This window comes from Stenella coeruleoalba (genome assembly GCF_951394435.1).
Source record: "Stenella coeruleoalba genome assembly, chromosome: 1".
Classification (NCBI taxonomy): Eukaryota; Metazoa; Chordata; class Mammalia; order Artiodactyla; family Delphinidae; genus Stenella; species Stenella coeruleoalba.
This window is the reverse complement of record NC_137169.1, coordinates 107,360,378-107,571,511: the sequence shown is the minus strand read 5'-3', so window position 1 is coordinate 107,571,511 and position 211,134 is coordinate 107,360,378. Positions and strand designations below refer to the sequence as shown.

Here is a 211,134-nt window from a genome sequence, read left to right as displayed (position 1 = left end):
AAAGAGAAGATTAATTTCATAGACTTGTTAAGAATTTACTTGAAAAGCATCAGCTTTAAAAAAAGTAATTTAGCATTGAACTTTTTCTGCACCCAGACAGAGGGCGCCCTTGGACCACTAAGAAGGTATCAATAATTTACAGGATCTTTTCTTCTTCCACTTAAAATGGGGTTACATCCCAATAAACCCCATTGTAAGTTGAAAATATCGTAAGTTGAAAATGCATTGACTATACCTAACTTACCAAACTGCATAACTTAGCCTAGCCTACTTTAAATGTACTCAGAACACTTACATTAGCCTACAGTGGGGCAAAATTATCGATCACAAAGCCAATTTTATAATAAAGTGTTGAATATCACACACACACACACACACACACACACACACACACAAACTTACAAGATCTTTGTAACATTGGGTGCTGGTTCACCGAGTAATGGTAATGGTTACACGAATGAGGGAAAAATGCATTTTTTGGCCAAAATAGGTCACAAAATGCTTTAATGTTGTGTTTAATCTGTTTTGGTTTTAAATCTTATTGAACTGTTACATGAATTGACTGCTTTATAATTTTTTCATTTCTTGAGGAACTAGATAAAACTAATAGCTACCAAGTTCAAATCAACAGGCATTCAGTTTGGGAGATTATTTTAATAAATATGAAGTCTAAAATTTGAAGGCTGGGAATCTGATTATAACTTCTATTTATGTCTGACTGCAATTGACAGTAGATCTGTCAACATGAATATGTATGTTTTAGGCCATGTGCTGAGTACTTTCCATGCAACTAAATACAGCATGTGATCCTTTTTTTTTTTTTGCCACGTGGCTTGCAGGATCTTAGTTCCCCAGCCAGGGATTGAACCTGGGGACTCGGCAGTGAAAGTGCAGAGTCCTACCCACTGGATTGCCAGGGAATTCCTGGCAATTAACTTCTTTTTTAAAATGAGAAGATTGAAGCTTAGAGAGATTAAGAAGATTTCTTCTAAAAAGTGACAGAACTGGGATATGAACCTGGGAGGTGTGAACACCAGAATTCATGTTTATACCAGAAAACTATACTGCAAATGACAGTTTCCTCTGTTCATGGCAGGAAATATGCAATTAATTGTGAAATTGGTTTTTTTCCAGTTATTGTTGAAAGACTACAGCAACATCCAGGCTCACCACAACTTAATTTAGGCATAATATTGGGAAGTTAGGCTTTTAATTTCCAGGTGATGTAGTAATTTAAACTCAGGTGCTATAGAACTCCTGGTCAAGGAACACTCAAGTTTAGAGAGTACCATGATAGAATGAAAAGAGTAATGAATTGGGAGCCAAGTAATCTGATTTATAGTATGTTTCACTACTAATATTTAGATGAGTTTCAGAGATGATTCAAGCTCACTAGACCTCTGTCTTTCAAATGAAGGAAATGGACTAGAAAACCTCAGGTCATAGATCTTTGAGTTTTATATTTTGCATATGGAAATTGTTTTATATCTTCATATTGTACATCGTTTTCAATTTCTGGGAGCAGTATATTAATAGAAATCTAACAGTGTCATGCCTGCTTTAGCACTGGTGTGGAGCCCCCAGAATAGTTCTACATAGGCATCTAGTTCTCAGCACTGATTACTAGAGGATTTGTGGAGGGTATTTATTCTATCAACAAGCATTGAACACCTACTATGTACTAGCCATGGAAATACAGTCATTTGTCTTTGACATTTCTTAGGACATGCTGTCATTTTCTTTCTTTGCATAGGTTCCTGGGGATAGCTTTTTCTTGCTTTCTTAAATGTTGATTAAAGCATTTCCTTAAGTGTGGGAAGAAGAAGGATGTATCTCCCTTCTTAAACTCCTGGAGGGAGGTGTGGATTTTATCAACTTTTTGAGAAAAGACTGTAAATGTGAGGGCAGAGTATCTCTATTAATATTCTTTTGCTTTCTCCTGCAGAATATTTAGGAACTATTCCTTTCTGGAAGTAAAGTAATGTCATCCAGACTTAAGATAGGAAAGAGGTAAAGGGAATGGTGGTCTAATTTTTATGTGACTATTTAATGCTGCTATTTTTAATTGAGTTAAAACATCTAAATTGAACGACACTTAACTTCCCCAAAGTCATTTTTCTGTGTGGTTCTTAGAGAAAATTGTCTGGGTCACCTATATAAGCATCTAGTTCTCAACTCTGGTTACTAGAGGATTTGTAGAGTGTATTCATTCTTTCAAAAAGCATTTATTTAATACCTACTATGTGCTAGCTGTGGAAATAAGCATTGCAGGAATTCCCTGGTGGTCCAGTGGTTAGGACTCGGCACTTTCACTGCCGTGGACTGGGGTTCAATCCCTGGTCAGGGAACTAAGATCCTGCAAGCCATGCGGCTCAGCCAAAAAAGAAATAAGCATTAAACAAAACAGACAAAAATTCCTAATCTCATGGAGTTTACAATCTAGTGAGGACATTCAGACAAAGAAAATAGGTAAAATTTATGGTAATTAGATGGTAATAAATTCTATAGAGAAAAACAAACCAGGTTTAAAGAAGGGAGATGGAGTATTTATAGATTATAGATAAATTATAGATAAATCTATAAATTATAAATTATAGATAAATCTATAATTTATCTATTTTAATACTAAGTGTCTCTTTTTTATAAAGTTCGCAGTTATAGATAGGGTGGTCAGGGAATCATTCACTGAGAAGTGGACATTGAACAAAAACCTCAAGGAGGTGAGAGGAGTAAAGCCATGTGTTATCTAAATAAAGAAACTTCCAGGTATCAATCAACCATACTCCAATAAAAGAAATTTTTTTAAGATATTGTCACTGGGTATAGAATTCTAAAAAAAAAGAAAAGAAAGAAAGAAAGAAAAGAAACTTCCAGGTAAAAGGAATAACAATTGCAAAACCCCTGAGGTGAGAGTCACCTGTTCATAAAAGAGCAAAGTGGCCAGTGTAGCTGGAATTGAGGCCGGGAGGGGGAAAGATAGATAATGGGAAACAGTTTGTGTAGGACCCTGTTGTGAGAGCGTTGACTTTTATTTTGAATGAGATGAGAAGTCACTGGAGAGCTTTAAGGAGTGGATCAATCCAGCTGCTGGGTTGAGAGTAAACTGCAGAGCAAAGGCAACAAGCAGGGAGACTAGTTAGCAGCATTTACAATAATCCAGGTGAGAGGTAGGTCTGAACCAGGGACATGGAGATGGTGAGGAAGTGGATGGATTCTGGAGACTGACAGAATTAACTGGTGGTTTGGATGAAGGATATGTGAGACAGAGAGGAGTCCCCGCAAGATAATAGGTTTTTTTTTAGCCTGAACAACTAGCAGGATGAAGCTGCCATGAACTGAGATGGCGAAGACTGCAGGAAAAGAGGTTTTGTGAGGGAAGACTGCCCTTCCCTCTTCAATTTCACTGTTACTACATCATTCACATGCTACACACCAGGAACTCTGCAACAACAGATTTTTAGCTTCCTCCTTTTCCAATCCACCCTGTATGCCATAGGAATTAAGATTAGTTTGTTTAGATTGGGGAAAAGCAAATGCTGGGTCAATAGCTAATGCATTTATTTTGTTTATCTAATAAGGATTTGCCTTTGTATTTGTTTTTGAAATTTTTAATTGTTCAATGAACGCTGAATAGAACTACAAGCAATATAATTATTGCCTCTGGTTTATTAGAGATGGTTTATAATCATGTTAATTATGTTCTAACTAAAAAAGGCTTGCATCTCTTCTTTATGATTGATGTTTATACCTTCTGTAAGATAAATATAAAGCCTGTTGTTCACATTTTAATATTCTTGAGGACTTGCTGTAAGATTGCAGGGAGTTTAAAAGTTGGCAGTGGAGTGGATTTGTATTATTAGTCTGATCTTAATGTTGTAACATACTGATCATGTAAAATATGATGAGTTTTTGTTATGTTATATGATATGTTTTTGTTATTTCACATGCAGAACTGTAACAACACAAACTAGAGAAGATGGCATAACGTACAAGAGAGCAAGTAAATTACTATCTAATTAAAACATTTAATTCTGATATTAGCAGAGTTCTCTAGAAAATGTTATCTTTCTCAATGCTTTTTTGTCTCCTTTTTCCAAAAACTTCCCTCTACTCTGGAGGATGACTGTTGAGGAATATTTCTGATTTTAAGAGCTTAGTTTAAGAGCTTAGCTTAGTTTAAAAACAAATAAAATGTTATCTTTTTTTCAACTAAAACTTGAAATCTGAATCTAACACTTCTTGATACTATTACGATTCCCTTGGCACCGCTGGACAATATTCTGTTTAGGGACCTTGGCTACAACTACTACATAAACATAGTGATATATAATTTATCTATTTTAATACTGTCTCTTTTTTCTATTAAAGGCGCACAATTGAAGAACCATTTTCACAGATTAATACATCTTGTTTCTGCTTTAAATTTTAAACTCATTTTTTCACCTTATAAAGATGCAAGGAGTAGATGAGTTATTGTGTAGGTAGATTGTAATATTGGCTTGTTATATATAGTTTTCTTTGCCATATTTCCTTGACTTTCATGTAAGCAGTGAATGAGTTTATTTGTCCATTGCACACCTGATTTTGATAAGAGTTTTGTATTTTTAGCTCTTAGGTTGGGATTAGCCATCACATATATATACGCAGAAATATGATCTAAACTAAACCTTTAACAACTCTTAAATTCGAACAAAATATAATTGTGTGAGATTTTATTTACTCAGACCAGTTTTTGTATACGTTGTAGTAAACCACCAAATGTATTTGAATGCTTGATTATGGAGAAATAGGCTTCCAGTATCGTCTGGAAGTGTTATAATGATTATAACTCTTACTGAGATCATGAACCTAAAATTAGAGAATCTTAAGAATCCTAGGAGTTGGAAGGGAATGTAGAAATCATCTGGCCTGAGGTAAAGTCTCTCTTCAACATCTCTGGCACAAAATCATCTGTGATCTGCTTGAATATGTCCAAATAGAAGTGAACTCACTAATTCACAAGAAGGCTATTCCATTTTTGAAGAGTTCAAATTGTTAGAAATCTGTCTACCTCTAATTTTTGCCCTTTGGACTTACCCTCTAAAAATGATATAGCATAAATTTAAAGTATCTTTCATATGAGTGCCATCTCTTTTGTTCTTCCTATCAAGTTGTTTTCTAGCTTTAAACATCCTAGGTTTCTTCAAAATTCTTTATGTGACATGGTTCCTAAGACCTTCCTACCTGGTTGACTTGCTCTGAACTTACTGAAGCTTATCAGGGTTTCATGTAAAGCAATAGTTGTTAAATTTCAGTGCGCTAGAATAGACTCATATGGGGTGCTTGTTAAAAATGTAGATTCCAGGCCTTCCCTGGTGGTGCATTGGTTAAGAATCCACCTGCTAATGCAGGGGACACAGGTTCGAGCCCTGGTCCGGGAAGATCCCACATGCTGCGGAGCAACAAGCCTGTGCACCACAACTACTGAGCCTGTGCTCTAGAGCCTGAAAGCCGCAACTACTGAGCCCATGTGCCAGAACTACTGAAGCCCGTGCACCTAGAGCCGGTGCTCCACAACAAGAGAGGCCACCGCAATGAGAAGACCATGCACCCCAAGGAAGAGTAGCCCCCGCTTGCTGCAACTAGAGAAAGCCCGCACACAGCAACGAAGACCCAATGCAGCCAAAATAAATAAATTTATTTATTTAAAAAAAATGTAAATTCCTGGACCATATTCCCCAGAGATTCTGACTTAATAGATCTGAGATGGGGCTGTAGAAGCTCTGCTTTTAATTAGTACTGCCTGGTGATTCTGACGGGTGAGGTCTCTGGGCCTCCTTTTGAGAAATATTGTTTCAAAATGTAGTACTAAGAGATCTCTGAATTCCTTACCAAAAGGCCTCAGCTGGTGAGAAAGATGAATGTGTAAAAATGACCCTTAGAAGGCAGAACAGGGTGAAATGAATGTTGGGGACCACAGGCTGGACAAAACTTGGTGATCTTTAGCTAAATTGATGGTGCCAGTCTTGGGGGCAGTCTTCCCTGAAATGGGTGCTGGTTCTCTGGGCAGATATATGGGAGGGGAGGGGTGGGAGGAAAAAAATATATACTGCCAACAAGTAGCTAAAAAATAACTATCTGCTTGTAAGGTAAGATGAACTCTTGTAAATAACTTTTGGGTTGAAAAAAAGCAAAATTGAAGTTGAAGACAATACTGAGAACATTACATAGCAAAACCTATAGCATACAGAAAGTAGTATTAAAAAGAAAATACATAGCTTTAGAAATGCACTTAGAGGGCTTCCCTGGTGGCACAGTGGTTAAGAATCCTCCTGCCAAGGCAGGGGACACAGGTTCGATCCCTGGTCCAGGAAGATCCCACATGCTGCGGAGCAACTAAGCCCGGGTGCCACAACTACTCAGCCTGCACTCTAGAGCCTGCGAGCCACAACTACTGAGCCTGCGTGCCACAGCTACTGAAGCCTGCACACCTAGAGCTGGTATTCTCCAACAAGAGAAGCCCGCACACCCTAACGAAGAGTGGGCCCTGCTCGCTGCAACTAGAGAAAAGCCTGCGTGCAGCAGCGAAGACCCAATGCAGCCAAAAATAAATAAATTAGAAAAAACACAAAAAAACCTCTATACTGTCCAGATTACACCCAGGGTATTGACTTTTTATAATTAGCAAATATTCATGTAATTTTTAAACTAAAATTAGGAAGATATATGATAAGGCCTGAAATCTGTGAAATAAGATGTGAAGTCTGTTAAAGTAGATACTTATCCAACTTTCAAGATTTTGTTGCTGTCATCTTGTCTCTCATTCTATTTGTTCCAGAACGCATATGTTTTTATTGCCATTTTAGTGGGGTTTACACAAGGTAAACACTTGAATCCACTGTCTATAGTCTTTTTCTTCAGATTAAAAAACTAGCAATAAGATAAAAAAGATTTTATTTTAAAAGGGGGATGGTAGTATTTTGTGCTACTTGTTGAACATTTTGAGATCTATTCTACCAAGGACAGCTAGCATATGTCCTTAGAAATGGATCTTCAGTATCACTTTCATTAGATAAAATTCTGAGTTGACTGGACCATATCTGACCTAATTTTTGCTAGCTCTTATTTTCTCATATATGCTTGAAAATATGCATAACTAAAGAAAATACCTAATGTAAAAATTAACTTATATTTTGTGTCTATAGGATGCATATGAGCAGTGGAAAAGCAGTTTACCATTACTTTTTTTTTTTTTTGCGGTACGCGGGCCTCTCACTGTTGTGGCCTCTCCCGTTGCGGAGCACAGGCTCCGGACACGCAGGCTCAGCGGCCATGGCTCACGGGCCCAGCTGCTCTGCGGCATGTGGGATCTTCCCGGACCGGGGCACGAACCCGTGTCCCCTGCATCGGCAGGCGGACTCTCAACCACTGCGTGACCAGGGAAGCTACCATTACTTTTTAAAGGCCTGGACCACACAGTATTTATGTTGCTTTAGTATAAATCTACCTGATGAATAATTCAATTCTAGGAATGAATTAAAGACATACATGAACTCAAATGATTCAGTTTTATAGCTGTTGTTAAATTCTTGTGGGGCAAATATTTGTTAAGTAAGATGAGTTATTTCAATCAATATGAAAATCACCCTAAAGCATATTTTAATTTCACAATATTTTTCTGGATTCATTCCCTTGTGGATTATTCCATTGAAATGATTTTTCTTATATTCACCATAGCTTTATTTATGATCATAAAAATTTCAGCAGTGGAAAAATGATTGATTACATAATGATGGCTGTCCTCCTTGGAATACTGAGCATTCATAAAAGTTATGATGAAGAACACACTTACATGGTAAATTCTCACAAGAGAACAATGTGTGAGCAAGCGGCAGGCAAAGATATTTCATGAGGGAGGCAGTGTGATGTCATGAAAAGACACTGACTTTGAACCCAAAGCAACCAAGGTCTCAGTCTCAGCTTAACTCCCTCACAACTTGTGTGCTTGGCTCCCTGGACCTGTGTCCCCATCTATCCAATGGGATATTGTTAGCTACTCTGCAAGTTTATTGTGAAGATGAGAATTAAACCCCTACCTAGCACTGCCCTTGCCACACAGTGATAACATTATTTGAGCACCTACTACTATTGCAACCATAAAAAAGACTTAAACCTAAGGGAGATAGTAGAAACATACAAATGTGGTAACCCCAGTGCTAGGGATATAGTTGGCATGTTGCTTTTCTAGAAACTGGAACCCAGGCAGTTGACAGTTCTGTGTAAGAGGACATTAGATGTTCTAAATGTCACTGTATTTTGTAAGTGAGGGCACCCATGCCACTCACACCTGCACCCTGTGTTCCTCTCTCTGAGACTTTGGCCTCAGGGACTCAGGCTGCCTTTTTCTTCCCCAATGCAACACCATTGGGCTCAATCTCTTCCAAGCTTAGCTCTGGATTGGAAGACTGTATTTATCATTCCTCCCAGGCCTTTTTCATTTAAAACTTTTTTATTACAAACCACTTTGGGGAGTCACAAAGAGCAAACACTGGGAAATTACAAAGCACATGAAGGTCTTGTAATAGTGGCATTGGGCTATGGCGCCTGCTTCTCTTTGGGATGGTAACTCAAGGGTGGAGCTTACTATAGTAAGCTGAATAATGCCCTCCTCCTGAAAGATTTTCTTATTAGCATTAGGATACTTGGAACTTGTGAATATGTCATGTTAGATGGCAAAGGGGCATTAAGGTTGCAGATGGAATTAAGGTTGCTAATCAGTAGACCCTAGTTAGCAAGAGTATCACTGACAATAGTAGCTGGTGACTACTATAGTAGTATAGTATATTGATGACTATAGGAGTTGCAAGGTTAAACTATTTTCAAAAAATTTTTAGACATGATGTACCTTTTTCCCCCACTGTTGATATTACATTGATGGTGCAAAAGCAATTGTGGATAAGACTGTGAGTCCCTTAACACAAATTAAGCAATGGTACCAAACTATACTATTTGTAGTCATTATATTCTTCACTGCCAGGCAATTGCAGAAATAAAGAGGGGCGAGGGGAGAAGAGGAGAGAAGGAGCAAGGAAGGGAGGGTGGGAAAGAAAGAAAGGAAGAAAGGAAGGAAGAAGAAGGAAGGAAGGAAAGAAAGAAGAAAAAAGAAAGAGGAAAGAAGGAAGAGAGAAAGCAAGAGAAAGCAAGAAATGCCGGTTTCACTTAAGACTGCTGATGAAGCAGGAAATTTTATTTTATTAAACTTCGACCACTGAGTACATGTGTTTTTGATATGCTGGGTGATGAAATAGGTGAACATAAGCACTCCTGCTGTATACCATGGTATGAAGGTTGTTTTTTGGAAAAGCATTTGTGCAATTGTTTGAATTGTGAGTTGAACTAACCAGTTTTTTGGTCATGGAACACCATTTTACTTGAAAGAATGTCTGACAGTCTATGGATATTGAGACATGGGTATATGGCAGGTATTTTCTCAAAAATGAGCAAAGTGAGCCCATCACTTCAAGGGAAACAACTGACCAAATTTGTTGCCAATGATAAAATCTGGGCTTTCAAACAAATACAGGAATTTTGGGAAAGTTGTATCTGCCATTGTAAACTTGACAGCTTCCCACACTTAAAGATTTTCTAATGAGATTATATTCATAAATGTAATATATTGATATTATACAATGAAGTGTGTTAACATTTGGAAGATCTGCATAATTCAGTGGCTCAGTATTTTTCAAATGACCAGTACAAAATAAGTACAAGATAGAGTAATGGGTTTTAATGTAACAGAGTGTGAAAAATTCATTGATATGGGGCTTCCCTGGTGGCACAGTGGTTGGGAGTCCGCCTGCCAATGCAGGGGACACGGGATCGTGCCCCGGTCCGGGAAGATCCCACATGCCACGGAGCGGCTGGGCCCGTGAGCCATGGCCACTGGGCCTGCGCATCTGGAGCCTGCGCTCCGCAACGGGAGAGGCCACAGCAGTGAGAGGCCCGCGTACTGCAAAAAGTAAAAAAATAAAAAAAAATTCATTGATATGCTTTCAGATTTCATATTGCAACTACCCTTTTAGAGACTACTACTTGTTGAGTTTTGGTGTAGTATCAAAGAAAAATATCCACAATTATTTGAAGAAACCCTTGAAATATTCCTCCTTTTTATAACTATACATCTGTGTGAGGCTGGATCTTCTTCAACTATTTTAACCTTTTAAAATAACATATCCCGGGGCTTCCCTGGTGGCGCAGCGGTTGAGAGTCTGCCTGCCGATGCAGGGGACACGGGTTCGTGCCCCGGTCTGGGAAGATCCCACATGCCACGGAGCGGCTAGGCCCGTGAGCCATGGCCGCTGAGCCTGCACGTCCGGAGCCTGTGCTCCGCAATGGGAGAGGCCACAGCAGTGAGAGGCCCGCGTACCGCAAAAACAAAACAAAACAAAACAAAACATATCCCAACAAATTGAATGGAAAAGACATATGAGAGAGAATCCAGATGTCTTGTATTAAACCATATATTAAAGAGATTTGCAAAAATGTAAAACAATGCCATCCTCTTCTATTTTTTTATTTTGAAAAATATAGTTATTTTTCTTAAAACGTTGTCTATGTTAACATATAATGGGTTTATTTTAAAATGAATTAATAAGTAGTTTTGACCAGATGGACTGTTGAGGTATCACTATGGCAGCACTGTGTTCAGGAAACTCTTATTTGACTTAAAAATGGCCCCAAACTGCAAGAGTAGCGATGCTGGCAATTCAGATATGCCAAAGAGAAGCTGTAAAGTGCTTCCTTTAAGTGAAAAGTGAAAGTTCTCAACTTAATAAGAAGAGAAAAAAAAATCGTATACTGAGGTTGCTAAGATCTATGATCACATGGAACAGAAATAACACAGAGAGTTGGCCTCGTCCTCGAAGTTTCTGATGTTTTTTCCAGCATTTGCTAAATAGGCAAACATTTATAGAGCTCAAAACTTATTACAAGTTATTTTAAAGGTTTGGCGGATACAGATTTTCCACTTGTAGCGGCAGTGTGACCTCCAGTTAACAAAGCATCTCAGCTCATGAATCTCTCCTGCCACTCATCCTGACAAGTTGGAGAAGAAGAGGCTGCCTACAGATGGTGTTTCAACTGTGTGGTTGACAGGGTCTTGGTGCTCCGGCCGGGTATCAGGCCTGAGCCTCTGAGGTGGGAGAGCCGAGTTCAGGACATTGCTCCACCAGAGACGTCCCGGCCCCAGGTAATATCAAACAGAGAAAGCTCTCCCAGAGGTCTCCATTTCAATGCTAAGACCCAGCTCCACTCAATGACCAGCAAGCTACAGTGCGGGACACCCCATGCCAAACAACGCAAGACAGGAACACAAGCCCACCCTTTAGCAGAAAGGCTGCCTAAAATCATAACAAATTCACAGACACCCCAAAACACACCACCGGATGCGATCCTGCCCACCAGAAAGACAAGATCCAGCCTCATCCACCAGAACAGAGGCACCAGTCCCCTTCACCAGGAAGCCTACACAACCCACTGAACAACCTTACCCACTGGGGGCAGACACCAAAAACAACGGGGACTACGAACCTGTAACCTGTGAAAAGGAGACCCCAAACACAGGGAGTTAAGCAAAATGAGAAGACAGAGAAATACACAACAGATGAAGGAGCAAGGTAAAAACCCACCAGACTGGGCTTCCCTGGTGTCGCAGTGGTTGAGAGTCTGCCTGCGGATGCAGGGGACACGGGTTCGTGCCCTGGTCCGGGAAGATCCCACATGCAGCGGAGCGGCTGGGCCCGTGAGCCATGGCTGCTGAGCCTGCGCGTCCGGAGCCTGTGTTCCGCAACGGGAGAGGCCACAACAGTGAGAGGCCCATGTATCGCAAAAAAAAAAAAAAAAAAAAGAGACATGTACCACAATGTTCACTGCAGCTCTATTTATAATAGTCAAGACATACATGGAAAAAATCTAAGTGTCCATCGACAGATGAATGGATAAAGAAGATGTGGCACATATATACAATGGAATATTACTCAGCCATAAAAAGAAATGAAATTGAGTTATTTGTAGTGAGGTGGATGGACCTAGAGACTGTCATACAGAGTGAAGTAAGTCAGGAAGAGAAAAACAAATACCATATGCTAACACATATATATGGAATCTAAAAAAAAAAGTTCTGATGAACCTAGGGGCAGGACAGGAATAAAGATGCAGACGTAGAGAATGGACTTGAGGACGCGGGAAGTGGGAAGGGTAAGCTGGGATGAAGTGAAAGAGTGGTGTGGACATATATACACTACCAAATGTAAAATAGTTAGTGGAAAGCAGCTGCATAGCACAGGGAGATCAGCTCATTGATTTGTAACCACCTAGAGGGGTGGGATAGGGAGGGTGGGAGAGAGACGCCAGAGGGAGGGGTTATGGGGATATACGTATATGTGTAGCTGATTCACTTTGTTATACAGCAGAAACTAACACACCATTGTAAAGCAGTTATACTCCAATAAAGATGTTAAAATAAATACATAAATAAATTAATTGATTTTAAAAAGTAAAAAAGTAAGTAGTTTTGAAATATCTCAGTTTTAATTTTTTTTTTTTTTTTTTTGCAGTACGCAGGCTTCTGACTGTTGTGGCCTCTCCTGCTGCGGAGCACAGGCTCCGGACGCGCAGGCTCAGCGGCCATGGCTCACGGGCCCAGCCGCTCCGCGGCATGTGGGATCTTCCCGGACCGGGGCACGAACCCGCGTCCCCTGCATCGGCAGGCGGACTCTCAACCACTGCGCCACCAGGGAAGCCCCCAGTTTTAATTTTTAATATGGTAAATATCAGTAGCTATAACCCACATAATAAAAAAACTCTTTGAAGTCCTCAATAATTTTTTAGCGTATAGTGTTCCTGAGACCAAAAAGATTGAGAGCACTGAAACAGAAGTTTAATATGACATTTTGTGTGTTGATCTTATGAAGAAAGCTGCTAAAATTAAGTATGCAATGAATCTTGTTATTACTCTAAGTCATAGTGACATTTTTTAAAGGCCCCTAAGTAAATTTAAAAAATAAAATATGCGGGTTTGTACAAGTCAAAGCTTGCATATATATTTATATTTTTGGCCTAATCTAATGCCATAACAGCCCCCAAAAATTTATAGTAAAAAACTTAGGAACTTTTATAGAAGCATTGGAAAACAGATTTCTATATTATTCTGACAGAGTCCTATTATGCTAAAAGCCAGAGGGCTGAGCTGCTTCAAATGTTTGCAGAAATGATTTCTTTTTTTAAAGTAGCTCTGTCAGCTGGAGAACAGAAAAAGAACAAACTTGCTGAATGAGGATGGTTTGGAGTAGGCTAGAACTCCTGTCATAATTCTGTAATTGGCATTCCTGCTGCCGCTAGGAGAAACCTAATTGTGTGGGAGATCTATAAGGCTGTCATCTACATCTAACTCAGAGTGCTGATGTGAGTAATTTTTAAGTTCTAACGCAAGTATAGAACTGGTTATGACCTTAATGGAGAGCAATGACCATGTGAGATGTTGTGTTTCTTGTTATCCTGCAACAGACGGGTGCAGTTACCTAATCTGTGAACCGATCACGTGGTCTCTTCATTATGTTCCACAGACTTATTATCATCAGCACCAAACTATATATGTGAAATCCTTTTGAGAAATTAAAAGCATTTAATGAAAGAGATTTATTTTTGATAACAATATTCTTAGAGACATTTTAGTATAGTGGTTTTGGAGTTAGACTAGCAAGGCTTGAATTCTGGCTTTGCCACCGATGATCATGTAACTTGAAACGAGTTTCTTTAACCTGTGTGACCCTCAGTTTTATCTGTTATAATACTTAAAATAATACTTATCTCCTGGGCTTCTGTAAGGATTACTGAAATTATATTACAGCCCCTCAACATAATAAAGTGTGCAGTAGATGATAGCTGCTGTTATTAACGATTACAATAATAATTACACTGATGGTAATTTCATACCTTAATGATAGAGGTTAGGAGGGACTGAAGATATTCCATATCTTACTCCTATTATTTACCACTGGCAAGTTCTTTGAGGCATAGAGACATCTAGGTAATGTTGATATCAGTTAAGGACATAGCTAAGATTCTTATTTTCTTCTGACCATTTCACTTAGTTGTCTGGACAGCAAGGAAAAGAATGGGGTTGGCCAGCTGGAGGAAAAAATATTTTGTCCTCAAAAGACCATATTTAAAAGATGCTTATTATTGTTTAGTAGACCTTTTCTGGGCAGTATCAATAGCTGTTCAAGGAAATGAGCCAGTGGAAAGGTAAAGCAATACAATATTTTGGTCAGGCAATTCAGCAATATGTATTAAAGATCTTTAACCCAGCATTTCTATTCTTTAGGAAACTTTTTTAAGGAAAAGAGACAAGGATGTATAAAAAGATATGTGTTTATAGATGTTCTTCACAGCATTATTTACAATAGTGAGTTGGAAACAAGTTAAAAGCTTAACGATAGAAATAGCTTATGTAAAGTATGGCCTAGTCATAGAATGAAAGAATATGTAACTACTAAAAATCACATTGGGTATAAAAAGCTTAGCCAGTAAACTAAATATGTGAATCATCTGAGTATGAGACTCTAGCAAGTGGTGAGAACAATGATAAACTGGAGAGTTCGTGCACCACTCTAAGGCATTAAAATTCAAATTATAAAACAACACTTTTTGGCCAAGAAAGGGTGAAGTCTGAATTCTGCCCATAAGTTTACCAGCTTGAGACACCTACTGTTGAAGAATATTAAAATGTGGGAAAATATTCATGGCATACTTAAAAATTTTTTTACTTTATTGAAGTATAGTTGATTTACAATGTCATGTTAATTTCTGCTGTACAGCAAAGTGATTCAGTTATACATATACATACATTCTTTTTCATATTCTTTTCCATCATAGTTTATCACAGGATACTGAATATAATTCCCTGTGCTATACAGTAGGACCTTGCTGTTTATCCCTTCTATATATAATAGTTTGCATTTGTTAATCCCAAATACCCCATCCATCCCTCCCAAACCCACCTCTCCCTTGGCAACCACAAGTCTCTTCTCTATATCTGTGAGTCTGTTTCTGTTACCTAGATAAGTTCATTTGTGCCATATTTTAGATTCCACATATAAGTGGTATCATATGGTATTTGTCTTTCTCTCTCTTTCTTTTTTGTTTTTGGCTGCACCATGCGGCTTGCAGGACCCTAGTTCCCTGACCAGGGACTGAACCCGCACCCCCTGTAGTGGAAGCGCTGAGTCTTAACCACTGGACCTCCAGGGAAGTCCTGTCTTTCTCTTTCTGACTTACTTCACTTAGTATGATAATCTCTAGGTTCATCCATGTTGCTGCAAATGGCATTATTTCAATGCATGGTATATTTTTAAGTGACAAAAGCAAATAAGAAAAGTGGTATAGTAAAGGATGATTCCAATATTTTTTAAAAAACATGTTTTTATAGACCTACCCTTTTCCTGTCTGTTGGTTGGTCTTATCTATCTGGAAGAATATTTGGCAAAACAACAATAACAAACACTTACATAGAACTTACTATTTGCCTCAGATTGTTTTGAGCACCTTAAACTCTTAACTCATTTAATCCTCAGGGCAAAAATAGATTCTATCACTACCCCTATTTTATAGATGATAAAGCTGAAGCACAGAGAGGTTAAGTAACCTGTTCAAGGTCACACAGCTAGAAAGTAGTAGAGGTGGGATTCAAGCTAAGGCAGTAGAGTCTGGGCTCTTAGCTACTATGCTATACTAACACAAAAAAGTTATAATTTCTTCTCTGAGGTTTTTTGTGTGGGTTTTATTTTCTTTACGTTTTTTGGTAGTTAAAATGTCTTCCATAAAAAATATGTATTTTACATTAGAGAAATGCAAATCCAAACTACTATGAGGTATCACCTCACACCAGTCAGAATGGCCATCATCAAAAAATCTACAAACAATAAATGCTGGAGAGGGTGTGGAGAAAAGGAACCCTCTTGCACTGTTGGTGGGAATGTAAATTGACACAGCCACTATGGAGAAGAGTATGGAGGTTCCTTAAAAAACTAAAAATAGAACTACCATATGACCCAGCAATCCCACTACTGGGCATATACACTGAGACAACCATAATTCAAAAAGAGTCATGTACCACAATGTTCATTGCAGCTCTATTTACAATAGCTGGGACACGGAAGCAACCTAAGTGTCCATCGACAGATGAATGGATAAAGAAGATGTGGCACATATATACAATGGAATATTACTCAGCCATAAAAAGAAATGAAATTGAGTTATTTGTAGTGAGGTGGATGGACCTAGAGACTGTCATACAGAGTGAAGTAAGTCAGGAAGAGAAAAACAAATACTGTATGCTAACACATATTTATGGAATCTAAAAAAAAATAAAATGATTCTGATGAATCTAGGGGCAGGACAGGAATAAAGACGTAGACGTAGAGAATGGACTTGAGGACACAGGGAGGGGGAAGGGTAAGCTGGGATGAAGTGAGAGAGTGGCGTGGACATATATACACTACCAAATGTAAAATAGCTAGCTAGTGGGAAGCAGCCGCATAGCACAGGGAGATCAGCTCTGTGATTTGTGACCACCTAGAGGGGTGGGGTAGGGAGGGTGGGAGGGAGACACAAGAGGGAGGAGATATGGGGATATATGTATATGTATAGCTGATTCACTTTGTTATACAGCAGAAACTAACACACCATTGTAAAGCAATTATACTCCAATAAAGATGTTAAAAAATATGTATTTTATAATCAGAAAAAGCACAATATTTTATTAAATGTGCACATTTATTGCCTAAGCGTGTGCTCCTTTTGGCTTCTCTAATTACTGTTCTCCATTAATGAAAATTAGTTTGTCTGATTTGCTGGCTGAAACCTTAGGCCCTGAGGAAATAAAAAGTAGGACAGGTAAATTTTATGGAGGTGAAAGGGAAAGCACATCAGTAACAGGTTCTCTGGGACAGCTGAAGAACATTGAGCAGGAAAGAGCCAGACTAGGTTAATGAGGAATGCAATGCGGGTGGCTATTGCTGGAGAGCAGTTTTGTTTGGGCCTGCCCCCATACCTCATCTAAAATATGATGTTACAGTGCTCTTCCATATCACTTAACATTTTCATTGATGTATTTAACAAATAATCATTAGGTTCCTCCTTGCTAGGCACAATCGGGCACACAATGAAAAATTGTTTAAGGAGTCTATAACTTAGTAAGCGAGATTAGGGAGTACTAGAAAATGATCACTACAGTAAAAAGATACTATGTACCTTGAGAGGTCAAAGTGGGGAAAGATTTATTTATTTTTCCAGCTTTATTGGGATATAATTGATATATAACTGTATAAATTTAAGGAATACAAGGTGATGATTTGACACACTTATATGTTGCAAAATGTTTACCACAATAAGGCTAGCTAACACCTCCATCATCTCACTTAATTACCATGTGTGTGTGTGTGTGTGTGGTGAGAACATTTAAGATCTACTGTCTTAGCAACTTTCAAGCATATAATACAGTATTGTTAACTATAGTCACCATGTTGTACATTAGATGTGCAGGGAGAGCTTCCTTTATCCAAATTTTTTTGAGCCCCTGCCAGCTGTTAAGCACTGTTCTTGGTACTGGGAGGACTGCAGATGACAAGACAAACACAGTTCCTGCTCTCACTGAGCTCATATTCCCACATCGAAGACAGAGAAATAATTATAACTTAGCCTAGTGTAAAGGCACAAAAAAAGAAAGAAAATGCTCCAGTTCACTTTATAACCTGGCAAAGCCAGGATATCAAAAACATACAAATTTGCACCAGAAAAGAATATTATACCCCATTTTCACTTATTAACACAGTGCAAAATCTTAAATATTAGAAAATAAAGTCAATAGTGTATTTTTCAAAAATAAATTTATTTATTTATTTATTTTTGGCTGCATTGGGTCTTTGTTGCTGCGCGTGGGCTTTCTCTAGTTGTGGGGAGCAGGGAATACTCATCCTTGCGGTGCACAGGCTTCTCATTGCATGGCTTCTCTTGTTGCGGAGCATGGGTTCTAGGTGCACGGGCTTCACTAGTTGTGGCTCATGGGCTCTAGAGTGTAGGCTCAGTAGTTGTGGGGCATGGGCTTAGTTGCTCTGTGGCATGCAGAACCTTCCTGGACCAGGGCTCGGACTTGTGTCCCCTGCATTGGCAGGTGGGTTCTTAAGCACTGCACCACTAGGGAAGCCCAAATAGTGTATTAAAAGAATAATCCGTCATGACCAAGTAGGATTTATTCCACGTTTATAGAATAGTTCAATATTAGAAAGTCTATAAATATAATTCACTAGATTAATGTACTAAAAGGGGAAAGATCATTTCAGTAGATGGATAAAAAAGATTTGATAAAATCCAACACCCATTCCTGAATAAATAATACAAATTCTTAGCAAAAAAGGAATAGGAAGAAAAATTCTTAATTTGATAAAGAGTTCTTAATGTATACACAGACATTATACTTAATAGTGCAACTTTAGAAGAATTTCCAGACAGGGGAATTCATCACTACTATTCAACATTCATTAGGAGGCAAACAAATATGAAAACATGAGAACAATAAAAGGCATACAGACTGTAAAAAGAAAATTGTTTTTATTTGAAGATGACATGATGATCTACATAGACAAGAAAATAAATGGGCAAACTATTTTTAAAAACACCATACACAAAAATAAACTCAAAATAGATTAAAGACCTAAATTTAAGGCCAGACACTATAAAACTCTTAGAGGAAAACATAGGAAGAACACTCTATGAATAAATTACAGCAAGATCCTTTTTGACCCATCTCCTAGAGAGATGGAAATAAAAACGAAAACAAACAAATGGGACCTAATAAAACTTAAAAGCTTTTGCACAGCAAAGGAAACCATAAATAGATGAAAAGACAGCTCTCAGAATGGGAGAAAATAGTTGCAAACGAAGCAACTGATAAAGGGTTAATCTCCAAAATATACAAGCAGCTCATGCAGCTCAATATCAAAAAAACAAACAACCTAATCCAAAAATGGGCAGAAGACCTAAATAGACATTTCTCCAAAGAAGACATACAGATGGCCAAGAAGCACATGAAAAGCTGCTCAACATCACTAATTATTAGAGAAATGCAAATCAAAACTACAATGAGCTATCACCTCACACCAGTTAGAATGGGCATCATCAGAAAATCTACAAACAACAAATGCTGGAGAGGGTGTGGAGAAAAGGGAGCCCTCTTGCACTGTTGGTGGGAATGTAAATTGATACAGCCACTGTGGAGAACAGTATGGAGGTTCCTTAAAAAACTAAAAATAGAACTACCATACGACCCAGCAATCCCACTACTGGGCATATACACTGAGAAAACCATAATTCAAAAAGACACATGTACCACAATGTTCACTGCAGCTCTATTTACAATAGTAAGGACGTGGAAGCAACCTAAGTGTCCATTGACAGATGAATGGATAAAGAAGATGTGGCACATATACAATGGAATATTATTCAGCCATAAAAAGAAATGAAATTCAGTTATTTGTAGCGAGGGGGATGGACCTAGAGTCTGTCCTACAGAGTGAAGTAAAGTCTGTCCTACAGAGTGAAGTAGGTCAGGAAGAGAAAAACAAATACCGTTTGTTAACACATATATATGGAATCTAAAAAAAATATAAAATGGTTCTGATGAACCTAGAGACAGGACAGGAATAAAGATGCAGCCGTAGAGAATGGACTTGAGGACACGGGGAGGGGGAAGGGTAAGCTGGGACGAAGTGAGAGAGTGGCAATGACATATATACACTACCGAATGTAAAATAGCTAGTGGGAAGCAGCTGCATAGCACAGGAAATCAGCTCAGTGCTTTGTGCCCACCTAGAGGGGTGGGATAGGGAGGGTGGGAGGGAGACGCAAGAGGGAGGAGATATGGGGATATATGTATATGTATAGCTGATTCACTTTGTTATAAAGCAGAAAGTAACACAACATTGTAAAGCAATTATACTCCAATAAAGATGTTAAAAAAAAAAAGAGTACCCGCCACTTGCCGCAAATAGAGAAAGCCCGCACGCAGCAACGAAGACCCAATGCAGCCAAAGATAATAAATAAATTAAATTAAATTAAATTAAAATTCAGAGATGACAATGTGGTGCAGTAAAAAGAGCAAAGGCTTTGGAGAACCCATTGCATTTCCTGGCTATGTGGCCTAGGATGACTTACTTAAATCACTCTGATCTTCTGTTTCCTTATATGAAAAATGGGAAGCCAGAAGAATGCTAATACCAAATTGCTTGTCTTCAGGGACTGTGGAGCCTGAAAGAATGAACAACCTCTGCTGGAGGCAGCTGTAAATAAATGTGTTCCTAGATTTGCTTTGGGTTAAATTCTGAAACTTCTCCTGGAATCTTTAATAAGTTCTACTTATTAAAGTATCTTAATAAGTAGAACTAAGTATACTTATTAAAATACTGTCTAAGCTATCTAGTAGTACAAATCTAAAGCAATCTCAAGGGATAGGGTCAAACTTCAGTTACTTATCTGCTGGAAATAAGACTTTACCTGAGTCACAGTTGAAACATAGACCTCACACAACCTTATACTAGGCCAAATGATCTTGATAAGATTTACTCCAGTGGTTACTACAGTGTAAGCCGGGCTCTTTAGAGCTTGCTGCTACCTGCTTGGTTCCTTGTGCTTAGTTTCACGGTGTCTGTTGAATTAAGGACACAGTTGACAACTGTATCCTAGAGCCTTGCCAAACCTGTTTGATTTAAACAAATAACTCTTTTGAGTAGAATGGTTATGTACAGATCACCTAATGAAAACATGAATATCATTCAAGATTACCTACTATCTAATAACTTAATTTTTCTATCTGAAGGAATTCAACTTAAATTTCTGGTTTCATTATTTGGATATTGATATATTATTTTGGCTATTTCAGAAAGCTTTTTTTCTAGTATTTTCCCCTGTATTAAAAATGTCTGAGGACTTCCCTGGTGGCACAGTGGTTGGGAATCCGCCTGCCAATGCAGGGGACATGGGTTTGAGCCCTGGTCTGGGAATATTCCACCTGCCGAGGTGCACAACAACTGCTGAGCCTGAGCTCTGGAGCCTGTGAGCCACAACTACTGAGCCCGTGTGCCACACCTACTGAGGCCCGCATGCTTAGAGCCCATGTTCCGCAACAAGAAAAGCCACCACACTGAGAGGCCCGCGCACCGCAGCAAGGAGCGGCCCCCGCTCGCTGCAACTGGAGGGGGCCCGCGTGCAGCAATGAAGACCCAATGCAGCCAAAAAATAATAATAAATAAATAAAAATTTTAAATGTCTTCTGGTCTTGGCTAATTAATCATCTTAATAATTTGAACTCGTCAAATTAGTTGAGGAAGTTTCTTTTCTACTTGAAATCTCTCATGATAGAGTAGAATAGAATTTATATATTTCATAGGGAAGGGATAAGGTAAAGAACTATTTTTAATTCGGAATTTTAAGAAAATGCACTTTGTCTTAGCACTTACTCTTTTAGCACTGGAGGAGACTCGTAGAGTAGTCAATTAATTATTACAAAGAATCTTCTTTGATAAATAAAGTTGGAAATGTCCAGCTGATCACTCCTTCCTTTATACCATTGCCCACCTTTTACTTATCTCTATACTATTGTAACTATTTATTTCTTCTGCGTCCCCTACAGAGGATAGGGATAAAGGCATAATCTTATATCCCTGGAACCAACCTAACAGGGTGCCTATCACATATAGAAGGCACTCAGTACAATACTATAGAACACAAAAGGGACTTCCCTGGTGGCGCAGTGGTTAAGAATCCGCCTGCCAACGCAGGGGACATGGGTTCAAGCCCTGGTCTGGGAAGATCCCACATGCCGCGGAGCAACTAAGTCCGTGTGCCACAACTACCGAGCCTGCGCTCTAGAGCCCGCGAGCCACAACTACTGAGCCCGAGTGCCACAACTGCTGAAGCCCACGTGCCTAAAGCCCATGCTCCTCAACAAGAGAAGCCACCGCAATGAGAAGCCCATGCACCACAATGAAGACCCAAGACAGCCAAAAAAATAAATTAATTAAAAAAAAAAGAACACAATATATTTGATTTATATTATCTGAAGCCCGAAAGTTAAAGATTATTTAAGCAGGAGCTCATCACACCATTAATGGCATACACTGTATATGCATACAGTATAACTTTGTCTAGAAATTAAAAATTTTTAAATATTTAAAATTTAAATACAAATATACTTTTTTTTTTTTTTTTTTTTTTTGGCAGTACACGGGCCTCTCACTGTTGTGGCCTCTCCCATTGTGGAGCACAGGCTCCGGACGCGCAGGCTCAGCGGCCATGGCTCACGGGCCCAGCCGCTCCGCGGCATGTGGGATCTTCCCGGACTGGGGCATGAACCTGTGTCCCCTGCATCAGCAGGTGGACTCTCAACCACTGCACCACCAGGGAAGCCCCCAAATATATTTTTTTTTTCAGACAAAGTTAGGTAAAATTGAATGTTTATCATAATTCACAACAGACTTCGTGTTTCCCTTAACTTGGGTGAACATTTCTTCACCTGAAACAGTTTAAATATTATCAAGAGTTGCTCTGGAGGTGGATTTATTCATAACAACTAACCACACCATGTATTTTGTAGACAAGGTAGTCATTCTTGCTGAGATGGTCATGGTTCCCAGCACTGCTGACGTGGCCAGTAGCCTGACCTGCCTTTTTCCCAGTGCACAACTGAGTGTCTGCAGGAACACCGTGAGCTTCAGGGCTCCTTCCTTGTGGGTGGACATTGAGGAATCCCCAGGGCTAGCAAGCACTAAGAACAGACAGCTCCTGGAAGCTCCTCAGGACTCCAACATGCTGGGCAGGTGACCTGGTCACAGTGCACAGATTCACTCCTTCTAGAAGTGTTCATTTCTAACTCTCTCTGTCACAGCCAGTGACATTGGAGCTCAGGGAGCACAGTTCCCACTGCACTGGGTGAGAGAACATGCATGGTTCTTGGAAGTAAACCTTCACAGTGAATGGCTTGCAGAGCATGATGGCGTCATGGTAAGAGGAAAGTCCAAATATACTTTTGATTACAAATTACAGAAAGCCAAATGGAATGAACTTAAGCAAGAAAGGGGATGTATTGGCTCGTATTGCCAAACTGAAGAAAGGGCAGGAGTCACGCTGTTCTCATAGCTGACTGGCTCCAAGAGCTTAGATATCATCCAGGGTCTCCTCATTTCTTTCTTTTCACTTTTCACCTCTGCTTCTTTCTCTGTGTTGGCTTTAATCTTTTAAGTTGCTGTCACCATATTTCAAGCATAGCCTTAAGTAGCCCTGAGCTATATACTTATGACCTCATAACCTAAGAAAAATCCAACTAGAAAATTCCAGGGAGTGTCTGTGATACGTTGAACTTGGGTTATGTGTCATCTTTCTGCTAATCACTGAGGTCAAGGTGGATGGCAATGTTACATTTGAAAGAACTTGGGTCAGCAGCTCATCTCTGTAGCCAGGGAAGTGGAATACTATTATTGGCAAGTCCCTCCAATATCACATGGTTGCAGTCGGAGAGAAAAAGTTCCCCGAAGAAGATAAGTACTGTTATAGTCAGGCAAAATAGTAAATATTCATTGCATGGCCTATATTGTTAGTTTTCTTTTACTATTCCTTCCGATCTTCTTCCTTAGTAAAAGAATTTCTCATTTTAACTTGGCAAACAGCTACCCAGAATAAATAATATATTTACATTTATGAACTTTCTCTGCAGCTGGGTGTGGTCACGTGACCAAGTTCTGGCCAATGATGTAAGCAGAACTATTGTGTGCAGTGTCTAGGAAATGTTCTAAAAGAACATGTGCTTCTTCATTTTTTTCCTCCTCCCTTTGAGGAACACTGGAAAGCTCTCACTCAAGGCCACTGTTGCTCCAGAGATCTCCAGATCCCCTTGCAGCCCTATAAGACTCTCCCCGCTCTGCTTCCCCTATACTGTTTTGTTCCAAGTATGAACATAAGCCCCTGACCACGTTGGCTTCTCCAATCATGTAATTCTTATGGAGGCTTCCATGTTCTTTTTTTTTTTTTTTTTTTTTTTTTTTGGCTATGCTGTGCTGCATGCTGCAGGATCCCCTTTTCCCAATCAGGGATCGAACCAGTGTCCCCTGCAGAGGAAGCACGGAGTCGTAACCACTAGACTGCCAGGGAAGTCCCGGCTTCCATGTTCTTATATGACTCCTTGTAGCTGGCCATGCTCATTGGTCTAGGGCCAGACACAAGACTCAAACATAATATTTCACTATTCCCAACATTAGACATAATTCATTGGTCTGGTGATGGGCACCAGACCCACTTTGGTTCAATAAGAGCCCTTCTTCCAGATTTTTTAACTTGGCCAGAGAAAGCTGGTCTCAGATCTTCTCTGGTGGTGAGAGCACTGTGAGACGTGTGGCTCCTGGAGTTGTTACTCCCTCTTGTGTAAAAGAAGCCAGTCTGTGCTGGGAGAGAGTAAAGCTCAAACGTAGAAAGAACTTTACTCATGATAAAGGCTGCAGAGAATCCTGGAAACATTTGAGCCCTTGGTTTCAGTCACTCCTTCCTGAGGTCGCTCATATGTTGGACCTTCCGCAACTCAGCTCAGATCAGGTTGTGGTGTTTTATAAAACTTCACTGAAGACTTGGGGTTAAAAGAAGAATTGTTGAGAGGATTAAGTGAGAAAACCATCATCAGTCCTTTAGTTTTCTGTGCCTGGCATACAATACACTCTAAAATGATAGCTGCAATTATTTCTATTTATTCAGATATTTGTTCTCAAATCGCTATATTTATGTCTTTACAATTTTTGTCATATAATGTCATTCAGGCTAAACTCTTAAAACATCAAAAAATTTTTTTCTAGCTTTTGTGCAGAACATGGAAAGCAGCATACAGATCAATACCTTTAACCCTCTTTGGTGTTCTTCATCAAGCTGTCTGTTCCTAGGCTTTATCACCTTGTACTCAAATCCCTTATCCTCTTTATTGTTCTCCTCCTATTGAAGCTAATGTTCCCTCATAAGCCTGTGAGATCCTTTATTCCCCAGAGTGCAGAGGCAATAATCAGGGACAAGCTCCTGCCAGAAAAACTGTTACCTCAGACATTATTGTTTGCTGTGGTCTCATTCTTGACAACAAAAATGAAAACGGCTCTGTTTGAAGGGACTTATAATTTGTGATCTAAAATAGATCATAGGGGCTTAGAAAAGCTAAGCAGGAACTAGATTTGACTTGTAAAATGGAATATTTATTCCATTGCCTTATGCAGATAAATACTTGTGAAGTATTTTTTATTAATATGCTAAGTAGTGGTGCTCCACTGAGAAATAATTGCGTTTCATGTCCCTAGAACCCACCACTAACTGATGTGTCACAACTAGGAAGGAAATAGTTCTCGGCTAAAGTAGTTAAATTCTGTCATCACTCACTAACACGTGTAGAAGGAAGCAGGAAGTATGGATGTCACTAGGTCAGGCTACTATACCTTTCTGTATTTAATGTCAATAGCCCTTCCTGATTCTGCTTTCACACTATACACCGGGTAAGAGAAGTCTCCCTGTCTTTTCTAGTGCCTAGTCCCCCACAGCCAGGTATCATTTAATTGTATAAACCTCTTGCCACAATGATGGCAAACAATAAAATCTTATTGGATACTAATGTCCCTTAGCTGACGCTCCTGCAGATAATGTTCTGGCCTTTTAGTAAAGAGACTCCTTGGGTTTTTTAGTAATAGGGCATTTTGAGGTGTTTCTTTTTTCTCTTACGTTCTTAAAAATATACCTACCATTGGACATAAGATGAATCCCGTGAAATATTAGATAGCTGAATAAAACTGCAGGTAAATGGAGAGTGACTCCTGACTGACTTGCCCAGGGGACAGACTCCCATCTGTTGTTTGTGGTTTGCAGAGTCTGTTTTAGAGACATGGGGATAAGATGTCATTACATGGCCTGTGGAATCTGTCTATGCCAACAAGTCTACTTTCCAATGAACTCCCAGGTGATGTACTGTTGCTGGTCTGAGAACCACGTGAAGTACGCGCTCTGTTCACGTGAGCACGTGTGGACGTGGCTGTTTTACACAATTCCAGGTACCAAGGGCTGGAGTTGCTCCCTCAGCCAGATCAGCTGCTTCAGACTTAGGCATGAGGCTTTATAGTATTGGTTACAGTTGAAGAGTGTCGAACTAACTCCGACTCATTACTACCTCCATTCTGAGTTCCAGAAGCTGGGGCAGGGAAGCAGGAAGAATAGTTTTTTTAAAAAGAGAGAGATATGCTAGATTTTTCTTCATTTTGGAATAAGAAACTGTTGTTTCTTAACGACTGTTGAAACTGTTGAAATGACTGGGTTAGATGTTGTATTTGGTGGCAAGAGAAAGTCTAGTGTAACCACTGTGTCTATAATGTTAGTGAATTTTAAATGTCCACGTTCGCACCTTTTTCTCCCTTTTGCCTCTCTTCAGGAAAGCTGCTGAGTTTGCTGGCCATATGCTTATTCTAATACTTCTTATATATTCTTCATACATGTTGTTGACTAATTAATAAATGGATTCCATCAACTGAAAGTATCCATTGAGCACTAGAGCCTGGATTCCACTGGGCTGCTGCTGTCGTGTCTTCTTCACTAAACCTGACCTGGGCTTAGCCCATGTTTGCTCATCCCATACCAGGGAGCTCTGGTGCTCAGTCTATTTCATTCTGTACTGGACCCTTTCACCTCATACCTGCCTTAGTCATGGTACTTGAGTTTCCTGAGTTCCTGCTCTCTGACTTCATCTTCTGTTTTTGGCTCTGAATTTGCCCCTCGGACTTGATGACAAGATTTTGCTTCTCCAGATTAATAATTAACCCCTGCCGGACCTCCCTAATATAGTTTTACACTCACCCTCTGGCTTCATTCACTCCCAGCGGCTGTGAGTAAATACCTTTCTCAAGTCCTCCTAGCCTCTGGGACCCTGCCCAAGGCTGGCCTGCTTTCCTCCTCACCCCCACTGGAAAAAAAAATCAGACATCAAAAGGCTTACAATACACTATTGAGCAAAACAGAGCATTTCCTACTAAAAGTATATGACCCAAAGGGGGAAATTCTGAGTCACTGAAAAAAGATTGTTAGATATTTTTTTCTTTTGAGAGAAAGGAATACAAAAGAGTCGATTCATTTGCTATTGAATAAAAAGTCTTTTAATCTATGTACTTAAAAAATATGTGACTTTCCTTTTATTAGAAGGCTGATGGAAGTGGAAGGAGGGAGACTGAGGCCAAGCAGAGGAGAAAAGGTGGGAACAGCAGCCGCAGCAGAGACCAGAGCAGGACCAGATAAGGCAGACTAGGGCCAGGATCCAGGCCCTTGTTTGGAAGCTAAGAAATCAACAAGTGCCCATAATTATTTTGTTACACCAAACATGTGTGGGGAAAGTATAATTTTTAGATACAGACAATTATTTGACAGGGGTCTGCTTCACCTTAGAGAAAAATTTCCAGGTAAATCAGTAGCTGTAAATAAAAATCTAGGTTTGTAGTCCAGTTTTAATCAATAGCAGGGAAGCATATTTTCTCTTAAATATATAGTTCTCTAGTCCCAAGCACTTTATTTTAAATAGGGTCACTCCTAACATTCGTAGGCATGGGGCAAGAGTACAAATAGAGGCCCATATATCATATGCCTAAATATTTAAAAGTTATGCATAGAGCTAAGAAGTTATTAGATAAAACATGTTTTATCTTCCTACCTTAACAAATGTATTTGCATAACAACTTGGAAGGCAGGGTTCAAATTTAGAATTATTGGTCTCCTGGGGTTGTGGCCTGGGGTGTTGCAGCGTGGGAGGAGCTGGCCCACTGGTGTTTGTGATCACCCTCAGAAATCTTGACCCGGAAAGAGGCCCACATAGGCCCTGGAAGTGGGCTCAGGAATTCCAGATTCCCAAGCACCTAGCATGTGCTCTAGAAGTGGGTGCCAGGCTCCAGATGTGTATGTCTCCTGATTCTACAGAATCCTAAGGCCATCAGAGGAAGGTAGGAATGGTACCTTTTCAAGTTCAGGGCTCAAAGCAGAGGCCCCTTGCATGAGCCCAGTGGGTGGTATAATTTGTCACCTGGGAACCACCCTTTATAATTCCTACTCTACTACAAAGCCCCTGTCTTTTGCTTCTTTTCTTGTCTACTGTCTTCCCTCCAAATACACAGAGGTTACCAACTGTTCTGCTCAGATACTAGTTTCACTAAATAGGACACAAGGATGGTATCTTCCATTATTTCTCTCTTTGATTCCAATTCCCTCTACTAATTATCTGGGACCTTTCTTATTAGCAAAGTTAACCCAGGGGAGGAAAGAATGTGGGTGGCAATAAGTCTGGGGAAGAGACATGGCGTTTTGTTTTCACTGAGGAGAAGGCCTTAAGAATACTACTGTTCACTGGGTTTGTGGCAGATTCCACCCCTGGGTAGAGGAGCGGTGGCCCCTGTAACAGTCACACTGGGAGGGAGGGAACACTGCTTGCTGACCACAGCTGGAGGAACAGAAAACGCACAATGGAACAGGCCTCTGAGCAGACCATTTTGAATGAAAGGAAAATGAAAAATGTCAACACCATTATCAGATAGGTATTTATTTAGTACTCATGTTGTGGGCACTGAGCACACACTGGGCCCCCGGAATACTCACAGGGAACGGGAGTCAAAAGGGAATACACATCTCTCATCAAATCGTAACCCATGTTTCTGTGAAGGTTCCAGTGCTTTTGTACAGATACCAGTGAGATTCAAATGAAACTGCCTTAAGCCCATTCTCCTGTATGGTAAGAGCCCTCAGTCTCTCCTGGAATTCTGGAGGTGGGGGTGTGCCTTATGCCTTTCCTTGTTACTAATTGGTTCAATGGATAGATTGGTTCACCATCTATAGTGGGCTGTTGCTGTTTTCCACCACATTGCCCCAAGATGTGAAATGACCACTTTCATTTTCCCCAGAAAATACTCCTCGCACAGGATATTTGTGTATGTGTTAAGCTTTGCTGAAGATTTGGAGGCGATGAAGAAGTCTTATATTGCCATATTGCTTGTTCCTTTCTCTTCGCTTAAAGATGCCTTGGGAATTCCCTGGTGGTCTAGTGGTTAGTACTCTGTGCTTTCACTGCTGAGGGCTTGGGTTCAATCCCTGGTCGGGGAACTAAGATCTCTCGCTAAGCCACACGGCACAGACAGAAAATAAATAAATAAATGAAAAAGACTCCTCATTTTCCTGATCTCCTTCCACGGGGCTCCCCTCTTATAATTTTATTCTCCTTTTTTTGTTAGAGCCAAGGACTCAGTAATGTGTCATGCCAATTTGTGGATCATCAGTTCTAGTTCCCATCCTGAGACTCAGAAGGACCAACTGAGCCTTGCAAAGGCCACCACTCCCTTCTTCCATTTCTGTGAGGGGAAGCAGGCAGTGTGAAGAAATTTTCGTTTTCTATATGAATTACATCACTGCCTTTAAAAGGCAGCAGCTGTAGTCAATTTTGGTTTTAAATAACATTACATATTTTCTTTCTCAGTTTACGCAATGATCACAAAGTAAGCTACGAGCTCTTTGAATTCTTTTAGTCCCTCAGGGATGTATAGTGCCAACCACATTGACCAAAAAAAGTATTCTATAAGTATATGATAATATGATTATAATATAATAATATATATGTAATAGAATTATAATCTTTAATTTAATATTATAATATACCTATAATAATTATTATTATCATCATTATTATTATTGGCAGTAGCTACATTTTGCTTCAAGGACAATTGAAGGTTTTTGAACAGGGGAATGATGTGACCAGACCTTAGTTTTAGACAGGGCATGAAGGATAGTAGGAGAAGAGAGAGCTGAAAGGCAAGAGACCAGTGGTGGACTTATTTTACAGTAGCTTAGGTCAGAGGTCATGAGCTAGGATTATGGCAGTGGGAATTGGGTGAAAGGAACAGATTTAATGATTCGATGTAGAGGTATTGACAATAGATTCAGACATTAAAAGAAAACTAACCTGGGTTTAAGCAGGGACACTAGTGACAAACTGAGTCTGTGGTGTAACCTAACTGTAGATGTGTGTATGTCCAGTGCTAGGGGTATCCCACAGAATAGGCCAGAGCACTGGGCTGTGCTTCAGTGTTAAGAAGTAACCACCATGGGCTTCCCTGGTGGCGCAGTGGTTGAGAGTCCGCCTGCCGATGCAGGGGACGCGGGTTCGTGCCCCGGTCCAGGAAGATCCCACATGCCGCGGAGCGGCTGGGCCCGTGAGCCATGGCCGCTGAGCCTGCGCGTCTGGAGCCTGTGCTCCGCAACGGGAGAGGCCACAACAGTGAGAGGCCCGCGTAACGCAAAAAAAAAAAAAGAAGCACTTTGCTGCATAAGGGCCTATAAATACTATTCATCTAGAGATGGAGGCGAGGAGGAAACTAAAGATCAAAAGGAAGTCATGTAGGAAGCAGGAAATCAATGACAGAATGTACAGTACGGGCAGTAAGAATTGGCCCTTTCAGCTTCTTTTAGGAATGGATGTCTGTAGTCAAAGGCCACATTGTCCTTTTATACTCTACATCACCTTCCTTTTGTGTGTGTGTGTGTGTTTGTGTGTGTTTCTTTTTTGTGGGTTTTTTTTTTTTTTTTTTTGCGGTACGCGGGCCTCTCACTGTGTGGCCTCTCCCGTTGCGGAGCACAGGCTCCAGACGCGCAGGCTCAGCGGCCATGGCTCACGGGCCCAGCCGCTCCGCGGCATGTGGGATCTTCCCAGACTGGGGCACGAACCCGCGCCCCCTGCATCGGCTGGCGGACCCCCAACCACTGCGCCACCAGGGAAGCCCCCTTTTTTAAAAAAATATTTATTTATTTATTTGGTTGTGCCGGGTCTTAGTTGCGGCTCAAAGGCTCCTTAGTTGTGGCATGAAAACTCTCAGCTGTGGCGTGCATCTAGTTATCTGACCAGGGATCGAAGCCAGGCCCCCTGCATTGGGAGTGAGGAGTCTTAACCACTGCGCCACCAGGGAAGTCCCACCTTCCTTTTTTTTTCTGGATTAGGTGAAGGCTACGTGTCATAGAAGGATTTGGATTTCTAATGCCTGGTCCTGCTCATGAAATCTCCTTAAAGACTATGATTGTATTTTTGCATGCCTTACACATGGTGGGTGCCTAAAAATAGCAAAAGAATTCACTGAATGGTATTAATTCCCATTTTGTTGCTCCTGTAGAGGATCTAAATAAGGAGGCAAGTGTTCTGGCGCTATATTCAGTATCATTTCCTGGCAAGTAAGAGCAGAGCTGCCACTTGTGTGTGATCTCTGGCCCAGAGGAGGATAAAAAGGACACTGCTTGGGGGAGGCTAGACCACTCAAACGCTGTTGCAGGGGCAGCATCCCTGAGTAGCACTTGTAACCTTCTTCGAGCAGGTCTCATTTTTCAGCCCCTCAGTTTTCCTTCCTTTCTTTTCCCATAGTCAATGCTTTCTCATAATCAATGTCCCTCAGGCCTTACACTTTTCTCTTGGGTGCCCCTAGAGTACTTTACTCATCCAAGCATCTCCCTAGTTCTTGGTCTTGTTCTCATTTCTTCTGACCTCAGGATTTCATCTCTTCTTCGACTAGGAAGGTTACCTAACGTGCTAGGGTAAGGGTAACCTAAGGTAACATTTTGACGCTTTTCAAATCCAGATTTTTTTTTTCCAGCAGAAAAAAACTATCATCCATTTACTTCTCTATGAGGAGCTGCTATGATCTGCAGGCTTGTCTACAGAACATAAGCAACATGGGAAAAACCCTAATGCTGATCAGTTCAGTAACCTGGAAAGAGGTAGTCAGAGGGTACCTATAGTCACTCAACTATACCACTTACAGCTGGATGGTAGCTCTCCAAGGCAGGAAAGAAGCACATATTTATAATTTAGAAAACATTCCTAGTGTTCAGTACCCATAGAGCTCAATATGGGCCATTTGTCTCATTAAAAAAGGAGAGTTTGGTGCAGTCTCACATCTCCTATCCCTTGAATGCTCTGTCAGTTTCCAGTAGCCTGAATTTGGCCTGCCTCCCAGGGCTGACCTAGTCAGGGGACAGAGTGACTTAGTCACTCCATTCCCCCGCCTCTCCTCATTGCCCCAGCCAATGTGTTGGCAGTCTAATTATTTGCTTTTCCTCCAAACCTAAGAGTGTCACCTGTGAGGTGGAGATGAAGCTGATCCACCTGGATGGCATTCCAATCAGGTAAGGTAGCACTTGCTCTCTTCAAAGCCTCAGGAACTGGCTTCTCTTCTTTACCTACCTGTTGCTAGGCCTCTGATGGCCTTAAACTCCCATTCTTACATCCTCAGGGGATTTGTCAGGACCAGAATAGGAACAAGCCCAAATCTTGCCAACAGCCTTGTAGTTAATGTCCTAACATAGCTCTCCTGGGGACCAGCACTTGCAATAATTGAGAGCTGATAGGTTCTATTTACAACAATGTACCTCCAGTGATCTTTACTACTTCTAGGGCCTGGAGGCAGGATTTTCTGCTTAGTAGTTCCCCTAGTGCCTAATCTTAGGAACCCTTTAGAAGATGTGGGAACGTAAATGGTATCACTGAACTCTTCTCTCTTGCTGTTTTATTATTCCTAGGTTCTTAAATTAATTGATTAAATAGTTGACTGATGAGCAAATGCTTGTGAAGACTAACAGTTCAAGACAATTTTTAGATTCCAATTGATTGGTAAAGACATTTATAGTTTAGAATTTTATGGGAAGTCTTTAAAAGGACATGATACAGGTTGGGCCTTGAACTCTAGGGAGAAAACTTATAGACAGAAGAAAGGAAGGTGGGTAGTAGCATGGTAGAGTCCTCTAACTGGCTTGCTGGTGCTGATTGCATGTCTCTTCCCGACTCTGTGTTCAGTGATGTCATATTAGTGGCATGAAATTATCAGGAGTAGAAATATTTACACAATGGAAATTGGTAAAGGCTATAAATCAGGGCCTTTTCCACCTGGAGAGCTCGTTGTTAATATTTACCATTGATGGTAAAGAAAGCAGAAAACCATTGGAGAGATGGAAATTAGCAAGCCACATTCTGGAGTTAGTACTAGACTGGGGTCAGATTGTATAGGATCTTACAGGGGAGACTGAGGAATTTTGGCTTTATCCTATAGATATCGAGGAATTGTTGATGGCTTTATATTAGCTGAGATGCTTTTCCTTACAAGCAATAGAAAAACTAAGTTCAAAATTGTTTAAACAATAAGGAAGACGTATTCTTATATAATAAGAAACTCAACGAGGACGGCTGAGGGTTGGCTAATTCAGCAGTTCACCCAAGACCCAGATTCTTTTCATTTTTTTTGCTCTGCCATCCTTAGTATGTCACCTTGTCCTCCAAACAGAACAGCAGTTCCAAATCCAGCAACACTCAGCAGCAAAAGAGAATCATTTCTTATTTCTCTTTGTCTCTTTGTAGGAGCAAGGAAGTCCATCAGATTTCCTCAAATCTCACACTGGAGAGAATTTTATCATAGTCCTAAACCAAGTACTGGCAAGGGGAATGGAACCCCGTGATTGGTTTAGATCCATCAGTGTTTCACCCATCTCCCTCCCACTCAGCCCCCACCCCTACACTGGAGTCAATCTCCCCTGAAGCCCATGGCCACATAGAGAAGGACGGCTGCTTAAACATGATCAGGATTCTATAAGCAAGGGCGGGGAAGGGGGATGGACAGTGGTTAAGCAAGCAACATGCTGCTACAGCTTTTGAAAAGGGAGAAAATATCAGTGAAGCATTTTAGGAAGCGTAATCTAGCAATGGTATGCGAGCAGATAGAATGCCTGGAAATAGACCCAGTTATATTATTATGAGTCTAGATGTGACTCTATTATAAAATAGAGTCTGATATGTACTACCAAAGCAATGGTTCTCAACTGCCAATTCATTCACTCATTCACTCAATAGATATGTAATGAATGACTGCCATGGGTAAAGCACTATGCTAGGTACTATAGATAAAACGGTGAACATATCTGGTGGAGCTTTGCAATCTAACTGATGAATCAAATATCAATGAAATAATCTACAAGTAAATGTAAATTTATAACTTGGTTAAGTGTTATGAAGGAACCCAAGATGTTTGTTTTCTATTTTTTAAATTGAGGTAAAGTTCACATGGTGAAATGTGCAGATCTTAAGTACACAATTTGATGTACATGTGTAACAGCTACCTCATCAAGATATAGAACATTTCCGTCACCTCAAAAATTTCCCTCATGCCCCCTTTCTATTCAATCTCCACTTCCCCCCAATATGCAACCATAGTTCTTTTTTTTTTCTTTAATAAAGTTATTTATTTATTTTTGGCTGCCTTGGGTCTTTGTTGCTGCGTGCGGGCTTTCTCTAGTTGCGGCGAGCAGGGGCTACTCTCCATTGCTGCGCGCGGGCTTCTCATTGCGGTGGCTTCTCTTGTTGCGGAGCACGGGCTCTAGGTGCACAGGCTTCAGTAGTTCTGGCACTCGGGCTCAGTAGCTGTGGCTCGTAGGCTCTAGAGCACAGACTCAGTAGTTGTGGCACATGGGCTTAGTTACTCTGCAGCATGTGGGATCTTCCCGGACCAGGGCTCGAACCCATGTTCTCCTGCATTGGCAGGTGGATTCTTAACCACAGTGCCACCAGGGAAGTCCCTGCAACCACAGTTCTGATTTCTATCATCATGGTTACTTTTGCCTGTTCTCGAATTTCATATAAATGGCTTCTTTTTCTCAACAAATGATTTTAAGACTTATCCATGTTGTTGTGTTTAAAGGGAGTCCATTTTTTTAAAATTGTATTCCATTGTTTGATTAGTGTATTTTTTCTGTTGGTAGACATCTGAGATGTTTCCAGTTTGGGTCTATTATGAATAATGTTGCTATGAACATTTACGTAAAAGCTTTTTGTGGACATCTGTTTTCATTTCTATTGGGTAAATACCTACGAGTGGAATTGCTGGGTTACAGAGTAGGAAAGCGTTTCACTTTATAAGAACTGTGGATATTTTTAAAAAATATAGATTCATGGTCCTCAGTCCTAAGAATTCTGAGTTAGTCATCTGAGGTTCCTAGGCACATACGGTATGTAGTTTTTAAGACTCCACAGAACCACTGGTCTAAATTATAGTGGTGGTAGTGGAAAGGAAGTTATTTTGGTTTGATTTTCTTTTCTACCACAAAAGGATATAAATGCAAACAATTGCCGGGTGGCTTTTTTTGTTTGTTTTTTGTTTTCCTGGTTAGCTGCAAAATAGCTTTCTCTGAACATTTCCCCCTGCTCTATCCATTAGCCCAGGTGTTGAAATAATCTCTCCTTTTAGTTTCTCTGCTGAAAGGCAAAGCTCTGTTTTTTTCTGCTCTTGCTTAAAGTGAAGTGAAAACTCAGGGAGCTCCTTGGAGTAGCCCTTAGAATTGCTAAAATGAGTAAACAGGCCTTTAGGGTGGATGAGAACTTTGTACTGAATGGCAGATAAGGCTGTGTGACCCTGTGTATACTGGTAGGGTTTTCTCTGCTGTTTTTACTTCCCTTACTGTTTTTCTACCTGTCAGCAAAAAATAATCACCTGTGTTCTGACTTCCCACAATGACACTGGACAGCTGCTTCTGAGCATTTAGCATAGTGACAGCCTGAATGGCTGCACATCACTACAAAAGAGGTCCCCTGCTTCTAGGCAGAGAAATTGACACATAGGAATAGGGAATCACTTAATGGATTAGGGGCTGGCTGAGCTGGGACCAGAACCCAGGTGGCCTGGCTCCCAGCCCGGCTGACCACACTGCTACGCATACAGCCTGGGCTGACCCAAAACAAGCAGCCCATTGAGCAACTGCACAAACAACAATGAGTGATGGATGGTCAGAGCAAGAAACAGGCACAAAGCAACTGCAACCCCATCACTTCCTGGCCCCTAAATTTCCAGGCAAGCCTATAAAGTGTGGTCACTTAAATGAGTTTGATCAGCAACTTGGCCCAGCTTTCAAATTTGGAAACTTTTTGTAGTCACTGCCAAAAGTAAAGGTCAGCCTTGTACTGAGAGGTGGAGAAGGCCTTTGAACGTCATACCTGGTCATAATAAGTCTGTGGTAGTGGAGTTAAGACTAGAAAGACGTAGTTAACAGATGGGCATAACCTGGTCCTGGGAGGGCCTTGGTGAAACAAGACAGCTTTAAATTTTTGAGGCTCCTCATCTGTGGACCTTGCTTCCTACCTCAGATCTAGCTGGCAAGGGTGGGTGTGATCCATGGAGTTCGGTGACCAAGTCTCATCCTACTCCTTCTCAAATTTGCCACTGAACAGTGTCCAAAATTTGTAGTCCCCACATGCTTGTCCCCCAAATGCCTCTGCCTGCCAACCTGTATTGCTGGTCCTGGATATGCCTCATGCTAGGTACTCTGACCTACTTGGCCTTGGTATAGCCCTAGGCCCTAAATCTTCAACTCTAAATCCAGGATATTCCCAAGAGATATAGCTGTCTAGGAAGTTTCTTGTTTCAGATGTCAATTTTCTAGTCTTGAGCTGGATAATTCTAAAGTGTCTATGCTCCCCTCTTTACCTTTAGAAACTGAAGACTTCAGAAAGTAGTGAGGGGACAGAAAAGTTGACTGTAATATTTGTTTTTAAATAGGCCTAATGGGCACAACATTTTGAAAACGCAAACCAGTTGCCACAATGTTAGGAATCTGAATTAAAATTTAGCATTTCTTGCGCTTCCCTGGTGGCGCAGTGGTTAAGAATCCGTCTGCCAATGCAGGGGACAAGGGTTTGAGCCCTGGTCCGGGAAGATCCCACATGCCACGGAGCAACTGAGTCCGAGCGCCACAGCTACCGAGCCGGAGCGCTAGAGCCCACAAGCCACAACTATTGAAGCGCGTGCGCCTAGAGCCTGTGCTCTGCAACAACAGAAGCCACCGCAATGAGAAGCCCTCGCACCTCAACGAAGAGTAGCCCCCGCTCGCCGCAACTAGAGAAAGCCCCCACGCAGCAATGAAGACCCAACACAGCCAAAAATAAATAAATAAAATAAATAAACTTAAAAAAACTTAGCATTTCTTTGGTCAGATTATAGCAGGGGCTGGCTGCACTTTGTGTTTGTCATAAAGAGGTATTTATTAAATGGCTCTTCTTACTTGAAACTGTCCACGTTCCTCTAATATTTATTCATTCAACAAATATGGAAGGTCTGCTATGTGCCAGGCAAGGCTTATGTTCCCATAGCCACAGGTCCTTGTAAATCACACAGCACATATGTGAGTTCTGCCTTATACAATACAGTTTTGTGTTTTACTAAAGTGTAAGACCCTTGATGCCTGGAATTATGTCTTATTCATTTTTGTGTCCCCAGGATCAATGAGCACAGTGCCTTGCACGTAGTAGGGACTCAATATTTGTGAATTGAACTATGCTACAGCATGGTTGTTGTACAAGGCTGTTAAAAGGTATTACCAAAAAAGCACTACATAACTTGTTTTGCTTGTGCTAACAGTCTAAGGCAGATATGTCAATAGGGTATTATCATTATGCAAGTAAATAAATATTGAGTATTTACAGAGAAAAGTATGCGGTTGGCCAAAAAGTTCGTTCGGGTTTTCCCCTAACATCTTACACTATGTTCACTGCAGGAGTGAAGGAGGGAGAGTGCTTAACTGGGTGGAGATTGGTCTGGAAGAAGTGTTAATTTTCCTCCGGTCAGTCCAGAATGATCGCATAGAGTAACTAGAATTTCAGTCTTCTCAGTCTAAGTATTTTCATCCCTCTCACCTTTCTAGAACTACCCCGCCTCTTTCTGCTTCTTCCCAAAGGGTTGTGTCCAACTAACTACACCTCAAAGTCTCAAGAGTCCACCCAGTAGCCCTCCAGCTCCGGTTCAAGAACTCTCCAGAACAGGGGCTTTAGGTACACGGGCCAGGAAAACACGGGGTCACGCACGGGGCAAGCGCCAAACTGGCCGCAGCTAGGGGAGTGGCGCTAAGGGCGGGGCTGCTACGGGGTGGGGCGGGGCGGGGCTGGGCGGGAGGAGGCCCGGGGGCCGCTTGGGTGTCACCACCAACCCGCTCCGGCCGGAAACTGGCGCTTGTTTCCGGCCGGACGGCCGAAAACCACCGATCCTGAACCAGCAGCCGGAGTCGAGTGTGGAGCAGGCAAAAAGCCACTGGGGGAGGCCAGTCCAGATCAGTCCCGTCTGGCTCCAGCTCCTGATCCTGTGCGGAACAGCAGCCGCGGTCTCAGTCTCTGCCACCGCCTCCGCCTCCATCGTCGACGGGGGAGGGGCCGGCCGGACCCCGGGGTCACAGCAGAGGAATGAGGAGAGGCAGCCGGGCCCCGCGCTCCGCCCCGGCCTAGGGCCTTGCCCCGGGAGCCGCGAGGGTAACGGAGCCCCCGCCTTGTCACCCTCCCCCGTCTGCTCCCGCCCCTCCCGCCTCTTCAGACTCCCAAACTCTGACCCTCTGATCGCCACTGTTCCCCATCTCCTTTCTGATTATATTTCACCCTGAGCCATCTCCTCTCGGCACCCCCTCTTCGCCCTGACTGTTCCTTGCTTGGCCCCAACCTTTCCGCGGTTACTCCTCCCTTTCACCTGCGTCCCGCCTTCCCAGCCTCCCTTCCCCGTTCGTGGCCTCCCTTCGTCAACTGTGCTGGGCAGTTTGGACGGTCCTCCCTTGTCAGCTAGACTTTCGGGGAGAGATGGTGGAGTTTTAAGGTGGCTAGGAGTGCAGGGTACTACCCTCATTGTAGGATAAAGTTCATTTTAAAGTCTCAATATAAAAGTAAAATGAAAAGAAAACAAGCTGTTCTCCCCTATCGATAGCCAAACTGAGGTGCGTCTAGTAATGGAGGAAGGGAGCGAAAAAGAAGTGTGTGTGTGTGTGTGTGTGTGAGAGAGAGAGAGAGAGAGAGAGAGAGAGAGAGAGAGGGAGAGAGAGAGGTTGGTTCTAGGGCAGGCTTATGAACTTTAGAAAAAAGAAAAGTTGCCGTGAGCCGATGGAAACTTTAGAAGCTGATGATGAGTAAGCCGGGGGCTGCGTGATCTCACTCCTCTTCTCATAATTACTAGGTTAACGGTGTGGCTCCGGTCGGGATGGAACGGGATTTGTTTACTGGGCCGGCGTATTTTTAGCTTGTCGGCTCACAAGGACCAGCGCTCTGAGTCTCTCTCTCCGCCTCTCTCTTCCCCTCCGGCTTTCCTTCTCTCTCTTCCTCTTTTTTTCCCACCCCTCACCCCCACCCCCCCACGGTCTAGATAATCTCTCTGGAGCCCAGGTGGCTTCTCTGGGCACAATACAGATATAAAAATTAGGTTCAAAGAAATTTTCTGTAAGAGGTTCTCCCCAGCTTTTCAGGGAGTTTTCATGAATGCAAAGGCAAAAATTAGTTGACTTTTAGTACATATATGTATAAAATACTTTATAGAAAATCAGAAACAGGTAATGTTCAGTCTTTGGCTTCTCATACTGTATATTTAGATCTTAGAGGACGCTGGATCCCTTTGTCTTTCAACCTATTTCTAAAGTGGGAAAGGACAAAGTAGAGAGAAGAGGTAGTCGATAAGGCGGGTCCAAAAGGGTAGTTAGTCCTAAATCTTTTAAAAAACATTTTCTATACTGTATTACTTTAAAAAACAGAAACTTTCTTTCCTAATAAGTGAGATTGCATTCTTGATGGGATGGAGAAGACAGCAGGGGCTTATGCTGGGTGCCTAGGGAGAATCAGACTTGTAATTAAACATTTGCTGTGCATAATTTACAAATGAATACATTATGGGCAAACAATTATACTCTTTGTCCTCATTGTTTTTCCGAGCCTTTCTTTTAAAGGTTAGTAACCAACCTGCTGTGCTAGTCTATTGATATTTTGAAGGCTGGACAGAACTGTAAAATAAATGAAATTGATGTTGCTCATCTGGAAGCTGAATACCAGTCTGTTCTAATTTCCGCTAGCTACGCAGCATGCCTCAGAGCACCTCCCTGAGTTAGTGGCCAGTTACTATGTACTTAGAGATTACAAATGAATACACATATTAGCTCATGCTAGGAATAATTGAAATGATAAATACGCTGAAAAGATTTTCCAAAACTGAAATAGATTATTTTTCGATTTTTTCCATTTCGGATTATCAGCACCTTTCTACCGATAATCATCCATTAACATGAATAATTTAGAGTTGAACAGATATCCACTTTGGACAGTACGCATTCAAGCAGGAAGGAAAGATGGAAGGAAGATAGTTTCCAAACTATTACTATTTTTGTTGTTGTTGTTGCCTGCTTTGACTTATCCCTTTCATTTAATGCCAAAGACTCCTTTGTGAAGAAAAAAAGTAAACCTTTGCCAAAGAAAGGGCTGTCTACTGACTTGTATAAGGCAAGCTGACCAGTAATGAATGTTAATTACTAGTTGGACTTTGTGTAGTTATGTTACCAACAACGTGGAAATTTTCCTGAAGCTTTATTTCGTTAATCTCTTTCTTTTGGGACCCCTATTGAAAATGACTTAATTTGAAGGGTAATATCTAATTTTTAAAAATCACACATGCTGTTCCAGAGTCTGTTGACTATCAATAGTTGTTTTAATTTATGAGTTAGTTCGTGCCAATATTAGTGATGATATCTGGCAAATTCAATTCATATCTGTATTTAGCAACTTCCCCTAGTTGAACTACATATATTATTCCAGGGGTTAGGGGTGGGGATTGAAGGAGTGAATAAACTCTAGGAATAAGTGTAGCAGCCCAATAGCCCATCACTGTTTTCAGTTCTCAGAAGGCTTTGTTTGGAATTTTGAGATTCAATATATATGTAACTAAGTGAATTATGATGGAGTAACTCAGTATTAAAAATAAGTTTTCAGACTGTTAACGGGGGCACTAAGTGCCACTTGTTAAAGTTTTAGAGCTCCTGAATGTCTCAAGCATGCTAAGTATGCTGGCAGAGGACTTTATAAGGGAGCACACGTTCTCCTTACGCCAGACATTCATCCCATCAAGGGAAAAATCCTGAAACAATGCTTTGAAGTGTGACTTCAGCAGTATCTTTCCTATGCAAACTTAGGAGCTGTGGAATGGCAGCCTGGAATCTTTTCAACAGCCCCTGATAAGTCAGACAATTAAAATCTGTGTAACTAGAATGCAGATGCAGGACAGTTTTATCATGAATGCCTGAAATTAGTTGATTTTTTAATATGATAGAAGAAGGAAGTTGATTTTTTTTTTTAAGTAATAAATCCTTGCTGAATAATGACTGAACACTCCTGTGGATAAGGCAGTTTCCAAGTGTCAGTGACAGGCTTTGGGGAGATATAAAAGTTGTAAAAACAGGTGTTCTTGCCCTTGGGACAAGGGTGATGTTGGGGAAGGCAGTATGTAAATGAGAAAGCAGACTATTATAAGCTTTAACATTTAAGAAAAAACATATAAACAAAACCAAGTTTAATGTGCTACAAATGAAGTATGTAGAGATTAGGAAATTCGAAGTAACAAAGTATGAATGAAGTAAATTAGGGAAGATTTCTGAGTCAGTAAAATTTGAAGTGGACTTGGGAGGCTATGGATTACAGTCATAATGAGGCATGGGCTATGGAGTTAGACGATCTTGGTTCAACTTGTGGTTCTACTTTTTACTAATGTGACCTTGGGCAATTTACTTCTCCATCCTTATCTATATAATAGGTGTGAGCATTCCAATAAATAAAATAATTATTCTGTGTTAGGAGTAAAAGGAGATAAAAGATCTTCTGGGCAGAAAGTATAGAATGTACAGTGTGCAATGATGGTATGAATGACTAAGTTGTGTTTGTGGGGAGAATAAATGAGAATGACTGGAGAGAATGTGGGTTGGTCAAGTCATGGGTAGAGCAGGCGAGAGGGTGGAGGGGACTCAGAGGCCAGACTCTGTTGGGTGTTGATGAAAGGGTCAATAGAGTCATTGTAGGTCCTTGAACAAAGGATGGATTTAATGAGAAGTATTGAGCCCTCTGATCCAAGAACTCAGGGACAAGGAGTCAGGCTCCGGTAAATTGTGACTCTCCTACTTCTCTTCTGGACCATCCTGGCCTAAAGAGATCAGCCAGGAGACGTAAGATTCCTTGTAGAAATTTTTGTATTTACACACCTTACTCACTATGTTGAGCTCTGCTTGTGACTGTCTGATGTTGTACCAACCTGTGGGGAAGTCTCAAGGCTATGTCTGGATTCTCTTCAAGAGCTTATGGTAAGGGCAGTGTCATGTTTCCAGTGCATTGAACTTTCAGTTGTCTCTGCTGTTGTAGGGAGCACTAGTTTAGGTAATTCAGAACTTCAGAAAGAAAGTTCTTGGTTGGAAAATGCATTATTTTAAAAACCAGACTTATTTTAGTGTTTTGGGGATCATACTGATGAAATGAATTGGCATTTCTAAGCCTGAATTACCTGATAGTGAGGAAAGTATACTGATGGTGAAGAAACGTCAGTCTTGGATTAAAGATTTTGCCTCAGAAATCCATAAAATGAAAAGTCCATATGAGGGTAATTAAGACTGGGCTATACTGAGTATGTTAATGAAGACCAATTTCTTTTCAAAATCTGTGTGTGTCCAATGTGGTCTCAGGCTGTCTGCCTTATTCCTAAGAGCTATTGGTAGAAGATGCCTATGCTGCAGCCTGAATAAGTCTTTACACACAATATCTGGAAGAGTCCTACTGCGTGATACTGCATTGTTGAAGATTAAGCTGGCTTTTTTTTGAAGGACTTGGGCTTTGTAGAGGCTCTTCAGATATTAGCTCCTTTGAAAATCTATTAGATTTTTCCTCCTGGAGTAAACTTGTTTGAAAATGTGGCCAATTTAAGAAAAAAAAAAAAAAAGAAAAGGAATGAGGAGAAGTCCACACTTAAGAAGTAACCAAAAAAATCACACAGCTGTTCTTCCATCCTTGTTCTTTCAGTTGACTTGCTTTCCTTCATCCTTGCCTACCCCCAGCCTTCTCATAATCATTACCAAACTATGTGCTTGTGATGTCATGGGCACAGGATTATTATTTACCACTTAAGTCAGGAGATTGAAGTATCTCTGAGCTAAAATTCAGAGGTGGAAAAATCAGTCATCTTAATTTATACAGTTTAGTTCAGGATTATTTTTAACTGTGTTTTTTAGGATTATCTCTTATACCTTATACTATAAGAAATAGTTTTTGATAGGAGAGACTACTAAGCTGTTATTTTTAGTGATCCTGCTGTGAATTTAGTTCTACTAAGTGGTATGGAGGATTAGGAAAAATGACAGTTTTGTGCCCTTGAAGAATTTACAGCCTAGTTGGGAGTAAGGGGAATAGGAAGGAATGAATACCTATTGAGCCTCTTTATGCCAGAGAAAAATTTAAAATGTGAAAGTGTATTATCATTTGCATAATACAGACCTCATACCATAGGTGTTTTGGGAGTAGAGTACTCAGGTAGTTATGAGTGATGTCACAGAGGAATTGTGACTTACTCCAGATCTTAAAAAAAATTGTATTAGGTACAAGAAATGAAAATGAAGCAAATAACAAAAAAATCATTTAAATTTGGAGCTGAGAGGGATCAAGCAGAAGCCTGGGCACAGGAATGTACTTGGAATGTTCTTGGGGCAGTGATGAGACTGACCTGAGTCGCAGTGAATAGTAGTAAAACACAGGTGGTTAGGATGGTCTGGAGCTATGTTTATAGAGGGTCTTAAAAGTCAGGCTTATAAGTTTAGGTCTTGAACAATGGAAAATAGCTAACCACTGAGAATTTTTTATTAGGATTGTAATATGATGATATTGGGAAATAGATTGGCTTGGAGGGAAGGGAGATTAGCAGCTGGGATGTGTGAGGTGATGAGGCCTGAGCTAGAGTTGTGGAGGGTGGGTTAAGGAGGGGAAAGAGTGACAAAGAGATTGTGAAGGAAAAAATTGAAATCAGTGCGGGCTGGATGTGGAAGATGATGGAGAGTGTTCAATCAAACATAATGATAGCATTTTAAGCCTGGGTTTCTGAGATACTGACTGGGGTAAAGAAGTTAGGGAGGTTTCCTCATTTCTTAAGGAAATATGATGAGTTCAGTTTGAGATGTTTTGGATTTAAAGTGGCAATGAAACATCCGAATGAAAGGTGTTCCAGTTGTTAGAGAAGAGCCTACAGCTGGTGGAGCGGTGAGGGTTAATAATGCTTGAAAGTGTTGTTTTGCAGTTCATCAGCATAGATGTGGTAGCTGTAGCCAAGAAGATGAATAAACTCTCTGAAGACTAGAGTTTAGGGAAAGAGCAGAAGGCCAAAGATAGTGGTACTGATAAATACTACTATTCTCCACTCTTCAGGCCATCTTAATTGAGTTTTTCTGTCTCCTTTCATGTTTTCTGTTCCTCTGCTCCCCACTCCATCAAATACCCATTGAATGTCTCTTGTAAGCACTGTCTTAGGCACTAAGGAAGCAGATGAGTCAGACAAGATCTCAATGTCCAAGGGGGTTATGGGTCTAGTGGGAGGAGAGAGATGTGTCAGTATATAGATGGAATGAAGTGTGATAGGTATTGTGTTAGAGGTATGTAGGGGGCAGAGTGGGGGCCTAAAGGTCAGTTCTGCCTTGGACATTCAGAGGTTGGAAAGTGCCTCCCAGAGGAGATGATATTTGAGCTGAGTCTTGAAAGATGAGTTAAGGATATACCCTACAGATGAGAGAGAGAAGTACACTCCAGGCTGAGAAAACAGCATGAACAAAAGCTTAAAGGAACGAAACAGTCAGGCTTCTTCAGGTAACTTTTAAGTAATTATTATGGCTGGAGGACAGGGTTGGAGGGCGGGGAAGAGGCTGGAGAAGTAGGTAAGGCCGATCATGGACAGCTTTATCTTGTGCTACACTAAATGATAAGCCATTTAAGGGTTTTTAAGCATTGGGTGATAAAGTAATTTTCATGTTCTAGAAAGATTATTTTGTTAGTGGTATATAGAGGGTGGATTGGAGAGGAACAAAGCAGAAGACTTTTAAAATAACTTTATTATGTTTAACAGTAATACGTTTGTTGTTGAGTGATCATGTTTGTGGAATCATGGAATCAGAGAACTAGAGGGACTGTTAGGCTTCTTAATCTCCCTCATTGATTTTCAAACGGAATACCTGAGATTTACTTAGGATCACAGAAGTAGTGAAGTGATAGCTTGGTCTGGAATTCAGTCTTCAGTGGCTGTAATGAGGTAGGTGATTAATAAATGTTAGCTCACCTCTCTCATTCCCTCACAAGTCCCGTTGCAGTGTTTGTTCCATTCTGCCACACTGCATTGAGCTAGAAGACAGAAGGACTTCTGTCGTTTCACTCCATTGTCCTTTTTACTAGTCCAAAGTGAACAGTGGTATTTTCCCAGGTCTGACTGAGGAAGATCTGTTCTGAGAGTACCATGGAGAATAGGGACTTTGACCTGGGGCAGTTGGATGCCCTGGAGTGGAGTGAATAGGATGTTAGGATTCTTCAGCGATAGTGATTCAAATGTAGAAGAATGTCAGGGTATTTGTGTTATTGTGTGTGTAGATGTATTTATCTCTCCTGCTAAGTTGCCTTCAAGTTTTCTTTTAAACTTAATTTTAAATTGTACTAATGAAACTTTGGTAAAAGAAATAAGCTATGATAAATTGGGCACCGAAAAAAGTATATCTAAAAAACAAGATTTGTCATTATACTTGGATTCTAAATCTTTCTTCCCCATGTTTTTAATTTCATTGGATTTTTGTGAAGGTAAATAAATTATTTGGGTTTAAAGCGTGAAGTAAGAGTTTGGATTTTGCGTTTTAGTCTTTTTTGCTGGAGAAAAACAGAACAGGATAGAGGACATCTTAGAGGTCCTTAGATTCCCCTGGGGAAAGTTGGGACATGAGGGGATGTAGAAGGATGGATGCCTTCCACTGGTAAGTCTTCATCGAAACTTAACTGAATTATGATTTCTCTACTCCTTTCTCTGGGCTCTGTCAACATCTCCAGAGAAGGGCCTTGGATTGGATACTGTCCACTTTAGCAGAGCTGCCAATTCTTAATTCTTTCTCAAGTGGGCAAGGGTACATTTTGTTTTTGTTTATGAGTGTTTGGGGGAGGGGTGGGGAGAGAGGCGGCATGGAATAGCTACTCACAGTGAGTCTTTATCTGAATTCCTGTGTAACTGGAAGTTTCCTTGGCTTTGTTTTGCGGCAGATGACTTGGTTACAGGGCATTTAAGCTACGTGGGAAGGTGGTTCTCTCTGCCTTCAGTTATCTGACCTAGGATGGCAATAAAAACTTCCTTTCTGTCCATATATGTCAGCCTCCACCTCACTCTGTTCTAAGTGCCTTTTGTGCACACTAGGTGGGGGATCTGAAGGACGCTCTTCAGTCTAAAACTGAGCTTATCAACTGTTCCCTTAAAGTTTAGGGGAACCAACCTGCTTCTGATTATTTTTGTGTTAATGACTCCCCTATTCTTCCAGTTACCCGGCCCTTTCTTAATTTAAAAATTTTGAATACTAAGATATTTTAAATATTTAGAAAAGTTCAGGGGAATAAACCCTAACACAATTTTGAGCCCACAACCCAAATTTAATGGATATTAACATTTTGTCATATTTGTTTTAGATCTCTCACTCTCTGTTAGGTATTAGATATAGCCAAAGTCCTACTCTGCATCCTTATCCCCTTCTTCTTTCTTGGGAAATGAATCCTGTTCTGAATTGTTATGTATCATTCCATTTCATGTTTTATACTTTTTTAAAAAATGTGTAATATAGACACAAACAACATATAGTTTTATTTTGAAATCATAAATAGAGTCATACTGCATGTATATTTTTGCAACCTTTTCTCTCAACATTGTTTTTCACATTTGTGTACATGTAGATCTAGTTCATTTAATCACCTTAATCTTGAAGCCTTTTTCCTCTACTGTCCTCCCCACTTGCCTCATGAAATAATCCTACCCATCAGAGTCCCAGTTTAAACCCTGTCTTCCATGAAAACTTTCCTGTTTTTCTTCTCCTGCAGGCTGCGATCTTTCCTACTTCTGAATCCGCCTATCATTTTATTGGTACTGATCTGGTGGTGGTTGTATATTCTTGTATTTTAGTTTATTTGTGCCCTTAGCATGGCTCTTCTACTATACTGTGAGCTCCTTGAAAGCAGATAAGTAGTTTATTTTATCTTTGTATCCCTCAGGGGCTTGCCACAGTAACATAAACATAGTAGGCATTTAGTCGCTATTAGTGACTAAATGGTTAACTAATGAATAAAAAAATAAAGACAGTCCTTTGAGTTGGTGAACTGTTTAATTATGAGTGATATAGTGGCCCTAATGAAAAATAAAGCTTATAAAGAAACATTCAGCACTGAAAATTATATAGAAATGCACATAAAAGTTGAGAGCAGTCAAGACTAACTTCCTGTAGGAGATGAGAGCAAACATTCCCTGAAAAATGAAATAGGAATTGATTGGTGATATCATCCCAATGAGGAAACTCCTGGGAATTGATCCTGATGGTATTTGAGGCAATGTGCTCCTGTGGCCAGACACATTTCACTAGCTATCAAATTCTGCTATTGTCATCAAGGTCTTGACACCTTCACTGGAGATTTATATTGGCATTGGGAAAAAGCAGCCTATCTGTTCACTTAATGAATACTGCTGAGAAACAGGAATTCTTAGGCCTCTAAAAAAGAAAGCCTAAATAATGTACACATTTGTACATATATATGTACTTATACTTTTAACAGCACCTTTTTTATTGATGCGACCAGATTGTATCTCAGCAAAATATTTTTAAGCTTTTAATTGTGGAATGTGTAGTACCAGTATAACATTGTTAGGCCTCACGGAAGCCCTTCCCTCCCCCCACCAGGAAGAAATTAAATGTTAAGTTGAACTATAATGAAATTGCAATTTTAGAGGTAAAGTAAGTAAAATATCACCAATGGTTATTGCTTAAACTTATGTTTATGTTGTTATGTTAAATGGTTATTATGTTTAATGGTTATTATGTTAAATGGTTATTGCTTAAGCTTATATTTAATGGTTATTGCTTAAACTTAAACTGTAGTTAAACTTAACATGTCACGTCTTGATTTCCTATGGGGGTTCTGAAGAACATTATTATGGACCTTTCTGAGGGCTAATTCCAAATCTATTTATAATTCTAAAATGCACTTCTGAACTTTAATTTACAACCGATTATCTTTTGTAGTTATCTTTAGCTCAAATTTTTGATAAAATGTTCTTATTTCTCAGCACACATTTAGTATATTTGGGAAGGTTGTAGGGGAATGTGTGAAGGTTATAGGCCAGAGTACCTGGAAGATAAGGCTGAGATGAAAACTTACGCTGTCAGTAGCTACATATAATTGATTGAATTGGCTTTAATGAGCTTGCAGTTCCTTTGAGTAGATGACCACCCCACTATCCTTTCCTGCCACCCCCATGTCTCTTCTCTAGTCTTGATAAGAGAGATCTGGTGGTGGGAAGAGAAAATTGCTTGTGACCCTTGATTTTATTGATATTTGGAGACTTAACAGGGAAGAGGGTAAGAACCCTGGCTCCTGGCACCAGATTCTTACCCATGGTTCCCCAAACAGTTCTTAGGGTAAGAGCGAGGAGGAATGCGGAAATCAGGAGAAAGAGCAAAGAAACAGAGTAGAGAGCGAGAGTTAGCAGAGGAGCAGAAATGGGAAAAAGGGATATGTATAAAAATTTAAAGAGGTTCTGTTTCCTCTCATCGTTCAAAACCGCTTAGAATTCTTTATAAACCTTGTACCTAAACTATATCAAAGTTGTATCCAGGCCACATACCTACTTGGAAAACATCATATATAGACGTCAGCTTTGAAAGTATCAGCTTTGTGTTCTAAAATGATTCTTTGAAAAGTTAGGTCATTTTAAATGAGTTGGTCTGCTAGTGCCTTTTGAATCATTAATAACTGACTTCAAAGGAAAAGAAAAGAATTCCTCTGAGGCTTTAGAATGAGTAAGTCTTGATATTTACATGAAGATAGTCCCAAGTGAGGAATGAAGGCAAGACAATGGGAAAATATAATGCTACTAACAAAAATATTTTGGATAGCATGCTCTCATTTAAAAACTTTAAGGCTCTAATGAGTTCCTTTGTGAGTGTTTGCTTTCATCTTCTTTGAACTAGGAGCTCACCTGGCTGAGTGTTTGGACTCTTCATTTTCTGAAATTTTCCATCAGTACTAAGGACAAGATTATCTGATATGAAGAATACTTGGTCCCTGTTTACTGTCTAGGGATAGAGACTTAACACACTCCTCAGAATTCTGCAAATAGAATTTGAGAGTTAGACTTAAGATTGGCTGCATCCTAGTTTCTTTGGATGCCTAAAATAAATTCCTAGCTATTTGACACAAGGTGACCTCTCATTTTAATATTAAGTTCCTTCTCTCTCACATCATCTTTGTAATTTTTGGTAATATACTAGTTCATTATGGAAAGTAAGATTGAAAAAAATCATCTACGCAGATTTCCCTTGATGTTTGCTGTCTGGCTGAGACTATAAATTCCTTTCTACTGAACACCTGCTGTGTACTGGAATTTGGACAAGATGCTCTGAGGAGATGCCAAGGAAGTGTTACCCAATAAATAAACTAAACAAGTAGTAGGAGACTTGGCCCCTTGGGAATATATATTCTGGGTTAAAATAGGACATAGTGTTATATATTTACACACACATATTTAGAAAAAAAGAAATACAGGCTATGTAGTATTATGTATAATCTCACGTAGCATTTTAGAATGGAAAGGAAATTTACATGTTGTCATCATTGTCTGGGTGAGGAACATGAGGCCCAGAATATTTCAATGACTTGTTCAAGGTAGTTACCCTCAACAACAAACATTTTGTTAGATATCTGCCCTCTGAAAAGTTAGGCCTCAGGTATAGAAAGAGTTAAAGTTATCAAGAACTTAGTAAGTTATGAAGACTGAATGTTTGCATAAAAAGATAAATAGTAATACAAAGTCATGGGCATTACGTGTCAAGTGAGGGATACAGTTATATAGAGTTATACAGAAGTTTAGAGGGAGTGGGTAGGGAAAATTTTTACCCTTAGGATAATCTAGGCCTTAGAGAAGAGAGAAGACTGGGTAATTATAGAGGGGAAACATTCAAAGTATGAGAACTTTGAGCTGAGCCCATCTTGCTTGGGAGGCAGAACAAGTAGACATAGTGTTTCACCTAGGAGAGCAATGAGATTAATAAAGTTGGAGAGTTAGGTAAATTGGAGAGGGCCTTAAATCTGAGGCCGAGGAGTTTGGTTTATCCTTACAGTGAAAAATTCCTGAGCAGGGAATTGTATATATAAATTAGTATTTTAGGAAAATTGATTCAGCCGTGTGGTGTGAAATGGAGGAAGAGAGAGCAGTTAGAGGACTGTTACAAAAGAGTCTCTACAGGGGTGATGGGAATGGAGAAAGGGGAGAGACTCATGTGATTTGAAGAAAACTAAATAGAATTTGGTAACTGCTTTTATGAAAAAGGATAGATAAGAACAATGCTCATGTTTTTATTCTGGGTTATAGCAGTAGGGGAGCTGGATTTGGTTGGTTTCTGATCTACTCTCCAAAGGGATACCCTGGTGGAAGCAAGCACTGAGTCTAGCCCAACACTCAGATAATACTGAATACAAAGAGTTTAAGTGGCTGGTGTGCATGCCTCGTAAGTAGTGGAACTTGGTGTAGAGCCCATTCTTTTGACTGTTGTTCAGTGCTCTTTCTATTATATCATACGGCTTACGAGGAGGTGGGTCAGGTGGTTAAAAACACAGAGCAAATGCCTGGAAGTGAAATGGGAAGTTGAAGACCACATTATGATGAGGTTTAACCACAAGCTGTTTCAGTTCTGCATAGATTTTCCTTATATTTAGATGCTAAATGTGTATACTTCTGTCAGGCTCGTAATGTAACAGTGATCTAGGTTTCTTAGAGCCATCTTCTTCTGAGTTTCACTTCTTCACAGTCAAGGAAAAAGATTCTTTCAGATTTTGGATTTAATTGCATATATTCTCTGACCCCCAATTTTCAAGATAAAATAGTCCTTCTCCCTGCATGTAGTTAGGTTGCTTTGGTTACAAACTATAGGTGAAGTAGCCTCAAAGGCCACATTAGTCTTTTTGGAGGAGGAGAGTTTTGGACCCAAATCTTTCAAGCTTATTTACCCTGTCAGCAGTTATGAACAGTTTCCTTACACAGATCTTATTACCTAAAAAGGGCAGTAAATACTGTGAATCAATAGGGTATTTTTGCTAATGGTGTGTTTTTAGAGAATTGAATGGCTTTCTGAAGAATCCTTTATGTTTTGTTTTTAAATATGTAGTCAGGTATATTTAAGATGTGACTCCTTTTTTTTTTTTTTTTTTTTTTTTTGCGGTACGCAGGCCTCTCACTGTTGTGGCCTGTCCTGTTGCGGAGCACAGGCTCCGGACGGACAGGCTCAGTGGCCATGGCTCACGGGCCTAGCCGCTCCGCAGCATGTGGGATCTTCCCGGACTGGGGCATGAACCTGTGTCTCCTGCATCGGCAGGCGGACTCTCAATCACTGCGCCACCAGGGAAGCCCGTGGCTCCTTCTTACTCCCTTTTTTTCCCTTTCCTTTCCTTTCCTTTTCTTTTCCTTTCTACCAGGCTTTTATCTATCTGGTAACAGATACCTGCAGATGCAAAATAGCATTTTCTGGATCAGCTAACACTATGTATCTACTATAAGGGTCTGGCACTGTTATGTAATTTCATCAGCCAAGATTAAATATTCCTGGATTTTATGTTAGCTCCCTTGTAGTCAACATATTCCAATGTTTGGCTTCTACAATTCTTATCCCATTTTAATCCTTGCCATGACTCTTCTTTTATAACTTGTGACCTGCCTGGGGAATAAAGGGAAGAAAACTTTGCTATTTAATAGTGAAGACCCTACCCTCAGCTATACCAAGTGTTTTATATAATCATCTCATTTAATACTGATAACAATTCCGTAAGTTAGGTAGATATTCTTATACCTGCTTGCAGGTAATTCATCCAAAGTATTTATTACTATGTTAATAAAATATTAATTCACCAGAATATTTAGGCGCTGTTTAAGGTGCTGAGGGATATCACAGTGAATATCAGATGAGGTTCCTGCTAAGGCACAGAGAAGTTAAATAACTTGCCCAAAGTCGCATAGCAAGAAAGTGGCAGAGGTAGGATTTAGGTATAGAACTGATGGATTCCAAAGGGAATGTCTGCAACAATTATTATCAATACAATATGCTACTGTTTACATGTACTACATGTTCTCTGTAATTGCACAAATCAAGCTATAAAAATAGGTGGGTTCCCCCAGTATTTCTTTTTAAAAAGGCTCTTGATGAATCTGAGAAATAAATCTGCCTTGGTGCTGGCAAGCACACCTGCACAGTAATGCTTTTCCTCTCTTCCCCTCCCCTCTACCCACTCTCTCTGAACCCACTCATACCTGGGCATGAACTGGACAGTGAGACCTGCTTTGGCATTTGGATGTGTTTGTGCTTTGAGCACTGGGAGAGTTTTATTTGTTTCCTTGACTTCCTTGCCCGCTTGCAAGTTCTTTCTTGTAGCACAATGATGAGTAATGTGTTGTTAACCTCGTGATGTGGTCATGCCAGTTGGAATATTTTTTTCTTTTTCCCTTGGTTCTTTCTGATGAGTATGTGACTCTTGGGTCACACTTGCTTTCCACAGTTCATTCAAATAGAGAAGACTTTCTGTATTCAGAGGACTAGAAAATAGTCTCGAGGTTGAGAAGACTGTTAATATTCAATGTCTTCTGCCCAGCTGAAATCCAGTTTTGTTAGCATTTTAGGTTTATTCTTTAGCAAGTGTGATCCAAGAGAATACTTGTTAGATTATGGCCATTATCACCATGTGCCATATCTGGAATGAGTGGTATTCTGGAGTTAGGAGCTTAAAAACAGGCACAGGGAGTTTTTTCATGAGCATTACCTAGCAGAAAGCATTAAAAGATGCTTAAGTCTGTGAGAGTGATGAGCTAAATTCCAGTAGTTGAATTCTAGGGATTAATAAGGTGGGATCAAGGTTGTAAGTGTCAAAACTATTTAGTATTGGGGATCCAGTCAATTTAGTATTTGGATTCCAGGAATATCTGGGCATGGCTCATGAGGTTAATGAGATGATTTATGTGGGTGTGTCTAGCCTAGTGCTTGATACTTGATTTGGTGCACAGTAAACGTTAGTTAAATCTTAAAAAGATACTTGAATGCTGAGTATTATCACTTTGTCTTCCTAGGGCAGCTTCCTCATCATTAACTGTTCCTTCTTTAGAAGAGTATTTGTTGAGCCTTTACCTGTGGGTAAAGCACTTGGGAAAGGGGTTGGGGTAACAAAGATTTATAATATCAGATTCTTGCTGAGACTTAACATTTATAAATTGAATCAGTTAGGCCTGGCATATAAGGGGGTATTTGTGATTTTGCTTTGCTAGAGTCAACCCTTTGCTTTTTTGATAGAAATAACTTCTTGACCCGTTGGTAGAATTAAAAATGCTTGCTTTTCAATTCAGTTAAACTGGGTTTGATTTTTGATATTTGAGACAGTTGCCTATGATATTTCCTTTTATCCCCTCTCCATTTTTTTTAGTAAATAAGATAATATATTTGAAAGTGTTTTGTGAACCACAGAGCTAGTGGTTGCTATCACCACCACCATCATTACTAATAATAACATTAAAAATATTAATGGAATGGGATTCATTTTTACAGGGGTTGGTTTCCTGGATTAATTTCAAGGAGAAGAACTCAGAGGACAATGGGATATTTGCCAGATGACTTGTGTACTAATTGATACCTTTTGTAGTTTTTCTGGAAGGGAGAAGGAAAAGCAGATACCTGACACCCTGAAAACTTGGCCTGGTGCTATGTCTTCATGAAGGGTTACCTACACTATACCTGGTGCTCTGTGGTGGCAAGAAAATTTAACAGGATTTATCATCTGTTTGACCTTAGAGGCTTATAGTACATTTTACTGGAAGCATCTGTCTACATAGGAAACAACTCATCCCAGTTTATTGGTAAGATCAACCACATTCCTATATTATGGATCTTATAATAAATAACAAAATTATGTTGGTCCAGGATAGTATCTGCCTGGCCTCCCAGTGTAGGAAGATTGAGGAAACAGTGCCTTTGACCAAAATATTTGGTTAGGTGTTATCATTAAAAGCCTTTACAGTCAACTTCTGATGATTGGTGTTCTTAGAGAAGAACATGTGATTTTTATAATCCAAAAGAGCAACTTGTTCAGCAAATTTTGAAAAAACCTCTTACTTTAAAAAATTTCCTTGCCATCCTTTTCTGTCTCTAGGCCTGGCACTCAGTAAATCTTTGTTGAATAAAGGAAGTTAGCTGATACTGATCTTACGGTTTTCTCTGGAACCAGCCCAGTAGATGAACTTCTAGAAAGCAGGGATAATGCCTTATTAGTTGATGCATGATGTGTCCCCTCCGCTTAGCAGACTGCCTGGCACTGAGGGGGTCCTTAATAAGTGCTTATTGAATGATTGAGTCAGGAGGTTAAAGTTTTCATAAGGGGAGAGTTGTGTGACCTCGGTGCTGCTGTGCCGATGGTGGCCCTTCCTAAGAGGAAGAAGAAATGTAGCTTTTCTGCAAATAAACATGAATAAATGTGAATGCGAGGAAAGTGATTGCTTTGATGCTTCCAGGCATTTTACATTTTTGGACAAGGAGAAGTAATGTGTTAAAGGTTGGTGCTTTATCTCTTGGTTTTTATGTTTTATTCTGTTCAAAATTTAGTTATTGCTGTGATTTCTTAACGTATGAGAAGTGTATTATAGCTTCAAACTATCAGTAGAAAAGAAAAAATCTCTCCCTATGTCATACATAATTTTATAAAACTTAAATTTTACAGAACTTCAGACCTTAGGGATATAAGGCTAAAAGAATACAGTATTTTCAAATCCAATTTATATTTTTAGTGGTGACGATCAGAACAAAAATGATGATTTGAGCATGTTTTCATGATTTTCTTTATAGATGATTTCCCTTCTCCAATATGGTTTGCTTAAGTGATTAAATTTCCCAGGTACACATTTTTTTCTTTGATATACATCTGTAGAAGTAAGAGATTTATCTGGGTGGCAGGAGGAAAAGACATTTTCATATATCAATCCACAGTGCAGATTACATGGAGAATTGAAAGTTATCAATATATATGAAGTCAAGTGAAGATTTCTGGAATGGGAGTTAACAGATTTATGTTCTATACACAGTTTTCTCGCTAGTTAGCTGTGCGGCTTTGGGCAAGTCACTTAATCTCACTCACCTGGTTCTCAGTGTTCTTATCTGTAACTTGAGGGTATGGAATGAAATGATCTCTGATATCCTAGTTCTAAAGTCCATAATTCTAGAGTGCCAAACAAGGAAAATAGACTGACTTTCTGTACCTTACCACCAGCCTTGTTCCAAATAAGACCTGAATGTGAAATGTTAATTATGTAAATATATTAGAAGTGTATAACTAGGTAGACTAGACTTGTCAGATTGTATTATATGCTTGTAACTAATTTTATGTGCATAAATATGAGGCTTGCTTGCTTTTTTTAAAAAATAAATTTGTTTGTTTGTTTATTTATTTATTTTTGGCTGCATTGGGTCTTTGTTGCTGTGCGCAGGCTTTCTCTAGTTGTGCCGAGCGGGGGCTACTCTTCGTTGCCTTGCGCGGACTTGTCGCTGCTGTGGCTTCTCTTGTTGTGGAGCATGGGCTCTAGTCACGTGGGCTTCAGTAGTTGTGGCGCATGGGCTTAGTTGCCCTGTGGCATGTAGGTTCTTCCTGGATCAGGGATCGAACCCGTGTCCCCTTCATTGGCAGATGGATTCTTAACCACTGTGCCACCAGAGGCTTGCTTGCTTTTAAAAGAGAAATTATTATCACAAAAGGTACAACCTATACAAATGAATGAGACCCAAATAATGCTCAGGATACCCTGGGTTGGAGTTTCTGCTTCTTAACTCTAACCTGGAAATAGAAATAGGTGTGTGTTGGCAGGATTGCTGGGGGATGGGGAGGGTGGTGGTGGCTAGAAGACAGTGTGGGTGAATGTGGATAGTAGTTATAAAAGCAAAGTATTAAAGAGTTCTTCAGCTTGTGGACTTTGCATGGCTAGACTGATTTCATTTTGCTATAAATCCCTGGAGAACTGATATGAACCCTGTATTCAAATTCAGAATATGTAGGTCCAAGCTCCTTGCTATCTGGGTATCACTCAAGCTTTGTAAGCTTCTCTCTGTGTATGTGTTTTCCATCAGAAAAGAGGGGATTAAAAATCTCAAAGGGTATATAATTTTTAAAATTGTTATTAAATGAGGCCATATTTGTGAAAGTGCTTTAAAAACAAAAAATTACAGCGAAAGAGAAGCTATTCTTAGTGAACAGACAGCTGTACAAATGTATTTGTTCATATAGACCTTTATTTTACATGTCTATGGGGTGAATGGTGACATTTGAAACCTGTAAATATTCACCAGCCTATTTTAGGTATAGATGAGCTCTTAGTTTACCACACACATGGACTACCATGAATAATTTAGAACCACAAATATTTGTTGGGCATCTACTATGTGCCAAGCAGTTTGTTAGGCCTGTTTAGAATTTTTAAAAGTATAAAAGAGAGGTGCCAAGCTCAAGGATCTTAATTCTACCTAGAATGTATCTTGTCCTCCAGCCTTACACATCCTAAAGACTAAGTTTGAGAAACTTCCCTAACCCATCAAGGTAAACTAGTTGCTCCTAATACCTCTTCCTACCCCACTGGGCACTAAAAGCATGTTTAGATTTCTCACACCAGACTGGAGTGCCTTGAAGGTAGGACTCTGGCTTCTCTTCTTCATTTGTATCCCCAGGCTGTGGTGGACCCGGCTTGGTAAATTTTGAATGAATGACTGTTAGTCAAATTGGCGAGGTAAATTTCCGGAAGGCCAACTAATATGATAAGGCAATATATGATAACAGCAAGTGCCACTGAATTTTTCACATATTGTACCTGTAGGAGTTCAAATGAGGATTAGATATAGCCAGGAAAGATGGAACAGTGGAACTTGCAGGTGGAGAATTAAAAAAAAAAAAAAAAGTAATAAAAAGTGTCTTTCTTTGAACTGAATTATATCATTTTATAAAACGCAGATTTCATTTTCTAATTGAGGCTTTTATAAAAATTAGTAGTTGTATGCTGAAGGAAGTTAATTTATCAGAAGGAATTTACAAAGTGAATTAATTTCCTGTGGATAACTAATCTCAGATAGGATAGTAATTGGAATTTTTTTCCCTTCTGCTATTTCTTCCCTTGAATGGAAGTTCTGTAATTGACAGTGAAATGACCAGTAGTTAGGAATCAAGAAGGGGAGAGAAGGTTGTCAGCTACTGAATATTTGAGGGTTGATTCTAGAGAAATAGTGTGTTTTGCTATTAGACTAGCCTCTGTTGATTTGTAGTATTTATTTTTCTCTCATGTCGAAAGTTCAGGGCTTCCCTGGTGGCGCAGTGGTTGAGAGTCCGCCTGCCGATGCAGGGGACACGGGTTCGTGCCCCGGTCCGGGAAGTTCCCACATGCCGCGGAGCGGCTAGGCCCATGAGCATGGCACTGAGCCTGCGTGTCCGGAGCCTGTGCTCCGTAAGGGGAGAGGCCACAACAGTGAGAGGCCCGCATACTGCAAAAAAAAAAAAAAAGTTCAGTAATGAGAATATTTTTTTAAATAAATTTATGTATTTATATATTTTTTATTTTTGGCTGCATTGGGTCTTCATTGCTGTGCGGGCTTTCTCTAGTTGTGGCAAGCAGGGGCTACTCTTTGTTGTGGTGCACGGGCTTTACTTTGTGGTGGCTTCTCTTGTTGAGGAGCATGGGCTCTAGGTGCACAGGCTTCAGTAGTTGTGGCATGTGGGCTCAGTAGTTGTGGCTTGTGGGCTCTAGAGCACAGGCTCAGTAGTTATGGCACACCGGCTTAGTTGCTCTGCAGCATGTGGGATCTTCCTGGACCAGGCTTGAACCCATGTCCCCTGCACTGGCAGGAGGATTCTTAACCACTGTGCCACCAGGTAAGTCCTATTTTTAAGGGCTCAGTAGAACTTCTGTTTTTACAGGCTATTTTTTTTTTTTTTTTTTTTGTGGTACGCGGGCCTCTCACTGCTGTGGCCTCTCTGGTTGTGGAGCACAGGGTCCGGACGCGCAGGTTCAGCGGCCATGGCTCATGGGGCCCAGCTGCTCCGCGGCATGTGGGATCTTCCTGGACCGGGGCAGGAACCCGTGTCCCCTGCATCAGCAGGCGGACTCTCAACCACTGCGCCACCAGGGAAGCCCTACAGGCTATTCTTTTAAAAGTTGAACTTACTGAGAATCAAACCTTGGGCTATCCTTGACCTTAGCTGAAAGGAAAAAGAAAAAATTCATTGTGTGTGGCAAATAGACATACTGGTCTGGATCTAAAAAAAAATAAACATTAACATGGTTTCTGTTTCTATTCAAGTTACTCTTGTGCCAATATTATAATAATAGACTTTCTCTGTGACTGTCTCTGCCCTTATTTTTCCAAAGGTCACTTCCATTGTACAAGCCTTCCAAATTATTAAATTTCCCAAATAACTGTAATCCAGGGAGCCTTTTATCAGTAGCACTGAAAAGACAAATACCAGTTCATAAGGAGTTCTCTGTGAACTTCTGTCTCATTTGTATATTAACATTTGGCTATTTATGGGATTTGTCTCTTAGAAATTTATTTTGCTGTTTGTAGCCCGATAAAAACTAGAAACTTTTGAAAAGAAATAGTTAAATCTTGTTCTGACTCATACACATACCAGTTGTAGTGATAAAGTCCAGGGGCCAATTCTTGAGTCCTTACTGGTGTGTATACACAATAACATTGTTTTGGGAGTGGTAAATTATATGATCGGGTTAAGTTTTTTTCTCTTGAGTTTGTTTTTGGGGGAGAAAATAGACATTCCCCAAGTATACACTGTAGTGGAGGTAGAAAACATCTCAGAATTGTGCAGGGTGAATAGGATTATTCCTTCCAATAATCCAAAAATAGACATTGTGCATGAGATTAGGTGAATATTATAGAGTCTTTGAATCTGGAATGAGGAGAGTAGTAAGGTGGGGAGATAGGGCTGGTAGATTAAGGCATTAGAATTTCGGTCAGTATGTGTGAAATTGCTGTTCCTGGAGATTTGGGGATGAAGGAGCTATTTAGCTATGTCTGTACCTCTAGGAGAGGACAGACATTTTTCTTTTGCTCTTTTTTTTGAGGGACCATCCGGTAGAAGATGCAACTAAGGGAGTTCCCTTTACGACGTTTTCTTGAGGACTTGAGGAGTTGAAAGACACTGGAATGGGAGTGATAGAGCATGTACAATGTGTATGTGTTAAGACTGTGCCTTGGAAACAGTTGTAGGACTGGAGGGTTTGTTTGGAGAAGTAGGGGGAGCTTCTGAAGGAGAGATACAGAGGCTGTGTTGGGCACACAGTGGAGTGAGGCAGAGCGCGTGGGAGGGAATTAGGCAAGAAAGCAAATGACATTTTTTGAGGACTTACTGTGTGCTAGGCACTGCCCTAAAGGCTTTTCATATCTTAAGTTATTTAATCCTAACAAGAGGTCTGAAGAAGGAACAGAGGCACAAAACAGTCATATTACTTACCCATGATTGCACCACCGTTAGTAGTAGATCAGGGATTTGAACCTAGATCTGTCTGAATCCAGAGCCTATTCTCTCTCTCCAGGTGGAGTTGAAAGGAGTTGAAGCAGTGAGGGTGGACTTTCACATGGTGGACTGCCTGTGTTTCCTCAGTCCTCCTCCCTGGACTAAGTGTGATTTAGTGCAAGTGTCCGGTCTTGGGAGTCAGATTGGCTGGACTCATAAAGATTCTTGTTCTACCACTTTTTAAAACTGTATAACCTTGGGTAGATTGTCTAACCTTTGTGAGCTTTAACATCTCCATCTATAATATGGAGTTAACAATACAGACAAACCTCTAAGAGTTGTTTGGAAGTTTAAATGAAAACAGTGTCTAAAACTGTAACACATATTACTTCTTTTCCTTCTTTTCTTCCATTTAGACCCATCTTATTATCTCTGGGTTATAACATTTAGTGATGTATAGGTCTCTTTAGTATGGAACTCGGTCAATTCTTTTTTTTCTAAGAAGGTTATATTCTGTTTCTTTCACTTGGAAGGATGTATATTAACTAAAAACAATCTGCCAAGACAGTCTTTCATCTCTCCCGCCCACCTAGTCAAGAATTGTGTGAAAGTCTAAGGGTTTCTGTCCCTCCTCTTTCTCCCTGTCTGGATTCCTTGGGACTGACATCATAGACGTGGAGGAGTTGCTGACCTTTGAAAATTCTTGACAGTCTTGAATGTTGTGGTTTTCCAGTGAGTTTGGGGAGGAGTTGGAGAGTACTCAGACACAGCTGTAATGCATCACTGGGACCAGGAGAGTGGGTATAGTGTGAGAATGTGGACACTTTGGGGAATGTTGTAGATGGGAGAATGTAGGGTCAGTAGTTTCTCACGCGTTTTAACATAGCTGTATTATCTACAGTCGGTATTTAATTTTAAGTCACTTTTCTCTGTTACTAAGTAGTTGGGCACTCAGATCATGCAGACTGGTTTTAATATTAGTCTGAGCTAAATGTTTAGGGAGAGAAATCTGTTGCAAATAAGATCATATTACAATCTTAAGCAAATGTATTTGAGATGAGCAGCGTTTACAACACTGTAAACACTTTGAGATGACTTGCCTGTTTACAACACCGATTATCTGATTATCGACAATACTGTTTTGTGTGTGTGTGTGTAGTGGGATACTGTACAAGTAGAATTCAGTTCATCTGAACAAAAACTGAGTACCTCCCAGGTGCTTGGATGCTAGGAATACAGGATGAACAAGACAAGATTCCTGCCCTCAAATTGCTCATGGTTTAGTGGGGAGAGAGACATGTAAATAAACACAAATACTGTGCAGTGTGATAAAGAATATGATAGAGGTAGAGTACAAGATGTAACACCAAGGAGGAAGCAGGCACTTTAACTTGAGAAGCCAGGGAAGGTGTTGCAGATGAGGTAGTACTTAAGTTAGCCTTAAAGAAGAGATAAGAATTCACCTGCTAGGCCAGGAGTTGTTCCAGGCAGAGGGAACAACATTCACAAAGGAACTGAAATGTGAATCACGTAGTATATGCTTGGGGAACTACCAGTACAAGGAGGGGAATGATGGGAGGTAGATAAGGCTGGAGGGTTAGGTAGAGCTAGATCATGAAGGGCCTCGTTTGTCATGTATAGGAATTTGGATATTAAGCTTTAGTCACTGAGGATCCAATAAAGAATTCAGAGCAGTGGGATATAATACTATCATATTTGTATTTTAGATTGATCAGCCTCTACAAGCAACCATTGTGAAAAGTGGCTGGAGAGAGGAAGAGGGAGAAATTAGGAAGCTACTTACTGGGGTCCAGGTTATGAACATCTGAAGGTGTTGGATGGATTTGAGAATTTTTTAAGGTTAAAATTAGTAAACCATAGTAAAGGACTATTTGTGAGCGAGGATAAGGCACAAGAGAAATCCAGGGTGGTTCCCAGGCCTGTGACCTGAGTGATAGGAGGGATGGTGGTACCACTTGCTAGAATAGGCAATACCAGAAGAAGAATAGCTTGAAAGGGTGGGGGACAGAGATAGAGAATGGGCTCATTTTTTTAATGTGCTGAGCTTGAAGTGCCTGTGGGATTCCTGGGTGAGTTGAAAGAGTTGGGGACTGTGAATGCATTTTTTTAAATGAATGAATGAATGAATGAATTTTTGGCTGCGTTGAGTCTTCCTTGCTGCGCACGGCCTTTCTCTAGTTGCGTTGAGTGGGGGCTACTCTTCGTTGCGGTGTGTGGGCTTCTCATTGTGGTGGCTTCTCTTGTTGTGGAGCATGGGCTCTAGGCGCACGGGCTTCAGTAGTTGCAGCACGCGGACTCAGTAGTTGTGGCTTGTGGGCTCTAGAGTGTGGGCTCAGTATTTGTGGCTCATGGGCTTTAGAGTGCAGGCTCAGTAGTTGTGGCACATGGGCTTAGTTGCTCCACGGCATGTGGGATCTTCCTGGACCAGGGCTTGAGCACCACTGCACCACCAGGGAAGTCCCTACAAAGAGATACTTTGGATAAGCAGTAAGGAGGATGGTGATGATCTTATCTATAAGACAGTGGTGCCGTTGTCTTTCTATAGAAGCCCATTTTAATAGGTCGAGGACTGACCATAAGATGAGAAAGTAGCATCAGTGACTGTAGTCTAATTTAAGGAGTTTCGCAGGGAAGAAGAGAATAGCAGCCAGCAGGTAGGGCAGAGGAGGAAGCCTGAAGGAACTCCTTTTGCTTCGTTTCATTATTTTTTCTGTGAAGTCAGAGGGAAGGTCATCTACCAGGAGTAAGGGAGGTAATAAGGTTTTGGTGGGAGGCTCAGGGAGAATGGCAAAGGTGTGGGGTAGTAGCTGAGAAGACTGGTTAGGTACCAAAGTCAAGCAAAAGACTGCAGTGTTTCACTGAAAGGAATGAGATGGAACGCCATATATCTGTAGTCACTTTACTCTGTAGTATTATGTGATCTTGTCTTGTGCAGTAGCCCTATTTAGTAGCAGAGAAGTTGAATGTAGGGTCCATCCAGGTTGGGCCAATGAAATGGAAGGATAAGGATAGGTTTTTACAGGAAAATAAAGTCATCACTCATTGTGTTTATGTTCAGGTAGGTAAGAAGGAACAAAGTGGAATCTATCTGTTTTTCTCAGTCTTCTCCGCTCTCATCCTAGTCTAGCTCACCATCATCTCTTTTCCAGCAGTTTTCTAAACAAGTCTCCCTAAATCCACTTGTGTTCCCTACAAACTATTCCCACTGCCACCAGGATGATCTTTTAATGATTTAAATCTGATCATGTCCTATCCCTGCCTACAACCCTTCAAAGCCTTCTCATTACTTTTAGGATAAAATCTCAATCTTCATTAGGGTCCACTAGGCCCTTTTTTTTTTTTTTTTTTTTTTCCGGTACGCGGGCCTCTCACTGTTGTGGCCTCTCCCACTGTGGAGCACAGGCTCCGGACGTGCAGGCTCAGCGGCCATGGCTCACGGACCCAGCCGCTCCGCGGCATGTGGGATCTTCCCGGACCGGGGCACGAACCTGCGTCCCGTGCATCGGCAGGCGGACTCTCAACCACTGCGCCACCAGGGAAGCCCTAGGCCCTTTCTTCATCCACATTTTGCACCATTTTCACTTCTGTGTTCCTCCTTGCCACAGAACATTGATATGTGTTTCCTCTGCTAAGAGCATTCTTTCTTTCTTAGTTTGTCTCCAATGCCTACTCGTTCGTCAGTCCTTAGGTGTAATGTCACTTTCTTGGGAAAGCTTTTCCTGACTCCCTATAGGCTATAACACCCCTCCCCCCAATATTTTTCCCTATTATAATTGTGAAATTTTGTGGGTTTTTTCCTCCATACTGGAAGCTTTGTGAGGATAGAGATTATGTCTAGTTCATGGTTGTGTTCCTAGTCCTGACCGTAGTGCCTGACACAGAGTAGGCACTCCATGAATTTTTGTTGAATTAATGAATAAGGTGGTTAAGGAATTGGATGTCTTAGTCTGAGGTGAGGATGTCTTGAGGTGAGGTAGCAGGTTTAGTAGTAAGGGAAAGCTGGAGGGAGATGAGGTTGTAGACAGAGTAAGATGTTAGGAGTTGAAGATTTAGAGGTGGAATGGTTTCAGGGCATGGCAGGGTCCAGGACTGAGTTGTTGAAGTGGAGATGGAGGTCTTTGCATTTGATGAGGTTATGAAACTCTAAGGCAGAAATGTTGGATGGATTATGCAGGTGGGTGTTGAAATTGCTCAGGAAGGTGGTAGGCTTTGAACTGAGGAAAATATAAGGCAGGTGTCTAAGTCATTAATAAACACTGAGAGATAGGCACAGCCCTTTCCTATGGTGAAAGAATTGAATGGATAAGAATCAGTGCAGTTCTGGGAATCAGTAATGACTTAGTCCCTAGGGAAGCAGCATGGTACAGTAGAGAGAGCATGTGTTCAAAATATCTGGGTTCAGACTTTGGGTAACCCACCTGACTTTTCAAACCTTATACCTTTCTCTACTTGTAAACTGGGAATAATAAGCCTGCTCTAGGGGTTTTGTTGTTAATGAATAAGATAGTGTTTTTGAAAGTGCTTACTTAATATTAACTTGTTAGTTTTTATTCTTGATTGCTGTCATCACTTCAAGAGGGCATGAAAGTGTGGAAGTAGGGATGAGAGGCAAAGATAGCAGCAGAAGTGAATTTTGAACAAGGTACATGACTTCATTTATTCCACTTGTTGAGTTTGTACTGTAGGGTCAGCATAAACATTTATGAATGAATACAGGTAAAAGCAAGTATTGATATAAGGAAGAATTTTGTAAAAGAAAAAAAAAGGCACCGGCTGGCTTATGATAACATTGCAGTGTTGACCTACAACACATTTTTATGGAAAGAAATGCTTTTATCTGTTCCTTTTCCATGAAAATTCCATCATTCCTGGGAGTAGATTTTATTGTTCTAGAGAAGAGATCAAGGACCATTATGTGAGAGAGAGAGGGGGCTGGTGATTTAGTTTAAAAAAGCATTTTCTAACAATTAGAGCTGTCCAACAATAAAATGGACATTGTGGCAAAGAAATGAGTCTCCATCAGAGCTTGTATTCATGTGGAGACTGGATGATTTATCTGTCAGAGATGCAATAGAAGGATTCTTGCATTGGGGCAGACATTGGTTTAAATAATTGCTAAAGTCCCACCAATTGGAAGGTTGGAGGATTTTGACTCCATTTTAGATTTGTCTAAACACCATTCAATCAACAAATATTTGAGTACCTCTTCTGTTTCATTTTGAAAGCCAGTGTTTTGTTTTCTTTTTTTTCCTTCCTGTGTGCTGAGTCAAGGACTATGAGTCTTAGTCATTGCCTTGGATATTCCCATTTGGAATTTAAGAAGCTCAAGCCAGGTGTTGGGGGTGATGTAACAAAAGCTGCAGTCCTCACCTGTTGGGTGGGCTTAGGGTGGAGTCCATGGCATGCACCTGGAGACATCAAATATAAGAATGGGCTGCCAAGAAGTTTGGTTTAGTGCTTCGAATTTTTGAGCAAGTCATTCTAGATAATGTTGGACCTTGAAATTATTTATTTATTTATTTTTCAGATGACTTACTCAGAATTAATTCTTTTTTTTTTTTTGGAAATTATTTTTTAAAAATATTATTTTAAAACTTTTTTTTTTTTTTTTTCTGTATGCGGGCCTCTCACTGCTGTGGCCTCTCCCGCTGTGGAGCACAGGCTCCGGACGCTCAGGCTCAGTGGCCATGGCTCACGGGCCCAGCCGCTCCGTGGCATGTGGGATCCTCCCGGACCGGGGCACGAACCCACGTCCCCTGCATCAGCAGGCGGACTCTCAGCCACTGCGCCACCAGGGAAGCCCTAAAAATATTTTTTTAAAAGAATATCCTACTACTTTGGCATATGAGGTCTACGATGCCATGACATCGATGGTATTCATTGGCTTCTCTCACTCAAAAGCCTCTGGCTGGCTGGGAAATTGCCTATAAGCCTATGGCTTAATCAACTCCTCTCTTCTGCTGAGTACCTTTTTGTTGATTGTTATTTGTGTACTTACTGTATATTTCCCACATCCTTTCAGTAAGTTATTAGAGTGGCTTTACCAAGTTCCTTTGCATGTTTTTTTAAGAGAGAAGGTTGAAATTCATTTTGCAGCTGTGCTCTTGGTTTTAGATTATTCATGTGTTTAAGTTATTTGGGCTGCTACCATGCCCTGTGACCTAAGACAGTGACTAAAATGGGCTTGAAGAAGGAATTCTTGTCTGTATTAGAGGAAAGGGAAACCACTCATTCATCTGTGAATTTTGAAGGAATTTAATTGTTAAGTATTTTATCTGAGGAACTAAGTTGTTTAAAAACAACAACATTTTGAATTTGAGGCATCTCAGGCCAAAAGTTCTTTACGTAATGGTAGTCTTTTCTGACAGTTGTGATATTAAAATGGAAGTAAATTAGACATTGATAATATGCAGACCAAAAGAGAATGTAAGGATCATGGTTTCTGAGGCTGTAGTGAACTAAAGAAGTTCATTTTTTAAACCTGGGAAGAATCTTAGAAGTCATCGAATCCAAGTCTAGGATATACAAGAAGCAACTGACACCCTGTAAGTAATTTGACCAAAGTCACCCAGCTAATATATATAAGTGTAGGTAGAACTCTTCTGATACGAGGGTGGTGGAAGTGTCAGTATGTTGATGTCTCTTTAGAAAGGAGAGTTTGTAAAACTTTGAGAGATGGATTGGGACTGGGACAGACCATTAGAAATAGTGGGGTGATGTGAAAGATGAAGTACCCTTGAATTTCTCTTCTTTTTATGTTTTTTTTAAAATTTATTTTTGTTTTTATTTATTTATTTTGGGCTGTGTTGGGTCTTCATTGCTGGGTGCGGGCTCTGTCTAGTTGTGGTGAGCGGGGGCTACTCCTCGTTGTGGTGCGCGGGCTTCTCACGGCGGTGGCTTCTCTTATTGTGGAGCATGGGCTTTAGGCGCGCATGCTTCAGTAGTTGCAGCTTGCAGGCTCAGTAGTTGTGGCTCGCGGGCTCTAGAGTGAAGGCTCAGTAGTTGTGGTGCACAGGCTTAGTTGCTTGGCGGCATGTGGGAACTTCCCGGACCAGGGATTGAACCCGTGTCCCCTGCATTGGCAGGCGCATTCGTAACCACAGTGCCACCAGGGAAGTCCCACTCTCACATTTCTGATCTTCTGAATTAAGCCTCAAATTAATTGGTTTGGTGGTGGCTGATGTGGAGGTTCAGTTAGTCATTTAATCATTTATTCATCAGGCGTTTATTGACTGTCGACAGTAATGTAGATGCTGTGCTAGATGTTGTGGCACGAATAGGAATTAAACATGTCCCTCTGCTCCTGGACCTCTTGTACTCGTGGAACAGTACAAGAAGGAATACTTTATATTTTGCCATCTCTCTCCAAAAAAAAAAAATTTTTACATGAAGTTATTAAGTTAATGGCCTACTGGTTTTATAACCCACAAATCACTGCTTTTTATTTGCCTTACTATTTCTAAGGAATTTAGATAATTAGGATCTGATCACACTACTAAAGAATCTGTGTCTTGGGGTCAGGGGAGGTGTGATGAAAAAGTACCTGAGAATCACCCTTAGAGTTTAGGTTGTTTAGAAGGAGATGCTTCTGAAGAGACAGTCATCTGAGCCACTCTGTTGCCTTTGAGAACTCTACTTTTGGCATTCCGCCAAAGCAGGGGACTGGTGGGTTTGGTGGGGCAGGTATGTGCCTGGTGACTTTACCAACAAGTCCTCTTTTACAGAGAACTGTAAACCTGTCTGAAGTGGCAGATTTTGGTGAGAAGTTGTTTTTCACTCGGTTATTGCTCCCTCCGCTGGGACTGCTAACTTCAGAGGAATGTGGATTGGTGCCAGGCCGACAGGTCAGGGACATAGTTTCTGCCAAAGTCAAGTCTGAAAGAAGCGATCTTTTTCAGGTGAACTTACTTGGTGGTCATTTGTCCTGAGTGGAGAAAGGCATGTTTCCTGGGTTCATGAAGTTAGTGGACAAAGATTGACGTTTGTTATGAACCTTTGGGATCTCCACTCTGCTTTGCATAATCGCAGATTGTTTTATTTTGAGTATTCTTATTTTTAAAAATTTTTTTGGCCGCGCTGCTCGGCTTGTGGGATCTTAGTTCCCCAACCAGGCATCGAACCCATGCCCCCTGCAGTGGAAGCACAGCGTCCTAACCATTGGACCGCCAGGGAAGTCCCTATTTTGATTAAGTTTAGATATCAGTTTGCTCCTCCCATTTCCTCAGCTAGCATCAGAGTACTAGTCAACTCTAAAGTTACTCAGTGTATAGTATTCATTCATTCAGTAAAATGTTTGCTGAGAGCCGTGTGCCAAGCACTGTGCCAAGGGATACATGCTGGGGATACATTAGTGGACAAAACACACAAGCTCTGTACTTTCAAGAAACTTTTACGTTGGAGGAGGAGGCTAGACAGCAACCAACTAAAATAATTTCAGGGTATATCAAGTGCCAAGAAGGAAATAAACAGGCGCTATGTAAGAGAATAATGCAGGGGGGGAATTCTTCAGGGTGGTAGTCTGCTGCTTCCTTCCATTAGTTTGGATAAGCAAACTGATGGCTAGAAATGTAATACTCGAGAAAGGTAGAGGAAGAGCATTATTTGGAGTGGTATTATGGTTTTGTGGTTAATGTAGTAGTTAAGAAATTAATATAGGTGAAGTGGGTGAACTGTATGTAATGGATGGTAACTAGACTTGTGATGGTGATCACTGTAGTGTTTATAGATGTTGAACTGTAATGCTAGACACCTGAAACTTATATAATAAAAGGAAAAAAAAACTAATGTTAATGAGAAATTAGGAAACTAAATGTTACTCTTTATAATAAATGCTACTGAAATGAATGAGCTAGGATAGTTAGTTTCCCCATTTGGTTAGGAAGCTGCTGAAATTGGGCTATGATCATCCCGTTCCAGTGTAATTTGGGCCTTATGTGTTTATTTCCTCCTCAGGTGGAGGCCTGAATTTTGATCTATGTCCTCCCTACATCAGCTGCCTGAAAGTACTTAATGATCACATGACCCTGGACATGGATGCTGTCCTGTCAGATTTTGTCCGTTCCACAGGAGCAGAGCCAGGGTTGGCCCGAGATCTCCTGGAAGGTAAGGAGTCTTTGGGGGAGAATGAGAAGAGAGAAAATAAGATGTGATATTTATTGTTAGGATGATTTGGAACATTTAAGGTGAACAGAAAGACACTTTGTGTATGGTAGGCCTTACATTTAAGTTACTTCTAATAATCTACTTTGTGTATTACCCACCATAATTTTAAAATGCAAAATTCCCTTTTCACCTTGAATTTTTGGGTAGCTTTCTCCACTGTCAATTTAAGCTCAGGTAATGCAAGTGAAATTTGATATTAGTCCACTAATAATTAATCCACTAAAACCATAATTTTAGATCTGTAAGACTTCTTTTTTATGTATAAATGATTAGATTTTCATATTTGGGATCATTCATGTTTTTTGTCTTTCCTTCCCTAACTTGTATGGGTCATTCTATATAGAGTGGATTAATTTAATGTTTTCATTTAGCTGCTTTTGTTTACTTATATCTGTATGTATACGTAAGTGTGAATGTTCTAGATTTTAAGGTCCTTTAAGGCTTGGCCTCATGTCAGTAGGATTCTTTGTTTGGAGTCATAGTTAACAGATGCTTTTTGGTGAAAATATATAATGACGCAAATAGGTGAGCCTGTGGGGGAAGGAGCAAGTTCTTAGCACACATAGGTAATTTTCTAGGTTGTCAGCCCTTAGTAAGGTGTGGCAATATGACATTTACTTAGGCACCTGTGAGAATAAGGTTGGTTTGGAAACGGAAGATCAGGGTTTAAATTCTAGTTTGATAATTCAGTATGGCTTTGCCCTTAACTTGTATTTTCAGTTTCATCTCCTACTACCTTCTCCCACAGTTCCTGTGCTCCAGCCAGGCCTGACCTGTTTCCTTTCCCTGATCATATTAAGTTGTCTCCTAAGTCTGCAGTGTCCTTTCCTCCATTATTCTCTTGAAATTTTCCTCATCCTTCCGGATTCAGCTCAAATGCCTTCTCTTCCTCTTGTAACATGTGTTGAACACTTCTATGTGTTCAATATGTGTGAGGCACTTGAAATATATTACTTTATTCTCACAACCATTCTGCAAAATAGGTTTTATTATCCCAGTATTACAGCTTAAAAACTGAGGTCCAATAAGTTAAGTAGGATTTGAACCTAGGCCATCTGGTTTCAGAGTCTGGCTTTTAACAAGTGTGTTACAAGTTAATGCTTGCATGTCGTCTCTCTTTCTCTCACACACACCCATGTGCACACACACTCATACTATGAAAGAAAAGTTGAGGGTGCTGTGGAAGTTTAAGAGAGAAACCTAATTTGGATATAGAGTTCAGAAAGGCTTTTTCTGAAGAAGTGACATGTGAACTGAACACAGATGCACAGGAGTAGCAAGACAAAGGGATGTAGCACAGAGTGTTTATGTAAAAAAAAGTAGCTTATACAAGGACCCTGAGGTGGGAGAGAGTTTGGCACTGCTAGTGAGCGAGGTAGGAAGAGTAGTACAAGAAAGAGTGGTAGGAAGCTGGTTAGATAAGCAGGAAGCAGAATATGGGGGGGCCTTTGTAGGCCGTGGTAAGGGTTGTGCATTTCAGTGTATGTTCGGTGGGAAGCTGGTGAAGGATTTTAATCAGGGGAGAGAAATGATTGGGTTTGAGTTTCTGAACAGTGTACTGATAAAAGATATGGAACCGATTGGAAGGTGGCCAGAGATGAAGTGGTAAAATCAGTTAAGAATGTTGCCATAGTTCAGGTGAGAGGTGATGGTGACTTGGACTACAGTGGTAACAGCAGAGTGAGAAGTGGGTAGATTTAAGGTATAATTTAGAAAGGGAACCAAAGGATCTGATCCTCATTTTCTGTCTCTATCTTTCTGTCTCTTGCTTTTTCCTTTGAAAGTTAACCCTGGTTGTAGTGTAAAGAACAAATTATAGAGGGGAGGGGACTAAGAGTAGAGAGACTAGGGAGCCCCCTCCCAAAAGACCAGGTGAAAATATGAGGACCTGAATTGGGGTAGTGACAATAAAAATGGACAAGAAAGAATAGATTTGAGAAATGTCTCAAGGGTACAAACCACCTTGAGAACTGAGTAGATAGTGAGGGAAGAGAAGGAGTGGGGTCTGAGGAATGGTGAAGAGCTGAAATGACTGTAGTTTCTGGCCTGGAGGGGTTGTGATGCCATTACTGATTTAGGGACTATAGAAGAAGGAGAAGAAGCAGGCTTTAGGAGGGAAGATGATGGACGTTCAGTTTTAGACATGTTGACTGTTAGGAGGACCTGATTTTAAGGACTTTAGCAGACAGTTGGAGATAACTATCCAGTGCTCAAGACAAATCATTTATTCATTCATTGGTTCAGAACAAAAGTCCTCCATTCTTTAACAAATATTTATTGAGTACCTATTATGTACTAGGTTCTAGATGCTTGAACAAAACAAAACAAGCAAAAATCTCTGCCCTTACATTCTAGCCTGAGAGATAGTCAATAAACAATAAACATGATAACCAAGTAAGTTGTAAAGTACATAGTATAAGGTGTTAGGTGCTGTGGAAAATGGTAAGGGGAATAATGAGGTAGGTTGTGATTTTTAGTTGGGTAGTCAGGGTAGGCCTTTTTAAGAGTGTGACATTTGAGCAAATATCTGAAGGAGATGAGGAATTGTGTAGATATATTGGAGAAGGAGCCTTCTAGGCAGTGGGAATAGTTGGTGGAAAGGCTGTAGGTGGGAGCAGGCTTAGCACATTTCTGGGAACAGCAAAGAGGCCAGTATGACTGACGCAGAGTGTAGAGTGAGCAAAGGGAGTTGGAGCAAGTGGTGAATATAATGGTTCAGAAATAAATTCATCTGGCATGGATGATTAATACAGCTTAACTGGAGAATTATAATTATAACAAGAAGCATAACAGCAATGGCAGTAAATACATATATAACACTTTCTGTGTGCCAAGCACTGTTTTAAGTGCTTTCAGTTAATTTAATCTTCTTAACAATCCTATGTGGTATCACTTCCACTTTCATAGCCAGGGAAGTTGAAGCACAGAGGAAAGGTTAGAAAAGTAAGCTAGGTCATAGAAAGCCTTGAACGTCAGACAAAGGAGGCTAAACTTTATCCTGTAGGTAGTGGTAAGCCACTAAAAATTTGATTATGGAACTGAAATGATCAGAATTGTGCTGTAGAAAGATTAATCTCATGGGATCCTTTAGAGTAGATTGGAGGTGGGACACTAGGTGATATAGGAATTGAATTAAGGTGGTGACAAATGGAATAGAACAGAAAGAAGTGTGAACAATTATGCAATATGTTATTTATTGACTAATTTAACTGGAGAAAGCAACTGAAAAATCTGCTGTGACAAATCTATCCTTCGGGTGTTTTCTTCAGCAGAGTAGTGATTCTTAAATTTGAGGGGAATTAACAATTCCCTTTGATAACCTGATGGCAGCTATCAGCTCTTTCTTTAGAACACACATACCTATAACTTTGTATACAGTTTCAGGTGGTTTAGGACACCCCAGAGCACATCTAGGCTCAGAACTCTCTGGATCTCAGAATTAGGAGACCTGGGCTTGAGTCCAGCTGAGGCCCTGGTGTGAACTACCCGTGACTTTGGGCAAGTAACTCTACTTCTTTAGGCTTCATTTCCTTTATCTGTAAAATGAGGTTACTAGGTCTCCAAGGGCCCTTTCAGTTCAGAGAAACAAATTCTGTATGCACACAGGGCTTTCTTAGGAAATAGACAATAAGTAAATAAAGAAGTTGTGGTATTCCAGATCGAAGTGTTATGAAGGAAATTAAAGTAGGGGAAGGAAAAGGAGAATGACTGAGGTACGCATGAGTATATGCTCGCTGGTTTTGATAAGATGCTTAGAATGATGGTTCTGTATCTTTCCTCAATTTTTCTATACTCTCAGCTCCCAATTCACTTTTTGCTTTGTGTCCTGACAGGAAAGAATTGGGATGTGAGCGCCGCCCTCAGTGATTTTGAACAGCTACGTCAGGTCCATGCTGGGAACCTGCCCCCACCCTTTAGTGAGGGGAGTGGTGGCTCCAGGACCCCTGAGAAAGGGTTTTCTGATAGAGAGTCTACTCGCCCTCCCCGACCCACCCTACAGCGGCAAGATGACATCGTTCAAGGTATTGGGGTGCTGAGGGCTGTTTCCATATGCGGAGTGGAAAGAAAGGGAGGCAGCTGCTGACCAGTCAGAGAATTTAGTGATCCTTTAGAGATGATTCCATTCCTCCCCCACCTCCCCAACCAAATGATCAGAGGTGACAGTCTGTCCAGATGCTGGAACCCCTCACTTTCTGCATCTTGAGTGCCATCCTGTATAAATGCCATCTTCAAAGAGATAGAGGAAGAAGAATAACGATCTAATTGTTGAGATAAGGTACACATAAAGATAGAATTCAAAGGATCACTATCATCTGCCCCTTTGGAGGATATTTTCTTAATATTTATTAGTATCTGTCAATTTTTAAATGCACGTATACTCTATCTCAGCAATTTTGTTTCTAGGAATTTATCATATATGTGTTGTGTGTGTGTGTGTCTGTGTGTGGTGTGTATCCTTTTAAATAAATACATACTTACCTAATTCATAAATAGACACAAAGACATGTAGTGTAAAGCTTAAAAGTTAAAGCTTGAAAACAACTTTTAATTATCCATTAATAGAAGAGTGGTTAAATAAATTGTAATCATCCATATTATGGAATACTTGGCAGCCATTAGAAAGAATTAAGTAGAACTTGATGTGCTATTTTGGAAAAATCTCTAAAATCTATTGAGAAAGGTAAGATGCAGAACAATATATATAGCATGTTCCTGTTTATGTTTTTAAAAATTGTTATAAAAGTTGTTTGTGCTTCTATGTGCATAAAAAATTCTAGGAATTCCCTGGTGGTCCAGTGGTTAGGACTGCGTGCTTCCACTGCAGGGAGGCACGGGTTCAATCGCTGGTTGGGGAATTAAGATCCCACATACCACGCCGCACGGCATGGCAAAAAAATTCTAGAAGGATACAAAACATCGCCTCTGGGGAAGGGATCAGGAATTTTGAATGAGAGGGACATTTCTTTGTAACACTTCAAACCTTTTGGTAGTATTTTGATTTTTTACCATGGGCATGTGGTACTTTTAAAATACCTTTAAAAAGAGTTTAAAAAATAACACTATAAAATAACTTTAGACTAACTACTTACTTTATGCATCATCCCTGGCAGATATTGGATTAAGACCTGATACCCAATATAATTTTTAGCTCTTTCTGATAGTCATTATATAACTCAAGCCATGCAAATGAATTTCAATACTATACTGAGCAAATTATTATCACACTGGAATATCTGCTGGAGAATTATAAGTGCCATGTATTCAAAACAAATGAAATAATTTGGGGCACTATCTATATTACCGCCTTCCTCTGTAGTATGTTAAGTAAGCATTGACTGTACCTATAAATTTCTGATAAATATGAGCATCAAGAATAGTTGTAGTAAATAACGTAAATAAATGTTATTGATGGTAGATAAGAAAGTTCCTGAATGTGTAAGATTTGTCATTAATTTTCTATAACGGAAATCCTTTTCTACATTCTCAAAGGCCCTGAAAATTATCAGAGAGATTATTTGACTCAGTGTAGCCAAATGAAACTCCATTTCCCTTATTCCCTCTTCCTCCCACCAGACAATGACTAAGTTGCCAAATGAAGGGTCCCTATTATGTTGGGAAATGGAAGTGGAAGAAGACAGTGTCGTGGAGAGAAGTTCAGGCAAAAGGGTAGAAAGAGGAACGTATATTTGGTGCTAATGCGAGTGCCTGTGAAAAGGCCACTTTCTATGTTTCTCCAACTGTGTTTGGCATGAGAAAGAGGGTCATGAAATTTGGTAGCCAGTTAGACTTACAGTTTTTCCCTGACTGGAAACCTTGTCAAGAGGTAACCATCACCTCATGAGTGGAAAGTTCTCTGAGTGGGTTGTGTTTGTTCTAAGGTGACTCCATTTCTCATTGCAGAAAAACGCCTGTCTAGGGGCATCTCCCACGCCAGCTCCAGCATTGTTTCCCTGGCCCGGTCCCATGTCTCCTCCAATGGTGGGGGTGGGGGGAGCAGTGAGCACCCCCTGGAAATGCCCATCTGTGCCTTCCAGCTTCCAGATCTCACTGTGTACAATGAAGACTTTCGCAGCTTCATAGAGAGAGACCTCATTGAGCAGTCCATGCTGGTTGCCTTGGAGCAGGCAGGTCAGTGAGCACTTTCTTTCCCATGCTCTTCCCTCTGCTCTCCATGTCTAGGCAGCCATGTGGAGGGGCTGGGCTTGACAAGCGGCTTCCAGTCTAAGCCTGCGATCTGATTGACTGCAGTCAAACTCGGGAGTCAGTCAGAGAGACATGTACTGAGCTAGGTGCTTCTTCAAGTTAAAGAAAGGACACAAATAAGACACTTTCCTCTGGAAATTTCCTGTTTGATTGAAGGGAAACCAGATACACATGTGAAAGGCCTACAAATCAATACCTAAAAATCAATACATGAAAAAAATACAAATGAATTATAATTGGCTCTGGAACACCTTGTGTGTTCCAATGCTGTAGATGGTTGGTTCCAAGAACCAGTGCTGTACATGATGCAAGTGGTGATTAAACTAAGTCACATTTATTTATACGAACCTTTCCCAAAAGATTTATTTACCTTTACAATTATGTTTGTCTTAAATTATATTTAAAATTTGTTGGTATGTTGGGGTGAGGCAGCTGGGATTTCTGGGAAAGCTAGTCAGTTATTAAAAACCTCCCATGGAAGAAGGACGGGGCGGGTGGGAGGTGGGGGCACAGAAAGGAAGGTCTTGTTTTTCATTTTGTGCCCTTCTATACTAATCATGTGCATCTATTTACAGTTTTTAAGTAGTAAGCAGTTTATCTGACTGCTGTGATTATAGGCCAGTTTTTCTTTCAGTAGACTGTCCAGTAATTCAAAAAAACTTTTAAGCATTATTCATAAATTATTTTCCTTATATAAGTAATGGATCAGCAATTATAGGATGACTACAGAATTGAGAATCATTTTCTTGGGTATTTTAAGTACTTTGTCTTATTGCTCATGTCTTTAAAGTCGTACCACATACATGGTGACATGCTTACTGTCATATATGCAGATGATATTGCATGACACTTTGAATATACATGTTGGGTTGTTTTTCTTTTACTGATGATGGATTTGTGCTGACCTTTATTGCTACAGTGTCTGCTGGTCTCTTGACCAGAGTGAAGAAATCAGAGCCAGACCAAGTAGCCAACACAGATTTCGACCTATGACCTAGGCCTCATCATCTAACCCAGGGTTGTTCAATCTTAGCACTACTGACACCTAAGACCAGATGATTCTTTGTTGTGTGAGCTGCCTTGTGCATTATATTGTGTTTAGCAGCCTTCCTGGCCTCTACCCACTAGATGGCAGTAGCATCTCCCCACCACTTGTGACAACCAAACATATTTCCAGATGTTGCCAAATGTCCCTTTGGAGACGAAATTGTCCCTACTTAAGAACTGATCTAACCAGTTGTGCTCACCAGATTCTGATGAAGCAGATATAAGTGAAGAAGATACACAGAGTAATAGAGTGATGGTTTGATTTTGGATAGGCTTCCTAGAGGAGGCAAATTAGGAGTCTGTTTTAGAAATAGGGAAGTAGGGAGAACTTCATGCATCATCTGCTGCTCTCCTTTTCGTCCTGTTTCTGTAGGGCGTTTGAACTGGTGGGTGAGTGTGGACCCCACCTGTCAGAGGCTCCTTCCTTTAGCAACTACTGGAGATGGAAACTGCCTCCTGCACGCAGCCTCTCTTGGTGAGTCTTGAAAATGGTCCTTCATTCCCTCATAGAAAGGAAGCAGTAGTTAAATCTCATGTGAAGGGCTTGATCCGACTATTCTTGATCTCAGACAGAAGTGATGGCTCAGAGCAAGGCTATGTGTGTGTGTGTGTGTGTGTGTGTGTGTGTGTGCGTGCATGCTCACTGGTGCAGGAGGAGATGGAAGAGAGCCCTGCCCTAGTTTTTCAGTCTTGTTGAGAAATCGTATGGAGTACATAGGATTTAGCACAAGTCCCACTCGGAGAACTGGCCCCCAGAAGTAATGCGCAGCAGTAAGCAAGCAGTATACTGTATGTGTATGCATATAATTCCACTAAGTATTTATTCTTTTGGTATATAAAAAAGATACGTTTTCATCAGTCCCCTGTGAAACTTGTTTATTATTATTTTTTAATGTATGTCTAATCTAGAATAATGTATTTTTCTTTTTCTTTCTTTTTTCTCTTCCAGTTTTATTGATATAATTGACATACAGCACTGTATAAGTTTTATACAGCATAGCGATTTGACTTACATGCATTATGAGATGATTACAATAAGTTTAGTGGACATTCATCATCTCATGGATACAAAATTAAAGAGATAGAAAAAATTCTTTTTTCCTTGTGATGAGAACTTTTAGGATTTACTCTCTTAACAACTTTCATATATAATGTACAGCAGTGTAATTATATTTATCATGCTGTACATTGTACCCCTAGTACTCAATAGTCTTGTAAATGGAACTTTGTACCTTTTAACTACCTTCATCCAATTCCCCCTGCCTTTGGTAACCACAAATCTGATCTCTTTTTCTGTGGGTTTGTTTTTGAAGTATAATTGACCTACAACACTGTTATACCCTGGCACACAACATGGCGATTCAATATTTCTATATATTTCAAAATGATCACCACGTTAAGTGTAGTTACCATCTGTCACCATACAAATATATTACATAATTATTGACTTGTTTTCTTTAAATTGTTATGCCTATTTATAATTCAATATATTATTTGCCTTAGCTTTTAAAAAAAGTCCCCATTTTCCAACCACCCCTCAAGCTTTGATGCTGATTACCATGTGCCAGACCCATCTTATCTGCTGCTACTCTGTATTTTACTTTATTTATTAAAAACAATTTGTTTTTAATTGGCCGCACCACGAGGCTTATGGGATTTTAGTTCCCTGACCAGGGATCGAACCCAGGCCCTTGGCAGTGAAAGTGAGGAGTCCTAACCACTAGATGGCCAGGGAATTCCCACTCTGTATTTTAATTTGTTAGACTTGGTATCACGAGTAAAGGCTTCTTGTCAGGAGTCTGTAGGATGTGGTATATCCCCCACTTTCAGGTTCTCAAAGTTTCTGAACCTCCAGAATAGGAACATCTTTTCTTTCTTGATTACCTTTCCCCCAAGTCACAGCAGGGGTTTCTTTGAACCTGGGCTTCAGCCTGATTTCCTTCATGCCAGGGTCTGTGTATCATAATTAATGAGTGGAGTTGAGTCGAGGTAGGGTGTCTTAACCATAATGTTTTCTTGCCATAGGGATGTGGGGTTTCCATGATCGAGACTTGATGCTACGGAAAGCTTTGTATGCACTAATGGAGAAGGGAGCGGAGAAGGAAGCATTAAAACGGCGCTGGAGGTGGCAGCAAACTCAGCAGAATAAAGAGGTGAGGGAGCTTGGGCAGGAGCACCTTGTTTCCCAAAGTTACCGAGGGGAAATGCTCAGTGCCTACCAGTAGGAAATGTCTCCTACTTAGGTGCTTAGGTCAGTGTCACTCCTCTTGTAATCCTGGAAATGGTTGAAAATTCAGATACCACCATAGGGTACATGCCTTCTGATAGAGTTATGAGAACTGGTGTGGGGAAGTGGAGACTTGTAGAGGAGGTATCTAACGTTGTGCATTTCTACCCGATAGGCACTCAATAAGCCTTTAGTGGCAGTCTTTTGCAAAATGAAATACGACAAGCTCATAGGATTTTTGTGTTGTTTTGTGTTTTTGCATATAATAAGGCTAGACCAATTTTTTTTTTTTTTTTTTTTTTTAACATCTTTATTGGGGTATAATTACTTTACAATGGTGTGTTAGTTTCTGCTTTATAACAAAGTGAATCAGTTATACATATACATATGTTCCCATATCTCTTCCCTCTTGCGAGGCTAGACCAATTTTTAAGGACTTATGTTTTCAACCATTATAGAAATGTAAATGCATAAAAATAGTTTTGGCCATATATACCGTGTTTTGTATGTTCAGTTTATCTGTTAAAAAATTGTAAAAGCATGAGTTTGAATGGTACTTCTATTAGAAGTTCAGCAGATGTTGAGTTTAATTGGTACTTCTCAGGGATTTAGTAAATGTTAAGGCTGCTTTCGTATAAGAAAGCAATACTGGGAAGTTCCCTGGGGGTCCAGTGGTTAGGACTCCGGCGGTTTCACTGCCATGGCCCGGGTTCAGTCCCCACCACCACGACGCAGCCAAAAAAAAAAAAAAAAAAAAGAAAAAAGTAACACTGGACTGTTTGTACTTTCCATTCCTATAAACGGGCTGGGCAAAATATAGCCTGTAGGGCTTCCCTGGTGGCGCAGTGGTTGGAAGTCCGCCTGCCGATGCAGGGGACATGGGTTCGTGCCCCAGTCCGGGAAGATCCCACATGCCATGGAGCGGCTGGGCCTGTGAGCCATGGCCGCTGAGCCTGCGCGTCCGGAGCCTGTGCTCCGCAATGGGAGAGGCCACAACGGTGAGACGCCTGTGTACCGCAAAAAAAAAAAAAAAAAAATATGGCCTGTGGGTCAAATCCCACCAAATGTTTTTGTTAAAAAAAATTTTTTATTGGAACACAGCCTCCCCAACTCAATTCATTTACATGTGTTTGTGCTACAGCAGCAGAATATAGAAGCTGCACGTTGCCCCACCGCAAAGCCTAAAATATTTCCTGTCTGGCCCTTTACAGAAAAAAGTTTGCCGATTCCCTTCCCTTTAATAATGACGTTATACAGTTAAATAAAGATAATGAGTCTTCCTATTTCCTTTTGCCCTGGTTCTCTGTCTTCTATGTTTATCTCCTGCTCTTCATGTATATCTTTTTTATTTTTGCCATGTATATAAAGCTGGGTGTTTCTGGCATTAATATGGGAATATCTTCAGAAACTTAATTTCCAGCTTCTTTTCCTTCTCTTTTTATTGCTCTATCATAACTGGCCATAATATAGAACTAACAGACTTTTGTTTGTTTCAGTTATTAGAATTTTATGTTCTCAAGATTTAAAATATGGAAGTAGAATGTGTTATGTTTCTTTCTCAAAAATAAAGAACTCAACCTTAAAATTAGGATGATATTAAGATCAGAATCCAGTCTTTGATCAGCCAGTCTGCCCCGGAAGATTCTTGAGGGAAAGAAATGCACAGGGGCAAGGCCAAGTAAACAGCATTCTTTATTGACACCAAACCCCCTGGCAGTCTGGTGAGCTGAGCTGGACTATGTGGAGAGCTTTTTTTGTCTGAGCTAGAGCCAGCCTAGAGTTTGCCTTCCTCATTGTTGAATTCAGGCTATACCTGAACCTTAGATTTGACCACTTCAGAGACAGGAAAAGACCAAACCAGGTCATGCCAGCTAGTAAAGTAGACGTGATAGCCACAGTCAGAGGATAGGTAGGCCCAATTCCAGCTATATTAAGCTGTTATAGTTACTATTTTAAAGGTTAAGTTAGATTATGATGGTATTTAGCCAGGAGACCCAGAAATACCCAAGTTCTATTCCTGGTCAGCTATCTATTCCCTCTCAAAGTCCTCAAATGGAAATACATGCCTGGAGGATAGTAGATATTGAAGGACTGATCTTTTTACTCCTTTTGCTCAGCACATTGAAAGTTCCACATGGAAACAAGATAATTGTTTTAGCTCAGACCATTCATAGCATTATAGTGGGGTGGGGAAGGGGGTGACGGACTGCGGAGCTACTTTTAGCCAGTACCAAACACCAAACAAACTAAATTGGTTTTGATTTCCCAGGCCTCCTTGTTTTGTTGTTAAAAATGGTGGTAAAACACAGTAAGAACATTTTCAGCCTAGAAGGGTACACCACCTAGTGGCTGTGTGTATAAAAACAGCAAACAAAAATAGGTGAGAGCAAGACGGAGACAGATCCTCATGAATGTGTATCAGGGACCATTTATCAGAGTGACCAGAGCACCCCATATATAACCTGTGCATTGTTCTTTTGTATTTTTAGTTGAAAAAATCTGTGATAGAATTTTACACATTGAAAATAGCTTTGTCTTTTTTTTTTATTGTTAAAGTAAAATGTGGTCACAATAGCTCTTTAATTCCTGTTAAATTTGTTCTGATACTTCTCATGTTTCCAGTGTGATTCTTTCTACTATGTCAATGTGTGTTTAAAGTATAAACTCATTTTAACACTTATATAGGTCAAATATAATTAATAATATAGACTTTCTTCCAAATCATCATATACATCCTAAAGCCAATATGGTATTTTAAGATTGTTTGTACTACTCCTTCTACTCCTTTAATAAAAAGTTAATAGTTTTACTGAGCATGTATTTACTGATTACTGATCACATAGTAGGTACTAGGCATATTGCATAAAACATGGTCCTGGTTCTTAGGAGTAGTAGTAGGAGATGGACATGTAAATACATAATTGCAACAAAGTAACAGGTTATGACTTCTATGATAGAAGTCTACATAGCACTTGAGGAGGGAGAGCACAAAGGAAGGAGTGAGTGGTTGATGTACCAGGGAGATTTAGGAAGGGCTTCATAGAGGAGTGATACTTGAGTTCTTTCCTGACAGTTGAGAAATTATTCACCAGGTGGATATGGAGTGGGCTGCTCCAGGCAGAAGGCACAACCTAGACAAAAGCTCAGAAGTATAAAACAACACAGTGCATTCAAGGAACTATGACTAATTAAATGGTATTAGAGAAGTGGGTTGGGAGCCAGGAAGTGGAGTCTCTGCTATGCTTAAGGAGTTTGAACTGTATCTAAGAGGTAATGACAGGTCTTAATTTGTAGCAGGAAGCAAACATCATCATATTTTAATTTTAGAAAAATCTTTCTGGTAGCATTGTAGAAAACGGATCGTAAGAATGTATGACTGGAAGTAGTAAAACCAATTAAGGGTCCATTGCCGTAGTTCATGCTTAATAACTGTTGACTAAAGGGTTAGTAAATCCTTTCACCCATCCCAGGTATGGGATGGGTGAAAGGAGAGGAGTCGTAGATAACCCCCTGGTTTCTAGTTGGGTGTTTGGGTGATAGTGTTGTTTACAAAGGTAGGAAAACAGGAAGAGAGGGTTTTTGAAGAGGCAGAAGTTCAGTTTTGACTGCACAGAGTTTGAGGTAGTCATGGGCAGGTGGCAGTCTTCAGTAGGCAGCTGGATGTGAACATAGAAATTAAGAGGAAATCTGGGCTGGAGAAGAAGATTTTTGAATCCTGAGCATGTAGATAGCAGTAGATGAGATTATAGTAGTAGAAAAGATAACCTAGAAAGAACCAAGGCTAAAATCATTGACACAACATCAATATTTTTGAGGTAGACAGAGTTCAGAGAGGTAAGAGAAAGTAGTGTTGTGTGAGCTAAACGAAAAGAAAGTTTGAGGAGATCAAATGCCACATGAAGGCTAAGAAAGATGAGAACTGAAGAGTTTGCTGAATTTGGCAATTAGAAGGTAATTGTCTTTGCTAGAGTCAGTTAGGTGAAGTAGTTTGTGGGGGTGAGGGAGGGGGCATAGGCTGGAGGGCAGATACAGAAGCTAGACTGCAGTGGGTCAGAAAAGAATGGAAGAAGTGTCAGTGATCATAGACATTCTTTCATGGATCCTGACTATAAAAGGGAGAAGAGATTGGACTTTGTAGTAAAAATTGTTAGCCAAGTGGTAAGAGAATAGGGAGTGGAGTAACACGAGTGAGTTGGAATGGCTATTGCCTCTTGAACCTAGCCTCTAATTGCTTGATATTCCTTGCCTGTCTTTCACACAGTCGGGGCTGGTATACACAGAGGATGAGTGGCAGAAGGAATGGAATGAGCTGATCAAGCTTGCCTCAAGTGAACCCCGCATGCATCTAGGTACCAATGGAGCCAACTGTGGTGGGTAAGTATGTCTAACTGGAGGAGCAGGAAATAATCTTTGCTGAGTCCTCAGTGTCCAAAGAGCTCTGTGCTAAGAGGATGTTAGAAGGAGAGGAAGAGAAGCCATGGCAAGGGCACAGAAGGGTGTAACAGCATGGTACGTTCTAGGAAATACAGGTAGTTCAGTATTGCCAGAATATAGAGTATGTGGCGCAGAATGGTAGATGAGGCTAGGCCGTCCAGATTTTTGTGTGCCATGCTAAGGAATTAAAATTGTATTCTATCCAGACTTTGGAAAACTGCAGGATAAATGACCTGGTTTCCTCAATAAATAAAGACAAAGAAAACAAAAAGGGAGAAAGAACCTAAGTTTAAAGACACTTTAGAGACACATCAACCAGCTGGAATGTATGGACATATATAAGACAGTTGGGGAAATGTGAATAATGTTTACATTATTGTTAAGTTTTTAAAGTGTGGTATTGATGCTATTGTGGCCGTTTTTAAAGGAGTCCTTTATTTTTTAGAGATTGAAACTGAAATATTCATGGATGAAATTATGTGATGTCTAGGATTTGCTCCAGAATAATCTGGTGGGGTGGGGTGGGTGTGGGGGCCATCCCTAGGAAAATATATCAAGGTCTAGGTGAAACGAGATTGACCATCTGTTCATAATCGTTGAGGCTGGGTGATGGATACATGAGAGTTTAGTATAATATTCTTTCTAGTTTTGAATATGTTTAAAATTTTAAATTTTTCTATAGTTAGAAAGTTAAAAAACTATAACCTATCCAAACTTTATTGGGCGTAAGAATAATCTGGGAGGATTGTTTAAAATGCAGATTTTTGGACTTCCACCCTAAGGAAGTCCAGTTGAGTTGGACTGAGGTGAGGCCCAGAAATCTGCATTTGTAGCAAGCACCCAATGTTGAATAACATTGCTTTAGGGGGCAGGAAGCCACTAAATTGTGAGTTTGTGAGTGACGGGAGCAAATTCATGTATTTGAACACACTGACAGCAGAGTGGATGATGAAGCGGAGGGGAGTAGTAGTAATGGGTATGAGCAAGAGTGGTGGGTTGCAGATAGGCCAGAGGAGACAGTTACAAGAGACACTTAAAAGATGGAATTGGTCAAGCCGGGTGATTAATTGAAGATGAAATATAAAGAACAGTAAATATTTCACAGATTTCTGATTAGGCTACTAAGCAGATGGGTGAGGCTGTTCTTCAAGTAAGTGAACATAGAAGGAGGGATTTTTGTTTCTTTCCTGTTGTGTTTTGTTTTGTCCTTTTTTGATAGGACATGGTGAGTGTGATGTGTGCGTTGTGGTGCGTAAAGTGATAAGCAGGATGAAGCTACACAGCTGTACACTGAGCTACTGGACAAAGAATTGGGGAAGGTTGTTGAACAAGATGGGTATTAAGAGAGGGATTACGTGCCGATTCCTAACACTACTTTAACTCTTGAACCTTCATATTTCTTTTCTTGTATTTCCCCATCTGTGAAACGGAAGTAGAAACAGCCATGGTAGCATAAAAAATAATCAGCTGTGTGTGTGACAGCCTTAAGACTGGAAAACAAGGAAGGGACATTGTTTTTTCCTCTTTGCAGAGCTGGTCTTCATGGGTCTCTTGTTTTGTTTTCTTCCCTCTCCCTCCCACTGCACCCCTTCCACTCTCTCGCCTCCTGCAACTCTAGGGTGGAGAGTTCAGAAGAGCCTGTGTATGAGAGCCTAGAAGAATTCCATGTTTTCGTCCTTGCCCACGTGCTTAGGAGGCCCATAGTTGTTGTGGCAGACACCATGCTGAGGGACTCTGGTGGGGAAGGTGAGTCAGTCAGTCCTCACTCTACCCTGAGCAGCCCTATTTGCAGAGCCTTGGGCTAAGCACTGGAAGGAGGGCAGGAAAGGGGTTATATAGACCCTTGGGAAAAAAACAAGGTATAAATTAGAACAAGGCAAAATTCTCAGGAGATTCAGAGTAAAGCAGCTGAGGTTAATTGATGTGGCTTCTTAGGAAAGAATTATTAAACATGGGTTGGAATGAGAGGGGGGCTCAATTGGCAGAGTGGGGTGGAGGGATTTCCCACTAGGCAAGAATATAGCCTTAATAATAATCTCCGTGGTTTCCTGCAGCATTTGCCCCTATTCCCTTTGGGGGAATCTATCTGCCCTTGGAGGTTCCAGCCAGCCAGTGTCACCGCTCCCCTCTGGTGCTCGCCTATGATCAGGCCCACTTTTCTGCACTTGTGTCCATGGAACAGAAGGAGAATGCCAAGGAACAAGGTGCGGAATGCAATGTCTGTGTCTCTGGTGTCTTTTGGTCCGCTTTATTTTCACTTCGAAAAACTGAAATGAGAGAGAATGTAGGAGGAAAGAATTAAGCGACATGCAAGCTCAGACAGTGCATGTTGATACTGTTTTACTAAGCTATAAGATATACAGAGGTTTTAAAATTAAAAAAAGAAAAAAGGTTTGGAGAAAAACACAGCCTGTATTCCCTGCTCTGGAGTAAAGAGCTAATACAGTAAGGTCATAGTACCTTCCAAATGATGCTTTGCTATATTTGTCTTGATAATGACTTTGAATTCCCTGAATCTCCGTTAACTGGCAAGAACATCATAGGTGCTAGATGACTGGTGGGAAGTCATGGAGATTAGTGGCCTAAATTGTGTGCTGGGTTACAAGGGAAAACCTGCCTGTTAAGTTTTTAAATGCTAAGGTAATTCATATGTTATGAACTGAGAAGTGACTGCAGTTAGAGACCTTTGGTATGGTTCAGCCTCCTTTTCACTGAAGTCAGTCTGTGTTCAGTTGCCTTCCTCTCTCCTCAAAGAGACTCCTTGATCATGTTTCTTTCCTTCCCAGCTGTGATCCCACTTACAGATTCAGAGCATAAGCTGCTGCCCTTGCACTTTGCTGTGGACCCTGGAAAGGGCTGGGAGTGGGGCAAAGATGACAATGACAATGTCCGATTGGCCAGGTGAGGCAAGCCTAGCCTTTCTATCTGCTTTGTAGCTGCGATCTCTTCCACATATGATGTCCGATGTCCGTCTCCCGGGGACTTTTCCTCAGCTCAGAGGCAAAGACAGTCGCATCCTAGTTCCAGTGTCTTTGGGAAGATGGAGAGGAGGGAGACAGATTGGGCACCAGGACTCTTGCAGCTGCCTTTTCTCCCTGTGAAAGACAAGGGAATCCTGGGATCTCCTTACAGTATGAGGAGTGTTCTTGCAGAATCCCCAAAACAGTGATCAGAAAATCAAGATAATCAAATCACACTTCTTCTCCCAGCCCAAATGAGAAGGGTTTTAAATAGCTGACCAAAACAGTTTGGTCTGGGCTTTTGCCTTTCTGGAACTTAAACAGCAAGAAAAATATGTTCTCCGCCCCCCTGCCACCTCCCAGAAGTTGGCTTCCTCCTGCCTCCAAACTTCCCATAAGAGCTTATGAATGTAAAAGCTCCTCCCTTACCTCTTAGCCAGTGCCGCCTTCTTCGGGCTCCTAAAACTGAACCCAACTGAGACGGTTTGATTTAAAAACCCAGCGTTTATGGCTTTTTAAATAGTTCTTACCTAATTATGAAAAGCTCCTTCTGAGTAATACTTACAGCAACAACAATAATAGTGGCTGCCGTTTAGAAGTATTTCCTAGTTTCCAGACACTGTGCTGGGCCCTTTTCAAATACTATTTTAATCTTCACAGCAACCTTGCAGGATAGATATTATTATCTATACCCATTATCAACCCCTCCCTGAGTTTCAGGGAGGTTGAAGTGACTTGCTCAAGGTCATAAAGCTTAGTAACTGGTGGAGCCCTAATTCAAACTCAACCCTGTCTGAGATCCCAGCCATGTAGCCCTCTCCCACCCTACCTCCCAAATGGATCACACTTCTCTGCTTTTTAAAGGTCACAGTATTTTGAAATTCTTTTTTTCTCCTTTTCACAGTGTAATCCTGTCCCTAGAGGTCAAATTGCATCTGCTGCATGGCTACATGAATGTGAAGTGGATCCCAGTGTCCTCGGATGCACAGGTGAGGACTTCTCCCACCCCACCCTTGCATGTCCTCATTTTCATGTCAGGGAGAACAAGGAAATCTGGTGGTGGTTCCTTCTGAGTCTCTTCTGAGTAGTGGCTTATGATTCAAGGTTAGGAATACCTAGAAAATATCAGATAAATTCCAAACGACACTTTTTCTTGCCTTTCTACGTGTTAGTGCCCTTTGTTTTCTATATCTTCTCACCGGCCAGGCTCTTCTTTCTGATACTAAAACACATTCTTCAAGAAAAGTTTTCTGAACTTTTTGGTGAACTTGAGATTGTTATTACTTTGTTCCAAGCCCTCTGTACATAGACCTCTGTGTTGGGCACCAGAGGAGACAGAATAGCTTAAAGGGCTCCTGATACAGTAGGTTCTGAGGATGTCATTATTATCCATAGAACAGGAACACAGGAGCAAGGGCCAACTGATGGACTCCAGTGCTGAATGTCTAGAACTTGAGGGGATGCAGAATGGTTAAGGCTTGGGGTGGTTATTCAAGACTTCCTTGAGATTAATTTTGAGCAGAATTTGGCATAGAGAAATTTATAATAAAGGCCATTCTAGTGTCTATAGAATATTCTCCCTCCTCACCCAGAGGCCATATATTTGTATAGTTGCTCATTGTTCTAGAAGAGCAAAATCCAGGCTTCATTTTGGTATCCCCTTATTACAGAAGGGCATCAAATTGCAGGGGGTGAGATAAAAGTTAGATATTAGATACCTCTTTCCCTGGTTCATGGGAGAGCTGATAAGCTGGGGAAGGACAGTGCCCTCCTGGGTGACCCTTCCCCTGTCATGACAGCAACCCTTCTCTGGAACTAGGCAGTCACTCCAAGGAAGGAGTTCATAGGGGTGTTACCACCCCTCTTCCACATGGCTAATTCCTATAGCAACAGCTGCAGGGAGCCCCGTGAGCCAGATGGATGGGCTGGAGGTTCCTGGGGGCTTCCCTCAACCCAAACCAATGGGATAACTGTCAGTCACATTCTTTTTTTTTTTTAATTAAAAAAAATTTTTTTTATTGAAGTATGGTTGATTTACAATGTGGTGCCAATCTCTGCTGTACAGCAGAGTGACTCAGTTATCCACATATACAAATTCTTTTTTAATACTCTTTTCCATTATGGTTTATCACAGGATATTGAATATAGTTCTCTGTGCTATACAGTAGGACCTTGTTGTTTATCCATCCTATATCTGTCAACCACTTTCTTGTCTCTTCCAGGCTCCCCTGGCCCAGCCTGAGTCCCCGACAGCCTCAGCTGGAGATGAGCCCCGATCCACTCCTGAGTCTGGGGAATCAGACAAGGAGTCAGTTGGCAGCAGTTCTGCCAGCAATGAGGGCAGCAAGCGGAAAGAGAAGTCAAAACGAGACCGGGAAAAGGACAAGAAAAGAGCAGATTCTGTGGCTAACAAACTGGGCAGCTTTGGCAAAACCTTGGGCAGCAAGCTCAAGAAGAACATGGGAGGCCTGATGCACAGCAAGGGTTCTAAGCCTGGAGGGATGGGAACAGGGTCGGGGGTAAGCAGTGGCACTGAGACACTGGAGAAGAAGAAGAAAAACTCACTGAAGAGTTGGAAGGGTGGCAAAGAGGAGGCAGCTGGGGATGGGCCTGTAACTGAGAAGCCCACATCTGAGTCTGTTGGTAATGGAGGGAGCAAGTATAGCCAGGAGGTGATGCAAAGCCTGAGCATTTTGAGGATTGCAATGCAAGGGGAGGGGAAGTTTATTTTTGTTGGAACCCTGAAGATGGGTCACCGTCACCAATATCAGGAGGAGATGATCCAACGCTACCTTTCTGATGCTGAGGAGAGATTCCTGGCAGAGCAGAAGCAGAAGGAGGCAGAGAGGAAGATCATGAATGGAGGGGTAGGGAGTGGGCCTCCTCCAGCCAAAAAGCCAGAGCCAGATGGCGGGGAGGAGCTGCTGACTGCCCCTCCAGCAGAGTCCAAGGCGGTGGCATTGTCTACTGGCTACCCTGGTGGCTTTACTATCCCTCGACCTTCTGGGGGTGGAGTCCACTGCCAGGAGCCCCGGAGGCAGATGGCAGGGGGGCCATGTGGGGGGGGCCTGCCACCATATGCCACCTTCCCCAGACAGTGCCCTCCTGGGCGACCCTACCCCCATCAGGACAGCATCCCTTCTCTGGAGCCAGGCAGTCACTCCAAGGATGGAGTTCACAGGGGTGCATTGTTACCACCCCACTTCCGCGTGGCTGATTCCTATAGCAACGGCTACAGAGAGCCCCCTGAGCCAGATGGATGGGCTGGAGGTCCCCGGGGGCTTCCCCCAACCCAGACCAAATGCAAACAACCGAACTGCAGCTTCTATGGACACCCTGAGACAAACAACTTCTGCTCCTGCTGTTACAGGGAAGAACTGAGGAGAAGGGAACGTGAACCGGGTGGGGAGCTGCTGGTGCACAGGTTCTGAATGGGGAAACCCTGGAGGGCAAGGGGGCTAAACAAAGAAAGTTAAGCTCAATTAATTGGCTCATGAGACCCAGCCTCCATGTTGATGGGGCAAATGCAGTAATGTTTGTGTGAACCTGGCCAGAAACTTTTAAGTGTGTATGCTCTGGAGAGCTGCCAGGCTGGCAAGAGCAGGTCAGGGCTGGATGGTGCCTCAAGGGCTCTACTGGTCCTTTGCCCATCTTGACTTAATGGTACTGAGGAGGTACAAGCGGGGAAAGATGGTAATTCTGTGTCATAATCCCTTGGGTCCATCCCAGGACCTAAGGGAAAGTGTAAGGGAAGATTTGATGTGAGGGGGTGGGGAGGTGGGCAGAAGTCTGGGGGAGGAACTGGCAAAGGAGGTTCTCAGTCAATAAAAGAAAAAAACAGACCAAAGTTCTTTTAGGTTGGAAAAAAGCACATGGTGGTGGAGTTGGGAGTGTGGAGGGAAACTGGGAAATTAGTCAAATTTTCTATTGAGTTGAATTAAGGTAGAAATTTAGTGTTGGATAAATTTTTCCTCTTGAAGGATCTGGAAAGACAAGGCAGTAACATGTGCTTATGGATGCTTATTAGGAGGGGGCTGGCTTAAATCAGTTTAGTGAGCTGGGAAAGGGAGAAACTTAAAAGGGGAATCTTCTTCCTCTTGAGTTTGATTTCCTTCTAAACAGCTATCTGTCATCCCTTCTAGTTCGGGAGGAGATTGCCAATTGCCCCCTATCTTTTTCTCATCCTTTTTGAGGGCTGAGCTAAGAAGGTTGTGATTTTTTTTTTAAGACTTTAATTTTATTAAAAAACAACAACAACAAAAGTTCCCTCTGGGGAAGGCAAGAGAATGATGAGAAGAACAGCTGTGTGTGTTGAATTTTCTCCAGGTGAATTGGTACAGAGGTGATCTTTTTTTAACTACTAGCAATAACCACATATTGGGGTTTGAGTGCGCCTTGGGAGGGGGGTGGGAGGAGGACAGACTTTTGGCCAGACTGTTTCAAACAAAACCAAAAACCTAAATAGAGCACTACCATCCTCTGCTGCTGTGTTTCTGTAGAAAGCAACTTATTTTTTGGAATTTTTTTTTTTTTTAAAGAAAACAAACAAAAAGACCCCAGCAAGCAAAAACATTTAAAAAAATATTTTTTTTTCCTCCTATTTAAGTGATTCTTTCTCCTTCCTCTCTACTTTTGGAGAATGAACTTAACGTCCCGGCTTCTTTTGTTAAGCCATAGCTGACCTTAATCTGTGGTTAGTTTATTAAAATAATAAAAATACTTTGTAAGAAGAGATATTTTTGATAATAGGACTGATGTTGAAACTTGGGGTAGGGGCTAGGGGCAATTTATAAAAAGGTAGAGAAATATATTTTAGTGAACTATAACCACAGATCACAGATTACTCCCAATGAGCTGATCTGTTTTTGGGTTTCCCCCTTTCCCCCTGCCGCCCCCCCCCCCCATCCTTTTCCCCAGAGGATGGGAGTGGGTCTGTGGACACAGTAGCGGGGAGCTCCTTTGCATTTTGCACAAAGCACAAGTCTGGCCAGCCTATGCTCTGGCCAGCACCATTTCTAAGAGCTTTAAACTGGAGGACCTATCCTGGGCCAATTTTCCCTTTTCTTTAAATTTTTTTTTTCTGGGGGGAAAAAAACTCAACTATGCAATTGTATACACTCCTGGGTGCATATGAGGAAGGGGAATAAGTGTACTTAAGTGTCCAGAGTGTTAATTGGGGCTATTTTTCTGTATTTGGATTTCTCTTTTGAGGTATGTACTCATAAACCATCCTGTGGAATGTAATCCCCACATTTGATCCAAGGCAGACATGGGCTGGGTGTGTGTGTTAGGGGGACTCGTGTTTGCCCTGTGTTGCTTCTGCCCAATCAGGAAAGTTGTCATCCCATCTCCCCCTTGGTAACAAAGCCAGCCAAGACTGTCCTATACATTGGAACTGCTCACAATTTAGAAAGTTTCCTTTCTCCTCAACAAACTTGAAAAGTCACTTATTTTCTAAATCTGATTGTTGATTTAATAATTTCCATGGCTGTTAATTCTTAGGCTTTTATTTGAAAACAAACCTGGTGTTAAGGAAGCAATGAGATGAGGTCAAAGGAGATAGGTTCCAAAGGAGGGTGGAGGGTATGTATATATTTCTGGGCAGGACTGGGACTAGTGTGAGACAAGCACGCCCCTCAGGTTCAAAACTTAAGGAGATACCAAAAACTTAGTAATCAAGATAAATACTGTTTTAATGCAGTATTTTTAAAAATTAATGCAAAAAATCCATGACAAGCAAAATATCAGAATCTTAAAAAAGACAGAATCCAACAGGACTGGGGTTAGAGTGAGGGTAGGAACACTGAATTGAGCAAGTACGGGTTGAATCCTGTCTTTATTTAAAATTTTGATACTTTAGTCATTGTGGATTTTTTTACATTAGTTTTGATTTTCAAAATATACTGTGTTAAAATAGTATCTTGGTTACTGGGTTTTGGGGCACCCCTTAAATTTTGTGCCCAAAGTGAGTGCCTTGCTCACCTTACCCTGTTTCCGGGGTTAGAACAGCACTGGTGAGACCACCACCTTATGAACTTCATCCCCTAACATGCACCCAAACAACAGGTGGCTCAAACCCACACCAAGAATTTGCATAGCTCACCTAGCTTTCCCATAGGCATCCATCTATATCATAGGATTTTGGCCTGGACCAATAGAAATGGAAACAGACCAGGGACCTTCCCAGAGAATAAAACCAGGAAAGTTGATTCTCCACTGGACTGCTGTGTTTGGATTTGACCTGTTATTAGATTCTAGTTAATACTTTTGTTTTTAAAAACTGAGGACAAATGAACAAAAACGGAAACCTTGTGTCATGTTTGCTTTTGTTCTGATTTATAAATGAATCAATCCCAATTGCTTTTGACTTCTTTTCAAATAAAAAAGGTGGAAATTCTGGTGGGTGGCCTAGGGGTGAATATGGTAAAATAGAGCTTTATTTAGACCCTCTAGCTTTTTCATTAAGAAATACATTTCTTTTTTTAATTTGGGAAGGTAACTATTTATTGACACATTAAAAAAAAAAACACCCTCTTTATTCTAAAGATGAGGGACCCTGAGTCAATGGATGTTTTTCCATAGGGGTGAGTAAAGTTTGTTTTGCTTCATCCTTTGAGAGGGCTGTGGAATGGGAGGGTGGTGAAAAAATAATGCCTGCAAAATGAAGACAGACTCTAGTTGGTTTATGGTATTTGGGGAGGATGAGGGGGTGGAAGAGGCAAGCTCATGCAATTACTGTGTTGGGGAAAAGGGAGGAGAAGAGTACATGATGTGCACTCAAAATGAGCCAAACTCCTTAGTTAAGGAGGGTGTGGGTGAAGGGGGGAGGCAGACCCCTCAACACTGGATGAGGGATGATATCTCTCAGGCTTAAATAAGTGCACCTAGTTCCTTTAATCCAGGCACTGGGGTACCTACTGAGGTTTTTATTGGAGAGGGAAGATTTTTCAGGCCTCTTATTTTTCCCCTTTTGATTTAAGACAGTGCTACCCCTCCACCCTACGTTCTCCATCTCAGCCCTGATGGAGCAAGTATACTATAGGAGAGGCCTCCAAATTCCTCCCTTAATCTATGCTGGTTTTATTGAGAGTTATAAGATTTAACCAAACGTTTTCCCCTCACACTGGATTCTAAAACAAAAGTAAAAGATTATATTAAAAGTTTGTTGTTTTTTTTTTTTTTAAGATTCAGTCTCTTTATGGAGTGCGGATGGTGTTTAACTCAGTGCTGTACAGGGCCTGGAGGGAAGTTCCTTCCCTCTCCTGTTGGCTGTTTCTTCTCAAGTGAAACTAAAGCTCACAGACCAACACAACAGAAATTAGCAATGACTTTCTGTTGTATATTTGAGAATGATACTGAGCTGGAAAGAATGGAGCTGAATGAATTCTGAGAACCTAGCTTTTGCTATTCTTACTACTTTCTAAACAGCCACATGTCCAAGGTTCCAGTCACATTTTATCTTTCCCAATAAAGGAGGTTCAAAGATAATTGTCCCCAGTTACTCGGACACCTCTGGACTCTGTGTTCTTTTCTTTCTCTAAGGAGTCAGTGCCCCAGACACACAACCACAGGTGAGAAGACAGAATCAGAAGCCCCTTCTCGGCCTGGAATCACCTGCACCCCAGATTTTTCTAATTTCCTTTTCCCTCCAGGCCCTTCAACAACAGATTCAGTGACTCATGTAGGCAGTCTGTCTCTTTCACTTTGTAGATACCTGGTCTGCAAATTACAGGCTGTTTTGCCTCCTGAACTTAAGTTGACTAGCAAAATATGACATCCCCCATGGAGACTTTCTCCATGCCACCTCCCTTCACTGGCCACTTGGGTAAGGGGCAGTAGAAAAGAGAAAGGGAAGCTGGCTGACAGTGGTGCAGAGAGGAGTGGGGGTGGGGAGGACCTTGGCCTCTTTTCTGTGCTTATAACTGGATCTGTGACTCATCTTGTGAGTCACACAGCTCCACCTCCTTCCTCTAGCTGCCCCTCCCAGCAGCCTTCACTCCTGGCACAAACCTGCAACCAGACCAGGATTCTGAAAATGGAAAAATCTGATACAGCCCCTTGCCTCTTCACCCTTCCTTTCATCCACTAAACCTCTACTGGGTGTGTGTAGAATGGACAGAGGGGATCCTCCTGTTACTTAACCCTCAGCTGCTGCCCCCTTTGCATTCCTGGTGAGGTGCTGATCCAAGTCACCCATCTTTTTTCTGCCTGTGACCTTCCACCATTCCCCTGATGTTTTTTCTCTGTATTCCTCTGCTGCTCCTACACCTCAAGTATTAAAGAATAGAATGAGGCTCTTGAATGAAGGGTGATGGGGAGAAGGAAAGTGGATAATGGATTTTTAAACTGTGGTACACAGCTCTTCCTATTGCCACAGACCTCGGGAAATATTTTCTTCCCCCCAAGAGATTGAGGCTGATGGAATGCAGGTGGGGGTGGCGGGGCTTGGTAGCTTTTAAGACTTCTAGAATCAGGCTTCTGGGCTACCTTCCTAGCAGGTGTATGCCTCTCTGTTCCAGACTGACTCCCTGCCTCAGAATATCTTCACTATTTCCACAGTTGCAGCCAAGACAGGGAACTTTTAAAGCTGAGGCCGGAAGGGTGTGTGTGCTGGTGGGGGGAAGAGAGAGTTGTCACTAGAAAACTGGGGCCCCCACCTAAGAATTGCTGCCTCTGTACAAACTCAAAATCAATAAAACAGCAGCTCGTGAATTCATTACTTTGTATTTTATTTTCTGTCTTTTTCATACCTAAAGTTAGAGTTTTGCGTTCCTACCCCCAGTCACCGTTGCCTACAGTTCCTTTACTTCCCTCCTAGTGCCCTCCCCACCCATCTTTGCTTCTTGGGTTGCAAGGGGGAGGGTGGGGGGATGGGACTGTTGCACTTAACAGAGGTTTCCAACCCTCAGCCTTCAAAGTCCTTAACATGAATCATTAACTTGGAGATCTGATGTCTGGGCTGGAGGGAGGGCTCCTGTACCTGGAATGGGCCCTAGTTTCCAGCTGGTTGTGTGTGTGTGTGTGTGTGTGTGTGTGTGTGTGTGTGTGTGTGTGTGTGTGTTGGATTAAGTGGATCTTTTCCTTGAGCCTCCCACCCCCACCACCAGAACTTGCATGTAAACATACCTGTACCTGTGTCTGTATCCTGCAGATGTTTCAATTTCTCTCCCTACTTTTCCACTGGACCCTTCACATGAGATATGTTTCATGCTCTCTGGAGAAGGATACACAAAAACACTTTAACTCACCCCCCTCCCTAATTCCCTCCCCAGGCAAAAATACCCTGAGGGCCAATTTCCATTAATAAATTTCTTCTCAACCACTTCTGTTAGGTCTGTAAGGGGAGGCAGCAAGGAAGTCTGCACTACTTTAACATTCCCCCCACCTCCACCCCCTTTAAGAAGACAAAAAAACAAAAACAGCTTCCCAGGGAAGCCATCAGTGAGAGTCCAGGGAAGTGGCCCAATGATTCCAGTTTAATATTTGGCACTACTGCTCCCCTCAAACAGTCTCCAATGCTCATGAACAGGAAGACAATAGGATCTGGGTTTGGGGTAAAGCGGGGAATCTGGGTATTTTCTCACTCCCCCATTTTTTCCTCACCTTTCTTAGGCTCCTCCACTTCCTCTCCACTTTTCCAAAATTGTGTGTATTCTCCTTTAAGGGGCTGGGCATCTCTCCCGCCCTCTCCAGAGTCGACTGAAGTTTCCGAGGAGCCTTCTCTAGCTGGGCTGGACACACCTTTCAAAAGACCCCAAAGCGTGCTCCTTGCACCTTAAATGCTCCTTTCCCTTGAATCTTCCTCCTGCCCCTCTCCCTGACTTCCCTCCTCCCATCTACAAGATTCAGCCTCTCCCCAAGGGGCTTGAGCATCCTCGAGGTTTCCCACCCTTGACCGCTCCATCCCCGGATGGAGCCAGAGAAATGTGGTGGGGGGGCCGGGGCCAGAGTTTCAACGTCACCCCCCAGAAGGAGGAGCCAGAGATGGGGGTAAGGAGAGGAAACGGGCTTGCGCGAGGGGGGCATTGGCAAGAGGGTGTGAATGGGGATGGTGTGGAGAAAGAGGGAAGAAAAGGATCTAGAGGAGGAGGAGGGTGTGTCTCATATCAACCTCAGTTGATGGAGCTTGGTCTTTTTTGCAGTTTCAAGTTCATTGTCTCATTATCCATTAACCAGCTCCTCCCTTAACTATCTGCCAACCCCCCCCCCCCCCGCACCGTGCTGAGCTCCCCACAGCCACTGATCTCAGTTTATCCTGAGTGTCTGAGTGTAGGCCTCCAGAGGTGGTTGCTGAAGTAACCCCAGACCCCAGGATTGGAGAGGCCTAGGGATTAACCCTACACCCTTCGCAGCTCTCTGGACCAAAGTCTGTCCAGGGGAGTGGGATGCCAGAGCCCAGGAGTCATCAGCTTGGCAGCTGCCTGGCCTCTGGATGCCTCCCAGGTAATAATGCCCTTCCAATACTTCTGATCTCCAAAGACTCCTCCAAATTTCATGCTCCTCAGACCTTGTTTCAAACCTCACCAAAGGTACCTCTGTACTCCTCTCCTGGCTCAAAGTGCTTCTGCCTGAGGTTTGCTCTCTTCTCTGTCCAGGGCTGGCTGGGAGCTTGGACCTTGATGGTCCCTCTGTTTTCTTGACCCTGTTACTCCTCTTCTCATTTACTTATTCAATAAATATTTGGGTGCCTATTATGTCCCAGGCACTTTCTAGGCTCTAGAGTAAAAGAATATAAATTCTCTCCTCCTAAGCTTTCATTCTAGTGGGGTTAGGGGAGGATCTTAATCTTCCCTCTTTAGATCCTCCTGTCTGAGAGGAGTGGGTGTATACAAGTGTGGGCAGTACTGGGAACAGTCATAACCTGGCTTCCCTTCTTGCCCTGCAGGGGAGCAGATCCTAGCATGGGCCCCAGGGGTGAGGAAAGGGTTGGAACCTGAACTGCCTGGAACCCTGATCTGCAGCAACCTGAGGGTCACCTTCCAGCCCTGTGGATGGCAGCGGAGTGAGGTGAGAAGGTTAGGGCAGCGCAAAGGACAACTAGTGGGAAGTGGGTAGGGGAGTCTAGAAGATGTAGACAAACATTACAGGAAGTGAGAAAGTGAGAGTTATGCTTAAGGGCTGTCTTCTGAGAGTATCAGGGATTGTCCATGGGGACCATCTCTAGGGAGGTTAGGGCTGCCAAGGTAGGACAAAGAATGAGACTTCAGATGTCTTTAGCATCAGTTCATGTGCTTCCTCTAGGAGACTCCCCTGAGCAGTGAGTATGATTTTTCCCTGGCCAACATTGGGCGATTAGAGGCTGGTAAGTGTGGGAGCTTGGTGAAGGGGCTCACTGGGAGTATCGGAACCCCTCATCCTTCCTTTATTTTCAGAGGACAGCCTGAGTGGATGGAGTGGGATGGGCTGGAAGAGTTCCTCCTAGAGGGACCCTGATCCATGGCTGTACCGCTCTCTAGCTCTTTTTTTTTTTTTTAACATCTTTATTGGAGTATAATTGCTTTACAATGGTGTGTTAGTTTCTGCTTTATAACAAAGTGAATCAGTTATACATATACATATGTTCCCATATCTCTTCCCTCTTGCCTCTCCCTCCCTCCCACACTTCCTATCCCACCCTCTAGGTGGTCACAAACCACCGAGCTGATCTCCCTGTGCTATGCGGCTGCTTCCCACTAGCTATCTATTTTATGTTTGGTAGTGTATATATGTCCATGCCACTCTCACTTTGTCACAGCTTACCCTTCCCCCTCCCCATATCCTCAAGTCCATTCTCTAGTAGGTCTGTGTCTTTATTCCCATCTTACCCCTAGGTTCCTTTTTTTTTTTCCTCTTAGATTCCATATATATATATGTGTTAGCATACGGTATTTTTTTCTCTTTCTGACTTACTTCACTCCACTCTCTCTTGACTTCAGTGAATGGCCTGTCCCGAGTCCAGCTCCTCCGTCCAGGGTCCCTGCTTAAATTTATCCCTGAGGAGATTCTGATTCATGGCCAAGACTTCCGGCTACTCAGAGTTGGTTTTGAGGCTGGAGGACTAGAGCCACAGGCCTTTCAGGTAAGAGGCCTCCAGCCCAAGGACCCCTCTTCCCCTTAGAACCTTGGCATCCTTTCCCTGGAAATTCCCAATAGTCCCCTGTCTCCCAAGATCCCTCTCATCATTCTCTCTGCTTCTCTTCTCAAGGAGTGACTAAAATGATAGTATAATGAGAGTAAAGGCCTGAATTCTAGCCCAGCTCTGCCAATTATCAGGAGTGTAACTGTGGACAAGTTTCTTCCTTTGAAAAACAGGGAGGGTTGCATAAGATTATCCCCAAGATTCCTCCCAGAATTACCATTCTGTCATTCTCTGGTCCTAAATGTGTTCGCCTGACTCCAGTCCCCATGACCTGTGGAAGCTCCCTTCGTTAGGGATTGTCTTCGCTTTTCTTCTCTATTGGCAGCAAAGACAGTGGAGCAACACATGAGCCCTATTTCCTTCTTTTCACTTCAGTCTGAGACAAAGGATGGGATGTCCTTTCTTCTACAGGTGACCATGGCCATTGTCCAAGCCAGAGCTCAGAACAGTCAAGCCCAACAGTATGCAGGGATAACCCTGAGCAAGGCTGGTGAGTGTGGGGGCTTTAGGATAAGGAAAGGGTAGAGAGTCTGAAAAAGTAGAAGCTGGCTGAAGGCAAAAGAGCTGAGCTGGCTCTGGTTCCTCTTCCTCCTCCTCTGTGCCTCCCTCCTGCCCTAGGCCAGAGTTCTGGTTCCAGAAAACCACCTATTCCCCTCTTGGAGACATCAGAAGACTGGGAGATTGAGCGAAAAAAGCAGGGGGCCAGGGGCTGGAGGGTCAGCACTGTCAACGAGAGGTTCGACGTAGCCACCAGGTGATCCCCCAGTCCACCCAACCCCTGCTGCCCCCTCAATCTTCCCACACTTCTCTGATCCTCTAAAACTAGGACTTCCCACAAACTCCAGCCTCCTAGGACATCCGCAAAGCTATCCCCTTTAATTCCTAGATCTCTAAACTTGAGATCCCTTGGAATGATCCCCTCCTAAGCAGCTTCCTTGTAATAACAGGTTCGCATTATAATGAGGTCACTGAGCCAAGCTGTGACATAACTCTCAATTTCACAGCCTCCCCCGTTACTTCTGGGTCCCTAACCGAACTCTGGACAGTGAGGTCAGGAGAGCATTTGGCCACTTCCATCAGAGCCGTGGACCGGTCAGTGTGTGAGGGTGAGGGTAACGGTTGGGAATTAGAGGGTCATGGGAGGTTACGGGTCATTGTGGAGGGAGGGGATCCCTGTGAGGTCAGTGTGGGGGCAAGGGTAGGGTGGGGCTAGGAGTTTCTCCCTCAATGATCCTTCTCTCATCCACATGAAGCGCCTGTCCTGGCATCACCCTGGGGGTAGTGATCTTCTCCGCTGTGGTGGCTTCTATACAGCCAGTGACCCCAACAAGGATGATATCAGGTGAGGGGAGGTTTGATGAGAAGAATCAAGCGTTAGATATTCAGGGCAGACAGCTTCCCTTACTTTCTGACTCTCTCCCCTCCAGAGTAGTGGAGTCGATGCTCCAGGCTGGGCATTCAGACGTTGTCCTGGTAGACACTATGGATGAGCTCCCCAGTCTTGCAGACGTCCAACTTGCCCACCTGAGGCTGAGGGCCCTCTGCCTGCCTGGTGAGATAAACTATGACCCCTTACCCCATCTCTAGGTCTGCTGACCCTAACCTGGTTTACCCTTTTGCCTGCTGTGGATGAGTACCCCTTCAACCCACTGATCCTTAGTTTTCTACTCAACTCCCATCTCCCACAGACTCACTGATTTCCTGTCTTTTTGACCCCGAGATATTCTTTTTTTTTAAACAGCTTCATTGAGATATAATTTATGTACCATAAAATTCACCCTTCACCCATCTTAAGTGTACAATTCAATGCATTTCATTGTATATACAATGTTGTACAACCATCGCCACAACTTAATTGTAGAAACCTCATAGCCATTTATAGTTACTTCTCATTCCTAACCCCAGACCCAACCACTACCCAACTTATTATTGACCCTTCTTAATTCTGGATCCTGAACTCCCAGTTCTCCTGATCTCTTTGCCCTTCTGACTCCTCTACTCTCTCTCAGATTCATCTGTGGCTGAGGATAAATGGCTCTCAGCTCTGGATGGAACACGATGGTTGGACTACGTCAGGTACTCCCTCTGACTCCTAAATGGTCTTCCATTAACTCTTCTCCTTGGTTCCCCAAGAAGACTGTTATTTGTTTCTCCTTAGAAGGAGAGGGGGAAGGAATTGGGGTCTGTCTCTGTTGTATCCCCTGACCCATCATTCCCTTCCTCCAGGCTTGTTATTCTCCCCTTCTCTTCCTCACCCACTCCTCCAGGTCTTGTCTTCGAAAGGCTAGTGACATCTCAGTCTTAGTGACATCCAGGGTTCGCTCTGTAGTACTTCAAGGTGAGTTTCTTGGGCCAACCCACTCCATTCCTTGCCTTTTCTCTTTACTCACCTGACTGGATTCTGCTCAGGGAGGGAGACCTATAAAGCTTCCTTGTCCCCTCCCAGTGCTAGCATCCTCTCGTTTTACTAGGAACTACCCATCAGCTCTAACTCATCCTTCAGTGCTACTTCTGCCTCCCCACTAAGCTTGTGGTCCCTAACAGAGGGGTTCTCAGCCCTCTGTTCCTGTCCTTCCATCAGAGGATGGGGATTGGGGTTGGGGTGGGAAGGAAAATGTGGAAGCTGGTTGGACATTTATGATTCTGCTTCCTACATGTGAAGCTGGGTATTTCTATCTCGGTGGAGTGTATGAAGTGAATCACTCAAAGTCTTTGTTTTCTCTTCACTTTTATGTGCCCTCTCAATCCTACTTACCCCAAACTTTCCCCCTCTGTGCTGCTCACTTCCTCTTGCCATATTTCTTTTTCTCACTCTCTTCTTCCCTAGTTTCTTGGCCTTCCTTCTTTGTCCCTTATCCCTCTTTATCACCCAGAGCGCGGTGATCGTGATTTCAATGGCCTCCTCTCTTCACTCGTCCAGCTGCTTTCAGCCCCTGAAGCCCGGACACTGCTTGGCTTCCAATCACTAGTGCAGCGAGAGTGGGTAGCAGCTGGACATCCTTTCCTGACCCGACTTGGGGGAACTGGGGCCAGTGAAGAGGTGAGAATGTTTGGGGAGGGTACTGGGAGAGTATTATTAAGAAGTACGGGGATGAGAAAATTAAATAGTAAAATCCATCGGAGGTGAATTAGGTCCAAAGGGTTCTGAGGTTGGGCTAAGCTTGAAGGGAGACCCAGATGAGTGAGGGACCACAACCCCCTACCTCAACTGAGATTTCCACTCCCTGACCTCCTTAGTGTCCTCTGTTCCTGTGCCCCTCATCCCCTGTTATTTTGTCATCCTCCCCATTTAGGTCCCCATAACCCCTTTCAACCTCTTAATTTCCCTCTTCTCAGGCCCCAGTGTTTCTCCTCTTCCTTGATTGCGTCTGGCAGCTCCTCCAGCAGTCTCCAGCTGAGTTTGAATTCTCTGAGTTCTTCCTTCTTGCTCTTCATGACAGCGTCAGGGTTCCTGACACCCTTACATTCTTGAGAGACACTCCCTGGGAGCGTGGAAAGCAGAGTGGACAGGTCAGTGAGTTCCATTTTTGACTTGTCTTTTTTTCCCCCCATTAAGAAGAACTCTCTGGGAGTTCCCTGGTGGGCTACTGGTTAGGATTTTGGGCTTTCACTCCCGTGGCCCAGGTTCAATCCCTGGCTGGGGAACTGAGATCCCGCAAGCTGTGCAGTGCGCCCCCCCAAAAAAACCCCACTACTCTCTGAAGTTTAGTCTTGATTATGAAAAGTGAGGTCTGTGGATGGGAAAGGGGGAGGTTGATGCTCACTTTCAGGAAGGGACTTTCACCCTATATCTGATTCTTAAGAGATGAGAATTTCATGATTTCTCTCTAGACTTGGGAGAAGGATTATATATTTTTGTTTGTTTAACCATCCTTTTCTTGTTTCCTCTATCCAGTTCAACACCTATACACAAGTCTATACTGCAGGGTACTCCCAGCCCCCAGCTGGGAACTCTGTTAACCCACAGCTATCTGTCTGGGACTGGGACTTACGCTACAGCAAGGAACAGATACTACAGTTCCATAATCTTGGCTATGACCCAGAACACTGCCCAGATTCATGGCTCCCTAGACAGCAGGTGAGGTGTCTAAAGTTCCTAAATTCTTCTGACTCTCTCACAGGCTCATCCCACTAGGTGAGAAGTGAAAAGACAGTGTCTGAGGTCCTCACTCCTCTTCTGTTAGCAGGCATTTATAGTACCTGACTGTCCCCAGGAAGACAGAAATCCTAAAGTTAACATAAAGCATCTTTTTTGTCCTCCTCATCCTTATTAGTCTTCCTGTCTCATGCAAACATTTTTATGTTTCCCTAAAATCAACTTGAATCAGTCCTGAGGCCTAGTCTGAAGGCTAATAAGGAGAGCAGATAAAGAGTTCTAGGGCGGAGGCTGGTAGTTTGATCACACGTGCAGTGTTGAGTGAGTGGCAGCTGGACATTCCTTCCTGACCCAGTTTGGGGAAACTGGGGTCATCAGTTTTCTAGGTTGTCAGTTGATTTCCCTTTCCTCCTTAGCCAAGCTTCATGGTTCCTGGGCCCCCCAGTTCCGTGTGGCTCTTCTCTAGAGGGGCCCTGACCCCCCTGAATCAGCTCTGTCCTTGGCGGGACAGTCCCTCCCTGCTGGCAGTCTCTTCTCGTTGGCTCCCTCGACCTGCTATCTCCTCTGAAAGCCTGGCTGATCAGGAGTGGGGGCTCCCCTCACATTGGGGAGCTTGCCCTTTACCCCCAGGGCTGCTGCTGCCTGGATATCTGGGACCCCAAATCAGGCTCTGGAGACGCTGCTACCTGAGGGGAAGGCCTGAGGTCCAGGTGAGAAGGAAAAACAGGGACTGGGAGTGGGAGAAGGGGCCTGACTGCTGAACCAGAAGTTCTAGGAGAAACCAGATATTTCCAGGAGCTGGAAAGGGAAAGGTCTGGGGGTCTGGGAAATGAGGTACCATTCTTGTTGGTATCAAAGTGGATAGGTCTGGGAGTGTGGGGAAACTGCTTGCGACTAATATCAAGTGGAAACTAGGGCATAGTTGGAGGGGGAAAGAGAATTAAGGATGCCAGGAGCAGAGAGCTGCAGCTAAAATAATATTCCTCTCTGCCTCTCTTCACCCCCTCCCCAGATGGGACTCTCAGCTCCCACGATCTCTGGCCTTCAGGCTGAGCTAGCCCATCTTCAGGAGTTATTAAGGAAATGGACACCAAGAATATCTCCTGAGGATCACTCCAAGAAAAGAAATCCAAATACCATTATGTCCCAGTCCCGTTGAAATTGCTGGCTTTCTCATGGGCAGGGCAGAGGGTGGTCTGGGGTGAGGGAGAGTTTTGTCTAATCCTTCAATTTTCTTACCTGGTCTTGCTGCCTCAGCTTTCATACGCCAGCCCTTAAACAAGCTCACTGACTTGAGTTTCCATTGCAGATGGGTGGTGCTGACCTTATCCAACTCTTACTCTGCCCTGTTTGGTTTAAATAGTTTCTTGTGATTTGAAGAATTAAGAAACGAAAACAAACAAAAACAATCCAGAATATGATCGCATCCTTTTTTCAGGGCAATGCCATCCCTTTTGGATGGAAATTTTGGATACTGAGCTGGTAAATTGTGAGATCAGAGATACCATTTATCAGTGTCAACAAGATGGCGTACAGACCTCCTTCTCACCTCCTCTTGCTGTTCCTGTAATTCCGATTTCTACTTCTTCCTTTACAGTTTTCCATGGGTATGGGAGACACCCTGTCTCTTCCAATTGTATATTTTTGTCGTGACATTTCTATTTAAGGAGTTCATTAAAGCACAATATTTATACACGCTGCTGGCATTGTTTCTTGTGTCTGAATAAAGGAATCTAGGTAAGAGAGTGGTGGGGGGGGGGGCGAAGGGGGTGTGACCCAAGAGAGGAAGGTACCGACCATATTATTGCTAAGGAAATAAGGGGATGGGTCAGGGGAGGCTCTGAAGAATTCACAGGCAATTTGGGTTCTCTCTTTCGTGCAGATGGGTCAAAAGACACCCAGACGTTGCTGGGCGTCAGGGTGCGCTCTGGACGTTGAGACAGAGGACTCTGGGCTTCTGTGTCAACCACCCTTCAGCTTTGCTATCACTCCACCTCTGAGCCTCATGTTCCCCTCACTCTCTATGCAATAACGCCTAGGCGAGCTCAGACCTTCCGCAATCCCCTGGCTGAGGAAAAACGAAATACCTCAAGCCCAGGCCGGGGCTGTGAGGCCGTATCTGTCCAAAGGCTGCGGGTCGGGGCGGACAGCTGCCTCCACGCCTTGCGTTGGGGGGTTCCTCAGCACACCCTTCTCTGGGAAACGAAAGAAGGCTACAAAATACATGAAAAGTGAAGTTTTGTTCTTTCAGCTTTTGAATTGACATTTTCGCGAGCAGTGTGACCCTTTAACGTCTAGCACTGCCTTAGGAGGGTCTGGGCGTTTCCGTTCGTCTGCCCCGCCCTGACAACTCCCAGACGCACTTCAAACGCCGTCACCTCCGCCGCTTCAAGTATCAGCGGCTCCTAAGATGGCCGCGGCCGCTTCCGGCTCCTCCCCTGCCTAGGGCCCGCCCACCGCCTTACGTCAGCTTTCGCCCCGGAAGTGGAAGTTGTGACTGAGGTCAGGGGGCGGGATCGTTGTCTGGAGACGGCGGGAGTTGTTTCGCCATGGCGGCCGGGCCGATCTCCGAGCGGAACCAGGGTGACTGGAGGGGACAAGCCCGGAATGAACTCAGGGAGTTTGGGGGGCCCCGATTAGGGCTAGCAGTGTTTCCTCCGGGGCGGGAGATTGGGCCGTTCCGAAGGGTGCCAGACCTACCCCGATGCCTGCTGGGGACGGGATGGACGGGTGCAGGCTGAGGCCTGTAGGTGTGATGCTATGTCCAATCCCCTGCTGCCTTCCCACTCAAAAAAAAAAAAAAAAAGAAAAAGAAAAGTTACGAAGTGAATTTGCTCTAGAACTCTAAGTTAGACTTAAGAAGTTTATCTGTTTTCTGGAAAGGAGGAGGTGTAAGGGCTTAAGCTAACGTCTTTTTTTTTTTCTCTCTCTCTTTCCCTCTTTGCTCTTATACCCTGTCTCAACCCCCAAATCCCCCGCCTGGGTTCCATCTTCATGTTCCCGTTACCTCCCTATCTCCTCTCATCTCTGCCCTAACCTCCTAATCCTGTCCTCCAGATGCCACTGTGTATGTGGGGGGCCTCGATGAGAAGGTTAGCGAACCACTGCTGTGGGAGCTATTTCTCCAGGCAGGGCCAGTGGTCAACACCCACATGCCAAAGGATAGAGTCACTGGTCAGCACCAAGGTGAGTACATGGCAAGAATTGCAGTTATGTTTTGAGGGGACAGGCTGCTCCAGGAGGCCCCCAGCAGTATTCATAGCTGTCTTGGAATGAGCAAACTAAGGATTTTTTTCTCTTAAGCCTAACTCACAGTTTGTTTCTGGAACCATTCTCAGTTGAAGTGAGATTATTATTTCTTGTTTTTTGTGCTTCAGAAGGCAAATGAGTTATACCTCATTTGGAATCACTTGTTAACCTCTTCTTTCCACTCCCCCAGGCTATGGCTTTGTGGAATTCTTGAGTGAGGAAGATGCTGACTATGCCATTAAGATCATGAACATGATCAAACTCTATGGGAAACCAATACGGGTGAACAAGGCATCAGCTCACAACAAAAACCTGGATGTGGGGGCCAACATTTTCATTGGGAACCTGGACCCAGAGATCGATGAGAAGTTGCTTTATGATACTTTTAGCGCCTTTGGGGTCATCTTACAAACCCCCAAGATTATGCGGGACCCTGACACAGGCAACTCCAAAGGTTATGCCTTTATTAATTTTGCTTCATTTGATGCTTCGGATGCAGCGATTGAGGCCATGAATGGGCAGTACCTCTGTAACCGCCCAATCACCGTGTCCTATGCTTTCAAGAAGGACTCCAAAGGTGAACGCCATGGCTCAGCCGCTGAACGACTTCTGGCAGCACAGAACCCACTCTCCCAGGCTGACCGCCCTCATCAGCTGTTTGCAGATGCACCCCCTCCACCCTCTGCTCCGAATCCTGTGGTATCATCACTGGGGTCTGGGCTTCCTCCACCAGGTAAAGCTTTTGATAAAAAATATGTTTGGGGGCTTCCCTGGTGGTGCAGTGGTTGAGAGTCCGCCTGCCGATGCAGGGGACACGGGTTGGTGCCCTGGTCCGGGAAGATCCCACATGCCGCGGAGCGGCTAGGCCCGTGAGCCATGGCCGCTGAGCCTGTGTGTCCGGGGTCTGTGGCCTGTGCTCTGCAACGGGAGAGGCCACAACAGTGAGAGGCCTGTGTACCACAAAAAACAAAAACAAACAAACAAAAAAAACATGTTTGTCTTGGGTTGGGGGGCTGGCAGGTAAGGAGAAGGAAAAAGAACCTGGAAAGGGAAGAACATTGAGTCAGTAAGTGATAAGAAAGGGATTGAGGGGTGATTGTGGAGGGATGATTGTGGAGGGAAGCAAGTTGTTGAGTTTCTCCAGAAGGTGTTGTTTGAGTCATCTAGCATTGCTTCTGACTTTAGAGAGCTGGGAGGAGGAGGAAAGAGCTCATCCTTCCTGGAGAGGCCAGATTGGAACAGGCTCTCTAAAGGCACTCTCTTCTCACTGTCATTAACTCTTTTTACATTTTCTCTATAGGCATGCCTCCTCCTGGCTCCTTCCCACCACCAGTACCGCCTCCTGGAGCCCTTCCACCTGGGATACCCCCAGCCATGCCCCCACCACCTATGCCTCCTGGAGCTGGAGGACATGGCCCCCCATCAGCAGGAACCCCAGGGGCTGGACATCCTGGACATGGACACTCACATCCTCACCCATTCCCACCGGGTGGGATGCCCCATCCAGGTGGGTGTTCTTTGCTGGGAAGGAGAGGAATGTTGGTAGAGGAGCTCTATCACCACTTATGCTGCTGCTCTTTGTCCTTCAGCAATAATAAATAGTCCCAGAGTTCTCCTTTCTTTCAGACATTCTTTTGTAAAAGTAAATACAAGATACTTTACTCTGTTTACTTTAACAACTACCACCCTGTCTTCATTTCTTATTTCAGTTTTACCAAAGAGTATAACTATACTTGCTATTTTTTGTCTCCTTAACTTTTACTTCCATTCTCTCCTCTGAATTCCACCCAAAAGCAGTGACCTAATTGCCAGGTCTAGGGGACACTTCTGCTCCTTATCTGGTTTGACCTTTGCTATACTTGAAACTGGCCATGTCCTCCTGTTTGAAAATCTTGTCTCTTTTGATTTTTCTGGATTCTCCATCTATCTCTCTGAATCCTTAATCTCATCCACCTTAATGGGCTCCTTTTTCTCTGCTTGTACCTAGGTTTTTGTGTTTGGCTCTCTTTTCTGCATAGTTCCATTATTTGTACACTGATGCCTCCTAGATCTGTATCTCTGTTCCATGGTTATTAACATTCCATACCCTTAATCTTGGTGTTTAATGGACAGCTCCATTCTTCTGCCATTCCCCTTCAAACCTATTCTTTCTCTAGTTTTCTTTGTTTTCAGGTGCTTGATTCAGAAATCTAGGAGTTACGTTTGACTATTCCCTGTCACCCCACTCTTAATACCAAGTCTTATTTATATCTGGCATCGACCTCCACTAGGCCAGTGCCTTAGTTCAGGCTGTCATATCCTCATTATTTCACACCTAATTTATTGTAGTAATATCCTGACACTTTGACTCTAATTATGTCTACCTTTCATCGACTTCCACAGAGTAATTTTTCTAAAATACAGATGTTCACACACCCTTGCTCAAAATTCTTGTGTTGCTCCCTTTTATCTACAGAGTGAAACCCAAACTCACTGCCGTAGCATTCTAGGCTTTTCACCATCTGGCTCCTTCCCCTTACTCCTATGACTGCACGCTGCTCCTGATGACTGAGTTACTGGATTTCCTTTCACATACTATGCTGTTGATCATACACGTGCTTTGCACATGCTAATCTTTTCTGCCTGGAATATTCTGTTCCCATTCTGCTGTCCACCTGAAAAATTCCTTTTCATCCTTTAGAATTAGATCTTCGCTCAGACAGCATCTCTGTTACCTTCCCAAATCCTACTCCGTAGAATAATCACGCCATTTGTTATGTACTGTTGCAGCACTATTACAGTGCCTAAATCATGGAAGGAGCAAGTGAGCTGCAGGGGGCAGGGAGTTGATTGGGTAGTTGGTTGGTTTGTTCTCTTGGAATGGAGTCAAGGATAAGGGCACTTTTTACCAGCCTTATTTTCCATGCTCTTCTTCCTGATGTCACTTGCTTCTCCATTTTCTTCTCTTCCTGTCTCGTTTTCTTTGCCCTCTTGTCTAACTTCCTTTTGTCTCCTTTCTCTTTGTGTCTGTTTTGTTCTCATAGGGATGTCTCAGATGCAGCTGGCCCACCATGGCCCTCATGGCTTAGGACACCCCCATGCTGGGCCCCCTGGCTCTGGGGGGCAGCCACCACCCCGACCACCACCTGGAATGCCTCATCCTGGACCTCCTCCAATGGGCATGCCCCCCCGAGGGCCTCCGTTCGGCTCTCCCATGGGTGAGTAGGCTGTAGCCACCTCCCTCATCCTCACGTGGCATTCTTGCAGCTTCTTTTGTCACACCTCTTATCCACTGCACTTCCTTACTTTTCTTTCTTAGATTTCTTTTCACTGTCTCCCTGTCTGTCCTCTCTCTGCATTGTCCCAGTGTGAACTGTCTCCTGTTTCTTGTTTTTACTAAGTTTTCCTTTTCTTCCTGCAGGTCACCCAGGTCCTATGCCTCCGCATGGCATGCGTGGACCTCCTCCACTGATGCCCCCTCATGGATACACTGGCCCTCCACGACCTCCACCCTATGGCTACCAGCGGGGGCCCCTCCCTCCACCCAGACCCACTCCCCGGCCTCCAGTTCCCCCTCGAGGCCCACTTCGAGGCCCTCTCCCTCAGTGATTTCTCGTTGCCTTTCCTCTTGTTATAGCCTCCCAATATCTGTTCACTTCCTTGGACCAATCAGAGTTGCTGTAGCTCCCAGGGACTAAGGCGCTAATCCCTCTCAGGCCTCCTTTTGTAAGTGTAATTTTTTTCACAGGAGGTTTTATTTTTTTCTGTGTCAGTCCTAAGTGTTTTGCAAATGCACAGAGAAAATAAAACTAAACTCCTTGTTTATTCTTTGTGGTGTTTAACTTGGCAAAATAACTTCTTTTTCTCTAAGAAGAGACGTATATTGGGAGAAGAATGGTAAGGTAGGAGTGAGGGTGTTTATTCCATGTTTTAAGGGCTTACTCTGTAATGTGCTGTTGCAGTTGCTGGACTGCTGTGTACTACAGCAGCTGTTTCCTTACATCAAGCTTATACATAAGATGGAGACCCAGTATCCATGGCATCGGTTATTGTGAGTATTAAGTGAGAACAGAAGTAAAGTTCCTGGAGATATGATGGCAAAAATATAAAGTAACATACACAAAGCTATTCATTGCAGCACTATTTGTAATACCAGTAGATTGGAAACAACTCATGTATCCATCAGTAAGGGAATGGTGGAATAAACTGGTAAATCTATACAGTAGAGTACTGAGCAGCAGTAAAAAAGGAATGAGGGAGACTCTACATACTGTTTGGAGAGAGCTCCAGGATATGTTAAGTGAGGAAACTAACACGCAGAACACAATGTATAGTGTGTTTCCTTATCTAAGGGGTGACACGTAATATATACATTTGTCTATATTTTAAAAATGGAAGGATAAACCAAAAACTAATGGAAGTTGTTACCACTGGGGGAAGGGAAGGGATATGGAGGAAACTGGATTTCTCCGAGTGTACTATGTTAATGTGGTTTTCTTTGGAACCATATAAATGTCTTAAATGATTGCAAAACAATTGAAATGGGACAGTAGGAACTCAGTAAGCCGTCATTTTCTTTCATTCTTCATACCACCAGGTATCTTGGGTAAGGGATTTGTATCTTATTCCTATTTTTTCCTCATTCTCAGTCCTTCCAGACCTGATTTCCATCATATTTAAATCTGTGCTCAGACTTTCAGTAACTAGAGCAGTAACTAGACCGAATCCAATGGCCTATTCTGTTCTTTGCCACATTTAATCCTGTTATATCACCCCCTTCTCTGAAGCTCTTACGTAACCACGAACTAAACTCTAGGAAAGAAAAGGTGAGCCTAGCTCTCTCGTTCTCTTGCATCGTTCTCATTCATGTAACGTACATACAAGGGCTCCATGCTGGTGGCCGCTGAAGATGCAAAGATGAGCAAGGTGGTTCTGCTGTCTGATCATTACCGAGGGGGTAGACTGGCACATAGGAAACAAAATATTTTGGGGAGCGTAAGGAAGGGTATCTAACCTGGCATGGAAGTCCTGGCATGAAAACTTCCTGGAAAAAAAGTGATACTTGAATATAATCTTAAAGGAAGGTTAGAAGCTTCTCAGACAAAGATGAAGGGAAGCTCATTCCAGGTGGATGGGATGTTTCTGAGCAGAAGCAGAGATTGACGAGTAACATGGTATATAATTCGCTAAAGCTAATAACACTGTTCTGTGCTGGAGGTGGGATGAGGTCAGAGCCAGTTAGGGAGCTCCCAAAGATCAGTGCTTCTCAGCCCTTTTTCACATCAGGGCACAGAACCATTTCAAGCAACACATTGAGGTAAAGAGAGGAGGGTTCTTTAGGCTTGAGGCTATTGGCTTAAGAATTCTAGCGATCCCAGGCCCTGCCTAGCAGTCCAAAGTGCTGAGGGAATTAATAACTGAGCATCACTGTCAAGGCACACTGGTTGGGAAGTTGCTATCCATGATGGGAAGCCACAGTAGGGATTTAAGCAAGGGGATGACAAATTGGTGTTTTAGAACCATGGTTGCACTGTAGAAAGTAGATATGGGGGAGATGAAGACTGGGGGCAAGGTAACAAGTTATGCATCTGGCAACAATTCAGGTGAGAGATGAGGGCTAAATGAGGGCTGTGACAAGTAGGGAAGAAAAGGGAGAGATGCAGTGGGGAGATATTTAAAAGGCAAATTAGGACTTGGTATTAGATAGGATACAGTGAATGAAGGGGAGGGTGGCATCAAGGATGAGAGTATGCAGCAGGAAGAATTTAGGGGGGCAGGATAAAAACGATAGGTTCAGTTTTGGATATGCCAACTTTGAGGGGTGTTGTGAGATATGCAGGTTGGGTCGTCTAGTGGATGTCTGATTCCATATGTCAAAAGCTTGGGGGAAGGACTTCTCTGGTGGTCCAGTGGTTAAGACTTTCCGCTTCCACTGTAGGGGGCATGGGTACGATACCTGGTTGGGGAACTAAGATCCCGCATGCGGCATGGTGCAGCCAAAAAAAAACTTGGAAGATTAGATGTGATATTTCACATCATGACTGGATGCCGGTCTTCTGAGTCATAATGGGACAAACTGACCTCGTAATTTCAGAGTTCTGCTGTATGTGGTCATAAGCTGAGGTCCCAGGAGCACTTGGAACCCGGCACAGCACTGAAGCAGCCCCAGGTGGTGGGAGGGTTTTTTCAGTCTCTGTGTCCTTTCTGTCTTCAGGTTACCTATCAAATGAATGGACTCTTCTGAGATCTCACTTCCCCGACCAGGGATTGAACCTGGGCCACGGCAGTGGAAGCCCAGAATCCTAACCACTAGGCCACCAGGGAACTCCCCCTATGCGGTATTTTCTGCTGTTATCTGATATCGTGTTGATGAATTCACACCATAGAATAAATTAGTGCCTTTGCTGAATTCCCTACTTCTCTCTTTGGAGCCACTTTTTTTCTCAGGCATTCATTCTCAGAATCTCTGAGCTTTTCTTCGTTCAGTGATTCTTGAGTGCCTCCACTACTCACTGAGTTTGACTCCCCTAAACTCTCCTTTATCTCTCCACCCTCTGGTTCTTTCAGACTTTAGTACTCAGCAATTCTCTGAACAGAGCTAGTATTGCTTGTACACTTAGGTACTTCAGTTTGCACATCTGTTTGTTTTTTAGTGTTTGCCCATCCTCTGACATTTTTTCCTAATTGCCCTCCCCCTATGCATGAAATTTTAATATCACCAATATTCTGTGTCTCTGCATATGTACTATGGCCCTTTGGAAGGACATAAGCATTGTAATATCTAAGATTCCCATCCCTGAACCAATTTTTGACTTCTTGTGTGTGGGGGGGGGGGGGCGCGACACCACCCCCATTGAGAATGCATGCTCCAGACGATGGGTTCTCAGTGTTTTGTAGGTCATGGGACAGTCCTTTGAGAATATGACAAAAGCTGTGGACCCTACCCAAGAAAAAATACATACATGCATATATATCCAATATCCTGAAGCAAAAATTCCAGAAGTTTCATGGATCCCGGTCTAAGTATCCCTGCACTAAACTGAATCCCTTAAGAACCTTTAATGAATCTCATTCTGTTAATCTGTATCTCCCGAGAGTGTTGAAAGGTGCCTAACATATACAATAATTGTAAAAATAATGGCTAATATTTATTGAACTTTTACTATGTGCCAGGTACTGTACTAAGTGTTTTGTATGCATTATCTCAATTAATCCTCAAAACAACCCCTTAGGTAGATTTTGCTGTTATGCCAATTTTAAGATCAGGAAACTGATACTAATTTACTTGACCAAGGTCACATACTAAGAAGTGGTAGATGAAGTAAGATCTGTCTGAACTCCAGAGCCAATTGCTTAGTCACATTATACTATTTTATATTTACTGAATAAGTCCTTGTTGAATGAATGAATTTTTTGCTTTGCGACTTATTGGCTTTATATATAAGCTATCCCCTCTCTTTAACTGGATTATAAGCTCTTCAAGGATAGGAATTTTGGTGCTTCACTTGTTAGCCTCTCTCACTGGAACTTTATGGTATCTTAGAGGGGCTGTCACTGACCTTGTTTTGTCCCTCTTTACACTCCCCATTCTGACAATCTCGTGTGCTTGGAGTGGCGTGCGTAAAAGCAGCGATAGGATATAGATGGGTGGCTGATGTTGAGGAGTAGCCATTTAAAAAAACTTTTTTTGGCATGCCACACAGCATGTGGGATCTTTAGTTCCCTGACCAGGGATCGAACCCGTGCTCCCTGCAGTGGAAGCACAGAGTCTTAACCACTGGACTGCCAGGGAAGTCCTGAGGAGTAGCCAGTTTGATAGGTAAGTGGTGAAAGAAGCTACACCACGAAGTAGTATAAGGCAGTGGTTAAAAACCCTGGAAAGCTCTGAAACCCAGAGCTATGAAGCCAGAGACCTATATACTGTATGAATCTACTTATATAAAACTCTAGAATAGACAAATCTAATCTACGGTGACAGAAAGGAGATTAGTGGTTGCCAAGGATGGGGAGATTGACCACAGAAGGGCACAAGGGAACTTTTAGGGGCAATGTTCTTTATCTTGATCAAAAGGTTGCTTACATGGGTGTATACATTTGTTAAAACACATGGAACTATACACTTAAAATGGATGCATTTAAAATGAATAAGAGCTCTGCATCTATATTGCCTTGGTTCAAATCCTAGTTTTGCCACTTTTGAGTTGTGTGATTATATCAAGTTACTACTTAACTAATCAGTGCCTCAATTTCATCTGTAAATGGTGATCATCTCATAGGTTAATGAGGAGGTGGGGTGAGTTAATCAATGTAACTGGTCAGAAAAGTGCCCAAGTCAGGTAAATGCTCTAACAATGTTAACCATGATTACTGTACACTTATTGATCACCTTCTGCTCCATAATTTTATTTCCCACACCCAATTTAAGCCATTTGTGGAGGAGAGCTGTCTGGTGGGGGGAGGTAAGAGCAAGTCTAGACTAGTTCCCAGCAGTGGCAGCAGGACTCCCAGTGCCCAGGTCCTCAGATGTGGGCATGTTGGAGGCACAGCAGGGAGACCAGTGAAGGTAAAGCAGAGTTGAAGCCTGGGAGAGACCTAGGAAAGAGGGTTGGAGGGAGCAGGTAGGGGCCAGAACATGCACAGCTTTTTAGATCTTGGTTAGGAGTTTGGATTTAATTTTTAGTATAATGGGAAGCATTGGAGGATCTGAGGAAAGGAGAATGAAAAATCTCATTAAAGCTTTTTTTAAAAATTTGCAGTATAAAATACATTCAGAAAGACACACAGATCTTAAGTGTATTTTTACATCTGTATGCACCGTTTTAGCCACCATTTAGGTTTAAATGTAGCACATTCCCACCATGTAACCACTATTTTCTCTCACAGTAGATTAATTTGCTTTTTCTTGAACTTTACATAAATGAAATAATAAAGTATGTACTCTTGGTCTGGTTTGTTTTTTTTTTTTTTTTTTTTTTTGCGGTACACGGGCCTCTCACTGTTGTGGCCTCTCCCGCTGTAGAGCACAGGCTCCGGATGCGCAGGCTCAGCGGCCATGGCTCACAGGCCCAGCTGCTCTGCGGCACGAGGGATCCTCCCGGACTGGGGCATGAACCCGCGTCCCCTGCATCGGCAGGCAGACTCTCAACCACTGCGCCACCAGGGAAGCCCTGGCTTCTTTTGTTCAATATTTTGTGAGATCTTTTTATGCAGTTGTATATAATAGTTCTGTCTTTTAAGTTTGTTACATAGTATTTCCTATATGAATATACCACAGTTTGTTTATCCAGGTTTAACCATTCTTTGGCTGCCACAATTTGTTTATCCAGGTTTAACCATTCTTTGGCTGATAGACATTTGAAGTTTTTGACTATTATGGATAAAGCTGCTATAAAAATACTTGTCTTTTTATGGGACATACGCACTCATTTCTCTTGGGAGCATATTTGTTGGATCAGATTTGATTTATTTTTAAAGGATCACCCTGACTGCTGAGAATAATGGGTTTTAAGTAAGCAAGATTGGAAGTAGGGAAACCAGTTAGGAGGCTGTTGCAGTAGCTAAGGAAGGAGATGATGGTGGCTTAGACTAAGGCAGTGGTGGAGAAGTGGTAGATACAGAATAGATTTTGAAGGTAGGGCCAACCAGACTTGCTGATGTAGGGATAAGAGAAAGAAAGGAAACAAGGATGACTGTAAGGTTTTTGGCCTGAACACCTTGGTAAAAAGATGAGGAACTCGTTCAGAAGTTTGTTTATGGTCTGTTAGGTTTGAGATGGTTTTTAGATACCCATGTGATGATGTTGAATTGACAGATGGTGATTCTGAGTTTGGTGGAAAGGTCTGGACTGGAGATAGAAATGTGGGAATTAATAGCATATAGGCAGCATTAAGGTCCTGGGTCTACCTGAAGTGATCAAGGAGAAGAGAGAGTAGGTGGATGCAGAGACAGGCCCGGGACTGAGCCCCTAAGGAACTCTAATGTTAATGGACCCAGAAAAGGGGCCTGTGAAGGAGTAGCTGGTGAGGTGCATGGGTCCTTGGTTCTAGGGAAAAATGATGGTCTTTCCTCAGAACTTGAAACGTATATACAACCTTTCTCTCTAAGAGTACAAGATTTCTATTTTAGTAATGGGTAAGTAGAGAGTATGCAAAGTAACCTTAAAGAGAAGAGATGGCTCCCTGCCAGCAGGACTTGGCTATGACCTAATTGAAAATATTAACGTATTTCAATAAGGAATATGTCAACCTGAAGAGAGGTCAGCAGTGAATGCTAGCCAGTAAAGGGAGAGTCCATGAGGCCCACGTGGGCACAGCCTTTCCAAGAGCCATCCTGGAAAGAGTGCCTTAACTAGCAGAGTTAGAGTAGTCCAGGAGCATTGGCAAGGCTGCCCATAGCTTAAGAGATAGGGGTGGAGAACCGTAGCCAAAGAAGAGTTTTCTGAACCCATTGGCACGACTCCTTGCTGGGGATGGCCAGATGCCATTAAAGATACAACTACTGTTCAGTTATGTCATTGTGCATTTATATGTTGACATTATTATTCTGATTTGATTTAAGGGAGAAAATGTGCTGGACAGGCAGACATGAGTTTTCCTTCAGTCTGAGTGACAGTTAAATTTCTCACTGTAAATTATGCTTATGTATTATGGTTTTATATTTTAGTAAATTATAAAGTTTGTTGGCAAAAAACAGTATTTCCAAGATGTAGCTTTGGAGTATGCGAAACTCCAAAGGCCCACATCCTTGTCAGTGGTAAATTCAACACCACAAATGCCATCTGTCAGGTTGCTTGGGACACAGCCTGCCAGCCCTCTCCATGTAACATATCCCAGCATTTTGAAACCTCCATGTTTAGGAGAACAGAATCACATACTATTAAATATAAAAGGGATCCGATACAGCATCTAGTCCAAGACCCTCATTTTCCAGATGAGAAAACTGAGGTTCAGAGAGGCAGAGAACTGGACCAAGAGCCCATAGCTTATTGGAAGTGAGAACCCAAGTCAGAGCCCCTGGTCAGTGTTCTGTGTAGATAACCCAAGACCTTACCTAGAATAGGTAGACACATTCAGTATGAACATCCCCAAAGCACCCTGCTCCCGCACTCTGGAGCAAAGATTTCACCAAGTGGTATGACTTGGATCTCTAAGCCCAGGTTACTGGTACAGGGGCAAAGGAAAGATAAAGGAAAGAATTGAAACCAATTCACTCCTTCTTGCCCTGGAAGCAGAAGTGTAAAGTGTGTGTGTGTAGTAAGAAAGTGGGGAAGAGTACTGAGGGAGTTCTTTTTTAAGTCATTGGAGCAAATAAATGGAAAGGGAGATGCCCACTTGGTCAGGCCTGTTAAACCGCTTCAGCTTCTCCAAACTCTGCTGTCGCCAGCAGAATGGAGGACAGGGAGGTCTGCATTGGAAATAAATAATCTGGACTTTCTGGAAGGAGATGGCAGGGATCCAGGAGTTTCTGCCTCTGGCAGTTTGGGATAGAAACCACACCTTGTTATTCCTGCTTCCTCTAAAACAGCCAGGTAAACTTTAAGTGTGAGCACTCCGGATTTAGGAGAGGGTTGTGCAAAGGAGTTTGGCTAGGAACCGTGAGGAAGGGGAAGGGAGGCGATCTGAAGGAAGAGAGAGCCCCTGAAATTCGTCGGTCCTGCCATTCTGGGATTGGGCCGCTGAAGAAGGGGCTTCCTCGTTCACCATCTCCTTTTTTGTCTTCCCACTTGCCTCCCTGATACCAGTTTTACTTTCCTTAGATCCTTTAGTCTTTAACTAGAAGGGGCTGTGTGTCATCTCCAGCTGTCCCTGTGACAGCCCCGCTAGCCCCGTCAACACTTCTCCACGGAGCCCCGAGTCCCTCCCCATCCTCTTTTCTTCTTCCACCGCCCCCCCCCCAACAATGGTCTCTCCCGATGCTCAGTGGCACTGGGGGGTGGAGGGGGAGGGCGGAGGCGGGGCCGGAGCCTGCTGGGGGGCAGGTCTGCGCTGCCGCTTCCCCTGGTACCCGGAGCAGTCGCCGCTGCCGCCAGCCCCAAGGCCGGGACCCCCGCTCTCACCCGGACTCCCTTATCCGGGGGACCCAGCCCAGGTAAGACCCCTCTCTCAGTCTCTCGGCTCCACCCCGCCCCGGGCAGAAGCATCCTCGCCTTGCCTTGCAGCCATTTTATCCTCCGATGCTTTGCTTGTGGGAAGGGTGACCGTCCCTCTTTAAGGCTGAGGGAATTGGTGGTGGTTTGAATGGACGTTTATTGTGGTTGCTGTGCTGATCAGAGAAGGAGAGAAAAAAAACATTGTCTGTATGTGTGTGTGTGTGTGTGTGTGTGTGTGTGTATATATATATATATATATATATATCTCATATATTTACGTATATATAGGGAGGAGGGGTGTTTTTCTCTACCTTAACCAAGTCTCTACTACCCTCCTCAGATATTAACGGGATGGGGGTTGTAAGGTGGAACAGGGTTCCTTCAAACTCCAATTCCCAACTCATCTTCCCTCGCCTCCTTGCCTCCCCCCATGAGTGATAAATGACCTTGGCTGGGGCCAGAGAATGGATGCTACCTCAGTCTGTGCGCCTGGACTCGGGTTGCGCGGGCGGGGGGGGGGGGGGGGGGTTGGAGGAAGGGCAGGAGAAGGAGGGAGGGAAGGGAATGATGAACGGAAGCGCTGGGTAGGTAGAGGTGGTAGATGAATAGGCTGAGGGGCACGGATGGCGGGGGATGGAGGCAGTTGCTCCGGGGTGAGGGGGAAGGGGTGTTGAGTAGGCACTCGTCCAGCAGCAGAATCAAGGGTGAGGGGAGGCGCTCAGAGAATCGGTTCAGTCAGTTCTAGGGGCTCGTCTCTTACACCAGAGCGGAGTGGGATGGGGACGGTCACCGCAGATGATGGCAGGTGCAGTCTGCGCGTGTGCGCGTGGAGTTCTCCCCCTGCGCCCCTGACTTTCCGTATTCCGTCTTGGGCATTCTCAGCTGACACCTTGATCTTCTTCCCTCAGATACTCCATCTTCCTAACCCTAGGGTAGCATGTAGGGAGGGGAGGTGCAGCCTTGGCTGTCCTGGGGTGGGGACCGAGGCTCAGTCACCCAGCTGTAATGGGGAGGGGTGCTCCAGAGCCTCCCCCTCCATGGATGTTTTGATAAGTGACTGCTTCTTGATGACCTTGTCACCTGGGCTAGGGTGGGTTGGGAAATCCAGGTGGCTTCCAAAGTCAGGGGTTTTGATGGGGGGAGGGGGCTTCTGGACCCTCCTCCACTTATCCAGGGCTGATTCAGTTATCCTGAAAGGAAGCTTTTGCTCAGAGTCTCCCCGCCCCTCCATCCTCTGCAGAAAATCTCCTGGGCACATTTTCCGGTCAGGTGAAGTCAGCCAACCTTAAAGGGCCCTGTAACCCTGAATCTTGTCTCCTTTAACCCCCACCTCTCCGAGTCCTGTCTCCTCTCCCACAGGCTTAGCCACCCTGTGCTGCTTTGGGGGCTAAAAATAACACCACTTCCTCACCAGCTCAAAGAATTTGTCTTCCTTCTGTCCATCCTGACCTCCTGGGCTTGTTGGCCCTGGGGGAGCTGGCTGTTGAGCCATCATATCCTGCTGAGGCTCTGGGGGCCTTCTCTACCCTTCCCGTACCTCTCAGGGTTGCATAGTGTTAACAAACAAGGGGCATGGCTCCTGGTGGGTCCATCTGCCTCCTTCAGGGTTTGGAGGGAGATTCTAGTTGGGAAAGAAAGGAGAGGCAAGCAAATTGCATGCACGAAGGGGATTCCACTGTTCCCTTTCTTTCATGGGGGATGGTTTGGGTTGAACTGCAAAGAAAAGAAGGTGATGTAGGGGTCACTGGTTCTGGTCATCGTGGTCCAGTGCCCACATCTGACCTGAGGGGTAGGACTCTGCTTGCCAGTGCTTCTTTCTGAACTACATAGCATTACTTACCCTCTTTGCCAGGGCCACCGTGTGTGTGTGTGTGTGTGTGTGTGTGTGTGTGTGTGTGTGTGTGTGTGTGTGTGTGTGTGTGTGTGTGTCTGTGTGTCTGTGTGTGTGTCTGTGTCTGTGTGTGTGTGTGTGTGTGTGTGATATTTAATGAGGGCCCTGGATGGGTGGGAGCAGAAGGAGGCAGGATGTTTTTAGGGGAATGATCTCTGATCAGAATCTAGTCCTGCTTCCTCTGCTTCTATGAAGGAAGAGGGGGTTCTCCTATGCCTGCCTCTGGAGGGTGACTTTTATGGTGGGGAGGTCCAAGGCCCCCTTCCTTCTACATCAGCCTCCTACGCAATGCGGTATTTATGGACTCCCTTTTCCTTGACTCCTGGAGGAGGAGCAGAAAGGATTAAGGGGGATTAGGAAGGGAGGCCATGGGGGAATGAGGTGCAACTATAGACCTTAGACCCCCATGCTGGAAATGTATGTGTTTGATCAGTCATTTCCACTCCCACCCCCACTAGTGAAATGGGGGCCTATTTATGACATCCTGAAGGAAGGTGGCAATAGCCAGTCATCACCTCTTTCTTAGATTTTGATCTGCCTTTTTTTCCATGACCTTAGGTTCCGGATCTCCCTTTTTGTGAGTCTTCCATTGTTTGTCTGGAGGGAGACAGTGTGGGTCCAGCTGCTGGAATTCGTTTGCACACAGACAGAGGGGTCTTGGGACTCTGTTTTGGGAGGATACAGTAGCATCCAACTATGACTCCCCTGCTTTGCCCTTGCTGCTTGCCGCTTCTTTCACATTTTTCAATCTAATAGGAAGGAAGGAAACTAATAGAATGTCTGTTGTGAGATTAAATTCTCACATCAACTTGGAGAAATAGAGATTGTTATCCCCAATTTAAATATAAGGACTCTGAGGCTTAGAGATGTTAAGTGACCTTCTCAAGATCAGTTAGTAAATGGCAGAGCTGGGATTTCAACTTACGTCGTGTAACTGTCATGTGCTTTGCACTGAACCAGCTTTCTCCTTGCCAGTATCCCTTTCTGTTGCTCACCCTTAGGAGCACCCACAGGGCTTTTGTTCTGGCATCTTATGAAGGAGTAGAGGGCATCTCCGTACATTATTATCACTGTGAAGCGTAATAACTAATATTTATTCATCAATTTTTACGTGCCAGGTATTATGGTAAAGAGCTTACACACATTATATCATTTAATCCTTACTTTTCCCTGCTTAAATAAGAGGTAACTAAGGTTTGGAGGTTCAGAGACATGCCCATGGTCACTTAGCTAGTAAGTGCTGAAGCAGGAAGTCAAACCCAAGTGTGTCTGACTCTGGAAGCTGAGCTTTCACCCACTGAGCTATGTTGGGAGAAGACCCCTCCCTGTGAGGCCTGTAAACATGAAACCCGAGGGAAGGACTGTGGAAGCCCCACCTTCAGATGCCATCCGTGGGCTGAAGGCAACAGGTTGGAGGACTCAGTGCTCCTTCTCTACCTTCTCCCCAAGCTCCACCCCCAGTAAGAAACCCAGACCAGACTGGAGTAGGGAGTTCTGGTTTCTCTATTTCCTCTGGTGTTCTTGGCAGGTTGGTGGTAAAGCAAAAGGTCTGATCTTGATGGGGGGCAGGGGGTCGTGAGAAGGGCTCTGGGTCGATGACTGTAACTTTGGAGCAAATCCCATGGGTCTAGTCTCCAAGGTCAAAGTAAGGGGGCTTATACTGAATGGCCCGTAGTAGGCCCAGGTAGTCATCCCTTTTTACCGAGTGGGACTTGAGGCAAGGAGACCATCTCTGTAACACATGGCCCAGGTGGGGCTCTGTGTCAGCAGGAGCTCTTTGTTGGCCTTCTTCAGTGTCTTACACCTCACAACCTCCTTTTTCTCCCTCTTATTTTTTTCTAGATCTCCAGAAGCTCCTGGAAGAGAAGTAGCAGCCTTTTCTGAGTTATCCTGGCTCCCCAGCTTAGCCTCCGCAACCTGGCTCCCCCTCCCCTTCCTGTTCCCCCTCTCCCCTTCTCCCTTCCCAATGCACCCAACTGAAGTGGGTGTGGGCCAAAGCTCCTCTCCCTCCTCTCCCCTCCTAAACACACACTGGCCAAGCCCTATATTCTCCTATTCTGTGCCCAAAGATACTCGAACACACTTCATCTAAGTAACAGGGGGACGGGGTCTTTCTGACTCCACAAGTCCTTGAGCAAAATCTGAATAAGGAGTGTAGGAAATCTGGTGAAGTATTCCCAAAGCCCCATCATGGAAGAGGGTTTCAGAGACCGGGCAGCTTTCATCCGTGGGGCCAAAGACATTGCCAAGGAAGTCAAGAAGCACGCAGCCAAGAAGGTGGTGAAGGGCTTGGACAGAGTCCAGGATGAATATTCCCGGAGATCCTACTCCCGCTTTGAGGAGGAGGACGATGATGATGACTTCCCTGCCACTGCTGACGGCTATTACCGCGGGGAAGGGGCCCAGGATGAGGAGGAAGGTGGCGCATCTAGTGATGCCACTGAGGGCCATGACGAGGATGATGAGATCTATGAGGGGGAATATCAGGGCATCCCCCGTGCAGAGTCTGGGGGCAAAGGCGAGCGGATGGCAGATGGGGCACCCCTGGCTGGAGTGAGGGGGGGCTTGGGTGATGGAGAGGGCCCCCCTGGGGGCCGGGGAGAGGCACAGCGGCGGAAAGAACGGGAAGAACTGGCCCAGCAGTATGAAGCCATCCTACGGGAGTGTGGCCATGGCCGCTTCCAGTGGACACTGTATTTCGTGCTTGGTCTGGCGCTGATGGCTGATGGTGTCGAGGTCTTTGTGGTGGGCTTCGTGCTGCCCAGTGCTGAGAAAGACATGTGCCTGTCTGACTCCAACAAAGGCATGCTGGGTAAGATTCTCAACGAACACTCTAGCCCCGTCCTGCCCCAAACTCTGGAAACACTCCTGTTCCTGAGAACTGCTCCTGTCCTCACCACTGGGCTCCCAAGGACCCTGCTCCCAAGATGTCCCCAGAGGGTTCAGGGTTCCTCTGCAAACTCTCCACCCCCACCCCCTCCTCTGGGGGTTGGGTCATGGTGAGGTTGCTTATGCAAGAGAGGCCTGAGGGAGGGCAGCTGGGCTGGGGCTTGGGCCAGTGGTTGGGTGGTGGTCTGCTTAGTTCTGCAGGAGGTGGCCATGGTGGGATGGGCCCCCATTTAATGTTTCTTCAGAGCCTTCCCTCTTGTTATCCTGATCCATTCCCCTTTGGGGGGGAACAAGAAGTCAGTATCCAAATTCCTTGGTTTACATGAGGAGAGTCAGTTTGGGGTGGTCGGGGGAGGGGAAGAATCCTCGGCCTTCAGCCAGAGAAGCTGGTCACACTTGCTCTTGGTTAGCCTTGGGAGTGTTCAGGGGCCAGCGATTGGTCTTTAATGGCCCTTCCTGATGGGGACCCAGAGGGAGGAAGTCCCCTAGATTCACTCAGAAGGGATCAGGTCTTGCTCTGTCGCCAAGTTGCCGTGAGATCTTGGGCAGTTCCCTTCTCCCTGGGGCTTGGCTTGGGCCTGGGTAAAATGTGGAGTTTGGAGTAGATGACTTTTAAGATCAATTCCAACTCTGATTTTATGAAGGAAGTAAGAAACAGGAGAGTTTTAGGACCAGAAGTATTGGAGCTGGAAAGAGTAAAGGATGGATTTTGTGCATGGGATTTCCTGGGAAGATTGAAGCAATGGAGCTTCTTTCCCAGGAAACATAAGAGACACGTCTTGCTGCTTTGAGGGCATCACGGCAGAGAGAATAGAGGGGACCCTGGGAGGGCCTGAGAATCTAGGCAGATCCATTCCTCATTCCAGGCAAGCCAGAGATGGGGGTGTCATGTATGTGTGTGCGTGTACATGTGTGTGCGTGACAGCAAGAGAGTGAGAAGTAAGAGCGAGCAAGAAGGAATGAGGGAAAGAAAGAGGAGAATTCTAGGGATCTCCCATACCTGCATCCCTGCCTTTGAACCCCTGGCCTGCAGAGATGGCCTTCCATTTTTGCTCACATAATTCATCTTCTCTCACTTGCTCTCATCTCTGGGTAGACTTAGCTTCTAGAGGTCCTTCAGATCCTCCATCCATGCTCCTGCAGTTTCAGCTCATTTAAATATTTGGCAAGTGGAAGAATTGAAATGTGTCTGCTCATACCCCTTCTGCCCCTGTTTTCCTCCTTCCAGGCCTCATTGTCTACCTGGGCATGATGGTGGGAGCCTTCCTCTGGGGAGGGCTGGCTGATCGGCTGGGTCGAAGACAATGTCTGCTCATATCGCTCTCAGTCAACAGCGTCTTCGCCTTTTTCTCATCTTTCGTCCAGGGTTATGGCACTTTCCTTTTCTGCCGCCTCCTTTCTGGCGTCGGGTGAGTGTCCACTTCCTAAGCCCCTGGAGAGCAGGGCTGGGTCTTGGTCACTGTTGTATCTCTAGGGCCCAGCACAGTGCCAGGCACACCAGATGCACCTCAAATATGTGTGAGTTGAATGAATGAATTCCTTCCTCTTCCCACCATCTTCAGGCCAGCTTCTCCCTGTCCAGGACCTGTCTACTGCCTGTCCAGAATGCCATTCCATGTGTGGTTCACTCCTGAGTCTTCCACCCTATGCTTTAGTTCCATTCTGAGCCTGGCTCCATGAAGAGGCCTAGTGGGTCTCAGCTTCACCCCTGGGTACCTGTGGACCCTTGAGTTATCCCCTTCCCAGAGTCTAAATATTTCCTACATTCAGTAACAGACCTTGTCAATACCCCCACCTGCCAGAACTCTGAAGTCCTGACCCACCCAACTCCTACACTTCCTCAGCCACCTGCATGTACTCTCTGCATTGTCTCCAAGCTCTTTTCTGGCCTGCTCCCATATATGTGCCCTCAGTTGCCTCTTTGCTCTTTTTCCTTTGGGGATTTCCCTTCTTTTCTGTAATTATATTCCCTCCCTTCCAACTCTGTAGTCATCTTCAACATTCAATGTTTGTTCCTTCCCATTCCCCGAGACCTGCCTGCCTGTTTTCCAGATTCCCAAGGATGAGTGCTTGATGGCTGGTGGTGAGGGAGCTTATAGGGCACGTGTGAGAAAGAGTCTCTTTAAAAGGTCCGGAAGATGAAAGGGACTTGGGGATCCAGAGCAGTGGGGCAGGGAGGGGATCAAGAATATGGCCATTTTCCAATGCTGGATTCTTGCAATGCCCTCCAGGATTGGAGGGTCCATCCCCATCGTCTTCTCCTATTTTTCGGAGTTTCTGGCCCAGGAGAAACGTGGGGAGCATTTGAGCTGGCTCTGCATGTTTTGGATGATTGGTGGAGTGTACGCAGCTGCTATGGCTTGGGCCATCATCCCCCACTACGGTGAGCAGCCCCCAGAAGATGCACCCCAGACTCCCTCCTCTCCTGTGCTCCCTGTGGTAGGACCTTCCAGCCTCTGGCCTCTCTGCTGATGCTGTGACTCTGTCCCTGCCAGGGTGGAGCTTTCAGATGGGGTCCGCTTACCAGTTCCACAGCTGGAGGGTCTTTGTCCTCGTCTGCGCCTTTCCTTCTGTGTTTGCCATTGGGGCTCTGACCACACAGCCAGAGAGCCCCCGTTTCTTCCTGGAGGTGAATGCGGCGGGGGCTGGCCTGGGGGAAGGGCAGCAGGGGCTCCTGTATTCAAACACCCACTGTGGGTTTGGTTTGGTCCTATGTGGCTGCTTTCCTTCCTCACAGGGTCCAAGGTCTGGGGGACTTTATCTTGCTTCCTTTGTCTTAGAATGTGTTTCCAGAGGAGTTCTGTGGGTGGAGAAACCATGGGACCTGCTCAACCATGGGTGGCTTAAGGTTTTGCAGGCAGAGGTCCTGGCCCTGGCCCTGACTTTACAGTTCAAAAGAGGATCTACTGCCTACTCCTTCCCCCTCCAACTTTATCTTGATCCAGCAGGGTTAGGATGCTGCCCCTTCTCTGACTACATGCTTGCCCACCATCATCATTTCCCTTGTTTTCAGTTTTCTCTTTCCATTGGACCAGGGGATTCCCTAAGACCTGGGTTAGGACCCTGGATCCCCCCACTCTTACCCAAGTCTGATGATATCTTGCTGTACTCCCGCTTGGGCTCTTTCAGAGTGGATGATGGATGTGCCCATAGGTCACATAGGGGCACATAGGGGTTGGGGGTAGGAGCCTTTTTGTGTCCTGTGATTCCATAAGCCAGGTTGAGGGAGGGGGTCTATAACCCTGGGTCAGGGAGGGGCTAACCTGGATGTGGGGATTGTGTCTGTGGCTCTAGAACGGGAAACATGATGAGGCCTGGATGGTACTGAAGCAGGTCCATGACACCAACATGCGAGCCAAGGGGCATCCTGAGCGAGTCTTCTCAGTAAGCCACAGTCCTCCCCCTCAGTCCTCCAAGCCCCCACCTGGCCCCTCTTTGGATACCTCCCGCAGTCCCCACCCACCTTCCTAGGGAGCTCTGGCCACACTCTCCCTCAGCGAGATCCCTCAGGGTATCATGTCCACCTCCTGCCTCCCATTTTGCTACTGCGGGAGAAACTGAGGTACCTGGAAGGGGTGGAAAGTACAGACTGTGTGACTGCTCGCTCCTTCTCTTGACCCTAGGTAACCCACATTAAGACAATTCATCAGGAGGATGAGTTGATTGAGATTCAGTCAGACACAGGGACCTGGTACCAGCGCTGGGGGGTCCGGGCCTTGAGCCTGGGAGGGCAGGTAATGGGGTATGGGATGGTGGAGAGAAAGAAGGGAGTGGGAGAGATGGAGAGGAAGGCAGAGCTTGAGCCTGGGTGTGGGGGTGATGCGTGAACTGAAGGGAGGTGGTAGGGCAGAAGAATGGGGATCTTTAGGTGCTAAAACTACTGGCTGGCAGCCACTGTCTGGCTTTGTCCTGTTCCACCTAGGTTTGGGGGAATTTCCTCTCCTGTTTTGGTCCAGAATATCGCCGCATCACTCTGATGATGATGGGTGTGTGGTTCACCATGTCGTTCAGGTGAGGAGGTGGGTGGGACGGGTGGTATGTGGGGGATGTGATGGTTTGTGGGTTGGGAGGGAGGTGGAGAAAATGGAAGTGAAGGGGATGAATAATGAGGAAGGTGCTTTTCAGAGCCCCTCTTATCCTCCACCCTATACTTCACTCATTAATCCAACAAACTTATATTACAGGCTGAACAGTATTAATTTCTGTTCTGTGCCAGGTACTCTGATGCGATGGAATAGATGTGGTCCCAGTCCTCATGGAGTTTACATTTTGGTCCAGGAGCTAGAGAAAACTAGCTGTAAAGCAGTGTGATGGGTGCCACGGTGGGGGAAGTGCTTCTGGAACACATGAGCAGGCTTTCCAGCCCAGATCTGGGGTGGGCTGGGGAGGGGATCTAAGTCCTAAAGGATGAATAGGAGTTAGATAGGCTGAGGGTGGGATGGGGAGACTGTTTTAAACAGAAGGAAGAGCAAATGCCTGGGAGGTAAGAAATAATATGGTGGGAGGGTTAGAAGAACCTGAAGTCCCCCAGAACCACAGCAATTGGTGAAAGATGAGATGAGGCAGGAGATGAGGCTGGGGAGGTGAGCAAGGTCCTAACATGAGCTGACTCCTCTATTTCGCCCTCCTTCTGGACTGCGTGGCCCTGATGCTGGAGCCCTGTCTGATTCCATTGCCCTTGACTCTTCAGCTACTATGGCCTGACTGTCTGGTTTCCCGACATGATCCGCCATCTCCAAGCAGTGGACTATGCAGCTCGCACCAAAGTGTTCCCTGGGGAACGTGTAGAGCATGTGACTTTTAACTTCACCCTGGAGAATCAGATCCACCGAGGGGGACAGTACTTCAATGACAAGTATGTGGGGACCTCTGCACTTCACTCCTTCCACCCCTTCTACCCTTTGCCTCCTTTGTGAGTCTGGGGATTTGGAGACAAGGTGTTTGGGGGCAAGGAGCCGTGGTTCTCCTCAGCGCTGCAGCTTCCTGTTACTTCACTAAGGAACTGAGTCTTGGAGGAGGGTTTAAGGATGAGGGGAAAGTGGCTCTCATCATCCTGGCCTTACAGGTTTATTGGGCTGCGTCTGAAGTCAGTGTCCTTTGAGGACTCCCTATTTGAGGAGTGTTATTTCGAGGATGTCACATCCAGCAACACTTTCTTCCGCAACTGCACGTTCATCAACACCGTGTTCTATAACACTGGTAAGGTGGGGTGGCTAGTGGCTGACAGGCTAAAGGGTTGGGTGGATCTTGAGCCAGGGAAAGGAGCCTTCTTCATTTCCTAACTCACTGTTCTCAAGCTGAGCTCTCTGGAGCCTTGGAGGTGGTACGGGGGCCTATTAGCTACTACCAATAATTACAAAAATCTAATGGAAATTGAACATTTTTCTGTGATAAATAGAACATCTGACAAAAACAGCAGGTTTCTTTGCCTTTGGCTAGAATTGAAACAGCTCAGTGTGGTGATATTAATGCATTTTTGAAGAGGGCAAAAATCATTCAAAACAGTGTCCTTGGGAAACAGAAAAACAATAAAAGGGATATTTGGTGGAGAAAAGGGAGTCAGTGCCTTAATCCATTTCTTTAATAGTGATTCTCAAACTGTATGCACATGAAAGGCTGGTTTTGTGAGCTAGACTGAGGTTTCCCACCTCTAAATGGAGTACTGGGTGAGTTTTTCCACCTTGCAGGAAAAAATAATAGATAGGATTTTTAATGATTTTTAATATTTTGCTCATTAATTTATCCTAAATTCATGGCACTGCTACTGCTTGTAGTCAGCTAGAGCAGACAAAAAGAATGAATGGGAAAGAAGCAGACACTGTTAATGAGAAAACTGGGAAACAGCCAGCCACACTGTTTCATTTGGTAGACTATGGTCATTTTGTGCTGTAAAGAGTTCTAGTTCATATGGTGATGTTATCTGATGCTTTGCCATGAGTGTCCTGAATGATTCTGAGAGCCATCCCAGCTAAACCCCTCAAAGGCAGAGCCCTGGGCATAAGCAGTAGCAGCCTCCCTCTCACATCTGCCCTGTCCGCCTGTCTTGGCCTTTGCCCCCAGACTTGTTTGAGTACAAGTTTGTGAACAGCCGTCTGGTGAACAGCACATTCCTGCACAACAAGGAGGGCTGCCCACTGGACGTGACAGGGACAGGTGAAGGCGCCTACATGGTGTATTTCGTCAGCTTCTTGGGGACGCTGGCTGTGCTTCCTGGGAACATTGTGTCTGCCCTGCTCATGGACAAGATTGGCAGGCTCCGGATGCTTGGTAAGGCGGGGAGGCTGGCTGGTGGTGTGTCGGAACTGTTTAGGGGGCTGGGGGAAGGGGAAGGCTGTCACTGGGCTTCTCAGCTTAGTCTGTGGAAAGCTTAGCCAGAAGCTAAGATAGAAGGTTCTGTCTCTCATGTCTTCTGCTTGGGGGTGGCTGCAGGACAGGGAGGGGTCTGGTGGGGAAGCTCTTCTGGGGGTAGGAGGTAGGCAGAATAGCAAGTTCAGGGCACAGGCTTTGAGGTCATCTGTTTTGAATCTCAGCTCCACCTTGGGCAAGTCACTTTACCTCTATGAGCCCAGCTGTCTCATCTGCAACATGGCGGTGATGATAGTACCTGTCTCATGAGGTTGCCTTATTAGCAATGCATGTAAACCATCAAGTTGCTTGGCCCATAGCCTGCACTGAAGAAATGGTTGGTACTGAATTGTTAATAAGACAATTTTAAGGGAGGTTGGGGATGAGTGGAAAGCTTTTCTTTTGGGTACCTTGGCAAAAAGAGAGTCTCATCCTGGGCTGCGCTCAACGCTGGTCGACAGGACAGTGTGGGCTGTGGCCAGGCTCATGCTGCTTTCTCCTTCCCCGGCTCTAGCTGGCTCCAGCGTGATGTCCTGTGTCTCCTGCTTCTTCCTGTCTTTTGGGAACAGCGAGTCAGCCATGATTGCTCTGCTCTGCCTTTTTGGGGGGGTCAGCATTGCATCCTGGAACGCGCTGGACGTGTTGACTGTTGAACTCTACCCCTCGGACAAGAGGTAGTTGGAGTGTGGTAGGGGCAGGGCAGCAGGTTTAGTGCTCACAGGACAGGACAGAAAAGGGGTGAGGAAGGGGGCTGATTGGGAAAGGCATCTTTAGGGGTAAAAGGGTACATATTCCCCTTGAGTTTCTCCTCTACAAGTTGGTAGCTTTTATATTCACTCCTTGAAGTCTTAACTTAATTTTTTGGTGTCCTTTCCCCCTTGCCTCCCAATTTATCTGTATTCCCTGATGTGCATCCCTCACCTCTCTAATCTCTCCATCTTTCCTCTTCCTCTTGGACACTGCCTGCCGTCTCTCCTTCACTTTCCCACCTACCCACCCTTCCCCCACAAACCCTCCCATGCCTCTTCCCTTTGTCTCCCTCCGGGGCCGGGCCCCTGCATCCTGCGTGCTGCGCTGGGGGACTCCTGAGCAGGACCACAGCCTTCGGCTTCCTGAATGCTCTGTGTAAGCTGGCAGCTGTGCTGGGGATCAGCATCTTCACATCCTTTGTGGGAATCACCAAGGCCGCCCCCATCCTCTTTGCCTCAGCTGCTCTTGCCCTTGGTAGTTCTCTGGCCCTGAAGCTGCCCGAGACGCGGGGGCAGGTGCTGCAGTGAGAGTCTCTGGGGCTTCGGGGGTGGCAGGCACACTGTGAGACCAACAATTCCTTCTTCCCCTTCCCTGCCCTGCCATCCTGGCCACAAAGAGCCCTCATTCCCCGCTCCCGTTTGGTGTCTTAGCCGTGTGTTCGTGTGTATGTGTGTGCACGTGCGTGACCCCGTGGGCAGGGACTACAGGGAAGGCTCCTCCATCCCAGGTTTGGGGTGCAGCCCTGTCCCCCACCTCCTCCCACCCGTGACTTTGCCCAAGAGAAGGCTTGGCCCCACACTTCTCCCCAGTGTTGGAGAGAGGCCCTTGCTCTTCCCGGCGCCTGGGACTCTAGAACAGGCTTCCTGCCTTCCCCCTCATTCCCTCTGCCTGGGCCCTGGTGAAAGCACAGGCGTGTGGCTATGCTGGCGGCAGGGGCCTAGTGTAGACCACGGACCAAAAGAACTTAGAGTCGTAAGCGCGTAAAGTGCCCTCTCACGCCTCCTGTTGGATGCTGGGGGAGTAGCAATAAACCTCAGCCCCCTAGCCTCCATTTCCTTCTCAATTTGGGCTACAAGTAAGAAGCCTGAATTTTATGAAATTAGCTTTCTGATTCTTATTTATTTATATATTAAGTTCTGAGGCAGCTCAGCAGGACTGTGTGTGTGAGTGCTTGTGTACATTTATGTGTGTGTGTGTGCGTGCTGTGAGGTGGGGGTGTCGTTATGCTGTCCTCAGATACAAGCCAAGGGTAACTTCAGTGGACACACACACAACCCTGCCTCCCCCAGTACCTCCCCTAATCTTGTTTCTGTGCCGGGCCTGGGTGGGAGGAGCCCTAGGCCAGGCTGGGATAAGAATCCCACAGTCTAGGGAGAGCTGAGGGCACCTGACAAGGTCCATCTCCTCCCCTCCTCTCAAGAAGCACAGGCCTCATCTGGAATGAGAGGCTCTACCCACTATAGCACAGACAGGCACAGCACAGAAGCCCTCCCACCTCCAACCTGTCCCCTCACAGGCAGGGGAGCAGTGGAGGGAAAGAAACCAGTCATATGGTCCAACCAGCAGATCAAAAGCACAAGGAGCTGGGGCGGGGCAGGAACTGGGGCCTTCCCAGCAACTCCTGTAAAGTGGGAAGAGGTTAGGCAGTAAGCCAGGGACTCCTAATGCAGGGACCAGAAGCCTCAGTCTCCTCATCTCACCCTTTCCACAGGACAGCCCCTGTAGGCTAAGCTGCCCCTGCCCCACCCTACTCTGTGTGGCTGCTTTCTTTGGTGCCCCCTTTCCCCCACCGTAGCTGTGATGTGTCGTAGTTTTTAGCTGTTTGTAAATGTTAAAAAAAAGTTAAAAGGAAAAAAGTGAAAACAACAATAAAAAAAGAAAATCCAAATTCACCCTCCTCATGCCGCGTCTGGTGCCCCCCACCCATTTTGTAACAATGAACCAGGTGGTGACTGTTTAACTCTTTGATGTCTGTGCTCAAAGGACTGCCTTCTCCAGTGCCCAGTGTACGAGTGTGTGCCCTCTTCCCTCACCCTTCACTTGCTGGACGCAGCCCTCTCCCCTGCAACCCCCTGGAGGGACCCATCCATCTCCCTTACTTTCCTGGGGAACCCTAAACCCAACTCTGTTGATGTAAAAAATGAAAATATTGATGAAAAATAAAAAGGAAACAAATCCTTAAAATCTATGTCTGCTTCTTTGCCTTCACCTACGTCCAACTCTGAGACAGTCCTGGGAGGGGAAGACGTGAGATGGAAAAACAACTCCTCTCTCTCTAAACTGAAGGCCAGAGTAACATGATGCATCACATTTACTTCCTGAGTTGGCCTCTCTATCCTGACCTTTCCACTTCTACAGATGGAGCACCCCCTCAGTCTCCTAGTTTTGAAAACTTGGGGTAATGTCCTACAACTCAATAGCAAAAAAACTAATAACCTAATTAAAAAATGGGCTAAGGACTTGAATAGCCATTTTCCGAAATTAGACATAAAATGACCAATAGGTATATATAAAAAAATGCTCAATGTCACTAATCATCAGGGAAGTGCAAATCAAAACCATGAGATACCACCTCATACCTCTCAGGATAGCTATTATATAAAGTGTTGGCAAAGATGTGGAGAAACTGGAACCCCTGTACATTGTTGGTGAGAATTCAAAATGATACAGCCACTCTGGAAAATAAGGAAGTTCCTCAAAAAATTAAAAATAGAACTACCATATGATCCAGCGATCCCACTTCTGGGTATTTATCCAAAAGAACTGAAATCAGGATCTTGGAGAGGTATTAGCACTCTCATGTTCATTGCAGAATATCACAATGGCTAAGGTGTGGAAACAACCTAAATGTCCATTGACAAATGAATGGATAAAGAAAATACAGTATGTACATAACAATGGAATACTTGCCAGCCTTAAAAAAGAAGGAAATTCTGCTATGATAAACCATGAGGACATTATGCTAAGTGAAATAAGCCAGTCACAGAAAGACAAATATGCATGATTCCACTTTATCTAAAATAGTCAAATAGAATCAGAGTGGAATGTTGGTTACTAGGGGCTGGGGGAGAAGGGAATGGGGAGTTGCCAATCAACAGGCATAAAACTTCAGTTAAGCAAGATGATTAAGCTCTAGAGATCTGCTGTATGACATTGTACCTATAGTCAGTGATAATGTATTGATTGTACACTTAAAAAAATTGTTAAGAGGACAGATCTCAAGAGTTTTTGCCATAATAAAATAATATTTACAAAAACATTTAAAAAATCTAAGAACTCCAAAAATGAATACAAATAAACAAAAACTTGGAGCAATATTTCTTGAGAATAGAACCAACTTTCCTCCAAATCTTTGTGTGTTTTTTAAAAATGTAGATTCCAGATTCCATTCCTGACTTGTGGAATCAGAATCTTTTTTTGGAAGAGAGTTGACCTAGAATCCACATTTTAAACAAGCTCCCGTGGGAATTTTTATCTGTGAGGAAATCTGAAAAGTACTGCCTGAGGTTTACCATTGATGCTCCTCTCACTCTAGTCCATTTCTGTTCTAATCAAGCCGTTTTCTGACTTTTTAAAAATGGTCGCTCTCAAATCAACTCCTTCCTTTCCATTTCAACAGCTGACCTCTAGGTCAGGGTTCTGCCTGCACCATTGGTTAATCTCTGTGCCTCCTATTTCCTATGCCAACCCACTTACACATCACTGCCAGATCAATCTGCCCCAAAATGCTCTTTGGCATCCTTTCCTCAACACCCTTCAATGACTCCCTACTGCCCAACCAGATGCAGTCTACACTCTTTAGCCAGAAACAGTTGATACATGTTAACCAAGCTTTCTCTTTACTAAGTTCCATCTCCATACTGAGATCATCAGAAAGCTGCTTATCTAGACATCACCTGAGCTTTCCTCAGAATTATGACATTTGGAAGGCTCATAAGAAAAAGGGCTATGTAAAGTTTTCTCCCCCTTCTATACTTACTTCCTAGATTATAATCTTTTCACTGCTTTAGTGGTTTTTTTTTAAAAAGTTTTTTTTCTCACAAACAAATGTAAATCCTTTTGGAAATGGACAGGTTGATAGAAAGCCAAACATTCCCCAAGTCTGAAGTTCAAATGTGTCTGTAACTGCTGTCTTGTCCAATAACTCTCTGCCCAGTCCAGCTTCTATGCCTTTGCTTGGGTTCTTCCCCCGCCTGCAACAACTTTCCTTTCCTTTCTGGTTTAATGAAGCCCTTCCTGACTATGCTAGGCTTCAAGTATCTTTCTTCTCCCAAGAACATCTGTAGCACTGGTTCAACAGGCCTTTAACAACACAGCAATTCACCTCATATGATAATTTCTCTTTTAATGTACAGGATTACTTGCAACTCATAAGGTCTGGTGGTTCCTTAAGTCACAATTTAACACGAAACAACTGGGCAGCTTTTCCTTAATAGTCCAGGGCAAGAGCAGTAGTGAGTGATTGTATGCTTTCCTTAGGTTGACCTTGATGTGAAATGAATTGCTGTCTCCAGAGAACCTGTATATGCCGGTTGAATGGGGCCCAGGTCAACTCAACTCTTACAAATACCAGACTGTGTTGAAGGGAAGAAGGCCCCAGTAGTTTATTCTCACCCAACCCGTTTCGATCCCGGTCCTCCCTCTCTCTCAGGGTTCAGGGAGTTCCTCGAGTTTTCTTGCTCCCGCCCAGGCAGGGGGGGCTCGTGTCCAGTTGAGGGTTCTCCCTCCACTGGGCGGGGGTCCGCGCTTGTATGGCCAGGGCGTGGACCGGCCCAGCCAGTTCTTCTGACAGCGCCGCGTGGACCAGCCGATGCCGTTGCAGGGGGCTCAGTCCCTCGAAACGAGAGCTCACCACGGCCACGCGGAAATGGGTTTCACTGCCTGGTGGGACCGCGTGGCCGCCGCTCTCATTACGCAGCTCCAGGACCTCGGGGTTCAGCGCCTGCTCCAACTTTGTGCGAATGGCGGCCTCGACGGGACCGATGGCCCCTGATCTGGCGCTGCCCCGGGACACACAGACGCGGCCAGCCATGGAGAACAGGCTTCCGACCAGCTGCCCACTCAGCATCAGCTACGGCAGAGACAAGGACGGGAGCAGTGAGGGTCAGGGCCTCGCTCTTGGTGAGAGACCCGTCTCTCAACCACCCCAGCCCCCGCCCCCCGGCCAACGTCCACACTGGGAGCCCGCCTAGACGCGACAGTGAGACGCGAGGCACCGCCTCTTTCCTCTGTGTGACATGGGGGAATCTGGCCTCCAGCCGCGAGCCGCTGAAGGGAGGCGGTGGATTAGAGAGAGCCCGCGCGCGAGGCACGTTCCTTACTAAGGGGATTCGCAAAGAATGAGCTGGAGGTTGCAAGAGTAGGGTATGTGCAACTCCGGGCTTTTGGTTGAGCCAATGTCCCTGTGTCCCCTCTGAACCCCAGGCTGGGCCCCTTCTACCTTGCACTCAGTCTTCGCTACCGCAGCTCCCATTCAGGGCCAGACTCCTGACGTTCCGGGCGAAACGTACACTTCGCGTCCTGAGGCACGCTGGGAAATGGAGTCCTCGCTACGCGATAGACCGGGCCGGCACCACGTGGTGCCCTGAGGGTTCTCGGGAACTGTAGTCTCTACTTCCCCCGACTCGTGAGGTCGTGGGAGGCTCTGAACCTGCGGAATTGTAAAGAAAACGGGAACTTCTGTGCAATTGATATTGAGATTATTCGATTCATTTTATTGACAATACATCTTGTAGATTATCTAGCCCAACACCTTTATTTTACATACAAGAAAATGGAAGTCCATTTCATTTATTGAATACATGATTATTGTGTGCCAGACCAGTCCTGGAGGCTGGGGAGGTAAGACAGGCCCTGTCCTCAGGCAGTTTACAGAACACTGGAGAAGATGGACCAGTGAGTGGACAGTTGCAATACTGTGTGCTAAGGGCTGTGATGGGACTAAGAGCAGGATGCTAAGGAGGCATGTCGTCCAGACTTGGGGGAGAAGAGAAAACTTAAGGAAACAGTTTACAAGAGGCACAAAAATCCCTTTCTCAGCCCCTCCTAGTGTGGTAGCTGCACGCACAAAGGCCAGGTGGAGAGAGAACTTTGGGGGAGTGGTTCCTTTGGGTGTAGTTAGATATGGTTGGAGCCCACGGGGCAGAGATGATGGTGATGGGAAGCTGAGCGAATGTATAGGCCTGTGGGGAGAAGGCCTCGTTAGGCAGTTTTGTTTTTATCCTAGGAGCAGTAGGAAGCTAGGGAAGGTTTTCAGTGGGGATATAACAGGATGAGATTTTTCCAAGATGATATGTAACTCATCAATTCAACCAGTATTTTATTTTGTATCCTAATATTTTATCGATTTCTCCATATATGTATTTCCCCAACTTTTAATTTTGAAAAATTTCAAATCTGCAGAAAAGTTGAACAGTGCAAAACAGCATCCTCTACCTTTCACTGTTTTTTACATTTATATATATTATATACTTATACATATATACTTTTATGTTTAAGTACTTTATGTATATTTATATACTTTAAAAATGTATTTCTATACTTTTTTTGAAAATAAGTTGCAGACAGCATGACATTTCACCCTTAGGTACTCCAGTATGTATCTCCTAAGAAGAAGAATATTCTCTTAAATAACTACAATACCCTATCACACTCAAAAAATTTAACATAATGTCAATTGCAAGGTTAGTACAATGAGCACCCCATTTATTCTTCACCTATATTTACTGACAACATTTTACCAGATTTGCTTTTTATCTCCCTTTTTTTTTTCTTTTCCGGTACGCGGGCCTCTCACTGTTGTGGCCTCTCCCGTTGCAGAGCACAGGCCCCAGACGCACAGGCTCAGCGGCCATGGCTCATGGGCCCAGCCGCTCCGCGGCACGTGGGATCTTCCCGGACCGGGGCATGAACCCATGTCATGTGAGTCCCCGGCAGGTGGATTCTCAACCACTGCGCCACCAGGGAAGCCCTAATCTCTCTTTGAATGTGTGTATATAATAAAAATATTGCTATCATTTTTGCTGAACCATTTGAGAGTTGCGAAAATCTTTACATTTCATTGCTATATACTTAAACGTATATCTCCTAAGACAAGGATATTTTCCTACATAAGCACAATACTATTACCACGCCTAAGACGTTTAATATTTGTTCAATACTGTTATTAATATATAGTTGACATTCAAATTTCCCCAGGTGTCTCATTACTGCCTTTATAATTTTTTATTTTTCGAAAGCCAATCAAGGATCATGCATTGAATTTAGCCATCTTTAAATTTTTATTTTGCAAAGATCCCTGGCTGCAGTGTGGAGAACTGTAGAGGAGGTAAGAGTGCAAGCAGGGAGACCAGTTGGGAGGTTAGTGTAGCAGTCTAGGTGAGGGATGATGATGACTTGGACCACGCTGGTGGTCATGCAGGTGAAGATGGAAATAAATTGTGGCTGTAAGATATACATTGGGAGGGTAAAACCCACAGGATGTGGTAATGGGCTAGTTACGGGAGGGAAAGTATGAAGGATAACTATCAGGTTTGTGCATCTGGATGGATGGCATTTGTTCCCTAAGATACAGAATATTGGAAGAAGCACAGGTTTGGAAGGGTGGGGAAGGGAAAGACTAGGTGCCCAATTCTGTTTTGGACTTGATCCTGAAGTGTCTTTATGATATCGAAGAACAGATGTCATGTTGGATGTATGGTTCTATGTGTGTGTATTTTATTTTTAACTTTTTCTTAAGTGCTTTCAGAGTTATAGAAATACAAAAATAGTACAAATAATTCTTGTATACCCTTCACCCTGATACCCAGATTATCCAAATATTGACATGTTATCATGTTTGCTTTGTTTCTTTTTATGTATCTAACTACACATATATAATTATTTTTCTGAATCATTTGAGAGGAAGTTTCAGACATAAGTCCATTTACTTCTAACTACCTGTGATGGTTAATTTTATGTGTCAACTTGACTGGGCCACAGGGTGCCCATATATTTGGTCAAACATTATTCTGGGTGTTTCTGTAAGGGTGTTTTTGATGAGATTAACATTAAAATTGGTAGACCGAGTAAAGCAGATTGCCCTCCCTATTGTGGCTGGGTCTCATCCAATCAGTTGAAGGCCTGAACAAAAAGGCTAACCCTCCTGGAAAAAGAGAGTTCTTTCCCGCCTGACTGCCTTTGAACTGGGACATTGGCTTCTTTCCTGCCTTCAGACTTGAACTGAAACACTGGCTCTTTCTGGGTCTCCAGCCTGTTAGTCTTTGACTGGAACTACAGCATTGCTTCTCTTGGATCTCAAGCCTTCAGACTTGGACTGGAATTACACCATCAGCTCTCCTGTGTTTCCAGCTTGCTGACTCACCCTGCAGATCTCCGGACTTGTCAGCATCCATTGTCATGTGAGCCAATTCCTTATAATAAACCTCTCTCTCTTTTTCTCTCTCTCTCTCTCTCTCACTTGTTTGCTCTTGCCCTCTCCATATATATCCTATTGTTCTATTTCTCTGAAGAGCTCTGACTAATATATATTTGCTAATATGTATTTAGTAAAAAAAAAAAAAAAAAAGACGTTTTCTCACATAACCACAATGTAATTGTCAAATTCTGGAAATTAACATTGATACAGTACTATAATGTACAGACCTTATGCAAAATTTGCCAGTTGTCCCATAATGTCCTTTATATAAAATGAAAAAAAAAAATTCTGGGCCAGTATCCAATCTAGGATCACATGCTGTATTCAGTTGTTATGTCTCTTTGGTCTCCATTAATCTGGAATAGTTCATTTGTCTTTTTGTCTTTCACGACTTTGACATTTTTGAGGAGTACAGACCATTTATTTTGTTAAATATCCCTCAACTTGGGTTTGTCGAATGCTTCACTCTGATTCAGATTTAGGATATACATTTTTTGGCAGGAAAACTGCAGAAGTGATATTGAATCCTTTCACTGAAGCATATAGGGGGCATATAATTCAATTTGTCTCATTGTTAATGATAATTCTGATTAATTGATTAAGGTGGTATCTCTCAGGTTTCTCAATTGTAAAATTTTCCTTTTTCCCTTTGTAGTTGTAGGAGATACTTTGAGTCTATGTACTATTCTGTTTTTCATTAAGCTTTTGTCTACTAGTTTTAGCATCTGAGAAGCGCATGTGAGGCAAGAGTCTCGCTGAAGACGAAATGAGATCGTGGCGGGGGGGGGGGGGGGGGGGGGGGGGGAAGGCGGGGAAGTGGGTGAGGGGAGTGAAATGACCTGGGAAAAAGAATATAGTGAGAAAAGAATCAGATTTTCTATTAGAAGATCACTCTGGCTAGTGTATGAGGAATATATTAAGGGAATGGGAAGAGTGGAAGCAGGGAGAAGAGGAGAAAAGCCTTTGGCAGTAGTCTGGTGCAAGATAATCTGAGTGAAGGCAGGAGACAGGCTAGAGAGAAGTAAATCAACTAGAGTGCTGTTGAAGAGATGGAATCTCTAAGAAGGACTTGTTTTAGGTGAGGGCCTTGTAATTTGCTAATCCAGTGACAGTGGTGGGGAATGGTGGGAGGCTGTGGTCAGAGAAGGCCTTGCTGTGGAGGGGACATTTAAACAGAGATTTGAATGACTAGAGGAAACCAATCATGTGGAAAGAGAGATCTGGCCAGAGGCAATGTATTCACTGCATGTGTTATGCCAGGCTCACTGTTGGCATACTTGGGTGTTCGGTAAAATGTACCGAATGGATAGTGAGCTAGTATGTGAATAGAGAGGGCCGACATTATTATTCCTGTTGCAAAAATAAATGAAAGCTTTGTAAGTTGCAAGCTCCCTAGGGCAAGTTTAGTGTCTTTGTTTCTAATAAAAACATAGTCATGACAATATGTACTATTTAGTGAAGGTTTGTCATGGACAGATTAAGAGTCTTAGAGGCTTTAAGCACTGAGACATTATGGTGGCCGCCTCGTGTAATTAAAGAAAACAAAACGAAAACTAATAAACACTAATATGTAATGTGAGGAGTAAGATGCCCAACAAAGTATTCATCTTTTTCCTATGATGATTACTTCAGTATTTGTTCATTAAAAAATTAATTTGGGGGCTTCCTTAGTGGTGCAGTGGTTGAGAGTCCGCCTGCCGATGCAGGGGACACGGGTTCGTGCCCCGGTCGGGGAGGATCCCACATGCTGCGGTGCGGCTAGGCCCATGAGCCATGGCCGCTGAGCCTGTGCGTCCGGAGCCTGTGCTCCGCAACGGGAGAGGCCACAACAGTGAGAGGCCCGCGTACCGCAAAAAAAAAAAAAAAAAAGAAAAATTAATTTGTCCCTACTGATGTATAATTTACACATAAGAAATGCACACTTTTTAAGCGTACAGCTTAATTTTACATGGGAATACACCATATCAAGATACAGAAAATTTCTAGCACCTCGGAAGGCTCCCAGGGAAGTCAATACCACCCTGCCACAGTTAATCATTATTCTAACCTCTAGCACCATAGATTAGTTTTGCCTGTTTTTGAACTTCTTATAAATAGAATCACATAGTATGAATACATTTGTGTTTGTCTTTTGCTCAACAATGTCTGTGAGATTCATCCTTGTGTGTGGCAGTGATTTGTTCATTTTCATTGTGTGGTATTGCAGTATATGAATATACTACATCCTTGTACGTGCTTTTCGTTGGATGTAAACATTCTTTTCTGTTTGGTGTATATCCAGGAGTGGTCATAGGATAAACTCAATGTTTATTTCTGAAATGGCAAATTTGTTCAAATTTTTGAGATCCCCTGCTTTGTTGGTGACAGGTACTATACTATGCTAAATGTTTTACATTTATAAACTCTTAATTCTTGCAACAAGTCCATGAAGTAGCTACTGTTACTACTCTTGCTTTACCATTGAGGAAGCAGAGACCCTTAGAGGTTAGGTAAGTAATGTACCTATGGTCACAGATCTGGTAAACAAACCCAGAGAGTCAGGCTGCAGAATTTGAGCTCTTAACCATTAAGCTATTCTGCCTCCTAATCCAGGTTCTCAGGTTCCATCTCTGTACTAGGTTCTTTATATTTAATTCTCATTTATTCTAACAACTCTATTATGGTAGGGTATATGATTTTTATTTAATTGATGAGCTTCTGTTGTATTTTCTGTCACTCTGGCTACCACAGTCTACTGTTGATAGCTAGCTAGCATTTGGAGAGTGGTTTGTTGACTAAAGAGAAATATTTTAGAGAAGAAGATGCTAATTCTCTAAGAGTATAGTTTTATTTGTTTATGCAAAAAACATTTAATTACCCTACTAAGAGCCAGGTAGAAGGAATAAAGGACTCCTGATTTAAAGGTGAAGAAGACATGGTCTGTCCCTTGGTCACAGAAAGGAAGTGAGACCAAGGTCAAAACACAGGGCAGAGTGCTTAAATGCTATCAGCAGGATATGAAAAAAGAGATGTGGGTACACTGAGGCTGTGTGTGTGACAGTAGGGAAGCTTCATGAAAGAGGAGGTGATATCTGGGTGGAAACTGGAAGGATGAGGAGGATTTTGCAGGTCCAGAGGAGGCTGAAAGCATTCTAGCCAAGGGCAACGTTATGTGCAATGGCAGGGAGCTGTGGAAAGGCCTTGCTCCTCTTATGAATGATGTGAAGCTCAGTACGGAGGGGGCTGGGGGTGGAGTTGAGGAAAGGTGGAAGAAAAGGGGAAGGGAGAGAAGTGTGGTTGGAATGATAGAATGGACCCAGAATGCCCTAAATGTTTGATTAACTAGATTGCCTGGTTAGGAACTCAGCTGCTTTTGGTTAAAAATCCCAGAGGTGTTAAAGGAGATAAGATCCAGCCTGTTTGTGATGGTGTATGACTTTTACAAATGGCCTGCTCTGTTATATATTTTAATAGCTCTGGTAAGAATGCTGGGAAGGGAGGTCTGGGGAGCAATAGATAGTAACTGAGCTTGATAAAATTTGTAGGATATTGGCCTATCTGGACTTATCTAATAAGGTTTTATAGCTAGATGGAATTTAAAGTATTAAGTCTAATTCCATTCTTCTCTCATGCTCTCTCACTCTCACTCTCTAACTCTCCTGCTCTCCAGCTCTCCCTCTCTCTGTAACAGAGGCAGGAAGCGAGGTTGGGTAAGTTAAGTGACTTCATGAAACCCACAATCTAGTTAGTGAAGTAGTGTGCTTGGAAGGATGACGAGCAGAGTCTTTGAATCAGGCAGACCTTGGTTCTAATCATGTCTTTGTAAGTGGCTGTGTGACCTTCAGCAAGTGCTTAAACGTTTCTGAGCCTTGGTTTCCTTATCTGTGAAACAATTACAGTCATCCTTCAGTATCCATGGGTTCTGAATCTGAGGATTCAATCAACCGTAGATGGAAAATATTCTAAAAAAAATCTGGAAAGTCCCCAAAAAGCAAAACTTGAATTTGCCCTGCCCTAGCAACTATTTACATAGTTTTACATTGTATTTACAACTATTTACATAACATTTACATTGTATTAGGTATTAAAAGTAATCTAGAGATACTTCATCTGGGAGGATGTGCTTAGGTTATACACAAATACTACACCATTTTATTGAACATCCTTGGATTTTAGTATCCACTGGGGGTCCTGGTACCGAGGTACAACTGTATATCTACTTCATAGGTAGCCCCTAACATAGGGCTTATCTCTTAATAAGGGTTTAATATAATCTCTTTTCCCTTTACCCTTCCTAACAGCATAGGGTCACTGTGATAGAAGTAAAAAAGAAATCAGGAGGTCAGCTGGTCCCTCAAGCAGGGCCTCGAAGGGTACCAGAGTTGTCATGGGGTCCCTACTACTGTATTTTGTTCTGTGCTCTGTAGGGCTGAAAAGTTGACACTATTAGAACTTCCAGAGCTGATTGGCTTCTTGGGGAGAGAGTTACACTAACAAAATACACAAGCAATTGATGAATAGGTCAGAATTCAAATTAATTAACTTCTAGTGATAGATATATCTTCCCATACTGGTTCTCCCCTTTTCAGTCTCATATTTTTATCCTAAAGTAGAATAATTGGAAAGTTGTTAATTGAGAGCAGAACCTGAGCTAAGAGGGTTGGATAGTCTTCAGAAACATTTCACCCAGACTATGAGAACAAGCTGATGCTTTCACCAGGGAACCTTCTATAACAGCCTAAACCTTTGTGTCTAGCAGACACATACTCTTAAGTGTTAGAGAAGCACAACACATTCCTACTGTAATTGCCCCATTTAGATGGTATGTGGACCATATCTTTCTATTAACACGTGCATCTTCTGAAATACTATAATCAGTTTGGCTAGAATTATCTTCAGTTGCATCCTACTATTGAGGAAACATTTGACTGTACTTGGGTGTTTTACTTTTGACTGTACTTGGGTGTTTCACAAATCTATACCAGCCATCTTACCAGGGGTAAGCTCTACAGATAGCTGATGTTAGCTAATTTTAACTTACAGAGTTCACCAGATTTCCTCCATTTTCTAGAGGCATCTCATTACAGACCTCTTTGTACTAGTCTCAATTATCTGTATACCCATTGCCTGATAGGTAGCATGTACTCAATAAATGTCAGTTGAACAAAGGTGAGGATAAAAGAGGAACACTAGAAAAGAGCTCAGGGAGAAAAATGTAAGTCTATTCTTTTCTCTATAGCATTCTACCTCCTGTCTTTGATAGGGACATAGTGAAGGGACAAAGTAGGTAATTAAATAGTTAATCCCACTGGGGATTGTAAGTAAAGAAAAAGGTATGGGAGACCACTCTAAGTTAATGATCACTCAATCAAGCAGGCCTGCGTAGCAACAAAACTATGCAACAGAAGCATGAGACATGCCCCAAAACAATAAAACAATGGTGGCATGAGACCCACATCCTGCCCAGTGAGCTCAGTAAGCTGATTCCAAGGGCATGCTTCTCTCCACACACTAAAAACAAAAAAATATAAGGAAAGGGTGACATTATACTGAAACCTGAGATCATTTACCATTTTTAGAAAATGAGCGCCTTTTGGCTCATTTCCATTGCACCATGACAGTCCCGACTTGACCAAGTAGGGACAAGAGCCTCCCTCCCCCCGCCCCCGCCACGTGGAGGAGGAGCTGATGCTGGAAGTTTGACGTCTACTCAAGAATGAGGAAGAAAGTGGTCTTTTCCCCCTCCCCACTTTTCCTTTGATTATAAAACTGTAGCCCACTAAGTTCTCGGAGCACGGCACCCTCTCACCCAGCCACTTGGGAAGTCTCAAGTCTCACAAGTGTCCTATTCTAATAAGTCATTTATCTGTCACTTTGCCTCTCGCTGAATTCTTTCTGCGCTGAGACATAAAGAACTGAAGCTCCTCGGAGCCCCCAGACGCATTTCAGCGGTTTCACCTTTATGGGATATTCAGGAAAGGGTGAAAATGGGGTGGGGATGTAGAACTCCCAGGGATGGGAAGCTGAGGAGAAAGAAATGGAACTTTCAGGAAAATTTTCTATGCAAGGTAGGTGGAGGATTACACAAACGAGTCTCTAGGGGCTGTTGCTGAAGTCTAAGAGAGGCAAACAAGAGGATCATGGAGGAAAAGGCTGAAGTTAAATAAGTAACACTGGATATGCTGTTGAGATGCAAGGAACAGTGGATTCTGGCTTAGGTACCTGGAAGATTGTTGGTGCCATTCAGGTAAAGAGAGCAAAGGGCGGGGGGGCGCGGTGTTTGGATGAGTTTGCTTTTGGATAGGTCGAGTTACTGGGACAAACAGGTTGAAGTATCCAGTCAGCAGTCACGTATATGGGTCTGAGCTTCTGAAACAAATTTAGGTGTTAGTTGAAAGCATGGAGTTGGGTAAGACTCTTCGGGGAGATTGAAGAATGGAGGAATGTGGGGGAGGGGCGAATAGGGAGGCAGAGCCCAGCTGGACACCGGGATTTAAAGACGGGCAGAGGAATTTGGTGTTGCCAGAGTTGAGGGGTGGGGGTGGGTAGAAATAAAATTAAATAAATAAATAGGTTAAAAAAAAAGGGCAAAGGAACAGAAGCAGGATGAGGAAAGACGAAGGGCGACATTTTGAAAGCCAAGGGAAAGCCGCCTTCAGGTTCAAGGCGGTTTTGGACGCCGCCGGGAGGTAAAGAGGAGGATGACTAATTCTATGCTAGCCTCGGTCAAACTGGAGTCCGAGGAGCAGTGGCGGGTGGCATGGGGCTAAGCCACACTGCAGGCAACGAGTAAATTGGAAGGGGGAGGGCTTCGTAGTACTATATTCTTTAAGAAGTTTAGCTTTGACGAGCCACAAAGGGAGGGACTTGGAGGGTAATTTAGGGCTCAAGGGGGTAATCAGCTTCAGAATTCGGTACCCTTGAGTGGGAGTAACTCTACATCTGCCAGAGTCTCTCTGCAGTCCTTTTGGGTCCTTCTTGGGATTTCCCTTGGTGAAAAAAAAACTACCACTCTTAAGCTGGAAAAAAACTGCCACTCAATAAAAAACAAAACAGCGTGTTGTTTGAACACCTTCGCTTTAAAAATCCTGGCATGCAAATAAGGGGCTTTAATGTGGTTCACAGCGATTGGTAGGTACTTACCAAGGCCGTCATTTCCTCGTAGTACAAGATGCAAACGAAGAGTCTGCTTTCCGCTTTCCTATTGGCTGTTCGATCGGACTCAGCTTTTAGCCAATCAAACCACTTCGCTTCACCCCTCCCGGTAGCTCTTATAAATTACATCAAATTGGTTATCCTTGCCACATTCTTCTCTTTGAAAAAGAAGCTGTAACTGCATTTTTAGCCGTAATGTCAGGACGCGGAAAGCAGGGAGGCAAAGCTCGGGCCAAGGCCAAGTCGCGCTCGTCCCGCGCTGGCCTTCAGTTCCCCGTGGGGCGAGTGCACCGCCTGCTGCGCAAAGGCAACTACGCCGAGCGAGTGGGGGCTGGCGCGCCGGTGTACCTGGCGGCTGTGCTGGAGTACCTGACAGCGGAAATCCTGGAGCTGGCCGGCAACGCGGCCCGAGACAATAAGAAGACGCGCATCATCCCTCGCCATTTGCAACTAGCCGTGAGAAATGATGAAGAGCTCAACAAGTTACTCGGGGGTGTCACAATTGCCCAGGGCGGCGTCTTGCCCAATATCCAGGCAGTCTTGTTGCCCAAGAAAACGGAGAGTCACAAGCCTGGCAAGAATAAGTAATTAGGAGGCTTGACACCAACCCCACTCACCCCAAAGGCTCTTTTAAGAGCCACTAACGTGTCAAATGAAGGGCTGATCACGAAACAGCGCATTAGCTCTTTTTTTGAAAACTTGGGTGGCTCTAAAAAGAGCCTTTGGTCTTTGGTTCACTTTGTCTGGATTTATTTGCTTTTGGCTTTGTGGCTTTCAGTTTTCTTTGGTAATAGAACGGCCTGGATGTTGGGCAAAACGCCACCCTGGGCGATGGTGACTTTGCCCAACAGCTTGTTCAGTTCCTCGTCGTTGCGGATGGCCAGCTGCAGGTGACGAGGGATGATGCGCGTCTTCTTGTTGTCTCGGGCCGCGTTGCCCGCCAGCTCCAGGATTTCCGCGGTCAGGTACTCGAGGACTGCCGCCATGTACACCGGCGCGCCGGCCCCCACCCGCTCGGCGTAGTTGCCTTTGCGTAGCAGACGGTGCACTCGCCCCACCGGGAACTGCAGACCTGCGCGGGACGAGCGCGACTTGGCCTTGGCGCGGGCCTTGCCTCCTTGCTTTCCGCGGCCAGACATAACTGAAAATAATGCTACAAGGCCTAGAGCTCAGATTCTCGCAACAAACAGGATTCAAAGATCAGCAACTGGAAAGCTTTTATAAGCTTTCCTAGGGGTGGGGTCAGGAACGAATTTTTCATTGGTCCTAAATTGGCTCCAGAAGTGGCCAATAAGGTCAAGAGTCGGTGTTGTTACGTAGCTATTACTGATAACGCAAGGTCTCTACATGGCCCAATGGAAACGTAAGACTTTTGGAGCCTTGATTTGCATACGGTGGTTATAAAAGGATCAGGCCCGCCCATTCTCATGCTACTTTTCCTTGCTAACGGGTGTTGTATTCTACAATGCCTGAGCCGGCAAAATCCGCTCCCGCGCCCAAGAAGGGCTCGAAGAAAGCTGTCACCAAAGCTCAGAAAAAGGACGGCAAAAAGCGCAAGCGCAGTCGCAAGGAGAGCTATTCCATCTACGTGTACAAAGTGCTGAAACAGGTGCACCCGGATACCGGCATCTCGTCCAAGGCCATGGGCATCATGAACTCGTTCGTCAACGACATCTTCGAGCGCATCGCGGGCGAAGCGTCGCGCCTGGCGCATTACAACAAGCGCTCGACCATCACCTCCCGGGAGATCCAGACGGCCGTGCGCCTGCTGCTGCCCGGCGAGCTGGCCAAGCACGCCGTGTCCGAGGGCACCAAGGCGGTCACCAAGTACACCAGCTCCAAGTGAGTCCCTGCCGGGACGCGGCGCTCGCAAAAGTCGCCGGGCCGCTTGACTTTCCAAAGGCTCTTTTCAGAGCCACCCACCTTATCACCAGAGAAGAGCTTTGTTCACTTGTTTTCCCTCAGTCTCTTCTCACAAAGTAAGTTGCAGTAGTTGGATGAAAGTAATGGAAAATGGCACACGTAGCTTTTTAGGCCCTTATGACTTGAGGTTCTTGGCGCGTGACTGGCATTGCTTTTGAATCTAGGCCGAGTCTTAACCCCTCACTGTGCTGCTTCGTTTTCTTATGAGTCAGTTCTAAATTAGGATTCTGAGACTGCTCCTTCCCACTCTCTGCTTGTAGACTGTTGTGTCCTGGTGGCTCTGTTAGGTACGTTTCATCGGTGTTCTAAAACGAAGTGAGTGATTTCGGCCATCCTCATTTAAGAAAGGACCCCAGGATGTAAGTTAGCCCGAGTCCTGCGAACACTGCATCACAGCCCTGAAGAATTCTCCCGAGAGTTTGGCAGCTGCTTGGGTGCCCAGTCACCAGTTACGCCCTACGACGTGACCTCCTGTGGATACCAGTAGTTCGGGGTATTTAGGACGGAACCCGCGCTGCCTGGTCTCAGCCTTTCCCTGATTGGACGACATGAATATTCAAAATCTCGCGCCGCTCCAGAATTCATAGATTCTGGTTTCCACCGCTCACTTTGGTGCTTTGAAATCCCTGTTATTTTTTGGTTGGTGGATCATTTTTGCATTTAATTCTCTTATCTTGGAATGTTTCGGCCTCAAGTAACTGTAAGGCACAAGTCATTTTAGTCTGGGCTCAAACGTCACCTCTCAGAAACCTTCCCAAGTCATCCACTCAGGAGTTTGCGCCTCTTCCTGCCTGTCCTGGGCCCTCACTCTATTTTATCTTCCTCCTAGCAGCGGTCTGAAATTGTCTTGTTCGTTTATATTCTTGTTTACGGTCTTTCTCCTCAAGCCCTTAACAGAAACTTTGCTGGTCTGGTTTTCCTCTATATCGTCAGTGCCAACCAGTACTGGGCACACAGTGGACACTTCAGTACTTATTGAGTTAATATTTGTTTAATTAATTTTTCTGTCCCACTCCTTTTTTAATCGCTTCCGTGGATGGATGGGTGCGGTTCTTTTTCATTAGATGTATGTGAAGACGTGATGAAAATGGAAATGTTTTTGGAGCTCCTCCCCCAAGTCTGTCCGTGGTCACCTCAGGGCAACAGCTGGGAGGAGGACTTTGTTAAGATTTTTTTCTTTTTTTTTTTTGCTTTAAGGGGGAGGTGGCAGTTTTGTCCCTCCTTTATACTTCTCAGTTTGGCCTAATCTCTTGGATTTTCATTAAATTCAAAACATTGGTCACTGGAAATCCTTTTCCTTTCTCTATTTATGACATCCTTCCATCCCGATCCTTTGTTCCTCACGGAGATGAGCTTTTAATTTATGTTCACCATCTCATTTGCTTTTCAGGAGACCCTATACAATAGACAAGATTAATATCCCTTTAAAAACGAGATTGAGAGAAGCGAAGTGATTGGTCCACTGGTCATGCAGCTAATCTTGTCCACCTTTGTATCCTCAGATGCGAGGACAATTGTATTTTAGTTTTACTTCATGTAATTACAGAATGTTGAATCTTTCTGTCCAAGCCTTGATTTTTCTGATAAAGACACTGATGGTCTGATGAGTTATTCAACTCTGCTTTTGGATAAGGGATCCTGGAGTTAACTGCAGGGGTTTCATGAATCCAAATGGGCTCCAGACATTATCAGAGACTGAATAAATCTTATGTTTCTTACATGTGTGTTTTCAGATGTGTGTAGATGCTATTGTTATTAATAAAGTTACCAGTTAATTTAAAAGCTTGGCTGGATTATTGTATCTGCAATATAGTTTTTAACTAAATGAAATGAACAGATACAACCACTACTGGGTCTGTGGAAAAGCTGAGTGCCTCTGACTTGGAAGATGAATATTTATAAACCATCAGCCAAACTTACTTCTACTCCAGAAGTGCACGGGGGCTGAAATAGCCTGTTATGAGGACACTGTTAATGCTCAGTAATTGGAAAATACATGACCACAAAACCAAACAAAAATCACCACAAACAAGAAGCACTATAAACAAGATAGAAGAAATAAAGTCCTTAAGAAAGTTTATAACACCTGCAGAGTACTCACTGTATGCCAGATGACGTTCTAGGTCCTTTACACATAATGACTCATTTAATCCTCACAAGAACCTTATGAAATAGTTACCATTATTATGTCCCATTTTACAGATGAGGAAACTGAGGCACTGAAAGGCGGCTTCTCGGAAACTCTCCAGAGAATAAACTCTTGGTTCAATGTTTAACGGACCTGAGAAAGTAAGATCCCTCTCCGAAAACCTGGATTTGGGGGGAAATATTTATGCTTTAAAATTAAAATATAAAGAAATACTGCCTGCTTTTTTTTTTAGCATGCACCTTGGATATAAGTCTATGGTGGTGGCTGAAAGTCTTGGGTGGGGTGCTCTCATTCCCCATTCCAGAAACCATAGTTCAGCTCAGTTTTATTTGTCCCCATAGTTGTAGGGCTCACCAGCTGAAATACTTTTACTAACGTGAGAGAGCTTTGGTTACTGACCGTGGGCTCCTCCACTGTTTACTGGGAAGTTACAGAGTGAGAAAGGGGAAGGAGGTGTTAGAGTTTGGTATTTTAACTCTGGAGGGGAGGTGATTAATGATGGTGAGGTTTATCCTCCTAAAGAACCTCTTTGATCTTTCTCCTTCTCAAACATCTGTATACATTTGCTTAAGTTGGAGTTAATAACAATACTTGTTATAATAATAATTGCTTCTACTTCTTGAGCACATAAATATTTACCTTGTCCTCTGCTAAGTGGTTGACAAGCATTGCCTCATTTAATCTTCACAGCCACCACTTAAGATGGGTTTCATCCTTATTTTATAGGTAAAGGAGATTGAATTTCAGAAAAGTTAAATAACTTGTCCAGGATTGTTTAGGAAGTAAATGGTGGAACTACAACCCAATGCACACTTTTAAAAAGCTTGATATTCAAGGCCCTCCATAATCTGCCTCTTCCTTCTTCCACAGCTCTATCTCCTACTGCTATACAGGATTTCTGCTCTAGTTAACATGGTCTAGTCACCTTCCCCTAAACCCGTTTGCTCTTTCTCAGGGCTAGACTGGACTGCCCCTTCTTTCTGGCCTGACCAGAGCTTTCTTTCAAGCCAAGGCCATAATCTTCCACCTCAAATGACACCTCTCAACTAATTTCTCTACCACCCTCATCTCTTCTTTGAACAAACAAACAAAAACAAAAAAAAACTTTACTGAAGTATAATTGGCATACAATAAACTGTACATGTTTAAAGTATACTTTAAGTTTGACATACATATATACCTATGAGAACATGAGTACAATAAAAATAATGGACATATCCATCCACCCCCCCAAAAAAGGGTTCCCTAGTGCCCCTTTATAATTCTTCCCCCCTGCTCCCTTCACCAATGTCCTCCTTTGGCCCCATCCTTGCCCTCAAGCAACCACTGGTTTGCTTTTATGTCATTATAGATAGTTTGTATCATACAATGTATCATTTGTATCTGGCTTCTTTCACTCAGCAAAATTGTTTTGAGATTCGTATATATTTCGGTGCATGTATCAGTAGTTCATTCCTTTTTATTGCTGAGTAGTATACCATTGTATAGCCGCAACTGGTAATTCAGTTACTTGTTGATCGATAGTTGTGTTGTTCCCAGTCCTTCCTCCAGTTTTTTTTTTCTTTTTTTTTGGCTGCGCCCACATGGCATGAGAGATTTTAGTTCCCCGACCAGGGATTGAACCCACACCCCCTGCAGTGGAAGCGTGGAGTCTTAACCACTGGACCGCCAGGGAAGTCCCCTTCCTCCACTTTTTAATGCACTCCAACTTTGTGTCATGTTGGTTCCACAGATGAGCACAATAAACTTTCTGCCTTCAATGGGGAAGGAACTCAGATGGTGGATGAGCCATATACACAGATACTTATTCAAGTGGGAGAAAGTATTAGGGTTTCACTTTTGTTCTCCGAGGCTCAGAACGTCTCTAATCCATTTTATGTCCTATGGCCAGAGTAGTCGTCTAAAGCACAGACGGTGGCCTACCTCTCTGACTCAGTTTGGCCTTCAAAAGAAAAACATGAGAGTAAAAAATGTAAAACTATCAGCAGTTCTTATACCATATTTGGTCTCACAGCATGGTCTGGGGAACTCCGCTCCTTTAAAAGGGAGGCTAACATAGCTCACAATATGGCTAATCAGTGGTTGTGGCACAGGGAGGAAGCCTGAGGGGCAGCTCTGTTCAGGTTTCAGACACTGACCCTTAACTGGAAGACCGTCCCTGTGGCTCGGGAGACTAGGTTTAATCATTCATTTAATATGGGTGATTGAAAATCTGTATCTGCTAATTTAATAAATAATTATTAAGTATCTATTAATATTATTAAGTTCTGTAAGAAAGGCTCTCTAGGACCACTCTGACTCCTGAGCATTGTTAGGTATGATATAATTAAGTCATTCTTTCATTCAGTGATTTATTGAGTATCTGTTAGATAGCAGGCAATCTGGTTTAAGGTTAAACGGAACAGAATGGCTTCTGCCTTCCTGGACTTTTAGTGGCTAGAAGGGAAGATAGATATTATACAAGTGACTATAATAAAATGTGACATGTGTTAAGTTGGGAGAAGTACAGATACAGACAGTGTAATGGAGGGAGGCCTAACTTAACACTGATGGGGCTAAGGAAGGCGTCTCTGAAGAAGGACTTGAAAGAGAGTGAAAGACAGCAAGCTCAGGGAGGTAGGAGGAACTGCAAGAAATTTAGTATGGGTAGTATTTAGAGGGTGAGGAGGTAGGCAGGTAGAGCCAGACCTTGAGGGATTGGCCCAGACATATGGAAACGGACTTTAAAGAACCCGATTAGCTTCTGGGCCAGCGTGACTGTGGAAACATCTGTACCCGTTCAAGCAACCTCTACTGCGGATGACACCTTGACCCTCGAAAGAGTGTCCATTCATTTCAGTGGCTTCCCTTAATGTGGAAATGGCTTCATCAGGCCATCCAGGCTGATGCCAGCCACCATCATGCTCTGAGGGGACCATGAGGTTCTGAGGGGGACTGTGAGATTCATAATTGACCAAATGCAAAGGTTTGCCAATACCCAGAGCTGGTTGGGCTAGAGAAATGAGGTATTCTCATACACTAGTAGTGAGAGAAGAATTTGGTGCAAACTTTTTAGTGGGTAATTTCACAATAACTATCAAAATTCTCTTTTCATATATGAATACAAAACAAAACCCCCTAGAAAATCACTCTAAGATATTTGTGCAGGGATTGTAAATAGCAGCTTTTAAAAAAAACATATTTTTAATTCTTGATAATTGAGAAATTAAAACATATACACAAACAGATGCCAATGTACCCCTTATCCAACTTCAACAATTATCAACTCAAACCAGTTATCAACTCAAGGCCATCTATCCTGTGTCATTTTGAAGCAGATCCCAGGCACCATATTATTTAATCCATAAAAATTTCCTTATGTGTCTCTAAAAGATAAGGACCGTAGTACCAAATCATGTCTAAAATAACAATAGTTCCTTAATTTATCAAATATCCAGTTAGTGCTCAAATTTTTAATCTTAATCTCCCTATCTAATCTAATCTATATGTTTTAAAAGTACTTTATCTGAATCTGAAGCCAAATAAATCTACACATAGTGGTTGGTTGATGCCTTTTAACTCTAATGTATGTTTCCCATCCATCTCTTTATTTCTTGTAATTTCTTTGTTGAAGAAACTGGGTTGTTTTCCCTATAGAGTTTTCCCAATTCAGATTTTGCCAATTACTTCTTGGTGTAGTTTATCATGATCTTCTGTCTCTGTATTTCCTGTAAATTAGTAGTTGGATCAGAGGCTTGATTAGATTTAGGTTCACTTTTCCACTCCCTGGCCAGACTACTTCATAGCTAGTGCCATATATATATATACACACACACATATATATATATTTTCATATCAGGGGACATAATGGCTAATTGCTTCTCTTTTTTGTGATAACAACACCTATTGATGCTTAATACTTAGATCCTTTAAATCACTAGGGGCTGCAAAATAATATTCTAGCACTTCTCCTTTATTAGCTGGAATTAAGAGAAAGCAGTATTATTTTTAATAATAAACACATAGAGACTACTTAGATATCTATTAGCAGGTGAAAAGAAAGTGGTAGGATCCCTTTTGGTATAAGTAAAAAAGAATATGTGTGTATGCATTGGTGTGTCTGCACTGGTAAGTAAGTAAAACATTTTTCTGGAATTTCATATATTAAAGCTAATAATAGTGGCTATTCATCAGGAGACGAATTTGGTTAGTCCAGAAGGAGGCTTTTACTTTTTCCTTACATCTTTCAATATCATTTGAATTTTTGATCAATGTGCACTTAAAAACACTGTCAGCAGAAGTAAGTTATTTGGGCAGTGTGGGATTATTGGCCATAAAAAAAGCCCGAGTGATATGATAATATTTTTGGTGAAAATAATGTATTTCAGATACCTATCCTAATGCCTGGCACACAGCAGATCCTTAACTTGTTTTAGTTAATTGTGAAAAACAGTTTTTAAAATCTTCAATAATATAACCTAAACAACAACAACAAACTCCAAAAGTCCTTGGGATTTATGAGCTGACCTACAGTTCTGGGGCTGGGACTCCACTAGTCCCAAAATCCTGTGAAAAAAACAATCACTTTAAATTGTGAACATCCACTTTAAAGAAGGTATTCTCTGAAGTGATTTTCCTGACTGGTCAACTTCACTGATAAGGCTTCGGCTACAGATTTGGTCCTCAGCCAGGCTAGGAGACTGGGTCACGGAGCGAAACAAAATCAGGTGGAGAAGACAATGCGTAGAACGTGCCTGGGAGAGTTGGTGTGGGTTCCTGAGTAAGTCAGGAGCAGTATTTTGGGAGGATTATTCTGACCTTTAAATCTTTATTCTGACTGAGACTTGCAGGATAAATTGATGCTCCTGAATTTTACTCAAATTTTTTTCTAAAATTTGCAAATCACAAACAATCTGAGGATGTCTTACTATATTTGCTGTATGCATTTAATAGAACCATTTCCCCTGTTCTTTTTATTCCTTTTTATGTTCATTATTTGCTCCCTTTCAGACAATCATTCTAATTTCGCTTCTTTGTGTTCCTGCAAAAAGTGTATTGCTTTCTATGCATTAAAAATAATTATCCTCGCATACTATATATTCAACCCATTCTCGAAATAGCAAAGCTACTGAGATGAACAGATTAGTGGTTTCCAGAGGGTGGGTGTGAGGTAGGAGGTGGTTGGGAGTAAATTGTGGAGTTCTTTTGAGGTGATTGAACAGGTCTGTATCTTGATTGTGGTGGTGGTTAGAAGAATTTATACATGGAATAAAATTGCACAGGATTACATGCACACACATATGAATGAAGTTTAAATGAAACTATGAAAAGTAATTCAGGTCTATAGACTAGTTAACGGTAATGTACCAATGTCATTATCCTGGTTTTGATATTGTACTACAACTCTAAATCATGTCACCATTGGGGGAAGCTGAGTGAAGGGTACATGGATTCTACTGTTTTTGCAACTTCCTGTGGATCTATTATTATTTCAAAACAAAAATTTTAAAAAGTTGCAAAACATACTTTACTACTAACTAAATAGATGCAAAGTTAAACTAGAATGGCATATGCTTTTTCTGTTCCTATTGCTTATATACTCTTCTTTGGTACCAGACAATGTTCTAAACACTTTACATGTATTAAATCATTTTATCCTCACAATAACCCTATAGGTAGGTAGTATTATTATTTCCATTCTACAGATGTAGACATGGAACCACAGAGAGGTTAAGTAATGTGCCCACAGTCACACAGTCATATCAGCAAGAATCAAGGTTGCTTCTCAGAGTGATTTAGGTCCTCTGGGCAGGAGGGGGATATTTCATTCTTACTGCTACGATTTCACACAGCCAAAGTTCTGATAATCTACGATTTTTAAGAGAACAAAGTTTCTCAGTGAATAAGAAAGCAGTGGTCCCTCAAAGAAGGGGATTCTGACTCTTTATAGCTACAGCATGTCCTTGGGACTTGTGTTTCCTGCTAATTTTTGACTAATTCTTTGACGTTCATCTCAGCCTGATGAATGGCAGAACAGATTTTTTACTTTCTCGGTCCTAGCAAATGTCTACTTTCTCAGAATGCATGTAAGTGGTATTGTGTTTTATATTTTATTCTATTTTTTACTTTCCCCCTTTCTAACGTATATGTTAAAAATTGGCCTTTCCCTCTCAACTCCCACAAAAACCTGCATCTCTCTTTTGCTCTCCATGTTGTGATGTGAACATGCACTCTGTTGACTGAAAGTGCTGCATTGAACTCCAGGATGTGCAAACACCACATTTTACCCCCCACTCTCCTGCTGACAGACATCCACATTTGCTCCAATTCCCCATCATCACAAACACGCTGTTATAAATAAACATCATTGTGCATTTCCCTCATGGACCTATGTAAGAATATCTTTTGGATAAGAACCCTCAATACTAGGGTCCGTTTATTCTTTATTGAATGAAGTAGTACCAGGCTCCCCTCCAGAATGGTAGGCTCAGACTTCCAACACCAAGGCATCAGGACTCCCATGAGACCACTTCCAGGTTAATGCTTGGGTCATCCAACTTTCTAAGTTTGGCCAGATTATCTGGTGTAGAGTGATATCTCATCTTTGCTTTCATTTTCATTTCTTTGATTATTAATGAGCTCAAGCATCTGTACATGAGTTTGATAGCTTCTGTGTTTGCTTTTCTGTATATTGCTTACTTATAGACTTTTCCCAACATTGTTCAGGGAGTAAAACCTAGCCACTCCATAGTTTGGCATTTGAGGCCCCTAAAACTGGTCCCTGATGTCCCCAGTATGAAAAGCTCATTTCTCATTACTGCCCTTTGTCCAGGCTACCTGTGGTCCAACAACAATTCTTCTTTGTTTTCACTCTCCTTTCTGCCTGGGTTACACCACCTTCCTTAGCTCCCAATCTAAATGTATCTCAGATTCTAGATATTCCTGAGAACTCACCTCAAATATCACCTCCTACAGGAAGGGTTCCCTTGTTTGTTCAGCTGGAATTGACCTTTCCCTCTCAGCTCCCACAGAGCTCAACCTGCACTCTCTTTATCATCCACTACAATAGGCCTTCCACTTTTGCTATTCATGTGGGTATCACCTCCCCATAAAGACAGGCATCAGGTTATGTGTGCAAGAACAGAAAGATTCAGAAGGCATGTTCTGAGAAATATTGACTTTAAAGAATAAGTACGATGATTTTTACTTTATTCTTTGTAGTTTCCTCTAGCCAGTGTTTTTCTAACTATAGGTTGTAACTCATTAGTGGGTTATGAAATCGGTTTACTTGATAGAGAGCACGTTTTTCTCCCTTTTTTTAAGAAGAAGAGAAGAGAAAGTATCAGAGTATATCACAAATAGTAAGTATCATTTTGTGAAACTTGTTGCAATTTATATTCTTTTGTGAATGTGACTAGGAGGCCATGTAAAATGTGTTTCTTACTGGGGGTTGAGGTCAGGAGAGGTCTGTTCTACTGTACTGAAAGGGTCATAGAACATGCCATCCCAGAATATGCCACTTTGGCATATTGATCATTTTGAGCTGTAGGCACTCGAAAAACAGGAAATGCAGGGACAGACTTTCTTTGAACTCCCCTTATCTGCTTAAGGACAGATTCTCCAAAGGAACTCAATTGTCATAAATGCCCTCCCCGGAGAGTTTCACTGACCAGGGAACATTGACACTTCACAGGATGGGAGACCAGAAGTCGGGACCACACTCAGATAAACTTTGTCACAAACTATCATACCTCCCATCTATTCTTCTAGGGCCTATTCATTTCTCCTCAAAGTCATTTATTCTCCCCTAAGAGGCTTGGATCCCCTGTCCCCTTTCCCTATTAAGAAAGATATTTAAGTCTGAATTCTAAGCCACCTCAGTGTGTTACTCATTTTTATCTTGAGTATCTACCATGTATACATGAGGTATACATTGTTAGTAATCTTGTTTGCTTTTTTCTTGTTAATTTCTCTTTTTATTATGGGGGCCTCACCTAAAAATTCAAAAGGTCAGAGGGAAAATTAGTTTTCCTCCCCTACAGTACATGTATTGATGTTATTTGTATCTATTGTGTATATCACTTTTCCTTGAAACACTGACTCTAATACAAAAAAAAAAAAAAAAAAGTAAAACACAAAACTTTTTTTCCTCCCTGGCTTTAATGGAAGCAAACTCATGAATAATATTTTCAAAACCTACTTATTTGCTTAGTTCTTTTTTTTTTTTTTTTTTGAATTCTCCCAATTCATCACACCACCACTTCCTCCCCTTTGGTGTCCATAAGTTTGTTCTCTACATCTGTGTCCCTATTTCTGCCCTGCAAACCGGTTCATCTGTACCATTTTTGTAGGTTCCACATATATGTGTTAATATACGATATTTGTTTTTCTCTTTCTGACTTACTTCACTCTGTATGACAGTCTCCAGGTCCATCCACCTCACTACAAATAACTCAATTTCGTTCCTTTTTATGGCTAATATTCCATTGTATATATGTGCCACATCTTCTTTATCCATTCATCTGTTGATGGACACTTAGGTTGCTTCCATGTCCTGGCTATTGTAAATAGAGCTGCAATGAACATTGGGTGCATGTGTCTTTTTTATTTTTTTTTTTTGCGGTACGCGGGCCTCTCGCTGTTGTGGCCTCTCCTGTTGCGGAGCACAGGCTCCGGACGCGCAGGCTCAGCGGCCATGGCTCACGGGCCCAGCCGCTCCACGGCATGTGGGATCTTTCCCGGACCGGAGCACGAACCCGTGTCCCCTGCATCGGCAGGCGGACTCTCAACCACTGCGCCACCAGGGAAGCCCCATGTGTCTTTTTGAATTATGGTTTTCTCAGGGTATATGCCCAGTAGTGGGATTGCTGGGTCATATGGTAATTCTATTTTTCGTTTTTTAAGGAACCTCCATACTGTTCTCCATAGTGGCTGTATCAATTTACATCTCCACCAACAGTGCAAGAGGGTTCCCTTTTCTCCACACCCTCTCCAGCATTTGTTGTTTGTAGATTTTCTGATGATACCCATTCTAACTGGTGTGAGGTGATACCACATTGTGGTTTTGATTTGCATTTCTCTAATAATTAGCAGTGTTGAGCAGCTTTTCATGTGCTTCTTGGCCATCTGTATGTCTTCTTTGGAGAAATGTCTATTTAGGTCTTCTGCCCATTTTTGGATTGGGTTGTTTGTTCTTTTAATATTGAGCTGCATGAGCTGTTTATATATTTTGGAGATTAATCCTTTGTCCGTTGATTCATTTGCAAATATTTTCTCCCATTCTGAGGGTTGTCTTTTCGACTTGTTTGTAGTTTCCTTTGCTTTGCAAAAGCTCTTAAGTTTCATTAGGTCCCATTTGTTTATTTTTGTTTTTATTTTCATTACTCTAGGAGGTGGATCAAAAAAGATCTTGCTGTGATTTATGTCATAGAGTGTTCTTCCTATGTTTTCCTCTAAGAGTTTTATAGTGTCCAGTCTTACATTTAGGTCTCTAATCCATTTTGAGTTTATTTTTGTGCATGGTGTTAGAGAGTGTTCTAATTTCATTCTTTTACATGTAGCTGTCCAGTTTTCCCAGTACCACTTATTGAAGAGACTATCTTTTCTCCATTGTATATCCTTGCCTCCTTTGTCATAGATTAGTTGACCATAGGTGCGTGGGTTTATCTCTGGGCTTTCTATCCTGTTCCATTGATCTATATTTCTTTTTTTGTCTCAGTACTCTATTGTCTTGATTACTGTAGCTTTGTAGTATAATATGAAGTCAGGGAGTCTGATTCCTCCAGCTCTGTTTTTTTCCCTCAAGACTGCTTTGGCTATTCGGGATCTATTGTGTCTCCATACAAATTTTAAGATTTTAAAACACAAAACTTAGGCTCAAATTCCATCCTGGCCACTTTTTAGCTGGGTGACCCACATACCCAGGTGTCTCATCTTCACCAGAAATTTTCTTAACTGTAAGGCAGGGAAACAAACCTCTTCTTCCTTTCCTGAGTTCTTGTGGAACCAAATGAGAGGACATAAGTGAATAGCTTTTGTGATTCATAAGGCACTCAGGAACCCAAGTATTCTTAATGTCTGGGCCACAGTCTAGCAGAATCTCAAGATGCTAATCATCTAGAGATTAAATAATGTACCCATTGTTTCCTATGTATTAGTCCTTCTTTCCACAACATGATTGTAATGTTCCCAAAGGAAAGATTTAGGACTAATATCAATTAGTGTTTATCATAATGTTAATTAAATTGACTAATAATTATTAATTTATTGCCATGTTGAAACTCTGCTCTAAGTCTTTTGCATTACTTGTATTTATCTCATTTTATCCCTATGGTAATCCTATGAGGTGTCTACATTTATTGTCACTATTTTACAGATATTGAAACTGAGACATTGAACTCCTATTCTAGCTCCATATCTTTTCTCTTCCAGCTTTTCCCAGACAAATGAATCCGGGAACATTCTACTATTGCCCAGACAGTTCAGGCTGTCTCATGATTACCAGAGGCATCTAACCAAGGGCCAAAGACATTTCCCTGCACTGCCCCTGAAGCCTGGACTTCCCCACGTGGAGATACAGCCTCTCCTCTAGGCTCCACACTCATGGGCACAGACAGCATTAGTAAAAATGCAAAGCTATTGCTCTTAGTTTTAATACTCAGGTGCAAGTGACTGACAGATGGCCTTTTGGAGGTGGAGAGTTCATGGGCACCTAGGCAGAGGGAAACCAGGGGAAGTCTGGGCCTGCTTCCAGAGGGCCCTAGGGGCTCAGGGCTCAGCATCCGTAGTGGTTTGAATAGTGTCCTCCCCCCAGATTCATGTCTACCCGGAAGCTCAGAATGTGATTTTGTTTGGAAATATGGTCTTTGCAGATGTAACTAAGGGTCTTGAGATGAAATCATCCTGGATTGAGGGTGGGATAAGTGAAAGGAGAGGGAGAGTTGGACACAGAGATTCAGGGAAGAAGGTCCTGTGAAGACAAAGGCAGAAATTGGAGTGATGCTGCCAGAAGCCAAGGAACGCCAGGAGACAGTGGAAGCCGAAAGAGGCAAGGAAGAATTTTCCCCTAGAAGCTCTGGAGAGAGCATGGCCCTGCTGATACTTTGATTTCAGACTACTGATCTCCAGAACTGTGAGAGAATAAATTTCTGTTGTTTTAAGCTAGCAAGTTTGTGGTAATTTGCTATAGCAGCCCTAAGGAAAAGAACACAGCATGCTTGCAGCAGTTTGGGTGTGAGATGTCCTGAAGAGTAAGAAGAGTTTGCCACTGCTGCAGACCAGGATGCCTGCCTCAGTCCTCTTCTCTTCTCCTTGACCCCTGGGTAGATCTCATCCCATTCCTTGCCTTCTGTTACCCGTATCTATCTGCTAAGGGCTTCCCCCAAAGTAGCTCCAGCTGAGCGCCTTTGCTGTTTAAATTAATATTCCTAACTCTTAGTGAATGTATCCTAGATGGATAACAGGAATCTCAACTTCAATGTCGGAAGGGACTTTATGCAGCTTCTTGGTTCCAAAAGCAATTTCTTCTCCCTAAATTCTCCACCTTAGTGAAAACTACCATTATCTCCTAGCTTCTCAAGCCAAGGAGAGGTTCCTTCCTCTCTTGCATTCTCCAAATACCTAAATCTTATCAAATTTACTTTCTACAATTCCCTCAAGTCCATCACTGTATCTCTGTCCACTCCTAGCCACTGCCTTAACTGATGCCACCAACAGCTCTGATTAAAGGACACAAAGTCCAATAAACAATCCAGTTCCATGACCAACTTTTTCTGGAAACAGGCTGGACATGATGAAACTTTTAAAAAGAACATGAATTTCTTTTTGCTTGATTTTGTTTTTTGTAATCTGAAAGAGGAAAATTACTTAAGTACCTAAAATAATTAAATTTTGATATTGACATTAAAAAAATTGGGTACTACTTCACCCTAGGTTTTCAAACCAATGAAGACATTCCAGAAGTTTCCTATTAGGCCTAGGAAGTTTGACCTTCACAGAACAGCGGCAGGAATATCATCTTTGTCCTATTACCCAAAAGGTATCAAAGCTAAAATGCCTGTGGCAGTTTGGGAAGCCTTGAAGGCACTGGAGAACTCTTCACACCTCCCAGAACAGGCTTACAGTGAGAACCAGATTCTGTTGTCTTGGCCTTGTGGGGCAAATCCCCCAAACAGCTGCTGATTGGTGAGGCAGCAGTGTTTTGCCAAGGCCTGACTCTCCACTGGGTGACAGGGATTGGGTCAGACAGGCCCACTTCCTCAGAAAGTGAGTGTGTATACACCTGTTTCCACTGCCTGTTGTTTCTTGGCCCCATGTGAGGGCAGGGGGCTGTCAGCTGAGTAGAGAACACTTCCATCGTTGAGGCCCAGAGCCCGGCTGCGTAGCAGCCCTGGAAGAGGGATCAATGATGCAGACAAGGCCCTGCCCTTAAGGGGCTCACCTTTGACAGGAAACCAGGAAAGACCAACCAAGGAGGGCCTCCCCTGTTCCAGCAGCAAGAGACCAGTGCTCCTCCCTCTCTGCTTTCTTTCGTCATTATCCTTCCACACCCTGCAAGCGTTGAGTTTGGTGAGTGAGCAATCTACTGCTGTGGTAGGAGGACAGACGTGGGTAGAAAAATGAGGGGGTGAAGGCAGGATATAGACATTCCTGCTAAGCTAGGAACCCCTGACCTGCCTTAGCCATGACAGATGCCCAGGCTGACCCCAAATTTCAGAGCCACAGGGAGATCTTAGATATCTGCTTTTAAATCTGATGCAGTATCCCTTCAGGGAGTATGAACCTGGGGAGGAAGAGCCCTAACATGGAAATCTATGTGCTCAGGGGTCTGCTGAGCCACTAATGGCTCAGACATGCTGGAAAGTCAATCACCGTCTGAGAACTTCAGGCTGCCTCTTTGAAAACAAACTTCAGTGGATGAGATGCTGGGTGTAAATGTGCCATCCCTGCACAGCCCTGAGTCACTGCTGCTTCTGCTTATATCTCACAGAGTACAGATCCTGAGGATCCCATCTTGCAGTGTTGGTCTGAGCAGGGAATGAAACCCTGGGTCTGTATTAGTTTTCTAGGGCAGCCATAACAAAACACCACAGACTGGGAGGCTTAAACAACTAATTTTATTTTCTCACAGTTCAAGAGGTTAGAAGTCCAAGATCAAGATGTCGGCAGGTTGGATTTCTTCTGAGACCTGTCTCTTTGGCTTGCAGATGGCTGCCTTCTCATTGTGTCCTCACATGGATATCCTTCTGTGTTGTCTGTGTCCTGATTGCTTCTTCTTATAAGGACACGATTCATTTAGGGTCCATCTTAATGACCCCATTTTAAACTTAATTGCCTATTTAGAGGTCCTATGCCCAAATACAGTTACATTCTGAGGTACAAGGAATTAGGGCTTCAACATATGAATTGTTGGGGGGCACAATTCAGCCCATAACAGGGCCTATTCTGAAAATCTCTGTGAGCCTGGGGCTGCAAACTGGGGACCCACTGTCAGGAGAAGCTGCAGTCCACATTGCTCTTTTTTTCCCCACACTCCTTGCAAGGGCAAAAAAGTTTACAAAAGTATGTCTACTTCAGTTTCTATTCCCCTCAGTGAATTCTCTCCCATCTCTGGTAATGCTTTTATCTATCAACTGTGCTGAGACAACAAAAACACAAACTCTGGCCTCTTCCAGATGCAAACAAGCGATGATCAAGGTTAAAAAGAGATAACATCTGAGACCCACATAAGTAGCTCCTATCTGAGTCTTGTGTAGTGTGGGCTCTACAAGATACTGTCCCACTCCCTCAGTTGAACAGGTTCATTCCTAAAAGACAGTAAGAGACCTTGGACTTCTGCTCTCATCTGGTGCAGGAATTGCCCCTCTGAGACCACGTAAAATCTCTGCCCTTACAGATCCTGGGACCAGCAAATGGGTGCAAGGGAGAGGAGCAGGGTCTGTTCTGCCTTCTATTGGTTCACTGCCTCCCACAGCTTGAACTCTGAGCGCCTTGACCTGGATAACTTCTCATATAACTACACAGAACTCACGCCTATGCCTCTCGGGATGTCTTCCAGGAAGAATCAGTCTCCTGCTGTGGAGCCGAGAACAATACCGACAAGACCGAGTCCCCGGGGAGTGGCCTAGGTTATGGCGGCCCTTGAGCTCCCGGCCGTCTGTCCCTTTCCCCACAGCTACTCCTTTGGGCTCAGGCCGGTCAAACCCACCCGACTGCCTGAACTGAATGCCAAGCCGCAGACACCAGATCCTATTTCGTCCTCTGGTCTATTCCTGCACACAGCTACCGGTACTTGTCTGAGTGGGGTTGGCATTTGAAAGAAAAGGAGCAAGGCTGAGGAAAGTGAGAATGTCAAGGGCTTAAAATAACAGGAGAAATCTTTGAAGCCCGCGCAGGAGTTTTGAGAGAGGGTGGAGTAAGGGGATGAATGGCCTCCGCTAAATTCTTCGCTGAGGAGTGATGCCCGGGCATTACCGACAACCAACACACAGGCAGGTTGCAACAATCCCTCACTTTCCCCGGCAGAAACGGGGCGGGACCGACCGAGATGGCGATTTCCCGCCGGAGGCGGAGAGCCACGCGGGGCGGGGCCCTTTCCGGCGGGGGTGAGGAGGTCAGACCTGCGCGCGGCTCTCAGCTGCCTGAAGGCCAGCCCCCGCGCGCTCAAGCCCGCGAATCCTGAGCGTCCCCTAGTGACTCCGCCTGGCCTAACAGCCCGCACCTCCCACCCCCCCACCCCCCCACTCGGGACAGATTACAGTTCTGGGCCAAGGTCGAGTACGAAGACGCCCTAGAAGAGCCCGACCCTACGGGAGGACCCGTGGCTGCCTCCAAGAAGCGAAACTGGGCGCCCTGGCCGCGCCCAAGAACGCAGCGGCAAGCTCGCCAGGCCAGAGAATCCGACTGACCAAACTCAAAGATCTTGACACCCCGGAAGGCGGCCAGCAAGCAGGGGACTAGGCCAGATACCTGGCCTTTCTTTAGCCTATCTGTTGGAGCCCAACGCTCTGCCCGCTCTAACAGCCTCTCCTCCCGGGGTATGCGAGGGTCCGCCGGGAGAGCACGGCCAAGTGGCACAGCTTCTTCCAAGTGCAGTTGTGGGTGGCTCTGAAAAGAGCCTTTGGATATGATGGAACCTCGAGCCGAGCGCACACTTCTTAAGCCCGCTCCCCACGGATGCGGCGGGCCAGCTGGATGTCTTTGGGCATGATAGTCACGCGCTTGGCGTGGATAGCGCACAGGTTCGTGTCTTCAAACAGTCCCACCAAGTAGGCCTCGCTCGCCTCCTGCAGCGCCATCACGGCCGAGCTCTGGAAGCGCAGGTCGGTCTTGAAGTCCTGCGCGATCTCGCGCACCAGCCGCTGGAAGGGCAGCTTGCGGATCAGCAGCTCGGTCGACTTCTGGTAGCGCCGGATCTCCCGCAGGGCCACGGTGCCCGGCCGGTAGCGGTGCGGCTTCTTGACGCCGCCAGTGGCCGGCGCGCTCTTGCGGGCCGCCTTGGTGGCCAGCTGCTTCCGCGGGGCCTTGCCACCGGTCGACTTGCGGGCAGTCTGCTTTGTACGGGCCATAGCGAACCGAGACACGAGCTCACCGGCGCAGCGACGCGCAAGGAGAGGAACCGGGATCCAGCCCGCCGCAGCGGTCTTTATAGGCACAGTCTTTTCCCGATTGGGCGGATCAGTAATTGAAAGTCCCGCGCTGGCTGTCCATTGGCTGTGACGTCATAGGCCCTAGCGCCACTGATTGGCTTGGGCAGAATCCCCCCTACCCCCGCCCACCCGCCTCCCTTTCTACTTTCCAGTTTGCCAACAGTTTTCCCTGGCTTGTTTTTCCTTTCTTTCAGGGTGAGAGTTAGTTTTGAGCGCAACTGTGTCAGAATGTTCCTCCTCAGCCCTTCGCTCCCTTGGAACGCGCTACCCGCGAAACCCTCTTTCTACGCTTTCTAGCTCCCGAATTGAACCTCAACGTTCTGTTTGGCCCCGCCGCCCCCGGAACGCCTTGTTGCCTTCTCAGAGCCCCCTAGCTTAGTTGGCATGACGGATCGTTGGGGGGGTTTTTTGTTTTGTTTTGTTTCCGCCTTTCGGTGCTTTTCGGATCGGAAAGTTATGTGCGGCCCCCTCCGGGCGCAAGATTCCGCCTCCGAAACCCTAAGTAGGGACCTGTATCTCCGCCGCGAAGGCGCCTTTTTTTCCCCCCTTTGACACAGTCGACTCACTTAAGCCAAACCCCAGGTCCGCCACACTCCCGAAAACTGTCCGCTCCCCTAACCGACTGGGGTGAACGGGGCGTGTACGTGTGTGTGAGAGAGGTAACGTCCCCTTGGTACTAGACCTCAAGTGTTCAGCAGAGGCCTGGGGAACAACTATACTATAGAGTTGCTCGCTAGGCATCCGACTCCGAGTTAAGGCACCGCGGGTCGCCTGACGGAGCACTTAGAACTGAGTCGACCCTGGCGCCCAAGAGGCTTGCTACCTTCACCCGAGTTAACTAACCTCCCGGATTTACAACCCGTCGCCACCCACCGACCCACCGACCGAAGCATAACACCGGTAGGGTACTCAAAGATTCCAGAGGATGGGCGAATGGCACTCCCTCCCCCTCTGTACCCCGGGGCCGCACGTCTACTACTGAGAAAGCTGAAATTGAGCAAACTAGGTGTTGGAACAACTCTTATTTGAAAACGTGGGTGGCTCTGAAAAGAGCCTTTGATTTCACAGGTGCCCCTGCAGGTAAGGGGCTTGGGAGGGCTTCCGGAGACCGGCCTCACTTGCCCTTCGCCTTGTGGTGGCTCTCCGTCTTCTTGGGGAGCAACACGGCCTGAATGTTCGGCAAAACGCCGCCCTGGGCGATGGTGACTTTGCCCAACAGCTTGTTCAGCTCCTCGTCATTACGAATGGCCAACTGCAGGTGACGAGGAATGATGCGCGTCTTCTTGTTGTCTCGGGCCGCGTTGCCCGCCAGCTCCAGGATTTCAGCGGTCAGGTACTCGAGGACTGCCGCCATGTACACCGGCGCGCCGGCTCCCACCCGCTCGGCATAGTTGCCTTTGCGCAGCAGGCGGTGCACTCGCCCCACCGGGAACTGCAGACCTGCGCGGGACGACCGCGACTTGGCCTTGGCACGAGTCTTGCCTCCTTGTTTGCCACGACCAGACATGACAGCTACTGGCACTGCAAAATACCCCCGCTTGACGGCTAACAAATTCACTCTCACCAGCGCCGCTTCACCCTTTTATAGGCAGAACGGCGCTTGTCTACGGAGCAATTTGATTGGCTAAAACACATCTTTGTCCTGCTGACCAATAGGATAGCTCAACCAGAATCCGCTCATTTACATAACCTCGTCCCCCTCGCAAGAGAGCCGCTGAAAACTCGCGAATCGCAACGCGGCGTAATCCGAACCTTAATTTGCGTACAGCCTCTATAAGTACCGAGTCGCTTCCGGTAACCTCGGTGCCGCTGCTGTGTTTGTGTTCGTGGTGGTCCCTGCAGCTCGTGCTTGCCGTTATGCCTGAGCCGGCAAAATCCGCCCCGGCGTCCAAGAAGGGCTCGAAGAAAGCTGTCACCAAAGCCCAGAAGAAGGACGGCAGGAAGCGCAAGCGCAGCCGCAAGGAGAGCTATTCCATCTATGTGTACAAGGTACTGAAGCAAGTGCACCCGGACACCGGCATCTCGTCCAAGGCCATGGGCATCATGAACTCGTTCGTCAACGACATCTTCGAGCGCATCGCGGGCGAAGCGTCGCGCCTGGCGCATTACAACAAGCGCTCGACCATCACCTCCCGGGAGATCCAGACGGCCGTGCGCCTGCTGCTGCCCGGCGAGCTGGCCAAGCACGCCGTGTCCGAGGGCACCAAGGCGGTCACCAAGTACACCAGCTCCAAGTGAGTTCCTGCTGGGATGCGGCGCGCGCACGAGTCGCCGGGCCGCTTGACTTTCCAAAGGCTCTTTTCAGAGCCACCCACCTTCTCAGTGGAAGAAGCTGTCATGTTGTTTTACACGGGTTTTTTGTAGTCCTACTTTGCTTTTTGGTTTCCTCACCTAGTGAACGTTAATAGCATTCACAGTCGTTAAGTACGAACACAGCCATTTCTTCCAGATAAGTAACGGAGTATTCTTACCTAGTTTGGGAGAAGCTGATGGGGTATAGATGTGCTGCGTTTTGTCAGAACTTTTGAAACTGGCTGTTTCAATGATGTTTTTTATGAACTTAGGTATGCAAGGTGAAGTTGGAATATCAAACGTGCGACCATCTGGTGTTCCCATCCCAAGTGGTAAAACAGTGGTTGTAATTAATTTTTTGTACTGTGTGCTCGGTGTTTATAAAAAAGGAATAACTCAACTTTCAATTGGTAGTAACAACTTCCTTGCATTTGTGTATCTTGCATTCACAAGCACCTGAGTACCCAGTTTATGTGTAGATTCCCCAATAGGGAAATTGGAGCTTGGTCTTGATACCTAGGAATTAACCATTCTTCTGGTAGGTTCTGTCTGCCTCATCTTAGATCAAATCACATAAAACTTGCCTAATACTCGGTGATAGTGTTCTCCCCAGAGAATTACCTCTTAGAAAAGCTTGCTCAATTTAAAAGACATGTCCATACAATGGAAATAAGATATGCATAATTTCCAAAGCAGGAAAATATTTGAAATGTTCGAGGAGCAAAAAGCCCCAATATAGCTGGGAATGCAGAGGAGACTGGCTTCAGAGGTTAGTGTCAGTGCTTTGGGAACCCTTGGATTGCTTTCTGTAGGGACATGAATAACAGGACCTCATTAACCTTAAAGTAGATCCCTCTGGTTGCTACGGTGAATCAAAGATCCTAGACTGTCCATAGTAGAAGCAAGGGAACCAATTAGGAGGGCTATTACAGTGTTGCAGGCTAGAGCAGTGACTCAATTAAAGTCTCTTTTCCAGACCAGCAGTATTAGAATTACCTGAGAATTTATTAAAGGTGGAATCTTCAGACCCTAATAATTTGTGTTAACGAGCCCTCTGGGTGATTCTGATGCATGCTAAAGTGTGAGAACCACTGGGTAGTCTAGACATGCCGGATTGGAGAACGGTAATAATAATAGAGATGGTGAGAAATGTTGCGATTAGGATTATATTTTGGAGGTAGTACTGTGGATCGGAGCAAAACCCCTAGGTTTTTAGCCTGAGCAACTGCGTAAACAGTGGTGCTGTTGATTAGGATTGAATACTGGGAGGAGGGATAGGTTGGGGCATTGAAGGGAGATCCAGAATTCTGATTTAAGATTGAGAACCTTCAATATATGGAGTTGACATTCAACATTCAACTCGATAAATGGAGTTGGCAGTGTGAGAGATGCATCTAGAGCTCAGCGAAGATAACATGAACCTGCTTTTTAAAAAAGTGCACAACCTAAAAATTGAGAAGTATGTTTTATTCGGTGGACTTAGCTGAGGACTTAAGCCTGGGATACAGCCTCTCAGATCCAAGGGACTGTTCCAAAGAGGTAAGGGAGGAGCCAGGATATATAGGAGTTTTTGATGAAAAAAATAACCAAACATGTAGTCGAACATCAAAAGATTACTGGTAATCACAAAAACAGACATCTCAAGTTAATGATTTTAGTGCTTTCCTAGGTATGGGAAGATACAAGAGTTTGGGCTTATTGAAACCATTTCTTTGATATGCACCTTAACTATGTAGGGCCATTATCTTGTTTTTCTCCATCCTGAATCTCCTCAGGGTGCACCGTCAGGGGCGGCTGCAGTGGCTGAGGGCTTTTTGGCCACAACATCTTTTGCTTACTGAAATGGCAGGAGACATTCTTTGTCCACACTGTAAACACAGCACTGGGGATGAAGGCTATCACCTTATTCTTCTAGACTTTATTTCACCTTATATGTTTCCTTAACGTATTCTTTGAGATTTGATTTCGTATGTGTTTATGTAGTGTAACTTAGTAGTTGATAGCCCTATAATGTATGTTATTGACTATGTAACATTTTTCTTATTCTGTTTTTCTAATTTTATGCTGATTTTCATTAAGGAGCTCACCTAATCCCTTATGTAGGTGGAGCTCAAACTTGACTGCCCATAGGTACCTGGAGAACTTTTAGAAATACTGATGTCTGGGTGCCATCCCCAGAAATTCTGATTTAAGTGATTTGGGACACAGTCATCACTTGGAATTTTAAAAAAAGTTCCCCAGGTGACTCTAATGAGCAGTCAAGTTTGAGAACCATTGCCACATGTGTTTCCCAGAAAACAGATCTTATCTACAGTTCTTAGCGTTGGCATGATTGGTTTAAATGTAGTCCTAACCACTTCCCACACTGATTAGCTCAGGAATCTAGACCAATCTAATCAGCACAAACATTTCAGAAATTGAACTACTGGGAATGTAGGTTGCTCTTATCTTTTGGTAAAGAATCTTCTTTGCTTTCAAGAGGCTGCAGCAGAATGTAGTGTTATGTGGGTGTGAAGGCAAGAATGATTGTAGGCCACAGGAGGGCAACTGCTGAGAGGAAGAATTGGAAAGCTGAGCCACTCATGGAGTTCAGCCAGCCTCAGAGCCCTACTTGGATCTTGAAATATTTGAGAAATAATAATTTCCCAGAATAAAAGGAAAGACGATAGACCTTTTATCTTGGAAGATCTCAAAGAGGCCAAATAGGGCAGATAAGGAAAAATAGAGGTGCTCCAACTACACATTTGGACTAAATGTCCACATTTTAAAATCAATATTTGACCAGGGCCAAAGATTAATATTGCCATTAAAATGAAGGACAGTCTAGGATTTTTAAAAATCTGAAATTTTATTTAAAAATTAAATAATTCTATTATTAAAAATTTTAGTTTGCATTAGTTTCTTAGGGCTGCCATAACAAATTCCCACAAACTGAGTGGCTTAAAACAACGGAAATTTATTCTGTCATCATTTCTGGAGGCTAGAAGTCTAAAGTCAATGTGTTGGCAGGCCCCTGTCCCTCTGAAGGCTCTTGGCCAGGATCCTTCCTTGTCTTTCAGCTTCTGGTAGCCCCAGGTATTATTTGGTTTACGACAAACCCTGACATTTGTCTCAGTTTTCTTCCTGTGCATTTCTACATTTTATTATAAGGACACCTGTCATACTGGATTAGAGCCCACCCTAATGACCTTATTTTAACTTGATTACATCTACAAAGACCCTATTTTCAAATAAGGCCACATTCTAAGGCACTGGGGAGTTAGACTTCAACATATCTTTTGAGGGGACACAATTCAACTTATAACAGTAGTCAACAGCTGGGGTAGGCTGAATAGGGCTCCTAAATATGTCCACATCTAAACCCTAGAATCTGTGAACATTACCTTAAAGGTCAAAGGGGACTTTCCTGGTGTGATTTTCAGATAGGGAGATTATGCTGGATTATTTGGGTGGACCCAAATGTAATCACCAGTGTCCTCATGAGAGGCAAAAAAAAGCCAAGGGAGGAAAAAGGTGATGGAAGCAGAGAATTTGAAGATGGTAGGATGCTGGCTTTGAGAATGGAGGCAGGAACCATGAGCCAAGAAATGCTCCTCTAGAACCTGGAAAATGCATGGAAAAGGATTCTCCCCTAGAACCTTTGGAGAGAGCAGTTTTGAGACCTGCCTGGTGAAACTGATTTTTGTGCTTCTGATCTCCAGAACTTTAAGAGAATAAATTTGTTTTAAGCCACCAGTTTATAGTTATTTGTTACAACAGCCGTAGGAAATTAATGCCACACCTTTATAGCAGGGGTCCCCAACTCCCGGGCAGCGGACCAGTGGGGGTCCATGACTTGTTGGGAACCGGGCCGCACAGCACGAGGTGAGCGGCGGGCAAGCGAGGGAAGCTTCAACTGCTGCTCCCCATTGCTCGCGTTACTGCCTGAAACCGCCCCCCACGCACGTCTGTGTAAAATTGTCTTCCACAAAACCGGTCCCTGGTGCCAAAAAGGTTGGGGACCGCTGCTTTAAAGGATATTTTTTTGACAATTGGAGAAATTTGAATATAGATTGCATATTGGTTAATATTACTGAATCAATATTAAATTTTTGGCGTGTAATAATGGTACTGTAGTTATATAGGAGAATGTCCTTATTTTTAAGAGAGACATGTAAATAAAGTATTTAGGGAAAAGAATGAAATTTTGCCATTTGCAGGAACATGGATGGACTTGGAGGGCATTATGCTAAGTGAAATAGATCAGAGAAAGATACTGTATAATATTTATATGTGGAATCTAAAAATAACAACAAACTAGTAAATATAACATAAAAGAAGCAGACTCACAGATACAGAGAACAAACTAGTGGTTACCAGTGGAGAGGAGCAATTTAGGGGTGGGGGAGTGGGAAGTACAAACTACTGGGTGTAAGATAGGCTCAAGGATGTATTGTACAACACGGCGAATATAGCCAACATTTTGTAATAACTGTAAATGGAAAGTAACCTTCAAAAATTATATAGGGCTTCCCTGGTGGCATAGTGGTTGAGAGTCCGCCTGCCGATGCAGGGGACACGGGTTCGTGCCCCGGTCCGGGAAGATCCCACATGCCGCGGAGCGGCTAGGCCCGTGAGCCATGGCCGCTGAGCCTGCGCGGCCGGAGCCTGTGCTCCGCAACGGGAGAGGCCACAACAGTGAGAGGCCCGCGTACCGCAAAAAAAAAAAAAAAAAAAAAATATATATATATATATAAAAATTAAAAAAAATGTTAAGTAAGGAAAAATGTCACTATGTTTACAACTGATTTTCAAATGGTTCAGAAAATGCAAATGCAGCAAATAGTAACAATTGGTAAAACTAGATGAAGATAATGCTGGTCATTGCAGTTTCTTTCAACTTTTCTAAAAGTTTAAATTTTACAAAACAAAAAATTGAGAAAATTTTAAAAACTTGTAATCAGATTTAAAAAACTAGTACAGAAAACTTTCATAGACGTTAATTATTCCATTTTATTTTTACAGTATAATGTTAACTGATAGAATTTCAACATATGAACATATAAGATTTTTTTACTACATTATATTTAAAAGTCTTATGTATGTTTGAGAGTGATCATCTATATATTAACTAGAACTCTTGATGATATCCTTTGTTCATATTTTGCTACACTTATTAGAGATAACAGTGATTTATGTGGTTGCAATAGCCAAGGGATGCCCAATTAACATTGATTTAGACATTTCATTATTCTGCCTTCTAAGGTTGGAGGTTGAAACTGAAGTTGGATAGGGGATTTTAGTGAAACACTGAGACCAAAGCTAGATATGGAAAAAACCATATCTAGACATGTTATAGCGATTCTAAAAGCGTCCAGAGAAAAAACGATAGATCACCTATAAACGAGTAAGAATCGGGGTTTTAGAATCTACCCCTTTGTCCTTTCTCTTCCTTGAACTCCAGTTCTCATATTTCATATTCCCAACTTGGGAATTTGGTATTTCCTATTTGATATTTCCACCTGGATAGCTACCAGTAGTCTCAAAATTTTGTCCAAGACATTACTCTAGGCTTTCCTCCTCCAAACCTACTTGCCTCTTGTATCAGTAAATTGCAGCTCTTTCCAAGTGCTCAGTCCAAGAACCTGCAGTTAATCCTTGATTCCTCTCTTTCTGTCATAACCTATTTACAATTCATCAGTTTCATTTAAAATATATCTTGACTACTTTTCATCATCTCCACGGCTACCACCCATCTCTCTCCTGAGCTATTACTGTAGCCCTTTTGATATTCTCCCTGCCTCTACTCTTGCTCATCTATAGTCTATTTTTCAACATAGCATCCTGGGTGAGCTTTAGCGTAAGTCGAATAATGTCAGTACTCTTATCAAACTCTCCAAAGGCACTCTAACCTACTTAGAATTAAAGACAAAATCTTTGCAATGGCCTAGAGGCCCTTCAATGGCATACATAATGACTCTCAACTACCTTTCTGATCACATCTCCCTGCAGATCTTTCCTTTGCTCACTGTGCTTTAACCACAGTGGTCTTGCTTATTCCTTGAACTCCTCAAACTTGTGCCTGCCTCAGGGCCTTTGCACTTGCTGTTTTTGTTCTTAGAATACTCTTCTCCAAGATATCCTATGGCTCACTTTCTTCTTCAGGCCTCTGTTCAAATATTAACCGAAAGGAATAGCAAAGTGAGACACGACGTGTGTCTAGACTAAAAATTGTCTAGATGAAATGTGGATGAAAAATGTCATCTGCCATATCAGTAATCAAAGGATGTTGTGGCCATCAAGCCATCAGCCGCTGCAGCTACCCCAACTGTGCACCCTGAGGGGATTCGGGATGGAGAAAAACAGGATACTGCACCTAGACAGTTAAGGTGCATATCGAATGAATGATTTCAATCAGCCCACTCTTTCACCTTCCCATAGAGAAGTGATAAATTCATTAACTTGAGATCGTTTTTTTAAATTTTCATTAATTAGAATTCTTTTGACGTTCAACTACCTGGTTTGTTTTTGCAAAACTGGTATATATTCTGGTTCCTCCCATACCGCCTTGGAATAGTCCCTCAGAGCTATCTGAAAGGCTGTCTCGGGCTTAGTCCTCAGCAAGTCACCGAATAAAATTTGATTCTTAACGCAGATTGTTTTTTTTTAGTCGACGTATAGATTTTCTATACGTGCTGGGGCGTGGTCTCAAAGTATTGCGTTTTTTTTTTTAAACGGTGTTACATTTGGTTTTCAGAGCTCAAGAAAAATGAATTTACAATCTAATTGCTGCAGAGCAACCACTGTTTAACTTTTTACCCCATCCTCCTGAGTAGATTTACACTGATCATCACCCATCGCTAACCGTTTTACTGGAAAAGGCAAGTTACTTGCATGAGAATGAACAATTACTCTAGCTAGTTCTTGATCGATAGACAAAATCTGGTCCTATCTTGGGTTTTTCCCTTCATCCTAAGGAAAATGGCAAATTTACACTACGAAAAGAGTAAGTGGCACAGAAAAGAACCATAACAGAAAAAGAAAATAAATTGGATAACAGCTTCTTCCACTGAGAAGGTGGGTGGCTCTGAAAAGAGCCTTTGGAAAGTCAAGCGGCCCGGCGACTCGTGCGCGCGCCGCATCCCAGCAGGAACTCACTTGGAGCTGGTGTACTTGGTGACCGCCTTGGTGCCCTCAGACACGGCGTGCTTGGCCAGCTCGCCGGGCAGCAGCAGGCGCACGGCCGTCTGGATCTCCCGGGAGGTGATGGTCGAGCGCTTGTTGTAATGCGCCAGGCGCGACGCTTCGCCCGCGATGCGCTCGAAGATGTCGTTGACGAACGAGTTCATGATGCCCATGGCCTTGGACGAGATGCCGGTGTCCGGGTGCACTTGCTTCAGTACCTTGTACACATAGATGGAATAGCTCTCCTTGCGGCTGCGCTTGCGCTTCCTGCCGTCCTTCTTCTGGGCTTTGGTGACAGCTTTCTTCGAGCCCTTCTTGGACGCCGGGGCGGATTTTGCCGGCTCAGGCATAACGGCAAGCACGAGCTGCAGGGACCACCACGAACACAAACACAGCAGCGGCACCGAGGTTACCGGAAGCGACTCGGTACTTATAGAGGCTGTACGCAAATTAAGGTTCGGATTACGCCGCGTTGCGATTCGCGAGTTTTCAGCGGCTCTCTTGCGAGGGGGACGAGGTTATGTAAATGAGCGGATTCTGGTTGAGCTATCCTATTGGTCAGCAGGACAAAGATGTGTTTTAGCCAATCAAATTGCTCCGTAGACAAGCGCCGTTCTGCCTATAAAAGGGTGAAGCGGCGCTGGTGAGAGTGAATTTGTTAGCCGTCAAGCGGGGGTATTTTGCAGTGCCAGTAGCTGTCATGTCTGGTCGTGGCAAACAAGGAGGCAAGACTCGCGCCAAGGCCAAGTCGCGGTCGTCCCGCGCAGGTCTGCAGTTCCCGGTGGGGCGAGTGCACCGCCTGCTGCGCAAAGGCAACTATGCCGAGCGGGTGGGAGCCGGCGCGCCGGTGTACATGGCGGCAGTCCTCGAGTACCTGACCGCTGAAATCCTGGAGCTGGCGGGCAACGCGGCCCGAGACAACAAGAAGACGCGCATCATTCCTCGTCACCTGCAGTTGGCCATTCGTAATGACGAGGAGCTGAACAAGCTGTTGGGCAAAGTCACCATCGCCCAGGGCGGCGTTTTGCCGAACATTCAGGCCGTGTTGCTCCCCAAGAAGACGGAGAGCCACCACAAGGCGAAGGGCAAGTGAGGCTGGTCTCCGGAAGCCCTCCCAAGCCCCTTACCTGCAGGGGCACCTGTGAAATCAAAGGCTCTTTTCAGAGCCACCCACGTTTTCAAATAAGAGTTGTTCCAACACCTAGTTTGCTCAATTTCAGCTTTCTCAGTAGTAGACGTGCGGCCCCGGGGTACAGAGGGGGAGGGAGTGCCATTCGCCCATCCTCAGGAATCTTTGAGTACCCTACCGGTGTTATGCTTCGGTCGGTGGGTCGGTGGGTGGCGACGGGTTGTAAATCCGGGAGGTTAGTTAACTCGGGTGAAGGTAGCAAGCCTCTTGGGCGCCAGGGTCGACTCAGTTCTAAGTGCTCCGTCAGGCGACCCGCGGTGCCTTAACTCGGAGTCGGATGCCTAGCGAGCAACTCTATAGTATAGTTGTTCCCCAGGCCTCTGCTGAACACTTGAGGTCTAGTACCAAGGGGACGTTACCTCTCTCACACACACGTACACGCCCCGTTCACCCCAGTCGGTTAGGGGAGCGGACAGTTTTCGGGAGTGTGGCGGACCTGGGGTTTGGCTTAAGTGAGTCGACTGTGTCAAAGGGGGGAAAAAAAGGCGCCTTCGCGGCGGAGATACAGGTCCCTACTTAGGGTTTCGGAGGCGGAATCTTGCGCCCGGAGGGGGCCGCACATAACTTTCCGATCCGAAAAGCACCGAAAGGCGGAAACAAAACAAAACAAAAAACCCCCCCAACGATCCGTCATGCCAACTAAGCTAGGGGGCTCTGAGAAGGCAACAAGGCGTTCCGGGGGCGGCGGGGCCAAACAGAAGGTTGAGGTTCAATTCGGGAGCTAGAAAGCGTAGAAAGAGGGTTTCGCGGGTAGCGCGTTCCAAGGGAGCGAAGGGCTGAGGAGGAACATTCTGACACAGTTGCGCTCAAAACTAACTCTCAACCTGAAAGAAAGGAAAAACAAGCCAGGGAAAACTGTTGGCAAACTGGAAAGTAGAAAGGGAGGCGGGTGGGCGGGGGTAGGGGGGATTCTGCCCAAGCCAATCAGTGGCGCTAGGGCCGATGACGTCACAGCCAATGGACAGCCAGCGCGGGACTTTCAATTAATGATCCGCCCAATCGGGAAAAGACTGTGCCTATAAAGACCGCTGCGGCGGGCTGGATCCCGGTTCCTCTCCTTGCGCGTCGCTGCGCCGGTGAGCTCGTGTCTCGGTTCGCTATGGCCCGTACAAAGCAGACTGCCCGCAAGTCGACCGGTGGCAAGGCCCCGCGGAAGCAGCTGGCCACCAAGGCGGCCCGCAAGAGCGCGCCGGCCACCGGCGGCGTCAAGAAGCCGCACCGCTACCGGCCGGGCACCGTGGCCCTGCGGGAGATCCGGCGCTACCAGAAGTCGACCGAGCTGCTGATCCGCAAGCTGCCCTTCCAGCGGCTGGTGCGCGAGATCGCGCAGGACTTCAAGACCGACCTGCGCTTCCAGAGCTCGGCCGTGATGGCGCTGCAGGAGGCGAGCGAGGCCTACTTGGTGGGACTGTTTGAAGACACGAACCTGTGCGCTATCCACGCCAAGCGCGTGACTATCATGCCCAAAGACATCCAGCTGGCCCGCCGCATCCGTGGGGAGCGGGCTTAAGAAGTGTGCGCTCGGCTCGAGGTTCCATCATATCCAAAGGCTCTTTTCAGAGCCACCCACAACTGCACTTGGAAGAAGCTGTGCCACTTGGCCGTGCTCTCCCGGCGGACCCTCGCATACCTCGGGAGGAGAGGCTGTTAGAGCGGGCAGAGCGTTGGGCTCCAACAGATAGGCTAAAGAAAGGCCAGGTATCTGGCCTAGTCCCCTGCTTGCTGGCCGCCTTCCGGGGTGTCAAGATCTTTGAGTTTGGTCAGTCAGATTCTCTGGCCTGGCGAGCTTGCCGCTGCGTTCTTGGGCGCGGCCAGGGCGCCCAGTTTCGCTTCTTGGAGGCAGCCACGGGTCCTCCCGTAGGGTCGGGCTCTTCTAGGGCGTCTTCGTACTCGACCTTGGCCCAGAACTGTAATCTGTCCCGGGTGGGGGAGTGGGGGAGTGGGGGGGTGGGGGGGTGGGGGGGTGGGAGGTGCGGGCTGTTAGGCCAGGCGGAGTCACTAGGGGACGCTCAGGATTCGCGGGCTTGAGCGCGCGGGGGCTGGCCTTCAGGCAGCTGAGAGCCGCGCGCAGGTCTGACCTCCTCACCCCCGCCGGAAAGGGCCCCGCCCCGCGTGGCTCTCCGCCTCCGGCGGGAAATCGCCATCTCGGTCGGTCCCGCCCCGTTTCTGCCGGGGAAAGTGTGGTATTTCTGGGGTTCAAGTGTCGGTAATTTGGGGCCTCACTCCCACCCTCTGCTTCTAATCAAAACCCGGGGGTTGGGTGGAAGGGTGTTTGTACAGGTCCTAAGCCCACTTTCGTGAGCTGGGCGTTAAACATATTGCTCCTTTTCTGCCGAGTTCACAGTGAGACTGACTCTACTTCTCGAAGTAATCTCTAAAAGCTTCACGCTGTGTTTGGATTCTCTTCCCAGACTTGGTAGTGTCTCTACATGTTTTATTCAGACATGTGGGAAGTCGGTCCCCAGGTTTTGGATTACTCAGCGAAAGAACAGAAGTGGGGCTCTGAGTTCAAGTTTGGGGAAGAGATCAAACAGGCAGAACATGGTCCTCCTTTGGGGAGAGGAAGTTACTCTCATTAGGAAATAGTGAGAATGGAGGCCTTAGAGATGATTCTTGTACCATTTGGGAGGTGGAAGTGCAAGGCCTCTAGTGGGCAGTGGCGTGGGGCAAGGTCTTGTAGAGCCCATCTCCACAGAGCTCAGATACAAAGGCTGTACAGGTCTTAGGTGACACCTCTTAACCTTCTCAGTCACTTATCTGAACTTGGAAAAGGCCAAGACTTATGTTTTCTGCTTTGTCTCAGCACAGTGCCGGGTTAAAAGCATTCATTATAGAGATCAGTGAGAATTCACAGAAGGGAGAGGGAAAAGGAAGGATATTTACTTTTTGTTTGTTTGTTTTTTAAACTTTAGTTATGTCTTTTGAGATGTGTCAGAAAAGGGGGGAGCAGTGTAGGGACTGCGGCCCCTCCTGCTACAGGTTGCAGTGTGTTTCTGCTCCAGGGTCACAGCAATTTCCAGAGCATGCCTCTGGGTCTCTGCCTAGACCCTTATTACCTGCTTAGGCCCCCAATGCAGGGTGGATCCAGGGCCTGGGTCTGTACTCTGAGTTAAGAAGTAGTGAATTCAAGGGGTGTGGGGGGCACCAACTTTGCACCCGTCATCTCATGCATCCTCATGGTAAGACTTTCAGGGACATACAGACATAGGGCTCTCTGAGGTACAGCTTGAGGTTCTCTGGTGAGTGAATTGTCTAGCATCTCAGGTTCAGGAGCAGCTGAGCAGACCCCGGAAAACTGCAATTTCGTGTCAAGTGTCAGTGCTCCACATCCTCTGCCTGCCTCTGAGATCACATTGCTTTATTTTACCAGTCTGGGCACCCTTAACATCCAGGAAGTCTTTCTGTATGAATCTCAAGGGAAGTTTAGTGGCATTTCTTTTTTTTTGCGGTACGCGGGCCTCTCACTGTTGTGGCCTCTCCCGTTGCAGAGCACAGGCTCCGGACGCGCAGGCTCAGTGGCCATGGCTCACGGGTCCAGCCGCTCCGTGGCATGTGGGATCTTCCCAGACCGGGGCACGAAGCCGTGTCCCCTGCATCGGCAGGCGGACTCTCAACCACTGCGCCATCAGCCCTGGCATTTTTTATATCCAGTCAGGAATAGCATAAAATTTTGTGTTCCTGTCACTGTAGAGGCCTACCCTCACAGCAATCTTTCAAATCTGTTTGTTTGGGAGACCAGCATAAAAGAAGTTCATCAATGCAAGAGAACAATTTAAAATGTAAGTTTTATCATTTAATCATTTCTGTACTTAAATCATTCTCTACTCTCAGATTGAGAGTTAAAGGAAAATTAAGGGCAAGGTAAATAAATGCTTTTCCTTTAGTGATTAGGTTCTATGTGGTTAGATTTGTTTCAAGGAAAGTCTGCCCCAAACCTGGGATTTTTAGGAATAGAAAAACAGTATTTGTTCAGGTTTAATTCTGCCTTAGTGAGGGTAGTGGGGGACAGGTGCATGGGTGTGTGCAGAGAGAAACTACATGCCCTGTTGATTCTACCTTTGCTTCCTTGGAAGAGGACTTGGCCTTCGGGTTCACACCCTCTCCTGATCATCCTTCTCCTTCTCCAGGTCCTCATCTCAGCCTTCTCATGTTCTCTTTCTCTTCCAGGCCGCATCAGTATTTCTGGTTGTTTCACCCATGCTGACCTTGGCTGTTTTTTTTTTTTCTTCTCTCCTTGAAACTAAAGTGAGATCACGGCTTCCCTACTTTCCATATCTCTGCTCTCTGTCAAGTGCTCCCAAATTGGTATCTTCTGAGACCCCTGTCCTGAGCTCTACACCAATATTTCTAACTGCCTGATGGCCAGGTCCTTCTGGATGGATAATAGGCACTTCAAACTCAGCTTCTTTCCAAAACTGCATCATCTTGCTTCCCAAAGCTATTTTTTCCCTCCTATATTCCCCATCTTAACTGAAAGGCACCTTCACTCCCTCTCCCCCATCTGTTCAGGTCAGCAGTTCTTTTTTTTTCTCATTCGTCCAAATTTCATGGGTCAGCAAGTATTATCAAATCCTCTACCTGACTTTCAAGTCTATTACCCTCTCTCCATCCATCTATGGTCCCTGTCTTAACTGACACCCTCACCAGCTCTGTTCTAGAGGATTAAATATTCAGACTTGACTCTGCTTTGCTACGAAGCATCCACTCTGTGTGAGAGCTGTCTTTTTTAAAATGCATTTTTTTTGAGCCTGTCACTTTCATTCTTAAAAATTTTCTGCCTCCCTCTCTATTCCCTTCAGAATAAAGTTCACCTTCCTTTGCATGGCAGTCAGAGCAGTACAGGTTAATAACTGGTAGGGACTCTGGAGTTAGACAAACCTGAGTTTGAATCCTGGTCTCGCCCATATAACAGGTATCTGACTTCAGCAAGTAAATCTCTGTAGGCCTCATTTTCCCATTTGTAAAATGGGGACAACAGTATCTTGCTAATAATGTTGTTGGAAATATTAAAAGTGACAGTTCCTATAAAGTAGCTAGCACAGTGTCTGGTCTAGAATAAGTATTCAATTACTTTTAGTTACTCTATTAATAGTTATTAAATTTAAAAATCCCAATAAAAATTATTTTAATACACATCTAGTTCCTGGTATTTCCCAGAGCCTCCCCAGGTTTCAGGTGCACTGCCAACTGAACAGAAGGTTCTAGCCCCTCAGAACAACTGCAATCCCCAAGTATACAATGTCTTCACACACTCCATTTCTTCTCTCCAGAATGTCCTCCCCTTTTTAGGTAACCCTGAGAATCCCTGCTCATCCTTTCTTCCCTTTCTCCTCTTTGCTTTTATCTCTTTAGGCCCTCCTCCTTGCTTCTCCCTCATCCTATCCTAACACCCCTTCCTATTCCCTACTCTTGGCATTAGGCTGGCATCATTCCTCAGGGTGAGGACTGGTCCTTGTTCATCTCTGTGGCACCAGCACCCAAGCAGTGCCTGGAACACCATAGGTGGTCAAGAAATGCTTGATGAGGGACCAATTCTCCTGGTCTTCAACTCTTCGTCTTATATGAGGGAGCTGAGCAGAAGATGCTCCCAGTTCTTGGAGTACTTGAAGTTACAGATCAAGAGCTGGCCTGGACTGGATATCTGGGAAGAACTTCCAAAGTCCTTGGGGGGGTCCCAGAACATGGGAGCAGGAAACTGTCTGTGGGCAGGGTGCCTGGAAAGCCCAGGTATCCCTTGCCCATGAATGGCCACAGTCCCAGACAGCCTGCTCCTGGTGACAGGAACTGAGAGAAGAGTTCACTGAGCTACATTCCCGCCAGTGCCCCCAGTCTGTTCCTGAATGCAGAGCATCTGGGGAGGAGTGTCTGTTTCTATACCCACAAAGACATCAGATTCAGCCCTACTGACAGGATTTTTGGGGATATGGTATGGGATTGGGATGTGGTCAGGAGCAGAGAGTGAAGTATGTATAAAGAGCAGAAAGAAGGGGAGGAAGGATAGTAGAGGAGAGAAAGGGGTTGGGAAACAGAAGTCTAGGGTCCTCACTGCAATGAACTGGGGCTGATACCTGAGACCCCTTACAGCGTAGGGCCAGGGCTCCTGACCCTTAACCAGGAAAAGGCTGCAAAGAGAAAAGACTGTGATCTCCATTTCCTCATATGTAAAGCAGGATCCAATTGCACCCACTTCAGGATTGCTGTGAGGATGAAAAGAGATAATACAGCCCATACAAAGTGCTTGGAACAGAACCTTACATATGGTCATAAATCAATATTAGTAGCATCATTAATATCAGTGATGTAAATATTAGTGACATTAATGTGAATTGATGCAAGTCACAGTTATAATCATGTCATAGAAAAAAGAATGACAGGCACACACACATACAAATTGGTGAATAATTTTCAACACACAGCCAGCTTCTAGACTGTGCGCCCCAGGAAGTAAGAATACCCAGATCCCTAGATGGCTTATGGCTCATCTTTCACTCTCATTCAATTTCACAGTATCCCAGGGTGGGAAGAAGGGCGTTTAAAATTTCTGTTGAATAGCTGAAGAAACTAAAGCTGCTGAGGGAGAGACACCTGGGAACGTGGGTCATACAGCTGGAAGACAGCAGATGTGGAACTTGAGCCTGGGTCTTGTGTTTTCTTTTTGTATTAGATTCATTGTGTCAGAAGAAAAACACACAATAATTACATGTAGAGATACACTATCACTATATATGTATAGTAGCTCTGATTTCTGCTGACTCCAAACTATAGAAAGATATAATTTTATATTACTACCTGCTGCACATTCACACATATCTAAAAAATTGAAACAAGTTATACAAAAGGATATTTTTTTGGTTTGGGTTGCACCTTGATATTTTCAACCCTATTCTGTTTCATTAATAAAAGGTACTGGTTCCCATTCTCTAAATTGATTTTATCACCTGCTCATGGGTTACAACCTGCAACTGAAAACCACTGCAATAGAAAAAATTACAAAGAATAAAGTAAAATCATCACTCAAATCAAAAAATTCTTACTGTTTTGTTCAACAAGAAGCCTGGCTGGGACTTCCCTGGTGGCCCAGTGGGTAAAACTCCACGCTCCCAATGCAAGGGGTCTGGGTTAGATTCCTGGTTGGGGAAATAGATCCCACATGCATGCTGCAACTAAGAGTCCCCATGCTGCAACTAAAAAGGTCCTGAATGCCACAACTAAGACTCGGTGCAGCCTAAATAAATAAATAAATAAATAAATAAATAAATAAACAAGAAGCCTGGCAACTGTTCATAGCTGGAGGCATGTATATGAGTTTGCAGAAATGGGAACCAGGTCCTTAGGCTCTGTGAGAAGACATGCACTATAATGAAGGCAAGCCGTGGTAGGCAGTGGAGAAAGGTGCAGATGAATTATCTGGAAGGTCAGAGGGAAAGGTCAGTTTTAACCGAGGGATCCACGGAGCTCTTCTTGTAGGACAACTTGAGGTGGGGTTCAAGAGAAAGACAAGGAGAATTGTGAGTGGTGGCTGGTCCACAGGGTCCAAGACCAGAAAGGGGAAATGACTTTTCAGGGGTGGGATTTTGAGGCCGGCTTATTGGGGGTCTTGAATGCCAAACTGGGGAGGGGGTAAATTTTACTCTGTAAACAGTGTAGGGGGAGGGATGATAGAAGAGGAAACAACAAAATTAACATACATATGTAGAGATGCTCATAAATACTAGTAATCAGAGAAAGGCAAATTAAAGCAATAATGAGATAATCACTTTATACTGGATACTCTGGCCAGTCATGGAAAGTTGAATAATGCTAAGGGTTGGCCAGGATGGAGGGCTTAGGTGGTTGGTGCTCAGCTGGTGGGGTGTGACCTGGGGCAGCCATTCTGGAGAGCAGCCTGGTACTTCTTAGGCCAATTAAGGTTACACATCATGGGAACCAGCAGCTCTGTTTGTACGTATTCATCCAAAAGAAATTCTCACACAGGTCTATCAGAGACCATGACAAGAATGATGGAACATCAGAAACAATGTGGGCATTCATCACTGGAAGCGTTGATAGAGAAAATGTGGTAGACACACTCCATGGAGCGCTCTGCAGCAGTAAGAGACAGTGGATTATATGGGCACAACAATAAGGACAGATCTTAAAAACATAGTTCTGAGAGAAATAAGGAAATGAGATCTAATAGAATATTATTTATGAAAAATTTAAAAATTAACAGATTTTGCAATCACACATAGAAATTAAAAGATACTTTAAACATAGTAGAATGGTTTTCTGTGGGGGGTGATGGGGAAAAGATAGGGAAATGGGGACAAGAGAGTAAGAAAAGTGGGGAACGCCCAAACGGGGCAATGCCTTAAGCAGGTGGGTAACATAATCAGGGCTGTGTACACAGAGGGTTAATCCGTAGTGGGGGTGCAAAAGGAGTCAGAAGTGAGCAGTGGCCAAATCCCAGGCCTCAGGGGTGTAGCAGATGAGAGGTGCTGAGCGTGAGGAGAACAAGGCAAGCAGCCACAGCAAAGGACTGGAGGGAAGTTTTGATGTTGTTGCAGGTAGAAGATCGTCTGAACCTGGATGGGGATAGAAGGAGGTGGTTACGGCAAAAAGTAATCAAAGGTGTCTTGAGACCTTCCTGCCTGAGCGACTGGGAGGATGAGGCCACCATCACAGGAATAGGCAGGCTGGGATGGGTAGCTGCTGAAGCGTTCAGGCCACACTGGGTCAGAGCTGGCACCAGGCAGAGGCAAGTGGCCATGTCCTTCCGGCAGCTGGGATTGTGGATCGGGAGGTGGAGCTAGAGACCGGCTGGATTTTCCTATCTGCCCAGAGGAGCTAGAGGAACCAGTGCGAGTGCCTGGGAAGAGCTTATAGGGAGATCAAAGAAGGGGCCTCTCAGGAATCTACACCACTTAGGGGTCTGGTGGGGAAGGGAAGATAGAGTAGAGTTTTGTCCTAAAAGCAGAGGAAAAATATCATGAGGACATTGGATCAGATGATTTCTTGGGTCTTTTCCAGAATCAACATTATATGGTTCTATTAAATAAATGTAGCAAATGTATTAAAGATCCTCAGATTATTTGGGGTTTTCAAATTTTAGGCAAATATTTTAGTAAGATTCAGGAGCATCGTAATGTATCAGAGAATGCCAAGTTATTTAAACTGCATGAACGTCAGTTTCTTGCTTTGAAAATGGGGATAACTACCTCTTGGGGTTGTTCTGAAGATTTGTAAACTATGCAAACAATATAAATGGTACATAGTAGGTATTCAATAAATGGGAACTATTACTCATTATTCTCTTGTTTAAAAGTTAATTCAGGGACTTCCCTGGTGACACAGTGGTTTAAGAATCCACCTGCCAATGCAGGGGACATGGGTTCGAGCCCTGGTCCGGGAAGATCCCACATGCAGCAGAACAACTAAGCCCGTGCACCACAGCTACTGAGCCTGCGCTCTAGAGCCCGTGAGCCACATCCACTGAACACTCGCGCCACAACTACTGAAGACCATGCCCAGAGCCCATGCTCCACAAAGAGAGAAGCCACCGCACTGAGAAGCATGCCCACTGCAACGAAGAGTAGCCCCCGCTTGCCGCAACCAGAGGAAGCCCGCACGCAGCAAGGAAGACCCAACGCAGACATAAATTAATTAATTAAAAGTAACTAAATTTAAAAAAATAAAAATTAATTCAAATCAAAGAGTGGTACCTAAATTCAACGCCAATGGCCACTTCATGGTTAGAGAAACCAGTGGTTACTCCTTCCATCTCCCTCTATTTTTCTCCTTCAACCTTGCTGCCACTATTCTTGTCCAGGGCCCTATAAGGTTTGCAACAGCCTCCTAACTCATTTCAATTTCTAATTCTCTGTCCCCTTCAGTCCACCTTGCACACCTCAGCCAGACGAACCTTCCCAAAATATCACTCTCAACTTGCTCAAGAATCAACAGAGATCTCCAGGCTCTATTCTACTGTGTCTAATCTCCTCTGCCTGATTTCAAGGTTCTCCAAGATTCATCTCTTTAGGGTGTGGTGAGCCCAGCTGAGAAGCAGACCTATCATCAGGCCTCATTAACTAGAACAAAAAAAAGACTGGTATGGAAAATCACCCAGAGGATTGCCTGCTGAAAAATAGAAATATGTGTAGTGAATTCTTTTCCTTTTCAATTTATAAAATTGAATTCTTTTTAGCAAATTCTTTTCCTTTTCAATTCATAAAACTCTATTTTTTAAGATTTAACTAATATTTATTGTCTGCCATGTGCCAGGCACTATGCTAGCCATTTTGAGATGGTTTATCCCCCTTCCTATATTTTGAAAACATTGAGTATTTTTTATAATAAAGACTTACAAAGGAAAAACAAAGTGGCTCATAATCCTACTCTCTAGATTACTTCTGTTGATACACACACACACACACACACACACACACACACCCTAAAAGTGATACTTTACTTGAGAGAGAATCCAACAGTATAGAAAGGAATAACATGAAAAGTAAAATCCTCCTCTTCCCAGTCTCCTACTTTATTTCCTCTTCATAATGGTAATAACTGTTACAGATTTCTAATATGTACTTCCAGAAAAATGTTCTATTTATTTACCAATATAGTTCTATTTATTTACCAATATTCTTTTAAGACAATTTACACAGAAGACACACTATCCTGCCCTTTGTTTTCTTTTTCCTTAAAAATATATTTTATCTATAAGTGAAATATATCAGTGAAAAAAGTATATATATATATATATTTTTAATATAAAAGTGAAAAAAGCAAGGGGCATGACCTTGAGATATATATATATGAAGTCCTTCTATCTCAACCCTTACAGATATAAAAGTGCCTCTGAATCAATCTGCTTTATTCTTTTTAAAGGATGCACAGCTTTCACATAATGGATATTTCTTAATTTATTTACTCAGACTCATATTAATTAATATTTAAGTATTTTCCAGATTTTTACCACTAAAAACACTGTTACAACTTATTATCCTTGTGCATATAATTGGGGTACATTTTCAGTATATCTGAAGGGGTTTTTTTGATAGGTATTGCTAAACTGTAAGCTTCCAATCTAAAAGTTTTGGTACAACTGACTCTGGACATTAGCAATTAAATTTGGTCAGTTTGTTATTTAGTTCTGAATCTCACGGTCCCTCTTAGACAGGATGAGCAAAATGTTAAGTGTTTCCTGATCTTGCAAAGTTTCTTTCTTAAGGCCGTGGGCCCTCTCCGACCAATCAGAATCCCTGCTCAGGGCTAAACTTTGTGAACTCACGATTGAATTTTCCTCAGTCAGGTTTTGATTTTGGATTTGTGTTTCTTTGATTGATTTTCCCCCCCTCTTCTCTTCCTTTGCTACTTGGATTTTGTGTTTAATGGTTGGGAAGTTATTGCATTCAGTCTTATTGCATTGTGAGGTGGTAGAAAGGAAATGAAGGGCTGGTGGCCACTCGTATGAGAAAATTGAACTTTGGCAAAATTAAGATTTGCCATGGTTCATATAGCCCAGACTATCTTCCTATCTATCTATGTATCATCTATCTATCTATCTATCTATCTATCTATCTATCTATCTATCTATATCTTCTGATTGTCTGGGGTGGGGGGAATTGTATATTCTTATTTTAAGACAACCAAACAATTCAAAATGTTCAACGAATATAACAAAAACCAACATCCATAAATCACTCAAATTTTTGTGAACATTCTTCCTGATAATTCTCTATACATCCATACATATTTATATATACTAGTAATATTCTGCATTAAGGATAATTCTATCCTTTTGGCTCAAGTAGAGAAATAACATGTTCATCAATAGATAGAATATAAAGCTCAGAGTAAAAGGTTTCAAAGGAAGCAAATAAGAATGTTGTGAAAGATGACAGGAGCATCCAGTCTTCTAGAGCATAATGCTGCTATTCAGAGAAACAGGGAGCCTGGAAAGGAAAGGTAAGACTTCACACTGGTCCATTGTGAAGTCTGATTAGCCAGTGGGACACTTAAGTGCCTCTATGACCATGGTAATGGAAGTAGACATGCAGACAGGGCAAGAATCATTTGTATACATATATCCTAGTGGAAGTCTTGAATTCACCCAGGAAAGGAAAGACTTGGCAGCCAGGGCTGGCTTACAGAGAGTATTTGAGACACTCAGGAGTAGAAATGGGAAGGAAATTATTTTATTAGCAAATCAGAGCATTGGGACTTCCCTGGCGGTCCAGTGGTTAAGACTCTGTGTTCCCAATGCAGGGGACACGGGTTCAATCCCTGGTAGGGGAATTGAGATCCCACATGCCCCGCAGCATGGCCAAATAAGATAAAATTAAAAAAAAAACAAGCAAAACAAAAAAGCAAATCAGAGCATTAATTCCTCACTGTTACAGATAGTTAAGAACAACAACAAAAAAGCCATTTATTAACACAAAAATATGCATAATGCATATACTGTAATTTGGCAATATTCACAGGCTGGATATGGCTAACAGAGGATTCGGTCATGTCCTATTATAATAGTATTTAGTGGAGTAGACGAGGTGGGAACAGGGATCACTATTAAAATCACTGTAAAGAAGATGTATAATTAATGGTTAAAGGACAAGATCTTGGAGAAATTTAGGAATAAATAAAAGAAACATATCCACTGATTACAAAATTCAATACTGTCAAAAACACAAACCAGTAGAGAGCAAACCTATGGACAGCAAGGGGGGAAAGCAGCGGGGGTGGGGTGGTGGTGTGATGAACTGGGAGATTGGGATTGACATGCATACACTAATATGTATAAAATGGATAACTAATAAGAACCTGCTGTATAAAAGAATAAATAAAATAATATTCAAAAAAAACCCCACAAACCAATAATATTTAGTAAAACAAGCTAACTACATATTTTATTCATACTTCTTTTTTGCCCCAAATGCTTTTAGGAAATAAGCTATTTTAACTTTTTCCTCCTGTAATATTTTGTCCTACAAAATTTTACTAGGATCATTCACCTAATGTTTTTCTTTTCCATCAAAGAAAGCAAAATTTAACATTATGGTAAAAAATTAGGGTAATATATACTCAGATTCTAAATATTTTTGTTTGATTTAAAGAAAAACTGTTACCTAGATCAGTCATTCTCAAAGTTTAATGTGTTTCAGAATCAACTGAAAGGTTTCTTAAAATACAAATTGCTAGGTCTCACCTCCCAGAGTTTCTCATGCAATAGGTCTGGAGTGAGTCCAAGATTTTGCATTTCTAACAAGTCCCAGGTGATCTGATGTTCCTAGACTAGAGAACACACTTTGAGAACCACTAGTTTAGATAATGGACATGTTCCCCCACCCCCTTCCTTTATTCTTTGGTTTCTTTTCAAACTTTTGATATCTCCTTCTCCAGAGTATCTCAGTGAGGATCAGATATATTCAATCTGCATTGCCTTTAAAGTTAAAAAAAAAAAAATCACAGTGATATTTGAAATACAAATGCCATCAGTTGCAGTTGAGATTTTAATCTAAAGGGACGACAAAACATCTTGACCATTGAATCCTCTTATTTATTTCTCACTTGGACATCTTCACAAATGTTATTCTTGCCTCTCACCCCCTGATCCTCCCCCTCCCCTTTACTGTATCTCTTAATAGGATACCAGGCATTTAGTTCCTTCTTTTTTTTTTTTTTTAATATCTATTTATTTATTTGGCTGTGCCGGGTCTTAGTTGCATGTGGGATCTAGTTCCCTGACCAGGGATTGAACCCAGACCCCCTGCACTGGAGAGTCGAGTCTTAACCATTGGACCACCAGGGAAGTCTGTCAGTTCCTTCTTAACAGTCTGACACAAGCCCCACCTCCACAGCCAAGCTTGCTCATTTCCCATCAGCCAGTGACTTCTGTAGTGTTAAGACTCCTAGAGTAATCATCGGCTACATTTCTCATCATACCGAATATGTGCCACCATGTACTTTTGGGCTGTGTATGTTAGTATGTATGCATGTATATGTATGTATTTATGTATTATTTTTATCCCCTATTCTGATAATAAGCTATTACAGGCAAGTCTCACATGCTTTGACTTTCTGGCATCTCCATTGCTAAGCACCATGTTTTAAACCTAGCTCACCAAGTGTTTGATGCTAATGAGAGCTGCCGAGTGTGGAGACCAATAATGCAATAGCTGGCTTATCTTTTGGGAGCTGACAGAATTTCTTCTGTAGAATTTTTTCTTGGCTACATACAAGACAAATTTAGCTGTAAAATCATAAGCCTAGATAGAACACTAAAAAAAATCTTTTACTTGCAAATGTAATAGCTGCAAAACTATAATTAGGTTTAAGGACCAGAGGCGTGGACCTACATTTCAATTCAAATCAAGGCGATTTAGAAGTGATAGTATAGAGAATGGCTTCACATATATATATAAAGGAGAATTTACTTTTGCCTTGTCAAAAATTAAATTGTGCTTTCTGTATTGATGGTGGGTATGTTTCTGCCGGCCTCTTACTCTAGGCTACAACAGGCCCTAATGGAAAAGTCACATACCCGAACTGTTTCTTGAAGACTTGCTTTCACATTAAGGTTATATAGTTTGCTCAGATTTTATATAAGGTTCATACTTAGTTGCTTCTGCATTTGTCTCTTTGTAATGTTATCACTGAAAGACAAACCTCATAAACTAAATTCTCCCTTAAATGTAGCGTACGCGTGCACGCACAGGCACTACTCTCGGCAGATAATTGTGAGGGGCCTTTAACACCAAAAACACAGGAAACCAAAAATACTTTCCATACACTAGCCAGATAATTTCCAGATGTACTTAAGTATTGTATTAATGAGCTCCTCTCTGGTCTAACAACCTATATTTGCTTCAGTTTTGAATGGTTGGTGGCTGGATTTGGTTTTGCTAGTGCTTTTGCACCTTTCCAATTGAGCAGACTGTAATGACACAATAACCCAATGTGCACACAGCATTAAGCCACCCAGCCCACCTCCTCACTGTAGACCTGGTAAGTGAAACCCACACACACCACTTTCCAGTCTGGTCCAACGATTACAAATGATACACGCCCAAAAGCAAACTGAAAAATCCTTTAAATCTGGAGCACGTATAGCCTCTCAGGCTAGGAAAAATTGACGCAGGCAAGTGAAAGGCAGCTTTTGGTAAGTGACTCGGGTTTTCAGGGCTGTTAGCACTTTTGGGCATCGGTACCTCCTAGACTCCTGATCCCACTACTAACCAGCCCCCAAATTCAAAGTTACCTATACTTCAGGCAGGTGTCTAGCTCTTCTGATGACTGGGTGGTTGGCCCTAAAAAGGGCCTTTGAGATTGTCACGTAGCACAGAAGCTGCAGCTTAGCCTCCGAAGCCATACAGGGTGCGTCCCTGCCGTTTGAGCGCGTACACCACGTCCATGGCAGTGACCGTCTTGCGCTTGGCGTGCTCCGTGTAGGTGACCGCGTCCCGAATGACATTCTCCAGGAACACCTTCAACACACCTCGGGTCTCTTCGTAAATGAGGCCGGATATGCGCTTGACTCCCCCGCGCCGAGCAAGACGCCGGATGGCGGGCTTGGTGATGCCTTGGATGTTATCTCTCAAAACCTTGCGGTGGCGCTTAGCGCCACCCTTGCCCAGGCCTTTGCCGCCCTTCCCTCTTCCAGACATAGCGAACAAGATCTGAAAACACCTTTGAGACTAGCAAGGTCGGCTTTTTCCCCTGATATACAAGAGTAGCGGACCAGATTGAAAACCGAAAGCGCGCGGGCGGGAAGCTGTCTAAATGGGCCCAACCCCCCTCGACATTTCGTCATTTCTTTTCTGCTGTTTCCCTATCCCTCTTTCACCTTCCACAGTTCCCTTCAACGGACTCTCACCGTTTATTTTTATTTATTTATTTAACTTATTTATTTTTGAAGTATACTTGATTTACAATTTTATATCAGTTTCAAGTGTATCGACAGCGATTCAATATTTTTATAAATTAGACTCCGTTTAGGTATTATAAAATACCAGTTACATTCTCTGTGCGGTACGATATATTCTTCTAGCTTATTTATTTTATATATAGTAGTTTGTATCTCTTAATCCCCTAACTCTTATATTGCCCCTCCCCTCTCGGACTCCAATCTTTTAAAAGATCTATTTGCCAGAGTCCCCGGGAGAATTCGGATCCCAGCTTCCGGATCCCGTCGCTGTTTTCGCCTCTCTCTCCCTGTGTGCCCCCAGAAGGCATTAAATTTAGGCTAGGAAGAAAGGAATAGTGGAGATGACCAGAGGAAGAGCAAATGGAATCCAGAAACGGAAAGGAGAACAGAGCACCAGCGCTGTGTACAACACCGACAGAAGGATCCCAGGCTTCGGAACCACGGTTACATAAAACTGCAGCAAAGGCGGTTGCCACAATTAGACTGACAGACCCAGTAGGCGATCTCAAGAGCAGCGGCACCTTGGATGTGCGTGGAGGCGGAAGCAGGGAGAGCGCCGTAATTCCCGAGTTTCGTCTCTGTTTTGTTGATATGAGGCATGGAATTTCACCTCATCTAGGAGAAATCAGATCCTAGGAAAATTGGTCTGTATACTGCAAGACTTCTAACATGGAGGTCAGTGAATCCAACTCACTGTCATGCAAAGCTCTGCTGAAAGAAGCAATATATATAGAAAGAAGACTGAAGAGCCTCTGTACCTCCGTTTCTACAGATCCTCTAAATCCGACCCTTGTTTTCAGCCAGAATTCAGTGCCCAAATTGAGGCCCTACATGGAGCTAGCAAAGTTCGCTGGATTGGGTTTCACAAGAGGACATCTGCTCCATATTGAGAGTCATTACCAGAAACTTCCTTATGAAATCGGGATTCTACTGATAACACATTCATTACCAGGGCCTTCTGTAGAATACAGGAGGAGATATGGTTTCTGCGTCAGAAATAATTATGTTTTTTTCTGAGACATTATTATTTTTTTGATATTTAAAAAAAATAACGACAACAAAAAACAACGTATGTTCCTTCTTTCAGCTCTCCTTTAGCTCAACCTGCTATATGCTAATGAATCTTAAATCTATATCTTTATCCAAACTTCTAGGCTCCAGACATGTAGATTCTCCTGGGGGTTCTTTAGTCATTTTAAACTCAAGATCTCCCCAAATCAAAATGTTTAAACTTAAAATCTCCAAGGTATGACTCTCGTGGGGGCTGAGGGAATATATTCTCCTCCCCCCACCCCATAAGAATGGGGTTCTCTCTCCGCTCTTTGGATGGTGCCACCTTGCATCACATGCCTAAATCAACACCCTGGAATTCACAATAGATGTTGAAGGATAGTAGCATATGCCACCCCAAAACATGACTGTAGGAATCCAGGACATGCTACCTCAAAATATGCTGCTTTGGTGTATTGGTTATTTTGAGCCGTAATACTTTGAAAAACAGCAAATGCAAGGACAGACTTTCTTTGAACTCCCCTTATCTGCCTAAAGACAGATCCTTGGAAAGGAACCCAATTGACAGAAATCCCGGCCCCAGGTGGTTTCATCAACCAGGGAAGATTAACTCTTGTTACAGGAGAGGAGACTAGAAGTCAACACCAAACTCAAACTTTGTCACAAACTATCATACCTCCCATCTATTCTACGGGTCCGTTCATCTTTCCTAAAAATCATTTACTCTCCCTAAGAGGCCTACCTGACCCCTCTTTCCTGTTAATCTGTCTTTGTTAATTTTCAGACCCAGCCAGGGACCCTAAGGGGGTCAAGGAAAAATTTTCCTCCCCTACACAACCCCTCACTGTACAGTACAGGCAGTAGTGTTAAGGACTGGTAGAAAAGAGGAAGTGTTTATCAATGAGTAGGATGTTGGGGGAATGAGTTTAGTTCAGAATGGGGTAAGAAAAAAATCTCAAAATCATGGCTTCTCAATTTGGTCTAGGGCTGCAAGCTACTCAAAATGAAAGGGAAGCAGGCACATGGCCTGACTAACCCACAAACCAAAGATTCAGTCTCAAAATGGGATAATTGAAGCCCTGGCAGTGCTTGAAGTCAAAAACTAAACACAAACTGCCTTCCTGAAACATATATTTTAATTTAGTTCATTACTTTTGTATTAAAAAGAAACACATGCGCACACAAAACATTATATGCCTAATAATTCACTTACTAACATTTTCTCTTGCCTGTTTATTCCCTATGGTAAAATTTAAGCTTCTCATCCCTGTTTTCTTCCCCTCGTCAGTACTAAATAGTGAAATTTCAGTGCTGTCTCAAAACTGCAGATTCTTATTATTTCTGATGAAAGAAACTTCAGAAATATTAAAGGAGAAAAATAGTCCCTCTTCCTCACAGCTGCAGCAAAGCAGAGGTTCTTCTTTATTATAAACTTGCTTCTGATAAAGTGGTGTATTGAGAATGCTCACAGGAGTATCACTCTATTGTCCAATGTGGAGAATAGGTGAAGTTGAACTAATATGAATCAGAATTCTGTTATTAAAGATGACTTCTAAGGCAACCATATATGAGATTGTTATATTCAGAGAAATGTTACCTATGACCCATAATGATATACTATTCTGATTATCTTATTTGATTTGTTGCCCTGGAGTTAATATTTAAATTGGCATCACTGTTCTTGAGTAGAAATTCTTATTCAATTTCTTTATTAAGCCAGAGGAAGACTCTTGGAATTTTCTTATTCTCTACATTATAAAGGTAATATAAGTCCCATTACTGTTAGATTCTATATAAATAGCTTGAGAATCTTTTTCTTGTTTAAATGAACACATCCATACAGCTTGGCCAAGAGTGCATACATTAAAGGAAAAAAAAAAAAAGAACATTTCAAAGAAATGTGTCATTTGGTTGGGCAGCTTTGGGCTGTCATCGACACCTGCCCTGGGGTAGTTTCCTCTTCTGATGGGAATAGTTCAGTTGAGTAATTCGATCGTATGTTGTGAAGAGTCTTCAGTGCTTTAAAATATACCCCAAGCCTGATGAAACTGGAAATCCATTATAATTTCATTCTTTTGCTTTAGAATATTACGCAGGCCTTGTTGCTTATCCAGGATGAGCCATAACTTCTCTGAGACTCAGTTTATTTATCTGTAACATGAGGAAAATAACATCTATTTCACAGAGTTGGGATTAAATGAGATAGTGTATGTAGAGAGTTTTACAATACTGAGTAGTGCTCTGTATATGTAAGACATTATTACAAAACCACCACAGGAGGGGGTAACAGTTGTTCACATCAGCTACACTTTTGCGCTGACAGTTTAGCTCTTCTCCCTAGAGCAGGAGATTGCTGCTGCCTAAGGAGACTTCTAATATGAATCAGAATTCTCTTATTAAAGGTGACTTCTAAGGCAGCCATACATCACAGATTGTTATAAAGATAAGTTTCTACCTTGTGTTTAACGTTCAGGAAATCCTTTCAAAATCACTTTTGGGCTTCCCTGGTGGCGCAGTGGTTGAGAGTCTGCCTGCCGATGCAGGGGACGCGGGTTCGTGCCCCGGTCCGGGAAGATCCCACATGCCGCGGAGCGGCTGGGCCCGTGAGCCATGGCCGCTGAGCCTGCGCGTCCGGAGCCTGTGCTCCGCAACGGGAGAGACCACAACAGTGAGACGCCCGCGTACCGCAAAAAAAAAAAAAAAAAAATCACTTTTATTTTATTTTGACTTCAGGAAGATGGTCATTCATACTGACACCATAGAGGTAAGTTTTGAGCCTCTTGGGGCTGCTTTTGTTCTCAGGCTTGAGTTTTTATAAGATTTGGATGCAATAATTTTTTTTAATCAAATAAGCATACGAGTAAAAGTTTTTATGTCAGTTATTACAATTTAAAGCATTGGTAACCTTACATAACTGCTGTTTTATTACATGTAATTTTCCGAGAAATTCTTCAAAGCATATGAAATAAAAGGCAAAGGATCTTCTATTTCCTTACCGAGAATAGAAAAGATATGAAACTTTAAGCGTTAGAAAACACTTTATTGAAGAAAATATGCTAGCAACTCAGTAATCAACGAAAAATTTATTTGCTTTGACACTTTAAATTTAAATCTGACTGATAAGCAACTTTATTTAAAACTCTTCACCATTGTAAAGGAGAAATTAATATTTCTGGTCTTATCGTCCGTTACTTAAAGCGTTCCATCTATAGGACCAAATTAGCCATTGATGGATTGAGGAGGAGGAAACCGCATTCCAAGGGGAAAAGGCTGAAGGCTCTACTCTGTAAATTGGTACCAGTCAGCACACAGCTTTGGCGGAGATCCGAATCAGGTAAACGTTAAGTTTAGTTTTTGGTTCCTTCAACCACATATTTTGTTGAACCTCAGTCATAATGTAACTCTGACTTGCTTAGCTCGGTGTCAGAAGCTAAATAAATGTTAGCTATGGGAGAGGAGTTACAGTAACTAGTAAGTGGAAATGCAGGCTGAAACCTAGGGCATGCTTGCATTTCGAAAGAACCTGCTAATATATAAACCCCAAGCGTGTAAAAACACTTTATAAATTGCTCTTACAAACGTTACAGCAGTTTAAAGAAAAGGTCTGAAAAGAAAAATCTGTGATCGATAAGATTATAGAAAAGTACTGGAAGGGGGAGGTTATAAAAGATTAGCATAACAATCTTCTGCGCAATAAATAGGATTGATTTCTAGCCAATGAGATTACATTTTCGGAAATTCCTAGTTTTTCTGGCCCAATCAAGACGAGGCTATGTCTATAAATAAGACTGCCTACGGGCTGGTGAGTAAAACCAGTGAGCTATCATGGCGCGTACAAAGCAGACTGCCCGGAAGTCGACTGGTGGCAAGGCCCCGCGGAAGCAGTTGGCCACCAAGGCGGCCCGCAAGAGCGCGCCGGCCACTGGCGGCGTCAAGAAGCCGCACCGCTACCGGCCGGGCACCGTGGCCCTGCGGGAGATCCGGCGCTACCAGAAGTCGACCGAGCTGCTGATCCGCAAGCTGCCTTTCCAGCGGCTTGTGCGCGAGATCGCGCAGGACTTCAAGACTGATCTGCGCTTCCAGAGCTCGGCCGTGATGGCGCTGCAGGAGGCGAGTGAGGCCTATCTGGTGGGGCTGTTTGAAGACACGAACTTGTGCGCCATCCACGCCAAGCGCGTGACCATCATGCCCAAAGACATCCAGCTGGCCCGCCGCATCCGCGGGGAGCGGGCTTAAGGCACACGCTTTAAACTAGACGATTTAAAGGCTCTTTTCAGAGCCACCCATGTTTTCATAAAGAGCAGCTGTCTTCATAAAGGGCGCCCATGTTTTTATAAAGAGCAACAGGAACTCACCAGCTTTAAGCTTGGTGAGTTCCTAATGCACAAGTGTTAAGGGTAAAGTGGGTCGGGGAGTCTCGCACGTGTTGGTGGTGAGGTTATGGAATTAAGGCAGACACGCTAGAGGGACCACCAGAGGCAAGGTCTGGGTCGTGTCGGTCAAGTACTGCTTTTATTTGCTGGCTTGATTTCTTAGTCCAGAGCGCCAACCTTGCCAAACTTTGCAAGAGGATAGAATATGTTCTACCAGTCGTTTGTAACGCGTTCCAAAGTGCTAGTACAAAACGTTAGCACAAATCTGAATACTGAAATTAAGTGACACTCTAGAAGGCCGTCATTATGTGATAACTGTTGGGATGGCAATCTGGGTTTTCAGCCCGACTGTACAGTTACTATAGAACTAGGCCGGATGTTAGATAAAATCCTCGGTCCCCAAGTAGTTACTCGGGATTTCAACTAAGAATGGGGGCAAGAGTCCCGAGATGTGTAAGAACCCATCTTCCTCGTTGCATAAGACAGGAGGCGCAAACCGCGCAAAAAAAAAAAAAAGAAAATGTGGGCTGAGGTATTGTTGCAAAAACCGTAATCCAACAAACTTCCACAAAGTAGTACAGAGGCGTAAAATGATGCAAAAATGAGAAAGTTAACTTGTCTTTAGCTGGCACTTCAGATCTCCAAGTAAAAGTGAAAACCAATTAACATCAAAAGACCACAAACAGGTGAAACTACTTTTTACATAATTTAGTGGTTAGTGTGAAATGGAACATTTTGATTGGTTAACAAGACATTTGTTCTAAGGGCCACTGAGGGAGCGCAAGCAGAACCTTATTTACATGGACTCCGCCCCTCTATGACGACACTGTTGGATATTAACCAATAAAAACGTAATACTGTGCTAGTCTTCATTTGCATACAGGCTCTATAAGTAGCGCGTAACCAGCCTGCTTCGGTGTAGTCGGGATCACTTCTACTGGCGTGTGGGGGTTCTCCTGTGTGAAGATGCCGGATCCAGCAAAATCTGCTCCTGCTCCTAAGAAAGGTTCCAAAAAGGCTGTCACGAAAGTGCAGAAGAAAGACGGTAAGAAGCGCAAGCGTAGCCGGAAAGAGAGCTATTCTGTTTATGTATATAAAGTGCTGAAGCAGGTTCATCCAGACACCGGCATTTCTTCGAAGGCCATGGGCATTATGAACTCCTTCGTGAACGACATCTTCGAGCGCATCGCGGGCGAAGCGTCGCGCCTGGCGCATTACAACAAGCGCTCGACTATCACGTCCCGGGAGATCCAGACGGCTGTGCGCCTGCTGCTGCCCGGCGAGCTAGCCAAGCACGCCGTGTCGGAAGGCACCAAGGCGGTCACCAAGTACACCAGTTCGAAGTAAGCGTGCAAGAGACGAACTAGAACATCTATTTTACCCCAAAGGCTCTTTTCAGAGCCACTTAAATTATCGGGGAAAGTGGCTGTAAACACTTGATAAAAGGTGGGTTTAGTTGTTGGTTGGGTAGGGTGGGCCCATGATCACGAGTGCTTTTGGACTTGGGGCTAGATTGGGACAGTGATTGAATGGTTGCCCTGTTAAAATCTAGGACCTCCCATGGTCCAGTGGCGCCACCTAGTGGTATGTGTCATGTCGCTGGTAACAAGTGATTGGTCCTTAAGGTGGTTCCTACCTAGTCTGAGTCTTCAATGGGAGCTTAGGTACGGAGGAGCGGGGAAGGGCTGTCTCTTATTAAACTATTAAACTAGTAAGTGAGTTGGGTTTTATTTTATTCTAGCGTACGGATAGCCCTATAGTTTCCCCAGCTGCCGCTGTTTCTTAATGTTTTAATCTGTTTTTAACATAAATCTCTAGGTGTCTGTCACAAACTTTCAACATCACCAGGTGCTTTAGTACGTTGGCCTACTTAGCCCCGTGACCCTCAACCAGATAGATTTCCCACCCCCTCCATCACACTCCCCATGGGATATTGGCAGTATCTGGAGACATTTTTGATTGTCATCACTTGGGGAGAGGGGCGCTACTGGCATCTAGTGGGTAGATGCCAGGGATGCTGCTAAACATCCTGTAATGCCTAGGAGAGCCCCCACTACCAAGAATTATTTGGTGAATGATGTTGACCCTTGCGCCAAGGTTGAGAGACCCAGTGCCCAAAGACTTCCCTTCCTTCAGGATATTTTCCCTTCTGGGTTTAATCCTCATTTAGGTCAAACCTTTCCCCACTCCTACCCTGCTTTTGGTGAAAACTGAGCAGCACTTAACTTACACTGCTTGTTTACACTCCTCCACAGGAAAATTATCTTCTCCAGGGCAAGGACCTTGTCTTGGTTCTGTAACTCCTGGTTATAAGGCCCATCTCCAAGCTTGCTAAACATACTTCCAGGTGCCTCTCCTGAAGTTCCCTGATAAGGTCGCGTTGGAGGTGGGACTGGTGAGGTGGTTTTTAGTGTTCTCAGGTGTATATTTTTAGAATAGATTTTGGGGGCATGGTGTACAAAAGGGCAGTTAACATGTGGGATGAATTTCTAAGGCCCTCTCAGTTCAAAACTTGCATAACTCAAGACCAATCCCGAAAAAGGCTGGATATTCTACCAAATAAAATATACCCTTGAGGCAAAAGGAAAAGGCTTAGCTTCCAATTCACTTGACAGTCGAGTTTTGAAATTAAGCCATTCCTGGTTAAACTTGGGGGAATTTAAAATGAATTTTTTAAATGCTTAAAATGAATTTTATTCATTTGTAATGTAGGAGTTCGAATTTACATCTAATTAAAAGTTGCGTAAAGTGGGCTGTACGTGATTTCTTTCACTGGGAAATTAAGATTCTCAGTGAGTCATCTTTCCCTAGAGACTATCAGACAAGCGACCAGGGAAAGATGACTCAACTGAGAATCTAAAATTTCTAGTTGAAAGAAAAGAAATCATTATACAACACATTCTATGGTAGGAAAAATCACTCTATAAGTGAGAATTTACATGTGCCAGACCCTGTGCTAGGTGATGGGGATATACAGGTGCTCTCCTTCCCAAGTCCATGAAGTGCACCTGGAATTTTATTTGCGACCAATGTATCAAGTATCCTCTGGGAAGTTTTTTTTAAGGTTTAGTTTTACCCAATTTTCACTGTAACATCTTTCAACTTTTTAATCATCTGATTTTTGTAAAATGGAATTCTTCATCGTTCCCTTTAAATTCTGTGACTAGGTGTCATTATTTCTGTACTCCTCATCCAGGTTGTAACATTTTCTTTTCACTTTAATATGTCTCTTTAAACTTAAAATTTTCACATAGACTATTTTTTAGGGTTTTTCATTATATTGGAAAGCTCTGGCTGTCCCACCCTCTTGCCCGCAAAGCAATTTAAGTCACATTGTACTTGGCTCCCAGCATCTCAAACCTGCTGAAGCTTTCTTTGTTCACCATGATCCTAGCTTGAGAAATTTTATTTTCTTGTTCCCTGTGAGATTCATTTTCTTTTGCAGGGGGTATGACTATAGTAAAGCATGGGAATAAGCCTTTTCTCAGTCATCCCAAGTAAAATTTATCAGAAAATATTGTTGGCTTAACATGTCCCATATCCAACCATACTTGACACTTCACTGCTGTCTTCCCACTCCAAGCCACCATCACACCTCCCAGGTATTTGCAATGACTTTCTGACTGGTCTCTTTGCTTCCGCCTCTACCCTCACTCTATCTTCCACAAACCAGCTAGAGTAAACTTTCTGAAACCTCTAAGTCAGATCATGTCACTCCCACACCATCCTGCCCAACTGAAAATCCCCATATGGCTTCAGAGAGAAGGTCCACACTGATACAATGGCCCACATCCACCTCCTCTCTTACCACTCTCCCTTTTGTTTGTTCTGTTTCATCACACTTGTCTCCCTGCTCTACCTCGAATACACCAAGGCCCTCCTATCTCAGGGTCTTTGTGCTTGCCATTTCTTCTGGAAAAGCTTTTCCCCCAGATATTTATACAACTGGCTTCCTCATTTCTTAGGCTTCTGCTCAAAACTTCCATTACTCTTCAGTTCTTCCTTGACTTATGTAAGATAGCAAGCCCACCTCCCTCTCTCCCCCCATTTCTTGGTACTCCTTGTCCCCATACCTTGCTAAATTTTCTTCCGTGTATCATCCGAATACTAATGTATTTATTTACTTATTTGTTTATTACTGAATCAGAGACTGCTACTCATAAAAGCTGTTCTTCTTTCCTTACTTTAACCCTCTGCTTTATGGGTGCATGCCTTCTCAGTTAAAGGCTAATTTACCAGCTTTTCTTGCATCTGGGTTTGTTCATAAGACAAAGTTCTGAGCCAATGAGATATGAATGGAAGTGATACATATTATTTCTAATTTGTGTCCTAAAAAGGAATAGATATGTACTGCCCTTGCCTTTTTACCCTCTCCTCTGGCTGGGTTACAGATACAATGGCAGGAACTATGGCAGCCACTCTGGGCCCAGAAACAGAAGCCATGTGATGAGAATAGCAGAACTGTTCTACTAACCCTGGACATGAGAGATGAATAAACTTGTATTTTGTTTAAGCCACTTCTTTTTTTTAATATTTGGCACAATAATTTAGACTGTTCTCCAACCAATACATTGTCTGACTCTCCTCCTACCTTCTTAGAGTAAGTCCTATGAAGGTAGGTACTTTGTTTTGTTCACTGCACTTTGCCCATCATCTCGAGCTGTATCTGGAATAGAGTGGGCACTCAGTAAATACTGATGGGATGAATAGATTGATGAGGGAAGGAGTGGTTGAGAGGGAGGGCAGTGGGATTCGATTTATGAGATGCAGAACTCTAAGAGTTGGGTTTAACAAAAAATGATTTTAAAAATCTTTTGCCCTCTGAATGGGGAACAGCACAATATGGAGTGAAGGTCTAGGTGAAGTTGCAGACACCATGGTCCACAAATCAGTTTAGAAGCTTCATAGTGTAAGTTGTTGGGTATTTAAGGATACTTACCTACACTAACTCAGAAGCAGTAAGAGAGTAAAGGAAAACTTTTGTTTCCTCTACTATTCTCAGTACTTCTGGCCACCAAGTATGTGGGTTTTCCACACCAAGCAATCCTGACATTAACTACGTGAAGTTAGTGCAGACCCCACAGGTTAAGGGCTCAGTCCAAAAAGATTGCCCCTCCACCCCCTATACCAACTTCAGATGCCAATCAGAAGTAGTGGGTCCCTAGGTTACACACACCTCTGTCAGTCTTGGCTACAAATCAGGAGTTCCCACAACCCCCTCCTCAGACTCAATAATTTGCTATAACAGCTTACAGAACTCAGGGAAACACTTACATTTACCAGTCTATTATAAAGGATATAGTAAAGGATACAGATGACCAGCCAGATGAAGATGTACATAGGGCAAGTGTCCTGAGTGCAGGAGCTTCTGTCCCCGTGTAATTGGGGTGTCCATGTGGCTTCCTGGCATGTGGATATGTTCACTGACCCAGAAGCTTTCTGAATCTCATAGTTTAGGGGTTTTTATGGAGGCTTCATCAAGTAGGCATGATGGATTATTAACTCAACTTCCAGTCCCTGTCTCTTCCCTGGAGGATGGGGGGTGTGGGTTAACAGCTTCAATCTTCTAATCATAGCCTGGCCTTTCTGGTGACCAGCCCCTGTCCTGAACTCCCCAGGAGTCCACCAAGAGTCGTCTCATTAGAACAAAATATGCTCCTATTACCCTGGAAATTCCAAGGGATTTAGGAGCTCTATGTCAGGAATTGGGGTCAAAGACCAAATATTAGAACAAATGATGTCCTTAGCACCCCTATCACTCAGGGAATTACAAGAGTTTTAGGAGCTCTGTGTTAGAAACTGGGGGAAGAGATCAAACATACATTTATCATGTCACAGTCCAGCCCCTGGTCTCTAGCCATGGACCCCTTATAGCAAACCAATTATAAAAGTCAAAAGATACTGGCTGAAAGGCAGTGTACTGTAGTGGTGATGGGCATTAGCTTTGAGTCCCAGCTAACCCACCTAAGAGCTATATGACCTTGGGAAAGTTTCTTTACTCTTCTGAACCTCAATTTCCTCATCTGTAAAATGAGAAAAATAATGAAACCTACCCTCAAGACTTGTGAAGATTAAATGAGATAATGTACTTAATGCACTTAGTACAGCAGCTGGAACATGGCAAATATTCGATCAGTGTTTCTCCCATTATTGTGGCTGGGAAGGCACTTGCATGAGCACCCTTGTACCTCCAGAGCACATTTCCTTCCCAACAAGTTGTGCTTTAAGAGATCTCTAGTGATTTGAGAGTCAACTCCCTAAGCATCTTGCAGTAGAGCAGTAAGACCTTCTTTATCTTAAAAACATCCAAGAAGGCAATGCCACAATTTACTTGTTGGGCCTCTGACACTGTAGAATCTTTAAGTATCTGCTATGTGTCCCAAAAGGGAAAAAAATGAATTAAATAATAAAAGACCTTATTTCTAGTGTCTGTTACTAGTGCTCTGTAAAGACGAATATAATCTTTGGCAAATACCTTTAAAAATATGTTTCAGATGATGTTTGCAATACCTCCCATCAATGCTTTCAGAAAAAATTGAAATACTTTCATCTCAATACTTCTTTCTGATTTCTGAGTTGAAAGCTCTGAATTTTGAGGATTTAACACAAGAGCAAGCCAAATGAATAGAAATGATGTAGGCATACTATCAGGTAGCACAGAGAAGGACACACCTTATAACCAAAAGGAGAATGTGGAGATATTTGGGAAATGTTTAATTAGAAATTCAAAAATGGGCTTGTGGAGTCAGGTTGATGACTTCTGAGTTCTTCATTACTGCTTGTTAATGTACTTCATGTTTTTCCTCTCAGTATTTTCAAGATGAAGCTCCTGTTCCTGTCACTATTCAGGGATGAAAGTTTCCCCAAGAATATAAGACTTTCTTATTCAAACTACAGTCCAAGGAGTGGTAAACAAGTAGGATGGCAGTCCCAAGACCTCAATATTTCTTTTCTTTGACCAAGAACTCATTACACAATAGATGAGATATTTCAGATGGTTCTGCTAAAAAGAAGCATAAGAATCTAGAGAGTATCACTCTCAACCAATCCAAGGAACTTTGCTTTAGATGGCCAAAACCAGAAACAGAGAGCAAAGTAAGAGAACTCATAGAGCTTGAGCAGTTCTTTAGCATTTTGCCTTGAAGGATCCGAACCTGGATGCTGACGTATTGTCCCAAGGATGGTAAAGAGGTAATGGCTTGGGACTGGCTGAGTATTTTGAGAGAGAGAGAGATTGACAGATCAAGATCTCAGTTGATCTTGGGACTGAGGCAGCACAAGGCACCCAGAAGAAGGAATCCTTGTGGCAAAAATGGAGGATGCAGATTTGTGAAATGAAATAAGGAACAATTTATCTCTGTTGTTTTACATGATCAAAGGCAATAATTTTAAATTATCAGAAGGTAGGGGAAAATCCATATCACTCTTTTGATATCAGTGTTTTTAACATTCAGGGGAACAGAAAATACCTAAAGATATCAGCTTTATTTTTTGTTGTTGTTGGCAATGATGTTTGAGCTTTGTGTAGGTCTTAGTTTCCAGTTAGTGGGATTATCATTTTGAAATGCATTGAAGGAAAACTCCTTAGGCCAAGAGGGAATGTGAAACAGAGTTCAGACACACCACAGATATAACCCTGGACAAAGGCTGTTCAGTATTCTTAATAAAATTCCCAATCCTAGGGATGGGCCTTAAACTACTTGAATTTCTCTCTGGAGTTGTATATTTCCTACAGTTTGGCATGTCTACTTACTCAAGACCCCTATTATAACATGTAGAATAAGCAGGAGAAAGGCATACTGATTAACTTGTATATGCATCAACCATAAGATTACTTCTAGCGAGGGAGCATATCCTTGTTTTCGTAGGCTTCTTCCTTCTCCTCCCTGCTGCAATATGAAAATCGAATAAGAATGATTTTGCTTATATGAGCTTCTTTGTAGGGAGCTTTTCCTGTGATGTCTTTTTAAGTATTTGAATTTGGATTTTCACAATTTTTTCACATTAATATCAAGGAACTGGGCAACAGAATTTATTATTATTTTTAAATTTTATTTATTTATTTTGGCTGTGCCAGGTCTTAGTTGCGGCATAGGGGATCTTGTTTTATTTCAGTTGCCACATGCAGGCTTCTTAGTTGCAGTATGCGGACTTCTTAGTTGTGGCATGCATGCGGGATCTAGTTCCCCAGCCAGGGATCCAACCCGGGCCGCCTGCATTGGGAGCGTGGAGTTTTACCCACTGGACCACCAGGGAAGTCCCCAGAAATTATTCTTAAGTGAATTTTTTTTCAGAAACAGCAAGTATGCATAGAGAACACAATTTTAGGATTAGCAGGAAAGTTAACCAAGGTAGAAATGGAATTTCAATTCTTAGCCTAGGGGAAAAAAAAGGAAGGAATCTTTTCATTTGTCTAAGGGAATTTCATTGCATTTATGATTGTGGGATGTGTTTAGGCAGGAAGGGGCATAATAGATAAATCTTTCTGGATTAGCATATGCAAATCATTTATAATGGGAAATAGCAAAGTCCCAACGATTATAAGAGTAAAACAAAACAACTCTGACTATTCTTCCTGACAGGAGAAAACAGTAATATATATGTACATGAATTACAAGCATGACTGAGTCTTCTAGATTGAGTCGGTGGATAACCATGTAGCAGGGCCCCACAACAGCACAGAGGTGTCAAAGTAAATACATAATCTGGCAGTGTAGAAGGATGGTGTGTTCTTAAAATCTTCTGAGTATGCCACTGTATTAGTAAAGAGCACAAGCTCATAAAACAGATCACCTGGTTTGTAACCCAGCCCTGCTCTTTATCAGTAGTGTGACTAGGGCAAGTTTTTGGACCTTCTATGCTTTCTCCTCATCTTTTTTTTTTTTTTTGGTGGGGGGATGCTGTGCAGCATGGCTTGTGGGATCTTAGTTCCCCTGCCAGGGATTGAACCTGTGCCCTGGCAGTGAAAGCACTGAGTCCTAACCACTGGACCGCCAGGGAATTCCCTAGTTTCCTCATCTTTAAATTGAGAATAATATAATGCTTACTTTATAATGTTTTTTTGAAAGGTGAATGAGTAAATACATATAAAAATTCTTAGACTGATGTTCGACACAACATTTCAATAACTGTTAGTTGCCATTGATAGTAGGGAACTCCTGTTGAGTGCTATGTAAGTTTTTCATCACTAATGTACAGTGAAATATCTACTAATTCAAGATAGTGTCCCAAACATATGTTGCATTCTTCCCATTTTGCACCCCAAATTCCTTAAATGATAGAAAACTGACAAAAAAGACGGCAAATGGGTTAAGAGTGAAGAGTGCAAAAACAGTAAACATCTTGGAAATTTAAAATTTGGTTATTGACACAAAAATTCAACAGTAGGACTGAGTCCAGAATAGAATCAATACAACTGGGAGAAAATAGGGGAGCTGAAAGATGAAGCCTAGAAATCCCCCCACAATGCTGCATAAAAAGATATAAAGGTAGAAAATATGAAAAAAAGTTAAATGACATGGATGATAGATTCAGATGTTCCAAAATTCACCCAGTAGGAGTTTAGAAGGAGAGAATAGAAATAATGTAAAAAATAAAATACAGGTCTACCAAATAAGGTTTGCTGATTGTACACTGCACAGCTTCAGGAGCACCATTTAAATTATAATCTTTGTGAATGGTATCCCCTGCAGTTGTGCAGTGCACAACCCAAGTGTCATACATGGTGGTCCTGAGGAAGTAAAGAAAAGGAGACTTTCACAGAATATATATCTTTAGACTGCAAGGTCCCATTAAATGCAGAGCATATAGATATGAACTAAAAGTATCTTTACCTAGAGACATGGCAATAAAATTTCAAAACACAAGAGTTAAGGAGACGATTCTAGAAACACCCAGAGAAAATTCTTACAAAGAAATAGAAATCAAATTATGTCAGACTTTTCATTTGGACAACACTGGATATAAGAAGACAATCGGTATTTTTTTAAATCTAGGGAAAATAATTTTGAAACTAAATTTCTATATCCAGCCAAACTATCATCTAAGTGTGGGTGACTTTTCAGACCCTCCCTGAAAGAATTTCTGGAGTTGTATTCCTGCAAGAATCAGAAAAGATTCTAAGGGGAAGATGTGCGATACCAGAAGGGGGCCATGTGCCCAGTAAAATATATTGCTAAGTCTAAATAAGTTTAGATTCTAGAAAAATTTCTTTAAGGCTTAGAATACTTGGTATTTATTCATCTACCTAATTTCATAATTAAATAAATTTATTGAGAAATTAGAAATCAGGTGATGGGAGAGAGATGAAATAAATGAAGCAGAAAAGGTTCAAATAACAAAGAAATATAATACATATACCAAGTTACCTGTAATACAAATTTAAAAAGAAATGTGCTATAAATGATAGATACAAAGTACTGTGAGGTTAGAGATACAGGTGACATTGTTCGTGATATCCTGGGTCATACAAGAAGCATTAATTTATTGTATCCATCATGTATTGAAATCTCCCTCTGTTTTGATTACTGATTCAAGTTTGGATTTTAAGATTTTTGTTTACGTAACTGTGATTACAGAGGTTTTTACATGTATGGTTTCTGCTCCGCATTTTGTCTACTATTTTGAAGAAACAAGAGCTCAAAACTGTTAGTGACTTCAAATATATGTCCTTTGGTGTAGATCCTAAAAAATTGAAAAGAAAATCTGAACTTCAAATTCCAGATGATATTGACATGGCGAGAAATAAAATAAGCTAACTAATATTTATGTTATATTTAGGAGGAGGATATAGATATTATTCTAGAAGTTGTTAGAAAAGTGTAAGTTTAAATATATATGTATATACAAAATGTATATGTATAAAAGCTGACTATAAAGCACTAGAAGAGGGATATTTCATATTTAGAAAAGCAGAAATCCATTAAGCAGTGATCAAGAATTGTTTGCACTTGAAAGGCGATTGTAGGAAGAAAAATTCCACTTGAACTAATATGAAACCCATTTGCTAATTGTGGGAGGGGAAATAAAGCTTTTAAATTATACAATGTAAAAAAAATTGTTTGCACCTAACACAGGTACACACACATGCATAATCATACGCGTGTGCATACAACAAAGATTTCTAATAAGTCAACAATCATAGTGGTGATTATGTTAACACAGACACATCTTGCTCAAGGATTAAAAGACCAAGTCGACGAAAACTTGTTTGAAGATATAGAGGATTTGAAGAACATAGTTAACAAAAGTAATCATAAGATTATACCTATACCATCTTGTATCCAAAATGGAAAAAGTACATTATACTGAAATTCACATGCAATACTGATTCAAAACTGACCATGTGTGAGATGACAAATGAAAACTCAACAAGTGTTGAATAAGCTGAAACCATACAAGATATATTTACTAATCATAATGCAATGAAATAACTAAAAATACTCTCCTTGATCTATACTGTTAGGGAAAAGCACATGGTTAAAGAAGATATCGAAATAAAAATTATGTAGTATTTAGAAATAAACAAAGTGAGCACTATATATTAAAACCTATATGAAGAAGTCAGAGGACCTCTTCATAGCTTTAAATGCATTTATGAGAAAATAAGAACTTTTAAAAATAATGAATTAAGCTTTATATTTAAAAGCTAATAAAGGAACAATAAAACCTGAGGAAAGTAGAAGGAATAAATTAGGATAGAAATCATTGGAATAGATCATACTTCCCCACTCTCCCCAAAACAGAATTAATCAATAAAACCAAAATCTGGTTCTCTGAAAGAAAATTTAAAAGTTAATCCTTTGGTAAATTTAATATTGAAAGAAAAATTACACAAATAACATCAGCAAAATTAGATATTGAAGTATTAAAATGGTATGTATATTTTGATACAGATATTTACAAATGTAGACAACTCATTTTTCAATACAAATGATCAAAGTTGCCTTAAGAAGAGGAGAATACCTGAATAAAAAATTAGCTATAGGAGGAACTGAAAAGATAGGCAAAGATCTACCCTTAAAAACAGCACCAGGCCCAGACAGTTTTACCAGACACTGGGGGAAGAGACAATACTTATTATATAAATTGATCATGATAATGGAAAAATATTAAAAGCCACCTACTAATATTATGGGGCAATGACAGCAACAAATATTATTAAGATTAAGTGAAATAACCCCTGCAAGGCAAATGAAAGAGTATTTGGTACATAAAAATAATCCATAAAAGTTAGATATTATGAGCCAGAATATAGATTTCAAAGTAGAAAGAGAGGTAATTGGGATAAGAAACTGCAACACAAGGAGTTATTAAGTGTAAGGTTAAGATTTGAATTCTAGTTTATTGTGCCCAAAGCCTGTGAAATTTCAAGAAATTATTTCTTTAAAGTTAGAAAATATTATTTTCTAAAATAAATATGATACTTACAATCCCATTGTACATACCTATTTCTTTTCTTCAAGGCTTTTTTCCTGCCCGTGCAGAAGTTGTCCTCAAAGTTACAGCCAGACTCCAGATGATTGCTGTTTCACTGGAGATCATGCCATTGCTTCCTCAAAATTAAATTATCTTTTCAGAATACACCATATTGGGGGAATTTATTTCTCCAGGATGTGTAAACCAATTATTTCTAGCCTTTCTTAGAGATTTTCTATCTCCATTTAACTCACATACCGTGTTTTGGCATCTTTCCCTTCCACACATGCTCCTTCTCCACAATTTATTCTTTCATATCCTAAGCCAAAGGGTTAAGGAATAATACGTGCTTAGTGTGACAAGAAGCTGAAAGGGGAAGGCAGGAAGATGAACTTCTTACCCTTTTGGGGTTTTGACCCCATATTTAGAAACAAACAAAGATATGAGGAATAAAGGGCAGCAAACAATTTTATTGGCTCCAATTTTACTGCCAGTGTGCATTAACAAAGAAGTCTATACCTAAAAGACCTTATGGGGCTCCAGATTTTCAACTTACTAGCATTTTCTTTTTGACATCCTGCTTTCCATTGCTAACCTTAATATACAGCTCTCTTAGGTAGGGTCTTTCATTTTTTATACTATTATCGCTGTGAGACCTTTTTCTGTTTTTTATTTGTACTTTCCACTTAGATTCTCTCTCTAGTCCCATGGCTCTGAATACCACATATATATGATGATTCTCAAAAGTTTATCTCTAGTTCAGGATCCTTCCTTGAGCTCCACACATGTATCCATTGCTTTCCCAACAGTTACACTTAAATGTCAAATAGGAATCTTAAGATGTTCAATACAAAACTTTTGCTTGTTGCTACTCCTGTCTCCCCTGCTCCACCAATTTGCTCCTGCTGTTTCCCAGCTCAATCTATGGAGTCAGTTTATTGCTCAGGCCCCAAATCTAGGATTTGTACCTGATTCCTCTCTTCCCCATATGCCCTACATGTAATCAATCAGCAAGCTTTTTTTTTTTTTACACTTCCTACAAAGTACATTCCAAATACCACCACTTAACACCTCTACTGCTACCACGTTAGTCCAAGCTACGGTTATCTCTCCCCTGAATTCCTAACTTTTTCTTGCTTCCACTGTTGTCCCCTTACTACCCCTGAGGGTCTGTCTCCAACTAACTCTGGTGGCAGTGAGGACTGCCAGACACCTTCCAGCCAGCTATGCCTCCAGTGTCTAATTCTTAGACTTGGAATTACAGGATAGGTCTGGTTATCTTTGGCTTCTTGGGGGAAAATTTCTAAATCCAGTAGGCACTGGTTTTGCTCCCGGCTGAGTTTGGGAGCCAGGAAAGACCCAAAATGGAACCAACTCTTCCTGTTTTCCCAAAACCAGTCGATCCACTTTGGTGATTCCTTCTCAGGCTAGGAAACTTCTGAGTGTTCTGAAATGGGCCTGGACTCTTGTAGAAGCTCCTGTGGTCCCCAAATGAGTTTAGGGCTCATCCTACAGAGCCTGGAAGGTGAGAAACGACCACTCTCCTCACACCCAGTTGCCTGTTCAGCTCCGTAACTGTCTACTCTGGAGAGTTGTGCTTAGGTCTGGAACAGACCTGGGGATTACAGGATGGGCCCAGGAGCTTCTCAGATGAAGCTCTAAACTTCTAAGATGAAGTCTCGACAGGTCCAACAGGCCCTGGGTGTTGTCCCTGCTGAGTCTGAGGGCGAAGGAAGGAAAACCCCACCTTCCTCCTCTCTCCCAGCCAGCTGCATCAATCCCCTCTGGGTCCTTGTTCTCAGTCCTGGAAACTTGTCTTCCGGGATAGGACAGGGCTTGGACCCTTGAGGGAGAAGCTCCATGGTTCCCAAATGCATTTCAGAGCAGCCCGTGAAGAGCCTGGGGGCTCCCTGCCCACAGGCCTGCAGGTTCTGCCGGCCCGGGGTCCCTTCCTGGCTCTTGATGGTGGTGGAACCAGCAAGGAATTCATCAGGGCTTGACTGGACAGCCGTCTCGTACTCTCCACCTGCTCCCTCCCTGCTGCTACCACCGCCTCCAGCCGCCTTTATTCTTGAGGTCTCGCCCAGACAGCCAGCGACCCTCCCCTTCCGGTGGCCCCCTTAACCAGGCCTCCGCGGAGGCCACCGCCAGCCGCAAACTCCCGCCCGCCCCGCGCCTCCCGGCAGCACCTGCGCTAGGCTGCAGCCGAGGCTGCAACCGCAACAGGCGTCCGTGGGGTGGCGCCGCCGCCAGGTCCGTGAGCTGGATCGAGCCCTCCCTCCATCCCCCCTGACCTACGAATGGGTTTTTCAGC

The 211,134-nt window shown here is 43.2% G+C and overlaps 17 protein-coding genes across 20 annotated transcripts; 11 read left to right on the top strand and 6 right to left on the bottom strand.

Annotated features, from left to right (window-relative positions):
- The first annotated feature begins 38,166 nt into the window (after positions 1-38,166).
- Positions 38,167-94,514, top strand: OTUD7B (OTU deubiquitinase 7B). Of its 3 annotated transcripts, XM_079919524.1 has the most exons (13): positions 38,319-38,438; positions 53,907-54,120; positions 68,733-68,882; positions 72,776-72,964; positions 74,844-75,071; positions 76,567-76,668; positions 78,219-78,346; positions 82,682-82,794; positions 84,473-84,600; positions 84,909-85,058; positions 85,641-85,755; positions 86,719-86,803; positions 88,037-94,514. In XM_079919524.1, the coding sequence occupies exons 3-13, from the start codon at positions 68,798-68,800 to the stop codon at positions 89,243-89,245; spliced, it is 2,532 nt and encodes an 843-aa protein (XP_079775650.1). In that variant the 5' UTR covers positions 38,319-38,438; positions 53,907-54,120; positions 68,733-68,797; the 3' UTR covers positions 89,246-94,514. The 3 variants fall into 3 exon arrangements, with proteins under 3 accessions (XP_079775652.1, XP_079775651.1, XP_079775650.1); XM_079919526.1 differs by lacking the exon at positions 53,907-54,120 and having other exon boundaries at positions 38,167-38,438; XM_079919525.1 differs by lacking the exons at positions 53,907-54,120; positions 72,776-72,964 and having other exon boundaries at positions 38,308-38,438.
- Positions 94,515-95,603: 1,089 nt separating this feature from the next.
- On the top strand, positions 95,604-104,376 carry MTMR11 (myotubularin related protein 11). Its single transcript, XM_079919556.1, has 17 exons — positions 95,604-95,804; positions 96,167-96,257; positions 96,700-96,821; positions 97,056-97,116; positions 97,730-97,872; positions 98,344-98,422; positions 98,551-98,686; positions 98,937-99,024; positions 99,186-99,274; positions 99,360-99,484; positions 99,942-100,008; positions 100,200-100,270; positions 100,806-100,972; positions 101,269-101,442; positions 101,828-102,010; positions 102,445-102,738; positions 103,041-104,376. The coding sequence occupies exons 1-17, from the start codon at positions 95,739-95,741 to the stop codon at positions 103,185-103,187; spliced, it is 2,103 nt and encodes a 700-aa protein (XP_079775682.1). The 5' UTR covers positions 95,604-95,738; the 3' UTR covers positions 103,188-104,376.
- Positions 104,377-104,548: 172 nt separating this feature from the next.
- On the top strand, positions 104,549-109,694 carry SF3B4 (splicing factor 3b subunit 4). Its single transcript, XM_079937973.1, has 6 exons — positions 104,549-104,611; positions 105,086-105,214; positions 105,468-106,010; positions 106,578-106,784; positions 108,301-108,474; positions 108,678-109,694. Exons 1-6 carry the CDS (start codon positions 104,578-104,580, stop codon positions 108,863-108,865), a joined length of 1,275 nt encoding a protein of 424 aa, XP_079794099.1. The 5' UTR covers positions 104,549-104,577; the 3' UTR covers positions 108,866-109,694.
- A 7,520-nt stretch (positions 109,695-117,214) lies between these two features.
- On the top strand, positions 117,215-130,002 carry SV2A (synaptic vesicle glycoprotein 2A). Its single transcript, XM_079941449.1, has 13 exons — positions 117,215-117,343; positions 121,078-122,047; positions 123,353-123,533; positions 124,356-124,507; positions 124,620-124,753; positions 125,419-125,508; positions 125,748-125,858; positions 126,047-126,135; positions 126,815-126,979; positions 127,190-127,323; positions 128,185-128,391; positions 128,984-129,143; positions 129,563-130,002. Exons 2-13 carry the CDS (start codon positions 121,426-121,428, stop codon positions 129,744-129,746), a joined length of 2,229 nt encoding a protein of 742 aa, XP_079797575.1. The 5' UTR covers positions 117,215-117,343; positions 121,078-121,425; the 3' UTR covers positions 129,747-130,002.
- Positions 130,003-132,163: 2,161 nt separating this feature from the next.
- On the bottom strand, positions 132,164-144,866 carry BOLA1 (bolA family member 1). 2 transcript variants are annotated; one of them, XM_079904513.1, is made up of 3 exons: positions 144,758-144,866; positions 134,660-134,869; positions 132,164-134,290 (listed from the first exon to the last, which is right to left on the bottom strand). In XM_079904513.1, the coding sequence occupies exons 2-3, from the start codon at positions 134,690-134,692 to the stop codon at positions 133,874-133,876; spliced, it is 450 nt and encodes a 149-aa protein (XP_079760639.1). In that variant the 5' UTR covers positions 134,693-134,869; positions 144,758-144,866; the 3' UTR covers positions 132,164-133,873. The 2 variants fall into 2 exon arrangements, with proteins under 2 accessions (XP_079760639.1, XP_079760640.1); XM_079904514.1 differs by lacking the exon at positions 144,758-144,866 and adding an exon at positions 143,837-143,853.
- Positions 144,846-145,498, top strand: H2AC21 (H2A clustered histone 21). Its single transcript, XM_079904533.1, has one exon. The coding sequence runs from the start codon at positions 144,965-144,967 to the stop codon at positions 145,355-145,357; it is 393 nt and encodes a 130-aa protein (XP_079760659.1). The 5' UTR covers positions 144,846-144,964; the 3' UTR covers positions 145,358-145,498.
- On the bottom strand, positions 145,387-145,970 carry LOC307177430 (histone H2A type 2-C). The gene has a single exon (XM_079904547.1). The coding sequence runs from the start codon at positions 145,906-145,908 to the stop codon at positions 145,519-145,521; it is 390 nt and encodes a 129-aa protein (XP_079760673.1). The 5' UTR covers positions 145,909-145,970; the 3' UTR covers positions 145,387-145,518.
- A 217-nt stretch (positions 145,971-146,187) lies between these two features.
- Positions 146,188-148,501, top strand: H2BC21 (H2B clustered histone 21). The gene has a single exon (XM_079931863.1). The coding sequence runs from the start codon at positions 146,235-146,237 to the stop codon at positions 146,613-146,615; it is 381 nt and encodes a 126-aa protein (XP_079787989.1). The 5' UTR covers positions 146,188-146,234; the 3' UTR covers positions 146,616-148,501.
- A 15,069-nt stretch (positions 148,502-163,570) lies between these two features.
- LOC307187126 (histone H3.2) lies at positions 163,571-164,386 on the bottom strand (the record flags this gene model as incomplete). The annotated part of the gene is made up of 1 exon (XM_079922868.1): positions 163,571-164,386. One exon carries the CDS (start codon positions 164,384-164,386, stop codon positions 163,976-163,978), a length of 411 nt encoding a protein of 136 aa, XP_079778994.1. The 3' UTR covers positions 163,571-163,975.
- A 1,104-nt stretch (positions 164,387-165,490) lies between these two features.
- On the bottom strand, positions 165,491-166,018 carry LOC307190184 (histone H2A type 2-A). The gene has a single exon (XM_079929228.1). The coding sequence runs from the start codon at positions 165,972-165,974 to the stop codon at positions 165,582-165,584; it is 393 nt and encodes a 130-aa protein (XP_079785354.1). The 5' UTR covers positions 165,975-166,018; the 3' UTR covers positions 165,491-165,581.
- Positions 166,019-166,217: 199 nt separating this feature from the next.
- Positions 166,218-166,910, top strand: LOC307190190 (histone H2B type 2-E-like). The gene has a single exon (XM_079929242.1). The coding sequence runs from the start codon at positions 166,325-166,327 to the stop codon at positions 166,703-166,705; it is 381 nt and encodes a 126-aa protein (XP_079785368.1). The 5' UTR covers positions 166,218-166,324; the 3' UTR covers positions 166,706-166,910.
- A 4,915-nt stretch (positions 166,911-171,825) lies between these two features.
- LOC307180857 (histone H2B type 2-E-like) lies at positions 171,826-174,475 on the bottom strand. Its single transcript, XM_079911388.1, has one exon. The coding sequence runs from the start codon at positions 174,271-174,273 to the stop codon at positions 173,893-173,895; it is 381 nt and encodes a 126-aa protein (XP_079767514.1). The 5' UTR covers positions 174,274-174,475; the 3' UTR covers positions 171,826-173,892.
- Positions 174,476-174,555: 80 nt separating this feature from the next.
- On the top strand, positions 174,556-175,057 carry H2AC18 (H2A clustered histone 18). Its single transcript, XM_079911286.1, has one exon. It carries the CDS (start codon positions 174,624-174,626, stop codon positions 175,014-175,016), a length of 393 nt encoding a protein of 130 aa, XP_079767412.1. The 5' UTR covers positions 174,556-174,623; the 3' UTR covers positions 175,017-175,057.
- A 1,131-nt stretch (positions 175,058-176,188) lies between these two features.
- On the top strand, positions 176,189-176,717 carry LOC307196997 (histone H3.2). The gene has a single exon (XM_079942479.1). The coding sequence runs from the start codon at positions 176,212-176,214 to the stop codon at positions 176,620-176,622; it is 411 nt and encodes a 136-aa protein (XP_079798605.1). The 5' UTR covers positions 176,189-176,211; the 3' UTR covers positions 176,623-176,717.
- Positions 176,718-190,387: 13,670 nt separating this feature from the next.
- Positions 190,388-190,765, bottom strand: H4C14 (H4 clustered histone 14). Its single transcript, XM_079918483.1, has one exon. The coding sequence runs from the start codon at positions 190,757-190,759 to the stop codon at positions 190,448-190,450; it is 312 nt and encodes a 103-aa protein (XP_079774609.1). The 5' UTR covers positions 190,760-190,765; the 3' UTR covers positions 190,388-190,447.
- A 5,088-nt stretch (positions 190,766-195,853) lies between these two features.
- LOC307194701 (histone H3.2) lies at positions 195,854-196,317 on the top strand. Its single transcript, XM_079937958.1, has one exon. It carries the CDS (start codon positions 195,856-195,858, stop codon positions 196,264-196,266), a length of 411 nt encoding a protein of 136 aa, XP_079794084.1. The 5' UTR covers positions 195,854-195,855; the 3' UTR covers positions 196,267-196,317.
- Positions 196,318-197,333: 1,016 nt separating this feature from the next.
- Positions 197,334-197,813, top strand: LOC307191912 (histone H2B type 2-F). The gene has a single exon (XM_079932238.1). The coding sequence runs from the start codon at positions 197,370-197,372 to the stop codon at positions 197,748-197,750; it is 381 nt and encodes a 126-aa protein (XP_079788364.1). The 5' UTR covers positions 197,334-197,369; the 3' UTR covers positions 197,751-197,813.
- Positions 197,814-211,134: the final 13,321 nt, after the last annotated feature.

What these genes read in the sequence shown, in the direction of transcription:
- BOLA1 (XM_079904513.1), bottom strand. Translation starts at nt 134,692, where the DNA reads ATGGGAGCTGCGGTAGCGAAGACTGAGTGCAAG. An exon ending in TAGCGAAGACTGAGTGCAAG is followed by an intron (nt 134,291 to 134,659) that starts GTAGAAGGGGCC and finishes TCTCTGCCGTAG; the next exon opens with CTGATGCTGAGTGGGCAGCT.
- OTUD7B (XM_079919526.1), top strand. Translation starts at nt 68,798, where the DNA reads ATGACCCTGGACATGGATGCTGTCCTGTCAGATTTTGTCCGTTCCACA. An exon ending in AATGGAGCCAACTGTGGTGG is followed by an intron (nt 82,795 to 84,472) that starts GTAAGTATGTCT and finishes CTGCAACTCTAG; the next exon opens with GGTGGAGAGTTCAGAAGAGC. An exon ending in GGAGAATGCCAAGGAACAAG is followed by an intron (nt 85,059 to 85,640) that starts GTGCGGAATGCA and finishes TTTCCTTCCCAG; the next exon opens with CTGTGATCCCACTTACAGAT.
- LOC307190190 (XM_079929242.1), top strand. Translation starts at nt 166,325, where the DNA reads ATGCCTGAGCCGGCAAAATCCGCCCCGGCGTCCAAGAAGGGCTCGAAG.
- LOC307180857 (XM_079911388.1), bottom strand. Translation starts at nt 174,273, where the DNA reads ATGCCTGAGCCGGCAAAATCCGCCCCGGCGTCCAAGAAGGGCTCGAAG.
- LOC307190184 (XM_079929228.1), bottom strand. Translation starts at nt 165,974, where the DNA reads ATGTCTGGTCGTGGCAAACAAGGAGGCAAGACTCGTGCCAAGGCCAAG.
- H2AC21 (XM_079904533.1), top strand. Translation starts at nt 144,965, where the DNA reads ATGTCAGGACGCGGAAAGCAGGGAGGCAAAGCTCGGGCCAAGGCCAAG.
- LOC307177430 (XM_079904547.1), bottom strand. Translation starts at nt 145,908, where the DNA reads ATGTCTGGCCGCGGAAAGCAAGGAGGCAAGGCCCGCGCCAAGGCCAAG.
- H2AC18 (XM_079911286.1), top strand. Translation starts at nt 174,624, where the DNA reads ATGTCTGGTCGTGGCAAACAAGGAGGCAAGACTCGCGCCAAGGCCAAG.
- LOC307194701 (XM_079937958.1), top strand. Translation starts at nt 195,856, where the DNA reads ATGGCGCGTACAAAGCAGACTGCCCGGAAGTCGACTGGTGGCAAGGCC.
- LOC307196997 (XM_079942479.1), top strand. Translation starts at nt 176,212, where the DNA reads ATGGCCCGTACAAAGCAGACTGCCCGCAAGTCGACCGGTGGCAAGGCC.
- MTMR11 (XM_079919556.1), top strand. Translation starts at nt 95,739, where the DNA reads ATGTGGTGGGGGGGCCGGGGCCAGAGTTTCAACGTCACCCCCCAGAAG. An exon ending in CATGGCTCCCTAGACAGCAG is followed by an intron (nt 102,011 to 102,444) that starts GTGAGGTGTCTA and finishes TTTCCTCCTTAG; the next exon opens with CCAAGCTTCATGGTTCCTGG. An exon ending in GGGGAAGGCCTGAGGTCCAG is followed by an intron (nt 102,739 to 103,040) that starts GTGAGAAGGAAA and finishes CCCCCTCCCCAG; the next exon opens with ATGGGACTCTCAGCTCCCAC.
- SV2A (XM_079941449.1), top strand. Translation starts at nt 121,426, where the DNA reads ATGGAAGAGGGTTTCAGAGACCGGGCAGCTTTCATCCGTGGGGCCAAA. An exon ending in TGGCAGGCTCCGGATGCTTG is followed by an intron (nt 128,392 to 128,983) that starts GTAAGGCGGGGA and finishes CCCCGGCTCTAG; the next exon opens with CTGGCTCCAGCGTGATGTCC. An exon ending in CTCTACCCCTCGGACAAGAG is followed by an intron (nt 129,144 to 129,562) that starts GTAGTTGGAGTG and finishes ACTCCTGAGCAG; the next exon opens with GACCACAGCCTTCGGCTTCC.
- H2BC21 (XM_079931863.1), top strand. Translation starts at nt 146,235, where the DNA reads ATGCCTGAGCCGGCAAAATCCGCTCCCGCGCCCAAGAAGGGCTCGAAG.
- H4C14 (XM_079918483.1), bottom strand. Translation starts at nt 190,759, where the DNA reads ATGTCTGGAAGAGGGAAGGGCGGCAAAGGCCTGGGCAAGGGTGGCGCT.
- LOC307191912 (XM_079932238.1), top strand. Translation starts at nt 197,370, where the DNA reads ATGCCGGATCCAGCAAAATCTGCTCCTGCTCCTAAGAAAGGTTCCAAA.
- SF3B4 (XM_079937973.1), top strand. Translation starts at nt 104,578, where the DNA reads ATGGCGGCCGGGCCGATCTCCGAGCGGAACCAGG. An exon ending in AGTCACTGGTCAGCACCAAG is followed by an intron (nt 105,215 to 105,467) that starts GTGAGTACATGG and finishes CCACTCCCCCAG; the next exon opens with GCTATGGCTTTGTGGAATTC. An exon ending in TCCGTTCGGCTCTCCCATGG is followed by an intron (nt 108,475 to 108,677) that starts GTGAGTAGGCTG and finishes TTCTTCCTGCAG; the next exon opens with GTCACCCAGGTCCTATGCCT.